General features: G+C 37.8%; 3 protein-coding genes and 2 long non-coding RNA genes across 12 annotated transcripts; 3 read left to right on the plus strand and 2 right to left on the minus strand.

Moving 5' to 3' along the window:
• Positions 1-9,515: 9,515 nt before the first annotated feature.
• SGK3 (serum/glucocorticoid regulated kinase family member 3) lies at positions 9,516-148,881 on the minus strand. 6 transcript variants are annotated; one of them, XM_078072324.1, is made up of 18 exons: positions 148,706-148,881; positions 104,167-104,331; positions 76,115-76,331; positions 69,997-70,080; positions 65,295-65,367; positions 57,752-57,827; positions 50,756-50,843; positions 45,856-45,905; positions 43,108-43,165; positions 36,281-36,364; positions 36,034-36,165; positions 32,259-32,371; positions 32,127-32,163; positions 31,454-31,540; positions 21,326-21,421; positions 19,174-19,329; positions 14,940-15,029; positions 9,516-11,189 (listed from the first exon to the last, which is right to left on the minus strand). In XM_078072324.1, exons 3-18 carry the CDS (start codon positions 76,190-76,192, stop codon positions 11,019-11,021), a joined length of 1,473 nt encoding a protein of 490 aa, XP_077928450.1. In that variant the 5' UTR covers positions 76,193-76,331; positions 104,167-104,331; positions 148,706-148,881; the 3' UTR covers positions 9,516-11,018. The 6 variants fall into 6 exon arrangements, with proteins under 6 accessions (XP_077928450.1, XP_077928452.1, XP_077928449.1 ...); XM_078072326.1 differs by lacking the exons at positions 104,167-104,331; positions 148,706-148,881 and adding exons at positions 12,312-12,364; positions 93,607-93,710; XM_078072323.1 differs by lacking the exon at positions 104,167-104,331.
• Positions 148,882-151,025: 2,144 nt separating this feature from the next.
• On the plus strand, positions 151,026-162,556 carry LOC118555386 (uncharacterized). Of its 2 annotated transcripts, none has more exons than XR_004926948.2 (3): positions 151,026-153,736; positions 159,941-160,158; positions 162,289-162,556. It is a non-coding gene; the product is annotated as an uncharacterized LOC118555386 (long non-coding RNA). The 2 variants fall into 2 exon arrangements; XR_013447859.1 differs by having other exon boundaries at positions 159,941-159,995.
• Positions 162,557-183,411: 20,855 nt separating this feature from the next.
• On the minus strand, positions 183,412-187,413 carry LOC118555384 (uncharacterized). Its single transcript, XR_004926946.2, has 2 exons — positions 187,202-187,413; positions 183,412-184,994 (listed from the first exon to the last, which is right to left on the minus strand). It is a non-coding gene; the product is annotated as an uncharacterized LOC118555384 (long non-coding RNA).
• A 254-nt stretch (positions 187,414-187,667) lies between these two features.
• On the plus strand, positions 187,668-218,400 carry VCPIP1 (valosin containing protein interacting protein 1). The gene is made up of 3 exons (XM_036123512.2): positions 187,668-190,652; positions 201,476-201,562; positions 213,090-218,400. Exons 1-3 carry the CDS (start codon positions 187,949-187,951, stop codon positions 213,953-213,955), a joined length of 3,657 nt encoding a protein of 1,218 aa, XP_035979405.1. The 5' UTR covers positions 187,668-187,948; the 3' UTR covers positions 213,956-218,400.
• A 12,238-nt stretch (positions 218,401-230,638) lies between these two features.
• MYBL1 (MYB proto-oncogene like 1) lies at positions 230,639-268,696 on the plus strand. Of its 2 annotated transcripts, XM_036123511.2 has the most exons (16): positions 230,639-231,062; positions 240,371-240,476; positions 240,816-240,887; positions 243,505-243,597; positions 244,999-245,219; positions 249,264-249,438; positions 251,626-251,697; positions 252,437-252,541; positions 255,716-255,949; positions 257,030-257,398; positions 259,529-259,671; positions 260,226-260,340; positions 263,794-263,910; positions 264,004-264,108; positions 264,550-264,732; positions 266,046-268,696. In XM_036123511.2, exons 1-16 carry the CDS (start codon positions 231,043-231,045, stop codon positions 266,172-266,174), a joined length of 2,259 nt encoding a protein of 752 aa, XP_035979404.2. In that variant the 5' UTR covers positions 230,639-231,042; the 3' UTR covers positions 266,175-268,696. The 2 variants fall into 2 exon arrangements, with proteins under 2 accessions (XP_035979404.2, XP_077928454.1); XM_078072328.1 differs by lacking the exon at positions 264,550-264,732.
• The last annotated feature ends 19,662 nt before the right edge of the window (positions 268,697-288,358 follow it).

Genomic DNA, 288,358 nt, shown 5'->3' on the forward strand with positions numbered 1-288,358 from the left:
AATATTGTGTTGCCTATACTGGGTCTTTTGTCTTTTCATATAAAGTTTAGTGTCAGTTTGTTGATACCCACTAAACAACTTGCTGAGATTTCAGTTGGAATCATGTTGAATCTATAGATCAGTTTGGGAAGAACTGACATTTTGACAAGATTGTCTTCCTATCCATGAACACAGAATATCTTTCCATTTATTTAGTTCTTTGATTTTTTTCGTCAGAGGTTTTTTTTTAAAAAGATTTTATTTATTTATTTGACCGAGAGAGACACAGCGAGAGAGGGAACACGAGCAGAGGGAGTGGGAGAGGGAGAAGCAGGCTTCCCGCTGAGCGGGGAGCCCGATGCGGGGCTTGATCCCAGGACCTTGGGATCATGACCTGAGCTGAAGGCAGACGCTTAATGACTGAGCCACCCAGGCACCCCTCATCAGAGTTTTGTAATTTTCCTCATATATATGTTGTACATATTTTATTAGATTTATACCTAAGTATTTAATTTGGGGAACATGCTCACGTAAATGTATTGTGTTTTTAATTTAAAATTTCATTTGTTTATTGCTGGTATATAAGAAAATGATTGACTTTTTTATATTAACCTCTTATCCTCCAACTTTGCTATAATCACTTATTAATTCCAGAACTTTTTTGTTGATTCCATTGGATTTTCTACATAGATGATTATGTCATCTGCAAACAACAACAGTTTTATTTTTTCCTCAATCTGTATTCCTTTTCTTTTCTTACTGCATTAGCTAGTACTTCCAGTACAATGTTGAAAGGAAGCCAGTGAGAGGGGACATTCTTGCCTTCTTCCTGGTCTTAGAGGGAAAGTTTATAGTTTCTCACCATTAAGTATGATGCCAACCATAGGTTTTTTGTAGATATTCTTTATCAAGTTGAGGAAGTTTCATTCTATCCCTAGTTTACTGAGTTTTTATCATGATTAAGAGTTGGATTTTGTCAAGTACTTTTTCTGCATCTATTGTTATGGTCATGTGATTTTTCTTCTTTAGCCTGTTGATGTGATGAGATACATTAATTGGTTTTCAAATGCTTAACCAAGCTTACATATGTAGAATAAATCCCACCTGGCCATGTTGTGTACCTTTTATACATTTTAAACTTTTTATACATTTTTGGACTCAATTTACAAGATTTTGTTGTAGACTTCTGCATCTATGTTCATGACAGATACTGGTCTGTAGTTTTCTTTCCTTGTAATGTCTTTGTCTGGTTTTGGTTAGCATAATCCTGACCTCATACAATGAGGTCATTAGTTAGGAAGTGTTCCCTCTGCTTCTACCTTCTGAAAGAAATGAGAGAGAACTGGTATCATTTCTTCCTTAAATGTTTGGTGGAATTCACCACTGAATCCATCTGGGCCTGATGCTGTCTCTTTTGGAAGCTTATTAATTACTGATTCAATTTCTTTAATAATTACAGGCCTATTCAAATTGTCTGTTGCTTTTTGTGTGAGTTTTGGCAGATTGTGTCTTTCAAGGAATTGGTCCATTTTATCCAGGTTACCACATTTGTGGCATAGTTGTTCATAGTATTCCTTTATTATCCTTTTAATGTCCATGGGATCTGTAGTGATGTCCTCTCTTTCATTTCTGATATTAGTGATTTGTGTTTTTTTTTTCTCTTTTTCTTAGTTAGCCCGGCTAGAGGCTTATCAACTTTAATGATCTTTTCACAGAATCAGCTTCTTGTTTCTTTGATTTTCTTTCTTTTTTTTTATTATTATGTTCAGTTAGGTACTGTATAGTATATCATTAGTTTTTTTAATTTTATTTTATTTTATTTATTTAACAGAAAGAGACACAGCGAGAGAGGGAACACAAGCAGGGGGAGTGGGAGAGGGAGAAGCAGGCTTCCCGCTGAGCAGGGAGTCCAATGCGGGGCTCAATCCCAGGACCCCGGGACCCGGACCCAAGCCGAAGGCAGACGCTTAACAACTGAGCCACCCAGGAGCCCCAGTACATCATTAGTTTTTGATGTAGTGTTCAATGATTCATTAGTTGCATATAACACCCAGTGCTCATCACAACACATGCCCTCCTCAATACCCATCACCCGGTACCCCATCCCCTCCCCCTCTCCCCTCTGAAACCTCAGTTTGTTTCCTGGAGTCCATAGTCTCTCATGGTTAGTCTCCCTCTCTGACTTTTCCCCCTTCAGTTTTCCCTCCCTTCCCTTATGGTTCTCTGTGCTATTCCTTATGTTCCATATATGAGTGAAACCATATGATAATTGTCTTTCTCTGCTTGACTTATTTGACTTAGCATAATCCCCTCCAGTTCCATCCATATCGACGCAAATAGTGGGTATTTGTGCTTTCTGATGGCTGAGTAATATTCCACTGTATATATGTACCACATCTTCTTTATCCATTCATCTGTTGAGGTGTATCTCTGCTCCTTCCACAGTTTGGCTACTGTGGTCATTGCTGCTATAAACATTGGGGTGCATGTGGTTTCGTTGGTTTTCTTTGTTGATTTCCTATTTTCAATTTCATTGATTTTTGCTATAATTTTTATTTCTTTTCTTCTGCTTACTTTGAATATAATTAGTGCTTATTTCCCTTGTTCCCTAAGGTAGAAACTTAGATTGTTGATTTTAGATCTTTCCTCTTTTCTAATATATGCATCCAGTGCTATAAATTTCCCTCTAAGCACTATTTTCATTATATTCCACACATTTTGAGAAATTGTTTTCATTTTCATTTAGTTCAAAATATTTTTTAGAAGATTTATTTCTTTGAGACAGAGAGGGAGAGCACAAGCTGGGGAGGGGCAGAGAGAGAGGGAGAGAAAGAATCTCAAGCAGACATCCCCACTGAGCGCAGAGCCTGATGCAGGGCTCAGTCTCACAACCCTGAGATTGTGACCTGACCCAAAACCATGAGTCGGATGGATGCTCAACCGACTGAGCCACTGAGGCACCCCTAGTTCAAAATATTTTAAAGTTTCTCTTGAGATTTCTTCTTTGATACATGTGTTATTTATAAGTGTGTTATTTAATCTTCATCTGTTTTGGATTTTCCAGTTATCTTTCTGTTATTAATTTTTAGTTTTAATTGTGGTTTTAGAGCAAACATTGTATGATTTCTATACTTTTAAATTTCACAAGGTGTGTTTTATGGCCTAGAATTTGTTCTATCTGGGTGAATGTTCCATGTGAGCTGGAGAGAATGTACTCTGCTGTTGTTGGATGAAATAGTCTATAGATGTCAATTATATCCAGTGGATTGATGGTGTCATTGAGTTCAACTATGTCCTCACTGATTTTCTGCCTGCTGGATCTGTCCATTTCTGAGAGAGGAGTGTTGAAGTCTCCAACTATGATAGTGGATTCATCTGTCTCTCCTTGCAGTTCTATCAGTTTTTGCCTAATGCAGCCAGACACTCTTTTGTTAGGCACATACACGTTGAGGCTTGTTATGTCTTTCTAGAGAATTGATTCCTTTATCATTATGTAATCCCTTTTTTTTATTCCTGATAATTTTCCTCACTTTGAAATCTGCTCTGTCTGAAGTTAATATAGCTACTCCTGCTTTCTTTTGATTAGTGTTAGCATGGTGTATTCTTCTTCATCCATTTACTTTCAATCTGTATGTATCTTTAAATTTAAAGTAAATTCCTCGTAGACAACACATAGTTGAATCTTGTTTTTTGATCTACTCTGACAATCTCTGTCTTTTAATTGGTACATTTAGACCATTTATGCTTAAAGTGATTATTGATATAGTTGAACTAATACCTACTATATTTGTTACTATTTTCTATTTGTTGCCTTTTTCTTGTCTTTATTTTTGTCTCCCATCCTTTTTCTGCCTTTTGTGATTTTAACTGATTCCATTTTTTTTTAGCATATCAGTTACACTTTCCCCCCACCTTTTTATAGTAACTGTCCTAGAGTTTGCAATACCCGTTTACAACTAATCCAAATCCACTTTCAAATAACATTATACTGCTTCACAGTACAGTGAAGTACCTCAGTGTGAGTACCTTATAATAATAAAATAATCTTAATTCTTCCCTCCTGTCTCTTGCATCATTGACATCATTTGTTTTACTTATATAAAAGCACAAATAAGCTTACCTATATGATATATACATATGCATACATTATCAAAGACATTGTTGCTGTTACTTTGAACAAATTGTTATCTGTTAGATCAATTAAGAAAAGTAAAAGTTTTATTTTACTTTCATTTACTCCTTTTTGATGCTCTTCCTTTCTTTATGTAGATCTGAGTTTCTGACCTATGATGTTTTCTTTTTCTCTAAAGAACTTCTTTCAACATTTCTTGCAAGGCAGGTCTATTGCAACACATTACCTCAATTTTTGTTTGTCTAAGAAAGTCCATTTCTCCTTTACTTTTTAAAATTTTTTTAGAGAGAGAGAGAGAGAGAGAGAGCGTGTGCATGTGCATGAGCACCTGCAGGGTAAGAAGCAGAGGGACAGGGAGAGGAACAAGCAGACCTCACAGGGCACAGAGCCCGATGTAGGGCTCGATCCCATGACTCCAAGATCATGACCTAAGCCAAAACCAAGAATCTGAAGCTCAGTTGACTGAGCCACCCAAATGTCCCTCTCAGCATTTTATTTATTTCACTCCACTCTTCTTGTTTGCATGATTTCTGAGGACTAGTTGGGTCTAATTCTTTTCTTTGTTCCTCTATAGGTAAGGTGATGTTTTTCCTCTGGCTTCTTTCAGGACTTTTTCATTATCTTTGATTTTCTGAAGTTTGAAAATGATATGCCTAGGTATAATTTTTTGGCATCTATCCTGCTTGGTGTTCCTGAGTTTCCTCCATCTGTGGTTTGGTGTCTGACATTAATTTAGGGAAAATTCTGTCATTATTACTTCAAATATTTCTTCTGTTTCTTTCTCTCTTCTTCTTCTGGTATTTCTATTACACGTGTATTACACCATTTGCAGTTGTCCCACTGTCCTTGGATATGGTTCTGTTTTCTTTAGTCTTTGTTCTCTTTGTTTTTCAGCTTTGGAGGTTTTCACTGAAATATCCTCAAACTCAGAGATTCTTTCCTCAGCCATGTCCAGTATACTAATAAGCCCATCAAAGGCATTCGTTTGTTGTTGTTGTTTACATCTCCAGCATTTCTTTCTGTTTCTTTCTTAGGATTTCTTTCTCTCTGCTTACAACATAGACCATCTGTTCTTGCTTTATCTATTAGGGACCTTAACATATATGTATATTTTTAGAGATTTTATTTGAGAGAGAGAGAGAGCATGAGCAGGGGGATGGGGGAGGGCAGAGGAAGAGGGAGAAGCAGACTTCCTGCTGAGCAGGGAGCCCAATGAGGGGCTTGATCCAGGACCCTGGTATCATGACCTGAGCTGAAGGCAGACACTTAACAACTGAGCCACCCAGGTGCCCCTAGGGACCTTGACATATTAATCATACTTGTTTTAAACTCCTGGTCTGGTAATTCCAACATCCCTGCATTCTGATGCTCTTTCTCTTCAAATTGTGTGGGCTTTTGTTTTTTGTTTTTGCCTTTTAGTGTGCCTTGTAGTTTTACTTGGTGGCCAGACATGATGTAGTGGGTAAAAGGAAGTGCTATAAATAGATCTTTAAAAATGTGGTGATATGGTATGGTGAGAGGGAAGTGTTCTATAATTCTATGATTAGGTCTTTATTTTAGTGATCCTATGCCTCTGGACAAACTTAGTGTGTTTCTTAGTTTTTTCTCTCCCATTAGGTGGGACAGGGTGGCTAGAGTGGACTGAAGTTGGGTATTTCCCTTCTCCCAGAGATAAAAACTGAGAGACTTGAACTGACTAGAGTTTGGTACTTTCCTTCCTGCATATTAGGCTCTGAGAAAACCCTGCAGGTCAGGTTCTGATTAATAGTTTCTCCTAAAGGCAGGAGAAGACCAGAATGTTAAGACCAGAATGCCCTAGCATATTTGAAACGTGTCCCTTTTCCTCTCCTTCTGCTGGAATCACAAGAGAGTTTTTCTCCAGTATTTGTGAGAAGCTCCTTGAGCTCTGGGAGGTCAATTTCACAAAATTGTGGGGATCCCTATGACTGCTCTCCCTGGACTTTTTCACTCTCAATTGTCTTCACTTAGCCTCTGGCAACTTGCTAATCTAGTTCCGTTTTCCAACTTGTGCATCGGCTCCCGCAGTTGTTGAGTCTCTGCTCTAGTAAGTTGCAACTTCTTATATTCACCTGCCTCTCCAGTGTTGGGGGTAGCAGTTTGCCCTGTATCCTCCCTTTTCTTCTGTATCCAAGAAGAGTAGTTGATGGTTCAGTCTGTTCAGCTTTTTACTTGGTAACTTCCAAGCTCCTTACAGGTGGAACTGGAAAAAAGGAAGTCCCTGTCATGCACTTACATGGCTCAGGTTGGGCTATTTTCACCTCTTCACCTTTAATTTTTCTTTGGCTCCAAATTCCTGGATTCTTTCATATGTAATGTGGTAAAATGTCTCAAATACTTTAAGATGCTAGTATTATGGGTTATCTAAATTTTATTTTTTGTTATATATAGCTGACTTTGTCTTTCAATATTTTTCACTGAGGTATAATTTATATAGAGCCAAATAAATGCCCAGCTCCTAAGTGTTAAAGTCATATGAATTCTGACAAATACAAAGCTTTTTTTTTTTTTTTTTAAAGATTTATTTATTGGGGGATAGGAGAGTGAGTGCACAAGTGGGTGGAGGGGCAGAGGGAGAGGGAGAGAATCTCAAGCAGACTCCCTGCTGAGTGTGGAGCCTGATGTGGGGCTTGATCCCACAATCCCGAGATCACAACCTTAGCCAAAATCAAGTCAGACACTTAGCCAACTGAGCCAGCCAGGCGCCCCCAAAGCTTTGCTTTTGATATCTATTTGAGGCATATAGCTAGGGTTATCTTTCTAAAGTAAATAAGTGTTAATGTTCAACATCAATCTATCATTAACAAAGTAGGCTATAATTTCTGTATTATTGAGGCATGAGAGAAAAATTCAGAACAGCAAGGCTGTATTAACTACTATCTGGAAAGAACTGAAAAAGTCCAACACACTGAGATAAATTAGACTATTTGGGTAAGTCTGTTTTATTGCACATAAGCCTTCCGGATTCTTACCTAATAAAACATAAAAACACTTAAATATTGATAACTCATTCTGGACTTTCCCACAGAAACTCAACTAAAATTGAAGTGTAAATCTCTGCTCCTTAATAACATGAAAACACTGAAAATATGTTAGAAGGAAGAGGATAAATCTATGAGATAATATTCCTGCAAAAGAGAATTTTCAGTAAAAACTTCCAAGTCACATTTGAACACAAGATTTGTAAAATCACCAAACACGTCTGGCTCTTCCAGTAAGAAGGGTTATATAGAATGATGTAATTTTTTTGTTTTATGCTGTTAAAGATATGGTGTTCATCATTTTCAGTACAACATGTAAAAATAATTTTTGTTTGTAGGATCCTTTGGCTACTTCACTGCTATAAATCACTCTGAATTTATACTTCTCTGTAGGCTTTTTTTTGTGTAATATTGCTTTAAATTATTCTCTACTATCTTGACTTTGGATAAATTATTGAAAAGTTACACTTTGAAATAGTTATGTTTCTTGCTGATTTATTTACCTCTGTAAAAATGGACATAACATAAGGGAATAGTAAAATAAGAACTATTTTTGCATAGGGGTCCTTTTAACTATTAAGGAATGTGTTTAAAGGATTACAAATGAGGGACGCCTGGGTGCGTATGTTGGTTAAGCGACTGCCTTCGGCTCAGGTCATGATCCCAGGGTCCTGGGATGGAGTCCCGCATCGGGCTCCTTGCTCAGCAGAGAGCCTGCTTCTCCCTCTCCCTCTGCCTGCCGCTCCCCCTGCTTGTGCTCTCTCTCTCTGTGTCAAATAAATAAATAAAATCTTTAAAAAAAAAAAAAAGGATTACAAATGAATGATTATGCAATATTGGTAAGACACCAAAAATGCTAAAGACGTAAAAAGTCCCAACTGGAATGCTTTCAGGGAAGTTAGAGAGCAATTACTCTTAATAGTAGGTGAGTAAAGAAGAACTAAAATGGCAGAGAGGAAACCCAGTATTCTTACAGCAGTGAATCCTTTTGGGCATCTGAACAAAGCCATGTAGCACTCCCTGCCCCAACTCGATTTCATTCATACACAAAACTTGGCATATTATTTCAAGGTACTCAAGATGCCTGACACTCATCTATGTACTTTTAGGATTTTATAATAAAAGAACAATCACCTTGGGATATGGAATAATCTGTAAAAATCAGTAAAAGTAAAAACCAACCTTAAAGGCAAGTGGCAGAAAATCCCTTTTAAAAGACTTAACTTCCAAACTACATATATGAGGAATTAAGTTATCAATTTCAACACAGTTTATTGAAAAAGTCATTCTAATATCACCACAAATTTTCCTGTTAATACTCACTCCCACTCTTCATACAGTAACATCTGTGTACAGTTTTTTTTTTTTTTAAAGATTTATTTATTTGAGAGAGCGAGAATGAGAGAGAGTACATTAGAGGGGGGAGGGTCAGAGGGAGAAGCAGGCTCCTCGCTGAGCAGGGAGCCCGATGTGGGACTTGATCCCGGGACTCCAGGATCACGACCTGAGCCGAAGGCAGTTGCTTAACCAACTGAGCCACCCAGGCGCCCCTGTGTAAAGTTTTTTAATATTATGCCTGTGGATAATTACTAGTTAAAGGTATGCTAAAAGACACTGGTAATGGTAAGTTTTTATAGTGATCAAATTTTACAGTAATAAATATTTGAAATATTTAAGCCACTTTTTAAATGTTCCATTGCTAAAATTATATCCAAACGGCATTTGTTGGCTCTGTAAATATCTTAAGTTCAAAAATTATTTTGGCATATAAAAATTTTGAACGGAGAACCTGCTTCCAGTCTCTATCTACATCATTCAGCACCTCCCCCCAGGTATGCCCAAAACTTGTCAATTTCAGTGTGTACTATGCTGTAACAATGGCTGGGAAGCTCTTCACCATATGCAATAAAATAAGAGGTATGGATAACATGAAGAATGTTAGGGATTCTTCACTCAGACCCTTGAATTTATTTTGGCAATAGCCATGAAATGGTTCAACTATTCAAAGGGCACACATTTTTTTCTAAAAGACAGCATGCTATGAGAGAAAAAATAAACTGGAAACTAGGAAGATGTTTATTCCCTGAATATTAAATATGTCAGCCTCTGATAATCTAGATAATCTAATTTTTATGTGTGTCCAAATATAGGTAAAGTTTTATTCTTTTATCCCTCACATATACAAATCATTTTTGTAATGACTTTTATAAACCATCACCAATTTAAAATAATGACAGGGATTAGATGCTTATTAATCTTTTTGCTAGTTTTATTATACTATAAGATTTGTATTTCTTGTGATCCAATAAACATCAGCATATTTAAATTTGTTCTTAAAAATATACAATATTGCACTTTAATTTTTGGCAGTTTAATTAAGGAGTGGCTGAGTAAAAAAAAAATCATACAAGAGACTACAGTTTTTATTTTGCTTTATAATAAGCAAAGAACTTTGTGTAAAAGCAGAACTTACAGTAGTGCCAAATAAACCAAATATTTACAGTGTTGCTATTAAAGTCTTACCTCTAAAGGAAGATTCAGTGTATTGGATGCAAACATTATTAATCTAACAAAAGCACATTTTGCTGAACATTTTTAAGCCAAAGGGTATTGGTGTGAAATGCTTTTGTGATTTCTTTCTCAAGAGAAAATACATGGAAAGAATGCTTGTTCCTGAAGCATATAAAGTTGGTCCCTAAACTTTCACGATGTTTCCTACATGACTTGAAAAATTTCTTCTCTAAGAAGCAGAATTCCAAGACAAGCATTCTTTTTTAGTTTTTCTGTATTCTCTTTTATAATGACAAGTACACAGTTTGTTTTTAGTATGATTTTAAGGTCAGTTTCCTGTGCTTTTTCTAAGACAAAAAAGATACTGACATTGCATCGGCCTGAATCATTTTTAACTTTTGTTACAATGTAGTGAAATACATATACTGACCAAGAATTTGCTATTCTATTTTTTATATTCCCAATTAGGTAAAAACTCTAGAAGGCTCAATATTTTTCACTTATTAACCAATTAGAAAGACAGTTTTGAACAGCTTTTTGCAAAAGCAAATACCAAGATTTAGGTCTACTTAACAACATAAAGACCAGAAAGAACATAAATAGAATGTATTTGTAATATAAATACATGACACAGAGACATTCATTTTTGGCACCACCTAAAAAAAAAAAATCCAGTAGTATTTTATTACCCTTCAGATCTTTGGGAATATTTTAAACTTTCTAACTATTAAGCCTTTACTTTTCTTCCAGAGAAATATAATTCACAAATTTGAATTGGTATTTCAAAAGCAATGGGTCTTCTTTTGTTATTTCTTAATTTGATCTGCAGAATGAACACTTATTCAAAGTGTTAACTCACAGCCCATGTGTTAACTATGTTTTCACATTTTAATCCTACCAAGAACTGATTATGTCAAAGAATGACTTATCATGGAAAGATGTGGTTTCTTCTTAAACAACCACATACCAATTGCATAGTTCTGATCTGAGAACAAAGGTCAAAGTAGAGAGTTATAAAGGCATTAATGTCATGTTAACCAAACTGAAATAGGCTGTTGAAAAATAGTCTGTCTTGGGTAGATGTTAGTGTAAACTCAGGGGGGAAAAACAGTCATTAGCAAAATGTTTTCTTTAAAAATAGGTTAATGCTGAGAATAGCTTTTAAAACTCTGTTTAAAAATAAGCTTAATAAACAATAGAAATTTTAATTCAAAACTTAGCTCTTTGAAATGCCCTATTTTCTTGCATACAGCAGAAAATACATTTTTCATAGTTTTTAACATTACATGTAAAAATGAGGCACTAGTTAAACATATTTGAATATATTCACACAAAGAGGAGTTTCAGTCTCATCTGTAGGCTTATGTTTGCTCAATGGTTTCTGGATGGCAAACTGTTCACAAAAATAAATCTTCTGAAGGAGGTGCGTAAGAGAACCCAACGAATGCATCATCTGCCTCCAGCACACTGGCGTTCACTATCGAATAGTCAGAAGACACACACACAGAGTACGGAACTGTTTCTTCCGTAAATGCTGCATCAAAGTTCCTGATATCATCTGGTCCTGCCTAAAACAGCAAAAGCATAGTATTATTCACCTTAGCTTGTTTTTCACTAATTTAGTCTTTTATTAAAACCACTTCATGAATTTATATATTTATTCCTGGCAAGTTTAGATGTCTTCCTTCTTCACCATTTCCTTGAAACCATTTCTGCTTTTCCTTTCCAGAGTTTACTATTTAGGTGAGGTTTTCTGTCCTTCTAGCAAAGTTGTTGTTGGAAGTGGGGGGAGACAAGGGTGGTAGGCTAGCATAACAGAGTCCTAACTTATGGTAACTTGAACCTCAGGCCCTGCAACTGACCCCTCTTTCTCTCTACCCAGCACCACCTCTAAGTTTAGAAAAGGAGTCCAGGTAGGTTTTCAGGATGGCACTTTTCACTTGAGCTCCTATCAAATGCTTGCCTATCTAGTTTCTATACTCTGGATAGGTGAAGCCTTTTGAGGAGAATAAAGGGGCGTTAAATAAAACTGTGCTACAGAGGTCATTAGGCATTTGGCTAGGACATCTTAGCTGTAGAGGCCTAAAGAAGCTGGGAACCCGGGAAGTAAAGCATGGCAGCTTCTTGATGGAAGCGGTTTTTCATCTTCCTTTACAAATCTGGTACAAACTACCGCACTCTCCCCTTCTGACGTATTTGCAGATAAAAACTGAGAGACAAATTCCAGTGACTCACTCTTAGAACTCATCCCTGAATCTCTAGGTTATCTCTGCTCTAAGCGGGAGGGAATCCTTAGCATGTCTAGGTCACCAAGTCTAACTGAGGTGAACAGACAAGGATCCAGGGCAGGGCAGGTACTCTAAGCCAAGGATACAGTTAGCCTGGTAGGTCTACAAACAGCAGAGCACAGACAAGGGAAACCCAGAGTGCTAGATCCCTCAATATGAGAAATTCCTCCAGAGAGGAAGAAGAATGCTACAAGTTGTATTTATGTGTATATATAAAATGTTGTCAAATTCTTACATGTAACCCCAGAAGGATGGGCTTTGGAATAAGACTAAGGTTTGAATTCTGGCTATGAAATTTGCTGGCTCTAATTTTTTTTTTTTTTTTTTTTACTAGCTCTAATTTTCTATATAAATTACCCTAACTCTGTTTCCACTCCTGTAAGTAAGAATACTACCACCTACCTGTTAAGGTTGTTGTGAGGATCTGATGTGTTAGTCCACAAAATTCCCAGAATCTGACAGGTAGAAGGTGTTCAGTAAATGATGGCAAATGTTCTTTTACTTGACTTTATAGATATTTTATGAATGCCCTTATGGCTCATGGCTAGTACTGACAGGGATAACACTGTATTGCTTATGGTAAGAGTGAGGGAAGGTTCTGTCTTCGAAGAGCCCGAGCTCAAATTCTAGTTCTTTAACTTGAAACTCTGGGCAAGTTATTTAACCTTTTCTGTGCCTAAGTTAACTCATCTGTAATATATGGAAAATAGTAGTACTATTTCATAGAATTGCTGTCAGAGTTAAATAAAAGGATGCAAGTACTGAGAACAGAGTGTGAGAACGTCTACATTAACATACTCTAACTTTCTGATCTTTATTAATCCGTTAAGTGGAAAATGGTAACCTATTAGAGTTTGTCAGTGAGTTTGAACATCTTTCCATATATTTAAAAGCCATCTGTATTTATTTTTCTGTAACTGCATATTTTGTGTCTTTTGTCCATGTTTTTACTGGTCATTGGTCTTTTTTCTCATTGACTTGTAAGAATGCTTTATGTGTTAAAGAAACCTTCCCCAGTTTGTTATTTGCAGTGTTGTTTTTTTTTTTTCTTTCTTACCATGTAGACATTTCTAAATTTAATGTGGCCAAATTTACCAATTTCTTCTGTGGCTTCTTGGTTGTGGATCTTGCTTTAAAAAATTTTATTAGTCAAAAAGAGTGGGGATCCAAATGGAGGTACTGACTCTGAAATCAACATTGTTTCCATTTCCAGTACTGCTTAGGAGTACCTAACTCTTTAATGTGCCTGATGACATATTTATTTGAGGATAACTAAACTCAGTAAGACTTTCAATGTAAAAATAAAAATAAAATAATTCTTAAAGGTCCTAGGTTCTTACTGCAATCTCTAGAAATTAGGGACAGAAACTGTCCTTAATGGAGTCACTTCTGGATAAGCTATATGAAATAAGGCAATCTACAAATATTGTTAATAGGTGTACAGTGTCACACTTATTAAATATTACTAGTCATAAGCTATGCACTGAAACAAACCTTTAAAATGAGTAGACTAAGTAATATTTTCCTGAAGCAATTTCCTTATTCTGCACTAATTTACTAAAAAAGTATGCCATGAATTTCACAACACCAAAACACTTTAAATAAAAGAAAAAAAAAAATTCACCTATGATCCCGCAACCCCAAATCAATCTTGGTTTATATTATACTCTCTCCTAGTCCTTACCTGTTATTTTTACTGCTATAATAACACATCACAAAAATTGCCATGTTTTTTTATTTGGTAGTATAAGGATTGTCGTGTTTTTATTTAACATTATAAGGATTTTCTAAGTGCCTGCTCATTTTTACATTTATTATTATTACCATTCACTTAACAAGAAAAAGCAATCGAGCATAAGAAAGCATAGATAGAATAGTGACTTTGAAATGAGGCACAGATTTGAATCCTTGCTCTGCTACTTTTTAATCCAGCTGTGTGGCATCTCTGACTTTCCATTCCTTCATTTATAAAACATGTATAATTAAAAGGACAGTAACGGTAGTAACTTGGTAGCATAAGGAATAAATTACATATTATAATGCATAAAAGTATATGCCTAAAGATATAGCCATCAATAGTTAGTAACATCATTATTGGCCTACTGATGATTATTAAAAATTTCCCTATTGTTCTGTATTTATTTCCCCAAATTTTCAACATCATTAACACTGTAAACAGATCTTTGATGAAGCTTTCCTCTTAAAAAAAAAAACCTTTAGGTAAAATGTTTCCATCAGTTGATTTAACAAGTCAAGCTAACATGAACATTTTATTTTCCAAAAAGGATTCAAGGATTCAAATCTGTGCCTCATTTCAAAATCACTATTCTATCTATGCTTTCTTATGCTCGATTGCCTTTTCTTGTTAAGTGAATGGTAATAATAATAAATGTAAAAATGAGCAGGCACTTAGAAAATCCTTATAACGTTAAATAAAAACATGACAATCCTTATACTATCAAATAAAAAAACATGGCAATTTTTGTGATGTGTTATTATAGCAGTAAAAATAACAGGTAAGGACTACGAGAGAGTATAATATAAATCAAGATTGATTTGGGGTTGCGGGATCATAGGTGAATTTTTTTTTTCTTTTATTTAAAGTGTTTTGGTGTTGTGAAACATTACCATTAATGTTTGCCTGTGCTTGGTTTTGTATCAATCTAGAAAAAAATGTGCATTAATGTTACTTAAAATGTTTGTTGATTTATAGGCATGAGACACCTCACTTAAATTTAATGTGCATCTTTTTTTAATCTAATGAGCTCATCCCTTTCTTATACATGTTCCAAAGGAACACTTCATAATTACTATGCTAAAAGATACTTTTACCAATGTAATATAACTATAATTTTACTGGTCATCTTGAAGTTATCAGTACACTAGACAACCCCAAGACATATTTTCATATATTGGTACTGATGATTCAGTTTCATTCACATTAGATTTTGAGATCTATTGCTAAAATTATGATGAGCTACAGTTCTACATTTCACTAGTTTAGAAAATAAGATTTGGATAGACACTTACCACATTAGGATTAAATGGTGGTGGAATCCTCTTTTGCACAAGATCAGTCCAGCTGAGTGACTCAAAAAAAGGATGATTCTGAATTTCAAGCTAGAATGTTAAAGAAATACATAATTTTTTTTACTAATGTTGAAAAATACAATTAAGTACTCACTGAATAATTATATGAAGCTGAACCATTACCACTTTGTCCCTCAATAATTCTTTCTAGGTACACGTTAATGGTATTCATGCGGCAAGATAGTGTAGTGGAGAGACTACCACCAGAGCAGACAGGACAGTTATTCAGAATGACCAACCGAAGTTATATCCTCTTCACAGTCATAGTTTCTTTGTAGGTAAAATGGAGTTAACATTTCTGTCCTAGACACTTCACATGCAATTTTAAGGACTAGTGAAAAATATGGAAATAAAAGAGACATGAAAAGAATAAGGCACAAGGTGCCTGGGTGGCGCTGTCAGTTAAGCGTCCAACTCCCGGTTTCGGCTCAGGCTGTGATCTCAGGGTCATGGAATCAAGCCCGGCATTGAGCTCTGCGCTCAGCACGGAGTCTGCTTAAGCCTCTCTCTCCCTCTCCCTGTGTCCCTCCCCTCTGTGCTCTCTCTCTCAAATAAATAAATAAATAAATCTTAAAAAAAAAAAAGAATAAGACACTACATAGGCACAAAGAATTGTAATTATTATCTGAATGGAAGAGGTAAAAAAGAAGTTAGGTAAGAGAGTTTTTTTACACACTGGGGCAGAGGTAAAATCAAACTGATAAGTTATTGTACCAAGAAAAAAAAATTCTATTCTGGGTTAGTATGATCAAAGGCTGGCAGAGTATCAATTCCAGTTATTTTCCCTGCAAGGTGACACAAGAGCGTATAAAGTAGGATCCAACCTAGTTTGGTGGGTCTAAAAAGACATTCTGGAGATGAAGTAATGTTTGATCAGAGGTCTGAAAGGTGAGTAAAAGTTAGTCATATAAAAAATGAGGGGGAGAACATTCCAGGCAAAATACGAAGGTCCTGAGGTGGCAAAGAGGTTAGTTGGATCAAGAAAATGAGTCAAATATTGTTGCAGTACGGGAAAGGATTGGGACTGTCACACAAGGGGAAGCCTGTGAGGCAAACAGGCCATATCATATTGGGTCTACATTAAGAATTTCGGATTTTATTCTAGGATTATGAGAAGTCATGAGGGAGTTTTAGAAATGTCACAAATATGGGGGATTTTTGGTTTGTTGTTTAAGACCACTTGGACTGTAATAGGGAAATGGACTGGAAAGCCACGAGCAAATGAAGGAAAAATAGCTATTGTTGTGGCCAAACACAAGCTCAAAATGGTAGGGGTGCCTGGCTGGCTCAGTTTGTGGAGCCGTGACTCTTGATCTCAGGCTTGTGTGTTTGGGCCCCACGCTGGATGGAGAGATTACCTAAAAATAAAATCTTTAAAAAAAAATAAGTTGAGAATGGCAGAAAAAGAGTAATCACAGTGGGAGTAGAAAAGCGTGTGGTTGTGGGAAAGATTTAGGAGGCAAATACAATAAGATCTGGCTGTCTATTGAATATGGAAGTAAGGAAGAACGAGAAGTCAAGAATGACTCAGATTTCTGACCTGAGGCACAAAAAAGGAAAATGGTAGGAGTTCAATTTTGAACATGCTATGTTTGAAGTTCTCTCCAGAAATCCGAAGGGTGGTGCTGAATAGGCAGATATCCCATTGTCCCGAGTTCAGAAGAGAGGTCTGGACTGGAGTTATAAACGTGAGATGAAGACATACAGAGAACCAAAGCCATTGGGCCAACTGAGACTGTCAAGGAAGAGAGCACAGAAGAAGGAAAACAGGGTTTAGGACAACCACAAGGAACCACAACACTTAACCAACAGGTTGAAGAAAGGAGCTTACACAGGACATTACAGAAGAGGGCCCAGAAATACAGAAAGGAAAGCATGAGATGACTGTGGGATCTTGCGGAAGCCTATGGAACAAGAGTGTTGGAAGTTTATTTTTTTAAAGATTTTATTTGTCAGAGAGAGAAAGAGAGAGTGTGAGGACAAGCAGGGGGAGCGGCAGGCAGAGGGAGAAAGAGACTCCCCACTGAGCAAGGAGCCCAATGTGGGACTCAATCCCAGGACCCCGGGGTAATGAACTGAGCCGAAGGCAGATGCTTAACTGACTGAGCCACCCAGGTGCCCCTGATTCAGCAATTCTAGTAGCTATTTTTGGTAAACTGAGAAATGAGAGGAAATTCAGAAAGAAAAAATGAGTACAGAAACTTTTAACAAGTTTGGCTGTGAAGGGAAAAAGTATTACCTGGCAGGACAGCATTGTTGAGGGGTTTTGGTTTAAGAAGCAACAGACTTGATAATGTTTAATTATTGATTGGAAGGACCACTAACAAAAGGAAGCAGTTTTCTGTGCAGAAAAAAAGCATGCACAGGGTTCCCCGTGAGAAGTCGGGATCCAGGGCAGAGGTGGAAACTGGCCTTTTCCACTACATTAGAAAGAGGGAAATGACAGCGAGCAGGTGCGTGTTAGGTCTGCAAATCTGACAGTGAGACTGAGGTTGTTCTGCTCTGCTGATTCTATTTTCCCTATAAAAGAGAAGGCAAGATCATCTGCTAAAAGTGAAGGAGAAGAAAAGGAGTCTGGAAATTTGGAGAACATCTGAAATGGTTAGTAGAGAGAGTAGGAGAAGCAGCTACAGAAACACAGGAGCAACACCAGGCAGTGGGGAAGCACAGAGATTAGTGACTGGGACTTCACAGTGCTTCCAATATGCCCGGTGCTGCAACCTTCTTCAGCACTATTCAGCAGCCCAGAAGATAACAACCAGGATTCAGCCACGGTTGGGATTTCTGCCACTGAAATGCATAAAAGGACCAAGGGGCAAGAAGGTGTGAAGTATTAACAAGACTAAATGAAACAAAGGAGTATGGAATAAATCCAAGCTAGATGGAAAACTGTTGAGAGAGCGACCTACTAAACTGGGGAGTGTGGGAGGGGAAAAGCAGTGCAGACAAGTTTGTCATTCAGGTTCGAGTTCATGACTGATAAACAGCCCCGAAGAATTTGTGAGAAATTTTTTTGTTTAAAGATTTTATATATTTATTTGAGAGAGAGTAAGAGAGAGCGCACAAGCAGGGGGATGGGCAGAGGTAGAGGGAGAAGTGACTTCCCGCTGAGAAGGGAGCCTGATGCGGGGCTCAATCCCAGGACCCCGGGATCATGACCTGAGCCGAAGGCAGATGGGTCATGATCCGACTGAGCCACGCAGACATCCTGAATTTGTGAGAGATTTAAGTGAATTTAAAAGTTCATGTTCCCCAGGGCGCCTGGGTGGCTCAGTCGTTAAGCGTCTGCCTTTGGCTCAGGTCATGATCCCAGCGTCCTGGGATAGAGCCCCGCATCGGGCTCCCTGCTCCACGGGAATCCTGCTTCTCCCTCTCCCACTCCCTCTGCTTGTGTTCCCTCTCTAGCTGTGTCTCTCTCTGTCAAATAAATAAAATAAAACCTTTAAAAAAAAGTAAAAGTTCATGTTCCCCAATAGTTCATGAATTTACTGACATGTGAACATAACACCAGTGGCTACACAAGCAATTTAGTTACCCTGATTTTTTTTTTTTTAAGGATTTTTTATTTTTAAGTAATTGCTACACCCATTGTGGGGCTCAAACCCACAACGCCGAGATCAAGAGTCACACACTCCATTTTTACTGAGCCAGCCAGGCACTCTTAATTACCCTGATTTTTTAAAAAACCAAACAAACCTGCAGATTCTATAATTACCTCAGGGAGGTGTCACCAAATTCTCAGAAGAAAAAAATTATTAAATGTTAGTTCAAGGCAAAAGGCATTACCTCATGCAGACAGGAGGCATTCAATAAATTCTTAAGTAAAATGATTTAAAAGTTTAGGTAACCAAAAAATGCATGCCACACATTTTTTAAAAAGAAGGGAGGAAAATTCTTATAAATGAAAATCAAATAAATAATAGGGTGTGAAAGCAGGATGTGAGGGGTGAGGAGGAGAGGCTGGAACTGTTACGAAGATCAAATGAAAAGCCGCCTGTGCAAGTGCTTCAAACCCTATAAACACTGGGGAGAACTGCTGGGACAAGCATGCTTCTTTTCCATGGTGCTTTTTAAGAGCTGTATTCGTCCCAGTAAATGCCACATAAAATAAGAATTTTTCTTTGAATCTTAAAATAAGCTTAAATAAAGCAGGTACTGGGAAGGATATACATACAAAGTCTTCTTTGGCACCAAGTCGATTTTGCCTGTCTTTTTCTAGGAGTTCTTCCAGAATGGACCAGGCTGTGAGGCTCACTCCTGGCCTCAAACTTAGGGGCTTGTGAAGAATATTGTCATACATTTCAGCAACATCTCGGCAATAAAAAGGAGGCTGGCGGGGGAAAAAAGGAAAATAGCGTTAATTAAGCTATGCCGAAATAGGGTTAAAAGAGTTGGATTTGGCCTTGCTCTACAGGGATCAGTCTGGGTCTGGACAGTTCTAGAAATGCACAGGCCTTGTGGGCATGTGTACATCTGCAGTGTGGTCTCCAATGTGAAGAGGGTTTAAAACCCAGCACCATGTAGAGCCCAATATGCATTCACTGAATGTTCAAGAATACACTGCAGACAGGTAATAAACCGTGTAAAAGCTGTCATAGTATCTGTTCTGGAGAAAACCGCCAACCTCATTAGAAGCATACGGAAAGAATTACTGCACACACAGATTCAACACAGATCAAATATTAAATAATTTTTTGAGACTTGGGAATAAGTGAATTAAAACAGAGATTTCCAGTAGAGATGGAGACTTTTGGTAATGACAGCATTACGGGTGCACTGTGCAGAATTACAATTCACAGCCTAAGCCCTGTACAGCTTCAACATGAGGATTAGCCAGTTTATTGTCGAGTTAATTTTTAAACTAAAAGTAATTTTTAAAGTTAAGGCAGTTATATAGCTTGTCACTTTCTTTTTTACAGGAAAGAAACATTTTTGCTTTTTAAAATCGAACTTTATTTTTAAAAAGTTAATATAAGTGTCATTAGTGAAATCTATGTTTCAAATGTTCCCTTTTGAATCAATTGCATTTTATATACAATAACAGTATTTTCCACTTTCAGGGTCCTCTAAAGAAATTTAAAGGATTCAGAAATATCAGGACAGCAAATACCCAGCGTTTAAAGAAAGTAAGTGTATATCAGGTATTCCAAGTCACTATAACGAGAACACTAAATCTTTTAGTAAGCAAGGGCAAAAAAGAGACAGTGTTGGTTGTCATAGGAATCTATCATTCAAAGTTAGCAACACAAGACAAATGCTCTAACATGCACCTCATGTGTTGGATTTCAATGAGAGCTCCCCAGTTTTCGGGGGGGGGAACCCCATACAAAACAAAAAGTGAATTAAAAAAAACAAGCCCCAGCTCAGGTCTCTGCTGATGGTAGTATTTAGCTTAGTGTGATCAGCAGCATGGGTGATGAGTGCACGGTCCCCAGCATGGGGCTGCTGGACACTCATGGGATCACAAAAAGACTTTAGAAACTACTCTAAATATCTCAAAAAGTATAAAGAAAAATTGGTCCTATAAGAATATGTAAACTAACCAAAGTGCCTAAATTGCTTGCTTTTGGTTGGAATGATATATATTTTTAAAGTTTATTTATTTTTTTAGTAATCTCTACACCCAACATGGGGCTCGAACTCAAGATCCCAAGATCAAGAGTCGCATGCCCCTCCAACTGATCCAGCCAGGCACTCCTGGTTGGAATATTAATTACTGTAGTAAAACAATTTTACACACGTTAATCAGAAGCACTGGTTGGCCTTATGTGTCTTCAATTAATAAAAACTGGGGTAAATGATTTCCTAGTGAACATCCCTTTTTTTCAATAAAATCTAGTAATGTTTTTGGTAAAGGGCATAGAGGGTTTCCTATCGGCAGAAAAAGTGAAGCACCAGTGTATTAATCCTATAAAAATAAAATACAAGGCAAAACCCAAAAGATATGATCTTCTAATTAATACAAAAATCTTTTTCTTTCCATCTTTTTGAAATTGGGCAGAATGATGACAAGTAAACTGTATGGAAGTGAATAATATTAATGTTATAGCTAGTGTCTATTTCTAAAAAATGCCAAGTTGGATGAGAATACTGATTAGTGTAAGTAGTGATTAGTAAGAGAAAAAAAATTACGTTAAAAGACCATTAACAAAGGAAAAGTTTTTCCTTTTGTGTATATCCCCAATGTGATTCTGGATTCATTTAACCAGGTTACGACTACTACTCAATCAGTGTTATCTAAGAGTCCTCGGGATTATTAAAAAAGACAGACAACTCAAAATAATGAAAATATATTGGAACAATAATGAGAGAGCAGAAATACATACCAATCCATACAGCATTTCATAGAGAACAGCACCAAGGCACCACCAATCTACAGTATTGTCATAGGGCTGTTTTCGGATTACTTCAGGAGCAAGGTACTATGGAAAACATTAAATATTAGATCAACTCAATAAACAATTCATGATAAAATTTAGGAATAATTAAGAAATTTAACAAATTTAAGATGTTAGTATGATGCTAAAAACATATTATCTAGATTTTTAATTGGTTGGGTATGCTCATCCTACACCAGGGGGGTTCTCAGGCAGTAGTATTCTTCAGAATCATGTGGCACATTTTTCAAAATACTCATATTCAAGCACTTCCCCCCACAAACTGTGATGCAATTAGGGCAAACAGAAGAGGACAACAAATCAGAAATCTGTAATACTATGTAAACTAGGTATTGGGCTGGGGGGGGCAGGGAGAGTCTTTCACAAGATTAATTTATTTTAGGAATTCCTCTGATCATTACTCATAATTGTTTCTCTTGAAGAAAGAATTTTTAATGTGGCAATTATAATCCAATTTTCCACCTTCATTTAAAGAAAAAAGAATGTGAATTGCATTGTTATTAGAGAATTATAATAGTAACTATTATTAATTACCATTGTAATTACTGTAATTACTATATAATTCTTTAACATATTATTTAGAAAAGTGTAAGTTTTTAGATGGCTATGCACATTTTATTTGTAAAACATTTAAACAATTTCACACATATAAAACGGTGAATTTGAATTCGAGATTGCAAAATATATATTTTCTCTTCCCATATGAAGTAAGGAAATAATTTCTTCTTAGGCTTTTTTTTTTTTTTAAATGTGATCCAAAAAAATGGCAAAATATATTAAAAGGGTTTAGTAATTTCTGATTACATTTAGATTTAGATGACCAAAAAAACTTGTGTTTCTTCTCTTAAAACTACAGGACTTAAAGATTTTGATAACTTGGGGTGCCTGGGTGGCTCAGATGGTTAAGCGTCTGCCTTTGGCTCAGGTCATGATCTCCAGGTCCTGGGATCGATACCCACATCGGGCTCCCTGCTCAGAAGGGAGTCTGCTTCTCCCTCTTCTTCTGCCTCACCCCACTGCTCCTGCTCGCTCTCTCTCGCTCTGTATCTGTCTCAAATGAATAAATAAAAAAAATTCTTAAAAAAAAAAGATTTTGATAATTATACAATCGATACACATTCAAGATAGTCCAAGATGGCGGAGGAGCAGGAGACCTTAGTTTCACCTGGCCCCAGGAATTCAGCTAGTAGCTATCAAATCATTCTGAACACCTGCAAACTCAACTGGAGATCTAAGAAAAGAATAGCCGCAACTCTACAAATAGAAAAGCGGCCACTTTCTGTAAGGGAGGAGGTACGGAGAAGTGAATCCGAGGGGATATATGGGAAGATAAACCGTGGGTGGAGGGAGCCTCCCTCGGCCAGCACTGGAAAGTAACAAACCAGTGAGCACAAAATCAGAACTTTTAGAAGTCTGCTCCGGAGAGGGATGTCCCTGCTTGAAAGGTGCTCAGGTGGTGAAATGGGGTGGAATCCTAGGTTGGAATGAGGATCCCAAGGGTCACAGGAAGACGGCGTGTGCCTTAGTGGGGCACAGCTCCCAGGCATTGGAATGGGGAAGCCAGCAGCAATCAGCGAGCCCAGGAATGGGCTCTCAGCTCAGGAGTGGGCTCTGAGCTCAGGGTTGCCATATACCGCAAACCCAGGCATGGTCCGGGGAGCCCAGCAAGTGGTAGAACCTCTGCGAGACCCCCTCTGCCTCCCCTCGGAGGAGTGGCATGAGTGCGTGACCCAGCAGTTTGCAGAATTTGGAGACTCGAAACCTAGTCACATGCTTGAGATAGAAACGCTCAGTCACAGGCCGGGTGAGCAAGGAGTGTGGCGGAAGACCAGGGAGACAGGAGTGACTGACTGCTTTTCCCTGAAGGTGCACTGAGGAGTGGGCCCCTAGCTTTCGGCTCCGGGTAGGGAGATTGTAGGGAGACTGGGAGGCCACCATTTTCATTCTCATCCTCTAAAGCAGCCTGGAAAGCCTTCAGGGAACAAAAGCCACTTGGAGCAATCTGAAGAAGATTACTTAGCCTAGGCCCCTGGCAAGGGCAGTGTAATTCTGCCCAGGCAAAGACACCTGAGAATCAGTGCAACAGGCTCCTCCCCCAGAAGCTCAGCAAGAACATTCAGCTAAGACCAAGTTTACTGATCACAGAACTGCAAAACTCCAGCGCTACAGGAAGAGTATACAGAATACATGTTTTTCCCCCCATGATTTTTTAGTCTTTCAATTTTAATTTTTTTCACTCCTTTTTCAACCAATTTCTTATTTTATCAACTTTTTAATTTTTTCCAAAGATTTTTATTTATTTATTTAACAGAGATAGAGCGCACAAGTAGGCAGAGCAGCAGGCAGAGGGAGAGGGAGAAGCAGGCTCCCCGCTGAGCAGGGAGCCCGATATGGGGATCGATCCCAAGACCCTGGGATCATGACCTGAGCTGAAGGCAGACGCTTAACTGACTGAGCCACCCAGGCACCCCATTTTATCAGCTTTTTAAAAAATCTTTTTTAATTTTCATTTTTACACTTACATTCTATCCTTTTTGTATTTAATTTTATTTGTGTGTGTGTGTGTGTGTGTGTGTGTGTGTGTATGTTTTTCTTTCTTTACAATTTTGGGATGCAGTTTCTTCTAACAAACAGACCAAAATACACACAGGATCCAGTGTATTTCTCTGTTCTGTTCACCTGGTTGATTATTTTCTCTCTTTTTTTAATTTTAATTTTTTTTTTGTTTTTGTTTCAGGTCTCTTCTGATTTAGTGTATATTTCTCTGGGGTCATTATTGCCATTTTAGTATTTTGTTCTCTTGTTCATCTATTCTTCTCTGGACAGAATGATAAGATGGAAAAACTCACCTCAACAAAGAGAACAAGAGGCAGTACTGACTGCCAGGGACCTAATCAGTATGGACATTAAGTAAGATATCAGAACTAGAATTCAGCATAATGATTATAAAGATACTGGGCTTGAAAAAAGCATAGAAGACACTAGAGAATCCCTTTCTGGAGAAATAAAAGAACTAAAATCTAATCAAGTCAAAATAAAAAAGGCTATTAATGAGATGCAATAAAAAATGGAGGCCCTAACAGGATAAATGAGGCAGAAGAGAGAATGAGTGATATAGAAAACAAAATTATGGAGAATAAAGATGCTGAGAAAAAGAGAGATAAACAACTACTGGATCACAAGGAGAGAATCTGAGAGATAAGTGATACCATAACGTGAAACAGTATTAGAATATTTGGGATCCCAGAAGAAAAAGAGAGGGAGGGGAGCAGAAGGTATACTGGAGCAAATTATAGTGGAGAACTTCCCTAACCTGGGGAAGGAAGCCGGCATTCAAGTCCAGAAGGCACAGACAAGTCTCCTCAAAATCAGTAAAAATAGGTGAACACCTCAACATATAACAGTGAAACTTGCAAATCTCAGAGACAAGGAGAAAATCCTGAGAGCAGCTCGGGACAAGAGCTCTGTAACCTACAAGGGTAGAAACATTAGAATGGCAGCAGACCTATCCACAGAGACCTAGCAGGCCAGAAAGAACTGGCATGATATATTCAGGGTACTAACCAAGAAAAATATGCAGCCAAGAATACTTTATCCAGCAAGGATGTCATTCAAAATAGAAGGAGAGATAGAGAGCTTCCAGGACAAACAGAAATAAAAGAATTTGTGATCACCAAACCAGCCCTACAAGAAATACTAGAAGGGATGCTCTAAGCGAAGAGAGAGCCCAAAAGTAACATAGACCAGAAAGGAACAGAGACAATATACAGAAACAGTGACTTTACAGGTAATACAATGGCACTAAATTCAAATCTTTCAACAGTTACTCTGTATGTAAATGGGCTAACTGCCCTAATCAAAAGATATAGGGTATCAGATTGGATAAAAAGCAAGACCCATTGATATTCTGTCTGCAAGAGACTCATTTTAGACCCAAAGACACTTCCAGATTGAAAGTGAGGGGCTGGAAAACCATTTAGTATGCTAATGGACATCAAAAGAAGCTAAGGTAACAATCCTTATATCAGACAAATTACATTTTAAACCAAACACTGTAATAAAAGATGAGGAACGATACAATATCATAATTAAAGGGTCTATCCAACAAGAAGATCAAACAATTGTAAATATTTATGCCCCTAACATGGGAGAAACCAATTATATAAACCAATTAATAACAAAATTAAAGAAACACATCGATAACAGTAGGGGACTTTAACACCACACTCACTGCAATGGACAGATCATCTAAACAAAAGATCAACAAGGAAACAAGGGCTCTGAATGACACACTGGACCAGATGGACTTTACAGATATATTCAGAGCATACCAACCTAAAGTAACAGAATACACATTCTTCTTGAGTGCACATGGAACATTCTCCAGAATAATCACATACTGGGTCGAAAATCAGGTCTCAACTGGTACCAAAAGACTGGGATCATTCCTTGCATATTTTCAGACCATAATGCTTTGAAACTGGAACTCAATCACAAGATGAAATTTGGAAAGAACTCAAATACTCAAATAAAGACCATCCTACTAAAGAATAAATGGGTCAACCAAGAAATTAAAGAAGAATTTAAAAAATTCATGGAAACAAATGAAAATGAAAACACAACTGTTCAAAATCTTCGGGATGCAGCAACGGCAGTCCTAAGAGGGAAGTATATGGCAATACAAGCCTTTCTCAAGAAACAAGAAAGGTCTCCAATACACAACCTAACCCTACACCTAAAGGAGCTGGAGAAAGAACAGCAATTAAAGCCTGAACCCAGCAGGAGAAGAAAATTAATAAAGATTAGAGCAGAAATCAATGAAATAGAAACCAAAAGAACAGTATAACAGATTAATATAACTATGAGCTGGTTCTCTGAAAGAATTAATAAGATTGATAAACCCCTGGCCAGACTTATCAAAAAGAAAAAAGAAAGGACCCAAATAAATAAAATCATGAATGAAAGGGGAGAGATCACAACCACCACCAAAGAAATACAAACAAGTATAAGAACATACTATGAGCAACTATATGCCAACAAATTAAGCAATCTGGAAGAAATGGATGAATTCCTAGAGATGTATAAGCTACCAAAACTGAACCAGGAAGAAATAGAAAACTTGAACAGACCCATAACCAGCAAGGAAACTGAAGAAGTAATCAAAAATCTCCCAACAAACAAGAGTCCAGGGCCAGATGGCTTCCCAGGGGAATTCTATCAAACATTCAAAGAAGAATTAATACCTATTCTTCTGAAACTGTTTCAAAAAATAGAAATGGAAGGAAAACTTCCAAACTCATTTTATGAGGCCACCATTACCTTGATCCCCAAATCAGACAAAGACCCCACCAAAAAGGAGAATTACAGACCAATATCCCTGATGAACATGGATGCAAAAATTCTCACCAAAAGCCTAGCCAATAGGATCCAACAGTACATTAAAAGGATTATTCACCACGACGAAGTGGGATTTATTCCTGGGCTGCAAGCATGGTTCAACCTCTGCAAATCAATGTGATACACTACACATTAATAAAAGAAAGGACAAGAACCATATGATCCTCTCAATAGATGCAGAAAAAACGTTTGACAAAAGTACAGCATCCTTTCTTGATTAAAACTCTTCACAGTGTAGGGATAGAGGGAACATACCTCAATATCATAAAAGCCATCTATGAAAAACCCACAGCGAATATCATTCTCAATGGGGAAAAACTGAGAGCTTTCCCACTAAGGTCAGGAACACGGCAGGGATGTCCACTATCACCACTGCTATTCAACAGAGTACTAGAAGTCCTAGCCACAGCAATCAGACAACAAAAAGAAATAAAAGGCATCTGAATCAGCAGAGAAGAAGTCAAACTCTCACTCTTTGCAGATGATATGATACTTTATGTGGCAAACCCAAAAGACGCCACCCCAAAACTGCTAGAACTCATACAGGAATTCAGTAAAGTGGCAGGATATAAAATCAATGCACAGAAATCAGTTGCTCGTCTATATACTAACAATGAAACAGAAGAAAGAGAAATTAAGGAGTCGATCCCATTTACAATTGCACTCAAAACCATAAAATACTTGGGAATAAACCTAACCAAAGAGGCAAAGGATCTGTACTCAGAAAACTACAGAATACTCATGAAAGAAATTGAGGAAGACACAAAGAAATGGACAAACCTTCCATGCTCATGGACTGGAAGAACAAATATTGTGAAAATGTCTATGCTACCTAGAGCAATCTACACATTTAATCCAATCCCTATCAAAATACCATCAACTTTTTTCAAAGAAATGGAACAAATAATCCTAAAATATGTATGGAACCAGAAAAGACCCCGAATAGCCAGAGGAATGTTGAAAAAGAAAAGCAAAGCTGGTGGCATCACAATTCAGGACTTCAAGCTCTATTACAAAGCTGTCATCATCAAGACAGTATGGTACTGGCACAGAAACAGACACATAGATCAATGGAACAGAATAGAGAGCCCAGAAATGGATCCTCAACTCTATGGTCAGCTAATCTTTGACAAAGCAGGAAAGGATGTCCAATGGAAAAAAGACAGTCTCTTCAACAAATGGTGTTGGGAAAATTGGACAGCCACATGCAGAAGAATGAAACTGGACCATTTCCTTACACCACACACAAAAATAGACTCAAAATGGATGAAAGACCTAAATGTGAGACAGGAATCCATCAAGATCCCAGAGGAGAACACAGGCAGCAACTTCTGTGACCTCGGCTGTAGCAACGTCTTGCTAGACACATCTCCACAGGCAAGGGAAACAAAAGTAAAAATGAACTTTTGGGACTTCATCAAGATAAAAAGCTTTTGCACAGCAAAGTAAATGGTCGACAAAACCAAAAGACAACCAACAGAATGGGAGAAGATATTTGCAAATGACATATCAGATAAAGGGCTAGTATCCAAAATCTATAAAGCACTTATCAAATTCAATGCCCAAAGAACAAATAATCCAATCAAGAAATGGGAAGAAGACATGAACAGACATTTCTCCAAAGAAGACATCCAAATGGCCAACAGACACATGAAAGAAATGTTCCACATCACTCAGCATTAGGGAAATCCAAATCAAAACCACAATGAGATACCACCTCACACCAGTCAGAATGGCTAAAATTAACCACTCAGGAAATGACAGATTTTGGTGAGGATGTGGAGAAAGGGGAACCCTCATACACTGCTGACGGGAACGTAAGGTGGTGCAGTCACTCCAGAAAACAGTATGGAGGTTCCTCAAAACGTTGAAAATAGAGCTACCCTACGACCCAGCAATTGCACTACTGGGTATTTACTCCAAAGATACAAAGGTAGTGATCCGAAGGGGCACCTGCACCCCAATGTTTATAGCAACACTGTCCACAATAGCCAAACTATGGAAAGAGCCCAGATGTCCATTGACAGATGAATGGATAAAGATGTGATGTATATATATTCAATGGAATACTACTCAGTCATCAAAAAAATGAAATCTTGCCATTTGCAACGATGTGGATAGAACTAGAGGGTATCATGGTAAGCGAAATAAGTCACTCAGAGAAAGACAGTTATCATATGATCTCACACATATGTGGAATTTAAGAAACAAAACAGAAGATCAGAGGGGAAGAGAGGAAAAAATAAAACAAGAAGAAATCAGAGAGGGAGATAAACCATAAGAGACTCTTAATCATAGGAAACAAACTGAGAGTTGCTGGAGGGAAGGGGGTGGGGGGATGGGGTAACCGGGTGATGAACATTATGGAGGGCACATGATGTAATGAGCACCGGGTATTATGTAAGACTGATGAATCACTGAACTCTACCTCTGAAATTAATAATACATTATAGGTTAGTTAATTGAATTTAAATAAGAAATAAAAATTTAAAAAAATTCAATTTAAAGGAGATATAATTTACATAAAAATGTATCCATATTCAAAAAACTCAATATACACTCACAAAAAAAATGCTTCTTCATACACAAACCAAACTAGAATGGTTACAAATATATCTAAGAGCTAGGGGTGGATTAGAAAAAGGAAGGAAAAAAAAAAACATTTCAAAGTATTTTTACTTTTAATTATTTTTAACTTTTCTGACATTGATTAAAAGTCTCATATGAGCCATTTTATCGCACATTTCATCATGATATTTGCAATTACTCTACAAAAAAGATGAAATACGGGGCGCCTGGGTGGCTCAGTCGTTAAGCATCTGCCTTCGCTCAGGTCATGATCCCAGGGTCCTGGGATTGAGCCCTGCATCAGGCTCCCTGCTCTGGGGGAAGCCTGCTTCTCCCTCTCCCACTCCCCGTGCTTGTGTTCCCTCTCTCTGTCTCTGTCTATGTCAAATAAATAAATAAAATCTTTAAAAAAAAAAAAGATGAGATACTACCTGGCTTCTAAGATCACTATAAATATATTAAAATTAGGATAGTTTAAAATAAACGAAATGTGTGTGTGTGTGTGTGTGTGTAGGGAGAATAACAAGGCTTTAACATAACTTGTAAAGATTATTATTATTGTCTCAAATGGAAGGTTACATTTTCTGCTAGCTAACATGAGTAGAGGATGAGATGTTCTGATTAATTCTGACTTGTGGTTTTCTTTTTCTTTTTTTTTTTTAAGATTTTATTTATTTATTTGACAGAGAGAGAGCGAGAGAGCACAAGCAGGGGGAATGGCAGGCAGAGGGAGAAGCAGACTCTCTGCTGAGCAGGGAGCCTGATGTGGGACTCGACCCCAGGACCCTGGGATCATGACCTGAGCTGAAGGCAGATGCTTAACCTACTGAGCCACCTAAGCGCCCTGACTTATGGTTTTCTTTCCTCCACATCCATTGCTTTCCTTTCTTCTGTTAAATAAATGGTTAATTGTATTATAAAATATTTTCATCACACATAAAAAGAGAAAACAGAAACCAATATAGCTGCCACTAATTATAGGCAATGTCAGTATTTTGCCATATTTGATTTAGCTTATTAAAAAAAAAGCTTTTTATTTAGATACTCACATACCATGCAATTTACTCATTCTAAAGTGTGTACTTCAAAGGCTATTAGTATATTTAGAGTGGTGTAAACATTACAATTTTAGTATATTCTTTGTTGTTGATTGGTGATTTTTGAAGGATCAGAAATCTAATCAAATGCTTTAAAAAGTCTAAGGTAAACTTTTAACATTAAAAACAAATAAGCATATGGTGGGATGGGGTAATTGGGTGAGGAACATTAAAGAGGGCACTTGGGCCGCCTGGGTGGCTCAGTTGGTTAACGGCTGCCTTCGGCTCAGGTCATGATCCCAGAGTCCTGGGATCGAGCCCTGCATCGGGCTCCCTGCTCAGTGGAGAACCTGCTTCTCCCTCTCCCTCTGTCTGCCAGTCTGCCTACTTGTGTTCTCTCTCTCTCTGTCAAATAAATAAATAAAATCTTTTAAAAATTAAAAAAAAAATAAAGAGGGTACTTGAGTAATGAGCATTGGGTGTTATACGCAACTGATGACTCACTAAATTCTACCCCTGAAACTAATAATACACTACATGTTAACTAACTTGAATCTAAATAAAATCTAAAAAAACAAAAATAAAAACAAATAAGCATAATTTATATCTTTTTTGGGTTATCTGTGGTAGCCTACAATCACAATTAAAAATACTATCAATAAACTTTAAATGTTCTGAAGGGATGATTATCAGATATATACTAGTGGCTAAAAGCTTTCTGAAATGAGTTTTATTCTACTTTTCTGATTTCGAATATTGTATTTGCACTTCGTGATTCATTTTTGCATTTTATTTTATTTTATTTTATTTTTAAAGATTTTATTTATTTATTTGCTAGAATGAGACAGTGAGAGAGAGAACACAAGCAGGGGGAGTGGGAGAGGGAGAAGCAGGCTTCCCGCAGAGCAGGGACCCCGATGTGGGGCTCGATCCCAGGACCCTGGGATCATGACCTGAGCCGAAGGCAGACGCTTAACGACTGAGCCACCCAGGCGCCCCCATTTTTGCATTTTACACATGATTATATAAACAACAAAAGAAACATATTTCTTACCTCTGGTGTCCCACAAAATGTTGTCGTCGTGTCAGATATAGCAATTCCTTCTTTACAAAGCCCAAAATCTGTTAAGACAACATGTCCCTGACAAACAGAGGGGCAGTAAGATAAAACAACGCATGGGCATAAGCTGACAATTTTTAAAACCATTTCACTTTGAAATAATTATAGACCCACAGGAAATTGCAAAAATAGTACACAGAGTTTTGTGTACCCCTCACCCAGCTTTTCCTAATGCTGATATCTTATATAACTGTAAGAAAATATCAAAATCAGGAATGGTAGAATACTGTTAACCAGACTGTCCATTTTATTGTTTTCACTATTTTTTTTCACACATATGCATTTGTGTGTGTGTATGTATGTGTGGTTCTATGCAATAGAGACGTGCAGATCTATGTAACTACTGCTACCATCAAGATAGAAAACTATCCACCACCCCAAAGAAACTAAGGAACTCACGCTACCCCTTTATTTTTGTACTCTCCTATGCCCACTGTCCCTGTCACCTTGCAACCACTCATCTGTTTTCCATCTCTACAGTTCTGTCATTTGGAGAAGTTACATAAATGGAATGATGCAGTGTGGAACCTTTGAGGCTGCCTTTTTTCCACCAAGCATAACAACAATTAAATTGAGAATTGGTTGATTTTTAAAAGATAATACTTACTACTGAATCCAAAAGAATATTTTCTGGTTTCAAGTCTCTATTAAATTAAAAGGAAAGAAAAGCAAAACTGAGTATTAACTGAAACAAAGTAATAAAAAAAGATGTTTTTACAAGAAATACATTAAAATGTACCTGTACACTATTTTGATGGAGTGCAAATAACCCAATGCACTGGCAATTTCAGCAGCATAAAACCTAGCTCTGTGTTCGGGAAAGGACCGTTCTCTCTGTAAGTGGAAAAACAGCTGTAAAATGGAAAAAGAAATGGGTATTAAGATCATTCACACAAAGTGAAACAAATATATTCTATAAATACAAAAACAGGATTTTTTTTACTCTGAACATGAGGTAAAAATGCACCAAAGCACAGAACTGTGACTCTCCTTTGTGTCCCCCACCTCGCAATCATTCTCTCTTTAACCACACATCTTTCTCTATCCTTGCTAACTTGAACTTGCTCATCTCTCATTTACTCCTCAATCCCTGGTGTGGCTGTGTCCTTACCCCTCTGGAAAAGATTATCAACCCAGACCGATGATCTGGATATTGCCATGGAGTCAGTAAGGTCTCTCACTAGCCCTTTGACTGTGGTTTCACTTGGGAAAAACAAAACAAAAAAACACCACTATTCAGAGATTGGAAACAAGTGGCTGGCAGACCAAATATAACCCACAGATAAAATGTGTTTGAGCCAAACACTGTTTTTAGAAAAAATCTAAATTAACTGGTAACATTTAAAAATGGAGAAATTTTTTGGTAAAAATTCAGGTTTGGTTTCTTCTGAGGAAAAAAAAAAAAAGGAAGCTCTGCAACATTAAGCCTAAATTCCAGTGTGGTAGCAAATGGCCAGGGCTGAGCAGCGGCTGGGCTCTCCAGTTCGTTTCCTATACTCCTGAAATCGTATTTTATTTCTTACTACCTGTCCTTTACTCATTAGGTTACCTGCCTGGGCGAAGTTTGCCCTAGGTCCTTACTCTAAGTTCCCGGGCTTCTAAAACAAAGATCTCGCCTTAGGGCTTCTCCTTCCCTGGAGAGTTCCGTATCGGCTCCTTTCCGGCCCCTTACACTGCAGGGATAGCGAGGTGTCTGTCCTCAGTTTCTCCACTGTTATTCTTTCTCCGGATACCCTGTCCAGGTAACCTAATCCATCCAGTGATTTTAACCACCTCTATGTCGATGTCTTTCATGTGGACATACCCCACCTACACCTCTGCTTGGAGCTTCTCCTGCAAAGACTTGCTGCCTACTGCTCTTTCTTGAATATTTCACAAGCCAACAAATTCAACTTGTCTAGAACAGAGCCACTTGTCTTCTTTTACAGATTTACTGCTACTACGGCTATATTCTATCCTTTAATGACATCACTTTCTACCCAGCCCTCTGAGCCATGGGACACAACAAGGTACAGTGAGAAGAGTCAGGTTTTAAAGCTGATCAGACTTGGATTCAAATCCTGATTCTTCTCTTTTTGTGTGCAATTCATTTAACTTCTCTGACTTACAAAAATTGTCCCCCAATTTTTCTTAACCTCTTCTGAAAGGTTATGGTGAAGATCAGTTATAATAGATCCTGACAGAGTAGGGACATGGAGGCTGGCCTGGGATTCATCTGGACTGCTCCTTTACCCTTAGCCTCTATATCTAACTATTGAATAAATTCTTCTGTTTTTATCTTTTAATCATTTCTGAATACTCCCTCCTGTTTAGCCCTACTATTGCCTTTATTAGCTTATACTACTGTAATATTCTATTTATTGATCTGATCACATCTATCCAATATAATATTAATGAAAACTACCCCAAATGAAAACGTGACCATTCATCAATGATAGCTAACACTGCTTACTAAATCAAAGGCACCATGCTGAGGACTTTATATGTTTGTATTATTTAATCTACCCAAGTAGTTTGAGGCAGAAAATGAATGAGGAAGCTGAGGTTCAGGAGGGCTTGTGTAAATGTCTAGTATCATATCAAATAAGTACACAGGTCAAGGTTAAAATGTTATATGAAAATCAGAGGGACTATGCAACTGATGAATTACTGAACTCTACATCTGCAACTAACAGTGTTCTATATGTTGCCTAACTGAATTTAAATTAACAAAAAAAAGAAAGTCAGGGGGACAGTACTAGTAAGAATAACAGGAAACCCATAATGAAATTATGCTGCTACCTCTCTCTATACTTTCTCATCTTTATTGCCCTTCTACTACTGCCCCGTTCAGCTCCTCCTCCACCAACCCCAACATTCTATTCCATTCTTTTTATTCCCCATTATCTTAGCCAAGTCTATCTTTTAGAATACAAGCCTACATGTTTCCACCTTTGCTACTCAGTTTATGAGAGATCACTGTATAAAAAGGGCTCAGAAGCAAGGTCCTAAAACAAGATGAAGAAACCACAGACAAAGCAGGAAGCTCGCAACAGGATCTCATCTGCAGTTAATGCCTTGCAGGACATTTCAAAGTCACAGATTGGTACTCGGGTCCAGGTTAAATCCAGGACCTGACACTTACTAGAAAACACGGTGACATTGAGAAAGTTACCTAACCTCTCTGAGCCTTAGAAGAGTATTTATCTCAAAGAGTTATAATGATTAATTGAAATAATGCAGGAAAAATAATTACACAGTGTCAGGCCCTCAATAAATTCTCATTATATGTTAGCACTCATGTACACACAAAATAAAATGACAACCTCAAATCTTCAGCCTTCAAAGTTTTGCCTCTACACTGAGGAGGCATATGGCATTTTTGTCATATAGATGTAGGGGGTTGTATGATGATTCTTTTAATGATCTTCCCCCAAATGATCTAGGTGTGTCCGACCATCTTTCAGGTTTGCAGAATAGACAGTATCTTCCTTTATTCTACAGTTAAGTATACTATATTAAGGTTGAAATAACTTTTCCTCTCTCTCTGATCTGGGACTAGGGGATGAAAGATCCCTTTGTAAAGACAGGACACAATCTATGAGAATAATTTTTAGAGACATTCACAGATCAGAGATCAAACAAATTAGAAAGGTGTGAGGATTGAGAACTGCCTAAATCCTGGAATCACACTGCCTGAGTTCAATTCCTGCCTCTAATACTTATTAACCACATGCCTTGAGCAAGTTACCTAGCTTCTCTGCGCCTCAGTTTCTTTATCTTATATAACACGACTGTTGTGAAAATAATACATATAAAGATCCAGAATGCTGGGCACATAAGTATACTTGATGCATGTTAGCTATTACTATAATTATTATCATGACAGTAGCATTTTCCAAAATGTATTTCACTATCCCTCTGATTAGAGTTTTGGGGAGTATTATTAACAGATTTGGTTCAAACAAAAAGGGACTGCATGCTAAGAAAATATTTTCAACGAAATCTTGGCTTTGGCAGAACTCAAAGTCTTTAACATGCTGAAACATACTGTGAATCACCAAGAAACATATTGTTAATTGCCAATGGGATGGAACATGAAACGTTTTCCAAACTGACTTCACCACAGAAACTCTTTATTAGAGGATCATCTCGTCTGATTATAGTTTGCATGTTTTAGAAAATGACAGGCTAGAGTAATCTTTATATGCAACTGTGGAGACAATAATTCTCTAAATACAAATCATGTTTTATTCTAACGTTTCAGTATATTATTCTTGCTATATTATCCGTGAAGTCTGTAGCTTCATACCAAGGTTCTTTTATGAATCTTCCCACCTACACACCATAAGCTGCTTAAGAGCTTTGTTTACAATTCTCTACATCTTGCTTTGTGCTTATTAGCCAGCATCTTGAATCTAATAGCTGTTAATGCTGGCCTATCCTTCCAAAAACTCTTAAGCAAAGAAAAACTGTGACTTTATTCTATTTTTTCTAAACATTATCAACATTAGAAAACTAATCATAAAACTCACCTCCCCTCCATTAACAAAATCCAGAACAAAATAAAGCTTTTCAGTTGTTTGGAAAGAATAATGTAATCCAACCAAAAATGGATGTTTCACATTTTTCAAAAGCACATTACGTTCAGCCATGATATGTTTTTGCTGTAAAAAAAAAAAAAAAAAAAAAAAGTAAAGGATCAACTTGCATTATATACCAGAAAACAATTCTGTTAATTGAGAAAGTGAATATAGGAGAAACAATGCTATTTTATTTTACCTCTTTTCTGTTGAGAACTATTTTTTTCTGTAACACTTTGACAGCATAAAATTTTCCATCCAGTTTCCGTTTTGCAAGAAGAACCTGTTGTAGTTACAGATTGTGCAATTAGAAATTTCAATATTTTGGTTTTTTTTAGAAATTTCAATATTTTGATAAAAATAATTCGCTTGTCAGTAAATTCATAAATTACGTACAAAAAGTCTAAAAGGGACCTAGATAATGTTTTAGTTTTGAAAACTGAAAAATACTGAATTTATTTTTATTCTACTTCTCCTTAGATATTTTAATAAAATAATAACAGAAAAGGAATGTTAATCACTCGAATAGCCAGGTACCATTTCTTTGTCACTTAATGTGCTGACGTTTGAGATTTTTACTAAATTTAAGTCCCAAAATCTATACTGCTTGAGATCCTCAAGTGTGTGCGGTGTGTTGAGTGCACGCACGCACACGCCAGCCCTGAGTCCTAAGGAGTGTCCTTAGAAAATACTGAGGCTATCAACTTCATGGATATTGATAAAAAAAGCAGAGAAGGAAATGGTTTCTATGTGATTGAAATGCATTTTTGTTTTAATATTTAGGTTTCTCTTAAGTTTTAGATTCAGAAGCATTCAGAGGAAGAAGGACCATGTAGAGCTGAGCTTCTACAATGGGCTAGGCTGTATGCACTTTCAAGGATCTGAAGAAATTTAGAGGCTCTTGCCCCAGAAAAAAAGCAGACATAGGGTTTTGCAAATAACTTTTTAAGGGATTCAAGAAGCCTGACAAGTTGTGTAACTATTAAATGATACATCCTAAAGCTTTCTGAGATGATCTGACACAGCAACTGGTAACACTGCTGGGCTTTATATTCTATTATAGGTGTTGTCTTCCTCGCTACAACTTAAAACCCCAGTCTAATCATGAGAAGAACATCAGACGAATTCTAATAGAGGGACATCTTACAATATACCCCATTAGTACTTCTCAAAACCATCAAGGTCCTCAAAAACAAGGAAAGTCTGAGAAGCTGTTAGAGCTAAGAGAAGCTTAAGGAGACATGGCAAGCAAATGTAATGTGGTATTGTGGATGATATCCTGGAACAAAAAAAGGACATCAGGTAAAAAGCAGGAAATCTGAATAAACAATGGACTTTGTATCAATGTTGGCTCATTAACTGGAACACATGTACCATGCTAATATATTAACAATAGGGACACTGTGTGTGGAGTGGAGGATGTTTGGGTATTCTCTGAACTTCCTGTATTTTCTCTTTACTCAATTTTTCTGTAAATCTAAGCTGTTCTAAAAAATAAAGCCTATTAATTAGAAGAAAAGTGTTTGTTTTTAATCAAGATGGAGTCAAAACATCTTCAGGGTAAAAATGTCCTGTGCTCAATCAACTGTTGGCATTTTCCCCATTTTCCATTCTTTTGTTTGCTACAATATTTGACTCTATACAACATCTTTTCTTCTTACATTTTTCCTTTTCTCAACACCTCCCACCTGCCTGACCTTTCCTGCTCTAGTTTGACTGGTTCATCTTCCAATACATTATGAGAAAATAATTCAAATGTGGCAATTAGGAGGTACCAATTTCCTTAAAGTAAGCATTTTTTCAATAGGTTGGTAGATTTGGAGAACAGGCAGATCGTTAAGAAACAAACAGGCAGGGGCGCGTGGGTGGCTCAGTTGTTAAGTGTCTGCCTTCGGCTCAGGTCATGATCCCAGGGTCCTGGGATCGAGCCCCGCATCAGGCTCCCCGCTCCGCGGGAGGCCTGCTTCTCCCTCTCCCACTCCCCCTGCTTGTGTTCCCTCTCTCACTGTGTCTCTGTCAAATAAATAAATAAAATCTTTAAAAAAAGAAACAAACAGGCAAAAGGAAAATGGAACTAAGACCCCTCAATGGAGAAGAGTTTAGAATAAATTTTAGATTGCCATTATTTATTTTAGTCTATCATATATTTTTTTCTATTTTTCAAACACACTGTAGATTTGCGTTTGTTTACTTTTCTTTTTGTGTATTCTGCTTTTGTTTTACTGTACTTTATTGGTTTCTAACCACTTTGCAAGATTTTAAATTTTTATTAAATGTAACATATATACAGAATAACTCACAAATCATTACAGCTCAGTAAATTACTACAAAATGAACACACATGTAACCACTGTCCAGGTCAAAAAATAAAACATTATCTTATAGTTGTGGGTTCATTTCCGGGTTTTCTATTCTATTTTTGCATTTATCCAAAGAATAAAAAAATACTAATTCGAAGGGATACACGTATCCTGTTTATATCAGCATTATCTACAATAGCCAAATTATGGAAAAAGACCAAATGTCCACTGATAGATGAATGGAAAAAGAAGATGTGGTATTTACAAATATAATGGAATATTACTCAGCCATAAAAAGAATGAAATCTTGCTGTTTGCAATGACATGTTGGAGTTAGTATTATACTAAGTGAAATAAGTCAGAGAAAGACAAAAACCATATGATTTCATTCATATGTGAATTTAAGGAACAAAACAAAAGATCACAGGGGAAAAAAAGAGACAGGCAAACCAAGGAACAGACTCTTAACTAAAGGGAACAAATTGATTGTTATCACAGGGGAGGTGGGTGAGGGGTTGGTGGGGGGGGGGATGGGTTAAATGGGTGATAGGGAGGGCACTTGTGATGAGCACCAGGTGTTGTATGTAAGTGTTGAATCACTAAGTTGTACACCTGAAACTGATATTACACTGGATGTTAACTGGAATTTAAATAAAAATTTTAAAAAGAAATTAAAAAAAAAATTATCAGTAGCCTGAAGCCTCCCTTCTCCCGTATTTCAGAAACTACTTATCCCTTGTCTTCCTCAATTATCTCAATTTGTAGTAACACAGGTTTTGTCTTTTTTTGAATTTTATATAAATTAGAATCATATAAAGTTGTCTCTGTCTGACTTCTTTCACTCTAAATAATGTAATATGCATTCATGTTGTGGCATGTAGCATACTTTTTATATTTTTATTATTGTGCAGAATAATGCATTACACAATTTAAAAAAATTTAATTCCAGTATAGTTAACATACAGTGTTATATTAGTTTCAGGTGTATGATACAGTAATTCAACAATTCTATACATTATTCAGTGTTCATTATGGTGAGTATACTTTTTTTTTAGTAAGTGCACTCTTAATCCCCTTCACCTACTTCACCCATCCCCCCCACCCACTTCCCCTCTGGTAACCATCAGTTTATTCTCTATAGTTAAGAGTGGGTTTCTTGGTTTGTCTTTTTTCCTTTCTTCATTTGTTTTGTTTCTTAAATTCACATATGAATGAAATCATATGGTATTTGTCTCTCTCTGACTGACCTATTTCACTTAGGATTATACTCTCTAGATTCACCCATTTTGTTGTAAATGGCAAGATTTCATTCTTTTTTATAGCTCAGTAATATTCCATCGTATATGTGTATCTATGGACACTTGGGTTGTTTCCATATCCTGGTTATTGTAAATAATGCTGTTATAAACATAGGGGTGCATATTATCTATTTGAATTGGTGTTTTCATATTCTTTGGGTAAATACCTAATAGAATTACTGGATCATACGGTAGTTCTGTTTTTAATTTTTTGAGGAACCTCCATACTGTTTTCCATAGTGGCTGACCAGTTTCCATTCCCACCAACAGTGCACAAGGGTTCCTCCTTCTCCATATCCCTACCAGCATCCTTACCAACACTTTTTGATTTTAGCCATTCTGATAGCTATAAGGTGATATCTCCCTGTGGTTTTGATTTGCATTTCCCTGATGATGAATGATGTTGAGCATCTTTTCATGTGTCTGTTGGCCATCTGTATGTCCTCTTTTATTATTATTATTATTATTATTATTATTATTATTATGTTCAATTAGCCAACATGTAGTACATCATTAGTTTTTGATGTTGTATGTCCTCTTTGGAGAAAAGTTTGTTCATGTCTTCTGCCCATTTTTTAACTGGATTACTTGGTTTTCTGGTGTTAAGTTGTATAAGTTCTTTATCTATTCTGGATAATAACCCTGTATCAACTATGCCATTTGCAAATATCTTCTCCCATTCAGTAGGCTGTCTCTGTTTTGTTGATTATTCCCTTTGCTGTGTGGAGACTTTTTATTTTGATGTAGTTTCAATAGTTTATTTTTGCTTTTGTTTCCCTTTCCTCAGGAGACATATCTAGAAAAATGTTGTTCCAGCTGATGTCAGAGAAATTACTGCCTGTGGGCTCTTCTAGGATTTTTATGGTTTCAAGTCTCACATTTAGGTCTTAATCTATTTTGAGTTTATTTTTGTGTATGGTGTAAGAACGTGGTCCAGTTTCATTCTTTTGCATGTAGCTGTCCAGTATTCCCAACACCATTTGTTGAAGAGACTTGGTCCCATTGCGTATTCTTGACTCCTTTGTTGAAGATTAATTGACCATACAATTGTGGGTTTATTTCTGGGCTCTCTATTCTGTTCCTTTGATTTATGTGTCTATTTTTGTGCCACTATCATCTTGACATCTGGATTGTGATACCTCCAGTTTTGTTTTTTCTTTTTTTTTTTTTTTAAGATTTTATTTATTTGACAGAGAGACACAGCGAGAGAGGGAACACAAGCAAGGGGGAGTGGGAGAGGGAGAAGCAGGCTTCCCGTGGAGCAGGGAGCCCGATGTGGGGCTCGATCCCAGAACCCTGGGATCATGACCTGAGCTGAAGGCAGACGCTTAACCGACTGAGCCACCCAGGCGCCCCTTGTTTTTCTTTTTCAAGATTGCTTTGGCTATTCAGAGTCTTTTGTGGTTCCATATAAATTTTAGTATTATTTGATTAGTTCTGTGAAAAACTGCATTACACAGTTTAATCCACTCTTTAATTGACAGACATTTAGATTGTTTATGAATAACAATGCCATGAATATTCTGGCATATGCCTTTCTTAGTGCATATGTGCATGCATTTCTGTTGGATATATAATTAGAAGTAGAATCAATGTATCATACAGATAATGGCATATATTTAGCTTCAATAATTAACACCAGTTTTCAACAGCATAAAAAATGAAATACACAGGAATAAGTCTAATTAAAGATGTGTAAAAACTCTCTATATAAAACACTATAAAACATTACTGAGAAAAGTTAAAGATGAACTAAATTAAGAAAGGGATATACCATGGTCGTGGATTGGAAGACTCAGTAATGTAAAATAACAATTTTTCCCAAATTGACCTACAGATTAAATGCAATCCCAATCAAAATCCAGCAGAACTTTGTGGAAATTGGCATGCTAATTCTAAAACTTAAAAAGATACGCAAAGGGCTAAGACTCTTGAAGAAGAACAAGGAGGGAGGACTTGTTTTGTTGGATATCACGCTACACAGTCTAATAGACTAATGGAACAATATATAATATCTTGAAACAGAAATATAAAACATAAAATCTAGAAGCAGATCCATGCATATATGGACACTGAATAAATGATGAAAATTACTCTGCAGATCAGTGGCGAAAGAACTGTCTTTTTAACAAATTGTGTGGGATCAGTTGGATATTCATAGGGGAAAAAATTAACTGTGACCCTACAACTTCATGCTATATCCAAGAACCAATTCCTGGCAGACTCTAGATCTAAACATGAAGTTTCCAAAAGACAATGCTTTTTATTTTTAATAACAGATTATCTCTAACATCCCAATACACTGTGAGCATTCTGAGTGCAGCATCCCTTTCTTTCTGTTGCTGTACTAGCACATGTAGTGGGTGGTCAATATATATGTGCTGAATTAACACACATGGATTTAATTGTATGGTTACAGTTTCTGGTATCCAGGGAACTCAGAAAACAAACTAGAGATACCCAAAGCTCAGAATGTAGCAAACTATAATTAAACACATGCATATTTATTTTCATTACAGATTGAAGTGTAATGCAAAAAAGCACTTAAATATATCTAATGATTCTGGTAACTCCCTCTATGATGCTTCTGGCCTTAAAGCAGATTCTCCTTCCTTGGTATGGCCACACTGTCAAGTTGTGTGATTCATCTGACACTCACTGTATGAGGAACAGCAGGGTTTTCAAACACCCCTTTCCTTCCTCAACTGTTATTTTCACAGTTGCTCATTTTTGTCTTTCCAGCTTCAGCTTAAAAAGTACCTCTTTAAAGAAGCCATCCTTGACCGACCCATCTGAGTAGGAATTTTCCCCCCACTTGCCTATTGTCCTCTATCACTTCACTCTATTCTGTATTTACATCACAGTCCCCATTACTGCTTTTCATTATTTATTGACTGCATTTTTTTTTTAAAGATTTTATTTATTTATTTTGACAGAAGGAGAGAGAGAGAGCGAGAGAGGGAACACAAGCAGGGGGAGTGGGAGAAGGAGAAGCAGGCTCTCTGCTAAGCAGGGAGCCCGATGCAGGGCTCGATCCCAGGACCCCGGGATCATGACCTGAGCCGAAGGCAGATGCTTAACGACTGAGCCACCTAGGCGCCCCATGACTGCATATTTTTAATTGGCTATTTCCCCTACTAGGTTGCAAGCATCACAAAGGTAGTAACTGTGTCAGTTTTGTTCAATACTCTCTAACTAACCAGAACCCAGTACACTGCTTGGACATGATAGGTGCTCAACAAATACTCCAACAAATGAATTTTATGTTAAAATTTGAGTAAATGCCTTAACTCCCTTAGTATTTTGAAGGTAGAGAAAGCATCGTAACTCCATATCCTGCATACCAACAAGTCCTGCAGCCTGGAATATATAAGGCATGCATTCCTTAAGTATTTATTTACTGAATGGCAAAATAAAAACACTCTTACCTTGCCAAAGCTGCCTTTTCCAATAACTTTCAGGAAATCAAAGTCTGTTGGTTTAGCACTGAAAAAATGAACAACGACAACAATTAGCCTCCTAGAAATTGGAAAGATGTTAACTTTTAAACATTTCTTAGCACCTCACTCGACTAAGAAAATGCTGGGCACAAAACATTTTAGCATGAAGACTCCAGCTTTCACAATGACAGTGTCTCATCTTGAATATAAAATAGGTAATGATGAATAGCAGTAAACATCTACTTGCTGATAAGACATTTTAAAATTTTATTTAAGCCTTGTTAAGTTCTGCTTAAGAGGGATTTCAGTAATAGTCTCTTTGGGAGAAAAGGACATATGTGTACCTGTATATTGTTTTGAAATCAATGTAGCTTCTATTTAAACCAATTTTATTAATCATAAACCTCACCAATGCTGTTAATGAGGGCACTGAACAACTATATAAATTAGTAATATATTCCAAGGACTACCTTATCCGGCAATTCTTCGGACATGTAATATAACTTATTGTACATTACAGATAAAAGACCTCTCTGCTTATTCTCATAGATGGTAATGCAGAAAACCCAGTAGAGAAACCAGAGGGAATACTAATTTTGTCCTTTTATTTCACCCTGCCGTGTGAAAACAACATTGACTGTAGATAGACAAAAGCACAGGGCAGCAGAAAGTGGAGCCTAAGCAGCCAGAAGAGCTTTTTCCTTCAACACAGTCTGAATCCTAAGTTGGACTAGGGAGAGGAGAATGACTCCATTTAGATTTCAAATTTCCTTTATTTTTTTTAAAGATTTTACTCATTTATTTGAGAGAGAGAGAGAGTGAGCATGAGCAGGAAGGAGAAGCAAAGAGAGGGAGAAGCAGACTCCCCACTGAGAAGGGAGCAGGACACAGGCCTCGATTCCAGTAGCCTGAGATCATGACCTGAGCCAAAGGCAGACATTTAACCTACTAGATTTTAAATTTCCTTTAATTCATTACTGAGATAAATGGTCAATTCAAACATGAGAGTAACACCAGGTCTAGGTTAAATAATAACAGGTAAAGATTAGGGAGATAAATACTTAACTAAGTTCAGGTGTTTTTCTTCTTCAAGAATCTGCTCTTTGGACTAGTTATTTTGTTCTTGAATGATATGCTGAGATACTGAAATAATTTTTTTAAACAAACGTAATAGCGAACAATCATGCAAATTCCTCAAACATAGTAAATAGGCTAACTCAGGCAATACCCAGGCCCCACTGTTAACTGGTGGTGATACATCCTAACTGAAAGCGAGCTTCTGTTTCTGTGCTGCCTGATCAACTCAGTGTTGACAACAGAAAAGCATGCTCAAAACCAAACCTCCCCTTCCAGCTACCACCCCATTTCTTTGCTTTCCTTTGTGGTAAAACTCCTCAAGTAAGAGATCTAAATTCTTTGTCTATTCCTGCTATCCTCTCCTCTAGTTCTCTCTTGAACTCTTTTCTATCGGGGTTTGTACCCACCACACCCCTGAAATGGCTCGCAAAGGTCACCAATGACTTATCAAATCCAGTGGTCAATTCTCAACACTTACCTGCTTTACCAGCAACATTAACAGAGTTAATTATTACCTCCTTGACACACTTTCTTCATCTGATTGTTGTGACATCACATTCCCAGTTTTTCTACCTTACTGCAATGCTGAAGGACCCAAACCTTGGGCCATTTCTTATCTATCTTTACTCACTAAGTGGACCAAAAGAGTGAGGGAAACATAACGTCCTGGGATAAAAGATAGAATGAATCCAATGAACCTGAAGAATCATTACAAGTAAGGACAGCAATACTATACTCTTTCTCCAAACCATGGCAGATATTACTGATTTGTCAGGGCACTCCTCCAACTGAGCCAAGAAGTGGCCTGGAATCCTTCGTATTCAGTGGTCTAGGCATTCACTTTTTTTTTTTTTATTATGTTATGTTAGTCACCATACATTACATCATTAGTTTTTGTTCCATGATTCATTGTTTGCATATAACACCCAGTGCTCCATTCAACACATGCCCTCTTTAATACCCATCACCAGGCTAACCCATCCACCCAACCCCCTCCCCTCTAGAACCCTCAGTTTGTTTCTCAGAGTCCATAGTCTCTCATGGTTTGTCTCCCCCTTCGATTTCCCCCCCTTCATTCACTTCTAATGAGCTGCTAGAGTTGACATTCAAGATGAACTCTATATATGCCATTCCTGCTGTTCCTCAATATGTTTTCCCTGTGCTCAAATATGGGACTACGGGAGGGAGGAACTGGTTAAAGCAAGTTTAATAGCCTTTAATATGCTAATGTCCATCATGACTCTTCTGGAACAAGCTGGCTGACAACTAGGGTTGCACCAAAAACACCGAGCACCAGTGAGAATATCCATTAGGCCTGCATGGACACTTTTGTCAGAATACCTCCCTGGACTTAAGATCTCCTGAGAAATAAAGTCTATTGGTTTTACACACACACACCCTAGAAAAATAACAACAGCAAAACAGCAGAACCCAACTATAATTTGTGGATTTAAGAACTCCTCAGAACTCTATTAAAGTAATGCAAAGCTAGGGCAGTAAAACAGGCAAGCATATGATAGTATTATATTCACTGTAACTATGGTTATTATATTTTATGGGGTTCTAGTTAAACTGGTCTAATTAAACTGGTATATATTTATACATTCACAAAAAAGGTCTTCCTAGAATTCAGTTAGAGGATGTTTGAAACAGACTTACTGAGGATTTCCAGATGGTCCCAGGTTGATGTTCTGTGAGGTAGAGTGTAGCTATTGGGATGGGGAAAAAAAGCGGTAACACTCTTATTGGAACTTCAGAGGTTATCAGTCAATGAATGTTTCTGAAATAAAATATACATAACTCTACCATAGATATTGCATGTATTGCCATGTTAAAGAAGCCTGAAGTCCTAATTCTTAATAAATGCAGTAACTTATTTGGAAACACACAATATAATCATTTTAACGATAAATTTCAAGAGCAGTTGTAAGGAGAAAAATAAGGCAGAAATAAAGCTCAAAGTTGTCAAATGAATGAAGTACACTGGGGAAAGCTCCTTGGACAAGGTGGGTGTAGAAACCCCAATTTATGAAGGATCATTTCTACATTTAAAAAGCTGGTTAAAATGGCTGTTTTTTCAAATTTTCAAGTAATTGCTTATTAATTTTATGATGTGGAAATAATAAGATGATGATGACGAAGACTGCTAATGCTGGAATGAATTATAGGAGACAGACTTATTTCCAAGTCAAATACATGTAGACAAGAGTGCTTTTCTTTCTAATTCCACCACTGTAGTCAAATAAAAATTTTAGATAGCCTTTTCTCTTTATAATAATATAAATTTGATCCCTAATATTAATTTAGAAGCAAATCTTTACTTACCTACTATGCCATAAAGCAATTTAAGAAAAGATTCTAGCTCACTAATAATTAGCTAGAAATTTAACCCCAAATCCCATCAGATTAATCTAGTGATCTTGTTAACGTGAGCATTTTTTATAAAGCTAACTGTAGTGAATCCTGCTTCACATTAAATTCCCTTTGAAATTCTTTATGCATAGAGAATTAAAACAGTTATAGAGACTCCAAATATGCATACTTTTACTATAGCCCTATATAATTATCCTTGATATAAGTTATAGATATAAGCTTTAAAAAATTTTTCTCTTTAAATTAATCAGTACTGAAAAATTTTACCTAAGCAATTTCTTATTAGAGACATATATCATATAGATTTCCACTTAAATTCATTTGAAACTTATAGACAATCTCCAGAATGCAAACTACTTTTAAAAATAAAGGGCAAAAGTTCCTAAGCATAATAATACATTTCTTATGAAATAACAATATTGGCACCAGCTTCTTATAAAATGAAATTTCCTATCAATATCTTTACATGAAAAATCTTCATGTAATACATTTTCACCCCCAGAAGACAGAAATACAGAGAACCATACAATCTAGCACAAGACAAAAAAAAAAATGTATAAAAAATCTGGTTCATGAAATAAGATTCATCCTGTTGTGCCATAATTTTAACATGGAAGAATCTTTTCTATTTATATATTATAGTGTTCCAGAGGATCTGATAACATAATACAAACTAAGTTACAATTCTGATACATTTATTTTTTTAATGAACGTGAAGAAAACTGATGGATCACTTTTTTAAAGATTTATTTATTTCAGAGACAGAGGGAGAAAGAGCTCACGGGTGAGCAGGGGGAGGGGCAGAGGGAGAGAATCTTCGAGCAGACTCCCCGCTGAGTGTGGAGCCCCATGCAGGGCAATCCCACAACCCAAGAGATCATGACCTGAGCCAAAACCAAGAGCCAGTCGCTCAACTGACTGAGCTACCCAGGCCCCCCAAAACTGGATCACTTTTCCATTTAATTAACTTTCCTTATATAGATGAGGGAAAAGGATTCAATAAGCATGGATTAAACAACAGGACAACCTGTGCCCTGAATCACACCACTATGTAGGAAGATTTCATTACATAGCAGTGGTTTTCCTAATAGAGCACATTCCTGAAATAATAATGGAAATTATTGGAAAATATAATCAGATAACTTTTTACTCTACCCACTATTTTTAAAGATTATACTAAACCAAAAGTGAGATATAATTTATTAACAGTGAACACTAATCAAAAGCGTAAGTTTCTTGACTTCTTTTGGCCTCTATTTTTTTCTCACTAAAAAGCCCTGAAAGATATTTTCTGGCTACTAATCTAGTTATCCACTTAGAAGTCCTTAATAAATAGCTACAGCAGGGTGCCTGGGTGGCTCAGTCAGTTAAGCATCCCACTCGTGATTTTGGCTCAGGTCATGATCTCATGGGTCTTGAAATCGAGCTGCTGGTTGGGCTCTGTACTCAGCAGGGAGTCTGCTTGAGATTCTCTCCCTTTTCTGAAGAGATTCTTTTTATCCATATTTTAAAACTGCAAGAGATCCTAGTCCAAGTTTCAGATTTTATGGATGAAAAAAGAGAAAGGAAATAAAATTCAGATCTGAGGCCAGAAGTGACAGAGAACAGGGACCAGAACTCGGGAAGGTTCTTTCTTCAAAACCAGCTGTCTCCTATAGCAAGGCAAGATATTTTTCAAATGACCTAAACCTATATATTCTCAACATGACTGCCAAGCAAAACATGGAAAAATCAGGGTTCCATACATTTTATTCTTTAAAATATTTTTTGATAGTTTCATCTTTTTCAATTAAAAATATATACTCATAATTGGAAAATATGGAAAGTATCAGGAAGAAAATGCTTTTAAAAAATCTATAACCTTATTAACAGATGATTTTGCAAATATTATAGCAATTTCATACAGTCTTTATGTAACTTTAAACTTTAAAAAACTGACTGGAATCACTGTGAGAATATGAATATAAAATTTTATACCCTGATCTCAGGTAACAGTATGTCAAAACTTAAAATATTATCTTAAATATTTTCAAAATGTACAATATATGGGGACAAACACTATTTGATTGATGAATATTTAAATTTATTCTAATTTTTCACAGAAACTGTACTAAAATGAATTTTTTTTTTTTTTAAGATTTTATTTATTTATTTGACAGAGAGAGACACAGCGAGAGAGGGAACACAAGCAGGGGGAGTGGGAGAGGGAGAAGCAGGCTTCCCGCGGAGCAGGGAGCCCGATGCGGGGCTCGATCCCAGGACCCTGGGATCATGACCCTGAGCCGAAGGCAGATGCTTAACGACTCAGCCACCCAGGCGCCCCGAATATCTTTTTTTCTGTGTAAAGAATTATTTCATTTGCATCAATTCCTAAATAATTAGAATATTTTCATGTTTGGTACACATTGCCAAATTGCTTTCCAAAAGAGTTGCAAAAAATTATAGCAATGCCAGGAAAGCCTGAGGGTGCCTACTGTGCTTTACCCTTATCAGTCCTGAAATATTTTATTTACTTTACATTTTTGTTAATTTGGCAGAGGAAAAAAATCTCTATTGTACAAATTTCACTTGCTACTGGCACTGAGGTTGAACATTCCCCCACATCTCTGTTTACAGTACTTCTTCATGCCCCTTTTCTCTTAATCTACTGGGGTCTTAAATATCCTTCTTTTCAAAAATCCATTTGTATGACATTTTTACATAAATATTTTTGCCTTATTTATTACAAATATGCCTTATTTATTACAAATGCTCTCCCAGTTTGTTTCTCTTTTGACAAGTTGCAAAGATATAAAGTTAAAATATCCTTTTATGTTGTCCTAGAATCAACCATGTCACAAATGGAAAAGATAAATCAGTTCTCTTAACTGAAAACCCTCTTGTGGCATCAGAAATGGAAAATTACTACTTTACAGTAGTCACAAAAAAGGAATATGTCTATTTTCCAAATGAAGATTTTAGCTGTGTGACAGTAATGTTCTGATTCATATTATCTTTTAAATCCAAAAACAGAACCATGACAAAATAAGACATTATAAAGACAAAAACACACCTGAACCCAATACCTGATTTTCATTCATATATTAAGCAAACATAGTTTTCATCATTTATTAATTATAAAGGTGTTACCATATTTATATACACTTTTTCATTATAATTTTAATTGCTAAATAATAATTCTCTGGGTTAAGTTTTATAATTTACCTTTCTCACATCACTTTCTAAAGTAAATGTTGAAAACATCTTTATAATAAGCCACGGCTTATCCTATTTATTTATTTGTTATCACAATTGATTAAAAAAATAAGAATATCCTATTCTTGATTTGGAAGACATACTGATTATGTGCATGTACCTACAGGAATAAAACTTAGTTCATGCCAACTGGCACATGTGTATGGTTGTTCTGCATATAAAAACTTGGCAATGTAGAAGAAGTATTCAATTAACATTTTGGTTGAAAGGCCTTTCCTACTGGTCAAAATTCAAAACAACAGTTTTAGTATGTTAATGATTATAAAGATATATAATGATAAAAATTTAAGAGGTAAAGTGAAGAGAGAATATAAAATTGTATATATTGTACAATTAAAATTAGGTAACTAAAAAATCCTTATATATTAAGAGAAGACTAGAAAGAAAACCACTAAAATATTAAAAATTACTGGTCTGGTTAGGGATAAGGAAGTAATACATCCAATTTTTTTTAAGATTTTATTTATTTATTTATTTGACAGAGAGAGAGAGTGAGCACAAGCAGGGGGAGTGGCAGGCAAAGGGATAGGGAGAAGTAGACTCCCTGCTGAGCAGGGAGCCCAACACAGGTCTCAATCCCAGGACCCTGGGATCATGACCTGAGCCAAAGGTAGACGCTTAACTGAGCCACCCAGGGGCCCCTAGTAGAAAGTTTCAAAACTTGCTACTAACTAAACTTTCTACTACTCTTCCTTACTAAATACTAGCATGTATTACTTTTTCATCATAAAAGTCCTCATTTTATAAATTTTTTAATAAGTAGTAACCAGTAAGAGGTGTACACATTTGTTTTTATGTATTCTAGAGAGTAGAAAATTTACAATGGATGAAATTACATCATTTTAAGTAAATGTTGCCGTAAAGTTGTCAGTAATTTCATCTTTGGGGAATGGTATTTTTTTCTGTTAAAAAATACAATCCCTCTTACTACCTTCTGAGTACTTCTTTCATCCTCATCTTCTGATGGATCTGACTGATGTTTTGGACTGTCCATTTGAAGGAATGCTCTGACATCTGGACTAAAAACAAAAATTAACTTTATTATGACTTTGAAAGCATTTCTATAGCTTTTCTCCCTTTTAAAATGAAAATAACCGTAGTAGCATTTACAGTATGAAAGCCAATACAATCCATCAATATTATAAAAGGAACAGGCTGATTAATTTTTTAAAAATAGGGAATCCAACAGACAAATGGTCAAAGATATAAACAAGGCAGTTCATAAAGAAAAAACCCAAATGGTAAGGAAGATGTCTAGCTTAATTCATAATCAAAGAAATAAAAATTAAAACACTAATGAAATACCACTTTCTGTCCATTAACTGGCAAAAACTAGAAAGATAGATAATATCAGAAGCTGGTAGGGATATAGGGAAAGAGACACCCTCCTGCATTGCTAGTAAGAATGTGAAATGAGGCAACTTTTCTGAAAAGGAATTTGGCAATACTTGGTGAAACTGTGTCTGCATTTTTCCTGGGCCCAGAAATTCCAGTTCTAGGAATAAACCACAAAAAATAAATCATGTGCAGGTTTAGTGAAAGACACGTGACTAGGATACTCATTGTAACTTTCTAGTAGTGAATCAGAAGCAAAATAGGCATCTACCACTAAATTAAAATTAGTAAGAAAGCTACGGTCACTGCCCACAGAGAATTCTACTCAAGAGTCAGAAACAAGGTAGTACAGTATCATTTTTGTATATATATTAAATATTCAGACATGAAGCAATACCCGATAAACGAATTCCAAAGACATAACAAATATATGAAAGTGGGTATCAACAGGAGGGATGAAGAGATGGGTATGAAGATCAAGCATGAAGAGAAAAAAATAAGACTAAAATACAAGAGGGGCCTTAATGCACTAATGCAGTGACAGGATTGCATTAATGACATCCCTGAGGGATAATTTAAACTCTGTATCTGAGGTACCTCCTCCTCAAATTGTCCTTAATGATTAAATAAAATATACATTCATTGTAGAAATTCAGAAAGATGAAAAATAATTTTTAAAAACAGTAGGGCTGGTGAGAATGTATAGAGCCACTGTGGAAAACAGTTTGGCAGTTCTTCAGAAAGTTAAACACAGAGTTTCCATATGACTAAGCAATTCCATTCCTAGGTATGTACCCAAGAAAAATAAAAACATATTCACACAAAAACTCACAAATGTTCATAGCAGCATTATTCACAATAGCCAAAAAGTAGAAACAACCCAAATGAATGGACAAACAAAATGTAACATATCCATACAAAGGAATATCATTCAGTCATAAAAAGGACTGAAGTACTGACACATTAATACTCCATGGATAAACCTCAAAAACATTAGGCTAAAAAAAAAAAAAAAAAAAGACAAAAAAGGTCATATATTATATGACTCCATTTATATGAAATGTCCAGAACAGGCAAACCCACAGTGACAGAAAAGCAGATCAGTGGTTGCCAAGGGTTGGGGGAAGGAGAAATTCAAAAGTACAGTTGACCCTTGAACAACATGGGGGTTAGGGACACCAATGCCCCACGCAGTTGAAAATCCATGTGTAACTGTTTGATTCCCCCAAAATTTAACTACTAACAGCCTGCTGTTGACCCGAAGCCTTACCAATAACATAAACGGTTGATTAACACTTACTTTGTTATATGTATTACATACTGTACTCTTACAATAATGTAACCTAAGAAAATATTAAGAAAATTGTAATGAAGAGAAAATACATTTACAGTACTGTCCTGTACTTATCAAAAAATAATCCATGCATAAGCGGACCCACACAGTTCAAACCCATGTTGTTCAAGGGTCAACTGTAGTCTCTTTGGAGTGATGTTGTTAGATTAGCCTTGAGGCAACAGAACTGGATAGCTGTGATGGTTGTACAGCAATGTGATATATTAAATACCACAAAACTGTATACTTTAAAAACAGCTAAAAGTGTAAATTATATTTATGTGAATTTTATCTCAACAAAATTTTTTTTTTAAAGGTGAGGGTGAGGATCTTCAATCTTACCACACAGAGGCAACTATTACTAATCTTGGTGGTATTTTATTTCAAATTTTTTTCCTGCACTGTTAAGACCACCCTGTATGTAAAATATTTTTATCTTACTGGTTATTTTTTACCTAAAAACTACATCATAAACATTTCCCCATGTTGTTAAAAACTCCTTGTAAATAGTCACTTTTGATAGATGTATGATGCTGTATAAGAATGCACTAAATGTTATTCAATGATTCTTTCGCTTTAAAATATTTAGATGGCCTCTAACTTTTTATTATACAACTTTCACTGCTACAAATAACGTTGCAATGATAATTTTTGTGCATAACATCAGAACTGCATTTAGGATTTTCAATACAGATTTTTAAAAATAAACTTATTTGGTCTGAATTATAAACCATTTTCAGGCTTTAAATACAGTTTGTTAAGCTGATTTCCAGAGAGGTTATGCTAATTTATTCTCTCCTAGCAGTATATGGACATCCTGAACCCTCTCTCCAGCTCTGATTAGCATTAAATATTAGTTTATATTACTATCTCTAATAATTTAAGTAAAAATAAGTAATTTAAAGAAAAGGCACTCCACTTTATTAGTAATTAGTGAAAGACAAATGCAACAGTAAGATACCACAACCCACTCACCAGAATGGCTCAAACTGAAGAGACTAACAATACTAAGTGTTGGTGAGGTGAGCAGTGTGATCTCAGACATGGACAGTGGAAGTATTACCTGGTACAATCACTCTGGAAAGCATTTTTAATATTATCCCTTAAGGTTAAATATATAATACCCTACAACCCAGAAGTTCTGTTCCAAATACATCAGAAATGTTTGCACATTGCAGGAAAAGATATGTTAATAGCAACATTATTTGTAACAAAATAAAAATAACTCAAATGTGTATCAGCAGTAAAATGGATAAACTGGAGTATATTCATACAATGGGATATTATACAGCAGTGGAAATCAACAAATTATAGCTATGTCCAACAATATAAATGACTCTCACATGGTTGAAAACAAGCCAGATAGAGAACATATTGTATGATTCCATGTATTATAAAGTACAACAATGGCACCTTAATCTATCCTGCTAAAAATCAGGAGAATCATTACCTTTGGGAAGGAGGGAAGGAACAGAGATTGAGAGGAGGCATGTGAGGGGTTTCAGGTGTGCTGGTAATGTTCTATTTCTTGGCTTGGGAGGTGGCAACTCAGATGTGTTCACTTTCTCATAGTTCACTAAGCGTATAATCATGAGTTGTGCTCCTTTCTGTATGTGTTATACTGCAATAAAGCTAAAATAAGGTATTTTTACTCCCATCTGCATTTCTTAAATAGATAAGGAAATATTCAGTTTCTCTGGTAATTAATAAGCCACTTGTATCTCCTCTTTTATAAATCACAAATGTGCTTTGTCCATTTCTTCTGGTGTCTTAAGTGTGTCCTATCTATACAAGCTCTTTCTATAGTAAGTATATTTTATCTATTGTCCTTTACTATGGGAAGCTTTTTCTACATTTTTGGTTTTTAATTTCACTTGTGATATCTGGGGTTCAAAAGTTTTTAAGTCAAATTTGTTACTGTTTTACTTTACAATACATCATGCACTGCCGATATGCTCAGAAAACCCTTTTTTTTAATCTAGAAATCAGAGAAATAAATATTAACCTCTTATTCCAGTTTTTAAATAATTCTAAAAATAAATTTTAGTAAAGTTGTTTTAAAAGAAGCAAGTAAAGGTAATTTTATTTTTTTAAGATTTTATTTTTAAGTAATCTCTACACCTAACATGGGGCTCAAACTCACAACCACAAGATCAAGAGTCACATGCTCCTCTGATTAAGCCAGCCAGGCACCCCATTAAGTAAAGGTATTTTTAAAGTGCATTTCCCTAACACAGGAGTAACAGGTATACAGTAGGTGTTCAAGATACACTTGATGATTGGCTTCTCTTCTTGCTCTCTTAAATCTGTACAATTTTATAGTTTGATGTATAAATTAAAAGTGTGAAAATTAACAAAGCTCTGTTAACACCAAGATGAGATCCAGAAAATACGAAATGTCATTTTTTATTAAAAAGAAAATGTCAGTGAAAAATTAAGTTTGAAAAAACTCTTGGCTATTTGTTTTTGGAATTCTATAAATGTCCTCTACCTTGAATGGAATGGTGGCAGTTATAGGGTGTATATGTACATAAAAATCCATTAGGTTGTATACTTAAGAATTGTGTATTTTATGGTATAATGTTAAAATGAAAATAATCAAATTGCTTTTAGTTGATTTTTAATACCAAATATAACATCTTTAAAATGTTATACTTCCAGATCCAGAATGAATATTTAGAATTTAATATATAGTGGTAGAGGTCCTGAGTAACACTTCAAAATGCCAGGAGAAATAATCACCAGCAACATTTGTTCTATATTTATTCCATGTGAGGCTCTGTCAAAGAAGACAAATTTGACCTCTTGGTTTAGGAACTATATTTCAAACAAGCCACTAATATGACAATCTGAGTAATCTCAAGGGCAGATAGCAAAAATTAATGGTTAGGGGGTGGATCTAAGCTGAATACCTAGAATTTGTCTTAGGAAAAAGGCATAATTTTTTTAAATTAACATATAATGTATTATTTGTTTCAGGGGTACAGGTCTGTGATTCATCAGTCTTATACAATTCACAGTGCTCACCATAGCACATACCCTCCCCTATGTCCATCACCCAGCCATCCCATCCTGCCCACCCCCCTCCACTCCAGCAACCCTCAGCTTGTTTCCTGAGATTAAGAGTCTCTTATGGTTTGTCTCCCTCTCTGGTTTCCTCTTGTTTCATTTTTCCCTCCCTTCCCCTATGATCCTCTGTCTTGTTTCTCAAATTCCTCATATCAGTGAGATCACATACTTCTCTTTCTCTGATGGACTTATTTCGCTTAGCATAATACCCTCTAGTTCCATCCCACTCATTGCAAATGGCAAGATTTCATTTTTGATGGCTGCATAATATTCCATTATATATATATATATATATATATATATATATATATATATATGCATACACACACACACCACATCTTCTTTATCCATTCATTTGTCAATGGACATCTTGGCTCTTTCCATAGTTTGGCTATTGTGGACATTGCTGCTATAAACATTGGGGTGCACGTGCCCCTTCGGATCCCTACATTTGTATCTTTGGGGTAAATACCCAGTAGTGCAATTGCTGGGTCATAGGGTAGCTATATTTTCAACTTTTTGAGGAACCTCCATATTGCTTTCCAGAGTGGCTGCATAATGTTTAAAAAATAATTATTCAGAGAGCCAAATCACAAAAGGTTCTTTGCTGAGGAAAAGACCGACATACAAACACCAAATTCAAGGATCCTCCCTGATTTTGTGTTTGTTCGTTACCTGCTGAAGGCCCAGAATGGAAAGGCACCTGCTCCTCAATGCACTGGCTAAGCCCAGAGCTACCAGAGGTGCTGCACTTCTTCCCGACCCTTGGCCTTGTGAGCAACAGGGAAAATCCAAAGCAATGGGCAGAAGACCTTGGTCAGAGGAGGTCCAGTTCTAGTATTTTACTGAGTTAGTAAGTTATATTAAGTTAAAAAAAAGGAGGTCAGAGGACTTGCTCAGAATGGTAGACACCCTCAGTAATTACACTGTGAAGAACTACACAAATGGTAGTCACCGGTTTTAGAACAACTGCTAAAAATACAGTCCTTCAGTGTTGTGATTCTGAAAAGACTATTAAGTGTGTCACGTTTGCATCACCATCCATAAGGCAACCTTCACGTCTACACAGCTATGGAAAACTCCCGAGATATTTTACTTTATCCTCTTTATTTCTTCTAAGAACATAATACTTTATGTAAATAAAACAAAGTAACATATATGTAAATTAAAATTCATAATAATTATAATGAATATCCATGAACTAATTACCAGACTCAAAAATGAAAACACATCTCAAACCATGGATCTACCTGTATTTCCGATAGGACCCACCCTTCTGGCTTATTAGCATGAGACACACACACGGCCGGGAAAGCACCTTCCTGTTAAGTGGCTGTCTGCAATGCTATGTGGAGAAGGCCTGGACTCCTTGTCTGGGTCGACAGAATACCGTTCACAGGTGGAACAAGGATGTTGGCGTGTGTACGTGACCCTTGCCAAGTCCTTCAGCCTCATCTCCTTTCTGAAAACCTACTCCGTAGTCTAGTCACCGTGAAATGTAAACACTTAAAGTGTCTTCAACATGTCAGGCTTTTTGTAGATTCTGTTACATGTACTGCCCCTTTTGCCTGGATGCTCTCCCTACCTTTTCTCGAACAACTGCACATCCTTTAAATCCCAGGAAGCCTTGCTTGCCCTCCTCCCAAGGAAAGCTGGCCACGTTTTTTTCCATTAGCTTCTAGCACCTCTATCATAAAACTTTCCTACCTTTAATTGCTTGTTTATATGTCTGTTTCTCCCACTAGACAGGGAGCCTGTGCCTCTGGAAGGCCCTCTTTACATTACCAATGCATAGAGCAGGTACTTAATAAGTGCTTTTAAAAAAATTTTATTTAAATTCCAGTGAGTTAACATATAGTGTAATATTAGTTTCAGCTGCACAATATAGTGATTTAACAAATGCTTTTTGAATATAATTAGAAAAACGTCTTAACTGTGTACTATGCAACGTTCTTTCAAGTTTAATCTAAAAAACTAATACAAGTACAAAAGGAAGAAAGAAAATAACTAGGGTCTTGAGTTGATGGAGGGAAAAGGAGATTAAGGATACCAGGGGAAAACTGCTTGAGGATTTTACAAACATATACAGCACAATATTCTGTAGAATGTATAAAATCTAGATCAGTAGCTTATTCAATATTCTTAGATTTGGTTTCAGCACCTCTTCAAAACACAATGAAAATTACTTACTGGTTGTAAAGTTCTGGATACCTAACTAAGTTCTGAATGAATTCATTCAGTCCTGCTCTTCTTTGTTTAATAAAATCTGTTAAGAGAGACAAACTATTAGGATTATTTATGTCAGACTATGTAATTATCATCAATATAGTTATATAAGAATGGACAACCAATTTGATCAATAAGCTATTTCTTTTTTTTTCTTAAAGATTTTATTTATTTATTTGACAGACAGAGAGAGACCACAAGCAGGGGGAGTGGCAGAGGGAGAGGGAGAAGCAGGCTCCCCGCTGAGCAGAGAGCCCGATGCAGTGTTCGATCCCAGGACCCCGGGATCATGACCTGAGCCGAAGGCAGACGCTTAACCGACTAAGCCACCCAGGCTCCACTCAATAAGCTATTTCTCAATTCATGTTTCTTGATATACAATAAGAAATACTTAGAAATATATATATATCTTTAAATCTATAAATACAATGATTATAAAATTAAAATCAAGCAGAAAACATATCTCCCAAAAGAAAACTCTCCAAAGAAATGCCCTTTTAGGTTCTAAATACACTCACCACAATTTGTCTGACTCCTCAAGTACTACCAGATAATGAATAAAAATTAACACTATGACACTGGTGATGGAAAATCATACTAATTTAAAAAAGTAACAAGAATTACTGGAAATCCTTGCAACTGGTTAATTATCACCAAAACTTGGCTGCTAAAAAACTCCCCCTGCTAAACATCCCTTGAAACACACAATGGAACAATTTTCTCAAGAACAACTGTCTAGCAGCTTCAAAGTGTTTTGACTTGATAATTAAGGATTATGCATCAGCAGGTTAGCAATAAAGGTAAAGCACAAAAGTTTCTTGGAATTAAAAAACTTTATTCAAGCATCTTATCTCTGCTACTTACTAGTTAACTGACCTTGAACCTTTCTAAGATTTAAATCCATACTTGTAAAATGAGGATAACTAACATTTATACCTCATAATGCTGTTATAGGATTAAGTGAGACAATGCATATAAATTTACAATAAAATGCCTGGTAGAGAGAAAGAGCACAATCTTTATTACTATTTTTGTTATTGTTGTTGTTATTTGTTGTTGTGGGATTACAAATCCATCACCCTAAACCTGAATTCTTTTTATTTATTTTTTAAAATTTTTTTATTGTTATGTTAATCACAATACATTACATCATTAGTTTTTGATGTAGTGTTCCATGATTCATTGTTTGTGCACAACACCCAGTGCTCCATGCATAACGTGCCCTCTTTAATACCCATCACCAGGCTAACCCATCCTCCCACCTCCCTCCCCTCTAGAACCCTCAGTTTGTTTTTCAGAGTCCATCGACAGATGAATGGATAAAGAAGATGTGGTATATATATACAATGGAATATTATGCAGCCATCAAAAGGAATGAGATCTTGCCATTTGCAACGACGTGGATGGAACTGGAGGGTGTTATGCTGAGCGAAATAAGTCAATCAGAGAAAGACATGTTTCATATGATCTCACTGATATGAGGAATTCTTAATCTCAGGAAACAAACTGAGGGTTGCTGGAGTGGTGGGGGGTGGGAGGGATGGGGTGGCTGGGTGATAGACATTGGGGAGGGTATGCGCTATGGTGAGCGCTGTGAACTGTGCAAGACTGTTGAATCACAGATCTGTACCTCTGAAACAAAGAATGCAATATATGTTAAGAAAAAAAAAAAAGAAGATAGCAGGAGGGGAAGAATGAAGGGGGGGAAATCGGAGGGGGAGACGAACCCGAATTCTTAAGAAATATACTCTAAAAATGGAAAAAAACAGGACATTTGAAAAAGTGTCTCACTGGCTGCATGTCTCAATAAAAATCTATAAACAATATTCAACTCAAGAATGAGTTTTGATTTAGTAAAATGGTTTCTACTCAATAAAGGTTTTAACGTACAATGTTTGTCACCAAAATTATGGGTGTTTCTAGTCACTCAGGTTTATTTCCATTTCTTAAATGTAAGGTATGGCTATAAAAGAACAAATATAAATTAGATCTGGTCTGTTAGATCCAGATGCACTTAGTACTTTTTTCCTGTTCAACTGTGAATTTCTTGAAGAAGTTCAGGAAGGTATCATATAGAACTCTTCCAAGGGCATTCTTCCTATTCACCACACAGTAAAGGAAAGGTGAGGTTTACAATAGAAACTACACTTGAAACAGTTATTTTTCAGGAACTGAACTTAGTAAGTAAACATAGGAGAGAAAACTAAAATGAATGACTACATTTGAGATATTTAGAGAAAAGCTAATATTATAGGGATGCAGCTCTAACGTGTTCTGTGGATACTTACTCTAAAGGTACATTTTACATTGGGAGATCAATTGTGAGATTAAGTTTCTTTCTTTAGTGAGCTACAGCCCATGCTGCGTAAGCGCTACTTCCATTTCATTGCTGACTCTGAACAGTTTTTGAAAGCCCTATGGAAAGCCCAACATAAGAACAGAAAGAAGTCAGTAATGAAAAAGAAGCCCTATAGTAGTCAAAGTTTAGAGGAAATTCCAAGCTTAATTTTTAGATCAACATTAAGCCGGCAAATATCTTTAAAAATTCCAGGTAAGAGGGGCGCCTGGGTGGCTCAGTTGTTAAGCGTCTGCCTTCTCCTCAGGTCATGATCCCAGCGTCCTGGGATTGAGCCCCACATAGGGCTCCCTGCTCTGTGGAGAGCCTGCTTTTCCCTCTCCCACTCCCCCTGCTTGGGTTCCCCCTCTTGCTGTCTCTCAATCTGTCAAATAAATAAAATCTTAAAAAAAAAAAAAATTCCAGGTAAGACTAAAATGTACAAGCCCATTATTGGTAAGTCCCAAGAATTTATATAAAGCTGACATACTATCTTTAAGAATTATAGTTAGAGATAAATATATATATAGGCTTGTGCATCATGGGTGGGGGAGAGGGAAAGAATCCCAAGCATGTTCCACGTTGTGTGGGGCTTGATCCCAGGACCTTGAGGATCATGACCTGAGCCGAAATCAAGAGTCGGACGCTTAACCAACTGAGCCACCCAGGAGCCCCTGGAGAGATATATTTTTAAAAATCTCTCCAATTGGGCGCCTGGGTGGCTCAGTTGTTAAGTGTCTGCCTTCGGCTCAGGTCATGATCCCAGGGTCCTGGGATCGAGCCCCGCATCAGGCTCCCTGCTTGGCAGGAAGCCTGCTTCTCCCTCTCCCACTCCCCCTGCTTGTGTTCCTGCTCTCGCTCTGTCAAATAAATAAATAAAATCTTAAAAAAAAAAAAACAACTCTCCAATTAAGAACTTATGTGAATTTATTTGTTGTAATTAAAAAGAAATTTCAATTAGAGACTGAAAAGAAATCAAAGCTTAGACAATAAAATGAAACCTTTAGTCTCCAGAGTGTGTATGAAAATGACCTATACAGATTTCTGTCATTTCACTGCTTCAAGAAAAATCAACCAAGAGGACACAATTTCCAATACTGTGGGACAGGGGAAAAAAAAAAATCACCAAACTCTGATGTAAGGAGACCTTGGGTTTTAATCCTAATACTGCTACTGGTGGCCAGAGTGCCTAATTATATTCATCATCAAAGGATATTTAGAGCCCCCAGGGACTACAGAGTTGTTGTTTTTTTTTAAGTCCTAATCCACACCTTTCTGGTTAGGAAACAAGGTTAAGATTTTTGTAATGTCCAAAACAAGTAATTTTAAATTTTAAAATAACATGTACATAAAAAGATTGTGAATTTTGTTTTTAAAGGTACCATGCATAACTCAGACAATAAAGTGAAAAGAGAAACAAACAAACCTGGATGAATGTAATTCTGCTATGTATTAGCTGTGTGGTGGCTGGTCTTTGCTAAGTCCCTATTTTCCTCATGCATGAAACAGAGGTAAAATAGCTACTTTATAGTTAGGAACTCAAATAACAGCACAATTATTACCATTACTACTCCTAGTATTATTATATTATTGTATTATTACAATAGATACTGTATTATTATATACTACTATTGCAACAGTAGCAGCATTTTTAACAACAGCCTACTACAGGGAAAGAACACTGGAATCAGAGTCTAAGATGTAACTGAGTCTCACTTGTGCCACCGCCTAGTCTTCTAACCACAGATTTCCCCCTTTAACCTGTCAACTAGGGGATAGAATTAAATGATCTGTAAGCTCTCTTTCTAGCTATAACATTTTGTGACTCAAAATAGAAGTCATCCAAAAGAGAAGAAAAAAGAGTAAGACTGGCTAACAAAATTAAGGTACCTAATTCACAATCCTCAACTATTTGAAAATTTAAGTTCTAAGAGAAGCGATTTTTAAAATCTTTAACCTAATATTAAGTAGACCTTCCAAAATAAGGGACTAGTTGAAAATAGCATGCATGCATTCATTTGTTCATTTGTTCACCAATCACCCTTTAGACACTTCGCCCTGTACAAGGCACTGGAAATACAAAAATGTTTACTTAAGACATGGTACCTGTCCTCAAGAAGCTCGAATTGTAGTGGAAGACAAATTTAAACAAATCACTACACTTGGGCACACCAAAGGAACTAACAGAGAATTCACAAGCTGCTATGAGAGCAGAGAAGAGGCTCCCCAGTCCTGCCCAGGGACTAGCACTTAAGAAAAATTTCCTGAGACATTGGTACCTACACCAAGTCTTACAAAGAACTAGATGGGTACAATGTCTAGGCTTCAGAAGAACTCAAAGACTAGAACAATAATGGGGAGTTGTCTTTTTATTTTGTACAAACCTATTTCTCTTCAATTAGTAAGGGTTAAAAGTGAGAAATAAAAGTGGTTTCTACATAAAAGCTGTTGAAGGATCATGCCTTTAAAAAATATTTTATCTTTAGCCCTTAACACAAGTGTAATGAAAGGTACTTAATTGATGTTAACTGATGTTTTTGTGACTGGATAAATAAAATACTGAGCAAACAGTTATATATTCTAACATTCATAGTCTCTAAATTTCGTACGTCCTGTCTCTTATTGGACTCACACTGATTTTGTTACTTTGTACACTTATTTTTCAATAGTTAAGATAAAATAAACTTGCTTTTTTTTAAACTTCAAAAAAACAGTAGTTTAAATACTGACCTCAGGATCCTATTGGCAAAAGGCTTGATATTAAACCATTTAGAATATAAAAAGTACAGCTATCTCTGTGCCCTCTACAGAAAGATCCTTAAATTCAAAATGGAATTTTAACTTTTTGAAAAGTATAGGCAGAAATAACCCTTAAAATCTACCTTCAGATACGTAAAACTTACCTTAGGTTGGCAACAACCAGAATCAAGAAGTGAGAACAAGAAAATGGAGACATGCTCCTAAACTACGACGTAAGAACTCAAGAGAGAGGTCTTTATCTCTTCGTCTTCTTCCCATGACGAAATGAAATGATTCTGCCATTAGGTTCAACTAAGGGCTCTCCAGAACTCCAGACTGAGCTCAAGTCTCTATTATCAGTAACACACAGTTCCCGATTCCTCTCAGATGTGTTTCTGCCACTTCACAGTAATTCATTCTCCTGTTCACCCGGGCCCGACACCTCACTTCTCTCTCATTCCCTTCTCTCTGTCTCCTTTACCTGAGCGATCACCAAGATTTCTTACAGATTTGTCCTTAAAAGAGTTCCTGCATATTGCTCCATTTGTAGCTCATTTCCACCGCAGTCCTCGTTCTGATTAGCTAATGTGAGGTCTATTGGAATATTCCCTTAGCCCGTGTTCTAGTCTCTGTCCTGTCTCTTCTGCGCCTGTGACTACCGTGTATCGCACACTGTCGGCTTCACATCGTGTTTCACGTTCACTTTACCCAAGTAACCCTAGGACCCATATGGTGCCCGGGATGACATTTGTCAGCCTGCGCTACGCAGACACACTTCACTGCTACACCAGCAAAGCAGCTCCATTTTTATCTGTTCTACGCATGACGTTTTCTGCGAAAGATTTCATTGGGAAAAAAGCATTCTGCAGCTAAAAACTGGCCTACAGAATCAATTCTGCAGAATGTCCAGCCTGGCTCTGTTGTGGCGACTCGGTCTTCTCTTGCCTCGCTCTTTTTCTTTATTTGCTTCTCTTTATTAATGAATTCATATATTCAAGTAATATTTATTGAAAACCCAAGATTTACCAGGCACTATAAATCAATAAAAAAGACAAGTACAACGTTCATAAAATCTACAGCCAGATGAGACAGACTGGCAATGATAATGAAGTGTGCTAAATTCTCTCAAGAGAAAAAAATTCTACACATAATAGGGGAAGTGAGAACTCTCTCCAACCCTGAGGTTCATAAAGTGTAAAAGAATGAAGAGCCTCCAGTTGAGAGGGCTATAGGGGATGATCCAGTAGCCTCAGGGAAAAGACTAAGTTTAATTAAAGCAAGAATATAAAAGAAATATGAAAAAGATGGAGGATAAAGAGGAATTTGTTAATCATGAACAGAATTTCATAGGGCACAGTGGAAAAAGGCTAATTTGCAGAGAAGATGTACAGTCAGGATACGTGATGTGAGAACTTATTTTTGAGTAGAGACCCAAAAAAGCAGACATGTAAGGAATCCTAGGTTTAATGGGTTACAAGGCTACAAGCAAATTAGTTACAGAGGTAAGAGAGATGATGAGGATGGATGGCACTCTAGCTCATCAGGGTTCAGCTGTGGCATAGATAGGTGGCTTTTCTCATCTGCATAAGGAGATTATGTGGTGGATAAGGAGACTTCTATCTCTCTGTATGTAGCCATTTGCGACCTAGACTGATATGGATTCAAGTGAAAAAAGCTCCAGGCTTAAGGCTTCAGACATATAGCTCGAGACTCCTGACAGCCTATGTGTCATAAGGCTCCCTAAGGGTGAACAATAGGACATTTTCTTAGTATCCCATTCAGAGGCTTGCTGGGTGCTGTGTATAGAGTATATATTTAATAAATATTCTGGATGTAACAAAGAATGTCCTTCATGGTTAGAAAAACACCCCCAATTATCCTTAATGACCGAAAATTTACCTGAAGCCAGACTGCTTGAATTTAACTTCCAAATCTGACACTTACTAGCTGTGAACCTGGGCAAATTAATTAACCTAAATGTGCCTCAGTTTCTTTATCTAAAAAACATTGATGATAATAAGAACACCTGCCTCAAAGGGTTTTTGTGAGGACTGAATGAATTAAAACAGGCAAAGTATTTAAAACAATGCCTGGGGGGTGCCTGGGTGGCTCAGTCAGTTAAGTGTGGCTCGGGTCATGACCTCAGGGTCCTGGGATGGAGCCCCCATCGCATGGGGCTCCCTGCTCAGCGGGGAGTCTGCTTCTCCCTCTCCCGCTACCCCTGCTTGTGCTCACTCTCTCTCTGTCAAACATATAGACAAAACAATGCCTGGTACACAGAAAGCCCCTTCCTGAGGCATTATGTTCAAAAAACATGAGATCGATTAGCTTCGTGAAGCCTTGTACTACTTACTGTACAGCACAATGAGTACATTAACTACTTCTTCAAACTTCAACTATCACTTACGGCTGGTCTATGAAGGTATTGCTTACCTGGATCAAAATTATCACCAAATATTCTCTTGGCAGGAATCTTCAGGGCCATAGCAGGAAATTGTTTCTTTAACTAGAATTTAAAAAAAAAAAAAAACATTATATGAACTTAATTCTCTAAGTCTTCTAGTTATACATGTACCAAAACAAATTATAATCTGATTTTCAAGAAAATACATCATAAGACATACTTTTAAGGACATCATGATCAAATATATACAATATTAAATTACACCAATAAGATAACGTTAGTTTGACTAATCATCCTATTTTGTCCCAATAGAACACTTAGTATCTTTGCGACCCTGGATAAGTTACTTAACATCTCTGTGCTTCAGTTTTCTTGTCTGTAAAATGGAGATGATTTTGGTACTTAGACAAGAATCTGGAGTAAAGATCTGAATACATGTTACTCACCATTTATTACCTCAAGAGAAGTTGTGATCTTTGCATTCTTTCTATATGAACAGACTGACAATTGTTTTGTAAGAAAGCTGGTGAATTTTGCTTTCAATACCCTCTGCTCTAGCCTACCCCTTATTAATATTTTAATACATTCGTTTATCAGATTTGCTTATTCCCAGACAAAGAACAACTTGGCCCTGAAGACATTAAATTTGGGGCAGTAAGGTCATAAAAATGGATTAATGCTTATTTTTATTATAAGCCTGATGTCAAAAAACCACACACACACATTAACTATATATCCAACTACCAAAATGTCAGGAAATACAAAGAATAGAAGAATGTATTAATCACTCTACACCACAAGTATGCAGTCAGCAAAATCCAGACTGAAAAATCTGTAGACAAATGACCCTGCTTTTTCAACAAAAAAATTATAACAGAAAGAAAAGAGAGGTGGAAGGGGAGACTTTGTGACATAAAGACACTTCATAGATTTATCAACCAGTCATATAAACACTAACTGAATACTAGATATTAAAATGTCATTGTTAATTATTTTCAGATGTGATACTAGTACTGTGTGTATGTGTGCACATGCATTTGTAAAGAACTTTTATCTTTTTAGAGATGTATACTAAAATATTTACAGATGAAATGGTATGAAGTCTAAAATCTGCTTCAAAATTACAGTGGGCTGGCTAGGGAGAGAGATGAAACGAGAATGGCCGTGTATCTGGACCTGAGGCAGCTGGTGGTACATTACATTGTTATCTGTGTTTGTACTATTCTCTCTACTTCTGTATGCGTGCAACAATTTCTACAATTAAAAAATTTTAAATGCAAACTACACTCATAAAAAATACATTTCTATGGACAAAATGTTTACAGATTGCTTATTTTCTTTTTGTTTTTTCTTGTACTCTAAAAGGAACACAGGGAAAGAGTTTGTGTTTTCAGTCTTAGGGAAATCCAGGCCAGGTTTAACCCCACTTCTGTGGTTTCAAAGAATACAACTGATGCGATTCCCCTGTTTTTTGTTTTGCACCTCACCGCAGGAGGTAGAATTAGGAGTTATAGAAAAAGAGGCAGACAGAGAAAATGGAGAAATAAGAAAAAGATGAAAAAAGGAAGAGAAACACAGGAAAAACGAGGGAGAAGGATAATAAAAACTCAACTATATATTACGGAAAACTTTCTGCAAAAAGCTTACAATGGGGTGTTTGTTGGAAAAAGAGAATGAAAGGGATCATGGGGGGGAGGGTACCCCCAAACCATTCTACTTCACCTTTATACTTAAAGACACTCAAATATTAACACCCTAACCTAATTAATCCTAGCTATTTATAGATTTAGTTATTTATTTGAGAGAGCATGCGCACAAGTGGGCAGGGCAGGGGGTAGAGGGATAGAGGGAGAGAGAGAAGCAGGCTCCCGCTGAGGCAGGGAGCCCGATGCGGGACTCGATCTCAGGACCCCGGGATCATGACCTGAGATGAAGGCAGACGCTTAACCAACTGAGCCATCCAGGCACCCCAGGCACCTCTAATCTCTAGCTATTTAAATCCTGAAACCATCGTGACATGAGGATGGTTCTTCACTCATGAAAGATCTCCACGCTGCTGAGCTTTTAGGTGACATCCCCTACATTCTTCCTTCTTATAAACAGTCCTACAGAAGGAAACACATTTAGAAGGTAAATCTGGCTAATATAATCTTTTAAGCAAAATACAGAAAGAAATCTCAGATTTTCAGTTATTAGTAGTTTACTGAAAAAAATTTCATCTTGTTTCTCAAAGAAGTTAATATAAACTATCGGTATATGCATATATGTGTTATAGTATCATCATGATAGCTACGGTCAAATCTGTACAATCCTCACAAAAATGCTAATCATTTATATAATGGTATCCAAGAATTTCAAATACAGCTGGCAATTTAACCCTCACCCAGCCTCCAATATAAACTATTTTTTTTCCAATATAAACTATTTTTTTTTTTAATCACTCAACATTATAGGGGCGCCTGGGTGGCTCAGTTGGTTAAGCATCCGACTCTTGATCTCAGCTCAGGTCTCAATCTCGGGGTCATGAGTTTGAGCCCTGCATTGTGCTCCACCCTGGATATGGAGTGTACTTAAAAATAAGTAAGTAAATAAACTAACTAAATAAAAATCATTCAACATTACAGAAGATATCCTCATGTACAAATTGTTTTTGGCTATTATTTTGTTTCAAAAATGTGACTTCACTTACAGTCAAAAAAAGACTGTCACAGTATCATTTGATTAAGCAACTAAATATATATATATTTAGTTTGGCTACATATGCATTAAAGAAAAATTAAAAAACAGAAGAAAACACAGTAAAAATACTACAGATCTCTGAGTAGCAACATAGGAGGGGTGATTTTTAAGTTTGAACACTTATTTTCCTCTACATTCCAGATTTTCTAGAATATATATTAATTTTACATAGGAAAAAATGCCATTTAAAAAGCTTTATTATTTTAAAAGTTCAATTTTAACTAGCAAAGCATTTGAATATTATTTGGAAGAAAAGCAGACACAGTGAAATGCTAAATAGAAATGAATCAGAAGGGGCTCCCGGGTGGCTCAGTCGGTTAAGCGTCTGCCTTTGGCTCAGGTCACGATCCCAGGGTCCTGGTATCAAGTCCCACGTCAGGCTCCCTGCTCGGCAGAGAGTCTACTTCTCCTGCCCCTTACCCGCTTGTGCTTGCTCTCTCCCCCCTCCCAAAATAAATAAAATCTTAAAAAAAAAATAAAGAAATGAATCAGAAGCCTTACTTTCATGACTTAACAAAACATGGAATATTGTACAACCAGACATTGGATTCATTCTGGCCCATTTAGAAAATAATTTATCTCTTAACTGAGATATGCTTAACTTCTTCCATATTTAAAGTATCTTACAAATGGTAAGCCACAGACTTCTGTATCTATTTAACCCTATTTTTAAAATCAAGAGACAGGTTAAGAAAATTGAAGAAAATTACCTTCTTAATATGAAACAATTTTTTCTGAAGGATGCCTGGTAATCTACCACTTATTAAACAATGACATCAGGAGATTCCTATTTATTCTTAGGGCAGAAAAAAATTTAAATTTGGGATTTGAAGCATAATTGCTTTTTTCCTTAACTGAAGCAAAGCTTGGAATCCAGAGCTGTCTTAATAATCTAAGGTCTATAATGACTAACACAGGTGGGGTTCTTTGGCCTCCTAGGTATGTATGACTAATATCCAACACAACAATGGACAATAATACACAAACACTGGTCTCTGCATAGATCTGGCCTGACATGTTACAATGACCATGGTGCTCTTGCTTCCTACTTTAGAGAGTAACTGGAATTGCAAACACTGGATTAAAAATAATATTTAATATCTGAATTCTGAATATATAAAAATGTATTTTACTAATTTAAACAATTAATGATCCCTTAGATATCACCCCCCACCGACCAGTAACTGTTAGAACTTACAAAAGTCCATATTCATTTTAGTTGTGTTGGCTACTTAAAATCTGGAACTGAAGACTTACCTCTAGCCAAAAATGAAACTATAGAAGGAAGGTAAGCTTATGACAAACTTTCAGACCTCAACCTAGTTGCTGGGCAATTTAACCAGAAATAACATGACGATTAACAACTATTAGAGAGGCAATAGAAAGAATTTATTTCTAATATTCTGACATTAAATGTATTTTAAGCTGCATATCTAGTTTTTATATCTTCAAGAGTTTACTTGGAAATTCTCAACAATCCTCTCTCCACCCTTTTTGGTAGGAATTCCAAAGTTAGGATGCTTCTGGAGAATCTCTTATGCTTTTCTGCTTGTCTATTTGAGTAGGAGTATTATTTAATCACTCAAAGAAATCTCTCTTGGGGTGCCTGGGTGGCTCAGTCGGTTAAGTTCCTGCTTCCAGCTCAGGTCATAGTCTCAGGGTTCTGGAATCAAGCCCCACATCAGGTTCCCTGCTCAGTGGGGAGTCTGCTGCTTCTCTCTGCCCCTCCCCCTGTTCTTGCATGATCTCTCTCTCTAATAAATAAATAAAATCTTTTTTAAAAAAAGAAATTTCTCTTATTTGCAAGTTTTCTCAGGTGTTTTATTCTATTTTAATTTTTTTTAAGTTTTATTTAAGTAGTCTCTATACTTAATATGGGGCTTGAACTCACAACCCTAAGATCAAGAGTTGCACACTCTTCCGATTGAGCCAGCCAGGCACCCTCAGGTGTTTTGTGTTAAATAAAAATCCTGCAGACTGACATTTACTTACAGTATTGTAAAGCTTATCAAACTCTGCATATCTCCTGAAGACAAACCACTCACTCCTGCCCATTGAGACCAGAACTTTATAAACCTGCAGAAATAAAAAAGAGCATAACAAAACTTGATTGCAAAAAAATTCATTAGCTATTTAATAGGTGAACAACCTGTTTTTATACTCAGGGAACTGATATTAGACATCCATGTTTATACGTGATTCTCTAAAATAAAGAAGTATACTGGTTAAAAGACTTTGTTTCTTGAAAGGAGATATTTTATTTATTTTTTAGGAGATATTTTATTTTTAAAATGTTATGAAATATTTGTATAATTTTCAAAGAGAATAACACAGTGAACACCTGTGAACTCATTCAGATGTTCTGAATTTTAACATCTTGCCATTCTTGTTTCAGACTTCTCTCCCCCCAAGATTACAACATTATAGATTCAATTGATGCCATTCTCCTCTCCTCTTCTCCAGCAATAACCATTACACTAAATTATAAAGTATTTTCAAAAGTGGTGCCTGGGGCACCTGGGTGGCTCAGTCAGTTAAGCGGCTGCCTTCAGCTCAGGTCATGGTCCCAGGGTCCTGGGATCGAGCCCCGCATCAGGCTCCCTGCTCGGCAGGAACCCTGCTTCTCCCTCTCCCACCCCCCTGCTTGTGTTCCCTCTCTTGCTGTGTCTCTCTCTGTCAGATAAATAAATAAAATATTTAAAAAAAAAAAAAAAAAAAACAAAAGTGGTGCCTGGCACATAGTAAAGACTCAGTTCTTAGTTCTTCTCCTTCCAGGTCATCTTGTACACAGTATTTTTCAAACTGGAATTTATCCTCAGACTTCCTACTGCCATCTTACATGTGTTTAATATTTTCATATATACATAACTTCATATAACCAGAGTCAACAACCCTATGAAGTAAGCAGAACAAATACAATAACCCCCTAGTATACACATGAGGAAATGATGGCCCAAAAAAGCTTAATAACTTGCCCAAATTCACAGACTTATTAGACTAAAATTTAAATCTTCGACCCTTCATGTACCAGAACCAGTATCAAATCATCAACAATTATAATACAGAATTAATTCTTGTAATTCATCCCATCCCATAGTTTCAGAATATAATTCAACATACTAATGTAGAGAGAATGGTTTGAGACCCCAAAGATCTGTCATTTCTTTTTTCTTTTTTTAAAGACTTATTTATTTATTTGAGAGAGAGAAAGAGAAGCATGAGGGGTGGGGAAGGGCAGAGGGAGATGGAGAGAGTCTTAAGCAGACTCCACACTGAGTGAGGGGCCCGACACAGGGCTCGATCCCAGAACCCTGAGTTCATGACCTGAGCCAAAACCAAGAGTTGGACACTTAACCAACTGCGCCACCCAGGCGCCCCATGTGTCATTTCTAAAGAGAAAAATAACAAGAATCCATGCATTTGAGGAAAAGCTCACTGATGTATGACTTGGGTTATGAATTATAGAGATAGGAATTACTTTGGGGTTTACAATACAGTTGTCCATTGTCTGTTAGACAACTCAGAGTAAACCAGGTTTATTTTAGAACATGGGTATACAAATATGTATAAACTATCCTTTCCCATAAAAGACTGAAAGCTATACTCACAAGTTCATAGTTAGATAATATGTGAGGAGAGTACCTCTCTGATACTCTATGTGATTAAAACATGAATTCTGTAGCACTTTGTAAGATATGGTCACGTTAATAAGCGCACAGTGAGAAGGGTCCCAGCATGCAAAGCCACGTTCCTCTGTGTGAGAGAGGATAAGGTCTCACCTGGAAGGTGAAACAAAGTCCTTGGTATCAATCACCTGAGTTAAGTGACGAATTACTTAGAGTGAGAGAAAAAGAGCACCCAGGCACCCTACATGAGCTGGGATGGTGGGTGGTAACATGGCTCTTCTGGTCTTAACTAAAAAGGCATCAAGTTGTCAAAGAGGAAGCTACTGGATGTAAGATACCAGATTTGTTTGTAACATGATACTGCTCACAAAGAGAGAATGTGAAGTAGAGGATAAAGAACCTGGTCAAGGGGCCAGCAAAGCTACACCGTTTCTAAGACTAGGTTACAGATTTAACTCATAGAGCATTCAAGATCAGATAGGACTAGAAGCAGGACTGCTACCATAGAATCAGAAACTTAGGTTTAGATGACTGCAAGCTACTTGAATTAGTTATGCTGGCTTCCTAGTGTGGTAAGGTGGCTTCCCATGGTTACCAAAGGACAGCCAAGACTAGAAGCCACAAATAGGTTCCAGGCTGAAGCACCTCTGCTTCAGATAAAGCCCCATGAAGTTACCAATCAGCAGTATGACTTATGAACAAGGGCCTATTTTTTTTTCAAGATTTTATTTTATTTATTTATGTGAAAGAGAGACAAAGCAGAGAAAGCCTGACTCAGGGCTCCATCCCAAGACCCCAGGATCGTGACCTGAGCCAAAGGCAGATGCTTAACTGACTGAGCCACCCAGGCACCCTGAACAAGGGCCTATTAAGTTCTAATAAAACACCAACAGGTAACCACAAACTCTTCAAATTTTAAAAAACACTTTCATTTGCAAAAGAAGCACAAGAATTCACAGAAAGCAGTACAATACTTATTACAATATAAAACTATTTGGTTTTTTTAAAAAAATATTTCCTTATTGCCTGTCTTGTCCCACCAGAATTTAAGATCCTTGAGAGCAAGGGCCGTATCATGCTTCCTACCTACCATATCCCCAGTGCCTAGAACAGCACCTAGCATGACACACAAACTCAATGACAATTTGTTGAATGGATAAATGAAAGTATAATTTAGACTTGGTTTAAGTTAAGACATCCTAGAAGGTAATGCATTTCTCTGTTAGAAGCTTCACAGTATGGAGCTATATAAAAGACATGAGAACTAGAGTATAAAAATATTACAGATAGCAAATAACACAATGTCTGTTTTTGTTCCCAAGTATGACACAGGCATCTGGGACCCACTGAGGCTCGACACAGAGTCTGTGTTGGGTGAGGTAGGGTCTATCTGTGTTGACTAGAACTGAGGTTCTTGAGGACTGCCCTGTAGTGGTCAGCAACTAACATGTGAACTTAGTACTACTTTTCATTCAACATCAATTCAACAAATATTTTCTAAATATCCATCTCTGTTCTGGGTACTGATAAAGCAACAGTGAGGGAAGTTCTTATTTCAAAGGATCTCGCATTCTAGTCTAGTCTAGTCATAAATAAGCACAAAATGTGTCAGGTAGTGATAACTGCTATTAAAAAATTAAATAGGGTAGAGGTACCTGGGTGGCTCAGTCAGGTAAGCGTCTGACTTTTGATCTCAGCTCAGGTCTTGATCTCAGGATTGTGAGTTCAAGCCCTGCACTGGACTGCATGCTGGGTGTGGAGCCTATATGAAGAAAAGGGGATGGTACGCCTGGGTGGCTCAGTTGGTTAAGCATCCGACTCTTGATTTCGGCTCAGGTCATGATCTCAGAGTTGTGAGATTGAGCCCCGTGCTGGGCTCTGCACTGGGTGTGGAGACTGCTTAAGATTCTCTCTCTCCCTCTTCCTCTGCCCCTTACAACACCCCCCCCCCCAAAAATTAAGCAGGACAGAGAATGAAAGGGGTAGGGTGGGGTGTGAAGGTGCTACTTTATATAGGGTGGTCAGAAAAAGCCTCTCTACAAGGGCAACATTTGATAATCTGAAGCAAGGAAATGAACAAAGTGATGTGGAGGAGGCCTCCGAGAATGCAGGGGACAGCTCTGGGAACAGGTGGGTCAGAGTGATGCTACAGGCTTCCCTGGACCTCTCACAGAAGGCATGAAAACACCTCTACCATGAAAAGTAAATGGACACTGAGATAACCCACTGCCTATATTTGCTATATATGAACTTCCATCAAACTTGGCAGGAGGTTATGCCCTTAAAGGAGAGAATGCTCAAGGATTAAAAAAAAAAAAAAAAATAGGAGAGGGAAGGAAAAAAAACTTTCACACACTCCACTATTTTACTGAGGTATACTGGCCTCTTATTTACCATCAAAGTGATGTTTCTAAGACTTGCTTATAAGATTGCGGAATAAATGAACAATGCTTAAGATACCGCTGTAACAGACACCAAGCAGAGGCAAATGGCCAGACACACACTGCAGCCTCTCCTCTGGGCTTTGGTACAGGGTATGGAGGCACGTTTATTAAGAAAGGGAGAACCGAGGAGAGGACAGAAGCTATTTCCAGTTCCTTGTCTGGGACTTTGGGAGAAAAGTGTCACTGGGGGCTCCAGCCCCACCTAGTTAAGAAAGGAGACTAGATCTCTCTCTGGCAAATAAATAAATAAAATCTTAAAAAACAACAACAAAAAAAACGCCTGGGTGGCTCAGTCAGTTAAGCATCTGCCTTCAGCTCAGGTCATGATCCCGGGGTCCTGGGATCGAGCCCCGCGTCAGGCTCCTTGCTCCCCAGGGAGCCTACTTCTCCCTCTGCCGCTCCCCCTGCTTGTTCTCTCTCTCTGACAAATAAATAAGTAAAATCTTAAAAAAGAAAAAAGAAAAAGAAAAGAGACTGGAGTGGTCAGACCAAAGGGTTTAGTTTAACTCCTCAGTTTTCCCATGTGACATGAACTCTGAGTTGAAAGTCATCTGTTATGGGATGCACCTGGCAGGAGCGAGGTGATCCCCAGGTCAGAGGCCGGGGTAGACCACTTGAATTAAGAACAGTGAAAGGAGTGGCAGAGCCTCAGTGGGGTCTACAGCCATCAAGAGCCAAGGGGAAGCTGAGTCAGCAGTAAGTCACCTACCACTCTGGCCAAGCCAACAAAGAACAGATCACAAATCAGTTGATTGACTGCAGATGCCAACAGTGGATGCCAACAAAATGTCCAGGGCTAGATCAGGTCAACCACAGCTGGCTGTTTGCCAGACCAGTCACTCACACCCAGAACAGCAAAGATCTAGAGGGCTGACAAGAATGCAAGAGCCCTCAGCAGGCTACCATGAGGTCAGCCACTGACTCAACAAATACCACAAAAGGGGACACCATAAACCATGATGTCAAGTTGGAGGAGCGTGTGTTCAAACAGGAGAAAGAGAGTAGAATAAAGACAGCCTGAGCATTTTTACTTAAAAGAACTGCTTAAATTTTAGCTGCAACTAAATGTTAAATAGAACAGAGTTAAATGAATTTCTTCATACTACTCAGCAGATGGTAGGTGCTTACAAGGAAGAGCAGATCAGTTATAGACTAGATAAATGATATTGTTTCAGGGGGAGGAAGGCAGGAGATCTCTGAATATACACACAAACAGGACTACTGGAACTAAATACAGTAGGTTTCATTACACTAATTAGAGAAATGGCTACTCTCACTGACAAAATGATTCAGCAAACATTCATTGTGCTTATTCTTTACAGTTCTATAGCAGATACTATGGTGATAAAAAATAATATTAGAAATGGACTTTGCCTTTCAGGTAGAAAAAGAGATAAAATACTGGATTAAACATTTCAAAAACTGAGGTAGAAAATGACTGTCATAAGAAAGATGCTGTGGAAATTGCAAGACAGGGGTTCTTAACATGGGATCCATGACTTCTGGAGTCCATTAAGCTCCCGACAACGCATGCAAAATTATGTGCATGTCTGTAGACCATTGTGTCTGCACATTTTCTGGTGAGAGGATCTATTGGAGTTTCACAAGCTTCTCCGAGGGGATAGGTAAACAGGCAAAAATCTGAAAAGGAAACTATATCCTGTTACAGTACAAAGGGAAGACTGTGGAGGATATATCATTTGAAGGGTAAGTAAGATCTGGATATGTGGAAACATGGGGAGGATGTTTCTAGGTTAAGGAAGAACAAAAGAAGAAATGGAAATATTCTCGGGGCACCTGGGTGGCTCAGTCATTAAGCGTCTGCCCTCGGCTCAGGTCATGATGCCAGGGTCCTGGGACTGAGCCCTGCATCGGGCTCCCTGCTCAGCAGGAAGCCTGCTTCTCCTTCTCCCACTGCTACTCCCCCTGCTCCCCTTCTCTCTCTGTCAAATAAATAAACTCTTAAAAAAAAAAAAAGAAAAAAATGGAAATATTCTCTATATTCATTTTTTCTCCATATGCTTTATATTACATACTTACAGTAAACCTCTTCTTTTTCTCTCTGTGTTCATCGGAGCTGGGAATGCTTACACTTGGGCAGCTTTCCTTGTAGTCCATGTTATAATCCCTTTGAGTTTATTGCCTCAAAAGGACACCAAAAAATGAGTCCGAAGAAATAGTCAGCAGAGGATAAACACAGTTAGCTAATCCAAAACATAAAACCTCTTGAGGTAACATTCATATTCCATCATGCAACCTTAATCAACAGGGGAAAAAAAAAAAAAAACATGGATTAGCAAAATCATTTAAAAATACAATGATTTGTCATTATTCACAGGACCAATTTCATGCTTATTCTGGTAGGAATTTACATTTGATCGTAAGTCACAGCCCAGGTTAGAGATACAGTTTCTCTTATGCCCCATCAATAGCTAAACCACAATCAAACATGGGCATCCCACCAGCCTTCCTTACCACTAAGACATTCTAGGAGCCACAGTTCAGGTGGACTGAGGGCAACTTGCACCTAAAACGGCTCTATTTTGTTAGATTTCAAGCAGGGTTTTTCAAAGTGTGCTTTCCATTTTATTTTTTTTAAGTGTATTTATTTAAGTAATCTCTACACCCAAGGTGGGGCTCGAACTCACGGTCCTGAGATTAAGAGTCAACATGCTCTTCCAACTGAGCCGGCCAGGCACCCCCAAAGTGTGTTTTTCAGGCTTCTTACATCAAGATGAGCAGGTGAAGCTTGCTTCAGATTAGGATCCTATATAGTAACTATTTACTCCTGTTTTACATGTGAGGCAACTGAGACATGGAGACATTAAATAAATTGCCCATCCAGGATGTGAACCCAGGCTGCGTGGCTCCAGTCTGGACTCTTAACCACTGTGCTGTGCTGCATTTTTACAACTGTGGATAATTCTTATGCACTGGGCCCCTGGTCAGAGATATTACAATCTTCATATAGAATAAATACAATTATGTTAGTATTATCATTCCACCCAAGGACAAAGGACTCGAGATGTCAAACTGATGTCACTTTTGCTACACGGCAGCCCATACTCTCCACTGATACCAAATAATACCCTTTAAATAGTTTGCCAGTTTCCCTGGTGACTGATTTTAAGAAGTCACTCTGACAGATCTGAAAATTGTAAATAAATTATATTGAAGTAATGATTTCGAAAATCTATCAATAGGCACTGAGTACGGTGAATTTTAACTGATTATAAGGGTGCTTCCTTTGAGATGATTCAAAACCCACTTTGCTGGATTTGATGCTGGAAATGCAGTTTAGAAGGATTTATATGTAGTTGAATTAGTTGTCAGAAAACATAGACGGGTCACCGGCCCCATCCTAAGCTCAGAGTGCCCCATTAAAGCAGCTCGATTCTTCAGCTCACCCATTAGACCAGGACAGCCACCTGATCAAACTCTTGCCCCACAGTTCCATCGCTCTATTGCCACAGAATCAGAGCAGGTGGACCCTTAGCTCTTCTAAGGCAGATTAACCTTGCCTAGGAGCCCCAGACCCACATCAGCCCATTCTCCAACTGTAGCAGAAGTGACAAGAGGGTGAAAGTTACAGTGCTACACTTTCCACACCTATCCCTTGAGAATGTGGGACCCAGAGGGTGGTGGGCCCTACTGGTACTGTATTATGTAGAGCTTGAATGTCTGTTTGTGCCTTACTGTGCACGGTCCACAGGAGCAGAACTGGAGAACATCATGTCTCAGGTCTTCCCTTTGGAAGGGACAATAAGGTTTGATATTAAGTGGCATCAGGAATAGATGAGGGGGGAAGAGCTGGGAAGTAGGATAAGTTGTTTCATACAAGGTACTCAGGGGACATGTATAGTGGGCAATAAGTATAGAGCCCAGCACTTAGGAGGATGCCAAGTCTCCTCACTACCTATTCCTATCACCCCCCATTGCACCCCAATGAGAGTTAGCTCCCACAAGAACCCAGGAAGAAGTTCAAAGCCAACTTTGGGAAAAGACTGCCTTTATACTGAAAAATCTGCAGAATCTCAGATATTTTTACCAGCCGGAGTCTGAGGAGCATATATGGGAGTACATTCAAAGGATATTAGGCCAAGGTGGACTAAATATGAGATTACTGTGATCCTATACATGGCCACAAGTGTATCCCAACAATCTTTCTCCAGACCTTCCCTGAGAAAGACCTGCAGCCATTCGAAAGGGTGACTGCTCAACTGGGTAAAGAGAAATGTACAGTCCTTCCAAGGGTTACTAGACACTACGTCTAAACTGACACTTATCCCCAAAGACCCAAAACATGGCCCACCAGTCAGAGCACCTATCTCATTCCAGAAAAGAAATGAGTGATGAAGTCAACCTGGTATCTCATGGTGGGTACCATGGGACCACAGGCCCATCCTTTGGTTATTTCCCTAGTCCTAAAATTTTTGTGAAAATGGATATACTTAGTAAGTGGCCAAGCCCCCACACTGGTTCCCTGTCCTATGGCCATATGGAAGAAAGGGCCATGAAGAAACGCTTGGAACTCTTCCCCTCTCCCCCTATGAAAGTAAACCAGAAGCTGTACCACATCCATGGGAGAAGCTCAGAAGTCAGTACTACTATCAAAAACACTGAAGGATACAGAGGAATTGATTCCTATTATATCTCCTTTTTTAACTTGCCTGTTTACTTGGACCAAAGCCAGAAAGATCTTGGAACATAACAATAGATGGTGAGGCCAATCATGTCTGTACTTCTAAATGTGATACTTCTTGCTGGAGAAAATGAGCATAACCTCTGATATCTGGTAGATAACTACTGACCTGGCAAATGCTTTCTTTTCTATCATCAGTAAGAACAATACAATGCAATTTCCCACCAAGTGCCAGAAATAGCAGTGCACCTTCAGTGTTTTACCTGAGGGCTATTTCTGCACTGCCATAATATAGTCTGGAAGGACTCGATTATCTCAATATCCCACAGATCACCACACTGGTCCATCACGTTGATGACATTATGTTAACTGGATCTGGTGAACAAGAAGTAGCAAGCACTCAGGAGGCCTCTGTAAGACACATGTACAAGCCAGAGGATAGAGGATAAAACCCACGGAAGTTCAGGGATCTACCACACTGATGGTTTCTATGGTTCCAGAGGTCTGAGGCAGGAACTCTCCCATCTAAAGTAAAATTGCTACTCTTGGCACTATGTCCACTAAGAAAGACGTAACACAACTGGTGAGCTTCATATTAGGATGTGCTGCTCTGACTTATATACTGGGTAACCTATGAGGCTGCCAGTTTTTACGGGGGCCTGATTCAAGAGAAGGTTCTTCAGCAATAAAAGCTGCCCTAACTCTTGGGGCTATGCCTTAGCACACCCCCCAGTACTACAAATGACATGGCAGACAGGGATGGGGGAAGGAGCCTCTGACAAGCATCAAGAATAAGAGTTATAGACTCCTTAGGGCACTGTCAGTAAGTTTTGTCCATTTGGTTCCTGGCTTGCTACTAAGCTCACGTAAAGATTATATACCTGCCCGTGGGAAACCAAGAGACTATATAATAAGAACAGCCCAGTCATGAACAATATTATCTGACCTACTGAATCATAAAACTGGACTGTACAAAAGCATTCCACTTGGTATGTTAAAAGCAAGACTGGGCCTGAGCAGGTCTGGAATGCACAAGGAAACCACAGGAATACCTGGTACTGGCAGCATCTTCCTCGTGAGCTCTCTCATCACACACTCGCGGGGAGCACCCTATGACCAGTCAGCAGAGGAGGGAAAAGACCTGCCCACTTATGAATGCACATGCATGGCATGCTAGCCCCAACCTTGAATAGGTTCAAGGATGGTCCTGAAAGAGTGGTGAAGGGAACTCTTCCCACTGGGCACAATTCTGAGCAGTATATGTGGTGTCAGGAGAAATGCATCCCCCAGGTATATATCTATGCTGACTTGTGGCCAATGGCTAATGGATGGCTCACTGGTAAAAGAGCTGGAAAGAACAAGATTCAAATTGTTTTTTAAAGGGGAGAGTAGGGGTGCCTAGGTGGCTCAGTCGTTAAGCATCTGCCTTCGGCTCAGGTCATGATCCCAGGGTCCTGGGATCGAGCCCCGCATCGGGCTCCCTGCTCTGCGGGGGGGCCTGCTTCTCCCTCTCCCTCTCCCCCTGCTTGTGTTCCCTCTCTCGCTGCTTGTGTTCCCTCCTTCGCTGCTTGTGTTCCCTCTCTCACTGTGTCTCTGTCAAATAAATAAATAAAGTCTTAAAGGGGAGAGTATATTCCCATATGTTGTTCTTTCATCTTTTAAATAAAAATTTTTAAAGGTTAAAAACGAGGAGAGGCTTGCAGATGTATGTGGATGAACTTTTCAACACAGCACAGAATGTAAAAAATATTTGTGTCCTACATAAAAGCTCACTGTAGAGAGGCTGTCAATAATCAGGTGGTCAACATGACCGGTCCTATGGATGTCAGTCAGCCTTTTTCCCAATCACCCATTGCTTGCTCAATGGACCCATGACAAAGTAGACAAAGCAGTATTTCTTTGTTCTAATACCTTTGACAATTTATGGGTTACTTGGAAGGAGCGGAAGTTGGATGTGAAAGTTAAGATTACCTTAACTGGTTAGACGACTGAGTAGCAGAAAGTTGTTGAAGTTATTTACCAAACTCAAATCTAAGACTTCTGGAAATTCATGAGCATCCTGAGAGAATCAATCTATTAGATCTCAAAGAGAAGCTGGACTTATTTTCCACTGTGACCAGGCCTGAACTTCATGGGATCAGAAATTCTGAAGAAATGCAGAAATATTTGAGAAAATGAGGGGCGCCTGGGTGGCTCAGTCGGTTAAGCGGCTGCCTTCGGCTCAGGTCATGATCCCAGGGTCCTGGGATCGAGCCCCGCATCGGGCTCCCTGCTCTGCGGGGTGCCTGCTTCTCCCTCTCCCTCTGCCTGCTTCTCTGCCTACTTGTGTTCTCTCTATCTCTCTGTCAAATAAATAAATAAAATCTTTAAAAAAAAAAAAAAAAAATATTTGAGAAAATGAAATCACTCTTTCGGAAGCAATTCACTCATTTTGGTGCTATGAATCATGGCTTACGCTTCCTTGCTTGCCTTTTTTTTTTAAGATTGTATTTATTCATTTGAGAGAGAGACAGAGACAGAGAGAACACAAGCAGAGGGAGAGGCAAAAGGTGAGGGAGAAGCAGACTCCCCACTGAGCTGGGAACGGGACATGGGGCTTGATCCCAGGACCCTGGAGATCACAACCTGAGCCGAAAGCAGACGCTCAACCATCTGAGCCACCCAGACCCCCTCTTTGTTTGCTTTTGATGCTTAAACATGGAAGGTTCCTGAATGATCAAGTATCTGTCCTATCAGTGTCACTCAGTTTCTGGAGTACTCATGTTCAATCTTTGGGCAATGTCTGTGTTTGCATGGCTCCCTGACAATACATTTCATTTTGTTGACATGGAGACCCATTATCAATAATATAAACCTAGTATCAGAACTGCAATAGTCCCTGACTCAATGCACCCTCAGTTCTCAAAAAGACTGAACTGGCTGAAGAGTGGTATTCTCCCTGATTTCATCAACAAGGACTGACTAACCCTAGGCTAAAAACTATGTTTTTATGATGAAATTTGGCTCAATTACCTTCTTGAGTCACTTTTAAATTATTCATAAAATTCATTGAGTAACTTTTGCCACTTGAATGCAAAAATAATAATCAAAAATTAAAGGCATATAGAAAGGCATATAGAAAAATATCCATCATCTTAGCACACAACAGACATGTACAGTCAATATTTTTTGCATGTTTCATTTTTTTCTGTATGTCTATAAACATATATGGGTGTGAGAATATGTCTGTATTACGAGTATATGTGTGCTTGTGTGTTAAAATGATGGAACATATTGTTTTACAAACTTGTACTTTAAACTTTATAATGTACCAGTAGTGATGATTATTATTACTGTGTGCCAGGCACGGGGCTGATATTTAATCTTCACAGTAACCCTAGAAGATACTATTGTCACTCTCCTTTAACATGTGAGCAGACACCGAATCGGGCTAGGTAACTGCCTGAAGTCACTGAAGCAAGTAGTTGGTGGAGTTAGAACTTGAACTGATGTCTCATTCCAGAACCTGTGATTTAACATGACACTCTACCCCTTTCCTTCTCAAGATAACCTCAGGTTTGGTGGATGAATGCTTTCACCAAGGAACAGTCCTGTTCAACTGAAAGCTAAGCCTATCCCCTAGCCATGTGTGGTTTATCACACCATCCACCCTAATAAGAGAGTGGTCCCTGTCCCAGTAAAGTGACTGATCTGGATTTCCAAGAGGAAACTTGGATGTCATTATACAGCGTGGGGAGGAAAATTATGTCTGAATTGAGGAGATTCAGTGGGGGCATGTCCAACAGTACTGGTCAATGGGAAACTGGCAACTCAATAAAGATGGGACTACTACAGACTTGGATCCTGTGGGAATGAAAGTTTGGGGTCCTCCACCAGTAAACAACTTTGACAAGCTAAGGTGCTGGAAAGGGGAGGGGAACATAAAATAGGTACTAGTGATCAACTTGAGGCAAAAGACTAGCTACAGATGCCAAGACTATAGCAGTTTTGTTTTATTTTAGTTCTCTTCTCTGTTGCCTTCTCTGAACACTGGCATTTGTTCTGGGTGGGAGTATGAACGCACCAAATACAGCGAGTGTCGGTGGCCGACTGTGTTTCCCCTGAGTTAGGAACCTAAGTGTTATGCCCAAAGTGTAAGAGGGAACGCTATGGGACAGGAAGGGGAGGACTCTGCTGGATATCCTCTATGTCTTTTCAGATCCATCTCCACCCTGCTCCACGCCCTGGGATGCTGACCTCTATAGCCTGTACCCTTTAGGCTCCCTTGCCCTCTAGCTGCTGGTTGATTTCATCCCTTTGGCATGATGTGGGGTGGGAAAAAGCAAATACAACATGTATTTGTCATCTTGCTCCCTCCTGAGCAGGCTGCAGTTTGGTAGCTACTGTGTTCCTCCCTCTAAGGCCAAAAACTCCTGAGAGATGATCTTCCGTCCTGTGACTACAACTCCAACGGGGACAATATGCTACAATTTTCCACCTCAGTCCTTGGACAAGATTAAATTATCTGAGTCCTAGTTTCCTAATCTGGAAAATGAGGCTAGCAACACCTACTTCATATGGTTGTTTAAGCATCTGAGATAAGTAAAAGACCTAGTTCTGTATAAGTAGTCAATAAATTGGATCTAATACATAGCAATTTGTTTCAAATTACTTTTTATTCCTTTGTTCAACAAATACTTATTAAGCATTCATTATGCATTAAGCAATAGAAAGACAAAGGAAGAGAAATAAGAAAAAAATCCTACCTGCAAAGAACTTATCTCATGGGTAAGAATGATAAGCAATATAAAAATTTCAATAGTTCACTAACTGATGTTACATGTATGCATGGTACACCACGAGGGCACAGAGATAAGCAATATAAAAATTTCAATAGTTCACTAAGTGTGATGTTACATGTGTGCATGGTACACCACGAGGGCACAGATGAAGACTGTCATATATTCTCAGCCTAACTAAAAATAAAGCCAGGCAAAAAATTAATAAATAAGTAAAAATAAAAATAAACCCAGGCAGATATGGGAGAAGTTTGAAAGAGATCACACTTGTCTGCTTCAATTTTCTCTGAAAAAAGGGTGCTAAAATCTTGTGTTGGAAATGAGGATGCTGCTTGGAGAAAAACGAGATTAAATCACTTGCCCCCTAATAATAATAATAATAATAATAATAATAATAATAATAAATTAAAGAAAGAAATCACTTGTCCAAGCTACTATCCAGTTAATGGGCTAGGATTTAAGTCCAAATTTGACCACCTCCAAAATCTATATGTACTTGTTTGCTATTCCACACTGTCTCACTTTAAATAAGATCATCCCTTCCTTCAAACTAAGTCAATCCAGTAACCTAACAATATTTAATATTTAGTGGCTAAGCTTATTATAAGCCAGACTGTGGCTCCTCGCTGAAGCCTTATTGACAGGTTTAACCAAGGAGAAACTGAAGCATAAGAGGAGAAGTAATCTGCTCCATGTGGTGGCATCAGGATTTGAACCCAGGTAGTCTGACTTCAGGACTTGTACCCGTCATACCACTGCCTCTATAACATATATACACTCTAAAGAGTCCTCTGGAAATCAATGAAGGCTCATAAATTTATTCTTTTTTTTAAAAAAAGATATTATTTATTTATTTAACAGAGAGACACAGCGAGAGAGGGAACACAAGCAGGGGGAGTGGGAGAGGGAGAAGCAGGCTTCCCGCAGAGCAGGGAGCCCAACCCGGGGCTCGATCCCAGAACCCTGAGATCATGACCTGAGCCAAAGGCAGACGCTTAACGACTGAGCCACCCAGGTGCCCCTCATAAATTTATTCTTAAGTAGTCAGGACTGAAACTACGAAAAAGCAACCCTGCTATTACTATAAATTTAATCTGTGTTTATTCTGTGAAACTGAAGCAATTAAAATTCTGCAAAATCATCTTATGGCCAGGCAGGGAAATAAAACAGAGAGAAGAGGACTGATATAAGAACCCCACAACTAAAAACAAATAGAAAAAAAGCTATGTTGTTCATGTGGGAATAAAACTTAGAATTTTGGGGGAGGTTCATAGGTAAGTTAGGCTTTTCAAAAGAAGAGTGGTGGGGCAGAGGGGGGGCACCTGGCTGGCTCGGTCGGTGGAGCATGCAACTCTTGATCTCGGGGTCTTGAGTTCGAGCCCCATGTTGGGTGTAGAGATTACCAAAAAAAAAAAAATCTTAAAAAAAAAAAAAAGAGGGGCGCCTGGGTGGCTCAGTCGTTAAGTGTCTGCCTTCGGCTCAGGTCATGATCCCAGGGTCCTGGGATCGAGCCCCGCATCGGGCTCCCTGCTCAGCGGGGAGTCTTCTTCTCCCTCTGCCACTCCCCCTGCTTGTGTTCCCTCTCTTGCTGTGTCTCTCTCTGTCAAATAAACAATAAATAAAATTTAAAAAGAAGAAGAAGAAGAATGGTAAAAGAATCTGCCTTCACTCTGTTGGCGAGTCACAATATAGTCTTGGAAACTGGTTTCCAGGGGCAGCTGGCTCACCTAGGGGTGGGTCTTGTAGCTCTAATGAGACTAAGTTCAGATACTAACCCAGAATAAAAGAACTAACCTTGATATTCATCCAGTGAATCAACTCAGACAAGTCCAAATTGACAAAAAGAAGTGGGTCAGATGAGAACAGAACTTTCAGGGACCAGCCAGACTTTAGGGGGAAAGTGGTTTGCAAAGGTAGACTAACAGCTAGTAAATATTGTATTTATATGTAGTGGTTCTCATCAGGGGAACAGTGGGCGATGTCTGGGGATTTTTTGGTTGTCACAACTTGAGGGGGTTGCTAAGTGGCTACATGTCAAGGATGATGCTAAACATCCTACAACGTACAGGACAGCCACTACAACAGAAAGTTATCTAGCCCAAGATGTCAATACTGTTGAGGTTAAGAAACTAATATTTACTGAGTACTAATGCTAGGCACTATCTGAAGCGTGCCTTACATCTAACACATCACTTGTTCCTCATAGAGACTCATCAAGTATCTTTATCTGCATTTTGCAGATGAACAAACCTAGGCTACAAGGTCCACATTCTCACACAGCTTTGGGTGGTAGCACCGTATGGTGATCACAGCTCTGACCTGTGAGCCTGGTGTGCACACACTGTCTCTGAATTCCTTATAGTACTACTGCATGCATCCCCTTCTTCTGAATCACCTTTGGAGATACAGGTTGAAGAGGGGAGAACACCAAGCATCCATTAGCTATCAGGTTATAGAAAAAAGGCCATGCACAGGAAAAGCAGCTTTCTGATTCTGCCACCAGGAGGGGTCAGGTTTGTGTAGCACTGTACGAGGAGTGGCCCAGCGTCATAAAACATCTTATGTCAACATCTAACCAAGAGTGTGGTACAGGATAGGCCCCGAGTACTGGCCCCATCACAAGGACAATCAAGGGCTAAATTATGAAATAAGAAGGGCACACGAAAGGATGCTACCATGGGGGGGGGGGGGGCGGAGTTTTAAAAAAATCATTAACAGATTTTTTTTTTTTTTATTTCGGGGCTGTAAAAAGTAGGAAATATGGATGAAATACCATGACAGAAAACTGTCCAAATTCATGTTATGTTAAAATTTTGTTGACAAATACTGCTTAAAATAGATAGGCACTGATTAAGGCCTTTTTAAAATTAAGGTTTTTATTTCAATTCCAGTATAGCTAACATCAGTTAAGGCTTTTTTAAAAGAATTTTTTTCCTTCATCATTGTGCCCATGTTTTTGTCCATTACATGCACTTACTGTCCTGGATCTTGTCCATCTTTGTTTCAGACAGCCAAAAAATGTTTTATAAGAAAACCCAAAGATTCTCCAGCTTTTTACCTCTAAAATTTAAGCAGAGAAGTTCTTAACTTCATTTCTTTCACACATCATGGATGCTGTTTGGTACTGACTAGTGGACCTTACCCAAAATTACAAGACAGATACATTCGTAAGTATCGTATCCACTCTCAACTAATATGGCAAAGAGGGGTTCAGTGATTTGCAAGTGATTATACCAAGGCATAAGGGAAATTAAGAACAATCCTGTTCCAGAAGGCAAGAAGCAGACCTGGAAGAGCTACAAATTTTCTTCAGTAGGGGGGCAGGGGGGCAGGGGTGTTGGTGCTGGATGTTTGGAAACAAAGGTCCTAAAGGAGGGAACTGACAAAGGAAGAGACAAAATAAAATCCCTGTACAGACCTGGGGTATGGCATAGGAACTGGTTTGGAAAATGGGGACTGACCCAGAGAATATGAAAAGGAATGGGCATGGGGAAGGGGGCAGGAATTATTCCTGAGAACAGGCCAAGAGAGTTGGGTTTCATTTTAAACTACATTAAAAGCACCTTAGGAAATTCTTCAAACTAACTAGTTACTTTACTGAAAGCCTACTGTAATAGTATATAATCTGTATCTGTTTATTTCCACGTTTCAGAATACTAGCTCCAAACACATCCGATAGAAACAAAGCACATCTTTGTCACGTCTGTAAATTAAATTCACTGCACAACAGATTAAAAATCTAACAGGATCTGAAAATGGAAGATACATAGTAACCTCCCTACACATATCGCAGGATGAATCAGTTACAACTTTTCCTGTTTTCCTTCCTTACTAATATATCCTTCCTCTAATTCCCACCCCACCCCCCTGTTTGATTTTTCCCTCATTCTGTAATCACAAAGCAGTCCTAGTTTTTCCAAGGTTTATCGCATCTCTTATTTGAGGTACCTTTTATTTATCCTGATTCTTGATAAAGAAAAGTGGTATTAAGAATTAGAAATAAAATATGTGTAGGGCGCCTGGGTGGCTCAGTCATTAAGCATCTGCCTTTGGCTCAGGTCACGATCCCAGGGTCCTGGGATGGAGCCCGCATCAGGCTCCCTGCTCCGCAGGAAGCCTGCTTCTCCCTCTCCCACTCACCCTGCTTGTGTTCCCTCTCTCACTGTGTCTCTCTCTGTCAAATAAATAAATAAAATCCTAAAAAAAAAAAAGAAACCACTTTCTAAAAAAAATAAATAAAATATGTGTAAGATATTCAATGTTGGGACACAATATAGAATGGTCTGCACCCAACAATCTGACAGCAGTATCCAAAAACCTTGATAAAAGTTACATGAGTCTGCTGGTTCTCTGAAACTGGCTCCATTTAATATAGATATTTAAGGAAAGGACTGAGTGAGGAGAGAGAAGTAATAACAGACAATCCTCTGTTTTCCAATACTAGACTCAAAGCTGCCAGGATAAGGAAGAAGATCCTAAACTGAGTCCAACTGGTAACATGTCCCTCCACTGGTTCCAGAACCAACAGGGTAGGGATGTTCAGTGCAGCTGCAATGCTCTGCTCTATCCTTCTCAGCCTCCTAAGGTCTCTGTCTTGGGTTCCCCAGAACCAGAACACCTGCCCTCTTCCTGGCTTCCCAAGCTTTTCCACTGGAAGGCACACTCCCAGCGTATGTTCCAGGAAGATGGGAACACAGAACACTTTCAAGGATCATTCCTGGAGGACTGTGATCACTGGCAGAGTGATGGGTTGATGGATGATTATATGAGGCATGAGAAAAATGAACATGGAATTTCACACAGAATTAGCAGTGGTAGAATACTGCAGGTCCTATGAAGCCTTGCTCTGGCTCTCTGGCTGGGAAGACTGGGAGAAGTGAGGAGGAACCAAAAACAAAAGCAACTGCCAAAGAACCCCCACAAAGAACAATCACCATCACATTTCACAGTCTCTTTAGAGAACCTTCCACTCTAACCCCCCGCAATCCATTATTCCTGCAGTAACCAGGCTCATTTTCTTCATCACTATAAATCTGATAATTTCACCCCATTGCTTAAACTCTTTCCATTGCTTCCCACTGCCCTTAGAATAAAATCCAAACCCTGAATTATTGCTAATAGCCTACAAGCACCCACATGCCCTAACCTTTTCCAATCTCTCCAGCTGCATCCCACCAGTGACTCCCACCACCCTAATCACTAGACTCCTGTGGGAACAGCCCCGTTCCTACTTCTCACACACACTGAGCACTCTCCCATCTCATCTCTTATACCTGTGTCCCCTCTGCCTAGCATGCTCTCCCATCAGCTCTTCACACTGAGGCCCTGTGCAAGCCTTTGGGACCACCTAACTACAGTGCTCCTTCCCCACAGTAATCTGTCGTCATCCTGGTTTTTTTCCATTTTAGCATTTATAATCATCTAAGATTACATCTTGTATATTGAAAACCTCCCTGACTAGAGTGTAGAAATTGTGACTTACGTACTGCCATGTACCTAGGGTACACATTTCATTTATTCTTTCAACAAACAGGTAGAGAGAGGCACGTAAAAATTGCCATTTGCCAAAGTGTGCGAGATTTTCGAAGTAACCAAGGGCTCATCATTCCTTAATGTCTCCTGAATCATCAATTTCTCCCTTTACTAGATTAATTCCATTATTAAACATACTAGTATGCTACAGTCCTCTAACAAAATCTTGAAAAATATAGATTTATTTAACAGATACTTGCAGTGTTTATCATGTGCTAGAAATGTGTAATTAGTCTGCACCCCATCCTTATTATTTGCATGAATGATCCTATCTGATATGTACCCTTAACTAAGGCTTTTGAAAACAAGGAGAACTCAGGGTAAACAAAGATGCTTATACAGTGTGATAAAGGAAACTGTACTCCAAAGCAAATATTTGCTTTCAAGATTCTTTTTCTGACAGTAAAACTTTACTGGTTAGCACATAAGAAGAAATTTAAATTGTGGTATGATTTAAATATGTAATTGGTAGTAAGTTTTCTCCTTATAGCTAATATAAGGTAAGGACTTAAAGGTAATATACTACAATTTAAAAAATAGATGTTTAAAAATTTAAATTTTAATTTAAAAAATTTTAAAAATAAATTGTAGTATATTAGCTTTAAGTCCTGACCTTATAATAGCTACTTATTAGTAAAAATAATCTGATTTTTACCTTAAAGTTTTAACATTTAAAAAATTAGGACTTTTATATTTATTTTCCTTACCAACTCTTTCCTACCAATAGAAACTGCAGCTTCATCCTAGGAATGGTAAAATAAATATAGTTGACACCTCTAAGTACTCAAAATCAACAAAGACAGTAAGTTAGGCTAATGCATGTCCTAGAATGGGAAAACCCCAGTCGAGGTTTGGGAGGCAACAGGAGAGAAAATTAAATTTCAGAAATGTCTATAGATGTTCTAGAGACAAATTTTAATTTATCAGAAAAAGTCACATGCAAAATAAAAGCATTCATTCAACTGGAGTATGTGCAAGGATACGTTGGTAATGAAATGAAACAAAATATATTAAACCAGATGCTGATATCAACATTAAAGCCGGAAGCTTCTCACAATAGATAAATTCAAGTATCTTCTATCTCTTTTCTCTGAAGAACTAAGAGCTTCTGGCATATATCTTCTCCATACATACAGGAAAATAAGAAAGAAGTATGAACATTTTATTAGTTTAAAAATAAAGGAAAGAAGGTAAACTACATTCTGCAGACCAGAAAGAGGAAGAGAAAGTTCAGTCTTACCCAGTTCAGAAAACAAAGCAGTGACAGTATTATTTGTGCGTAGAGATGCAAAAACAAAATAAAGCTAGGAATAATTCCCCACAAGAAAAACCAAAGCTGCAGATGTTACTCCATGAAGTCTGTCTTGCCCTAATGGTTTCCTGAGTGAGTCTGTGTAACTTTTTAAACTTCTGCGTGTCCATTTATGTGGGTGTTGGGTATGCTGCTCTCCCTACACCTCTTCCCTTCTATGAATCCAGATCTCAGTATCTTCATTTGGATCTTTTTATGTAGTACTAAATTTCCCCCTGCCTTCTTCCTTAATTGTCCATATTGTAGAAATGATTGTTGAAGCTCAATATCTAATGATTTAAAGACCTATAAAAAAGAACCTTAAGTTCACTTTTACTTAAAAACAAAGAAGTGGATGTCTTATATTTCCTTAAAAAAGTAACTGGAATTTTTATGTGCGTGATTCTTGCCCTCCAGGAGCTAATATGTAGCAAAAAGAAAAGATAAATGCCCAAAGAATTACAATTCAAAATAGACTGTGATAAATTCTCTAAGAAAAGTATGAAAAGTTTCTAGAATTCTGAGGAAGAAAAAACAAAACAAAACACTTCCAACTGAACATCTAAGTATTTGGGGTGGTGAGGGAGGATCTGAAGGCTGAGCACTCAAAACAGAGAGGGCAGCAAAAGTCCTCAGTACAGAGAATAGCCATTCGTTCAATTTGTCTGAATTCCTGCCCACTTACAGGAAAACATTCACTCCACTCGATAAAAACAGAAAGAGAAACTGTCAAGAAGCAACACTCACCTTTGGCTTTTACATGGCATTATGATTAAAGCCTTATTTTATTTTCATAGTCACAAGCATAAATTGGAAATCACTTTTCTTACATAGAGGAGACAGAGGCTGGAAAAGTGCATTTGAAATCACATAGAGAACTCTGAATGCCAGGCTTCTCACTCTGGATTTCATTCTGCAGATGAGGGTGTAAAGGCATTCGAAAAGGGAACTTGAAAGGTTGTAGGTATAGAGAATGGAATAAAATGGAGGAGGGCTTAAAGAAACGAGTTTGGCAACAATAAGAATGGCAGGTTTGCAAAAAATTGACTAGAGAAATAAGTAATAGTGATTTGCTATTGCATGTGGAGTGCAAGGTGGAAGGAGGCATTAATACTGCCTCAAGGTTTTATTCCTGGGTAACCAGAATAAATAACTAGAAAAGGGGCGAAGGGGGAGCAGGGCAAAATGACAGTGAATTGGTTTAAGTAATTACTAGCCCTAACTGGAAATGTCTGCATCAGATGCACAAATCTGACACCTGGTGCCAGGCAGTTTCCAGGCACTCAGGATACAGCAGTGAACACAACTGGCAAGCACCACAGCCCTCATGGAACTTACCCTCTAATGGCAGACAAGAGATAATGAACAAGTAAATAAAGAGATAAATACATATTATAGGAAGAGTGGGGTTGTATGGAATTTTAATTAGGGTCTGACTGAGATAGTGACATCTAAACAAATACCTAGAGGTGAGGGAGTGAACCACGCAAGGAGCCAGGAAAGAGTCAGCAACTAACACACCAATATTTTCAAATAGTCTCACTCCGTGATGCTTTTGAAGTTAGCAGCAATTGCAGTGTATCTCTTTGGTGACCCAGTCCTATTTCCTTGGGCTAGTATTCAGTGTTCCACTTACTGACTCTATCCTAGCAGATCAAAAAAACTTCACCAATAACACAGTGATAACAAACTGCCTAGTAGGTCAATTTGTTTACACTGGCTGTTTATATTTCCTACATGGGAGAAAAGGACTACATTTTAAAACAACAAAACCAAAGTACTGTTGGAACATGTTTGTAAAAAGCTTAAGAGACAATCATCTTGTTCTCAAAGCAATCATTGATGTAGCAACTTTTAAGACTTGTGATTTAAATCAAAGGTGCTGAAGAATGATTATGAATCATGCAATTAAGCTACCAAGGAGGATGCTGCAGAGAGAAAAATCATTCACAGCACCATAAAACTGTCAAAAATAAAAACAGTACAATTATCAAAATCAGAAGTAACATCATTCTTTGATTTTATAATTCGTTGTTCAGCAGAGCTGAATTCTACCCTAAACTATGCATTTTATTGGTTCTGGATCCTGGGGCCTCATCCTTATCTGTAAAGGGCAGCTGTTGTGATTTTTCAGATTCCTTTAATTCTGAGATTCTATGTGGCTAGTTATGATTCCTATGTTTAGTTTATTTATTTGGGTACTCTGGTTTACGTCCTTTTGCAATAATAGTACAAATAAGCACCCATCTCAAGTAACACAACTTGTAAGTTCTGTATAAAAGTGATAATGACCTTCTTTTAAACAAACATACCGGAGCTTGGTGTTAAAAATGAGGATACCCTCTCTGAAAGTGCTGCCTTTTTCATCCGTCTTTTAGATCAGCCTTTAAGACTCTGAGGCTTCTGTATCATTTGAGAGTGGATTAGATTTGAAACCAGGTGGATGATCACATCTCTAGTAGGTGAGAAAAGTAATGAGACCTTATCTGGTGGGATTCAGTCTGTGAAATTCCAAAGGAATCCCCAAGCATTTCTAGCTACAACTCTGCGGAAAGGTTTTCCGGTGTTGACAGCTTTGAAGATTAATGCCCATCTAAATGCATAATACCCAACGTTATTGTGGACTATGCGCCAGACGGAATTAAGTACTAACTGATTTAATCCTCATAACAATCCTATAAAGATGGAACTAACATTATCCTCATTTTACATATGCAGAAACAAAGTCATAGAGAAATTAAGCAAATTGCCCAAGTTTTCACAATTAACAAGTAGATTCAAACTCAAGCACTCTAGCTTCAAAGCCTGAGCTTAACCTCCACAATACACTGCCTATGTAAATCCTGGTGTCCCTGTTTAAATAACAGTCCCATTACCAATCGCACTCTTCTTGCAAACTGAATAACACGAAGTCAAAATAAAGCTGCACTGCAAGTTCATTATCGAGTTTCTCCTCCAGTCCTGAACCACAAACTAGAAATGTATTTTAAAGAACATAAAATCTCACTACCTGAGGTCTCTCGAGATTTAGGGAGGTGTGTGGAGCAACGCAAACGTTTTCTGTCTCGGCGGTAATGCCGCGAACAAGTGCTGCAAAACTACAGCCGGACCCCGTGTCTCCCTGCCTCTAGGGGTTCACGCCAGGGGGCCGCCCAGCCGCACCACGCGCTCCTACTACGCACGGAAGTGGCCCAGGGGCCGGTCCTACCAAACCACACCTGGCTCGAACGCGCCCGCGGGGGTTCCTTCACCTGGCTCTCGCGGCGCCCAGACCCCTCCCCGTACTTACCTTCGGGGACCCTCGCCCGACGCATAGCGAGCGGGAAACGCCGCCACAGCTGCGCCACACTCTACGGGCCTCCGCGCCGCGCCTCCTACCCCCAGCGGGGCCCACCACCCTCCCCGCCTTGGCCCGACCTCCTGATTCCGCCCCTCGCAGCAGGCCCCGCCCACACCAATCAAGGGAACCCTCTAGGCCACTAGCTCCGCCCAAGGCTAGGGGCGGGGCTTATGCTCACTCAGCTCTGCCCCTCGCTCGCTAGAAGACGGTGGACCAGCGTGAAGGTGCCGGCTGGATGCCGCCGGGAGGCCCTAAATAAATAAAGCGGGGAGGGCGTGGGGGTGCGTGAGCCCGAGGGAGGAGGTGCGGGACACAGGCAGAGGGGACGGGGAAAGGGAGACAGACAGCCATGTGGCAAAATGAGGAAAGAGGCTTGGGGGAGGGGAAAGAGAAGGCGCTCTCCCCAGGTTCCAGCCGAGGTGTAACACTGGGTGAGACCTCTTAAAGCAGCTTAGTTCACTTATTCAGCGCATTAGCTAATCTCATTCTCCTCGGGCAGGGTAGGACTCACGAATTCAGGGTTCCATGCATGAGAAGTCATAGGAGCTAGGATTTAGAGGGGCAAAGAAAGGAAGCAAATCCTTTATTGATCTCCACCACACATCCTCGTTTTTCATTTTAAAAATTCTGGAAAGGAGTCTCAGTAGGAATCACTTCAGACTTACTCATTCCTTCTCCCCTCAAACAGCTCAGGCACTTTTCAAGAGAGCAGACTCATTTCACCCAGGCCGAGTTTGGCATTAATGCCCACCGTGTACTACAAGGTTTGCGACTACATGTATGGATAAAGGAAAAAATCAGACCACTCAGAAGGAATTATTTTAACTATTAATTTATTTGATTTTTGAAGGTGAAAAACTATTTGAGGAATCAAGTCAAACACTAATTGAATTGTGGTGGGGAAAACACAAGGCTCACTTTGCTAACAAGCAGCATTTGCTGGAAGAATTTCAGAAAACAGTGCCAAGAGGCCAGCCTAGCTGTGTGGCCCTAAGGGAAGTCACAATATCTGAAGCCCCAGATCTGCTTATCTGTAAAATGAAGAGATTAGGCCAGGTGACCTCATGACCTCTAAATGCCCTTCCAAACATAATTTCATCCTGCTAGGCTCAACAATTAAGGGCAAAGGACCATAGGGAAAGTGCTGTCCAGTCAGGAGCCACACAGAGAAATTGGGAATTTTTAGAAAATGCTTCAGGGATCTCTGGCATCACATCATTCAAGTTCTCCTTTCTGACTTTTCTATTTGCTATAATGACAACTCTTGTCCTAGCTAAAAACCTCGGACTCTTCCCTCTCAGTCCTCACATTTGGTCACCAGGTCCTTGGCTTTTTCCATTACAGAGTCTCTTCAATGAACTTTGTCATTTGCACTGCCATCTCTGTATAAAGTACAAAATCAAAGAACTCAGGTTCTTAGATCTGACCCTCACCTATTTTTTCCACCTAATCTCCAACTACTGTGACAGACTGTTTCTCACTGTACAGTAGCTACAACATACAGCTGACATTCCTGCCACTGAACATTTATATCCACTGCTTCCCAGCTCAGAATACTTCTTAGTCCTAGCTACCTGTTCAGATTATGATAGCTCAGCTCAGGGATCTTGCTATCCAATAAAATACTATAACACTTAGGATCTGTACCACTCAATGTGGCAACTTAGCAGGCCTACCTCATTTTGTTTTTTTCTGTTATTTATATTTATCTCCAAAACTAAACTGTAAGCTCCTTACTGGATAACCCTAGGCCCCAGCCAGTTAAGAAAGAAAAAGCTATTTTCAGTATCTCAAAAAGCCTAAAAGAAATTATATATTCATCTACAATTAGGCTGTTCAAATTACCTAGAACAGCAAGATTTTTTTTTAAATTAAAAAAATTTATATTTTTATTTTTTAAGTAATCTCTATACCCAACATGGGGCTCGGACTCACAACCCCAAGATCAAGAGTCACATGCTCCACTGACTGAGCTAGCCAGCCAGGAGCCCCAGGATTCTCTGTTTTTATCTGAAATTATATGACACTGAAATAACACCAATAACTTCATGTTAACCAAAGCTCTGATGGGCAGCTAGATGTGACTGATTTTTAGAAAGGGAAAACAGGAGTGCCTGGCTGGCTCCATCAGTAGAGCATGTGACTCCTGATCTTGGTTGGGGTCTTGAGTTCAAAAGTTCAAGTCCTACGTTGGATATAGAGATTATGTTAAAAAAAAAAAGAAGAAGAAGAAGAAAAGAAAAGGGAAAATAAATTACTATTAAATAAGACTTTTTTAAAAAAAGATTTTATTTATTTATTTGACACAGAGAGAGAGAGGAATCACAAGCAGTCAGAGTGGCAGGGAGTAGCAGAGGGAGAAGCAGGCTCCCCGCTGAGCAAGGAGCCCAATGCGGGACTCAATCCCAGGACCCTGGGATCATGACCCAAGCCTAAGGCAGATGCTGAACGACTGAGCCACCCAGGTGCCCCTAAATAAGACTGTTTTGAAGACTAAATCTATGAGATTCACAGAGGTACATAAAAATAAAAATAGCCAGCCCGTTCTTTTGTCACCCCATTGCCAAAACAAGTGACATACCCATAGTAAGTGCTTAAGAATATATTCATTAGTCTATGATTATTTTCAGCTTTCCTTAAGCCCTCTCTGTCCTTTGCTTTAATTAAAATACTGGTCTTTTCTTTTCATGTAAATAAGATTGTAAGAGTTTCCCTTCAATTTCAAATAAATTTTTAAGAATAAGATAAACAAGAATCACACAGCACTTCTCAGAGTGGGACTAGAAAGGTTTTTAGTGTCCAAGAAATAAAGCCTCAAATCACGGTAAACTGCCTATGTCAAGGGGCCCTACATACTACTAACATCTTTAGAGAGTAAATTTTCCTTAATTGCAACCTTACCCAGATGACAAAAGTAGAAGCAGAACCAAGTTTGCAGAATGACTACCAAGTAAGAGTGAAAACTGATTTGCAATCTATCAATGGCCCCTTGTGTTTTGAAAATGTCACTGGCATATTTAAAGGAGGCCCCAGAGCTCTGAAGTCTGGCCCAGACAATCTATAAATCACTACTCACAGCAAACCTTTATAATATTCTGGATGTTTAAAAAGCATTAATAGGCAGATTAAACAACAGTCACACTTCATTTTACAGACTGGTTGTACCAGAGGCTACTGGTTATAGACTCTTGGAATGTTTCTCTTCCTCTTCTAAAAATGTGAAGTAACTATTAAGATTAGAGCCTTGGGGGAACTTCTCAATCTGGCCAAGATGTAGTAACAAGGACCATATTTACTCTCCCACCTGAACCAACAACAACCAAAAGAAGCCAGACAAAAAATATAAAACAACAGTTTTCAAGATGGATATCACGCAGTGAAGGAGACTGATGCCTCAGAGATGGGAAATGTACAAGATTGGCCCTAGCTTATCACCTTCAGAGAACTTACAGGCCATGGCAGGAAAAGAGGGAACTACAAGAGCTGTGAGACCAGGGAGAACAAGATAGCTAGCGTTCACAACTCAGATATGGAGACAAGATAACAACACAGAGAATCCCAGAGATCTGCAGAGGGTCTTCCTTGGGAATTCAGTAGTGCTGATCAGTGTATGCCTGTACTCAGGGTCATGGAAAGAACAAACCACCTCAAAGCATTAGAAGGAAAAGTACTGGGCACTCACAGAGGGCCAGGAACAGTCGCTATTCACACCAGGCCAACTAGAAATGTCCCAGTTCAACGAGATAGAGTACTTAGAAGGGTCTTGCCCTAGTATTGGAGAGTAATTAGCCCTAGACTAAATGCTGCTTGAGTGCCGCCCAAAAATAAAAAGCAAGATCCAAAAGGATCAAACTATTTTAAAGTTATTTAACTGCATCTCAAATTAAAATTCAGGCATGTTTATAAAAATACAAAAATATTCAGCACCCAACAAGCTAAAATTCACATCTGCCATTCAATCAGATATTCCAAGGCATGCAAATAAAAATACGACCCATAATGAGGAGAAAAATCAATCACTGAAACTAACAACTGTATAGATGTTAGAATTAGCAGACAAGAACATTAAAACAGTTATTATAATGGACATATATTCAAAAAATTAAGTAGAGACAAGGAAGGTATAAAAAATTTCTAAATCCAATTTAGAGATGAAAACAACCATCTCTAAGGTGAAAAATACACTGGATGGGATTAATGGAAGAATAGACATTGCAGAAGAAAGGATTAGTGAACTTGAAGACACACAATATAAAATTTCCAAGATGAATTGTAGAGAGAAAAAGGAATTAAAAAAGGAATCAATAAGCTATGGGAGGAGCGCCTGGGTTGCTCAGTCATTAAGCATCTGCCTTCAGCTCAGGTCATGATCCAGGGGTCCTGGGATCGAGTCCTGCATTGGGCTCCCTGCTCAGCTGGGAGCCTGATTCTCCCTCTTCTACTCCCCCTGCTTGTGTTCCCTCTCGTGTCTCTCTCTGTCAAATAAATAAATAAAATCTTTAAAAAAAAATAATAAGCTATGGGAAACCTTTAAGCAGCCTCACATACTTGTAGTTGAAGTCCAAGAAGGAAAGGATAAAGGTAGGCTGGGGAAAGATCAAAATAGACATTTGAAGAAATATGACTGAAATTTCAAAATTTGATGAAAATTATAAACCCACAGATCTCACAAGCTTGATGAACACAAACACCAGAAACACAAAGAAAACTACAACAAGATATTTCATAATACAATTACTAAAAACCAGGGGTGCCTGGGTGGCTCAGTCGTTAAGCATCTGCCTTCAGCTCAGGTCATGATCCCAGGGTCCTGGGATCGGGCCCCGCATCGGGCTCCCTGCTCCATGTGAAGCCTGCTTTTCCCTCTCCCACTCCCCCTGCTTGTGTTCCCTTTCTCGCTGTGTCTCTCTCTGTCAAATAAATAAATAAAATATTTAAAAATAAAAAAATAAAAAAAATAAACCAGTGATAAAGCAAAAATCTTAATGGCAGCCAGGGGAAAAAAAGACATGCTATATATGGAGAAACAAGAGTAAAGATGACAGATTTCTTGTCAGAAACAGTGCAAGAAAAAGACATTGGAGCAACATCTTTGAAGTACTGAACAAAAAAGCTGTAAACCTAGAATTCTATACTCAGCAAAAAATATCTTTCAAAACTCAAGACAATATAAAGATTTTTTTCAGATGCACAGAAACTGAAAGACCATAACAAGAAGACTTGCACTACAAGAAATGTTAAAGGGGGTCCATCAGACAGACAGAAAATGACTCCAGATTTCTGGAAATATACACTAGGAATGAAGAACAGTGGAAATAGTAACAAGAGATGTGTTGGGTTTTTTACAATTTGTATCTTTTAAAAGATAAAACTGTTTAAAACAACAATAGTAATCATTTATTGTGGGTTTTATAGCCTATATGTAAGTAAAATGTATGACAACAATAGCATAAAGGTTGGGAGGAGAGACATGGAAGTATATTATGAAAGGTATATTGTATAATTAAGTGTAAGCATCCTATAAGTGACATCGCATAATTCATTTGAAGATAGACTATAATAAAGTAGTATACTCAAACCCCAAAATAAGGTAGAAAAAGAGGAAAGAGGACACAAAGAACAGATAAGACAAATAGAAAACAAGTAACAAGAGGACAGACTTAAACTTAACTCATATCAATAATAACATTAAAGACAATGGTCAAAACACCACAATTAAAATTTGTCTTACTGGATAAATAAAACAAGACCCAACTATACTTCACCTACAAAAAACTATACTTCAAATATGAAGACACAAATAGGTTAAAAGTAAAAGGATGGAAAAAGCTATACCATGCTAACACTAGTCAAAAGAAAGCTGGAGCAGCTATAATAATACCACATAAAGTAGATTTCAGAGCAAATAATATTACCAGGGAAAGAGAAGGTCATTTCATAGTTATGAAGAGGCCAATTCATCTTGAGGACATAAAAGTCCTAAACATTTATGGGGGCGCCTGGGTGGCTCAGTTGGTTAAGCATCTGCCTTCAGCTCAGGTCATGATCCCAGAGTCTTGGGATCCAGCCCCGCATGGAGCTCCCTGCTCAGCAGGGAGCCTGCTTATCCCTTTCCGCTGCCTATCCCCCTGCTTGTGCTCTCTCTCTCTCTAGCAAATGAATAAATAAAATCTTTAAAAAAAAAAGTACTAATCATTTATGTATCTAATAACAGAGCTTCAAAATAAATGAGAAAAAACTGAAACAACTTGAAGGAAAAATAGGCATATGTTATTTTTAGAGGTTTTAAAAACACTCTCATAATAATAGCACAAGTAGAAACAAGATCAGCAAGGATATTGTCTTAATCATTTTGGGTCACTATAACAAAATCCCACAGACTGTGTAGCTTATAAACAACTGAAATTTAATTTTCATGGGTTCTGGAGACTGAAAATTGGAGATCAGGGAGCCAGCATGGTTGAGTGAGGGCCCTCTTCCTGGTCTATGGCCAGTATCTTTTCTCTGTGTCCTCACCTGATAGAAGGGAATAAGAAGTTCTGTGGGTTCTCTTTTGTAAGAGTACTAATCTTATTTATAAGGGCTCCACCTTCCTGACCTAATGACCTCCTAAATGCCCCACCTACTAATACCATCACCTTTGGAGGTGAAGATTTCCATGTATGAATTTGAGGGTAGACACAAACATTCAGACCATAGCAGATATAACAGACCCAAACAATACTATTAACCATCTTAACCTAACTGACATTTATAGATCACTACAAGACACAAGAATATAATTCTTTTTCAAGTACACACAAGATATTTACCAAGATAGACCATATATTGGGGCACAAAACAAGTTTTAATAAACTTATAAGAATTTAAGGCATACAAAGTATGTTCTCTAACTACAGTGAAATTAAGTTAGAAATCAATAACAGAAAAACATCTGGAAAATCCCCAAATATGTGAAATCAATATACAATTCTAAGTAACCCATGGGTCAAAGAAGAAATCAAAAGGAAAACTAGGAAATATTTTGCACTGAATGAAAATTAAAATACAACATATCAAAATTTGTGGATGGCAATAAAGCAGTCCTTAGGAGGTAATACCCATAATAAAAAAAGAAAGTTCTCAAATCAGTGACCTCAGTTTCTACCTTACTAAACAAAGGGAGCAAATTAAACCAAAGTATTATGCATAGAAAGAACGTAATAAAGATCTGAGCACAAGCAATGAAAGAGAAAAAAGAAAAATCAATGAGACCAAAAGTTAATTAAAAAAAAAAAAAATCAGTCAAATTGCTAAACCAGACTAATCAGCACACACACAAAAAGACTGAGAGGGACACCTGAGTGGCTCAGTCAGTTAAGCCTCCAACTCTTGATTTCTGCTCAGGTCATGATCTCAGGGTCCTGGGATTGAGGCCTGCTTCAGGCTCCGTGCTCAGCATAGAGTTTGCTTGTCCCTCTCCCTCTGCTCTTCCCCCATTCAGGCTCTCTCTCTATCAAATAAATAAATAAATAAAAATTAAAAAAAAAAATAAAAGGGGAGCGCCTGGGTTAAGGCAGTCAGTTAAGCATCTGCTTTTGGCTCAGGTCATGATTACGGAGTTCTGGGATCGAGTCCCAGGAGTCAGGCTCTCTGCTCAGTGGGGAGCCTGCTTCTCCCTCTCCCTCTGCCCCTTCCCCCCGCTCATGCTCACTCTCTCTCAAATAAATAAATAAAATCTTTTAAAAAATGTGGGCGGCATGCCTGGGTGGCTCAGTCGGTTAAACGTCCAACTCTTGATCACAGGGTTGTGAGTTCAAGCCCTGCATTGGGCTCTACACTGGGTGTGGAGCCTACTTGAAAATAAATACATAAATAGCTGTTCTTCATCGAGGCCTTTCCTATATAAAATAGGCCTTCCTCTGTTATCTCTGTAATAGTAGCTTATTCATTTTCTTCATAGCACTGTGATCACAATTTGCTCTTTATTTCACTGTTTACTGTTCCCCTATTCCTGCCCCATTAGAGTTCAAGGTCCATGAAAGCAAAATAACATATCCATCTTGTTTACCATAACTTTTGCAGGGCCTGGGGCATTTAACAATGGGGTGCAAATTATTAAATGAATGGACCAATTTCTTCAGTCCCTTCAAGTCTGCCTCCACAGCCTGTCTGGCATTTGTCCCTTTACTTCACTCTGACAATATAAGTCTGAGCCTTCCTGTTGTGCTAACTTTTTTAGTGGTCTCCCAGATTCCTTCCTTTTCCTATCCATATTGTAGAATGTTGTCTAAGACAATTCCATTCTAGTCACATCATTTTCTCTGTTCAAATCCTGTAATAATTTTAATGCAATCTTTATCAAAATTCTAACAGCCTTGTTTTGCAGAAATGACCCTCAAATTCATATAGAATTGCAAAGGGCCTTATATAACCAAAACAATATTGAAAAAGAACAAGGTCTCATACTTTCTGATTTCAAAACTTACCACAAAGTTATAGTAATGAAAATAATATAATACTAGCACAAGGACAGGCCTATAAACCACTGGGATAGAATTGAGTCCATAAATAAGCCCATATATCTATGGTCAACTAATTTGCAACAAGGGTGCTAAGATCATTCAACGGGGAAAGGATAGTCTCTTCAAATAGTGGTTGGCCAATTGCGTATCCACATACAAAAAAATGAAGTTGGATTCCTACCTCACACTCTATATAAAAACTAACTCAAGATTGATTAATGACTTAAATATGAGTTAAAACTATAAAAATCTTATATGAAAACATAGATATGAATATTCATGACCTTGGATTTGATAATGGATTCTTAGATATGACACTAAAAGTATGAGCAACAACAACAAAATAGATAAATTGCACTTCATAAAAAATTAAAAACCTTTGTGAAAAATCAAAATTAAAAAATTAAAAAACTTTGTGAGTCAAAGATTATCATCAAGAAAGTAAAAAGACAACATACGGAGTGGGAGAAAATATTTGCAAATCATATATTTGAAAAGAGTCTAGCATCGAGAATATATAAAAAACTTGTACAACTCAACAACAAAAAGATAAACAACACAATTAAAAAGTGGGCAAAGGGCCTGAATAAACATTTCTCCAAAGAAGATATATAAACAGCCAACAAGCATATGAAAAGATGTTCAACATCATTAGTCATCAGGAAAATGCAAATCAAAACCACAAAGAGATACCAGGTCACACACACTAGCATGGTAATAATAAAAAATAAATTATAAAATAATAAAAAAAAGAGTGGAAACCAAGTGGTGGTGAGGATGTGGAGAAACTGGAGCCCTTGTATTTGTTGGTAGGAATATAAAATGGTGCAGCTACTGTGGAAAACAGTTTGTCAGTTCCTCAGAAATCTAAACATAGAATTACCATATGACCCAGCAATTCCACACCTATTTACCCCAAACAACCGAATACATGTGCCCAAATAAATATTTACATGTACATGTTAATAGCTGCACTATTTACAATAGCTGAAAGATGGAAACAACCAAATGTCTATCAAGGGATGAATGGATAAACAAATTGTGTTATATATATTCAACAGAATAGTATTCAGCCATAAAAAGTAATGAAGTACTGATATATGTTACAATATGGATGAACCTCAAAAACATGCTAAGTGAAAGAAGTCAGACACAAGAGGGCACATCCCAAATAAATCCACTACTTGGAATAAGTGGATCCACAGAAACACTAAGCAGATTGGTAGTTGCTGGGGCGGGGGGGGGGGAGGGGGGGGCGGAAATGGGAATGGGAAATTACTGCTTAATGGACATGGGGTTTAACTTGGGGTAAAGAAAATGTTTGAAACTAGATAGAAGTAGTGGTTACACAACATTGTAAATATACTAAATGTCACTGAATCGTTCATTTTAAAATGGTTAATTTTATGTTATGTGAATGCCATCTTAATTTTGTAGAAAACACCTTAACAATATCCCACTGATGACTAAATAAAATCTTATCAGCCTAGCCTCCTAGAGCCTTCATATCTGACCATCACATAATCCTACTTCCCCTTCATGCCTCCCATTCTCCAAGCAAAACAAGCCCTTTCCTCTACATGCAACACAGAATCTCATTTCTCTACAGACATAGTCCTGCTCTTCTTTCGTGGCATTATTCAAATACAAGCTCCTTTAAGAGTTTTTTCTCAATCTTTTAGTGGGGCATATTCTCTTTCCTGTAAGCTTCTACGAGCATTTTATCTGCACTTGTTGCTTTCTACCTCAGAGTTGTTTGTTTGTCCTCTATTAGTCAATAATTGTTGGCAAGATGCATATGTGATTCATCCTATTATTCCCAGTGTCCTTAGGATATTCTTACATGGATCAGCCACATAATATTGAAAGAAACAGATTAATAAAAAATAAATCTCTGCATATGAATCCTCTTGGCTTCCATTATAAAATTGGAGATGTGTTCTTCTGAGAATGTATTTGACTCTAGCATGTCTAAAACCTTTGAAAATCACATAAATAGGGGCACCTGGGTGGCTCAGTTGGTTAAGCATCTGCCTTCGGCTCAGGGCATGATCCCAGGGTCCTGGGATAGAGCCTGGCATCGGGCTCCGTGTTCCACGAGGAGCCTGCTTCTCCCTCTGCCTGCAGCTTTCCCTGCTTGTGCTCTCTCTCTCTGTGAAATGAATAAAATCTTAAAAAAAAAAAAGAAAAGAAAATCACATAAATAGGTAATATTACAGTTTCCTGATAAAATAGTTATAGACATATTTCTGAACACTAATAGGAAATAACTAGAACTATTTGTATCCCTCACAATAATTGCTAATGTTCTTTTTTTTTTAAGATTTATTTATTTATTTGAGGGGGGAGAGGAGTAGGGGAAGAGGTAGAGAAGGTCTTAAGCAGACTCTGTGTGGAGCTCAGAGCCAGATGCAGGGCTCGATCTCACCACCCTGAGATCATGACCTAAGCTAAAACCAAGAGTCAGATGCTTAACTGACTGTGCCGCCCAGGCACCCTATAATTGCTAATGTTCTTAATAGTATGAGTCAAAATAATAATAGCTAACAGTCATATAGCACTTTTACATATATTGATCCTCACAATAAGCTTATGAGCTATGCACAGCTATCATCCCCATTCTACAGGTGAAGAAACACCTACAAAGCCAAATCAATTGGCTTAATGTCACTTGCTATTAACTGGCAGAGTTGGGATTGGAATCTAGCTACTTTGGTTCCAGAGTACATACTCTCAACCACTATGCTACATCAGCTCTCTATAATGACAACTTAACCATGTATAATAAAATGATTTTGAAAAGTCAATGAGTTTCTAAGAAACTCATTGCTAATATTCTAGAGCAGATTAATGTGAAACTTCCACTGTTTTCTCAGACTTTATGCCTGGAATTCTGAGATGGCTAATAACTTTTATGAATAAACTTGATTCTTTTGTACTGAAGAAAGTATATTGACTAAGAAACAAAGCTGAAGCAGGAACACAACATAACGCACTATAAAGATATAATGACAAATGAATTATAATAAAGGAACACGATAAAAGTTTAAGTACACCAACGGGGATTGTACATTTACTGAAATATAAAGGTGCCTGAAAATTTCATAAAGAAAGACTGATTAAGTATAAATTTCTGATAAAAACAATATTTTAAATATTATTTTCTGTATCTCAAATTCCAAATAATTCTTATATATAACAGTGCTTATATATCTTCTGTTAAATCAATGTTGGTTTATATAAATATTAATGTTACAGTGAAGGGGACCTAACTCTATAAAAGAATTAGTGACCTATGATATAATTACGCTGAAGCCCTCTATAGCAGTGGGCCAGAGAAAATAAAATTGATAAACAATAATTAGAGGTTATTCATCTTAGAGAGGAAATAAAATCTTTGAATTTGACATCCAATTGAATTCTTTTCTCAACCCTCAAAAGTCAGATCTTTTCTATTAATCTTGTATGCAGAAAATCATCTATTAATGATGTGCTGAGTAATTTTGACACTGGAATTTGGAATAAGCCTTTGGGTTTAAGTTTGTCTCAAATGATTTATATGATCTGGTCAGTAATTTTTAATCCATGATTAATTACACATATTTCTTTTAAAAGACTAATTCAGATTCCATTAATGGAGATGGAGATTACAAGAACTTTTTTTATGCATTCTTTTGTATGCTAAGGGGGAAAATTATTTTCCACCATATTTTCATGATTCAAAAGACTATGTCATAAATAGGTGATTTGTTTTTTTCCAGTTTGGGTCCCAGAGCTTAGCACTAATAGCTTCATTCATATGAACTTACTTTCTAAGATTTTTTAAAATTAGTTTCAAAGGTAGGATTCAGTGTTTCATCAGTTGCATATAACACCCAGTGCTCATTACATCAAGCGCCCTCATTAACTCCCATCACCCAATTACCCCATCCCCCCACCCACCTCTCCTCCATCAACCCTCAGTTTGTTTCCTAGAGTTCGAAGTCTCTTATGGTTTGCCTCTCTCTCAATTTTCATCTTATTTTATTTTTCCTTCTCTTCTCCTATGTTCATTTGTTTTGTTTCTTAAATTACACATGAGTGAAATCATATGATATTTGTATTTCTCTGACTGAATTATTTCACTTAGCATAATACCCTCTGGTTCTACCCACATCGTTGCCAATGGCAAGATTTCATTATTTTTGATGGCTGAGTAATATTGTGTGTGTGTGTGTGTGTGTATACACCCCACATCTTCTTTATGCATTCATCTGTTAATGCACATCTGGGCTCTTTCCATATTTTGGTTATTGTGGACACCGCTGGTATAAACATCGGGGTGCAGGTGCCCCTTCAAATCACTATGTTTGTATCTTTTGGGTAAATACTGGTAGTGCAATTGCTGGGTCACAGGGTAGCTCTATTTTTAACTTTTTGAGGAACCTCCATACTGTTTTCCAGAGAGGCTATACCAGTTTTCATTTCTACCAACAGCAAAAGAGCACATTTTAAATGAAGTAAAATGAGCACCATCAGCACCTAGATAGTGGTCTCCAGATATTTTCTGCTAAAATGAACCAGGGCTTCTTGTAGGATTGGATGATTGCAGATATGGGGCAGAAAATATACAAAATGAAATGTCTTAACTTCCTTACTTTCTGGTATGATATAAATGAATACCAGAGTCATGTCAAAGACCTTAGGACCAACGCAGTTAACCAAAGATGGAAAAATCAAGCATAAAAAAGAATAATGACTATGGTGAACTGAAACACAATGAATGCTAAATACAGAAGTTTACAAAGACACTAAAAAATACAAAACAGGGGCACCTGGGTGGCTCAGTTGGTTAAGCAGCCAACTCTTGGTTTAAGCTCAGGTCATGTTCTCAGGGTCCTGGGATTGAGCCCTGTATCAGTCTCCATGAACAGTGGGGAGTCTGCTTTAGGATTCTCTCTCCCTCTCCTTCTGCCCCTCCCCCCACTTGTGCACTCTCTGCCTCTCGAATAAATACACAAATCGTTAAAAAAATACAAAACAAACCTCATGGATTATCTATGAGTGATACTAAGGAACTAAATCTTTTTTTTTTAACTGGTAAATGGTAAGAATCAAGCCTTTATACTGCCTTTCCAATACAAATTATATCCAAGGTAACCAAATAGTCGATGAGGGGATGTTGCTTTTTATAGAAGAATGAATAAAGAAGAAATGTGACCATTTTGCAACCTCTAAGGAATTAATGCATCTAGGCAATGACCATCAAAGACTGCTCACCTTAAAAAAGGATAGCCAAACAGACATTTTGTCTCCTGAAAGAAAAAACACACTACCACTTATGAAGTGTTCTTGCCAAAAAATGTGAACCCAAATCTCATCAAGTTTATAGTTCTAACTTCCAATGTATAGGAAAAACAGAGGTCAGAGATACATGATAAATAACATTTCAGGAATTCAATCAGCAAAATTTAGTGGTAAATTCTATAGGACAAATGACCTTGTTTCTTCATTACGTAAGTTGTAAGGGAAAAAAGAAAGGCAAGAAACACTTAGATTAAAAGACTTAAAAGATACATCAACTACCAATTGTAATATATGGATATTATTTGGATCTTGATTGGAATAAACTGAAAAAAATATGAGGCAATTGGGGAAATTTAAATATGATGACTGGATATCTAATGACATTAAGAAATCACTGTGGTTTTTTAAAGACATGATATTACTGTTACGTTTCTGAAAAGAGTCTATATTTTAGAGGTAATACTGAAATATTTAAGGGGGTGCTTGTGTGGTTCAGTCAGCTGAGCGTCTGACTCTTGGTTTCAGCTCAGGTCATGATCTCAGGGTCCTGGGATGGAGTGTGGTGTTGGGCTCTGCTCTTAGTGCGGAGTCTGCTTGAGATTCTCTCTCTCCCTCTCCCTCTGCCCCTACCCCTGCTCGCACTCTCTCTCTCAAAATAATAAATAAACAAAATCTTTAAAAAATATACTGAAAGATGAAATGACCTGATGTCTCAGATTTGCCTCAAAATTGTGGAGACAGGGGAAGAGGGTGTGATTAGCTGAATAATATTTAACTGTAAGTAGGTAATTGTTGAAAGTTGGCAACATGTTTATGAAGGCTAATTATACTATTCAGACTATTTTTGTAGATGTCTGAAATTTTCTATAATAAAAAGGTATGTTTCCTTAAAATAGTGTTTCCTTCAGAGGACTGGTGAGGTGGGAGAGTGTTGTTTTTCATTATAAGCCTTCCTGTACTATTTGTTTTTATTTTTAGGTACATGCATATATTTCATTTCTAAGGAAACAGTCCTATTAACAAGAAATACACGTATGTTAAAAAAATTAATCAGTCTATGGTGATTTAGTTCTAAAATGTACATCAGCAGTTTTCAATCTTCATGTCCATGGAGCCCTGGAAGGCCCTATGACCCTTTAAGGGGATCTGTGAGGTCAGACTATTTTCATAACAACACTAAGATGTTATTTGCCTTTTTTATTGATTCGCACTGCTGGTGCAAAAGTAATAATACCTAGAACTGCTGGTGCCCTGGCATGAAACAAGGCAGGCTCATGGCTATCTTACTCATTGTTTTCTTTACCATTACTCACTTGCAGTTTAAAAAGAGGAAAAAGCCAAGTTCACTTAAGGATATCCTTGAAAAAGCAGTATAAATTTTATTAAATCTTGACCTTTGAGTCCATTAGTTTTTAATATACTGTGTGACAAAATGGTTAGTATGCATAAAGCACTTCTGCTCTATTACCAAAGTCTAATGAGTGTCTGGAGGGAAAGTCCTTCCTTGTGTGATTGTTTGAGTTAAAAGCTGAACTAACTGCTTTATACAGAACACCATTTTTACTGAAAAGGATGACTGACAAATGACAATATTTGCCAAACTTGGGTATTTGGCAGACATTTTCTTGAAAACGAACAAAGTAAGCCTGTCACACTGAGGAAAACAACTCAGTGTATTTGTTGGCAATGATAAAACTCAACCTTTAAAGTGAAATTAAGAGTTTTGGAAAATTTGTTTCTTCCGCCCATGAGCTCGCCTGCTTCCTTCCACTGAAAGATTTTTCTGATGCACTCAGGGATATTAATAAATGTGATTTTTAAAAATATTATTAAATGAAATGAGTCAACATTTGGAAAATCTGCATGAATTAGTGAACCAGTATTTTCCAAAAGACTAATGTATGAAGTTACAAAACCATGCATGCACCCAAGGTCCCTTCAAAACGTAAGCTGACCATAGTGGGTTGAATGGTGGCTCCCCAAATGGATCACAAGATAAGATCACTTATATATTTTCCAGGTGAGCCTTAAATCCAATGACAAGTGTCCTTACAAGAGACAGAAGAGAAGACACAGAGACACATGGAGGAGAAGGCCACATAAGGCAGACAACCACCAGAAGCTACAGGAGGTAAGGAACAAATGTCCCCTAGAGTCTTTAGAGAGAATGTGGCCTTGCTGACTCCGTGATTTCAGACTTCTAGACTCCAGAACTGTGAGAGAATAAATTTTTGTTGTTTTAAGTCACATAGCTTGTGTTTAAAAAACAGCCACTTGCCAAGTCTTGGTATAGTATCAAAGAAGAATTTTCACAGTTTTCTGGAAATGCTATTAAAATATCCCTGCTTTTTCCCACTACATATCTTTGTGAGGCCTGGGTTGGTTTTTTTTTTGCATACTTCAATCAAAACAACATATTGTAACTGTTTGAATGCAGCAGGTATAAGGATCCAGTTGTCTCTTAGTAAGCCAGATATAATTAAAGAGATTTGAAATATGTAAAACAGTGTTAATCTCACTAATTATTTTTTTAGTTTTGGGAAACACTTATCATAAAAATGTTTTATGTTAATATGTAATAGCTAAATATTTTAAACTTAAATATTTTTAAAAATTTCTCAGTTTTAACTTCTTATATAGTAAATATTGATAATCCACATAAATACAAACTCTTTGGGGTCCTCAATAATTTTTAAGAGTGTAAGGGGTTCTAGACCAAAAAGTGTGCGAACCACTAGCACACACAATTAGTAAAAAAGGACAGACGAGTAGGGGCCTGAGCAATCAAAGGTATCATGTACATAAGATTTCAGTTATTTTTAACTATGCATTGGATTTTCAGGGGTAGGAAGGCAGAGACAGACCCTCCCAGGCAAAAGAACCCCATGAACATGTAATACTCTTTAGAAGCAGGTCTACACATGATAATTTCAGAAGACTGGACCATTAATAAATACATAAACAGGGGCTCCTGGCTGGCTCAGTCAGTTAAACGTCCCACTCTTGATTTCAGCTCACGTCATGATCTCAGGGTTGTGAGACTGAGCCCTGAGTCAGACTCCATGCGAAGTATGGAGCATGCTTAAGATTCTCTCTCTCCTTCTCCTTCTCCTTCTCCTTCTGACCCTCCCCCACCTGCTCGTGTGCATGTGTACTCTCACTCTCTCTCTCAAAAAAAAAAAAAGACCGTTAAAAATAAATAAATAAATGTATACATAAGCGATTTTACATATCCAGATTATTATCTTTTAAAAGACTAGATATATGACTCAATTTCAGGAATCTTTGTTAGTTTTTGGTAACCCGTAACTTGAAAAGATTTTTGGTTTTGTAAATGTGGGTAACATACCATTCTTCTTATTCTCTTATTCCTCCAAATAGATGGAAAGAGTCCCTTTAAATAGCAAACTAGCCAACTACAACCTTCCTCTCAGTCTGTAGAGTCATTCTACCTGGAACACTCTTACCTCTACTTTTTGCTTGATGTATCAGTCAACTAGGGTTGCCATACCAAAGTGACACAGATTGGATAGCTTAAACAACAGAAATTCATTTTCTCGTAATTCTAGAAGCTAGAAGTCCAAGATCAAGGTGTCTATAGAGTTGGTTTCTTCTCACTGCTTGTAGATGGCCATCTTTTCCCTCTGTCTTCACTCGGTCCCCCTCTGTATACACAGTCTGTCCTCATTTCTTCTCACAAGGACACTAGTCATGTCAGGTAGGGCCCACCCTAATGATCTTATTCAACCTTAATTAACTCTTTAAAGACTCTATCTTCAAATACAGTCACATTCTGAGGTATTGGGGGTCAGGATTTCAACATATGAATTTGAAGGGAGACACAATTCAGTCCATAAGACTTAGCTAACTACTACTTGCCTTTTGGGGATCAGCCTGAGTAGTACGTCCTTAGGGCCGTACTACTAGGTTAGGGCCCTTGTTACACTCGCATAGTATCCAATACTTATCCTATATACCATTTATCATGCAAATGTAATTAAACACTTGGGGTGATTGTTTTATGACTGTCTCTCCTTAAGCACCATGAGAGCAGAGACTGCCTGTCACATTCACCACTGGGTTGGCAGGGTGTAGGATAACACCTGACATACTAGGGTGACTTGATGAGTGAGGGAATGCTGTGTGGTGTCACAACATTAGAGAATTTCTTTTTTTAAGTTAAATTCAATTAGCCGACATATGTACATCATTAGTTTCAGATGTAGTGTTCAATAATTTATCAGTTGCGTATAACACCCAGTGCTCATCACATCACATGCCCTCCTTAATACCCATCACCCAGTTACCCCATCCGCCCACCTACCTCCCCTTCCGCAACCCTCAGCTTGTTTCTCAGAGTCAAGAGTCTCTCATGGTTTGTCTCCCTCTCTGATTTCTTCCCATTCAGTTTTTCCTCCATTCCCCTATGATCCTCTGCACTGTTTCTTATATTCCACATATGAATGAAACCATATGATAATTGTCTTTCTCACATTAGAGTTTTGATGAAAACATCAGGTCTATGAGACTGCCTGGAATCATTCAGAGTACTGAGGCAGCCGCCATCCGCAAGAGATGTACCAGCAAATTAGTGTCTTAGTGGTGGTAAAGTCTCACTGGCTTTTAATCCCACTGGGGCAATAGGTTAAGGGGGTAGAGATTTAAGTCTAGTCCTGGCTCAATCATTAACTAGTAACATAAAAATGGGGCAATGTTCCTTAACTTTACATTATCTCTCCTCATCTGTAAACGCAGAAATTATCAAAGTCAAAGCTGGTCACAATTTAAACAGAAACCCCCTGATCTGTGAATATCCAAAATATACAGTCCAACTCTTTCCTTTGCTATTGGGACCCTGGTCTGCCTTTGCTGGGAGGGTCAACCACCTTTCACAACCAATTCTGCTAAAGCTCTGGGATTCCCATCTCCGGGTTTCTGAAGACTTCTCTCCCACCACAACAGCACATTGCTAATCAAACAAATCTTCAGTCACTACCACTTCCCAAAAAACTCAGGACTCAGAGGGCAACCAGAGTTCAGGGGTTCATAAGGGCATTTAAAATCTAAGGCCAGTATTTAAAATCTTGCAACCTGGTTAGGAATTAAGAAGTGTCATCTGTGACTTTTAGGGGGATGTGCATTTGAATTCAGAAAACCAAAATACAAACAAATGGCTAGAATATTTCTGGGGTACGGAGAGGGTAGGATCATATTTGTTTATTTTAAAGCTGGGAAAGTATGTAATGTGGGGGAAAGAAAAGTGTCAGCAATTTACAGTGTCTTTAGTTGTTCTTTCCTACACATTGCCTGACCTATATATCTTGACTACACATGTGACTTTGAACAAGATTCTACCTTGGTTACTGTCCCCTCACCTGGGGATAAAAATACCACAAGAGATAAGTGTGAGTGTCAGGTGAAATCACATGTAGAAATGCATTCAATGCAGAGATAAAGAGTGAAGGGTTCCACAGGACCTACAGAGTCCTGGCTTCTGCCTCTTAGGAACTGCATAACTTTGGGCCAGTGTTAACTTCTTTGTGCCTCGGTTTCCTCATCTGTAAAATGGAGATGATAGTATCTATCTCTTGTGGTTGTTATGATAATTAAATGTGATAATGTTCATAAGATACCTAGGTATCTAATACCTAAGTATTAGCTATTTCTTCTAGCGCTTTGTAATTCTTAGGAGTTTTTCCACCCAATATCACCACATTTGACTATCTCAGAAACTTGTGATTTCTCCACTCTCCTTAAACTCCCCACATCTTCTTCTTTCTCTTCCTCAGCAGTACCCGAGTTTCACTGAAGACATAGAGATCACCAGACTTTATCTCCCTTAACATCCCCCACATGCCCAAACCCTGGGTATAAGAACCTGGGCTCCTTTCCCTTTTAGTGACTTCCCCTTCTCTTTCAGGAAAAGATGACTTGTGTTTCTCTAAAAACTAAACGCTGCACACGTTCTCTGCCTGAAATGTTCTGTCCCCGTTTTTTTTGTTGCGGTAACTCCTACTCTTTCTCTGGATTCATTTTCTTTCTGACCACCTTCTGCAAACTGGGGAGTATTCCCTTTTGTGTTTGCACAGCCCCTTAAATTGATATCCTAAATTATCATATTATATAATAATTCTCTCTTTGCACATCTACTTTTTACAACCTCAGAACCTAGCACTGAACCCGGCATGTAGAATAACCAAATGAAAGTCCTGAGTCCAAGGAAACCCTGCAGTACTGGGTAGTTGGTCACTCTATTACAAACTCATGTATGGAATGAACAGAGTACACACTTGCTGTCTTCTCTTCTCTACTCTTCACTCTTCAACACAATGTCATCAGCTTCCACCCCTCACCTCCCCAAACTGCTTTGTCACATAGCACAGTGCTCTCCTCGTGGCCAAATCTATGGGACACTTTATAGTCCCTCTTAGATTGACCTTTCAATAAATGATATTTAGTAACCAAAGATTATTCCTGTGGTGTACCTGCTTTTTCTTTTAATGAAGCAAGCCAGTATTAAAATATCCACATTTACTAAGTTCATGAGTATCTGTGGATTCAAGGTACCATCCCATGTGTTGTTTACAGAGTTCTAAATGTCATGCCATCCTTATGACTTCATTAAAATAATCACAAGATGTGATCAATGACTACTATGTTTTCTGAATAAGAAGTTTCCAGAAGTCATGACTCATGGAATTAAAAAAATATTTGAAGCAACAAGAAAAGTAGTTCTCCTTTTTCATGAAACCCAAACAAGAAAACAGAATGGTATTCTGTTAGGAAGAATCATAATGAGTAACTTTTCTTTTTCTTTAAAGCTTGGAAAGTAGATGTATTAAAAATTACCTATAAAAATGAGTAAGCAATTACTTAAATTTATTGTACATTTATCTTAAATCAAAGAACAGATTTTTAAAAATATCTAAATAGTGGAGGCTTTCTCTTCCCTTTTCTTAAGACTAACTATGAACCAATCCTTATAAAGCAAATTGCCCAGAAAATGTCTAATCACATATCCCTCTCTGTCACTGAACTCTAAGCTCTTTGAGTGCTAGATTGGATCTAGTTTCTTATTGCATCTCCAGCACTTAGACAAATAGGTGCCTGGCCCAGGGAGGGGCAAAAATAAATATCTTAAGTACAGAGGAAGGGAGGAAATCTTAAAAGTGAGCAAATTTTAGATAGTTGTAAAACAAGGGTTTTTCAGAAGAGAGGGCATTATATCAGCAATGCACATAACTTCCAGATATATACCAAGGAAAACATTGGCAATAAACACTAGTTATAAAGTTGACAATTACCACAGCCATTATTGACTCATCTTATCGTGAAGTTGTAGAAATTCAATATTACAATGAAAAATTAAGTCAGCATCTTATAGTCCATCTTACTTCCAGATGCTAGAAGATGCACTGATTAAAGCAGGCTGAATGAATATAAAATTCCTTTTTTGTCCAAAAATCAAGAAATCTGAAGGCAATTTTTCCACTGCCCATATTCAGAGATTCACACACACAAAACTATTTCCAGGCAGCAGTGGCTTATATTTAATTATTCAATTGGCACGTACCAGGACAGTCATCCTGGTTCATACATACTTAATAAAAGTTAGCCGTTATTATTATTAGGATTATATTCTGATTCCTGAAATTAACTATATCTTTATCTCATATCTATATCCCTATATCCACGTACAAACGTATCTAAGTAATCTAGAATTCCTCATTTCCTGACTTTCTGAATAAATCAACTATCTTTAAATACTTTGAACTATTTTTCCTAGAAAAATTGTTAAAGTTGATACCAAATTATCAAAGCACTGATTTGCAATAAATTCTCTCAATCTCAAATCCTCCTTAAATTCAAAGAAAAGCAAATTGAATTTGCATGAAATTCAGAAATTAAGCAATTTGTTTAGCGATTCCATTTTTGTTCATATGCAACAAGGGACATGTATAAGAAATAAATGTTCATACTAGCCAAAAAACTAGCAATGACCCAAATGTCCGTCAAGAGAAGAATAGGTAACTAAACTGTGGGATAGTCATACAATAGAATGTTAACAGAAATGAAAATGAATGAACCACAACTGTACACATCAACATGGATAAATGTCATCAACACTACCAGTAAAAGTATCAAGAGAAATTATTCCATTTATATAAGTTTCAAAAGCAAAGAATTCAGCAAGGTACGTTTAGAGATAAATACAAATGTTGAAAAAAATCATTTTACAGTAAGTCAAGAGAATCATAAATACAAAGTTTTGCCATAGTTAATTGGTGGGTGGAGGGAGGTGCACTGAATTGGGGAAGGGTACATGGGGATTCTAATGTATTATTAGTATTCTATTTCTGAAACTGAGTGGTAGCTACATGGGTGTTTGTTGTAGTGTTATTCTTTATATTTTGCACATCTGCTGCGAATATTCTCTTATATGTATTTAATAATATGTTTAAAAAAGAGTGAATAGCTTACAAAAAATATTTTAAGCAATTCAAATCTAGGTCCACTATATCCCTGGAATGTTAAACCTTCTACTTTTTAAATAAAAAAGTGTAAGTGGAGATTTTTAGTTTAATAAAAATATATCTGTAAAGCTACATAATATTCACCTTCAAAATTAGAATTTAGTCTTCCAAATGCAAGAAACAGCCCATTAATAAAATGATAATTTTTCTATCAGATGAATCAAATCAAATTTTGCCCATTTTGTTAGATGTTGACCAAAGATAGTTAACTTCAGAAACTGTATTACAGAATAATTTTCTGAATAATACAAAATGGATCCATCCCTTACTCTAAATTTTCTTTACCATTCTCTCACATAAGCATTCATACAGCTAGACTATCTAGTTAGAGTTTCACTGGAAATAATTTAATAGCAAAATTAGAAATCCCTAATGGCCAATTCTGACATCATGGGTTTCAAATTGATGAGTCCACCATCTTTGTAAAGGTAACCCAGACAAATTGATGACAGTAGCACGTAGGCAATTTTCATAATTAAAATTGATGAGCCTGCTCCTTCTACTTGTCAGAGTAGAGAGTTTATTGATCTCGAAATCAGAAGTGTTAGAGGGAAATGCGAGTCAGGGCAGAGTTGAACTGGTAGCGCTAGTCAGGTCCAGGAGGACCATGATACTGGTGATACAAGGAACAGCCTGGACAAAACATGTCCCACAGGCAGGATGAGCCCAGCATATTTACAGTACATTAACATAAAAAGGAAGAATCTATCAAGGCTTGACATATTCATAAATTCCCCTAGTTAATACCCAAGGCCTGAGTAGCTTGACAAAGAAGTTATTTCAAAAATTTGGAGTTCCCTCCAGCAACGCACTGTTTTCATAGGTTGCTAATTCAGCACAGACAGGATTAACTCTTTAGAAAGCGCTGAGCATAAATAGATACTACTTTAGTGGCAGTATTTTTTTGAATTTACTGAAACTATCTCCAAATTAAAACTTCTAAGAATTAGAAGAAAGGATCTGAATTATATAACCTCTTACTGGTAGTTTTGATTCAGCAGAACATCCTCAGTAAGTGGGAGGAAAGGAGGAGGAAAAGGCACTGGGCTAGAAGCCTTCCATATCTCAACAGAAGGAACTAACTATGAATGGAGCCAAGCCCCGTGCTGAGGACTTCACATGCATTCTCTCATGTAATCCCCATAAGGACACCTTCTTTTTTTTTATTTTTTTTTTTAAGATTTTATTTATTTATTTGAGAGAGAGAGAGAGAGCGCATGAGCAGGGGTAGGGGCAGAGGGAGAAGCAGGTTCTCCGCTGAGCAGGAAGCCCAACTCAGGGCTCGATCCCAGGACCCTGGGATCGAGACCTGAGCAGACACTTAGCCGACTGAGCCACCCAGGTGCCCCCGCAAAGACATCTTCTTAACTCTATTCTACAGAAGCGGAAAAGGAAACTTTAAGTAACTTGCTCAGCAGTGCTGGAATTCAAACGAAGTCCTGTCCAACACTAATACTTGCATTCTATCTGCCAGGTTACGCTGTAAAGCACATTGTATTAATTTTTGATAAAGACTTAGCAAATCAAACAGATTAAAAAAACTAAATTGCCAAGTGGCTAAAAGTTTAAAAGATAAGAGGATTTTAGCTTTATACTAAAATGGCACACATGTTGAAGAATTTTAAAATAATGTGTAACACCATTCTTTCACAATATGGCACCATATCAGTCTCCTCCAGCTCTCTTACTCCTCTAGACCTGGACTTTCTAAAACAGGCAGTCTGTACTCTTTACTCAAAAAACTATATGGCTATTTAAACTACTTCAAGATAGTCTTTTCTTTATAAGCAATTGCCCCGTAAGAAATTTTACTGAACTTACGGGGATGGAAAAACCATGGTCAGATGCTCAAAAAGAAAAAGAACATTAAAATGAGTTAGGGGGTGCCTGGGTGGCTCAGATGGTTAAGCGTCTGCCTTCAGCTCGGGTCACGATCCCAGGGTCCTGGGATGGAGTCCCGCATCGGGCTCCCTGCTCAGCGGGGAGCCTGCTTCTCCCTCTGCCTCTCTCTCTCTCTGTCTCTTATGAATAGATAAAATCTTTTTTAAAAAAATGAGGTTAGGATATAAAACAGTCTATTTTAAAAGTAAACTTCACACCTCAATATCATGAGAACTAACAACTTTCACAAAGCCACATTCAGCATGCTTCATATTATGAATCGTCTTCTAATGTCATACTCTGGATATTGGAATTGGCCATGAGAAGACAATAAACACTGGCCTGCGAAAATCTAAAGTTAAAAGGGATATATGTTAAGAAAACAAAAAAGAAGAAGATAGCAGGAGGGAAAGAATGAAGGGGGGGAAATTGGAGGGGGAGATGAACCATGAGAGACGATGGACTCTGAAAAACAAACTGAGGGTTCTAGAGGGGAGGGTGGTGGGAGGATGGGTTAGCCTGGTGATGGGTATTAAAGAGGGCACATTCTGCATGGAGCACTGGGTGTTATGCACAAACAATGAATCATGGAACACTACATCAAAAACTAATGATGTAATGCATGGTGATTAACATAACAATAAAAATTTTTTTAAAAAGGGAGAACCTCTGTTTTTTTGAAATGAGAAACCACGAAAGGTAATTTAAAATTTAGACAGCATTCTTTCTATGCTCTCTGGAAAACAGCATGCCACTTAATACTTACACAAGGATTTCATCTACATAAATACATTAGCATTAATTAGGTCTCAACATAACTGTGTAGGAAAAATATTAGCATATTCCCTCTATTTTTAATGACATATATGAAGAAACTTGTGAATTAAAAAGCTCAGGAAAGGATTTCTCATTTTAAAATGTTGGTATAAATGTGTTTCACCCCTTTCTCTCAGGAGTCACCTCAAACAATAGGAAAAACACAAAAGACAACAAACTCCATACTATATGAAGACAGCCGATGGAGGAATGGAAAATGGGCAGAATGGTAGAAGGTGAAACTTGAGGGTCTGCAGAGGGGACACCAGGCAGGACGGAGCTGACCTAACCTGCAGATTCCATAAAAAGGCTCAGGATTTGGTGCAACAGGAAAGAGATGAGAGGCTTCTTGTCTGAAAAAATGGAATGGTCCTTGAGAAAGCAGCTGCTGCTGATGAAATCTGTGATGGTCCCCATCAAAAAAGCTGGCTCATCTTTAACAAGTTCCACTCAGATACATAGAACTTTTATTTTGTTTTCAATGAATTTTTAATGTTTTACTCTTAAATGATCATCAGGGACTTAAGAAGAACTTCTAATATAAAGGACCAAAGTAAAAAAGAAAAAAAAAAAACATGAAACAAACTAAAACAAATAGAAACAAGAAACAGAATACTAGGAATAGACAAAAGTTTTTTAACCTACACACAAAAGAAATACCTTCATAGAGATAAAAGATATATGCATGGAACAAGAACAAGATTTTTTTCAATAAAATAATTTTTAAAATGCACAATTGATAATAAGAAAGAGCTCTTGGAAAGTAACAATGATGCTAAAACAAAACTTTCAATAAAAAGGTTGGAAGATGAAGTTGAGGGACCCTTGTAGTGAGTAGAACAAAAATTAGCAAGAGATGGACAATAGGAAAAACAGGTAAGAAAATTAGAGGACCAATCCAAAAAATCAAACACAGAACTAATCCAAGATCTCCAAAGAGAAAACAGTGAGGATGAAATTATCAAAGAATTCCTCCAAAACATGAACAACAAATTCTACATTGAGAATGTTCACTGAGTACCTAGTACAATGGCTGAAGAGAGGACCTCACAAGGCAGATCACTGTAATATTTTAGAATAAAAAATGTAAAAAGAAGATCTTTTTTTTTTTTTTTAAGATTTTATTTATTTATTTGAGAGAGAGAGAATGAGAGACAGAGAGCACGAGAGGGAAGAGGGCAGAGGGAGAAGCAGACCCCCTGCTGAGCAGGGAGCCCGATGTGGGACTCGATCCCGGGACTCCAGGATCATGACCCGAGCCGAAGGCAGTTGCTTAACCAACTGAGCCACCCAGGCGCCCGTAAAAAGAAGATCTTAAGAGTTTTAGAGAGGAATAAAGAGGTCGCATACAAAAGTTTAGGGATAAGAATGGCATGACTTCTTAACTGCAACAGTGGAATCTAGAAGACAATAGAGAAATGCTTTTAAAAGTCTGAGGGAAAACAGTTTTCAACCAGAGTTCTATAGGCAGCCAATTTATCACTCAAATGTGAAGGTACAATAGCTCACTAAGCTATCGGACTATGTGCTCTACCAAAATAACAGAATCAGCCACCAAAGAAGCAGCAAGGGATCCAGTCCAGGTAAGAGGCAAAGGGAATTCACAGAATGACCATCCAGCAGCAACCCAGACTGGAACTGGAGAACAGAGGAATCCTGAAGGAAGTTTTCCAGAGGGGAAGAGGGAACTGGGAGATTCCAATCTGCTTGACTGAACTGTAAGGGCAATTTTATGGAAAGGCTGTTAAAGGATTTAGGAAGAATTAGAGACAAGCTCAAAGAAAATCAACACTTAAAATGAACAAAACACCCTAGATACCATATGAATTGGAGAGGGTGCAATATTTAGAGCCCAATTGATAAGTCCTTGTCTGAAAGTAACATATATTCTAATTGGGGAGCTAATCCATAGATATAATGTGAACCACTGTTTTTCAATTTTTTTTTTACCAAGAACTACATAATAAATATTTCTTTTTTAAAGATTTATTGTATTGCGGCGCCTGGGTGGCTCAGTCGTTAAGTGTCTGCCTTCGGCTCAGGTCATGATCCTCAGGTCAGGATCCAGCCCCGCAAGCCTGCTTCTCCCTCTCCCACTCCCCCTGCTTGTGTTCCCTCTCTCGCTGTGTCTCTCTCTGTCAAATAAATAATAAAAATCTTTTAAAAAAAAATAAAGATTTATTGTATTTATTTATTTTAGAGAGAGAGTTTGAGAGAGAGAGAGCAGGGGAAAAGGCAAAGGCAGAGGATCTCAAGCTGACTCGGCACTAAGTGCAGAGCCCAGTGCAGGGCTGGATCTTAAGACCCTCGAGATCAGGATGTGAGGGCGATCTGGCTGCGACATCTGTCACCCCATTGATCGCCAGGGTTGATTCGGCTGATCTGGCTGGCTAGGCGGGTGTCCCCTTCCTCCCTCACCGCTCCATGTGCGTCCCTCCCGAAGCTGCGCGCTCGGTCGAAGAGGACGACCTTCCCCGATAGAGGAGGACCGTTCTTCGGTCAAGGGTATACGAGTAGCTGCGCTCCCCTGCTAGAACCTCCAAACAAGCTCTCAAGACCCTCGAGATCAGGACCCGAGCTGAAATCAAGAATTGGACGCTTAACCATCTGAGCCACCCAGGTGCCCCAAGAAATATTTCTTACATGATGAGCCAGCACACGTGCGTGCACACACACACACCTGCAACAAAAGTACCATAGAACAATAGCACAGGTATCCCCTGCTTTTTTTTTGAAAGTTTGTATTACACCACGTTGCTTTTATGACAAACCTACTTCAGTACCTGTTTTTGCTAACTGAAAGAAATCTGAAGAGGATTTCCGCTTTTACTAAAAAGGTGAAACGCGAAAATGGCATTCAGCATTTGTTTTGCAGTGAGCGTTTATAGAGAAAGTGTACACCCCAAGCAGCCAGAGCGGCACTACCAAGTTCCTTGCCCAGAACTACGCCCAGCATCTCAGCATCAAGCCGCACCAGCTTTGAACTGTGTCTGTGAGCATCTCTGCTTCATCTACAATTTATTCTGGGCATCCTTTAGCAAGATGTGTCCTAAGGTATCAGAAAAGCCTAAGAGGTTATTTTTTTTTTGGATCTGGGAACATTCAAAATTGTTTCCATATTAATTAATGGTAATTGCTTCTTTGCTTTACACCATTTTGGCTTACAAAAGGTTTCACAGGAACACTCCACTTTTGGGTAGTGGGGGAGACCTATACTTTTGATACACAACATATTTTGATATTTTCTATTCTGGTCTATTTTATTCCAGGTTTTTATAATTTTTTAATTTTTATTTTCTTAAGATTTATTTATTTGACAGAGAGAGAGACAGCGAGAGAGGGAACACAAGCAGGAGGAGTGGGAGAGGGAGAAGCAGGCTTCCCACTGAGCAGAGAGCCTGATGCGGGGCTCAATCCCAGGACCCTGGGATCATGACCTGAGCCGAAGGCAGCCACTTAACCGACTGAGCCACCCAGGAATCCTGGTTTTTATAATTTAAAAAAAATTTTTTTTAGAGAAAGAGAGAGCATGTGCACATGCGGGGCGGGGGAGAGGGAGAGAGAGAATTCTAAGCAGGCTCTGCTCTCAGCGCTGGCCTGACACAGGACTCAATTTCACGACACTGAGATCATGACCCAGAGATCATGACCTGAGCAGAAATCAAGAGTTGGACGCTTATCTGACTGAGACACCCAGGCATCCCATTATTCTAGGTTTTTAAATGCTGATCACATTCCACTAAATTGACTTCACAAGTCACTAATGGGTTGCAGCCCACATTAAAAAAAAAAACACTACAAAAGATTATGGTATGTTTTATTGAAAAGAAAAAAGAAAACACTTCTGGAGAATTGGAGGCGGTAAGAAGGAAAGCAAAAAAAAATCAGAGACTTGATAGAAAAAGAAATTTGAACTGAGTTTTCAAGAAAGGATCATAATCTGACAGGCAGTGAAAGGGAAGGCAGCTATTCCAAGTGAAGAGAAGGTAAGTAAAGGCTCAAACGCAGGAAAACACAGGATGTGCTAAAGGTATGGCAGGACAAAGGGTAAGCCTGGATGAAAGAGACAAGTAGAAAAGAGAGAGAGAGAGAGGTGGGTTGAAGACTAACCATGAAAGCCTTGACAACTCTGCTGAGGAGTTTATCTAATGCAATTCTGATAGCAACGGAGATCCAAGGAGTAGATCCAAGGAAATGCTCAAAGGGGGATGGGGGTGTTAGCAAACTATAGTGATACCTATACCATTTCAGTGTGACTTATTAATTTTGTATGCATACATTACATAAATTAAAAGCAACATAATATGTGAATAGAAGCTGAGCAGTGAAACAACAGAAGCTTATTTTATTCATTCTGATTTTTTTCTTCTTAAAACTTCCATGAAAGAAAAGAATGAATTTATTTGAATAATTTAGACCCTGAGGAAAAGAGGAAGTAAGTCTCTCATAGGACAAAGAGATATCCTTTCTTCTCTTTCATGATCTACTACAGTAATACAGAGGGCTCCTTGTACCTGAGATCTAGCTTTAGGAAACTTCTCTCATCTTCTTGAGCATACCGGCCTCTCTTCCCACTAAACTTCTGTACTTGCGTTCCTTCAGCCTGTAATGCACAGCCCATTGACTGACACCAGGCTAGATGTCACTGAGCCTAAGAAGCCTTCTCTGATCCCATACCTGGGTTAGATGCTCCTGCTGTGAACTTGGGCTCCAGGAGCACTTCCCCTGTCCTAGAACTTTTGCCCTGAAATATAATTATTTGCCTTCACAATTAGACTGAAATCTCCATGAGGGCAGAGGTTATGTTGAGTTTGATTATCACCAAAGCCCCATCCACTGTTCCAGTGCCTAGCCCATAGTGAGCACTCAATAAATATTTAATGAACACAAAGTTTTTGTTTAGTGTACCAACATATAATTTTAAAGTCTCTACCCTGATGCTAAAGCCTAGATTTGAAAAGCCAAAATCTGTTTCAAGTAAAGACCACCAATCCCTATTTCCTGCCTATTAAGTAAGTGGATCTAACTGTACAGAATGATTCTGTAGAATCTGCCCAAAATTAGGTTGAATAGGTAAGACAAGGTGAGGAGTTTGGATTTGAACTAATAAAGAGCTATTGTAGGTTAAGAAAGATAGGCATGCAATTAAAAGAGGGCTTTAAGAAGATTAGTCTCTTCTGGTATGCAAGATAGAATGGGGGAATTTTTTCCTCCATTTTTTTAGCCTGTTTTTTAAAGTATGAGCAGATGGCCAGACTAACATGAGCAATTAACCACAAAGGCCCAGTCTGTATAGATTGAGTTTAGTATTCATCAACTCAACAAACATTTTTTGAGGTTCTACTATGTTCTATTAGCTGTACTATGTTAAATCAAATAACTTCATATACTATACCTGACCTTTAATGAATGGGTACAAATTGTTGAGAGCTGAGCCACATTAATATCAGCATTCTGGTGTAGTAAGGGGAGCTTATGGTGCTTAAGTATAATTGGACAAGTGTCTACATAAAATGACCGAACTGAATGTTTTCATAGAACCAAGTCACCTTACATATTCTTTTCTTACATTTTTAGTACTCCTGTATTGGTAAATAATTTTAATAACTACTGTGACTTCCACCTCTGGAAAAAAGCACTCTGTTAAAGGTATCCCGGGGAGCTCAAGACTTCCTGATGGGCTACAAGAGATAATTCCAATACAACAGTGTGTTAGGAAAGAAGTATCCAGAGGTTATAGTGGAGAGGTACAGAGGAGAGGAAAGTGGTTCTGTTTTGGGGGACAGTATAGCGAGGAAAATGAAAGTTAGGGAAGATGTCCTAAAGAAGGTGGCTCTTAAGCTGAGAACTGATAATTGGACAAGTTAGTGAAGAGCAGAGGATCAGTATTCCAAGCACACATAGTATGTGTGGAAGTAATTACTATTGGAGCTGAGAGCATGAGCCTGGAAGAGCTAGTAAATAAGTAGAGATCAGAAGATCACAGTGAGCCTGATAAGCCATGCTAAGAACCTTGGACTTGATAATATAGGAAATGAAGAAGGTGTTTGTATGTAGTAACGACAGTGGTCATATCTTCACTTTAAATCACTTTGAAAGCAATACGAATGAATGAAGATGGGGCAAGATCAAGATGGGGTTAGAAGGGGAGGGGGGTGGGGGGATGGGTTAGCCTGGTGATGAGTATTAAAGAGGGCATGTATTGAATGGAGCACTGGGTGTTATACGCAAACCATGAATCATGGAACACTACATCAAAAAAATAAATTAATTAAAAAAAAAAGATGGGGTTAGAGAAATCTAGAGAAAGAGGCAAGAAATGATGAAACCCTCAAGAAGGTATAGTTGACATAGAACTGACGAGACAAACTTGAGAAATATGTAGGAGGTAAAATCAGGAGGACTTTGTAAATGACAGGATGTAGGCAATAAGGGAGACAAGTCTAGAATGCCTCTCAGGTTGATGGGGATATCATAAGTTGAATAGGGATAATAAAAGGAAGACAAAATTAGTGGAAAGTGGGGATGGGACATCAGGAGGAGGGTAGAGAAGACATCTTTTGTTTTATACATGTTGTTTGAACTACCTGTAGGGTAGCACTATGTGAAGCTAGTTATCTGGTAGTAGGCAATTGGACATATCAGTTTTGAATAGCAAAGGATAAAGGTCAGTGTAGGAGCCATGATTTGGGAGTCATACACAAAAGATGCATGTAAACCAGAGGAGTAGCTCTAATCACTCATAGGGAGCTTGTGTAGTCCAAAAAGGGCAACGGGCTGGAAGTCAGGCTCTTGGGGACACAACAGGGGGAATAGGCTTATCATCTTTAAGCTTAGGTCAGGAATAATCTCTGAAGAATCATTTCTTTGCCATTCTCCAGATCTCTCTCTTTCCTAAAGCTTCTTAGGACTTATGAAGGAAAAGTTGTGGTATATGTCTTCCTTTGAAGTAATTAACAAAAGAGAAACAAAATTAAAGCCATAAAATTTTATCCATTAAGAATATAGTAGTCCTGGGCGCCTGGGTGGCTCAGTCGGTTAAGCGTCTGCCTTTGGCTCAGGTTATGATCCCAGAGTCCTGGGTTTGAGTCCCGCAGCAGGCTCCCTGCTCAGCTGGGAGCCTGCTTCTCCCTCTCTCTCTCTGCCGCTCTGCCTGCTTGTGCGCTCACTCTCTCTGTCAAATAAATAAATAAAATCTTTAAAAAAAAAAAGAATACAGTAGTCCCCCCTTACCACATGGTTTTGCTTGCCCATGTGTTTAGTTACCCATTGTCAATTGCAGTCTGGAAGCAGATGACCCTTAAATGTATCTCAGATCAATAGTAGCCTAATGCTACATCACGGTGCCTACGTCATTCACCTCACTTCATCTCATCACATAGGCATTTGATCATCTCACATCATTACAAGAAGAATGTCAAATATAGTACAATAAGACATTTTCAGAGAGAGAGAGCCCACATTCATGTAACTTTTATTATGGTATATTGTTGTAATTGTTCTATTTTATTATTAATTATTGTTAATCTCTTACTGTCCCTGATTTATAAATTAAGCTTCATCATATCTATGTATGCATAGGAAAAAAATAATATATATAGGGTTTGGTACTATCCTTGGTTTCAGGGATCCATTGAAGGTCTTAGAACGTATGACCTACAGATACAGGAAGACTAGTATATTATTAATTACTGACATTTATTGAGCACCTACTATATCACAAGCATTATGTTAAGTGCTTTGCAAGTATTATTATTTTTTCTTTTTTAATTTAATTTTATTATGTTATGTTAGTCACCATACATTACATCATTAGTTTTTGATGTAGTGTTCCATGATTCACTGTTTGCATATAACACCCACTGCCCCATGCAATATGTGCCCTCCTTAATATCCATCATTGGGTTAACCCACGCCCCCACCCCTCTCCCCTCTAAAACGCTCAGTTTTTTTTTTTTTCTTTCTTAACATATATTGCATTATTTGTTTCAGAGGTACAGATCTGAGATTCAACAGTCTTGCACAATTCACAGCGCTTACCAGAACACATACCCTCCCCAGTGTCCATCACCCAGTCACCCCATCCCTCCCACCCCACCCCCCACTCCAGCAACCCTCAGTTTGTTTCCTGAGATTAAGAATTCCTCATATCAGTGAGGTCATATGATACATGTCTTTCTCTGATTGACTTATTTCGCTGAAAAACAAACTGAGGGTTCTAGAGGGGAGGGGGGTGGGAGGATGGGTTAGCCTGGTGATGGGTATTGAGGAGGGCACGTTCTGCATGGAGCACTGGGTGTTATGCACAAACAATGAATCATGGAACACTATATCTAAAACTAATGATGTAATGTATGGGGATTAACATAACAATAAAAAATTTAAAATAAATAAATAAATAAATAAAACCCTCAGTTTGTTTCTCAGAGTCCATAGTCTCCCATAGTTCGTCTCTCCCTCCGATTCCCTCCCTTCATTTTTCCCTTCCTGCTATCTTCTTCTTCTTCTTTTTTTTTAACATATAATGTATCATTTGTTTCAGAGGTACAGGTCTGTGATTCATCAGTCTTACACAATTCATAGTGCTCACCATAGCACATACCCTCCCCAATGCCCATCACCCAGCCACCCCATCCCTCCCACCCCCTTCCACTCCAACAACCCTCAGTTTGTTTCCTGAGATTAGCAGTCTCTTATGGTTTGTCTCCCTCTCTGGTTTCATCTTGTTTTTCCCTCCCTTCCCCTATGGCTTAGTCGGTTAAGCGTCTGCCTCCCTTCCCCTATGATCCTCTGTCTTGTTTCTCAAATTCCTCATATCAGTGAGATTATATGATACTTGTCTTTGTTTGATTGACTTATTTCGCTTAGCATAATACCCTCTAGTTCCATCCACGTCGTTGCAAATGGCAAGATTTTGTTTTTTTGATGGCTGCATAATATTCCACTGTATATATGTACACCATGTCTTCTTTATCCATTCATCTGTTGATGGACATCTTGGCTCTTTCCATAAGTATTATTTATTTTAAACTTAATAACAACCCTATGAGATATGTCCTATTACTGTGCCTATTCTACAGGTGAAAACCTTGTAGGTGGTGGCTGAGCCACTATTTGAACTATGGTCTGGGTTAAGTCCAGAAAGCCCATTCTTTTTTTTATTTTTTAAAGATTTTATTTATTTATTTTGATATATATAGAGAGAGAGCGAGAGAGGGAACACAAGCCGGGGGTGGGGTGGGTGGGAAAGGGAGAAGCAGGCTTCCCGCGGAGCAGGGAGCCCAATGTGGGACTCGATCCCAGGACCCTGGGATCATGACCTGAGCTGAAGGCAGACGCTTAATGACTGAGCCACCCAGGTGCCCCCCCTTTTTTTTAAGATTTATTTATTTACTTATTTGAGAGGGTGGGTGGGTGGGGGAGAGAATCTCAAGCAGACTCTGTGCTGAGCATGGAGCCCAATGCAGGGCTCGATTTTATGACCCTGAGATCATGATCTGAGCCAAAACTAAGAATCGGATGCTTAACTAACTGAGCCAGGTGCCTCCAAAAGGCCCATTCTTAACCACATTTAAGTATAATTCTCAAAGGAGCTGAAAAAAATGAGTCACCCAAGGCAAACTGCTACTTCTATGCATAACATGCCTGTCATTGACATTCATTCCATTTGTGACCATCTTATATACATTTTAAAGAAGTATTCTGTTTTTACATATGACTATGTAAAAGTTTGAATAAAGGTTCTATTAAATGCCACAGTCCAAAGATTCATTCTGCTTTAATTATGAAAGAGAAACATTAAAATTGAAGCCTGAGTGGTAAACTTCAACAAGACATTAAAATAAAGGAAAATAGCTTTTTAAGCACAAGATGTTAAGTCTATGGCTAACTACCTCAGATGAAAGAGAAAGTACTCTTTGCTTTCTACCTGTATAAAGTCTGAAAGTCAATACTGTCCTCCAGGATAGGGCTAGATCTTGTGGGTCCTAGAAAGGCTTAAGAACAAATGCTGACCAACAAATTAATATAGTCTTCAACACAGTCACTTATCCAGAACCTTCTCCAAGTGACCCAAATTTTATATTTTAATGATTAGAAAGTCCATGAGAAGAGAATTCCATTAACTATATACAGGAGCCTTTTCACGGAGGAGTTGATGAATCTGTCATTTTAAGAGAGCTGTGCCTGATGGATCCTTCTACTACTGTACATACTTGCACAATAAACCATAATGACTCATAACCACCATCAATTACCTTAGTGTTTTGTAACTTGTTTTCCACTTTTCCCTCCTTTTAAAACTGAACTTAAGGCAATGTACACAGAATTATAATAAATGAACTTCAATAGGAAGAGTTCAAGATTTAAAAAAAGAAAAAACCCACAGTCCATTTGAATGGCTTGCCTCCTGGTTTTTCCACTAAAGATTACATAGGTATTTAAAGTGTACTGTATTCTCTTAATGGAAGTGGAAAAAATTGTTTTGGTTCTCATGATGTTAACAATTCTTAAACAAGGATGTTGTATATTGGTTTGATAGGATTTCAGATCTACTTGTTTATGACTGTTCTTAACTGTTGTTGAATGAAACTGTTCTTAAGAGTAAAGCTGTTTTGATGTAAGAGTGAAGTAAGTTATGTCAGGATTTCATCATCTCATCCATTATTGTTGATAAGCACTCCGTAGCACAGCTGCCGAGGGCCTTGCTTGGGGCTTATCAATAAAACATACGAAGCAGCAACTATGGCAAGGGGACATTTAGATTATAAACACGGAGAGTCTGTGAGGACTATCTGTGAGTATTCAGCCTGGCAAGGCTATTTGCTGATCTAAATAGATCTCCCAAGACCTGGTGAGCTGGTGGGTCCTGGTGCAGGAAAGGCCGCTCTTACCGACAGTGGTGAAACTTGCAGCGGCCCCAGGAAGAACATCTTTCCCACCAACATCAGCGCCGTTGTTCCTTACCAACATGCTCCGGCAACAAAGGACTTTTACTTTTGCTCTGGCTGCTTAATGTCAGCTCTCGGTTGGCTGAGCTCTCTCTCTGAGTACCAACTATATAAAGGTATACCTCAACTAAATTTGGACTTTATTTCTTTCATCTCCCCTTGCCTGGAACAATAATGTAATTTCTGATCTATCATTGTTTTGGAGTTTGTTATTTCTTTATTGACTTAGTAAGAGACATTATCCTGTATGCTATTGGCTTATGAAATGCCTACAGCGAACCTGCAAGAAATAAATGGCTGGTGTTGACCTTAAAAATAAAACGTCCAGTTATTTTACCAGCAAAAGATGGGTTTATTCGGGAATAAAAAAGAATTGCAATCCCGGACAAGCAAGCTGCAGCAAAACCATAGGCAAGTCCAGAGAACAAAGGAGTAGTAGGTTCTTTTATAGAGAAAGGGGGGTAAGTTGGGAAGGCAGTTATAAACAAAAAATCCATCGGAGTAAACCGGGAGCTGGAAGTATAGTGGATTTTCACTGGCTGGGCTGTTGGGTGAGCGTGAGATAGGGTAAGTCTTTCTTCCTTCTGCTGAGATAGTAAAGTAGTGTCCACCTGCAAGGTGCATCTCTTTCTGCTGGGTCTGCAGTTGCCTACGAGTAGTAAGGTGTGAGAGCTCTGCCTGCCGAACCTCCTGACCCATTTTAGTGAGGTTTCCCATTATTAATTTTCACACTGGTAAAGACAAACTCAGTCTCAGAGCATAATTTGCCTCCGAAAACCAAACAGTATACTACAGTGATACTGTGGTTTATATTAAGAAATACATATATCTGGTCTTCCTCAGTTTCTGGCAGAGCTCCTAAAATCCTCCTAAGTGTTAAAAACAATAAAGATGAAACAGGTGTCTTTCGTCATTCATATAATAAGCCTGTTTCAATCACACCTGAGTTTATGTTAATGAGGTGAATTTTCTTTTTTTTTTTTTTTTTTTAAAGATTGATTTATTTATTTATTTGAGAGAGAATGAGAGACAGAGAGCATGAGAGGGAGGAGGGTCAGAGGGAGAAGCAGACTCCCTGCTGAGCAGGGAGCCCGATGCGGGACTCGATCCCGGGACTCCAGGATCATGACCTGAGCCGAAGGCAGTCGCTTAACCAACTGAGCCACCCAGGCGCCCCAATGAGGTGAATTTTCGAAAACCCCAAGGTAATATAAGGATAGGGACTGGTTGCCAGGGGAACCAATCTGATTAGATCAGAGGGTTGGAACTTTCAGTCCCACCTACACACCCACCCCCCACCTCTGGGGAAGGGAACGGGGCTGGAGTTCAAATAAATTCTATACAGATTTAATAGAACCACCAATGGCCAATGACTTCATCAACCATACCTACATAATGAAGCCTCCATAGAAAACCAAAAGGACAGGATTCAGAGAGTTTCCAAATTGGTGCACAAGGAGGTGTGGGGAGAGTGGTGCAGCCCTGACTGAGGGCACCCCTCATCCCTTCCCACGTACCATGTTCTACGCATCTCTTCCAACTGGTTGTTCCTGAGTTAAATGCCTTTATAATAAACTGGCAATCTAGTAAGTAAACTTTTTTTCTGAATTCTGTGAGCCACCCCAGCAAATTAATCAAACATGAGGAGGGAGTCATGGGAAATTAAGTTATAGCCTGTTGGTCCAAAGAACAGGTAACAACCTGGCCTTGCAATTGTTGGCTAAAGGGGGTGGGGACAACAGTTCTATAGAACTGAGCTCTGAATCGGTGGGATCTCCAAATAGGCAGTGTCAGGATTGAGTTAAATTGTAAGACACCCAGCTGGTGTCTCAGAATTGCTTGGTGTGCTGAAAAACTACCACACATTTATGACCAGAGTACAGAATTGTTCAGAGAATTGCATGTAAAGGAAAGCAAGAGTTTTTTCCTTCACAACTACATGAATATGATTCCACAGGTACTGGCTTCCTTTTAAAATAAAAACAACCGACCATACCAATTCATTATCTAACAGCCACACCATACATCAATATTTCAAAATGGTAAAAATGCTCCTAAAATTTACATTATCACTAATTTTTTGCTAGAAATCACGCAGATCAGAAAATATAACAAAAAGCAGCAATCATTTCTCCAACAGTTTTGCATGATCTGAGCCACACTTCCAATCTACTTTTCACTTCTCACTTTCCTACAGTGCATTCCACCCGTACATTTTAGAACTTTTGCAAATTAAGTTAGAAGTACTTGTTCACCTCAATTCATCTCTCGTGAATGGCTGTGTGGAACTCTAAATTTAAGTACAACTGAATTACTGTTCTCTGATTAGTGTAGAATAATTCTTGGATTCATGGCAAAGCCAGGCTAAATGACACTGTAAAGAAACCCTTTGTTTTCAAATAAATCAGTGGTTGGCTTTAGATAATGCTATAAAGAATCTTATTCATGTAGTGTACCCTAGTTAAAATTGTAGAAGTTGAGAACAACAACAAAACTTCCATCTCTATTAAAATAATAATCTTTATTTAAAGCTGTTTTTTTCTATATGGATTTAATAGAATCATAGAATTTTAAAGGTAGAAGGAAATTTGAGTAATTTATAATCCAAGAAAATCAAGTGGCTTGCTAAGGATCCCTTAATAAGTTAGTGGCAGATCTAACACTATAACTTGGGCTTTCTAAATTCCCTAGACAAGGCTATTAAGTATTATAGAATATTATCGATAGGTTATTATCAGCCAACATTTATCACATTCCTACTTTGTGCCCTTTACTATGCCAAGCATTTTTACACCCATCATCACTTTTCTAAGTTAGCTCATAAGATTTTTAAAACACTTAACAAAACTCTTACATTCACTACTTTAGACGTTTAGTGTTGCCAACAGAGAATATTGCCACATGATCTAAATGGAAAGAGGAAATTCAATTACTGCAATAACTACACTACTTAAGAGGATGTGCTCCAACGACACACTTCACTCTCAGAAATTTCCCTCTCGGAGGTAGATAAAGATTTAGAAAACTTACGAACTCATTTCTGTGTACTGGCTTCTTTGCCATGGACCTATAAAGACTTCTGTAGCTACCTACCCTCCTCCTTCACCCACTTCTATACTGTTTCCGTATCACCTTCTTTTTCATTCTTTTGTAGCTACTCTTTGGTTGTTCTCCAATCTATGCTTTCTCCTAAACTGCTGTTGCCTCTGATAATCCCAAAATCTGGATAATCTAGAAACGATGTAGAATTTTTCCTCTACATTCTGGCCCACACCCATTTTTTTCTTAAAGATTTTATTTATTTATTTGAGAGAGACACAGAGTGGGAACAAACAGGAAGGGGAAGAGGAAGAGGGAGAAGCAGGATCCCTGCTGAGCAAGGAGCCCGATGTGGGACTCGATCTCAGGACCCTGAGATCATGACCTGAGCCCAAGGCAACCACTTAACCAACTCAGCTACCCAGGCACCCCTGGCCCACACCCTGTATTTACCTAGGCCAAATGGCCTTCCAAAATGGTCACTGTAAGATGACAGGATTCATTAAATCAGAGATCATTCTAACTACAGTTTAAAAAAAAAAACCACACTAAAATGTGGGTATTTGCTTTTGTATAATCTCAAAACAACAGTCTATTTTTAAAGTGCATTATAATTATAATTTCTATATATGCTACAAAGCAAAGTAAAATTATATTGTCTTCACAAACACATGGTACTAAAATGTCCAAGTATTTTTAGCTGAGGAAAAGAATTTACTGGTATTCATATATTGATATATTTTAAATTGCCTCTATTAACTGAATTTCACATGGCCTTTCTACCACTGCAAATTTTGAAACATGGATTTTATAGAATTTGTGTAGGTCTAGATCAAATAATGGTACCATTGAAAATGAAAAATAAGGGGTGCCTGGGTGGCTCAGTTAAGTGGCTGCCTTTGGCTTGGGTCCTGAGATCAAGCCCCAAGTCCTGAGATCTACTACTCCCTCTGTCCCACCCCCTGCTTGTGCTCTCTCTCTCAAATAAAATAAAATCTTTTAAAAAAAGAGAGAAAATGAAAAATAAAATTCAACTACTCACCAATTCTGGTTAGTGTAAAGATGTGGTGCTATTTGTTACATTTTTTAGAGCTGTCACCTCCACCACATGTTAGCAAGTAAACTCATACTTCCTAACAGGTAGTTGATCAAATAAGAGTGTTGATTCAGGGGCGCCTGGGTGGCTCAGTCATTAAGCGTCTGCCTTTGGCTCAGGTCATGATCCCAGGGTCCTGGGACCAAGCCCTGCATCGAGCCCCGCAACAGGCTCCCTGAGCCGGGGGAAGCCTGCTTCTCCCTCTCCCACTCTCCCTACTTGTGTTCCCTCTCTGGTTGTGTCTCTCTGTCAAATAAAAAAATAAAATCTTTAAAAAAAAACAAGAGTGTTGATTCATTTGAGATGACATGGGTGTCAATACTGTTTGAAAAAACTATTTTAGTGCACTTTATTAACAAATCCTATCACATAGACACAAAAGAATCATGGACCTGAGAAAATATCACTGAACTTAAGTTACATTTAAATTTTAATATTAAAAAGTAATGAAAGTAAATAATTTTTAATTTTAATTTTGTTTAAATAGCCCACTAAACATTATAAGTTCACATTTGTGTCTTTTATCTTGATAGTAAGTTTTTATATTTATACTAAAATGAAACGTTAAAATAATGCCTTAAAAGTATTATTAAGAGGAGTATCTAAGGGGCGCCTGGGTGGCTCAGCCATTAAGTGTCTGCCTTCGGCTTGGGTCATGATCCCGGGGTCCTGGGATCGAGCCCCGCATCGGGCTCCCTGCTCCGCAGGGAGCCTGCTTCTCCCTCTCCCACTCTCCCTGCTTATGCTCCCTCTCTTGCTGTGTCTGTCTCTGTCAAATAAATAAATAAAATCTTTAAAAAAAAAAAAGAGGAGTATCTAAGCAGAAGATCAATAAGGAAGGAGAAGACATGAACAACACTATAAACCAATAAGACCTAATAGATATTTATAGAACAGTCCTACCAACAGGAGCAAAATACACAATCTTCTCATGTACACATGAAACATTCTCTAGGAAAGCCCACATATTAGGCCATAAGAAGGCCTCACTACATTTAAAGAGACAGAAATCATACAAAATATGTTCTCAGACAACAATAGATTGAAATTAGAAAGAGAGGAAATTCAGCAAATTCACAAATATGTGGAAATTAAACAACACATTCTTACATAACCAAGGGGTCAAAGAAGAAATCACAAGGGAAAAAAAAAAAGAAATCACAAGGGAAATTAGGAAATACTTTCAGATAAATGAAAATGAAAACACAACAAACCAAGCCTTCTAGAATTCAGCTAATATAGTGTTTGGAGGGAATTGTGTAACTGTGAATGTTAAAAGAGGAAGATCTAAAAATCAACAGCTTAACCTCCCACCTTAAGAGACTAGAAAAAGAAGAGCAAGGTAAACCCAAAGCAAGCAAAAGGAAGGAAGTCATAATGATTAGAGTAGAAATCAATGAAATAGTGAATTGCAAAACAATAGAGAAAACCAAAAGTTGGTTCTTTGAAAACTAATTAACAAGGTTGGCAAGCCTTTAGCCATACTGATGAAGAAGAAAGAAGATTCATCACTAAAATAAGGAATGAATGGGAACATCACTATCAATCTCACAGAAGTAAAAAGGATTTTAAGGGAATGCTATGAACAGTTGTACATCAACAAATTAGATGACCTAGATGAAATGGACAAATTTGTAGAAGGAAAAAACTACCAAACTAAAGAAATAGAAACTATCTAAATAGATATGTAACAAGAAATTGAATTAGTAATCAAAATTTCCCACAAATAAAAGCCAAGGTCCAGCTAAAGAAAAATTAATATTAATCTTTCATAAAATCTCACCCCCCTCAAGAAAAAGAAGAGGAAGGAATTCATTCAGGGAGGCCAGTATTACCCTGACACCAAAACCAAATAAAGATATCACAAGAAAATTATAGATCAATATAGGTGCAAAAATCCTCAACAAAATACCAGCAAACCAAATCCAGCAACATATAAAAATGATTATATACCATGACCAAATGTGATTTATTCCAGGAATGTAAAGTTGGATTAACATCTGAATACCAATCAAATGTAATATACTGTATTAACAAAATAAAGGACAGAAACTACACAATCATCTCAATAGAGACAGAAAAGGCACTTAAAAAATCTAACACTCTAATAATAAAATCATAGCAAATTAAGAAGAAAATTTCCTCAAGCTAATAAAGGGCATCTACAAAAAACCCACAGCTAACATCACATATAATGATGAAAGACTAAATGCTCTTCCCCTGTTATCAGGAAGAAGACAAGGATATCGGCTCTCTTCACCTCCGTTCAACATTGTAGTGAGGTTGTAGCCAGAGCAATTAGGAAAGAAAAAATTATAAAAGGCATTTGGATTGATAAGGAAGAAGTAAAACTATCTCTATGTGCAGATAATATGATCTTGTATATAGAAAATCCTAATGAATCCACCAAAAAACTACTCAAACTAATATGTAAATTCAGCAAGATTAAAAATACAAGGTCAGGGACGCCTGGGTGGCTCAGTCGGTTAAGCGACTGCCTTCGGCTCAGGTCATGATCTCGGGGTCCTGGGATCAAGTCCCACATCTGGCTCCTTGCTCAGCAGGGAGCCTGCTTCTCCCTCTGCCTGCAGTTCCCCCTGCTCGTACTCTCGCTCACTCTCTCTCACCCATGCTCTCTCTCTCTCTAGCAAATAAATAAAATCTTTAAAAAAAAAAATACAAGGTCAATATTTAAAAATCATGGGGCACCTTGGTGGCTCAGTTGGTTAAACAGTTGCCTTCAGCTCAGGTCATGATCCCAGGGTCCTGGGACTGAGCCCAGAGTTGGGCTCCCTGCTCAGCGGGAAGCCTGCTTCTCCCTCTCCCACTCCCCCTGCTTGTGTTCCCTCTCTCGCTGTGTCTCTCTCTGTCAAATAAATAAAATCTTTAAAAAAATAAAAATCAATTGTACTGGGTGCCTTGGTGGCTCAGTCAGTTAAGCGTCTGCCTTCAGCCCAAGGCATGATCCCAGGGTCCTGGGATCAAGTCCCGTGTCAGGCTCCTTGCTCAGCAGGGAGTCTGCTTGTCTCTCTCCCTCTGCCTCTCCCCCTGCTTGTGCTCTCTCTCACTCTCTCTTTCTCTGTCAAATAAATAAATAAAATCTTTAAGATTTTATATATAGAGAGAGAGAACACAAGCAGGGGGAGCAGCAGAGGGAGAGGGAGAAGCAGGCTGCCCACTGAGCAGGGAGTCCGATGCAGGCTAGATTCCAGAACCCTGGGGTCATGACCTGAGCCAAAGGCAGACGCTTAACTGACTGAGCCACCCAAGCACCCCATAAATAAAATCTTTAAAAAAAAAAACAAAACCAATTGTACTAATAAAACATTATGTCAATTATACCTCAATAAAAAAAATCACTTGTATTTCTATATAGTAGCAATGAGCAAACATAAAATGAATTAAGAAAACAATTCCATTTACAACAGTATCAAAAAGAATAAAATATTTAGGAATAAATTTTGACAAAAGAAGCACAAGACTTATACTGAGAACTATAAAACATTGTTGAAAAACTAGAAAAGATCTTAGTAAATAGAAAAACAACTCATGTTCATGGATCTGAACACAAAATATCATTAAGATGGCAATATTCTCCAAATCGATCTACAGATTCAATGCAATCCCTATCAAAATCCCAGTTGCCATTTTTTCATAAATTGACAAGCAGATTCTAAGATTCGTATGGAAATGCAATAGCCCCAAAATAGTCAGTGCAATCTTGAAAAACAACAAAGTTGGAGGACTCACACTTCCTGATTTTAGAACTTACTACAAAGCCATGCTAAGCTAATTAAGACAGTGTAGCACTGGTATTAGAATAAAAATGAGACGGCACCTGGGTGGCTCAGTCATTAAGCATCTGCCTTCAGCTCAGGTCATGGTCCCAGGGTCCTGGGATCGAGTCCCGTATCAGGCTCCCTGCTCCGCGGGAAGCCTGCTTCTCCCTCTCCCACTCCCCCTGCTTGTGTTCCTTCTCTCGCTGTGTCTCTCTCTGTCAAATAAATAAAATCTTAAAAAAAAAAAAAAAGAATAAAAATGAGAGTACAGAAATATACCTTTACATTTGTGGTCAGTTGATTTTTTACATGGATGCCAAGATAATTCAATGGGGAAAGTATATAAAGATTTAAAAAATTTTTTAAAGTATTAAGTGTAACAGATTCCAGAGTATGTTGAGGATGGGTTTATTCTGTCTTCTTCATTCACTATCTGTGACCTTTTATTTCCTTTTAAACTTTTCTAATCACTTGAATTTCCTCAATATCTTTCTTACCATCTTTGCCCAGAACATAAATACGTTAGATAATGGAATAATATGAATTGAGACATAAAATGTTCTTTCATTCTTACTTGGTTAAACAGGAGCTCATCCCAGTAACTGCCAAGACACGATATACCTACATTAGCTAACATCCATCAAAGATCATCATAATGATAGACTGTACCTGCTGATGGCTTTATCTCCAGATTTATATAAGTGGTGCTAAGTATCATCTTCAAGTAATTTTAGCAAGAGCATGACAACAGCATTTGTTAGAGTTGGCAAAGTTCACTGGGCATTGGTTGCTAATAGTACAAGTTTAATACCTCTGCAGATACTAACATAAGACATTCAAACCCTATATATTCAGAATTTAACCCATTCAGTAATTAAATTTAGAATTTTAAGCCCTTTTCTATTAAGCAAGAAATATATGATATTTAAAACATTTTCAGTCAGCTTTCTTCTTGAAGTCTGGCACCAGTTACTAAATTAAAACAATGTAATCTCAGAATAATACGGTAAAACTGAAAAGCCAGTCCTCAAACTCATTTAACCACTACCTCAACAGCAGATGGTAATCTGAGTTATCTGTAAATCAATTCTGCCAGTTCTTTCAGATGAGGGGTTTAAGCCGAGTCAGCCTCTACCCGCTCCTCAAAGGCATAGGAGACCTCCTAATAAATCCAGGTAGAAGTGTTCAGATCAGCTCTGCCCTGGGTTGCCTGCATACAGCTCCCTTCAAAACCTCACTGAGCCCCAATTTGCTCATCTGTAAAATAAAACTACTCACCTACTCCCCAGAGTTATTCTTAACATTTAGTAAAATAATGTCTTGGGTGCCTGGATGGCTCAATTGGTTAAGCTTCAGACTCTTGATTTCAGCTCAGGTCATGATCTCAGGGTCCGGGGATAGGGCCATGTGCTGTCCAGCTCTGCTCAGCACGGAGTCTGCTTGTCTCCCTCTCCCTTTGCCCCTCCCTCTGCTTGCACGCAATCACTCTCTCTCTCAAATAAATAAATAAATCTTTACAAAATAATAATGTCTTAAAGTACCTAGTATGTGGTAGATACTCAATAAATATTAGTTCTTTTTTTTTTTAAGATTTTATTTATTTATTTGACAGAGGGAGGGGAGAGCATAAGCAGGGGGAGGGGCAGAGGCAGAGGGAGAAGCAGACTCCCTGTGGAGCAGGGAACCCGACACGGGACTCGATCCCAGGATCCTGGGATCATGACCTGAGCCGAAGGCAGATGCTTAACCCACTGAGCCACCCAGGCGCCCCTCAACAAATATTAGTTCCTTTCTCTTTGCTCTCCACAAAGTAAAATACAGGTCACAAATGACAAAAACTACAAAAGTCCAGGTGAAAGAAACTATTTGGCTTAGTGTGTATTAAAAAGGGCAGTATTATTTAATATTAAAGGAAACCAACCTTTATTTTCTACAAGTTTCAAAGTAATATACTCTGAAGTAGGTAAATTATAACCATGATGATAAGATACAAGATACCATGGGGGGGAAAAATCAACTAACTTTGCATTAATTATGTTGTTACTCTCTGGCAGTTTTATTAGGAAACAACTGAGTATCCAGTTGGCAGAATATTGCAGACAATTTCAGTTAAATGATTCATCAAATAAGCCAACAAGAACTTAAGGCTTGGCTGTATTTGCAGTATTAGAATTTCTTAAGAGAAGGCTTCATACTGAATCTTAAGACACCGCACTTGAGAAAACAGAAGGGAACAGGTCAAGATTCCCACAAAATACTGCTAGTCCTTTGAGACTAGACTACACAAGGATTCTTTTAAAAAGATTTAAAACAACAACTTTTGAGAGAGAGAGAGACAAATCAAAAAACAGACTCTTAACTACAGAGGTGGTTACCAGAAGGAAGGTGGGTGGAGGGTGGGTTAAATAGGTGATAGGAACTAAAGAGTACACGTGTCATGATGAGCAGTGAGTAATGTATAAAATTGCTGAATCACTATATTGTACACCTGAAACGAATATAACACTGTATGCTAACTGGAATTAAAATAAAACTTTAAAAAAATAAATAAAATATACAAAATCATGTTATTCGAAAAAATAAAACAACTTTCTTAAAGACGTATGGAAAAGGGAAAACAGAAAAGGATAGATTTATTTTCTTTAAGTCAGGAAACCAATAGACTGACTTTTAAAATGATTTTTACAATGGGTTACATATTGATATGGTTCAAACCAAGAAAATATAAAAAAGACATAGTGAAAAGTCTGCTTCCCACCCGTGTCCCTACCCACCCAGCTCTCGCCACCCAATCCCAAATAGATAAACACTGTTAATTTCTTAGTAGTCTTGGGGTGCCTGGGTGGCTCAGTTGTTAGGCGTCTGCCTTCGGCTCAGGTCATGATCCTAGGGTCCTGGGATTGAGCCCATCATCGGGCTCCCTGCTCAGCGGGAAGTCTGCTTCTCCCTCTTCCACTCCCCCTGCTTGTGTTCCTGTTCTCACTATCTCTCTCTGTCAAATAAATAAAATCTTAAAAAAAAAAAAATTCTTAGTAGCCTTCCAGAGTCTCTCTATGCGTAGACAAGCAAAGCAAAAATATATCCTTTTTCTTTCCTTATTTTTCTACACAAAAGTAGCAATTTATCAATACCATTCTGCATCCCAAAGGCAAATTTTTTAAAAATATTTTATTTATTTGTCAGCGAGAGAGAGAGACAGCGAGCACAAGCAGGGGGAGCGGCAGGCAGAAGGAGAAGCAGGGAGCCCGATGTGGAACTGGATCCCAGGACCCTGGGATCATGACCTGAGCTGAAGGCAGACACCTAACCGACTGAGCCATCCAGGCATCCCCCCAAAGGCAAATTTTTAATCCTAAATATCCAATGAAAGCAACAAATACATTCAACAGGACAGGGACTTTTGTTCATACATGAGTGGACCTTTAAAAGGCGAAACATAAATGATGTTAATGTCAGTGGGAAGCAGAAATCAAGGAAATCCAAAGGAGGAAACAAAACTCAAGGAGAAAAGGTAGCTTAGTCTTATAAATCTCTTTAAAAATGTTCTCTGCTAAGACATTTGAGTGTCTTATCTTTCATTAATTAAAAAGAAATCACTCCCTTACAGACAAAAAAACTTTAACCAAATATTCATGAGAAGAGAGAGTAGGGGTAACAGGAGATCAATCAGAAAAGAGAGCTATTTATGTCAGAATGGATTAAATACCAACTATGTACACAAAGAACTACAAAAATAAGAACAATTTTTTTAATTATGGCAGTCTTAATTTCTAAATGTTTACTAATCCTGTTCAAATAAGTGCATGATATAGAACTTTCATGCTTAAACCAGCATCAGTTTTAGCATCATGTTGTTTGAAAGCTGAATAAAAATGTTTTTCAAAACCTTTTTCATTAATATTTATGAAAAAAATAGGCCTTTACTGTCAGTGTAGCTTAAGCAGTATTGTCTTGGTGTGAAGCTCCTCAAACCGTCTGGCCAAAGCACCTTTACAGGTGAGCTGATGTTGATATGAAGCCAGCTACCTGGGCCTGACTTGAGAGAGTCTCCAGGGGCAACCTAACATTCTTGCAACCAGTATTGCTTCTTCTCTGACTCCTAAGGATGAAAGGCTGATCTATGCTTCTCACTAATGTCTATCTCTGCTGATGAAAATCTGAAAGGAAAGGGTTTGGAATCTTGACATACCACTTCTCAAAGATTACTAACCTTTAATCTAAAATAGGCTTCTTAGTCTTCAACTTACTTAAAACCAAAGAGATTGCTTTAAACCAGATATCTAGAACTAGATGTATTTTCTGAAGGGAAGAGTCAGCTTATCTAAAACAGTCTATTCAATCCATAACATAGCTAACATCTTCAATGGGGAAAAAGTAGCACAAAACAATGCTATTGCAATAACATGAACTCTCCCCCCCATTATAAAGTTTTAAATTGTATTATACATGCCAATGCTTAAGGAAAACCAGCTTATTTACAGAAGAGGAGGTGGGTGGAGACTTCTGTGGAAATTTTGAAAGGAATTACTGGGTATTCTCAAGGGCTTTGAAGGTTGAAACCACTATTCTTTATAATGTCTACCTTCCCTCCCAAACTAAAAGCTTTCCTTTCCCTTATTAAAGGCTTGTTCTTAACTGTATCACCATGATTAGTATCTTTTTGCTCAAGACCAAAATGAAGAGAGTGGGATGGAGAAAGAACAGAAATTTCCTTAAAGCAAAAGCTGTAAGAAAAGGAAAAAAGAAAAAGGTCAAAAGGCTACTAAACTTTCAGAAAGGGGGAAAGGCAGCAAGGGGACATAGGAGGAACGTGTGGGAGATAGCTCTGGACATGCTCGGTGGGTGGAGAGATGCTCGCCTGGACAGGTGCCGTCTGGAAAGACTGGTGGAGTTAGTATGCAACTAGGGAGTTGTATGCATGAAATTATACTAAGCCACTAACTCTGAGACAGGCTATAATAGAATAGGATCACAAGGAACTTCAAGGTCATCTACTCCTACCATTGGTGGGAGCTTTGTTAAACCAAGGACTCCAAACCATGTGCTTATCATTAGGAGACTGTTTCAAAACATCTAAAGTTCAGCTCTTCTCATTTTTAACTGAATTTAACACTTTTCCTTGGTTCAAATCCATTACTTCTGCTTCTCCTGCAGTGATCACAATCACATGTGGGTATTCCATCGTCTCTCTTCTTAAACATCTTGTATTTTGGATGTGCTTAAAATACAAGTATTGACTGACCTTCATTAGAAGGATTTATGCTGATCTGGATGGATTTATCAGTCCACCCACGTACCCTCACCTCATCCCCTTGATGAGCAGTAGTATAAATTTCCATGAGTGTTATCCAGGTTTAGGGTATGGCTGGTGGCCAGGAAACTGTAAAATAACTGGTTCAAACATGCATAGAATCCATGACGTTGGTTGGCTACATAAACATGATTCTCTAGCCAACAGAGCAAGCCTGTATAAGAGAAATTTTTTAAATGGCATTGAAAATATGGATACACACAGAAGTTTAGAAAGATGTACTCTAAAATACTAATAGCGATTATTAATGGATGGTAGATTTGTTGGCGATTCTTAGTTTCTCTTTCTCTTTAAATTTTTCTTGAAAAAAATGTATTACTTTGGTGATTTAAATATATTTTAAAAGACACAAAAGAGAACACAGAAGTAATGGAGCTAGAAAATGGATAAGTTATTAGCTATGAAGTGGAACACTATGTAGCTGTCAAAATTTATGTAGATCTACAGATGTACACAATAAAGTGTTAAACAAGAAACAAAAGAACAAATTGGGTAGAATGATTCCCATTTAAAAAAAACTCAATGTACACAGGATGCCTGGGTGGCTCATTTGGTTAAGCATCTGCATCCAGCTCAGGTCATGATCCCAGGACTCTGGGATCGAGTCCCACATCTGGCTCCTTGCTCAGCAGGGAGCCTGCTTCTCCCTCTGCCTGCTGCTCCCCGCTGCTTGTGCTCATACACACTCTCTCTCTGACAAATAAACAAAATCTTTAAAAACAATACAAAACCTCAACATACATTTATAGATATACAAATTTATATAAACATGAGGAAAAGTCTATAAGGATATAAAAATTGAGAGTGGTTATCTTTGTGGGTAAGATTAGAGTGGAGAGGACTCATTTTTTTACTTAACATATTTCTCAGTTGCTTGAATTTAAGGGCATGCATACCTTTGTAATTAAAAATAACATTTAGAAAATATGAGACAATAATAAAATTAAAATGGGGGAAAGAGATGATGTATAGTGTTTTCTTGGGAAACTAAGGATATGATTCTTATATTCCTTCTTGGCTAGTCATATATATAACATGCATGTGTATTAGATTATATAGGCTATACACTTGGTCCTATATGTATGTTTGTCTGCATATATGCACACTGAGTTGGAAACCAGATCATTTTAAGTTAACTTTAATCTATTTTTATTTTAAAAACAGTGAGGTAAATAATTAGAGTAATAAAGGTCCTTCTCATTTTTTAACTCAAGCAATTAGTCAAGTCCTAGTGAAGCCTCACTGTACCTGAGGACATTTCATCCAGCTGTCTGTGGAATGTCTAGTCCATCAACGAGTCCAATTTTGTGTATGAATGAATATATTACATATGAAGTCTATTTTACCTATAGGAAAAAAAAAAGTTTGGTATTGACTGGCATAGCAAATATATCAGGAACCTGAATGGAAGCACTTAACCTGAATCATATTCATTACTATATGCAATGTAAATACAAATGTCATTTATTTAAAATCACAAAACAGTAAAAGGAGTAACATTATCTCAACACTATAGACATTCTCCAAAAAATGTATGCCTTTAAAAAAGTAAAAATCCAGGCCTTTATTCAACCAAAAGCCTGTCAAATCATTCCTATTCTCAAGTTAAAAGCCACAAAACCGGCCCTCTACATTTTAATTATCTGCAAACTCATATGGTGGCCTGAAGCAACAGCTAACTAGAATGATCCCTCCACACTTGGTGCTACAAAGGAGCTCTGCCTGCCAATATCACACACCAGTAGATGTTTTTAATCCTTGCCAGACATTCTTTGATCCCATGTAGGTCTTCCCTGTATTTATGGCCCCACTGGGGGAGGCCAGTACTCTGCACAAATCCACCATGAGAACTCACTAAATATCTCTTACTTCACCCACACATCTCCTGTCTTCCCTCTTACATAGTATCAATCTCTTACCTTACAACAATTCCCTTCACCCTCCTTTCACTCACCCCCACCCCCACCCTAGGAAAACAGATTTTGGTTTTGAATAATAGAAGAAATAGTGGCTACAAGGAGATGGACCAAGACAGGTATTCGGGACCTGTGGGAAAGAGGAGAGGCCCTGGGAAACTAGACAAGGGCAAGGATATTGTACACTGCCCCAATTCCCTTTGAAAATCCCCTGGCTCAGCTTCAGAGAGGTAATAAAATTTTACTTATCGATGCTCTGACTCAGCCCTCAACATTTGATTTCCACGTCGTCTTCCTCAGCAATGACAATTAACTCAAAGTTAGTACTGAGTTAAAATTACTTTGACTTGAACTTCAAGATGTGGAATCAGCACCTCTTAGATTTACTTTTCTCCATGAAATAGAAAGAAAAAAAAAAAGTGAAACGAGAACAAAGATGCCACCATAAGGAATGGAATAGGTAAAGGAAAACAGAAGCCTTGAATCCCTTAAAATAACATGGGAGCTGTTTCTGTCAGGAATAACATGTTACATAATTTGAGTTTCATGAATCAGCAGTTTAGTCAGTAATTTACATGAATTAAAAAGAGAGAGAGAAAATATGAGGATCGGAAAAGGTAAAGTGGTTTCTGACACAAGACAGTTTTCAAAAGTATTTTATTCCACCCCCACACAGAAGAATGTTGACAGGCAGATGACTCAGTCTGGCTTCATTAAGAGCTTCTTACCACCTAATATCCCTCATGGGAAAGGCCACCCCATCTCTCCTTTTTCCATGATACCCTTCTCAATTCCTCCCTGCAGGTAATGGTCATAGTTTCCCCCCTAATTGTAGGTTAACTCTCTGCAGGTCACATACTTTAGGAAACAGAGATTATACTAGAAGGATATAAATAGTTGAGGGGTTTTTTTGTTTTTTTTTTAAAGACCCTTTAGGGGTGCCTGGGTGGCTCAGTTGTTAAGCGTCTGCATTCAGCTCAGGTCATGATCCCAGGGTCCTGGGATCGAGCCCCGCATCGGGCTCCCTGCTCCATGGGAAGCCTGCTTCTCCCTCTCCCACTCCCCCTGCTTGTGTTCCCTCTCTCGCTGTGTCTCTCTGTCAAATAAATAAATAAAATCTTTTTAAAAATAAATAAATAAATAAAAATAAAAGACCCTTTAGGGGCACCTGGCTGGCTCGGTCAGAAAGCGTGTGACTCTTGATCTTGGGGTTGTGAGTTCCAGCCCCCTGCTGGGTGTAGAGATTGCTTAAATAAATAAAACTTTTTAAAAAGAGACCCTTTATACTAACGTACTTAAAACATTTCAAAGAACACAGTAGTAGTAGTGTCAGATGCTTAAAAAAAAACTTGACAATACCTATGACCATTGTGTTTGAACCTGATCATAAATCTAAGTAGCTTAATTGAGTTCACTGACACTGAAAACCTACAGTGATTTATAGTCCTTAAAAATGAACTTCAATGAGCGGGGAAAGATAAGGAGGCCGTCGACACAAACAATGAAACCATATGTCTAATCTAAACTATCTTCAAATCAGAGGAAAAAAGAAAGATGTTTGAGAAGAGAACAAAATAACCAGCCTACTGCTCTTTTCAAAAACCAGAGTTGACAAATCCTAAGAAATGAGTCCAAAGGGCATTGTCATCTCTTTTGTCGAAAAGATGTTTATTGTATCAGATACCGTTTGAAATAACTGAGAGACATTGCTATAGGCCCAGAAATCTCTTAGGCATAAATCAATTGCAGTATTTGAGAAGCATAATGTTTGGAAAGAGCAAGAAATCTGAAGTCATTCATTCCACAATGTTTATTACTGGCTGGCACATGCCAGCCACTGTCCACACACCTGCTCTCTATTCAAGCCCTCTCTCCACCAGCTGTACAATCCTGGCTAAAACATTTTACATTTCTATGCCTCAGTTTCCTCATCTGTAAAAACAGGAATAAAAAATGGCTGCCAACTTCACAAATATATCTGGAAGCACTCTGTAAACCATGAAAGCGTTAGTCGTCATTTCGCTTAACTGAATTCATGAATGCCACTGTTTGTTGTACCGTAAGTTATATCAGAGGAAAAGCGAGCCTTCCTGCTTCCAGGAGACACCTCATAATACTATTAAATAAGGCTCAGAGTCTCACTTAATCATCTCTCTGGAAACTTAAATGGGAGATAGAGAAAGCTAGAAAGAGAAAGCTCGTATGACATGCAGATTTTGACATCAAATTGATAATCACCGTGATGACAAGAACCATGATTCACCATTTTGGGTCTCTTCCAATCTGACCATCAGGCCAAGGACTCATTTGAAGAGGGTACTTTATTTTGGAAAAATATTCTCTCTATATGTCTGCAAATCACAAAATGGACACCTACCAGGTTGATCTATCAACTCAACGTTACTAACAGCAAATGGCAGTAAAATTACAAAGCATTATTTGTTATGTTGACGTGTACAAGCAAAAACAGTCTATTTTATAGTACATTTCACTAAACTATGGTTTCATCAACTGTCAAACAGATTAGGAACAAAGCTCCTTTTAAAAACAAAATTAGGCTCCATGTAGTGGCAGTTGAAAAAGGGGGAAGTTCTGGTCTCTCCAGAGTTAGCTAATGATGGGCACTATGGTGGATAAGAAAGACTGTCTTACAGATGATGCTAGGGATCAGGCGGAGATCTGCAAGGAAGAGGTCTCATTCCCATAGCTCCAGACTCCCTTCCCCCAGGGAGTGAAGGGGTGGCGGCTTGTCTTATAGGAGTGGTAGCCAAGAGCGCCAGAAGGCACACCCAGTCCTAAAATATGCCTGAAACTTCCTCTAATGTTTCTAGCTCTTGCAATGACATTTGGGGAACTGAAGTGTACACAGCCTCTTCACTGCTGGAACCGCTATAATTTAATATTTTGCGCTAACAATTTGAATTAATATTTATAAAACACTAAGAAGGAGCCCAAGCACGTGGTAAGAACCATTTGAGTGTTTATTAAATAAATAAGTTACTTCCCAGATTGCTTGGGTAAATCCTCAACCTAGAGACAAAGTAGAGAATCAAAACACACAATAGTCTAATAGTTTTAAATAAAGATTTGGGAACTATAGTGCTCTATATCTATTTCTGCAGCTCAAGTGTACCTGCAGCTCAAGCATATAGTCTCTTGCAGAGGACCAAAATTCTACTCACGTTCAGAAATCACTGTGCAAAATTAAATGAGGAAAGAGTTTAAGTCTCAAGAGATAAATTCTTTCTCTTTTCTATCTTCCCAACTAACCACCACTAAAAATGACAAATCTAAAAATCTCAAAGCATTCTAGATGGTACATATCAACACTAAAGCTGTGGGAATCAATAGAGCCAAATTCACTTTAAAAGAGACGGAAAGGGTTTAATCACAGAGAACCTAAGGTTAGTAACCCATTAGCCTCAGATTTCAGTCCGCTGGCAACAGGTTAATGATTCCCGTGTCTTCCACTCCCGGGGCCTCCTCCATCCCCAATCCTCGCAGGTGACCCGCGCCCTCTTTCGACCTCAGGTGGGGGTCTCCCACCCCCCCAGTTCCCGGCTCCTCTAAGCTGGGAAGCTGCGCACTGGGTTAACAATGTCCGTCCACCGACACGGCTCGAGCGTTTAGGAATCAAAAAGCAGAATCCGAATTCACCTCAAGGAAACACAGACCACAAACTCTTAGAGTCGGGGGCGGGGCGGGGGTATTGCTTCTCCCCTTCCACCAACTCGGAGGTTTTCGGGCTGAGGGGTCATGGGAGCTGCCAAAAGACCCAGGAAAGTCACGTTTGCTCCGAGAAGAGGCAGCAGTCGAGGCCCGGGCACCGCTCGCCCCGCCCCGTCTCACCCACCCGGGGCCTCCGACTGCGGCCCGGACGCGCACGGACCCTGCGGCCGGCCCACCCGCCTCGGGTCCCTGCCAACCCCGCACCTACCCCGCTCCACGGTGCTGCCTCCTGGCGCAGCGGGCGCGGAGCTGAGCGCACTCGCGTTTCCTCCTTCCCCGCAGGGCCGCCAGGCGCCGCCGCTTCCTCCTTGACGCGTCACGGCGGCCGGCGGCTCCTCCCGCAGTGTGCCGGGCGGTCCGGGAGAGCGGGGCGGCCGGCAGCGCGGCGGGAGGGCGCCCGCGCCGAAGCTGGGGCTGCCGGCGCCGGGCTGGAGCCGCGGGCTGGGCGGCCCCTGCTCAGGCCCGCCACCGCCCCGCCGCGGAAATCTCTTCCCCGTGGACCCCGGCGAAAGCCCGGCCACAGCGCGCGGTCTGCCTCCAGCTTCGCCGCGTGCGCAAAGTTCAGGGGACACCGGTGGATCCTGTCTAGAGGCTCGGGCTCCTCGGTGTTTCTCGGCTGCTCAGCTGGCAGTGACTGCTGCCCTGGGGCCCAAGAGCCGCGTGGGCCAACGCGCCCGGCCGCCCGGCGAAGACGACCCTGACGTGCGCAGCGAGCAGGACCGCTGGACAGCCAGGGGAGTAAGAGTCACCCCAGGAATGGCCTGGTGGGCCTGTGGCTGGGTGTAAATTGGAAACTCAGGGAAGTGAAATAAGTATCCTAATAATTTCGGGGAACAACTATGCTTCATTTAGTGTTATTTGAAGTTTTCTACTTTTTTTCCATCAGCAACGTTTTGGCTTTTGTGTTTATAGATAGAGAGTTCAGAAATTGGCAGATCCTGGGTACAGAGAAATTTCCTTTCCACACATTTTCCAAGTCCACTTTATTTATTTATTTATTTATTTATTTATTATTTATTTGCATTCCCATTAATCTCCAAGTCAGCTGAGGTCACACTTTACAGTTTCTTATCACTCTTTCTTATTCTTTAAATATAGAAGTTGCATTTTATTTGTCTCTTTTTTTTCCAGTTAAAGAGAGGTAAAGAAGATGAATGGAAAACTAAAAATGACATGATTCAGTGCTCGTGGTATAAAGTGGTTAGCATTTGGAAGCAGAGCAGGGTTGCGTTTGCCCCACAACACTACTGTAGTTTAAGTTTTATCAGATATCACTTGAAGATAGACTCAAACAACTATATAAAGATTACCATATCTATATCATGTTTTTGATTTTGAGGCAATGATCTATACTTCAGATCATATGATTCCAGAGACTATGCCATAAATCTATGAACAAATAAACTTTCAAAGGTAATTAGAGGAGCCAGCATTTATGTGTGGCTTCCCTAAATTCAGGGTACATTTTCTTATGTTTTAAAATAATATTCAAAAATTTAACCCACAGGTAAAGGTGAGAATATTCATTTGTAATGTCAGTTAACACAGTATGGCCTCCTTCTTAAAGAAAATGAATTGTGAATCCAATATTTTTATACTTCAAAACAATAATCCTGCAGAACTTTCTAAACAATGATTTTCAGTGGCATTCGGAAATAGATGTAAAATACAGTAGATACAAATCAACACACTGCCATGGGCCTTTGTCTGTTTCCATTGTGATCCACACAATGAGGCACAGAGAAGCTACAGAATTTCCTCCCTTGTACCAAAATCAACAAATGATCAATGTATCTCTTAATTAAAACCATATTCACCATGCTGAAAAATTTCTCAGACAAAAGGAAATTTTGTGTCAATAAACTCCAAATATAATGACATCATTCTCGCTTTAGAGATACATACCTGGCTATGACATTTCAACTTTTCCTTCCCTCTCTCCTTCCCTCCCTCACTTCCTTCCTTCTTTCCTTTCTTCCCTCCCTCCCTCCCTCACTCTCTCCTTCCTTCCTTCTTTCCTTCCTTTTTTTCTCCTTAAAAAACAAACATCTGAGAGTCATTACATTTCCAGAATGTCTTCCTGCTGTGAAGCGCGCGCGCGCGCGCGCACACACACACACGCATACACACCACCTCCCACAAAATTTTAAGACAAGAAGGTGGGTGAGCCACATTCAACTGATAAGAAGTTGTGTATTTTGCATTTATAATCTGAGAGCTGCAATTTCCTAGCTTAATTTCTCAGAATACTAGAGGTTGTAAATATATTCACAAGCTTAATATTAAAGGGCTTTTTCACTTAAAATTAATTTAATTTTATTTTTTTAAGATTTTATTTCTTTATTTGACAGAGAGAGAGACAGCGAGAGAGGGAACATAAGCAGGGGGAGTGGGAGAGGGAGAAGCAGGCTTCCCGCTGAGCAGGGAGCCTGATGCGGGGCTCGATGCCAGGACCCCGGGATCATGACCTGAGCCAAAGGCAGATGCTTAACGACTGAGCCACCCAGGCGCCCCAACTTAAAATTAATTTTAAAGGCACACTTTAAGGCTGATTACTTTGATTAATCATATTCGTCTATAGAAATAGATCATATCTCCATGTTCCATTATGTTTCCAATTTCTTTGAGTTTATACTGTAAAAGAAAAGTTGTTGAATGTTCAGCTAAATGTCTAGCTGATATTTATGCTTTTATAAAAGGTTTCATATAAATAAAATTTTAAAACGAAAAAAGTTTTTTATTTAGCCCATGGGTTCCAAAATTTTGTTTGGAAATATGACTCTATTCATGCACATAGGGCAAATATTTTGTTCATCTATTTTATTTATAATGTATAGATTATGAGCATAAGCTTTGGAATTGGACAGACTCAGGTTTAAGTTCTGGCTCTGCCACTTCTACTTTGGGCAAATTATTTTACGTCTCTGAGCATTGGTTTCATCAGTAACATAGGATAATAGTACTTTTCTCTCCTCAGTGAAACAGAGATAATAATAGTGCTTATCTTATGAAATTGCTAGGAGGATCAAATGAACTTAGTAGAATGCCTGGAACATAATATCAATTGATTGCTATTGTCATCATTATGATTAGCTCTAACACAGATATAAAAACACCAATATTTTATATTCCTTTTGTACTAGTATGAAGAATGGTCAAATTTGAGAGTTTGGGGAGAGTTTTTGGAGAAGTCCTAAATGTAACAGGAAAAAAATCATAAAAGAAATTCTAAGATACAGTTATGTTCAGAACTTTAGAAAATTGGACTGGTGATACTGTAAACTATTGACCCAAATATTAAAAATAAAAACAAACAACTACCTAACAAGAGAATACAGTATTTTTTTAGGTAATATATTCCAATGAGATGAGTGCTTGGTTTTCACCTACTCTTCAAAATGGAAAACCTTTTCCCTAAACTGGTGCCTGATAAGGAACCATCATGACTTTTTATATCCTAATAAAGTCCTCTATTATTTGTAGTTCTTTCATTGTAACTTTGGAAGAGTTGAGGAGCATAATATAAGAAATATCACTTCCCGATAATATAAGAAATATCACTTCCCATAGGGAGGAAATTTGATAAAATGACAGCTATGGGACATGAATGGCTTCTATTCATAAGTCAGCTGGTAACAGAAGTGAGAGCCAGCATTCATTAGAATATTTGTCTTATAGCAGATAAATCAGCAAGACTAGACAATAGTGCTACCAACCACATGATTACAAAAGCACAGATGTTTTTGATTCATATTATTTGTATTGCTTTCATAGCACCTTTTCCTTCATTCTACTACAAACTCATCTCCTTAAGTGGGTCAGATATCATAAGTTGTTGCTATAGTTTCCGGCTATGTTTATCCTTCAGTATACCAATCGTAGCATCCCACAACTTCAAAAAAAGAAAACCATTTTTCTTGGGAGGGTAGTTTAAGGATAGTCCAAGCCATGAATTGGCTCAGGAAATAGTTAACCCGAAAAGCCTGCAGTAAAATAGGTAAGAAGATGAGAATTAAAGTGATTAATTTATTGAATTTTCTGAGCAAAACAATTTAGTATAACACAAAGCCACCCAAGGGATAGTTAGAAAAACTCAGACACTCATGGGAATTGATGAGTATTGACACTGGTTTAAACCACCTTGGCACAGAGCCAAAATAACTTGTTTCCTTCATTTAGAAAATGGTTGAGAGTATACTCATTTTGTGTGTTGGGGATGGGAATGACCCAATGCTCAACATCTTTGTTGGGCCAAATTAGCCAAGTTCAGACTCAAAACTGAAGTGCCTGAAGTTCAAGTGTGTTTTGTAACAAAGTGAAAACCATTTTAAAGCAAGACTACATTAGGGTCAAATATAAGGTCCTTTAGATCACAGGACTTTTTCACTTTCTATATGAGACTCCTGAGAAAAACCAAGGGGAAGTGTTCAGAGATCAGAACCCTTACATTGCTGGCACAACTTTTGATAAAAAGTTGCTAGAAATTACTTTAAATCTTGCTAAGACCATTAATTATCTGAAGTAAAACTATTATCCTTCCCTAATTAGGAAATTAAGGAAACCTCATTGACTTCCAATCTAGTTATTATGAGTATCAAGAACAAAATACAAATCGCTCTTTTTTCTTTCTCACTTTTTTTTCCTGTCTCTTGTTTGGATAGTCTGTTACATACATAAATTACATCTGTTAATAGTTGATAATAACTTACTTACATAAGTTGGGTCAGCAGTTACTGTGTTCCTCAGAGAACCTTATTAGGCCTTTGAGCTCAAACCTACTAGGTGGACTTTGAAGATAACAATTATTTTAGTTGCTTATCAGTAGGAAATAATAGCTTTTCTTAAACACTATTCATTTGGTGACTCAGTTACTTACTGTTAATTATGTACAATGAATGATTGAACCCATTTCAAATGCAAAGTCTTAATAGCCTCTGGCTTAAAAACGTGTGTTGCTGTTATTTCTGCTACTGATTCTCTAAGGCATCTGTGTCTGCCTCAACCAGAGTGTCAAAGACTTAAATAGACTTTAAGGGATTGTAACTTTTCATATAGCGGAAGACCTTAAATTCTCTAGGTTTTTTAGAATAAACAACCCCAGTTCTTTTAACTTTTTCTCACACCTCTTTTTTTTTTTTTTTAATGTTTTATGACTCTCATATGAATTCTTTCCAAATTCTCCACATTCTTCTTTAGATGAGATGCCCAGTATGAGACATGGAACTCTAGAAAGGATCAGGTAAGTCCTTAGTACAGTGAGAGCATTCTCTTACAGCTCTTCAATTCACACTCCTATATAGCTACTTAGAATCACTCTCACATTTAAAATTACATTTCATCATTATCAGATTTTAAAATCTGAACTCGAAATGCTTGTTTAGCCTACTTATGTTTTCTTGCATTATATTTAAGAGGTTGTTTTGATTATCCCTATACCTATTTTATCAAAACTGTACTTTTCCTGAGTGATTTTAAATTTCATCATATTTGTTAAGTCAAAAAAATCCAAGGTGGAGGGTGTACATCCTAAGGGTACTCAAGACAATCTAATACAGCTCACAAAGAAAATACTCCAATGTCTATTTGTTTTATTCAAAAAGAAAAAAGTTAGGGGTGCATTGGGCTCCCTGTTCAGCTCCCTGCTTCCCCTCTCTTCCCCACTCATGCTCTCTGTTGCTTTCTCTGTCTCTCTCTCTCAAATAAATAAATAAAATCTTTTAAAAAATAAATAGAAAAAAGTTAAATTATCTTATTTAACATACATATTGACACTGGGCTTGCTTAAACAGTCCTTTGTCAGGCAGTCATTCATGTGCTCTGTGAGGTTCCCTGAGAAGGATGGGCTTCCCCCTTGCAGGGAAGCTCTCCTTTATCCAACGTCAGTGTACTGCAGGTTTGTGTAGCATAGGAGGTCATTGATGTGGTTAATTCTGTACAAACAAATCCTTTCAATAGAATCTATATAATACTTTGTACTGAGATGGAGAGTCATCATGGAAACTCTTTATCTTCTACTGAAGGATTCAAGATACTCTGTTAAAATCATTGCTCCTGCATACACACTACCTGGTCTGACCATAGTTCAGCCACGCCAGCCATGTAGTCCTGGGCAAATTATTAACATCTCTGAGGTTTTGTTTCCTCATCTGTAAATTGGAGAGCATAGTTGTATCTACTGCATCAGGTTGTTCTGAGGATGAGGTAGGCTAATATATAAAAATCTACCACCAAAATAAGCACTACATAAGCACTGGTCATTATTATTACTTAAGAGAATAAATATCAGAATGAAGATGTATTTTCCTCTGACAAAAATACCAGGGATCCAGATTTCCTTACCTTTTCTGTGAGTAGCATTTTCCTTTTAAGCTAAAGTTTTAACGTGAGAGAGTAACTCCATCTGCCCTCTCCTTTAAGAGTATATGTGTTTTGAAAGAAACATGTTGGAGAAAATATTTGAAAATTATGTTTAGAAATATTTCTATCAGTGTGTATTTTTTTTTAAAGATTTTATTTATTTATTTATTTATTTGAGAGAGAGAGAATGAGAGAGAGCAAGCAAATGAGAGGGGGGAGGGTCAGAGGGAGAAGCAGACTCCCTGCCGAGCAGGGAGCCCGATGTGGGACTCGATCCAGGGACTCCAGGATCATGACCTGAGCCGAAGGCAGTCACTTAACCAACTGAGCCACCCAGGCGCCCCTATCATTGTGTATTTTTGTTGCAAAAAATCCCAGTGTGTATGTGTGTGTGTGTGTCCTTTTAAAACTCTCATATATGCATACTTAAACATTTTGGAAATACAATTTTTGATTTCTTGAAATATTTTCCAAATAATTTGAGTGGGCCTTAAACTAATTAAAATGCAATGCTTTTAAATTAGTTTGCAAGAATTGCTGATTGATAGTAGAGAAAATGGGAATTTACTAGTAAGACTTCAACAAAAACCTTTGCAGAACTGGTTGATGAGACTGAAGAAGAAAATGAATACTTTAATAGGTATAGCCAAAAACAATGTATTTCTTCAATTTAAACCTAAATATCTTTTTGAAGTATCTTTTTCAGCTATGACAGCTATTAAAATGTAATATCAGAATAAACTAAACTTAGAACTACGTCTTCAAATCACTATATCACAATGTGTTAAACCAAGATTTAAAAAAAGTAATAAAGTACCAAGTAATAAAGCATCAAATGAAAGCAGAAATGCTTTTATACTATTAATAAAATGCCATTAAATTATTCAAAGTATATTGATTATTTCATGTTTTTAAATTTGGAGTTTCTGTTTTACAATGGGTACAATATATTAGTATAGGAGGTCACAGATACATAATTTATACATGTGTGCATTCTGGTTTAGTGTCGTCTAAGAATTTAATGCCTTTTGTCCTCTTTCTTCTTCATTCAGTAACTAGTTGTTGAGTGCCCAGTGTATCCCAGGTACTGTGCTAGGCTCAGAGAGATAGAAATTAAAAACATTATCCCCACCCACAAAGAGTAGTTTAAATCATTTATGAAGCATACAATAAAGAACTGTTCCCACAACTTATCTTCACAGAATCACCTGTTTCTCAGCTCCTTCCCCTATCTCCACTCCCAGCCCTTGGCATAGATAACCATTTGCTGTAGACTGGGATTTGAACTTGAAACTGGTCATTTGAACACCCACTTAGTTTTTTATGTAGTTTAAATATACCATTTATGACTTATTTTCTCTTCTTGATATCTGCAAGGTGCTTTTTATGCAATCATATGTAAATATAAATATCACTGATTCAACAAACATTTCCTCTCCAAAGCACTGTGTTAAGACAGAGGGAAGGCTCAAGGTACAAACATGCATTGTGCTTTCAAGGGGATTTTATATCCTTGACAGAAAATGAGAAAAACACCCTAAGTTTTTCCTTACATGATGTGGAGTGCATTCACTGTTGAATGTATTCCTCAGTACATTGCCTTTTTAACTATCTCACCACTTTTGCCTGGTGTCTTTCTTCAAGCCTGGTACCATACTGTTTGAAAGTTTTACAAGCATGCTATTTGGCTTCAACCACCTCTTTAAAATTTTATCTCATTACTTATAATTTCAACTCATGACTGGGATAAATTACTTTTAATTGCTAGTTATTTGCATTAAAGAACAATCATGAAAGACAGGTAGAAGAAAAAGCTGTTAAGATCATAGAAATTAAACACCTACAATGGAATCCATTTCCCTAAAAAAAAAAAAAAGTGGTGATGTGAGATATTCAAGGCAAGAAACTGAATCATATAACTACCTGGGGTCTCATTTACTTTTAAACTCTGCAAATAAGCAAAATCAAAGTTCATAGCCTTTGGAAGCAACTGTATCTGTTTGACTTTTATTTTATTTTATTTTATTTATTTATTTGACAGAGATAGACACAGTGAGAGAGGGAACACAAGCAGGGGGAAGGGGAGGGGGAGAAGCAGGCTTCCCACAGAGCAGGGAGCCCGATGCGGGGCTCGATGCGGGGCTTGATCCCAGGACCCTGGGATCATGACCTGAGCCGAAGGCAGACGCTTAACGACTGAGCACCCAGGAGCCCCTCTGTTTGACTTTTTAAAAGCAAGTGGTATTAACAATTTGGGGCATGGTGTGAAAAGTCAGACTTAGTTGCAAAAGTCTGTGATAATATAAAATTCAATTTAGAAAAATATAAGCAGCATATTAAGGCAATAAAGAGACAATATCTTTATTTGAATTTTAACTGATACATATATACTCCTTGGGCTAACCCACTGCCCCCCAAATCCAATTTTCACTATAATAATCATTTTCAAAGAAAATAGAGAGGCACCTGGGTGGTTCAGTCAGTTAAATGTCTGACTCTTGATTTTGGTTCAGGTCATGATCTTGGGGTCGTGGCATGGAGCCCCACGTTGGGCTCCATGCACAGTGTGGAGTCTGCTTGAGATTCTCTCCCTCTGCCCCCCCTTCCCCTCAAATAAATAAATAAATAAAATCTTTTAAAAAATTTTTAATTAAAAAAAAGAAAATAGAAAATACCATTTGAACAAATTTCAGTATAGTATAGGGATTAAGCACATGGCTTTAGAGGAGAACAGCTCTGGGTTTGAATCTCACTGCTGCTTACCAGCTCTGGACCCAAGCACATTTCCTAACTCCTCAGCCTCAGTTTTCTTATTCGTAAAAGTATTTCCTACTTCATAAGGTTGTTGTGAAGATTAAGTGAGATAAATTCATAGTAATGTACCTACTTACTATGGTAGGCAGAATGATGGCCTCTGAAAGATATCCACATCCTAGTCCCTGGAACCTGTAAATATGTTATATTACATGGCAAAGAATTAAGTTTGCGTGAACAACATGGATGGACCTAGAGGCCATTATGCTAAGTGAATTAAGTCAGACAAGAAATGACAAATACTATATGATCTTACTTATATATGGAATCTAAAACTAAACAAAAATTAACTCAGATAAAAGAGAACAGATTGCTGTGGCTGCCAGAAGCAGGGGTTGGGTGGGGGCGGGGGGGTAGGTGAAATGAGTGAAGGTGGTCAAAAGGCACAAGCTTCCAGTTATAAAATAAATAAGTCATGGGATGTAATGTACAGTATGGTGACTTTAGTTAGTAATGCTGTATTGTATATCTGAAAGTTGCTAAGAGAGGAGATCTTCAAATTTCTATAACAAGAAAAACATTGTAACTATGTGTGGTGATGGATGTTAACTAGACTTGTGGTGATCATTTAGCAGTATATACAGATATTGAATCATTATGCTGTACACCTGAAACTAATATAATGTCATATGTTAATTGTACCTCAATTTTTAAAAATTAATTTAAAAAAAGAATTAAGGTTGCAGATAGAATTAAGGTTGCCAGTCAGCTGGCCTTAAGATAGGAAGAGTATCCTGGATTTTCTGAGTGGGTCCAAGGTGATCACAGGGGTCCTTAAAAGTGAAGAGGAAGAAGGCAAAAGAAGAGTTAGAGAAAAAGATGTCACTATGGAAGGATGGTTGGAGAGATACAACATTGCTGGCTTTGAAGGTGGAGAAAGGTGCCTCAAGCCACGGAATGTGGGTGTCTGCTGGAATCAATACAATTAATTAGTTTCAATTAGTTTCAAAGTATCAATACAAATTAATTAGTTGGAAAAGGCAAGAAAATGGATTCACTCCTAGAACCTCCAAAAAACAGTACAGCCCTGCTGACACACTAATTTTAGGTCAGTGACACCAATGTCAGACTTCAAACCTAGAGAGCTATAAGATAATACATTTGTGTTGTTTTAAGTCTCTAAGTATGTGGAAATTTGTTACAGCAGCATATAAAAAGCAAGCTAGATATATAGATACATCAGGAACTCTACAGGTTACAGTGTGAGAGCAAGTGTGGCATATAGAGAATTATCTTTTTTTCCCCCAGTTTTGGAAAACATGCCAACTCACAAACTTTTTCATTTTTGTTTTCTTTATATAACTAATTGCAAGAGTTCGATTTACCATGCCATAGGATTATTCTCCAAGCAATAGAAGTGCTGTTGGTTAACAGCTTAACCCATTATGGTTCCTTGATGATGGCAGATGACAATTATAAAATATAAATTTTACTTAAGTACTATCTGGCTTCTTATATTTTACTTATTTATTATTTTTTTAAATTTTAAAATTTTAAAAGATTTTATTTATTTATTTGACAGAGAGAGAGACAGTGAGAGAGGGAACACAAGCAGGGGGATGGGAGAGGGAGAAGCAGGCCTCCCGCCAAGCAGGGAGCCCGATGCGGGGCTCGATCCCAGGACCCCGGGATCATGACCTGAGCCAAAGGCAGACGCTTAACAACTGAGCCACCCAGGTGCCCCTAAAATTTAATTTAGTTTAATTTTTTTCACTAAATTCTATCCCCAACATGGGGCTCAAACTCACGACCCCAAGATCAAGAGTCACATGCTCTGCCAACTGAGCCAGCCAGGTACTCCTAGTTTCTATTATTTGTATCTAGACACCTGAGAGTATCATACAAATTAGGTATGAATTGACCATGCTGGAGACTTACAGGAGTAGCCCTGCAGTCTCCTGAGAGGTGAGCTCCGAGATTGTCAAAGGAGGCAGGCCATACTCACTGAGTCCTCCCTGCCTCTTCTTGGCTCTATCAGAAGCACATTATGTACATTATTGCCTTTATTTATTTTTTTAAAGATTTATTTATTTATAGAGAGAGAGAGTGCTTGCGCACAGACACAGGGGGAGAAGGGGCAGATGGAGAGGAAGAGAGTGAATCTTAAGCGGATTCCCTGCTGAGTGCGGAGCCCAACATAGGGCTCAATTTCACAACTCTGTGATCATGACTTGAGCCAAAATCAAGATTGACCAACTGAGCCACCCAGATGCTCCCATTATTGCCTTTAATCCACATAACCATGCCATCATTATCCCCCTTTTTTTTACAGATAAAGGAACAGAAATTCAAAGAAGTGAAATAACCCTACCCAGGTCACACAGCAGGTAAGTGGCAGAGCTGAGTCCATTTGATTTGAAGCCCATGGTCTTTCTAGAGCACCACAGAGCCTTCAATGTCAACGGGTGGTGCTGGATGAAAGGCAGCAAGGACCAGGTGTAGGAGAGTTTACAAACCAAATGCCTAAAGCATGGGGAGGCCCCTGCGATGGTAAGTGTCAGAAGAGGTGAAAGTGAGATGATAAATGGTAACTGACCATCAGTCTTCATGAGTGGCAAGAGGTGCATGCCCTCTCTAAAGGGACAGCTGATGGCTGCTACCAGCTGATTGTTGCTAGGGGGGCACAGAGGCCCGATGTTGCCAGATCTGTTAATTTTTCAGTAAAAGCTAGCAATATACATTTTAATGTGAAGTGGCATTATTTCAAAATGCTAGGAACAAATTCAGATTTTCTTAAAACACTGTGCAGGCCAAATGAGCCACATCTATCAAGCCAATTTGCCCCATGGGGTACCAATTTGAGACCATTAGTATTGATCCCTAGGATCCAGGGAGTGGTCTGTAGTCTTGCTAAAAGAGATGTGGAAAGGATTGAATTAGCTTTTGATTGAGCTCATTGAGTGAAGAAATACCTTAATCTAAGAACAAGGGAGGCTTATTCCAGGGAATTGAGGCACATGGGAGAAGGGAATATGACTCAACTTTTCCACAGAATCTTTTTCAATACACCAATAATTAAAGCAACTCTAAACACATCAACCCCCCCCCCCCGAGTTTGCTAATGCATAAGCATTTTTGGGTGAATCATCATTGATAGATATGCATGCTCTTTAGAAGCCAGATTATTTTAATTGTTTTAATAAAAACAGCTTAATTAATAACATGAATCCAATTTTATATATATGCAAAAAAGCTGACACATAATATCTGTACAGTAGGAAGAAATGGCCTAAGACTTTGAAAATACTTATTCAAAATAGTACAATATCAGAAAAGCAAACTACACTTAAAACTTACTGATACATATTTTAAGCAGAAAGCTCCGGTTTGAGAAACACAGAAATAGTTGCAGGAAACACTGAGGGATGAGCTGACGGAGGAGAATGCAAGTTGTACAATACATTTCATCTTCACCATTGTGGTTTTTCTGACCCTGAGCTCTGCAGCCGTGGTAAAGCCATGGAGGAGACAGACAGCCGGCTTGAACCTGGGTTGGGAAGGTTCAAGAGAAGGACAATGGAGCAGAGGAAGAGAGGCCAAGTGGGGGCCAAGCCACTTATACTTGCTCAGGAAAGGAGGAGATGACAGGCAGGAAGATGAGGCCAAGGGCATGGGGGACGTGGACAGGTAGAGAAAGAGGTTAACAAAAACTTACTACACGTGCTTATACTATTCATAATATTTTACATTTTAAAGTACACTGTCAAAGCATTTTTTAAAATAGACTTTATTTTTTAGAGCAGTTTTAGGATCACAGCAACATTGAGCAGAAAGTAGAGAGTTCTCAGATAACCCCTGCCCCCACACATGCATAACCTCCCCCACCAGAGTGGTATTTCCCTTGTAATGGATGAACCTACATTGACATATCATTGTCATTCAAAATCTGTAATTTACATTAGGGTTCACTCTTGTTGTTACATATTCTATGGGCTTGGACAAATGTCTAATAACATGTTTTCACCATTATAGTATCATGCAGAATAGTTTCACTGCCCTGACATCCTCTAAGCTCCACCTACTCATCCCTTCCTTCCTCCCAACCCCTGGCAACCATTGATCTTTTTACTGTCTCCATAGATTTGCCTTTTGCAGACTGTCATATAGTTGGAATCAAACAGTATATAACCTTTTCAGATTGGCTTCTTTTAATTAGTGATATACATTAAAGCCCCCCCCCCCATCTTGTCATGGCTTAATAGCTTATCTCTTCTTAGTTAGCATTAAACAATTTTCTACTGTATGGATGTACCACAGTTTATCCATTCACCTACTGAAGGACATCTTGGTTGCTTCCAAGTTTTGGCACTTATGAATAAAGCTGTTATAAACTCCATGTTCAGATTTTTGTGTGGAGAGTTCATTTTAACCTTCATAGTCTGAATCTAGAACAAGTGTTCTAAATCAAATCCTAAGAAGTCAAATATAGCACACAAAATCAAAGCATTTAGCAATATGACTGGTAGAGTTTATCCTTTGAAAATCCCGTTGAAACAAGACAATATGTTAGTATGTTCGGAATAGAAAACTCTTAATTTGATGATTTCAACAAAGGTTTTGAGGAATTAACTCTCTATTTTGTCATTTCCCCCATCTTCTCTCTGCTCCACCTCTTCTCAGCTCTGAACACAGCGTGATACACTGGATCAATGGAGGCTGTAGCCAGGTTGTTTGTGTTGTTTCTGTTTGAATAACGAGGCTCTGACACTTATGAACAGTATGATTTGGAGCAAGTTACTCAACATCTTTGGGCCTCTACTTCCTCATCTGTAAAGCAGAGATTTTCAACAGTGTCTACCTCATGGATTAAATGAGTTTATATCCATAAACTCTTAGAATAATTACCTGGCACATAAGTGTTTGTCAAATAAAATGAATATGACATGGATCTCTTGTATGAATGCTGGTCTCCCAGGCCTGTATACAATTCTGAATTGTGCTGTTGAGTCAAACTGTCAGGTCTGCAATTTGATTTTATCCCACTTACAAGCCAATAAGTTAGTCTTTACTGTTTCACAGATGCTGAAAGAAGACATGAGACATATGAGTCAGAGAAAAAAAAAAAACTGTTTTACCCACAGCACAGCATAAAAAGCATGAATTGTTCGTATCAATTCCTCTTGCCCCCAAGTTCCATATGCGTGATACCAAGGGGCCCAGACAGATGCTACACATGCAGTGGGTTTGTGTTCAGTGGGGGAACAGTGAACTTGGGGAACCCATTGCTTTTCTAGCAAGCAACAAGCTAAGTCAGCTTCTTTGTCCCAGAGGGAGATGTTACTTTATCTCTCAAGATTGCTTGCTGTAGGGGCACTTGGCTGGCTCAGTTAGTAGGGCATGCTATTCTTGATGTCAGGGTTGTGAGTTTGAGTCCCGTGTTGGCCGTAAAGATTACTTAAAAAAAAAAAAAAAAGATTGCTTCCTGCAAACACAACCATGAGAGATGGCTTGGGTAAAGAGTGATGTGGTAGAAGACCTCTAAAATGGCCCATAATTGTTCTTGCCTCCTGGTATTCACTCCTTTGTGTAATCACCTCCACTTTACTGTGGGCTCGATTTATTGACTCATTTCTAACTAATTTAATATAGCACAAGTGACAGGATGTTGCTTCTGAGATGAGGTTATAAAAAGACTGTGGCTTCTATCTTGAGCACCCTCTCATGTTCTCTCTCACTCACTCTGAGGGCAGACAGTTATCATGTTGTAAGCTGCCCTAAGAGAGACATGCACAGCAAGAAGAGGATGTCTTTGACCAACAGTGAGTAAGAACCTGAGGCCTGCCAACAGCTATGTTGAGTGACCTTGAAAGGAGAATCTCCCTTATTCAAGACTGGGGATGACTGCACCCTGGCCAACACCTTGACTGTAGCCTTATCAGAGACCCTGAGGCCAAGGGCACCCAGCTAAGCTATGCCCAGATTCCTAGTCAATAGAAACTATCAAAAAAAAAAAAAAAGTGTTTGTTATTTGAAGCCTTTATGTTTTGGAGTAATCTGTTATGTAGTTATAGATATGTAATATAAGCTGTCAGGGCCCTGCACTCTTGGCATATTGACCAAGACATGAAGGGGTATGAGAGACCCATAGATAACCATTTCCAAACAACAGAATGAAGCTACAAACCAGGGGTAGACAATGCCATCTTCCCAGAAGAGGGCTGACATGCTTGGTGTCTAGTATGTAGGGAGAGGCAGATACTGAAACTGGAAACTAGCATTTGGAAGGAAGCCCTTAGCTGGAACTAGCCTTACCAATCTCAGAGCCAGTTTTTGAAGAATTTTGCTTGTTTGAGGACATAGTGAAGGATAGAAAAAAAAGGCTTCTGCTCTGTGCATGCAGTGGGAAGCTAGGTAGGGTGTGTCAAATACTGAAATTCCTACTCTGCATTCAGTGAATCAAATTATCTGGTTGTATATTACTTTCTGTACTCATTTGCCTTCTGTTCATCTGAGCCCTTTGTAAACTTTGTTTAAACATTTTCCCTGGTCTTGCTTGTACCCAAGAGAATTAGGAGTCAAATGCTTGATTAAAGGGGAAACAGTGCCCCCTGGAGACCAGAGTGGCAACACCCAGAGACCACAAGAGGTACTAAGCAAGGCAAATGGCAAGGTTCTTTGTAAATGTCAAGAACAGGGATTCCTGGGTGGCTCAGTAGGTTAAGTGTCTGTCTTTGGTTCAGGTCATGGTCCTAGGATCCTGGGATCTGGTCCCACATTGGGCTCCATGTTCAGTGGGGAGCCTGATTCTCCTTCTGCCTGCCATTCCCCCTGCTTGTATTCTCTTACTCTGTCTCTCCCTGATAAATAAATAAATCTTTAAAAAAAATAAATGTCAAGAACATATTTAATTAAATTAAAAATCTCTGATTTAAAGCTTGTAAGAAATTGGTATGAAACATTTGTAACTAGGTGTTGATGGATGTTAACTAGATTTATTGTGATCATTTCACAATAATATTAAATTATGTTGTAAACATGAAACTAACATAATGTTATATGTCAATTATATCTCAATTAAAAAACACATTCATTCAAAATTTTAAAAAGAAATAAATTGGTATGGAAGATTTTTTAACATGATAAAGAGGTTTTTTTTTTCAAAGAGAGTCAGTTTTATTCCCTACATAATGGAGGGCCAGTAGTACTGTTGTTAGGAACATGGGCTTTGTAATAGACAGGACTTCCTTTATTAACTGTGTGCCCTTGGCCAAGTTGATAAATCTGAGCCTATTTCTTCATCTGTAAAACAAAGATATTATCTCATTGGATTATAGAACTGATTAAATGAGATTATGTATATAGTGTCCTTAGCACTAGGTAAGTATTCAGTTTTTGAAAGCTGTTATTATTATTAACTACTACTACTACTGTATGAATGAGATAAGTGTGTTCCATCTACTTAATATTCTCCATGCTGGTAATGGAATTTTCAGATAAGAAGAATTTACAGAAGATATAAATTAGAATAGAGGAAGGAAGGATCAATGGGCAATAAAACCCAAGAATATTTGTAAAGGTGTGGGGAAAAAATGTAATCTTTTAAAAACTTTCTATCCAATTTATAGAGAGAGTTGTTACAAATATATAATTAACATCACCAGTCTATTGGATAAGGGGTCAAAGGAGATGAAAAAGAGGTTTAACAAGTGTGTTACCTAACAACCTACTTATTGGTTAAGAAATGCAAAGTAAAACAACTTTCAGGTCTTATATACCTTTTAAAGTCTCAAATGTAAATGAAAAGTAAAAAGAATGGGTGTTGGAGAAGACATAGGAAGAAGGCCTTGATCATGGAACAATGACTTTGCCTCCTACCAGCTATGCGTGCAGATGTTACCCTTTGTCTCTGTGCCTGTTTCCTTATCTGTCTATATGATACAGCAATAGCATATTATAGATTCATTGTGAGTACTCAATGAGAAAAGACATGGAAAGCCCAGAGCATAACACTGGCTCTCACCGACTAGTCTCATCATCCTCGTCATTATCTTCATCGTTGTTACTTAATTTGCTGATGTTATTACAGGCAGAATTGGAAAGGGGGCTAGCCCTTCAGGAGCAATATGTAATAAGAGCCATAAAGTTCCATATATCCTTTAAATCTGTTTTTCCCATGTGTGGGAAGAAATTTATTTATTTATTTATTAAAATATTTTATTTATGAGAGACAGAGAGAGAGAGAGGCAGAGGGAGAAGCAGGCTCCCCAAGAAGCAGGGAGCCCGATGCGGGACTCAATCCCAGGACCCCAGGATCATGACCTGAGCCGAAAGCAGACACTTAACCATCTGAGCCACCCGGGCGCCCCTCTTTTTTTCTTTTTTTTAAAAGAAATTTAAAGGGAAAAGATTACCTAATTAGAGATGTTTATAGCAATGCTAATTATGACCATCAGAACTTGGGAACAACCTAATGATCAGAAATGGGGGAGGGTTAAGTAAACAAAATATAGTAATACAAGATTCTAAGTATAAAAGGAATATACAAGAATCATAGTTTTACTATGTATCAGGAAGAACCAGTTCAAAAATAAAATGCAAAAATGACACATTCATAATAATCACAACTATAAAATACCTAGAAATAAAATTAATAAAAAATGTTCAAAACCCATTAAAAATTATGTTTTACCAAAGGACGTATAAAGTCTTTGTAAATGGAGAGTCAAATATGGATAAGAAGCCTCAATATTTTTTAAAGCCAATTCTCCCCATATTGATTGATAAATTAAATGTAATTTTTATCAAAATCCCAATGGAATTTTTTATATTTAAAAGTTGATTTTCTAGTTTATCTGGAAGAGTAAATATTTCAAAATAGGCAAGAAGGTTTTGAAAAACAACTCTAACAAAATAAGACTTGGCTTACAAGACACTGAAAGAACTGTAAAACTGTATAGTAAATAGGGTAGTATGGTACTGATCAGAAAAAGACAACTAGATCAATGGAATGGAACACAGTTCAGGAAATAACCCAGGTTCATATTTACAGGATTTTACACATGCTCAAGGTGGCATTTCATTTTTAAAAAATATTTAATTTTTAAATATTTATTTGAGAGTGTATGTGTGTGCGTGTGTGCATGAGCCGGAGGAGGAGCAGAGGGAGAGAGAGAATCTCAAGCAGACTCCCGGCTGAACTTGGACCCCTGAGACAGGGCTCCATCTCAAGACCCTGAGATCATGACCTGAGCCAAAATCAAAAGTCAGACGCTTAACTGACTGAGCCACCCAGCTGCCCCTTCAATATTTTATTTTATTTATTTATTTTTTAAAAGATTTTATTTATTTATTTGACAGAGAGAGACACAGCGAGAGAGGGAACACAAGCAGGGGGAGTGGGAGAGGGAGAAGCAGGCTTCCCGCTGAGCAGGGAGCCCCATGTGGGACTCGATCCCAGGACCCCGGGATCATGACCTGAGCCGAAGGCAGACGCTTAATGACTGAGCCACCCAGTTGAGAGAGACAGAGAGAGAGCATGGGGGGGGGGGAAGGGCAGAGGAGAAGCAGACTCCCTGCTGAGCAGGGAGCTCGATGTGGGGGCCTAATCCCAGGACCTGAGTTGAAGTCAGGCGCTTAACTGACTGAGCCACCCAAGAGCCCCCAAATTTTATTTTTAAGTAATCTCTACACCCAATATGGGGCTTGAACTCACAACCCCGAGATCAAGAGTTGTATGCTCTGCTCACTGAGCCAGCCAGGCGCCCCTCAAGGTAGCATTTCAAATCAGTGGGGGAAGACTAGATAATTCAGTATAAACAGCATAAGGACAATTGGCTTAATTACCCATAAATCATGGGTGATTTAAAAATCTAAATGTAAAAAAAGAGAACAATAAAACTATTTGTAAAAAAAAAATTTAGAAAAATATCTTTGCAAACTTTGGGTAGGAAAGAACTTCCTTAGCCTGACACAAAACCTGGAAGCCACGATGGATTGATCAGATTACGTGAAGATTAAACACTTTTGTAAAGAGCTGTGCTTCTCCTTGGAATCCCCAGAAGAGCCATAGCATGGGGTGAGAGATGGGAGCTGGGAGGCAAGTAGAGGGAGTCTAGGAAGGGCACCCAAGAGTCTTTTGCTATGCTTTGCTTTGATCCTGAGCATTGCTCCCTGCTCAGAAAAGCACAGTGGATTTCTTACTTGGAATTTGATAGCTTTTTGAAATGTATTCCTAGTTCCTAGTATTTCTAATTTTAAATGAATTTAAATGAAATAAAAACTCACTTGGGGCACCTGGGTGGCTCAGTCAGTTAAGTGGCCAGACTCCTGATTTCAGCTCCGGTCACCATCTCAGGGTCCTGAGATGGAGCCCCATGTCAGGCTCCACACTCAGCAGGGAGTCGGCTTGAGGATTCTCTCTCTCTCTCTCTCTCTGCCCCTCCCCCTACTCTCTCTCTCTCTCGAAAATAAATAAATAAATCTTAAAAAAAAAACACCTCACTTGTATCTTCCCCCAAACACCATCATAACTCTCATATAGCAAAAGAGACTAAAGTTAAAAGATGAGTGACACACAGAAAATAAATTTGCAAACTGGGTAATAAAGGGTTGCTATTTATTATATAGAAAACGTTCTTTTAAAATCAGAAAAGGAAAATAAAAAATAAAACAGACCAGGATGCCTGGGTGGCTCAGTAAGTTAAGTGTCTGCCTTCGGCTCAGGTCATGATCCCAGGGTCCTGGGATCGAGCCCCACATCAGGCTCCTTGCTCAGCAGGGAGCCTGCTTCTCCCCCTGCCTGCCGCTCCCCGTGTTTGTGCTCTCCCTCTCTCTCTCTGACAAATAAATAAAATCTTTAATAAGTAAATAAATAAACGGATCAATGACATGAATACGCAATTCAGTGAGAAGGCATACAAGTTGCCTATTAATAAATAAGCATGTGTTCAACCTCACTACTAATCAGAGAAATGGAAATTAAAGCAAGAAGGCTTTTTTACCTATCAGCAGCAGTATACCAAGTGGGGATGGGTGGTGTGAGCAGTCAGCAGGAAGAAGGGCAAGCAATCAGGAGAATTTTCAAAATAATAATAAAACATATCATCATGCTAATTCTAAAATATGTCATTGGTACAATATTCTTTCCTACAGGGGCAGGCTGCTCCCACTGCCCCAAACTCACCAGGCCCCTATTAGAATAGCAAAAATGTAAAAGATTGCTAGCAACCTATGTCAGTATATGCCCACACACTGTTGGTAGAAGCATACAGCTTTTTTGGATGGCAAATCGGAAGGACTTAATCAATATTTTAAAAGGGTGTTTCCTTTGACCCAGTAATTCCACTTTTTGAAATCTAGAATACTGAAATATCCCTAATGTGTCTAAAGATATGTGTACAAAAAAAGATATATGTCCAATAAACTTTGTAAAGGGGACAATTTGGGACACAACCTAAATATTAACCACTAGGGGAATGGTAAATAATGTATGGTACATAGCAGAATTCTCTGGAATGGTTGAGAGTTTGGACTAGATAACTCCTCAGATCTTTTACAGTCTTCCAGTTTTACGACCTTTGATTTTAGGTTTTTGAGGACAGTACCAAAAAAGGGGCTTCAAAGATAATTAAAGCAATGACATCATTAATGGAATAACCATGCACTTCTTTAAGATAATCATTTAGAAGAGGAAATTAATATTTTAAAACATCTTGGGGCACCTGGGTGGCTCAACTGTCCAACTCTTGATTTCTCCTCAAGTCATGATTTTGGGGTCGTGGGATCGAGCCCCACGTCGGGCTCCACACTGGGCATGGAGTCTGCTTAGGGTTCTCTCTCTGCCCCTCCCCACCCCTCTCTCCCGCTCTAAAAAAAAAAAAAAAAAAAAAAAAAAAGTCTTACTTTGAGATAATTTTGTATTTAGAGGAGTTGTAAAGATAGTACAGAGTTCCCATATACCACTTATCCAGTTTTCCCTATGCCAACATTTTATATAACCATGGTATTGTCAATAATATTCATGCCCTATAACCTGTTGAAACAACAAAGCCAAAAGAACTAGTGATCTAACTCTATTTACTGCAGGTAATAAGACTGCTCCATTGGCAACAGGGGCTAAATATAGCGAAGAAACCAAAGTCATCCTTCTCGGAGAGACCAACATTGAGGTGAAGGAAACATGCATTGTTTGGCCACTGCTTTTTCTGTGCATCCTTGAAGTGGAACCAAACTTGGCCTTTTATTGATGCCAGTTCAACTAATTTTAATTTTCTAATTTCTGAAGTGAAAAGGGCTGAGGTTAGCAAGCTGAAGCATTATCTTAATTGCTTTTGAAAACATTTGAGAAACTGCTATTTTCAGACTCTGTTAATTTAATAACAGTAGACAAATCACAGTGAGTAAGCAGGTCAAGAACCTGAGAAGACTGAATGATAAAATTAAAACATTAAGCACAAGTACTCTTATTTAACAGCTTGCATATGTGTGCCAAGTGTGGTGAGTGTTTATGGTTCACCAACTGTGTTGTATGCCAGACATTTCAAAGAACATTCCAGAGAGATGGTCTGACTTACTGGAAGTTTAAAGGCTCAAACCCCATATTTTATCCTGTTTTTTTAAAAACAGTTTTTATTATAAAATATTTAGACATTTTACAGGATTAATCCAGTTCCTACAAGTCAATAACATAAATTTTAAAAAGGAAAAAAAAAGAAAAAAGGAGAAAAAAAAAGAAAAAGCAGTGCTGTGGATTAAGAGACTTAAAAGATCTAACAACCAAATGCATTGTGCGGATCTTACTTAGGTTCTGATTTGAACAAACCAACTATAAAAAAAGACATTTTTGAGGCATAAAGAAATTTAGTTATGGAACTGGCATTAGATGTTAGCAATAAATTGTTAATTTTGTGAATATGGCTTTGTGGTATGTAAGAAAATGTTCATATTTTGGAGGTGGATCCTTAATATGAAGGGACAAAATTATATATTTGGGATTTATTTTTAAATAATTCAGCAAAGGAAGAAAAAAAGTGACAGATGAAGTAAATGTCAGCAAACTTGACAATCATTGAGTAAGTAATTCCCAAGGTAATGGGAATTAATTGTACTTTTTAAATGAAAGTTAGATTTTTCCAAAATAAAAAGTTCTCACAAAATACCCACAAAATTTAAATTGGGGGTGGAGTTGTGGTTATAACTCTATACCTTCCAGACCTATAACGAGTCTATGATGGTCATCACAAACTGTACAAACGATCCTTTACAGATGAAGGAAGTCTGTTTCATTTGCTGTTGTGGTTTTAGTAAACTCTGACAAGAGGGAGACATACTCTGAGCTCACCAAAAACCCCCATCTGCCAAAGTTGCTATGAATGGTATCCCTGCTTCCACTCTTGATCTTCTGCAGTCATTCTCCATCTTCTAGCTAGAGTTATATTTAAAACCATAAATCTGGGACGCCTGGGTGGCTCAGTCGTTAAGCATCTGCCTTTAGCTCAGGTCATGATCCAAGTGTCCTGGGATGGAGACCCATGTCCAGCTCCCTGCTCAGCGGGGAGTCTGCTTCTCCTGCCTCTGCCCCTCTCCCTCCCCCCCCCCGCCCCCTCCCGCTCATGCTCTCTCTCAAATAAATAAAATCTTTAAAAAACAACAAACAAACAAAAACCGCCATAAATCTGGTCACCTCCTTCTGTGCTTAACACCCTTCAGTGGATTCCAGTTCCCGGGATAAAATCAAAAACTTTAACACGGCTCATACAGCCCACGCGAGCGAGCCCGCGTCTTTCCGGCCACCGCTCCGCTTCTCACTGTGATCCCGCCCTGCTGGCTTCTTTCAGCCCTTCATCCGCCAAGTTCTGTTCTGGCCACAACCTTCTGAGAGCTGGTCACTCCTCTTCGAACGTCCTTCCGCAAAACATCTTCACGGGACACGCCCCCACCCACTATTTTCTTCCTTACAGAAACAGTTCTTTACTCTTTTAGCAATTTTCCCAATTTATTTGGTTTTATTTATTTCATGTCTGTTTTCCCACTCTTCATGTGTATTCTGTTTATCATGATATAGCCAACAATATCCGATTTTTAATGAATCAGTTAAGAAACATTTCTTCCCCAGCTTCCAGTCCCATAAATATCATTGAAATATTGAAATTTAGTTTTGAAATATTGGAGAGGGCATTTGGTGAATATTATCCCCCAAATTGGCTTAAGCTTCAGAAGAATTACGGTTGAGGGGTGGGGGGCAGGGAGTGGGGTAGGATGGTGCAACGCGTGGGGCGGGGGGCGTTGGAGAGGAGAAATATCAGGGTGTAGCAAATGATGATTTGGCTGCTGAGCAAAAACTTACAAAAGGGAGATGTTAAGGCCACTGGGATTCTCGGCGTGTTTGGATTCATAAACTTCCATTTCCCTGTGATGGCTTTTCCGTTCAGTCAGCACCCTGACTTCCATCCTAGCTCTCTGCTGTGCAATGAAACACTAACAGGAGGGGTTAGGGGTGAGATGCAGACAACTGACCAGAATCTCTCACTCCTAGGCCAGGGAGCAAAAGTTGGCAGAATACATGCACAAATGTACAGATCCACGATCACAGGGAGATCTTAGCAAACTTCTTTAAAAGTTGAGAGCTCAAGTATACAAAATTTGAGCAAGACAGTTAACAAATTTGAGCCAGTGGATTTATATATAACTGTACACTGTCTTAAAAATTTAACACTGCATAGTGCTTATGATGTGCCAGGCACTGTTGCAAGTGGTTTATAGCTATTGGCTCATTTATTTATTTTTTAAACATTTTATTTATTTATTAGAGAGAGTGAGTGAGAGAGAGAGCACAAGGAGAGGCAGAGGGAGAAGCAGACTCCCCGCTAAGCAGGGAGCCTGATGCGGGGCTTGATCCCAGAACCCTGAGATCCTGATCTGAGCCGCAGGCAGACGCTTAACTGACTGAGCCACCCAGGTGCCCTGCTATTGGCTCATTTAATGAGTACATATTCTTTCTCAGGTTATATGGAATAGTCGTAAAAGTGATCATGTACTGGGTCACAAAGCAAGTCTCAACGAATAATGAAAATTCAGTATCTGTAGATCCAATCATACGTAGTAAAAGGACAAAAACATGTAACCCAGCGGGTTCCCTAACAAAGGCAAGGAGAAGCGGGGAGGGAGAGTAGAGGGTGGGTGAAGCAGGAAGTATTAGCTCTACCTCATATGTTTTATTTGAGATGAAGGAAGGAAGGAAAGAAGGAGGGAGGGAAGGAATGAATGAATGAAAGAAGAAAGGAATGAAGGAGGAGGAAGGGAAACTTCTCTTAAATGGTCCAAAAAAATAAACTGCGTATGTAATATAGAGAGCTAAGGATGAGCAAGTGTATAAAATACTGACATTTGGGAAATCTGAAAGGTGTGTGGGAATTCTGTAATTTTTTTTTCAATTTTTCTATAAGTCTGAAATGATGTTACAGTTTCAAAGAAGTTATAGTAATTATGCAGTCTCAGTGTATGGGTAAATAAATACCGCAGTATCTTTCTTACCTTTTCAGTATTTAATGAGAAAAAAGGAAAACAATTTAAATCAAGCATAGCAAGTTGTCTGTAAGAGGAACCCCAGGTGTCGGAAGAGGCGAGGCTGTGGTTCACCCACAGAAGACTGCCTTTGAGTCAACTGAAACAAGAAGCTCTCAGGGGGCTCTGCAAGCAGAGGGGGCCGAGGGCTTGGTCCCCGCTCTCCCCTGAAGCCGCTGCCCAATTCTTCAGCCCTGACTGCACATCTTATTTATCTACATTTGGCAGTTGTTCTCTATGACAGGATAAATGGATTAATCAACATTAGGACACACCTAGAGTTGTTTACCCATTATCTACTTCTGTGCATGTATGCAATGTTGTTAAGTCACTATAGGATGCTCACTGTAAACAAAGCACTGCATGGGATATAGTAGAAAAGTATAAAAATAAATACACGATGTGGCGAAATGCTCACTCCAAACCCATAACCTGACAGAGAAAGGAAAGGCGTGAGTGCCTGTGTGTGCCAGAGGTTATACTTTCATTTTTGCTGCCTCATTTCATTTCCATACCAATTCTGTGAAATAGATTTTCATTATTCCTATTTTATCCATGAGGAAGCCCAGAGAAGTTTTTTTAAAGATTTTATTTATTTATTTATTTATTTGAGAGCAAGAGAGAGCCAGCACAAGCAGGGGGAGGGGCAGGGGGAGAGAGAGAAGCAGGCTCCCCATGGAGCAGGGAGCCCAATGTGGGGCTGGATCCAAGGACCCCAGGATCATGACTTGAGTCAAAGGCGAATGCTTAACCAACTGAGCCACCCAGGTGCCCCAAGCCCAGAGGAGTTATTAACTAGCTCAAAATAACACAAGTACCAAGTGACAAAGCTTAGGCCTGTTCAATTCCGAAGTCCATGCTCTTTCCACATCACCATGTTTATAAAAGTCACAGAAGCATAAATACTGTAAAATTTCACTTACTCAACACTCTTAGGGATGAGTCATGCTGGATAGATGACTAAGTAAAAGGCCATTCTCTAGGCAACATTATTCAAAACCTTCTAAGGTTAGAGCAGAGAACACTCCAGAAGCCTCTGGGGAAGAGGATTTTCTTTTCTAAGATTTTAGTTATTTACTTGAGAGAGAGATAGAAACAGCGACAGAGATAGCGAGAAAGAACACAAGCAGGGAGGAGAGGGAGAAGCAGGCTCCATGCTGAGCAGGGAGCCCAGCTTGGGGCTCGATCCCAGGACCCTGAGATCATGACCTGAGCTGCAGGCAGACGCTTAACCGACTGAGCCACCCAGGTACCCCGAGGATTTTCTTCCCTGCATTTCTTTTCCCTCTTCGGCTTCTGGTATTTGAAGCTAGGTCACCTGGTACCTGACATGTTCTCCCTGAAAGCTCCAGAAGATGCCCAAAGATTCCTTTTTCCTTTTTGTTCCGTCCAAATACAAATTGAGACAGACTGGTACTTCAGAAATAATTTTAGTACATACAAAGGGAGAAGAAAACAAGAAATATTTACGGAAAATACAGCCAGTGTAAAAACAGTTGGATTTCTAAAGTAGTTTTCTGATCCCAGATAGGGTTAAGCACCTACTCAGTCCTGAACGTTAGTCCTGAATGTTAGAACACTGCCCAAGGGTGGTATGGCTTTGCAGGCCTGTTTCTCATCTCATTCCTCAGCATTTCGCTATCTCCTGGTCAGGCAGCTTTCGGTATTTATCTTGTCCTTAGTCCTAGAAATGGGTCTAATAATTTATTCTATTCTGTCCATATATAACCACCCTGAATTTCAGGGAATAAAAATATCTAATTCAGAGGGATCAAATGGAGAGATCATGCAGGCATATGGTACATAGTGAGCATTCATATTTTTCTTGTCTTCCTCATCTCTGCACATGGGCATCATCATCATCATCATACCGACAATAATTGTAGCCAATAGTTGAGCATTTACTATGTCTCAGGCACTGTTCTAAGCACTTTACATGCATCAATTAGTTTAATCCTCACCACAATCTTATGAGATAGGTACAATGACAACCTTCGTTTAATGAAGACACTGATGCTCCAAGAAGACAAGCTGCTCAAATTCAGAAGCTGGGACTCAGTCTAACCAGCTGAGCTCCAGAAACAGCACTTCTAACCACCACGCTACACACGTAAGGGACTCTCCTGGGTCGAAGTTAGCCATCTAGACCTTCACAGATCCTTCCCCTCATTTTGCCTAAAGCTGATACCACAGCAAGAAGAGAGAGAATTGAGGGAACATAAAAAAGAGCCTACAAGTGCATCCAATCATATATATCATTTATGCTTAAAATTGCAGCTACTTTATAATCTTCAGTACTGTTTGAATTCTTAAAGCAGGCATTTAAAACTTCCAAAATCAACTTTAAAAACATGTGTCAAGGTAGATTTGTTTTGGGCGAAAAAATGACCAAGCATAACTAACTTTGGAAAGGAAGGGATTTCACATGGGAGGAAGTTTTTTGCTTGTTGTTTATTTTATTGTCAGTTAAACTACATTAAAACAATAGCTTATCATGAGGGGGGCACCTGCCTGGCTCAGTCGGTAGAGTGGGAGGCTCTTGATCTCGGGGTTGTAGCCCCATGTCGTGTAGAGATTACTTAAAAAATGGGGCTAGTCTTATTTGGGGTGCCTGGCTAGCTCAGTTGGTAGAGCATGCGACTCTTGATCTCAGGTTCATGAGTTCAAGCCCTACATTAGATGTCGAGCCTACTTAAAAAAAAAAAAATTGGGTTATAAAACAATAGCTTGCCAGTAAATAGTGAATATTTCTCCGTATCATTAGGACAGTGATTAAGAACAAGGGTAAAGAGCAGATGTGGGTTGAATTCCAGCAACACTACTTCACTAGCTGTTTGAAGTTCTGTGTTTTCTTTTCTATGCATGGGAATAATGATACCTATCATCTAGGGATATTGTTAGGCTTAAGACAATACAATTAAGGTGACTGTACAGTGCCAGAGTCATCACAAGCACTCAATAAGGTATTTTTCTTTTTTATAACATCACTGTAACAGCTAGAGTATCCCATCTCATGGCTGTGCCAGGATCCATTTAACCAGTCCTGCATTGTTAAAATTTGGAACATTTTTTTTTTTAAGATTTTTATTTATTTATTTGACAGAGAGAGACACAGCAAGAGAGGGAACACAAGCAGGGGGAGTGGGAGAGGGAGAAGCAGGCTTCCTGCTGAGCAGGGAGCCCGATGCGGGGCTGGAGCCCCAGGACCCCGGGACCATGACCTGAGCCGAAGGCAGACGCTTAACGATTGAGCCACCCAGGCGCCTGGAACATTTTCAATACTATCAATAATATAAACAATAGCAAAATTTTCCCATACATTTCTGGTTATTTCTTTAGGGTTAAGTCTTACAAGTGATTTGGTAAATCAAAAAATATCAACATTGTAAACTTGTGACACACATTGTCAAATTATCATTATCACCCAGTATATAGTTTTACCAAGTTAATCTTCTATATATTGAAGGGATTTGGTCAACTCTTGCCAACAGTAGACATTTTAAAGAAATATGCTAATTTTATGGATCCCCCAAATCTCATTTTATCAGATGTTTCAATTTCTTCTTTTGTTGCATTAGAAAGGTCTGAGGCTCCATAAATTAAAGTATGAGGCTGGCAGAAAAATAGAAAAATAATTGGGATAAGTAAACATTTTAATGTAGCATGTTACAGATGGGGCACTTCAAGCCGTTTATGAGGGGCTGAGTTTTTCCAGTGGTTTTCAAAGGGGCGGAGGTGGGAATGGGGGTAAGCGTGGCTGGCAAGTTGCAGGAACTCTTGTTCATTGCCATTTCAGCCATATTGGTCTGTTTTACGTATTGAACTTATTGGTAAGTTGATCTGAAGGGTTCTGGGCCGGAAAACAAAACCAAAAACATATTTATTTATTTATTTATTATTTATTTATTTATTTAATTTATTTTTTAAAGATTTTATTTATTTTTTGACAGAGAGACAGCGAGAGAGGGAACACAAGCAGGGGGAGTGGGAGAGGGAGAAGCCGACTTCCTGCGGGGCAGGGAGCCTGATGCGGGGCTCGATCCCAGGACCCTGGGATCATGACCTGAGCCGAAGGCAGACGCTTAACGACTGAGCCACCCAGGCACCCCAAAACCAAAAACATATTTAATGTAAGGTTTTGGGGCAACTGGTATTTTGCAATATAAAATAAATAAATAAGTTGAATCTCTCCCTCACATCCTGTGCAAAAATACATGTCAGCTAGATGAAAACATTAAATGGAAAAAAACCTCCATGAACTACCAGAAAATATGGACAAGCATTAAGCCCTTTTAAAGCACACTGATAAAAGCAGAGACTATGACGAGAGGCACTATTTCTGTGTTGGTTTTTCCTAAAATATATGCCTCTGACACAGACTCAAAATGATTTTGTGGCTAAGGGGGTGTGGAAATGCTACACATCAATAATAATGCCAAGGGTGGCTTAGGGTATTAATATCCCCGTTATCTCTGTCAGCACCCCCAGATCACCTGGTAATATACACGGTAAATATACACAGTAAATAAACGAATGTGCAAAATGAAAGATGTAATACATCCTAGTATGTTATGCTGCAAGCCGACTCTTGCCACTAAGCCCTTCTCTCCCCAGACATTCTGGAAGCATCACTGCTTGTCCTCTGGAGTCAGAGTGTCATCAGCATAGAAAGGCTCTGAGAAGTACTTCGTGGAAAAAGAAGAAAACTAACTTCATTTACTTATTGTTTCATCAAACTTACTTGACTATAGAACCCTCCCTTCAACATGATACCTATTAATATCCTAGAATTTGTGGAGCACACTTAGCAATGTCAGGCTAAAAATTAATATTTGAAGGAGAAAATGCTTGGCAAGAGGTGTTATTGTGAAAGACATACGTCCATTTATTGCTATTTTTTTTAAAAGATTATTTATCTTTTTATTTGAGAGAAAGAGTGAGCGAGAGAGACAGTACAGGAACAGGGGCAGAGGGAGAGGGAGAAGCAGGCTTCCCGCTGAGCAGGGGGCCTGACACGGGGCTTGATCCCAGGACCCGGGGATCAGGGCCTGAGCCGAAGGCAGATGCTTAACTGACTGAGCCACCCAGGCGCCCCCATTTATTGCTATTTGACCAATGCCCAAATTGAGGTGCTCTCCAGTGTTGTGATCTGCTGACACCTAGTGCTGATGCTTTAATTTAGTGTACACACACACACATAATTTCCAATACTTTCCTGCCCACCGAAATAAAAACCTTGCAGACGGCATTTATATTCTTGTACATAATTATAATGCATTATTATCTTGGAATATTATGAAAGGATTTATGTAAATGATCCAAAGGGCTAAGAAAGTATGCTGCCTTATACTTTTGCTCTTCTCTCACCTATTAAAATGTCTTATGAGACTATACGTATTAAAAAAATGTGTCAAGTAATGCTTTTTCTGACTCTTTATGTCATACCCATGAAGGGAATTGAATTAGACTGTGTTTAGGGGACAGAGCTAGAAGGTTCAGATAGAGACATCAGGCCATTCTACAAAAACTCGAGATTGTAACTGGAATGAAGATGAAGTGTTTCTTTCAGTAAACTTTTTTTTTTTTTAAGATTTTATTTATTTATTTGACACAGAGAGAGACAGCGAGAGAGGGAACACAAGTAGGGGGAGTGGGAGAGGGAGAAGCAGGCTTCCCGCCGAGCAGGGAGCCCGATGCGGGGCTCAATCCCAGGACCCTGGGATCATGATCTGAGCCGAAGGCAGTCGCTTAACCAACTGAGCCACCCAGGCGCCCCTCTTTCAGTAAACTCTTGAACCTATTTTCTTTTACCCCAAAAGCACCCTTTGGGTTTTAAATAAAGGGAAAGAAAAAGATGAAAGAAGGAAAATTAATATAACTGCAGTGATAAGCATTCTCCTGCTCCAAGGACAGTGGTTATTTGGTCCAGCCATTTGAATTAATGTTAATTTGAATTGTGAACTGTTGGGCTTATGAGCATGAACATGCAACTTCTTTTTTTTTTTTCCTTTTTTTTATTATTACGTTATGTTAATCACCATATATTACATCATTAGTTTTTGATGTAGTGTTCCATGATTCATTGTTTGCGTATAACACCCAGTGCTCCATGCAGAACGTGCCCTCTTTAATACCCATCACCAGGCTAACCCATCCTCCCACCACCCTCCCCTCTAGAACCCTGTTTGTTTTTCAGTGTCCATCATCTCTCATGGTTCATCCCCCCCTCTGATTTTCCCCCTTCATTCTTCCCCTCCTGCTTTTTTTTTTTTTTAACATATAATGTATTATTTGTTTCAGAGGTACAGATCTGTGATTCAACAGTCTTGCACAATTCACAGCGCTCACCATAGCACATACACTCCCCAATGTCTATCACCCAGCCACCCCATCCCTCCCACCGCCCCCCCACCACTCCAGCAACCCTCGGTTTGTTTCCTGAGGTTAAGAATTCCTCATATCAGTGAGGTCATATGATACATGTCTTTCTCTGATTGACTTATTTCGCTCAGCATAACACCCTCCAGTTCCATCCATGTCATTGCAAATGGCAAGATTTCATTCCTTTTGATGGCTGCATAATATTCCATTGTATATATATACATCTTCTTTATCCATTCGTCTGTCGATGGACATCTTGGCTCTTTCCACAGTTTGGCTATTGTGGACATTGCTGCTATAAACATCAGGGTGCACATACCCCTTTGGGTCCGTACATTTGTATCTTTGGGGTAAATACCCAGTAGTGCAATTGCTGGGTTGTACGGTAGCTCTATTTTCAACTTTTTGAGGAACCTCCATACTGTTTTCCAGAGTGGCTGCACCAGCTTGCACTCCCACCAACAGTGTAGGAGGGTTCCCCTTTCTCCGCATCCCTGCCAACATCTGTCGTTTCCTGACTTGTTAATTTTAGCCATTCTGACTGGTGTGAGGTGATATCTCATTGAGGTTTTGATTTGGATTTCCCTGATGCCAAGTGATGTTGAGTACTTTTTCATGCGTCTGTTGGCCATTTGGATGAAAAATGTCTCTTCATGTCTTCTGCCCATTTCCTGATTGGATCATTTGTTCTTTGGGTGTTGAGTTTGATAAGTTCTTTATAGATTTTGGATACTAGCCCTTTATCTGATATGTCATTTGCAAATATCTTCTCCCATTCCGTCGGTTGACTTTTGGTTTTGTTGACTGTTTCTTTTGCTGTGCAAAAGCTTTTTATCTTGATGAGGTCCCAATAGTTCATTTTTGCCCTTGCTTCCCTTGCCTTTGGCGATGTTTCTAGGAAGAAGTTGCTGCGGCTGAGGTCGAAGAGGTTGCTGCCTGTGTTATCCTTTAGGATTTTGATGGACTCCTGTCTCACATTTAGGTCCTTCAACCATTTTGAGGAAGATGCAACTTCTGATCTATATTAAACGTGTCTCTGTATGTTTAATAATGTCAATGCAATGATACCTGTTTGCACAAATACACTGTATTAATAACTTCCAGGTTTTCTGCTACTAGTTGGAGATCAGATCACATATTTCAATAGAAATTCTAGTGCTACAAAATCCTGGAATGCCAATTTTAATTATCATCTGGTAACTATAAAGTAGTCACTTATTATAAGATAGGTTTAGTATTTTTGAGTATCTGACATCTTTTTTTAAAAGTAACTTCTATGCCCAACATGGGGCTTGAACTCAGTACCCTAAGATCAAGAGTTGCATGCTCTACCGACAGAGCCAGCCAGGCGCCTCACCCCTTTTTAAGTATGACATCTTAATTTAATAGTATCTAATCTGATTATTGCTGGAAACCACAAAACAATTCCTGTGTATTTACTAGTTCACTTATAGTTACTAAGTTGTTCCGAATGAGTGTATATGTGTGTTTGTGTGTGCACATGTGCGTGCTTTGTGCAATTTCTGTTTCTAACTGGAACATGGCACTGGCAGTTAAAGTGTTGGCTCTTTTGAGTTTGGCATGTCTAGGCTACTGTGTGACATGTGATGATCCAACTCTATCAAAATAACTGTGAAATCTTTATACATTTTGTCATGATGTCCTTTGGTTTTCACCTGACACAAAATCCTAAACACTACATGAACTCAGGCATTCAGAATTTCATGTTTTAAGGTGCTCATTTGAGAAATCATAAAGATTGTTTTAGATTAGTACCAAAATGCCAACACAGGATTTTAAAACATTTTTTAGAGAAGTTGTGGATTTTCTATGAAAGTGTATGCTTGGATCTCAGGCTGAGAAACACCGCCATGGATGATACCCATTCATTCATTCAGCAATATTTGCTGAGGCTACATGTGCCTGGCACAGGGACTCGAACAATCAACAAACTGCCTGCCCTTATGAACAGCCTTACAGTCTAATGGGGAAGGAGGACAATAGACAAGTAATTATATAATTTCAGATAGTGATTAGTGCTATAAAGAAAGTGAGCAGAAGGACATGGAGGGTGAGAAGGACAGAGGTGCTATTTTAGAGAGGTTGGCAGGAGTGGTGGAGCTGATATTTGAGCAGACACCTAAGTGATTACCTGAAAAAAGTTTTCCAATCAGAAGAAGGGCAAGTGCAAAGGCCTTGAGACAGGAATGTACTCGGAGTGTCTTGAGGATCAACAAGGAGTTCAGTGTGGCAGAAGCATGAGCTAAGGAAATAATGTCTGAAGTAGCCAGAGGCCAGATCACACAGGATCCTGTAATGTCGTCTAGACTTTGCTGGTTCTTAGGAAAAAAAATGGGATTGCAGAAGGCATGCTTTAGGTAGACTAGAGGTGAAACTCCTGTCTCTGGAACTCAACTTTTTCTTTTTCTTTTTTTTTTTTTGTAAGATTTATTTATTTATTTGAGAGAGAGACAGAGAGAACACAAGCAGGAGGGGCAGAGCGAGAGGGAGAGAGAATCTCAAGCAGACTCTGCACTGAGCACAGAGCCCGACATGGGGCTCGATCCCAGGACCCTGAGATCATAACCTAAGCCAAAACCAAGAGTTGGATGCTTAACTGACTGTGCCATCCAGGTGCCCCTTTTTTCTTTTCCTTTTTAAAATCAACTTTATTGGGGCGCCTGGGTGGCTCAGTTGGTTAAGCGACTGCCTTCGGCTCAGGTCATGATCCCAGAGTCCTGGGATTGAGTCCCACATCAGGTTCCTGGCTCAGGGGGAGCCTGCTTCTCCCTCCGACCCTCTCCCCTCTCATGCTGTTTCTCGCTCTCTCAAATAAATAAATAAAATCTTTAAAAGAAAATCAACTTTATTGAGGTATAATTTACACACCCTTTTTAAAGTTCAGTTGGATGAGTTTTGGCAAATGTATATATCCATGTCATCACCATAATCAAGATGAAGAATATTTCTATCATCCTAAAAAGTTCCTTTGTTCCCTTTTACAGTCAGTCCCCATCCCTTGACCCCCACCAGAGCTAGGACCTCACTGGAATTTGGGGAATCATTATTTTTAATGTAGACTTAATAGCTGTAAGGACTTAGATTTGTGCTGTCAACAGAGAGCCATAGCCACACGTGGCTACTTAAATTTAATTAAAATTAAATAAAGTTAACAAATCAGTTCCTGTGTTGCACTAGCCACATTAAGTACCTAATAGCCACATGTAGCTAGTGGTTGCCATATTGGGCAGGACAGGCATAGGACTTTTCCATCACTGCAGATAGTTCTATTGGGCAATGCAGAGATGTTACCTAGGTGGAATTCGACCTTCGCCACATGAACGTAGGCTCAGCAGCCTACCTTGACTGACTGAGCCACCCAGCCACCCCTCTCTCTGCAACTCACAAAGTCCTTCCGCCCTTCGAAATACCTTCTTCATGAGCCTTTTGAGAATTACTCCTCTCTGTCCCCAGTTGCTGTCTGATACAGAAAACGCAAATGCTTTCTGCAGCCAGGAAGGTAGTATGTCTCAAGGGGACCTGGTATATGATGTTAGAGTAAAGTGCTGGCCACTGTGCAAAGATGTTCACATTCAAAAAAAAAGTTAAACTGCTGCTGGCCAAACAAAAACACATGTAAGCCAAGTTTGGCCACTGGCCACCAGGCTGCACTCACTTCTTGGCTAATTCTCTCTCAAATCACTAAGCAACTGTGATATAGTGGAAAGAGTGAGTGAACATGGAAGAAAACCTTGATTCGAAGCCCAGCTCTGCTACTTGCTAGCTGGGTGGTAATAATGATGATAATAATGTTAACCTTCCAGAGTTAAATCTTCTCATCTGCATAATAAAAACAATACTACCTATGTCACAGGATTTGTTTTTCTTAAAGATGTTATTTATCCATTTGACAGAGAGAGAGAGACACACAGAGAGAGAGAGAGCACAAGCAGGGGGAGTGGCAGAGGGAGAGGGAGAAGCAAGCTTCCCACTGAGCAGGGAGCCCCATGTGGGGCTCGATCGATGTGGGGCTCGATCCCAGGACCCTGGCATCATGACCTGAGCCCAAGGCAGATGCTTAACCGACTGATGCTTAACAGGTGCCCCTCACAGGATTGTTTTAAAGATTAAGATAATATTCTTAAAAACACCCACCCTACAATAAGCCCTCAATAAATTTTTCATAGCATCTGTGATATTTATTTTCTTGTATTGTTTTGATCGATTATATGCTTTATTCTACCTGTATTTATGAACAATTTGGTTGAGCCTATTTCTTCTGTTAGACTCTGAGTTCCTTTGGGTCAGGGATTTCCTTCTGTGTCCCTTTAATTACCTACAGTACCTATTCAAGTAATTAAGTCCCTTGTACGTCCACCGTGAGATTCAACAAAAGCTTATGACTCAAAGTCTGATTGGGGGAGGAATCTGGAAGAACACAGTCAACTCTTAGTACAGATGTATATTTCATATAAGAAAGCATGTGGCTGGGGCGCCTGGGTGGTTCAGTTGGTAAGCGTCTGTGTTTGGCTCAGGTCATAATCCAGGGGTCCTGGGATTGAGCCCAGCCTCAGGGCTCCCTGCTCAGTGGGGACACTGCTTCTTCCTCTTTCTCTGCCCCTCCCTCCACTTGTGCTCTCTCTCTCTCAAATAAATACAATAATCTTTTAAAAAAAAAAGTATGTGGCTGACTTATAACGATTCCCAAAGTTATGATTCCCTTCCTTTTCCAACATAAAAGAGAAAAAACAATGATAGTTGTTCTCTTAAGTGGATGCCTCTTGCTTTTGCATTTACTAGGTTTGCTAACAGCAATACAGGAATTTTAGAAGTGTCATACTAGAAATTTATGGGGGGAAAAAGAGTTTCAGTTTTAACTGAATTTAACTGAACTAAATTACATTTTGGCAATTTAGATAGAAGTGATGCTGGGATAAAGGTGGTAGAAGAGGTATGTATCAGAACAGCTAACACTAGGGGCTCAGCTCATTTTCCCATCCGGAATACTGAGACAAGAACAACAACTATTAGGAATCTCAAAAAGTTCTTGTGAAAGTTATTAGACAATTAAGGTCATGGAATTTGGGGAGAAGAGGAAGGAAGCATGTGTATCTCACATAAACAGGTTAGAAGCTTTCTGTACTCCTATGGCTTTATAAGAAACAGCATGTCATATTTTGTCCTAACAAAATTCTCTTACTTTACAGGTACCCATGCCTTCCAAATGCCTGTAAAAGACTAATTCACATATTGAACTTGGTATGGTTAATATCATTGCCCCTTGGGATGCCTAGGTGGCTCGGTTGGTTAAGTGTCTGCCTTCAGCTTGGGTCATGATCCCAGCCGGGGTCCTGGGATCCGAGTCCCACGTCGGGGTCCTTGCTTGGCAGGGAGCCTGCTTCTTCCTCTGCCTGCCGCTCCCCCTGCTTGTGCTTGCTCACTCTCTGACAAATAAATAAATAAAATATTAAAAAAATATTATTGCCCCTTTATTTGTGAGCTTTCTTCTTTCTGAACTTTGCATCTACAGATTCATTAAATAAGTGATTTGTAGGTTAAATGACCTAATTTAACTCCAGAATTGATTGAAAACTTAACTCCTCTCCTTCCCCCTTATTAACTATGCTTTATACCAGGGTATTTTATTTTTTCCTCTCAAAAGTATCATTCTTAAAACTAGGAGAACTATAGTAACAAATGGGTTTAAATGTCAGATTTAGTTTGGGAAAAAAGTTTCTAACTAATCAAGGTTCCAAATGGGGAAAATGGATCAGTCGAATGGACCGTGCTTGACAAGCCAGAGAGAGGCCACCCATTTCTTCAGTAGGGTTTTGTCAAGTATGATTTTGTCAAGTATGATTCAGAACGACACATTCAGATGCAACTTAAAAAATCTATTTCACTGTTCACATGTATTATCAGTAAGGAAAATCTGCCTTGGTGATGTCAAGACATAAAAGTGCATGCCAGTGTGCACACTGCTGTTATCTTTCATGTGCTCTGAAGCTTTCATAATTCAATTCTTTGGATTCTGTATGAGGAAAATAAAATTTCACTGCAGGTGTAACTTCTCAGTAACAGAAGACAATGATTTCTACTTAATGGGCATATTCAATTTCTCAACTTATAAACACTCAATAAAAAATCAGTTCCAAGATCACATATGTAGTACCACCAAACTATTGTCAAAATAGAAATAAACAACTTTTCCTGCATGAATTAAGAAAAACTTTATTGAAAAAATTATCCCCTTTAAGTAACATTACCTATCTTATATGAAGGTAACATCATTTTTTGCATGGACCTGGAAGAACTGGGTGAGAAAATAACATTTGAAGACTTTCTCTTTCAAACATATTTCTTTTGAAGAAAACTGTAGACAATAATTAGGGTGAAAGTCAGTACTAATACCCTTCAGGAGTGTCTTACAGATGGTTCATTTCAAAGCATCAAATTCTATTTACTCAAAAAACCTAATAAAGTAAACAATTCCCTTGGCAGCTGCAGAAGACTCAAATGACCTCATGGATTGCACTGATGTATCTACTTTGTGCCAAATGTTTCAGAAATTTTGAGACAGTTCACTTATCTAAGGTTCAGAAAGCAAGAATTTCCAGAATAAGTGAAAGGGGCTGACTGTACAATAATAATTAAAACAATACTAGCTTTCAATTAACATATCAATGTGTTTTGCATGAAGAGGCAGTTTCCAAGCACACAATAAAGCTGTGCTGCCCTCTTAAGGGTAAACATCTTTACCACTCACTCCTTGAGTCACTAACAGACCCAGAGGCTTAACAAAAGGTCTGAGCTTAACTGCTCTTTTCTTTCGTAGAAAATAGTGTAAAAAGCATTCTTTGGGTCAGAAATACACTGGTGATTTGACCTTGGACAGGTCACTTAATTCCTAGTCTGTATCCATAACTGTAAATGGAGTCAACAATACCTGGTAACGTATTAATGGACTGGTGAGAAAATGAGATGATATATATGAACATATTATGTAAACTATAAAGCAACAGTAATGAGAAGTTAGTTATTATTTTATATAAAACTGGTCTAACCTTTCCTGCCTATATCCCTGTCTGTAAAATGGGTACAGATCTAGATCTGAATGCCTAACCGTCACTTACTGGCTGTGTGAACCTGCGGAAGTCATTTCCTTTCTGGACGTGTTTTCTAACAAGGTTATCATGAAGATCAAATGATACCGTGTTTGTAAAGGCTGCAACAGGAATATATTAAGAACTTAATAAACAGCTGTTACAACTCTCTGAGGAGAGGGCCGTAAGGAGCAAACTATATCTAGTTAAAAGGCTTTGTATGTATATACGACTCTATACGCATCCAAGGTATTGTTATTTGTACTGTAAACTGCAAAGATATACAGGGAACTAGGAAACAAATTGTGCCCCAGTTACCCTCAGTAGAGAGGGGGAAAAAAGGCAGAAAAGGGGACTTAGGCACTCATTGGCTTGGAATACAGGTAGGAATGAGAACAGAGAAGTGTGGCAGAAAAAAAGACCTTAAGAAATACTCCGAGAATCAATTCATTGTTTTCCCCCTTTTTCTTTTACGACCTCCAGTCTAGATTAGATCATTTCATTCAACTTCCCAGCCCGCCATATCGCTGGACAGTTATTTACTGTACCTTCTTCACTGAGAGCCTTTCATTCCCCTCCCCTTCTAGGAGTCGTGAACTTCAGACCCTCCGCTTCCGACACCCATTCCCTTTCTGTTTTTACCAGGCTTCCCTGTATCCTTCTGTCCGCCTAAGGGGGAAGTGAAGCTGAACGCACCGCAGGGCATCCTAGGAAATGTGGTCTCTCATTCTCTTTTGCTTGCGCTCTAGAAGTGGGAAGACGACAAAGGTGATCCAGTTAAAACTACAACTCCCAGCAAGCAACATGAGTGACTAGCTTCCTTTCTGCCCCCCTTCCTATTGCCTTCCTCTTCCTCCTCTCCGCGGGAGCTGAACCGCTTGGCCTCACGGTATTTGTAGTTCTTTCTGGATCCAAGATCCTAGGACTCAACGTCCGGAAGAGAGGCTGCAAGACTCTAATTCCCAGAGGGCAAAGCGGTGGCTGCGCCTGCGCACTCTCAGTGAGGGCGTGTATGTCTGTGTGTCTGAGGGAGAGAGAGAGCGAGAGTGAGTGAGTGTGAGTGCTGGGTAGGGTGGTGGCCGTTACGTTCGGGGCAACGGCTACGGCAGTGGAGAAGTAAGAAGAGAAACAACGTCCGGCGCTTCCGCCTTCGCTTAGGAGGAGGAGGAGCTGGTAGGGAAAGGAAAGTGATTCGCCCTGGGCCTGGACTAGACAGAGTCGGGCTGGTGGGGGTCTGGGCTATGAGCCTTTGAGGGTCGCTTGGGACGCGGAGCGAGACACGAGAGCCGAGAGGTATGTCTCAGCCGCCGCCGCCGCCTCCGCTGCCTCCGCCACCTCCTCCCCCCGAGGCTCCGCAGACTCCGCCGTCCCTGGCGGCGGCGGCTCCTCCGGGGGGGCTCTCGAAACGGAGAGACCGGAGAATCCTCTCCGGGAGCTGCCCGGATCCGAAGTGCCAGGCGCGTCTGTTCTTCCCGGCCTCCGGTTCTGTCAGCATCGAGTGTACCGAGTGCGGACAGCGGCACGAGCAGCAACAGCTGCTGGGGGTGGAGGAGGTGACCGACCCGGACGTAGTGCTACACAACCTGCTGCGGAACGCGCTGCTCGGGGTGACAGGGGCACCCAAAAAGAACACGGAACTGGTAAAGGTGATGGGCCTTTCTAACTACCACTGCAAATTGTTGTCGCCCATATTAGCTCGCTATGGAATGGATAAACAGACAGGCAGGGCTAAGCTTCTCCGGGACATGAACCAGGGTGAACTGTTCGATTGCGCTTTATTAGGTGACCGCGCCTTCCTCATCGAACCAGAGCATGTTAACACCGTGGGCTATGGCAAGGACCGCTCCGGAAGCCTCCTGTATTTGCATGACACTCTTGAGGACATCAAGCGGGCCAATAAAAGCCAGGAATGCCTCATTCCAGTTCATGTGGACGGGGACGGACACTGTTTGGTGCATGCTGTGTCCCGGGCTCTAGTAGGCCGGGAGCTCTTCTGGCATGCCTTGAGAGAGAATCTTAAACAACACTTTCAGCAGCACCTGGCCCAGTATCAAGCCCTGTTCCATGACTTCATTGATGCCGCTGAATGGGAGGACATTATCAATGAGTGTGACCCTCTGTTTGTACCACCTGAGGGTGTTCCCTTGGGCTTGAGGAACATCCACATATTTGGCCTTGCCAATGTATTACATCGCCCTATTATTCTGCTAGATTCTCTCAGTGGCATGAGAAGCTCTGGTGATTATTCAGCCACCTTTCTGCCTGGGCTCATCCCTGCAGAGAAGTGCACAGGGAGAGATGGTCATTTGAACAAACCAATCTGTATTGCATGGAGTAGCTCTGGTAGAAACCATTATATCCCCTTGGTAGGCATAAAAGGGGCTGCTTTGCCCAAACTGCCTATGAATTTGCTGCCTAAAGCATGGGGTGTGCCTCAGGACCTTATTAAAAAGTACATTAAACTTGAGGAGGATGGTGGTTGTGTTATTGGAGGAGACAGAAGTTTGCAGGATAAATACTTACTTAGGCTTGTTGCTGCTATGGAAGAAGTCTTTATGGACAAACATGGTATCCATCCTAGTTTGGTTGCTGATGTCCATCAGTATTTCTACAGGAGGACTGGGGTGATAGGAGTTCAGCCTGAAGAAGTCACAGCAGCTGCTAAAAAAGCAGTAATGGATAATCGCCTTCACAAATGTTTGCTCTGTGGTGCCCTTTCTGAACTTCATGTTCCTCCAGAGTGGTTGGCTCCAGGAGGGAAACTGTATAACCTGGCAAAAAGTACTCATGGACAGCTGAGGCCTGACAAAAATTATAGCTTTCCCTTGAACAATTTAGTTTGCTCATATGATTCAGTGAAAGATGTTCTGGTACCAGACTATGGATTGAGTAACCTGACAGCTTGTAATTGGTGCCATGGCACATCTGTGCGAAGGGTCAGAGGAGACGGGTCTATTGTGTATTTGGATGGGGACAGAACTAATTCTAGGTCCACTGGTGGCAAATGTGGTTGTGGATTCAAACATTTTTGGGATGGTAAAGAGTATGACAATCTACCAGAAGCTTTTCCTATTACTTTGGAATGGGGTGGAAGAGTGGTCAGAGAAACAGTATATTGGTTCCAGTATGAAAGTGATTCATCTTTGAATAGTAATGTTTATGATGTTGCAATGAAACTTGTTACCAAGCACTTTCCAGGTGAATTTGGGAGTGAAATCCTAGTTCAGAAAGTTGTCCACACTATATTGCATCAGACTGCCAAAAAGAATCCTGATGATTATACTCCTGTAAATATAGATGGTGCTCATGCCCAAAGAGTCGGAGATGTACAAGGACAAGAGTCGGAATCTCAGCTCCCAACTAAAATTATTCTTACTGGACAGAAAACAAAAACTTTGCACAAGGAGGAGTTAAACATGAGTAAAACTGAAAGAACTATTCAACAGAATATTACGGAACAGGCTGCTGTAATGCAGAAACGGAAAACAGAGAAGTTAAAACAAGAACAAAAAGGGCAGCCCAGGACTGTTTCTCCTAGTACCATTCGTGATGGTGCATCCTCTGCACCTGCTACCCCTACCAAGGCTCCCTATTCACCAACAACTTCTAAGGAGAAAAAGATTCGAATAACAACTAATGATGGACGGCAGTCCATGGTTACACTTAAGTCTTCAACAACCTTTTTTGAACTTCAGGAAAGCATAGCCAGAGAATTTAACATTCCTCCATATTTACAGTGTATTCGATATGGCTTTCCTCCTAAAGAGTTAATGCCACCCCAGGCAGGAATGGAAAAGGAGCCAGTTCCTTTACAGCATGGTGACAGAATTACAATAGAGATTCTAAAAAGTAAAGCAGAAGGTAGTCAGTCTGCTGCAGCACACTCGGCCCACACTGTGAAACAAGAAGAGATTGCTGTTACTGGTAAACTATCTAAGGAACTTCAGGAGCAAGCTGACAAAGAAATGTACTCCTTGTGTCTTTTAGCAACATTAATGGGTAAGATCATTTTAACCTAGATGGTTCTTTCTTAATTGTGAATATAATGCATTGAGTTTTTCTGTTGTCTTCGTGAAAAAAAATCTGTGGTCATCGTAAAAACTCTTCAATTATATATATAGTTTAGGAGGAGATTATTTTCTTTAGGTTTTTTTTTTTTTTTTACAGTTAATGGATATATGTTAGCATGATTCTCTACTAAAGTCAGTATTTAGGACAACATAACTAAGAAAGTGAAAGTAGTCCCTTAACTGTCACCAGATTATTTAAATATAATTTATTGTTGTAAATTTTTTTTAATAGCCTTATAGTGTATCTATTTAAAACCTTTTAAAATATTTTACCTCCTGGGCTCTATTGAGCCTGCTCACTTTGTCCCTTTTCATTTATTTTTAAATTTTCTTTTCCTGCATGTCATGTGATTTCAGGACTTCCTGTTTGATGAATTGCAGTTTCTGGTGTTTATATTCTCACTGCTCTCCCACCTAATAGTCTCTGTCCTCCATTTCCTGTTCTTCCTTTCCCAGTTCATCACATTTTTATTTGTACATTAGGATTTGTGCTTAAGTTATTTCCTTGCTTACTGACTCTGTGCCATCAATTGTAATAAACTATTATAACTCATGAGAAATACAAGAAACAGGTAGATAGATGTTAATGGGGTTGCTTAAGAAGCATTTCTTTTTAATAATTCAGCATAAATTAAAAATATCAACTAAATATGTAATCTAAAGCTTTAGATGATTTGGGATATGATCCAATGGTGCACTTTTAACATTATTTTTATTTGCTTAATCTTTGTTTTCAAAATCACTCTTAATATGCTTTACTAAGGCTTAAAGTAGAATTAAAATTTATGTTACATATTAGAAGAGCCTTATTTTTGCTGAGATTAGAGCTTTTAACTGGAAAAGTGATCTGGGTTTTGATTCTTTTTTCTAAGAGTAGTAAATATCAGTGAATTGGGCCTTGACCTACCAAAATGAAGATTATTTATTCCTGGCTTGTTAAATTTGGGGGCCTAGAAGTTAATAGGAGATTTAAAAGCTCTGTACACATTTATAACTTGATATTGCTGATTTTATTTTGGCAGACATAGCCATCGAATTGGGGGATATGTCAAGAAATGTACTAGGCACACTGTATTTCTGTCTCTTAGGGTTTCTGGTTTCTTAGAGACTACATGAAAGATTGTGTGATCTTTGGAGTCAGAAAGACCTAGAATTTGAATCTTGGCTCCACTGCTTATTAACTTAGTGATTCAGGCAAGCTGCTTAACTCCCCAATACTTTCAGTTGCCTCTTCTCTACAAAATACCCTTTGTAGTTGGGACACAGGGCAACAATAAAATACTCCTAGAACTCTCAAAATTAAATAACATTGGCAGAGAATGGATAAAATTAGGTATATGCAGAAGGTACTTTAAAAACTAGCAGTCTCCCGGGTAAAAAACAGGAAAGAGAAGGTCTTCCTCAATAGAAGATGAACTCTTGAGGCTGTGGCTCATCTCTTATCTAAACTTGGATGCTCAGTACCTAGTATAGTGCCCAGCAGGTTGCAGGCACTTTGAAATGTTTTTGATTGCATTAAATAGATGACATTAACATGTCTAAAGAAAGGCTGTGTCAGCAGAAATGGAATGGATGGTCAGCATTGAACGTTGAAAAAGAGTTGAAAAGCAGAATTTGGCACTGTTTAGACACTGCTGTACAAAGGGAAAAGATACATCATCTAGGGTTCATGAAAATTCTGGTAACTAGAAAGGTAATCTCTAGGGTGGGAATATTTTATCAGTCCTCACCACGGCCTGGCTGAAAGAACTGTATCCCTTTAGAGATTCTGTATTCATCAAGTATCTGTTCTGAACACTCATTTAACTTCCTGATATAAGTATTGATGTACAGGTGAGAGTGCAGATGAGGATTACGTTCACTTAGAAGGCTGTGTTCTCCATTGTAAATAAATAAATGGCAAGAGTGAGATTATGATCCATACTTTAAGTCTGGTCAGCATAATAATATATTTTATAATGAAAATCAGTAAAATATAGTTCTGGTTTATAATTAGTCACTTTTTGAGTTTAGTTTGAGGTTTCTGGACCTGAATATCTGAGTATTAGACTGTGGACTGCAATGAGTTCAACAACATAATGTCTTGTTGTGATCCCTTCCCTCTTTACCTCCAACATTTATGTTGCTGTCCTTATAAACCCATACATCTCTTTAAATCTGTTCCCAACACAAATTTGAGCATAAAAAGAGTGTTTTGTTATTTTTTAAAAATTTTTTACTGTAGCGCTTGAGAGATTTTCTGCTGTAAAACAGTACTAAGAGAGTGCCTGGCCTGTATTAGTCCCTCTATAAATATTCGTTTTTTACCTCTCTGATTTTCTTATAACTGTATTTGAATTATGTAGAAGATAATCTTTTTGTTTGTTTTGTTTTGTTTTTATTTAGAGAGAGAAAGCATGAGTGGGGGTGGAGGGGCAGAGGGAGAGGGAGAAAGAATCCGAAGCAGGCTCCATGCCCAGGACAGAACCTGATGCAGGCTCGATCCCATGACCCTGAGACTGTGACCTGAATCTAAATAAAGAGTGGGACACCCAACTGCCTGAGCCACCCAGGCACCTCTAGAAAATATTCTTTTTATTATTATTATTAAAGATTTCATTTATTTATTTGACAGAGAGAGGGAAAGCACAAGTAGGCAGAGTGGCAGGCAGAGGGAGAAGCATGCTCCTCGCTGAGCAGAGGAGCCCAATGTGGGGCTTGATCTCAGGACCCTGGGATCATGATCTGAGCCGAAGGCAAATGCTTAACCCACTGAGCCACTCAGGTGCCCCGCCCTAGAAGATATTCTTTTTTTTTTTTTTTTTTTTAAAGATTTTATTCATTTATTTGACAGAGAGAGAGACAGCAAGAGAGGGAACACAAGCAGGGGGAGAGGCAGAAGCAGGCTTCTCCCCGAGCAGGGAGCCCGATGCGGGGCTCGATCCCAGGACCCTGGGATCATGACCTGAGCCGAAGGCAGACGCTTAACGACTGAGCCACCCAGGCGCCCCCTAAAAGATATTCTTAATAAAAAGTGATGTGTTGGTAAAAATGTCAATTTGGGAATAAATATATACGCACACACACATATACAACCTTATGTAAAGAGTGCTGGAGAAATATTGATGTTTAGTTTGGAGAGGGCTGGAAAACGACAGAGCTTATTTAGAAAATTGCAAATTTCAAAATGCAGAAATTACTTTGTGAATTACCAGATATGAGCTAAGCTGCTGATATGTTAGTTTAGAAAAAGAGTGCATCAAACCTTATGCTGTTCGAATAACTGGCTTCTTCTCATTTAGGTTTAGGCTTACATACCACCTTCTTAGAGAGGCTTTTTCTGACCATTATCTAAGGGTTTGAGAGACCTTTGCTAACCACTCTAAGTAGGTCCCCTCTATCATTGTATCGTGTTCATTTCTCTCATACCCTATTACAAGTTTTCATTATCTTCTTTGTTGGTTTACTTATTTATTTGCTTACCCCACTGTATTGTAAACTCCACAAAGGCAGAGACGGTAGCCTGTTTTATTCACTGATGAATACTTTATCACTTAGTACAGGGCCTGGCACTTATTAGGTGCCAAATAAATGCTTGCTGAATGAATGAATGCAATTTTTTCAGCAAAATGAATGTTTTGCTATGAGCTAGAGATTGTGCTGGAGATACAAAGATGAATGAGACGTAGTCCTTGACCTCCATAAACTTAGCTGCAGGATCTCAACTGAGGGCATTATAATTATTATTTATTTGTATCAACAAATGCATCAGTCTTTTGCTTAGTATGAACCATTCATGGAACTAGTCACTTTGAATATGAGAGTTTAAAATGAAATAATGTTCTACCTGTAATATTTCACATTTAAATCTGCTTTATCCAGACTAGGTGGAGGTTATTGAACAATTTTTGCAGATTGTCATCTTCATTATTTATATGTGAGTGACTTTGGCATTACAAAATATGTTATTCAGTTTTCTTGTAGACCATTTTTTGGTGGATTTTCTTTGTGGTAAGCATGACAGATGGCCTAACAGCCATCATAAATACTAGGCTAATTTCTTTTTTCTTAGTAGTGTATTCCACTAAGTTTCTAGTTAATTTTCTTTTTCAAGAGATAAAGACAGATTTGTGAAAAACAGAATCTGTCAGTTTGGAGTTGCTTTAACAGAATTGAGCTACTTGTGATATTTACCCCACTTCACTATAAAGGTTAGCAGCCTTTCAGGAGTTGAGAAACTTGTTTGATTTTTATATATCTTTTATCTTCCTGAAAGATGCATTTAGATATATCTTAAGATAAATGTATGTTATACATGAATTTATACTATCATACTTTGAAGATTAAGTTAAACATTGATTCTATTCCTTTCTGTACTCAACTACTTTGACACCTTTTATTTTCCTTCATATTTTTTCAATTACAAGATTATATTATTTTTAAATATTCAAAGAATTCAGGTGTATGTAAAGTAAAATATGATAGTTGTTTTTAACATTTTTACTTCTCAGAGAAAATCAGACTGTGTGTGTCTGTAAACATTTACACACAGGTTTGTGTGCATGTATATGTATGATAAATACATCTTTTAATGCTAATGATGACGCTAAAAGTTGTATGGGCTGGATATACTTCAGGGACTCGGTATAAGGAGAGAAACAGGCATGCCTTTCTTAGAAATGGTTTTGACTATTGGTAAGGTAGATACATTTTTAGATGGGAGGATCTGCAGGAAGGGTAGAGAGATGGCAACAATTCTTTCAGCTAACGAATAGCTTTAGGATTATTTCTAGTAGAAATAGTCCCATGTTCCTAGTTTAAATTTACATTTTGGCCAGTTTATTTTATGGTGATAGATACTTGAGTTCAGAGTTAATTTTAGGTATCTTGGGGGGGGGTCTTTAAAAATACATATTTTTTTCTTTTTTAAGTTTATTTATTTAGTAATCTACAACCAATGATGGGTTCAAACTCAGGATCCCAAGCTCAAGAGTCATGGGACTTCCGACTGAGCCAGCCAGATGACCTTACAAAGATATTTCATTTTATTACTCAGCCATAGAAAAAGAATGAGATCTCGCCATTTGTGACAACATGGATGGACCTAGAGGGTATTATGCTAAGTAAAATAAGTCAGACAGAGAAAGACAAATACCATATGATTTTATTTACATGTGGAATCTAAAAAACAAAACAAAAAAGCAGAAACAGGCCCATAAATTCAGAAAACAAACTGATGGTGGGGGGTGGAGGGGAGTGGGCAAAATGGGTGAAGAGGAGTGGGAAGTACAGGCTTCTAGTTATGGAATGAATAAGTCATGGGAATGAAAGGTACAGCGTAAGGAATATAGTCAATGGTATTGTAATAGTGTTGTATGGTGACAGGTGGTAGCTACACTTGTAGTGAGCATAGCATAACGTATAGAGTTGTCAAATCACTGTGTTGTACACCTGAAACTAATGTAACGTGTGTCAATTATACTTCACTAAAAACATATATATATATATTTCATATAGATGTTAGATTTTAAAATTTGCTCACTTCATAAATTGCAAAGTAGAAACTTCAAAGTGCCTTTTTAAAAAGCCAGTTAAAAATTGGAATGATGAGCTTTTAAGCCCACTTTTAAACCCGTGATTTTATTATTAGTAGTAAAAGTTAGAAAAATGTGATATTTTAAAAAAATGTTCACTTTAATATACTTTTTAAAAATTAAAAGTTCTTAAAGAGGAAAAAAGATAAACCAAAAGAAAAACCATCCATAATACCACTGCCATATATAACTACTGTTTCGGTAGGAGAACTGAAGACTTTTAGGAGGAAGGATTTGAGGAAGACAAAATGTGAACAGAGGTTATTGATGATAGTGGTATAGGCTTTTTTTCTACATTTATATGTACACACAATGTGCTGAATATAAATATTTTATTGTTTACTATGAAGAAACAGATAAATTATAAAGTAAAATTAATTGGGGGCTAACAAAAATATGAGTTAATATAATATTTGCCAAATGCTTTACCAAGCTATTCCTGTTCTCTAAGAGTTTGCTTTCTAATGGAATGGTAGAAAAATAAATCTTTCCCTTTTTTGGTAAGATCTACTCTCTTAGTAACTTTCAAATATACAATACAGTATTATTAACTGTAGTTACCATGCTGTACATTACATCCCCATGGCTTATTTATTTGATAACTGGAAGTTTGTAACTAAAAGTCTTTCCCTTCGTTTTTGCTGTGATTTTTTTTTTTTTATTAGATTCATGAAGAGGTACAGATGGTTCCATTAGTTATATTTTATCCATATTAACACTGAAGAACAGTTGTCATTGTGCTGCTTCATTTAAGTTTTTCTGAACTTCTTTCAGGCATTGTTAAAAGGAAAAGCCTCATTTATACTGTTCATTCATATACATTCATTCAGTGAATGTTAAGAGTGGTACTGTCTCCTCAGCACTGTGTCAGGCCCTGGGAATAGAAAGTCAGATAGACCTCTGACCTTTTCCTGACTTTGAGAAGCTAGTCTAGAAGGGGAAGCAGAAAAGTACACTAAATTAACCTGCAGTGTGATGAGAACTGTGGTGCTCATCTGCATAAAAGTAGCAAGGAAGGTACCTACCTACCTGCCACTCTGAAGAATCTAAGAGGAAGTGACACCTAAATTGAGTTTTAAAGAATAGGTAGTAATTATTGACCTTTGGGAACCAGACCAGTTTGGTGGTGTTGCTTTGTAAAAGTCAAGTTAGGGTGCAGTGAGAGATGTGAGATAGGAGAGAATGCAAGGATGACTCTTCGAGTGCCTTTATCTGCCATGAAAAAGGAGCATGGGCTTTATGGTATGGTTTTGGGGAACCATTAAAGGTGTAACTCGGAAGAAGGAGGGATTTGAGGAGAACAAGATTGGAGGGAAAACCAGTGAGGACGTGGTGGCAGTATTACAGGCAGGAGACAGGCCCGAACCAGGGCAGTTGTAGGATTGATGGGGGCAAATGCAGTGGAGAGCAGTATGATGCTGATGGGGCACTTGTACAGAGTGTCACAATTCCTGCTTCCTGATCTCTAATCTCTCTTCTTGGTTCTGTTACCAACAAACATGACTTAGTGGAAGTATTTGTATACCAAAGGAAATAATTTGCCTATTTTTTCCTCCCAACCAGTTGTTGATGCCAGGGATTTCTACAAGAAAAGACTGGATAGTTCTGTCATATTTGTTGTAACACAATTTGACCTCTGGTAAAGGTTTAATATCAGTGGAAAGGGAGGGCTTAAACTTTGGATTCAAATCCTGCCTCAGCCACTTACAAGCTGTTTGATCTTAGGAGAATTGCTTAAACTCTCTAAGTTTGTTTCCTTTTCTGTAAAATAGGGCGTAGTTGTGATGAGAAAACAAAACTGTGTAAAGTGCCTGCTCAAAGCTGGGTAGATAATAGAGGTTTCGATTTATTTATCCTTCCCTTAAAGGAACAGAGCATGCATACTTAATGAAGCCACATACTGCTCTGAAGGGTGGTGAAGTTTGGTTCTTGGGAGAGGGAGAGGGTAAACAAAATCTTTATTTAATGAATAAAACTCTGATATACTGCAGTACATAAACAGATAAGCAGTATATCTGTATTTCTGTAGTATTCAAATGCCACAGAGGAGGCAGCTAAGCAAAATGTTTTAAAGGGATCCTTAGGAATAATTTTAAAAAAAGATCCTTAGAGGGACAGAATGAAAACAAGGTTGATAAACACTTCAATAGAGTTCTTACTTAGAGTTCTGCCTGCTTAAATAAGGAAGAGTAAGGTATGTAAAATACTAGGAAATGTCATTTTTAAAATTAGTATTTAATGGTGGACAGTTCTGGAGAATTCACTATTTTAAGACCTATTCAGACTTCTACCAAAAAAACTTAAGTGCTACCATATAATTTTTAGTTATTTATTTGAGAGAGAGTGCACAAGCAAGGGGAGCAGAAGGCAAAGGGAGGGGGAGAAGCAGGGTCCCCACTGGGCAGGGAGCCCGATGTGGCACTCCATCCTAGGACCCCAGGATCATGACCTGAGCTGAAGGCATAGGCTTAACTGACAGCCACTGGGGCGCCCCACTACTATATAATTTTTATATGTTTTTCAAATAAATTATATTCTGAGTATTTTATAAAATACTTAGTACATTTAAGGTAACATTGATAATAACTAAATGAAAGGTTATTGCCATAGGAATAATTTTTTTTTTTTTTTAAAGATTTTATTTATTCATTTGAGACACAGAGATACAGAGAGAGAGAGCATGAGCAGGGAGAGAGGCAGAGGGAGAAGGAGAAGCAGGCTCCCTGCTGAGCCAGGAGCCCGATGTGGGGCTCGATCCCAGGACCCTGGAATCATGACCTGAGCCGAAGGCAGATGCTTAACCATCTGAGCCACCCAGGCGCCCAGAAATAATTTTTTTTTAAGATTTTATTAATTTATTTGAGAGAGGGAATGAGAGAGAGAAAGCGTGAGAAGGGGGAGGGTCAGAGGGACAAGCAGACTCCCTGCCGAGCAGGAGCCCGATGTGGGACTCGATCCTGGGACTCCAGGATCATGACCTGAGCTGAAGGCAGTCACTTAACCAACTGAGCCACCCAGGCACCCTGCCATAGAAATAATTTATCCAAATGAAGTTTAATGATAAGTTCAGCAATCGGAACTTCTACTGTAAGTTGTTAACATTCTGTATTTGGAGGCTTTTATTAATATTCAAAATTTAAAATTAAATTCGTGTGCCCACCCTTAAATTTAGCCATATTCTGGTAATACTGTATCATTAGTGAATGAAGTGTTTGTGTGTAAGTAAATGTTCTAGTAAACTGAAACTTTAAGCGCCAAGGCTTTTAAAATTTGCATACTTTAATCTGATGTACTGAGTACTCTAAACTTTAACCAACTGCCATGCAAATTCATATTCCTGTTTATAAATGTGGGAAGGGGTTAGAGCTCTGAGAGATTGCATGTACATAATGATTAAGCCACGTCATTAGTAACCTCCATTCAAAAATAAAAATTTAACCTTTCTTTGTTAAGATTAACTGAAAAAAAATCCTGATTTTAAATGTAGCATATATACAGTATCAGATTAGAAAATAGTGAAAGTATAAAGAAACAAAAACAATCATTCCACAAACCAAAAGTAACTAATTTTTTAAAAAAGATTTATTTATTGGGGCATCTGGGTGGCTCAGTCCATTAAGTGTCTGCCTTTGGCTCAGGTCATGATCCTGGGGTCCTGGGATCGAGCCCCGCATCGGGCTCCCTGCTCTGTGGGGAGCCTGCTTCTCCCTCTCCCTCTGCCTGGCGTTCCCCCTGCTTGTGTTCACTCTCTCTCTCTCTCTTAAAAAAACAAATCTTAAAAAAAAAAAAAAAAAAAGATTTATTTATTTATTTTAGAGGGTGGGGAGGGAAAGCGAGAATCCCAAGCAGGTTTTGCGTTGAGTGTGGAACCTGACGCCGGGCTTGACCCCACAATGCTGAGATCACGACCTGAGCTGAAACCAAGAGTCAGACACTTAACTGACTGTGCCACCCAGGCACCCTCAAAAGTAACTAATTTTTATGTTCCTTCTATTCTTCATTAACTTTTGAACAGTGATTATCTGTCTTTTTATTTGAAACTTCTTATTGAAATAGTCACTGTCAAGGATGTTCTTAAAAAAATGTTGGGTGGCTCAGATGGTTAGGCGTCTGCCTTCGGCTCAGGTCGTGATCTCAGGGTCCTGGGATCGAGTCCCACATCGGGCTCCCTGCTCCTTGGGAGCCTGCTTCTCCCTCTGCCTCTCTCTCTCTCTCTCTCTGTCTCTCATGAGTAAATAAATAAAATATTAAAAAAAAAAATGTTTTTGTGAATGGTCATTTGCTTGTGGGCATTTTGTAGATTTCTAAAAGGTTATTCGGAATCTCTTCAACAAGGTATTTCTCCCCTAAATTTCTATTTAAGAAAGTCAACTTTGGAACAACACAATACATTAATTACTTACCTTCAGTCTACCTATTTACTTTTCTCCCTAGACCCTTCCATCTATTTTTATTTGATTTTAACATAATACAGAATACACAGGGGCACTTGGGTGGCTCAGTCTTTAAGCGTCTGCCTTCGGCTCAGGTCATGATCTCGGTGTCCTGGGATCGAGTTCCGCATCGGGCTCCCTGCTCAGTAGGAAGCCTGCTTCTCCCTCTCCCTCTCCCACTCCCCCTGCTTGTGTTCCCTCTCTTGCTGTCTCTGTCTGTTAAATAAATAAAACTTAAAAATATATATATATATAAAATACACAATTCTGTATTTTACTTGTTAAAAATAAGTATCTTTCCATAACCTTCTCTGTTGCTCTAGTTCAAGGTTGTGAACTACTTTCCTTTGAGTTGGATTGAGTCTTCAGGTATATTTTGTTTAATATGCCCAGTATTGACTCATGCAGTTTTAAAGACATTTTTGAATTAGTTTCTACATTTAAAAATTGGGAGAATTCACATGAAAAACCTAGGTTTCTGGCTTCTGAAAAGCCATATGGTCTTAAAACATTGGGCCTACACTCTTCTATGACAGCACGTGGCAGTGGCTGCCACCTTTAGATGGGCCATGGATTTTCTAGTTTACCACAGTCCCATCACTCCATATCATCTCTTTATGTATACCGAGCTGTGTTACTCATTTGGGAGATCTGCCTTGCAATCTCTGTTCAAGGTTAATCATTAAGCAACCTTGGGTTGAACTCTTTTGTTTGTTGCCAATACTATATCTGTTTTTATTTTACAGGAGAAGATGTATGGTCTTATGCAAAGGGACTTCCTCACATGTTCCAGCAGGGTGGAGTATTCTACAATATTATGAAGAAAACCATGGGTATAGTTAATATCTGATTTTATTCTTAGATAATATATCTCCACTTAGGCTATTGTAAGATTAAGAAAGGGCAGATATTCTAAAGCTACTTCCATCATTAATTTTTGGTATATGTTCTTCTTTAGCAGTTTGCCTAGTTAAAATGGATTATTATCCTGGTATGATCAGCTATGTTTTCTGCTATAATATTACTAAAAAGTCTCCTATTACTTTCTTGCTCCTATTTTCTCATTAAATTGTGTATATGTTTCTTAGTAACTAAAGACAAATTGTGAAATTAGAAGCAAAAAAAAAGAAAGAAATTAGAAGCAAATTTGGTTATAATGCTAGTGAATGTACCAGAACCAGATAATACAGTATTTTTGTTGTTGTTGTGTTTTGGCTGTTATTATTATGTACCTCAGTGTTTTCTGAATTTTAAGAAATTACTCATTTTACATTTAACTTCACATTGTGTATGCATTGTTTGTAAAGATATGTGAAAGTATACAACTGTATCTTCAGGTTTTAAGGTCTTAAGAGAATGATTAGCAGTGTGTGTTTGGACTTCACATGTTTTTTCAGAGATTTGATGTGAATGATTTTGGCTTTTCTCATTTTTTTCATTTTTTCACCTACCTGACCTCCATAGACCTTAACTGCATAATCATTATTTATGGTTTTTATCTCTTACACACTTTTTTTTCCCCTTCTTTAAAAAAACCAACCCAACTTGGCTATTGTAGAAATGTTCAAACATACATAAAAGTAGCAAGAATAATACAATGAACCCCTCTTTACCCACTACTCAGCTTCAACAATTATCAGTACATTTCTATTCCCCTCAACTGGACTATTTTAAAATAAATCCCAGACATAATATAATTTCATCTGTAAGAACTTCAGAATGTATCTCTAAAAGTAAGAACTCTTTCTTTTTAAAAAAACTACAATATGATTATCACCTATTAAAAATATGAAAAATAATTTTTAAAACATCACAAAATATTCAGTGAGTTTTTACAATTCCGTGATTTTTTTATTGTCTCAAAAAAAATTTTTTTTTTCTTTTGGTTTATTTGAATCAGGGACCAAAGAATGGCTGACTGGCTGGTTTCCTTCCTTTCTTCCTTGGTCCTACTTTCCTTCCTTTCCTCCTTCCTTCCTTCCTAAGACAGGATTCTTGAAGCATAATTTGCATACAGTACAATTCACCCTTTGTATGTATATGAATTTTGACAAACATATGCAGCCATGTAGCCACCACCACAATCAAGATACAGAATATTGCCGTCATTCCAAAAAGTTGCCTTGTGCTCCTTTCTAGGTAATCCCTTAACTCCTACCCCCAGACCTTGACATCCACTGATTTTGTTTGTCTCTTTATGTTTGCCTTTTTCGTATCACCATATAAATGGATTAATATAACCTTTTGTATCTAGTTTCTTTGATTTAGCACAGGGGTTGGCAAACTACTGCCCAGCAGCCATATCAGGCCTGCTGCCTGTGTATATAAAGTTTTCTCAGAACACAGCAAAACAAACAAACAAAAACCCACAGCCACACTCATGTTTACCTCTTGTCTATGGCTGCTTTCACACTACAGTGGCAGAATTGAATAGTTGTGGCAGAGACTATACGGTCTGAAAACCTAAAGTATTTACTGTGTTGCTCCATTACAGAAAAAATTTGCCAATTTCCATTTTACTGTTTTAATGCTTTTGAGATTCGTCTATCTGGTTGCGTGTATTAGTTTATTCTCTCATATAGCTGAGTAGTATTCCATTGTATGGATGTATCACATTTTTGAAAATCTATAACTGATTGAAGGACATTTGGGTGATTTTCAGTTTTGGGCTCCTATAGATAAGGCCACTATAAACATTTGTGTATAGGTCTTTGTGTGTGGACATATGTTTCACTTCCCTTTTGTAAATACTTAGGAGTGGGATTGCTGAGTCATATGGTAGGTATATGCTTATCTTTATAAGAAACTCCCAAACCATTTTCCAAAGTAGCTGGACCATTTTGTATTCCTTAGCACTGTATTGGAGTTCCAGTTGCTCTGTTCCTTACCAGTACTTGGTAGTATCAGTTTTTGTTTTTAAAACTATTTTAATAGGTTTATAGTATTACCTCATAGTGGCTTTAATTTGCATTTCCCTAATAACTAATGGTGTTGAGCATCTTCTCATGTGCTTATTTTCTTCCTTCTTTTGCTCATTTTTAAATTGGTTTGAATCTTCTTTTTAGTTGAGTTGTGAGAGTTCTTTATATATTCTGGGCACACATCATTTATCAGGTAAGTATTTTGCAAATATTTTCTCCCAGTTTGTAATTTGTCTTTTCATTCTCTTAACAGTATCTTGTGAAGATCAGAGATTTCTAATTTTGATAACCAGTTTAACAGTTTTTTCTTTTGTACTTTTTGTGCCCTATCCAAAAACATCCTTGCCTAATCAAAGGTGACAAAAATTTTTTTCTATGTTTTCTTCTGGCAGTTTTATAGCTTTAGATTTTATATTTAGGTTTATGATCTATTTCAAGTTGATTTTTTATATGTTGCAAGGTATGAGTTGAGGTTCATTTTTTAATGTATGGATATCCAATTGTTCCAGCACTGTTTATTGAAAGAAGTATACCTTAGCCATTGAATTACTTTAGTACCTTCGTCAAAAATCAATTGACCATGGATCATACACTTGAAAAGGGTGAATTATATGCAAAATAAAGCATCAGTAAAATTATTTTAAAAAATCAATTGACTATATATGTGTGGGTCTATTTTTAGAAACTGTTTTCTGATTTGTTGATCTATGTCTCTCCTTTCGCCAATATCTAGCCTTGATTAAAGTATCATTATAGTAATTCTTTTTTTTTTTTTTTAAGATTTTATTTATTTGCGAGAGAGAGAATGAGAGACAGAGAGCATGAGAGGGAGGAGGGTCAGAGGGAGAAGCAGACTCCCTGCTGAGCAGGGAGCCCGATATGGGACTCGATCCCGGGACTCCAGGATCATGACCTGAGCCGAAGGCAGTCGCTTAACCAACTGAGCCACCCAGGCACCCTCATTATAGTAATTCTTGAAATCAGTTAGTATGAGTCTTCCATCTTTATTCTTTTTTTTCTATTTTTTTTAAGTTTTTATTTAAATTCCAGTTAGTTAACATACAGTGTAATATTAGTTTCAGGTGTACAATATAGTGATTCAGCACTTTCATGCAACACTTGGTGCTCATCACAAGTGCATTCCTTAATCCCCATCACCTATTTGACCCAGTCCCCCACCTACCTCCTCTCTGGTAACCTTCAGTTTACTCTCTACAGTTAAGGGTCTGTTTCTTGGTTTGTCTCTCTCTCTCCGCCCCTCCGCTTCCCCCGTCCATTTGTTTTGTTTCTTAAATTCCACATGAATAAAATCAAATGGTATTCATTGTTCTCTACCTTATTTCGCTTAGCATAATACTATCTGGCTCCATCCATGTTGTTGCAAACATCTTTATTCTTCTCCAAAAAAAAATTTGGGGTATTCTAGGTGCTTTGCTTATCCATATAAATTTTAGAATCAGCTTGTTAGTTTCTACAAAAAAGTCTGCTGGGATTTTTATTGTGATTTGTTTACTCTGTAGATCAAATTGAGGATAAATGATATTTTTACAACATCGAATCTTCTGATTCATGAAAACATTGTATTTCTCCATTTATTTAAGTGTTCTTTAATTTCCCTCATCAAAATTTTGTAATTTTCAGTATATAATTCTTACATATCCTTTGTTAGATTTATACCTAAATATTTCATGTTTTGGGAATGCTGTTGTAAAAGATGCTTTTTTAAAAATTGCAATTTCCTGGGGCACCTGGATGGTGCAATCAGTTAAGCATTGGAGTCTTAGCTTTGGCTCAGGTCATGATCTCAGCTCAGGATAGTGAGATTGAGCCCCATGTCACCTCTGCACTCAGTGCCAAGTCTGCTTAGGACTCTGTCTCTCTGCCCCTCCCCACCCCTGCTGTCTCTCTTGCTCTTTCTCTCAAATAAGTAAATGTTTTTTTAAAAATTCCAACTCCTTTTGTTCTTTGCTAGTGTATAGAAAATAAGATTGGTTTTTAAACTTTTTAAAAAGATTTTATTTATTCATTTGAGAGAGAACGAGAACGAGAGAGATCACAGAGGGAGAGGGAGCGGGAGAAGCAAACTCGCCACCGAGTGGAGAGCCTGCGTGGGGTTCGATCCCAGGACTCTGAGACCATGACCCGAGCCGAACGCAGATGCTCAATCGACTGAGCCACGCAGATGCCCCAAGATTGGTTTTTATACATTGACCTTGTATCCTGTGACCTTGCTTAATGCACATATTCTAGTAGCTTTTTAGCAGATTCTGTGGGATTGTTTGTGTAGGTCATCATGTCTTTTGCAAATAAAAGACAGTTTTATTTCTTCCTTTTCAGTCAGTATGCCTTGTATTTCTCTTGCCTTATTGCAGTGGCTATAAGTTCATTGCTGAATAGGTATGGTGAGAACAGACATCCTTGCCTTGTTCCTGAAAGCAATTCAGCCTGTAGGTTTTTCAGAAATGCTCTTTATCAGATTGAGGACATTCCCTTCTATTGATGGTTTACTGAGAGTTTATATTTTGAATGGATGTTGAATTTTATCAGGTGCTCTCTTCCTGCATCTACTGAAATGATCTTACAGCTTTTCTATTTAGTTTATTGGTAGGGTGAATTACGTTGATTGATTTTTGGATGTTGAACCAACTTTGCATGCTGGATTCAGATTGCTAATATTTTGTTGAGTGTTTTGCAACTGTATTCATGGGGCATAATGGTATGTAGTTTTCTTAAAATGACTACTTAATCAGGGTAATGTTGGCTTTATAAAATATAGTTGGGAAGTGTTTGCTCCTCTTCTGTTTTCTGGTAGATTTTGTAATACTTTGATATGGTTATTTCTTTCTTAACTGGTAGAATCCACCAGTGAAGCCATCTGTGCTTGGAGTTATCTTTGCTGGACAGTTTTTAGCTATGAATTTAATTTCTTTAATAGAATCCTCTTAAGTTTATGTGTTTTTTCTCGAGTAAGCTTTGTTTTGTCTTTCAAGAAATCTGTCCATTTCATCCAAGTTAACAATTTTATTGGCATAAAATTGTTCATAATAGTCCCTTACTGTCCATTTAGTATCTGTAAGGTCTGTAGCTCCTTCAGTTCTGATGTGGGCAATTTGTGCCTCTCTTGTTTTGCTGACCAGTCCAGCTAATGGTCTATCAGTTTTATTGATCTTTTCAAAGAAACAGGATTTGGTTTCACAGGTTTTCTCTGTTGTTTTTCTGATTTTAGTTTCATTGATTGCTGCTTTTACATTTTTTTTTCCTTCTTTTTGCTTGCTTTGGGTTTAATTTGCCCTTTTCTTTCTAGTTTCTTTATGTAGAAGCTTAAATTATTGTTTATAAATTTTTGTTTTCTAATAAAAGCATTTAAAGCTATAAATTTCTCTCTGAGCATCCTGCCCCTTATTTTTGCATCCCTTTCTTTTTACTTTCCATTTTCACATTATTCTACATCCTGAATTATATTGATACCAGTTAGTGGTTTTTTAAAAGTTAGTATTTAATTAGGATCGATTAATGGCATTCTCAGTAATTAGGGTAAATATGCACTTTCATGCAACTGAATGAACTTCCCTCATTTGTTTTTGTGTGGGAGCGGTAGGTGGTGGGTGGTTGTGGGGATGACTTTTGATTATTTACTAAATAGTTTTATGTTTCTGGTTTGAAATTATTTTTAAAATGTTAGCTGTAATGCTAAGACAGTTTAATGGAGAAAGAATTGTTTTTTCAACAAATGGTGCTGGGACAACTGGATATTTACATACAAAAAAATAAAGTTTTGACTTCTGCCTCACAGCAAATAAAAAATTAGCTCAAAATGTATCCACCATCTAGATATAGGAGTTAATACTAGAAAACTTTTAGAAAAAGACATAGGCCTAAAATTCTTGACTTTGGATTTGGCAAAGCCTTCTTAGATATGACACCAAAAGTACAAGCAACAAAAGAAAAAAATAGATAAATAAAAAGCAAACTTTTATGCTGTAAAGGACACCATCAAGAAAGTGAAAAGATGGGCACCTGGGTGGCTCACTCGGTTAAGCGTCTGACTCTTGATTTCGGCTCGGGTCATGATCTCAGGGTTGTGAGGTGGAGCCCCACGTCAGGTTCTGCGCTGGGCGAGGAGCCTGCTTAAAATTCTCTGTCTCTCCCCTGCTCTCTCTCTTAAAAAAAAAAAAAAAAAAGTGAAAAGATAGCCCACAGAATGAGAGAAAATATTTGCAAATTATGTATCTGATAATAGACTTGTATCTAAAATATAAAGAACTTGGGGGCACCTGGGTGTCTCAGTTAGTTAAGCATCTGCCTTCGACTTAGGTCATGATCCTGGGGCGTGATTCCAGGGTCCTGGGATTGAGCCCGGCATCAGCTCCCTGCTCAGTGAGGAGTTTGCTTCTCCTTCTCCCTCTGCTCCTCTCCCCTGCTGTGTACTCTCTCTCTCTCTCAAATAAATAAATAAATAAATAAAATGTAAAAAAAAAAAGAACTCATCAGTAAACAGGCAAATAACACGATTAAAAAATGGGCAAAAGATGTGAATAGACATTTCTCCAAAGAAAGTATACAAATAACTGTTAAGTACATAAACTGATGTTTAGATGCTCAGCATCATTAACCATCAGAGAAATGCAAATCAAAACCACAATGACATTGTACTTCACACTCACTAGAATAGCTATAATCAAAAAGGCAGATAATAAGAACTGTTGGCAAGGAGATACAGAGAAATTGGAACCCTCATACTGGTGGTAGGAATGTGAAATGGTGCAGCCACTTGGGAAGACAGTCTGGCAGTTCCTCAAAAGATTTAACATGGTTACAACCCAGCAGTTCTACTCTTAGGTGTATACCCAAGAGAAATGAAACCTGTCCACGCAAAACTTGTACACAAATGGGTCGTAATAGCATTTTTCATAATAGTCAAAAGTGGAAAAAACCCAAAATTTCCATCAACTGGTGATTGGATAAGTAAGATTTAGTGTATCGATACAATGAAGTATTATTTGGCAATAAAAAGGAATGAAGTATTGGTACATGCTAGATCATGCATGAACCTTGAAAAATTATGCTGCATGAGACAAACCAGTCACAATAGATCATATATTAGTCCATTTATATGAAATGTCACAGAATAGGCATACCTAGAGAGAGACAGAGAGTAAATCAGTATTGCCTAGGGCTGGGAGTTAGAGTAGGCGGAGGAAATGAGAGTGACTGCTAATGAGTGGGTTTGGGTTTCTTTTTGGGGTGATGAAAATGTTCTAAAAGTGATTGTGGTAATGGTTGCACAATGCTGTGAATATACTGAAAACCATTCAGTTGTACACTTAAAATGAATTTTATGTGAATTATCTCTCAATAGCCATTATAGTTTTTTAAATGTTACCTGTGTTATTTATCCTTATTAGGAAGTAGTTCAAAACTCTGAAGTAAGAACATCTGAGATCAAATTTTGGTTCTACCACTTACTCCCTGTGTGACTTCTAAGTCTTAATTTCTTCATTTGTAAAGTGGGTGTTATAATCTCAGGGTTGTTAGGATCAAATGAGATCATGCACATAAAGCAGTTAGCAAAGGGCCTGGTACCTAATAAATAATTAGCTAATGTTTGTTGTTATTATTAGAATTTTAGCTGTTACTTGCAGAATAATTAAAATTCTTCTGACTATAACAACCATTTGAAATGGGTCATTGTTAGAAAATTTTACTTTTCAAAATACAGTTTCTTCTAATATTTGTGGCAGAGTTTTATCTTTTTTAAAATTTCATTTATTCAAGTAATCTCTACACCCGACGTGGGGCTCGAACTCTTGATCCTGAGATCAAGAATCCCATGTTCCTCTGACTTAGCCAGCCAGGTGCCCCTCACCTCTTTTGTTGAGGACAGATTTGTATGGCAAATCATTATTATTATCCTGTGGTCAAAGAATCAAAGTATATCACCCCAGAACACATATACCCATATCCTCCAAAGATTGGAACATACTTCTCTTTTTTCATATCCGCCCTAACAAACAGATGGTTATATCTACATCGGAACAGAAATATTTCCCAATATAACTAGACTATTAATATTCCTATTCTTTATATTTGGAAAGATATTTTAAAGTTCTTTTGCTTAAAATGTAAGTTTCCTTGCAGGTCTTTATACAGAGATAAATGCAGACATGAATGTCAAATTTAGTTTTAAAACTTGTATAGCTATCTTTAATTTATAATGTTGAGTTTTACTTGTGTTTGAACTTTATGAAAATGGAAATTGAAAATTATGCTATATGCGTTCTCTGTGATTTGCTTCTTTTATGCAACACTTTTTCAGATTCATTCACGTTGATGGGTTCAACTACCATTTTCACTACAGCATAGTATTCTGTTTTATCATTTTAATATTATTCATCCATTGTTCTGATGCATTTCTAGTTGTTTTGATGTAAGGAAGAATGTAGCCCTAAATATTAGTATACATATTTTTTGGTGTGTATGTGTGATGGAACTGTTGATATGTGATAAAGGAATTTTAATAACACCTTGATTCTTAAAATTCAAAAGGCTATATAAGGGGCGCCTGGGTGGCTCAGTTAGTTAAGCGACTGCCTTCGGCTCAGGTCATGATCCTGGAATCCCGGGATCGAGTCCCGCATCGGGCTCCCTGCTCGGCAGGGAGTCTGCTTCTCCCTCTGACCCTCCTCCCTCTCATGCTCTCTGTCTCTCATTCTCTCTCTCTCAAATAAATAAATAAAATCTTTAAAAAAAAAAAAGGCTATATAAGTTATATAAAACCTAAATGATTTAAAGGGAGCACAACCCATAAAGTATTTACATTGGTTTTTTAAAACATATTTAATATATGTGCTGCCGAAGCGAGCACTTTTAAAACATATTTAAAATAATGTAAAAGGTCTAGAAACTATAGAAATGGGAAACATCACCTATAATTTTTAAATATTTGTCTTATACATACATGTTTTGGCCTGATTGTAATTATAGTACTTAGATTTGTTTCCTTCTATTCATGCACATTTTACTGTATATATATGAAGCATCATAGGTTTCTTATTTATATCAATTCTTGATAGCTGCTGCATATTACTTCCATCAGGTAGATAGACTGTAATTTTCTTAGCCATTGTCTTCTTGTTGAAAGCTTACATAGATTGTTTCCAGTGTTTCATTGTGAATAATACTGTGATATGTGGGACTATGATTCTTTCCAGGGATGACCAAGGGAAAGCATCACAATAGCAGTCTGGAAACAGTTACAAAACTTTTTGATCTAATAGAGGAACTGAAACTATTGACTGCCTGATTTACATTAGGCACTCTGTGGTATGCTTTGCGTGTTTTCTCATTTAATCCTCAAATAATCAGTGAAGTCAGTAGTATACCCATCATTATACTTACTTGATTGTATTATAATGATCTGTTTGTACCTATCTCCTAAGAATTACATTTTATTTGAATCTTCAGGGTCTACTTTAGTTCCTGGCCCATAGTGAGACTCAACAGGTGTTATCTATTGAAATGAATGTTTGAAAGTTGCTTAGGGTCATCCCTGGACTTAATCATTCAAAATTCTCTTCTTTGCTACCTTTGTTTCTTGAGCCAGGTTTTACTTTTCCACATCTGCCTGGCAAAACCTTTGTCTATAATGCTTCTGAAGATAGACTGGAATTGTGTGTGGATGCTGCAGGACATTTCCCCATCGGTCCTGATGTTGACGATTTAGTTAAAGAGGCTGTAAGTCAGGTTCGAACAGAGGCTACTACAAGAAGTAGAGAACCAAGTCCCTCACATGGGCTATTTACAGATCTCTGGTAGGGGATTGGTAATAAGCCGATTCTAAGGGTTGTGGCCTGAAAGGTACTATTGAGACCACATCTCTGATTTTAAATTTTGTCTGTCTCTTTTTTTCAGTTACCTATGCCAAAAATGTTCTGCTAAGAGGAAATTCTAGTTGGATTTGTATTAATGGATACTTACAGCTGAAATGAATGTTTATTTAAAATTACTGTATGTTATTTATTCATTTGCAGTTTAGTTCTTTTCTGTGGTTATTTGGAATAGTCACAGTGAGATACATTAGAACCATTCTAGCTTTTTTCAGAGGAGGGAGGAAAAACTATTCTTAATAACCTACAAAACTGGAGACTACCTAAATGCCCACTAAGCATTCTATAGTTCAGTCATCCTCCACCTCTGTATTTGTATAGCACTAACAATTTCATTCATTTTTAACTAGTTTGCTTTTGCCTTTATATTTTGCCATAAACATACCCATTTGCACCATATGTTATTAAGAGTTCTCTGCTTCATGGGTTCTATGCTGGACATGGAGTCTACTTACAAAAAATAAAAATAAGAGTTCTCTACTTCATCTTTCTTTTGTTGCTGACATAGAAAATCTTTGGTTTTATAAAATTTGAAAACCCCTATTTTTGCATACTTGGAGTATACTTTGAGAAACAAATTTAAAATGTAAGGATATTGGATAGTTTAAAACACACAATTTTCTTATATCCAAGCTGGGAAAAAGTATAAAATTTTGGAATACCAGATAGTGACAATAAGCTCCTCAACTAGAAAATAGAAGCCTGCTTTCAAGTTCTTCTATTGCTACATTAGTTGACTATGAGAAGTAGATTAAATTGCAGGGGCCATTTGAGGAGCATCTGTAAGTCAGGCTTATTTTGGTGGTTGTGACTTAACCCGAGAGGAATAAGAGGAGTAACATGAAATATAACTTTTTCAAAGGAATTGAATTAAACAAGATCTTTTTCATTTATTGTGACCAAGTGTCATTTCTTAACAGTTATACCAAAGACACAGTACATTAATCTTAGCTTTCCTAAATATGCCCTCATAATTACTTCTTTAACTATAGGATATCTCATTTTGAAAGTTCATTATCTTTTATATTTGTAAAAGATATATACCTAAGGTACACTGAGAAAACCACTTTTGTGCTGGTATTCTGTAATTTAGCAGAATTACTAATAATTTTTAATTTTAATTCACACTGTGCAGCATATTTTGTGCAACACTTTGCCCTTATAGGTATTTTTGCAAAGTTTTAAATTTGAATTCGTAAATGAAAGTATGTTTTCTTATTGCTTTACTGCAAGCAGTTGTTTTACTAACACTGTTGTTAGTGTTTTCTCATGGCTTAGCTGTTTCAAGCCCTTTTCCTAACTTTGTAACAGGTTAATGATATTTGTAAAAAAAAAAAAAAAAAATTCTCCTGGGGAACTACAGTAAGGTCTGTCGTGATATTTTTTTAATAGTATTAAATTCTATTAATAAATATAATAAATTATTTTTTAATTTGTTTTCAAAACTGTGATCTCGATATTGTTGAAAATTCACTATTTCAACTGCAATTGTCTTTACTACACTTTTAAAGTAAGATTTTAATATATTAAATACGTTTTTTCTCCTTCTTTAGGTATGGCTGATGGCAAGCATTGTACTTTTCCACATCTGCCTGGCAAAACCTTTGTCTATAATGCTTCTGAAGATAGACTGGAATTGTGTGTGGATGCTGCAGGACATTTCCCCATCGGTCCTGATGTTGAAGATTTAGTTAAAGAGGCTGTAAGTCAGGTTCGAGCAGAGGCTACTACAAGAAGTAGAGAATCAAGTCCCTCACATGGGCTGTTAAAACTAGGTAGTGGTGGAGTAGTGAAAAAGAAATCTGAGCAGCTTCATAATGTAACTGCCTTTCAGGGAAAAGGGCATTCTCTAGGAACTGCATCTAGTAACCCACACGTTGATTCAAGAGCTAGGGAAGCCCCAGTTGTAAGGAAGCATAACACAGGGACAGACTTTAGTAATAGCTCCATTAAAATAGAGCCTTCTGTATTCACAGCTGCTCCTAGTAATAGTGAGCTTATTCGAATAGCTCCTGGAGTAGTTACAATGAGAGACAGCAGGCAGCTTGATCCTGATTTGGTTGAGGCCCAGCGAAAAAAATTGCAGGAAATGGTTTCTTCTATCCAGGCTTCGATGGACAAGCATTTGCGGGATCAAAGTACAGAGCAGTCACCATCTGATCTTCCTCAAAGGAAAGTAGAAGTGAGTTCTGTGAAGTCTGGGAATCTTCAGACTGGCTTACCTGAATCTTTTTCTTTAACTGGTGGCACTGAAAATTTGAATACAGAAACAACTGATAGCTGTGTGGCAGAGGCCCTGGGAGCAGCATTTGCCACAAGGTCAAAAGCACAAAAGGGAAATTCAGTGGAGGAGCCTGAAGAGATGGATAGTCAAGATGCTGAGATGACAAACACAACTGAGCCAATGGATCACTCATGATTTAATTAGAGGCTAATAAAGGCAGAATGTTTATTGTGAATATGTAACATTTGTTGGCTGGGCCACATAACTTGATTAGTCATAAAAAATCTTGTACGTATATAATTCAAAGATTATATCTTGTTATTCAGTGCATGACAGCAAGTGTGTGATTGGCAATAGCTTTTAATATACTGCTGCCCAGGCTGGCTCTGAATTCCTATAAATTAGTTATTAGATCTGCTGAGATGAGTTTCTTCCATATATGTGGTTCATTGGAAGTTTTTTGTAATTCTAATTCCATGAAAGTCTTAATGTTTCAAACATGAAAATTCTCTTGCTAATGTTTGATTTTCTGAAAAGGCTAGAACTGAGTGGGGAATGAGATTTTGCTAACATTGATGTCATCCAGGTAACCATTCCACATATTTATTAGAGTGTCAAAAGATTTATGTAAATTTGAAGGTTATCGGAACTAAATTGTATCTTAAAATTCATAGAAGGATTTATTAGATACTGGGATCCTGACATTTCCGTGAACGTAAACACATTCATAGAGATATGTATTCTTGATGAAAATATCTTGAGAATGGAGTGTAATGATATAACATTTTGCTGATTGAGCAAGGCTAGGGGGACAATATCTATCTAGAATGATAAAGTCAATGTGATTCAGTAATGTTGCTGTCTGAGCCAACACAGCCAACTGTGTGCTCTATTGTTGATAATATGTTACCATTATTTTTTTAATCCTGGCCTGGTCAAGTACCACTGAATTCTTTTTTCTTTAATCTTGCAGAAAAGTTGATTGCAAAGTGTGGTAGAAAATATAAAAATAATGGTAGCAGTAGTTAATCTCTAATTTTCAGAGTCTGTCAGATTCACAGAGAATTTATATATAAGAATTTATCTTTACGAATGAGTTACATTGTTCTACAATTTTGATCAATGGTATTTAAGCTTGTATATGCTAAGTGTCTCTGAACCCCTTTGAACCAAAAATGTTTCCTTTTTTCCTTAGCATCCATAACATTTTCTTTATCTGTTGGCTTCACTTGGATTTGGATGCAAATTTTACTGCATCAGACCCTGATCAACTGGGCATTTGCTTAAATAGTGTATTCATCAAATCTTTAGTGCCAGTTTCCTCAAAAAGCAGCCTTTCATGCTTATTATCTTAAAGACAAAGAATGTTTATCCTGAGATTGGTATTGCACTATTTTATCCTGTTCTGCAAGTCTGTATTCTGAAATGTACATTTCAATCCATCTTTTTCCTTTGTTCACTGAAATTAAGTTGAATTTGAATGGATGAAAGACAAAATGTATATTAATACAATCTCTTATCTAGAGCATTCAAAGCCTGGCTGTCTCTGTTTGCACATGTAACAGATGCAGAACTGTGTTTGCAGTCTAAGAAAATGTACATCAGAAAGTATATTATCAGGTGTTTCAAAATTTCAGTCTATTGATTCATAACGAATATAGACAGTACTTTGACTTGTGTTTCCAAAGGACGGAGGTTTTGGATTTCTTTCTATGAAAGTATCTCTGACTTAATCCACTTACTAAATGAACTACTCCATTTGAATAAGGAAAGAATGGAGAATCTAGACATTTTGCAGGTGATACCTGAGCAAGATATATATTTGGGTTAATTTTATCACATTATCACATTTTAAACCATATTTTATCTCGATTCTTCTAAATTTACTTTCAATTATCTTAATATCCAAAGAGCAGGAAAATTTAGGACTTTTATATTGTGCATTAGTTTTGCATAAAGAACTACAGCTACCAAATAATATTTCCCATTTAGTTAGTATAGGTGGCTTCTGTGTATTAAACTAAAAATTGCCGATACCACTGACCACTATAATTATTTCTGGCTTTTTCAGCCACTGAAACTGGCTTTTTCTTATTAATTTAAATACAGGAAAATGTTTAACAAGCAAATGCACTGCTTCCAGGTAAATGATATAATCACATTTTCTTTAACAAATATTTTCTTCACCTGTGGCTTGGCATGTTTCGTTAATAACTGACAAATATACTCTTATAGCATATAGTAAAAAATCAGAAATTTTATCTTCCTATTAAACACTTGCATTCAGTCAAATTAGAGTGCACCTGTGAACATTAGGAGAAGGGCTTTAATCTCTGATAACACTGTTAATTTCTCTTGCCACAGCAATGCTATTTAGAAGCTGGTTAGGTATGAATATTATAATAGCTTGGGTTCTCCCTTGATAAAGAATAAAAGGCTTGATTTTGAGAATGGTCAGATTTCTTGAAATTATTTTAAATCTGCTGAAATTTGGTTGGGGTAATTAGTTTTTCAGAAGTGGGCCAGGTATCATCTTCACAAAGAAGTTTTAGAAACAGTTTAAGTTCTTAATTTTCATCCTTTGTCGTTCCATATGGTTATCATAATCAAATACATGACTATAGAATTCTTATTTTTTAGTACTGCCATTTGTGATCACCACAACTTTGAGTTCAAGCTAGAGGTCATAAATCAGTTAAAATATTTTTTTAGCCCAGATGTAACGTAACTATAGCTCAATCTTATAATTCTACTTGTGATGTTTCACTGAAACTTGAAGTAAAATTGTAAAATTTTTTCTTCAGTAATCCATTTTATAGGTAATCATACCAAGTTTGAATTGATGACCCAAAGTCCAGGTAGAGTTGAAGGTGGTGTAGAATATTGGTAATGAGAAACTGGTTGAAGTTGAAGAACACATGACACTGCCAAATATTACGAGCTAGAATATAATGAACTCCAAGGGAATGGCTACTCAGGAACTAGTTAAAGAGCAAGCCCAAGGCCTATTTTTTCCCCTTTCCTATGTTTCAAGTATTTTATTGGAAAATGTTAGGATAAAGACCTGAGAAATTTAGCAAATGCTATTGACTGTGAAATTTGCTTTATATCTTCTGATGATTTTTAGTTTGATTTTTACAATCAAGCCTACTGCTTGCAATTGAGATACCAATCTGAAATGCATCTGTGAATCCCAGCCATAGGTCCTTATTGCCATTATTTTTAAGTATCTAACTTGATTTGAAGTGAGCAGACTTTTGCATATGGTCTCTTACCTCAGGGAAGATCACTTGCTAGCAACTCATATATTACTAATGACAGGTTTTTGAGAATTGTACTGACATCACATGTTAGCTACTAAATGCAAAATGTATAACAGTATTATTTTATGTAGATGCCTACTAATACTGGTCGCTAGTGAACGTTTCTTTAAAAATTTAGAACTCCCTAATAACTAATCTTTAGGTATGAAGTAAACTCATAACTTCTGTCATTAATTATGCTTTGGTCAATATAGTGACAGTATCATACTATGTTTATTTTAGAATATCAATACAGTTTTGTCTTTATTTTTCAATAGGAATTTCAATTGGCCCACACTTAAAAACACTGCAGAGTAGATTTTGAGAGTTTCATGGTTCCTGAAACAAGGTTTCCATATTAAGATTTTCATAAAAGCCTTTGCAAAATTGAATTAAACTCCACTTAATATGAACTTTAAATGACCTTTTATCACAGTAGTGAGATACATACTCTATGTAAGTTGGGTAGAAATATCCTACAGTTCAAGGTTATCATATAATTTAACAAAATTGTACATCCTCAAAGCTCTTCATAATATAAGAAATTAATTTTCAAACCAGAACTATTCACTTGAAAACATACCATAGTAGAATGTTTACTTAAATAACAAAGAGGAGCTACTGTAAGATTTATAGTTAACTGTAAGTTCTGCCATTCTTAATAACTCTTCGAGATGCTAAGTGTTTCAGTTCATATTTAATGATAATTAAATCGTGGGAATTTTAACGTTTGTTCCAAAATAGCAGAAATTGTAAAAATTGTGAATTATTGGAGAAAATGCCATTACTTGTATATCTGACATTTAATTTTTTAAATTATGGAGTCTACATGCTTTTGTAGTATAATATTAATACAATGATTATTCTCTTGTAAAAGAAAAGGAAAACTAGTAAAAAAAAGTTTTAGTTGATGTTATCTGCTTGTGAGTATCAATTACTTAGTATTAAAATTTGAAGGTATTGCATACTTTTCTTTAGAATGCACAAGTCCCTTCCTGAGCCTTTATGCCTGTGGTGGGGCAATAAAGGACTGAAAAGGTTATCAATATTTTCAGGTTTATTGGACTTTAAGAATTAGTGCCAAGAGCTGGAGAGTCTACTTTTTTGGAGGGAAATATTCTTTAGAAAATGTAAAAATAAGTGGTAATGTAAATATTTAGAAAAATTACATAGCAAGTGCTTTAACTGCTCAATTAAATAGTATAAATGTTCTATCATCCCTAAGGCACTGGCTGTTACCCATTATTTTCTGATTTTGTTGTTGCTGTATATATTACATTTGAGTAATAAATAATTGGTAATAGTGTATTATAACTATATAGTGTTCTACACACCTCACTGTACAGTATTTGAAGTTTTCTTTTATATTAATAAAACTATAAGTTAATACATACTGATTTTCCCCTCGACTTCTCCACATTAACTTTTTAAAATAATTTTTATTCTTGAGTTTCCTGGAATTATACTTTAATAATATAATGCATGAAAATATAGTTTAGTTTTATAAAGGAATTCTTAATGTAATAAAGGTCTTTTTTAAACCTCCTTTAGTGGGACATCATATAGGAACAGGAATTTCTCCCCTTTACTGTGATCTCAATGTAAATGAAATGGACTCAGTTAAAAAAGAATAAGCAAAATTCCTTTAGACATTTTACATAATTGGGTTATGCTTACTGAATATTTAAGACAAAACAGACATGTTCTAATAAAGAGAGAACTTAGTTTTGTGCTGATTTTTCAAAAATACTGGTTAGAGATAAAGAGGGAATGAAGGGAAATACAGAAAATAGTAGTAACATTTCTATGGCTTAGCAATCAACATGACTTATATTTACTTTTAAGTTTTAATATGTATGCTTAATATCCATTCTGTTAGAATAGACTTGTTTAACTTAGAGCAGAGCCTCAGACACTAGGCTCCTAGAACTGAGTCTTGGCACACTGTTTACTGTGTGATCTGTCTGTGCTTCAGTTTTTTCTCTAGTAGGATGATGAGGACATCTACTCCTGGGGTTGTTGTGAGGATTAAATGAGTTAACATGTATTCGACGATTAGAACAGTGCCTGACATACAGTAAACACTTAAATGTTTACTATTACTGTTGTTTACGTATCAAAATAATTCAGTAGAGTTCAGTTGACATTAAAACTGATAAATCTTCACATATAGGGCACACATTATTTAAATAATTTGTTTTATTAGGTTAAAACCTGCTTTATTTGTGATACATAGTTAATGAGCTAAAAACAATGGTTTCTATGTTCAAATATTTATGCAAGAGCTTTATGACCACATGCAATACTGAAAATCTGGAGAACTGACAGTCTGTGCTTTGTGACTAACTTGTTCTGTGACTTAAGGCAAATCATGGAGCCTTTCAAGCCCTCAGTTTCTACTATAACTTTTTGGTTCTTTAGTTGCTACCCCCTTGTTCTGCTGATATGTCATCATGGGCTCATTTGCTGTTGGCATAGTGCTGATGGGACAAGTGACATTGGTGTGGGCTCCAAGTAAACTAAACATAATTAGCTTTGCTTTATGCTTTGGCTGGCTACACTTGTCCCAAGCTTGGACTTGAGGTCTTGTACATGCGTCCCACTGGTCACATACCATATAGTTTGGAGCTCTCAAAAACTTCAGTGAATAAGATAAACATCCTACTTATGACAGTTCAGTATGGATTTTATTTTTCTTGACTGGCTTTTTCAGACCCCAGTAACTGCAATTATGACTGCATAGCTCATTGTTTCTAATCATTAAAAATGTATACAGAAAAATTGAAGTCTTTAATTGATTTTCTAAACGAAGTCTTTAATTGATTTTCTAAACTATATATGGTATCCTGAGGTGAAAAACTAACAGGCTCTTTAAACTTGCACTCTTTCCTCGTTGGAACTAAACCTGTCCTTGGTCCATTTGTCATACCACAGAACAGAAGCTTGGCTTTTGATCAGTGCGTAACAAACAAATTGAATGATTCAAGTATAATCTTGATTCAGTCACATCCTAGGATTCACAGATTTTCACTTGTAACCCCAATCCCTCTCCTGAAAAAAAAAAACAAAACAAAACCCAAAATTCAACATGTCCCCTGTTCTAGGAACTGGGTAACAATTCTAAATAAGACAAATTCCGTGTAGCTTTTAGAGCTACATCCCAATGATGGAGACAAGCAATAAACACATTCCGTATTAACTATCATTTAGTGACCATTTCCCTATATCTAGACAATAGGCCAAACACAGCATGCAATAATTAGTTCAACCCTCAAAACAACTCTTTGTGGTTGGGTAACATCGTTTTCATCTTTCAGGAAATAGGCTCAGGTAGATTGGTAATTTACCCAAATTCTGGACTTACAGGTGGTAGAGCTGAATTTAAACCTAGATGTTTATGACTCCGTAGCCTAAGTTCTTAACCAACTGAGCCACCCAGGTGCCCTCCATAGCCTAAGTTCTTAACCTGAGTACTATATTTGTAATTTAGCAAAGGAGTAAAATTTGGTAGTCACGTAAATCTTTATAAACATCTATTGTTAAATCTAGCTTGTTTTCAGGTACACTAATCTGGTTTGAAATGATTTCAATGTGTACTACCTGGCTTTAATTTCACTTCCTAGAAGTTCCCTACCTGAACCCCAGTCCTCTACCCCAAGTTCTTCCCTCCTTGGGTTTGTTTTCTCCCCCCAAATTTGGAGATAATTTAAAGAAGGATTTCAGAATTTCTTAGATGATTGATCTGGGTAAATTCGAGAATCATTGGTTAAATAAAAGTCCAACTCCCTCATTTCAAGAGCCTGGAATGATTGTCATTTACTAAGCAGGTCTGTTGCTTTAGTAGGAAGGCTCCCCAAAGGTGATATTTCTCAAAGGACAGTTCATGGGCTACTTGTATCTCATCAAAACATTTCTATGAAATCTTTTCGTATGCCAGGTACTTTGCTACAAATAAGGAATAATAAAATGGCAAGAAAGACATACTTCCTGCCATTATATTTTTAGTGAATGAGAGAGTCGCTTAAACAAGCAAGTGCAAATATAGGGGGACTACTGGGTGGTGGGAATCACACTACAGGAGGAACTAACCTGACTTGCTAGTGGCTTAGAGAAGGCTTCCCAAGAGGGGATGTTACAAGCCAAGACCCAAAGAATTAATATGATGTTTAAAAATCAAATTGGCAAGATTACGTACTACCAAAAATATTTATTAGGGCAGTCCGTCAAGCAAAATTAAGTGTGATGCTTATGTCTGCCACAATTTAGACCCCCAAATCCTTCCTGTAAGAGGGTAGCGATCCAGTTGAATGGATAGGGATGACAAAGTTTGAGAAAGCTTGTGCAAATAGGGTTGCTAAGGAAAGGTAAACAGTGTAAAAGAATGAGATTCTAGGGGCACCTGGGTGGCTCAGATGGTTAGGCGTCTGCCTTCAGCTCGGGTCGTGGTCCCGGGGTCCTGGGATCGAGCCCCGCATCGGGCTCCCTGCTCAGTGGGGAGCCTGCTTCTCCCTCTGCCTCTGCCTCTCTCTCTCGCTCTCTGATTCTCATGAATAAATAAATAAAACATTAAAAAAAAAAAAAGAATGAGATTCTAAATTCAGTACCTAAAACCATCTTCAGAATATGAGCTTATCCTTTGAAACTAAAAGGTATCTCTGCTACTGAATATGACCAGTATAAATTAGATGCACAGATACATAACAAAAATTTTAGCAAAATAGTAAAGTGAGAAATTAGGAGCTAGAAACCCTCAATTATTTGCTTTCTTTCACCGTTACCAGGATTATAGGAAGATTAGTTCCATTTCTATCTCTAGCTTCTCATGGCTCTATCCTGGTATTTGTCATCTCCTCTGTTTCCATTTAGCAGTAGTACTACCTAAGTGACTAGTAACCAGCGTACAAAGTTGTGCTTAAAATATTGCTTCTCACATTAAGATTACTTCTTTTTGTGATCTTTCTTATGGCAAGTGATTTGGCTTTCTCTTTACTATAATAAGCTTTATAATGTCATTAAATTTATTTTTGGTACAGTGAAGTGATTAGAAAAAATTAAATCAATAGCTGAAAAAGAAGTAATCTATAAAAGTTTTCATTGAAATGGGCCTTAATTCTTTTTCTTTTTAAAAAGTTATTCTCAAAGCAATGAATGTACTTGGTTAAAAAATTTTTTTCAAAACTATATAGAAAGACACCCAGTTCCTCCATCTCAATTCCTAAATCAACTATTTCTATTTTGGTGGTTACCTCCCTACCAGGTCTAATCCCTTATCAACTTTAGACAGTATTTGATTTCTCCATTATGAAAGATGAGTGCCATTGCTCTCTTTAGATCATCCTTCTAACTTTATATAATATTCTTAAGTCTGTTTATTGAGCCATCAATTTTTTAGACATTATCTCAACTCTTCAGTATGTAAAATAAATTATCATTTCTACACTTTCTAATATCCCTTATCCTTCCGTTCTGCTTAACTTTTATTAGCTATACTATTACTGTTATGTTGTTAAGGTTTATGGCATTCAAAATATGTTCTGTAGCCATAATTGCTTTAAAAGTAATCTATAGTTTGAAAACAGGTGAGGTGATCCCAAATGTCAAAATGAGAAGGGTTTTCTGAGACTCCAATTAGGATTGGAACTTTCCCAAGGCAGATATTATAATTTAAACAGACTTGTGTTTTAAAAGATCCTTCAGGTGGCCAAGTGGAGGATACAGTGGATTGGATAAGACTAGAGGATGAGAGATCAGTTAAAAGACTTGCTGTAATTGATGAGAGATGAGAGCCTGAACTGACCCACTGGCAGTGGGGATGTCAAGGAGAAGATGTTGGAGAGACAGTAAAAAGGCCAATCCAGACTCTCAGGTTATGAGTTGAGAGGCTGGATGGTGGTGCTACTAATTTGGAATAGGATACAGGAGTAATTACAGATGGGTAGAAAGGGAAGGAATTCCATTTGGGAATTCACATGTTGAATTTTGGGAGAGAGATGGAGTTCAGGAGAGGGTTTGGGATTGCAAGTTGAAGATCTGTGAATCCTAGGATGTGACTGAAATCATGGAAGTGGCTGAGATGGCCTAGGAAGAGAGTGTACGATGAGAGGACAGCTACATGCAATTTGGGAGAATGCCGACATTTAAGGAGCTGGCGGAAGAACAGAGACTTCCAAAATACTTTGAGGTATGGAAATTATGGAGGTGAGGTCACAGAAAACGAAGGATGAAAGTTTCAAATAAAAGGAAGTAATAAAGTCAAATGCTGTAGAAAGTTCAGGTAAAATGAATTTCTTTTTTGAAGTGTCCATTGGATTTAACAGCCACAATTTTGCAGCCACAATTTCAATGGACAGTGATAGTAAAGGTTAGATTATGAGAGGACTGAAGACCAATGGGGTAGTGAAGTCAAGACACCTTTGAAGTTTAGCTGAAAGGGAAGAAGGGAAGATAGCAGATACAGGATTATGGGAGGGAGGGATGGATGGATGAATATATTTAGATCAATATTTTCAAACCGACTGGAGCCAGTGTCCTCTTTTTATAACAATATATTCTACTCCCTGTACCCTACTAAAGTGATATTCATAGATAACTTACAAATTTTTAAAAAATCAATTTAATGCTCTCCCTACAATATGGAGGAGAAACAGAAGGGATTTATAATAAAGCCCATCAGGCACAACTAATCCAGCTAAAATATATGTAGAATCACTATGAACTCCATAGCTAGAAACACAGATACCAGTGGGCTATATTTCTGTCTTAAAATCTTGAGCTGGGTTATCCTCAGTGATGTGATTTTCTAAAATGGGGAAACAACTCTTGGTTAAGTCTGAACAAAATAAAATGCAATTGTCCCCTGGTTTACGTACTAGTTGTATTTCTGGAGATAGTGTATATTTTTAAAAGATTTTATTATTTATTTGATAGAGGGAGAGAGAGAGAAAGAAAGAGATCACAAGCATGGGGGAAGGGTAGAGGGAGAAGAAGATTCCCCACTGAGCAGAAAGCCCATGCAGCGCTCAATCCTGGGACCCCGGGACTCTGGGATCATGCCCTGAGCCCAAGGCAGATGCTTAACTGACTGAGCTACCCAGGCGCCCTGGAAATAGTGTATTTTAAAACAGCAAAAAAAACCCAACACCGTGTACTTGTGTTTATAAGTTAAAAAAAAGTTGATTCTAGGCTGAAATAATTTCAGTTTTTTCACTTATATTACTGTCCGGTTGAAAGTTGAGTGGAACTCAAGATAGTTCTTCCTTGTGCAGGACTGTTTCAAACATTACAAGAGTCTTCTGTTCCTAGAACTGGCACTCTAAATGCCAGTAACGACTTTCAATAATCACAAATTCCCCTAAGATCTTGCAAATTCATTGTTCCCTTTGGGAGTGCCTGGATGTACTAGGCCAGGAGAGAAGGGGAGGCTGAAAACAAAAACAAAAACAAAAATAAGATATTATCCCTAATAATGTGGAAGGTGACAAAATTGAAACTAGAGGTAGAAAGCTTAGAATTAAAAAGAAGCACATACCTTCATATCTTCATACGTGTCATGTTTCCCACAGATGAGCAAGTCTTGCTTTAAGGATTTTGTGATCTTCTAGTAAATAATTTCTCTTGTTTAATGCCCTCAGTACCCTCTCTCTTAATCCGGAGTTCATATCCTTCATTTTGAACCCTCAGTTAGTAGGCTCATTTGTTGTAAATGAGTGCTAAAATTTGAACACTATGTGAAAGATGACCTTTTGAAGAGAAAGCACTACTTTTATCATCACAGGCCAAAAATGTTGCAAATTTCAGAGAAGGTGTAGTTTCCTATGTTGCTGTAACAAATTACCACAAACTCTGGATTAGAACAATACAAACTTAATATCCTAAACTTCTGGAAGTCAGAAGTTCAAAGAGAGGGGCGCCTGGGTGGCTCAGTCGGTTAAGTGGCTGCCTTCGGCCCAGGTCACAATCCCAGAGTCCTGGGATCGAGTCCCACATCGGGCTCCTTGCTCGGCAGGGAACCTGCTTCTCCCTCTCTCTCCCTCTGCTTGTGCTCTCTCTGTCAAATAAATAAAATCTTTAAAAAAAAAAAAAAAAAAGAGAAGAATTTCCCTGAGATAAAATCTGAGAGGAGAATCCATTTTCTTGATTTATTTAATAGCTTCTACAGGCTGCCTGCATTCCTTGGTTCATGACCTCTTTCTCCATTTTCAAAGCTAACAGTATAGCATCTCCAAATCTGTCGGGCTCTCCTGCTCCCCTCTTCCACTCTTAAGGACTTCTATGATTACATTGGGTCCTCCTGGATAATCCAACCTAATATCCCCATGTCAAGATCCTTAATTTAATCACAACTGCAAAGTCCCTTTTGCCATTAAGGTATTATATTCATAGGTTCTGGGAACTAGAACATGGATATCTTTGGATGGGCCATTATTCTATCTACTACAAAAGAGTAGAGCAAAGAATATTGGTTTGAAATAGGGACACTTAATTTTTTTTTAAGTTTTTATTTAAATTCCAGTTAGTTAACATACAGTGTAATATTAGTTTCAGGTATACAATACAGTCATTCAACACTTCCATATGACACCTGGTGCTCATCACAAGTGCCCTCCTTGGGGCTCCTGGGTGGCTCAGTTGTTAAGCGTCTGCCTTCGGCTCAGGTCATGATCCCAGGGTCCTGGGATCAAGCCCCACATCGGGCTCCCTCCCTGCTTGGTGGGAAGCCTGCTTCTCCCTTTCCCACTCCCCTTGCTTGTGTTCCTTCTCTCGCTGTGTCTCTCTCTGTCACATAAATAAATAAAATCTTTAAAAAACAAACAAAAAAACAAGTGCCCTCCTTAATCCCCATCACCTATTTAACCCATCCCCCCACCCACCTCCTGAATAGGGACAATTTAAAATATTTTTTTCTCTTACAGTTTTTTTTCTTGCAGATCAACCACTCATTTTTACCTTTAAAAGCCAAACTAAGAATTCTATAGCTGCTTATGACAGTATGATTTCTATTTATAATTTCCATCAAACTTAAAATAGTATCCTAAATGTAGAGATTACCAAAATACATTGGTGGTGGGGAGAGGTTGAAACAGATATTTATGTATCCAAGATATAATCCTAAACCTGATTTTTGTTCTCAGATTGAGCACATAATATATGGTTTCATCATTTCTGCCAAAGCATATTTATTTAGCATTATCAATACTGGGGCAAGTTTTATATAACATGCTATTTCTTTTTATTTTCAGCTCATTTTTAAATTTTTATTTCATTTTTAATTATTTTAAAGATTTTATTTATTTATTTGACAGAGAGACAGAAAGAGAGAGCATGAGCACAGGCGGGGAGGGAGGGGCAGAGAAAGAGGGAGAAGCAGGGAGCCCAACACGGGACTCGATCCCAGGAGCCTGAGATCATGACCTGAGCCCAAGGCAGACACTTAACCGACTGAGCCACCCAGGTGCCCCTCCAGTTCATTTTTTTAAATTAAAAAAATAAAATAAACAAGAATTTATGCTTTAAAAAAGTCAAATAATACAAAAATACATAGAGTAAAAAGTTAAAGCCTGCCCTGCCCCCATCTCATCCCTCCCTCCAAAGTAAAACACTGCTAAACAGTTTGGTATGCAGTCCATAGACCATTTTCTATAATGTCAGACACTTACCCACATACACATACACCCTGAGACCTTACGTACATAGATAACATATTAATCATACAATTCTGCTACCAGCTCTTTCCTCTACACCATCCTATAGTACATCTATACTATACTGGTAGTTGAATGCTCATGGATATTAGGGTAGTAAAGTGATTGGGAACTTGGTTTCTAATTCAAATCTTGGTTCTGCCTCTATAGGCCCTTGAACAAATTAACCTTTTGGTGCCTTATTTTTCTCATTTATAAAGTGGATGATGGGGCTCAGTCGTTGAGCATCTGCCTTCGGCTCAGGTCGTGATCCCAGGGTCCTGGGATCGAGCCCCGCATTGGGCTCCCTGCTCAGCGGGAAGCCTGCTTCTCCCTCTCCCACTCCCCCTGCTTGTGTTCCCTCTCTCACTGTGTCTCTCTGTCAAATAAATAAATAAAATCTTTTCTAAAAAAATAAAGTGGATGAAAATAATAGTACCTACCTCATAGGATTGTTACAATTATACAAATTGTGCATATTATCTAAGATGAATGCATGTGAAACACCTAAAAGGGCCCAGTGGTGTAACAGCTGTTTAATGGCATTGTCTTAATATTACACTATTTTTACTGGCTGTAATTGTTCCTGATGAGAACCAATTGGGGTTTTAATGAAATATAACACTATAAGCATTGAAGTACATCTTTTTTGCTTGCATTGAATTACAGTATTTTTTAAGAAGATTTTATTTATTTTAGAGAGAGAGAGAGACGGCACAAGCGGGAGAGACAGAGGGAAAGATAATCTCAAGCAGACTCCCCCCCTGGGTGTGGAGTCCGACGAGGGTCTTGATCCCAGAACCCCGAGATCATGACCCAAGCCGAAACCAAGAGTTGGACACTCAAACAACTGCACCACCCAGGCACCCCAAATTACAGTATATTAAGATAAAATGTCTGTCATAGGCTATGCACATCTTTATGGCTTTTGCTTAGTATTGCTTTCCAAAAGGATTATACCAGTTTCAGTACTAACATCAAGGAATTATTCAAAGGTTGTTGACAGAATTTAGAAATATTTTGCTACCTTAGTAGTCATAAAATGGTATTTCAAATTTATACTTTTTAAAAAGACTATTTATTTATTTGACAGAGAGAGACAGAGAGAGAGAGAGAGATGAGCCAAGCAGGGGGAATTGCAGGCAGAGGGAGAGGGGCGAAGCAGGCTCCCTGCAGAGCAGGGAAACCCAACGTGGAGCTCAATCCCAGGACCCTGGGATCATGACCGGAGCAGAAGGCAGATGCCCAACAGATTGAGCCACCTAGGCACCCCTAATTTATATTTTTATGAACACATTTATTCATGAGCTTATTATTTGCCTTTGTTTATTCATTGTATACTGATGTATTGCTATTCTAGGGACTGGGATTCTACAATAAATAGACAAAAATCTATTTATGGCAATGATACATATGGCTCTATTAAAAGTATAGTCTCTCAGGTACTATATTAAGCCAGCAAAAGCTTTTCAAACAACATAAGCAAACCTTGGGAGTATTTGGCCTTTGTGGAGAATAAGTTGGTATAGTCATGGGAAGGATGAGCATGGTGCACTTTACTGCTCATTTATTTAATAATAATGAAGCAATTTATTTAAAGATTTGGAGTAAGAAAGTAAATTAGTATATACTTTTAAAATAATTTTTCTAGGGTTACTTGGCTGGCTCAGTTGGAAGAGCATGCGACTCTTGACCTCAGAGTTGTGAGTTTGAGCCCCATGTTGGGTTCGTAGAGATTACTTAAAAAAAATAAATTAAAAAAATATTTTAAAAATCATTTTTATAATTAAAAATAGGAATATATTTGTCATGGAGTAGAAAGAAAACTTTATATGAGTTTTTAAGATAAAACAGTTTTTAAAGAAATTTCTAACACTTGTCCTCCATCATTTTCCCCTTGGTTTTCAATCCCCTATACCTCAGTGGAAAAACCTGAGAAACTTTAACAGACTATTCAAAACAACTCTCGGGGATTGAGAAGTGTGATAATGAGAAGAACATCCCTTTGAGTGTTTTCAGTTTTGGGTGATTACAAATAAAACCACTATAAACATTTGTTTTCCAAAGTGTCTGTTCCATTTGCATTTCTACCAGCAATGCATGAAAGTTATATTTGCTCAGCATCTTCTCCTTTACCGACACTTGTATAGTCAGTCTTCCCCCCCTCCTAATAGCTGTGTGATAGTATCTCACTGTGGTTTTGATTTGCATTTCTCTAATGATCAATGATGTGGAGCGTCTTTTCATGTGGCTTATTTGCCATTTGTCTATCTTTTTTTGTGAAATGTCTGCTCTAATCTTTTGCTCATTTTTTCATTGCTTCCCCCCCACCTTATAGCTGTTTTGAGAGCTCTTTATAATACTCGGAATAAAAACTCTTTTAAAAATGTATATTTTGCTTAAAAAAAAAAAAAGCCCAGCTCTCAATTACATTCAAGTGTGTATTCAAATGACTGTGAACCCCTTTCAAAATCTAAAATACCTGCCTTCGAGCTCTAAAAAAGTACTCTGTGTAAAAAGCCTAATATATAGGAGAAACTCTGCTTCCTGTTAGAATATAAATAAGTTGAGTAATGTATGACTCAGGAGTAAATCAGAAATCAGTTTTCAAATGACATTACTTTCTCAATTAGGTTAAAAATAAAGTGAACGAGCAACACAATAAGGAATGATATAAGAGGTGTTTTACCTTCCCAGAACGCTTATCTTGAGAAAAAGGAACTATAAAAAGGCGTTTTAAGTTTTCAAAGTAGTGCATGCAAGCTCCTCTTCAATTCACATTTGCACCTGCATCTCTGATTTGCAAAAATTGATGCGTAAAATTTCAAAATAGCAAAATGTAAGTTTGTTATAATATTAACATGTGGTTTAGTGCTCTATGCAGTAGAGCATGTTACCTTGCAAATTTGGATCCTTTACCATGTCTAATTGTTACTGTAATCTACTTTAATGTTACTTGATTCCAGCAGTTCGTAGTTTTACACTTGAAACTTCTAAAGTAGTTAGAACTGCTGGAAACTCCTTCCATGCAATTCTCCCCTCCTCCCGTCTCTCCTGCGAGGGAAGGTCACCTACTATAGTTGACTACCATACTGATTTATCTGGGCAAAATTTCCAGTTCGCTCCTGTCTTCCTGCATTGTTCTTCTGGATCCGGGTTCAATTATTTCCCGTACAGGAGCTAAGGGATTAAGCTCTGCGATGACTGGACGCAGACTTGGCTTATTTCCTTTTTCTGTGCCAAGCACGACTCCAGCTAAAAACTTTTTTCACCTGTCACTCCCGCTCATTCTCGATATTCGGTTTCCTACCACAGTCTTCGCTAGTCCAATAGCTCTGATGTCTGGGCAAAAAATAGCTCACATTTTTGCTTAAACAATAACGGCCGCGCAAATTTTATGGTTAGATTTGTCTCAAATCGGAAGACCGCGCCTCCTAACAAGGCGGGATACACACGAGGAGTTAGGAATGGAGGAGCTGTGGCTGAAAGGAGGGTGCGGGGACTTGCCTTGGCGACGCCGCCCAACCCCCAAGGACCGTGTCCGCGAACCCCGGGGAGTTTGGACTCGCGCCGCAGCTTCCGGACCCGCCTCTAAGCGAGCACCGGAACTCGCTTTCCCAGCAGGCCCCGCGCAGTGCGGTGCTCGGCGCGCTCCGGGTCCTGTCAAGGCAAGACCCGCGAGCCCGCCCTACGGCCCCACCCCCTGACTCCCAGCTCCTTCCACGACTCCCGCGAGTTCCAGTCCCGACTTCCAGCTCCCCAGCCCCGCCCTCAGTCGCGCGCGCTCTCCCCGCCCCGCCCCCGTCCCCCCGCGTGCGGCCGCTACAGCCAATGAGGTTCGGGGCCGCGTGCGCAGATTCAAACGGCGGCTCTTGAGGGAGGCTGGGCGCGAGATTCGGCGGTGCGGACAAAACCCTGCAGGAGGCTGCGAGCCCTGCAGAGCTGCTCGCTGCGGGGTGAGGGCGGGGGTCGGCGCCCGCCGCAGAGCTGAGCTGGGACCACTGAGTAGAGGCTGAGAGGCGGCGGGAGGGGCCGGCCGAGGGCGGGAGCGCGCCTGCTGACATGTTGGGGGCATCCCTGACCGGGCCGGACCGGGGCTAGGAGCGGTGCTGCGGGCCGGGGGCGGGTCGCGGTCCGCCCCTCCGTCCTGCCCTGCCGGGGACGTGCGTTCCACTCTCGGTCGCCTCGGAGAGGGAGCGAGGGAAGCGGCTGGAGGGTCGGGAACAAGGAGCATTCGCTTGAGGCTGGAGGAGGCTTAACTGCGTCCCCGCCCAGCCCGCGCCTATGCGGTACTTGAAGGATGGCGAAGAGGTCGCGCAGGTGGGTGACATCCCTTTCACTCAGGCCTGTTGGCACTGTCCCGGCTCAGATTCTTTTCCCTGTCCCAATGCTTCCCCATCAGGCCCTCCCCAGCTGGGGCAGAGGTTTTCCTTCCCGCAGCCCCACAGCCTCTTCGGCCCGGCTGGCCCGATCGCAGCCGTGACGTGTGGAGAGTTGGGGACCACTGTGTTTAAGGCGCAGAAAGTGAGTAACAAATGCCCAGATTGCTCTAAGGAGTTGATTCTCCCAACAGCGCACGTCCAGACTTCAGTCTCTCACAGCCTCTTCTTGGAGTTTCTTGCCAGGTAAGTGCGCTTTCAGGGAGTACCCTACGCACATAAAAGTGCTCATGTGCAGCCCGGACGGCTTGAAAATGGTGTCCGGAGAGATTCTTTTCTTCTGAATTACTGTATCAGTTAAACTCTGATAAACCTGCGCAGGGACCCCTCTGCCATCTTTGCTACCTTGACAGGTAGGGAAAATCCTCTGAGGAATAGCTGAGGAGAGAGGACCTTTTTGATGGTTTCGGTAATTACCATTCCCATGTTCTCAGCTTTATGTATATATTTTTAGTATCTTCTGCTGGGAAGTTGTTACACTGTTACTACCCGTAGCTTGATCTTAAAACAATGTTTGATTCACTGAATATTTTTAGTTCCCGTGTTTGGCTCTGTCTGTAACTAAGTGTTGCCCAGAGAGGTAGGGCATAATTTTTGTTGGAAAACTTGCTAGGAGGAATTTACTCATCTAATTTTTATTTATACGTTACTATAGTAGCTACACCTAAGTTGTGTGTAGTAACCACTTAGATGACAAAAAACGAGGTTGTCTTTTGTCAGTAGTATTAAATAAACCTGAAAAGATGTTTGGCAGGATTTCCAAGTGGTTATGTTTATCTAGGTTCACAGCCTTAAAGTCATAACTAGAGATGTATTTCTTAAGTTGAAATTTAGTACTAGGATTCATTCATTGCAGATTCAGATGGAACAAATATACACTCACATAAACCCACCTCTCTACAACAGGGTTTTCAACCTTGTCACTACTGATATATGGATTAGATAATTCTCAGTAGCGGGGGGCTGCCCTATGCTTTGTAGTATGTTTAATAGCATCCCTGGCCTCTGTCCAGTAGATGCCAGTAACACCATTTCTCTGAGTTGTGACAATCAAATGTTTCCAGACATTACCAAATGTGTGTTGAGGGGGGTAGAATCACCCAGGTGCGAATCTCTGCTCTAATTAACTTCCTAATCTTCAGAAAAGATAGATATTAAAGCTCCTGTAATTATAATTACTGAGGTACTGGCTTAGGCCTTGTGGATTTTTAAATATACAAAACTTTTAAAATAAAATAATTTCATTAAGCAAAGTGACAAGTGACTCTGTCAACTCAAAAACAGAAGTTTGTTTATATTCATTGTGTGGCATTATCTACCTATCAGTATTGATGTTAATCTTATTTGAAAGAGTGTCTTAGCTAATGCTACCATCATCATTTAGATATGGTTAGACGTGGATACTTGAATGTTAGAACCCTGTCCTCCAGTTGATTTTGTCTGTTCATTTCATAGCTTTTGTATGCTTCATAATAGTAGACTAAGAAAGGAGAAGTGATTTAATGACTAATTTGCCTGTGTACGTTATTTTCTTTTATTCACAATACTGTGAGCATTGAGATCTGAACATTGATGTACTGTTCACTTTTGTTCCTTGTCAGCTGTACGAATTAAAATGTATTATAGAATGATTTAAAAAATCATAAGGCTGGAGTAATTAAATGCGGTGGGGTGAAGCTATGCTCCCTATGGGAGTATAGAGGTAGAGGATGTGGTGAGAAATTATCACATCTAAATGGTGTATTTCTTGGGGTCTTCATACTTAAATGTGTTTCATGCTCTAAATTATATTTCTTGTATATGAAAATATGTCTTATTTATCTTAGAAGATAATAGAATGTGAAATGTTTTGAAGGTGAAATTATTGGGCAAAGTCTGGTTTCATGCCTTTTGGCTAAATGTCTTAATAAATATGAACCTAATTTATAGTTGAGAAAGGAAATAATTTGGTCAATTTAAGATCTCTACTATACGACTAAGTATTTGAGTGAAAACTATAGTTTGCTATATAAAAGTTTTGCATAAGACTATGGGCATAAATCCTGTAATATACTTTTTTCTGTATGATATGAAAAAAAAGTAAAAAAAAACTTTTACCTTAGGTCGAAACAACTGGAGGATGTTGGCTCTTTTGATTTTTGTTTAAGATAGCTGTAGTATCTCTGATCTAGATTTACATAAAGGAAAAGGCTCATTTAGTGTTGTGACTTTAAATAGTTTTAGATCTCACTGGGGGTTTTAATGATATAATTTATAGGCAATACCAGAATTGGTATATGTTATTAACATGTATTTGATTTTTAAGCATATTTATGTATTGAGTAATTAATTTTAGTTTTTAAAAGCTAGATCTACCCTTAAAAATAAACTTTAAAAAATGTCATTTAGAAGCTAGAAGACATATTTAAGTAGTAACAGATTCAGGTATTTACACTTGGTGAACTGCACTAAACTGGAAAGGTAAAAGCCAGCTTTTGCATTGGAAAATGTTTTTTAGTGGGTTATGTGTGTGTATGGGAAGCAATTTTACTATGTTATTTCCAGCAAAATGAGTGTTATGGGTGAAAGAATACTGAAAATGAACTGATTTTTTAAGCAGCTGTGTCATTAATTAGCAATATTGTTTTAGAAAAGCAAGTAAACTCTATATCCCAGTTTTTAAGTCTGTTAATCTAGGGGTTTGGATTTTAGGGTCTGTAAAGTAACTTCCAGATTTAATGTATATCCTGTTTTGAATCCTTTTGTAATCATCTTTGCTCATTTAAAAATATACACACTAATGGAATAAAATAGAAAAGTTCAGTCATCATTTTTGTTTATGAGTAGGTAGGTAGAATTCCCTTCAGTACTTATTTCAGTATTACTATTAATACTGGTCAAATGAAGTCAAATTTGTCTTACTATAATGATGCTAGTTTGCAGTCCAGGTTTGGAAATAAAATATTCATGTATGCAGTACATAATATTAACCACCGGGTGGCCTGATTTCACTTTTTTAAATCAACCTGGTAAATTTTCATACCTTGAATTTGATTGGATTTAAGAAAATGTAGAATTACCCTGTCAAGACAGTTTATTTTTTTTTTAAGATTTTATTTATTTATTTGACAGAGAGAGACACAGCGAGAGAAGGAACACAAGCAGAGGGAGTGGGAGAGGGAGAAACAGGCTTCCCACCAAGCAGGGAGGGAGCCCGATGTGGGGCTTGATCCCAGGACCCTGGGACCATGACCTGAGCCGCAGGCAGACGCTTAATGACTGAGCCACCCAGGCACCCCAAGCCAGTTTAAAATAAAGATGTAATTTTGGATTTTGATAAAAATTTCAGATTTGATGATTTATGATTCAAAATACGATCAAGTTGAAGTAATTTTATTAGAGCAAATTTGATAGAACTATTGATATTTCTTTAATTTTGAACCAGTGATTCTTTTCAAATAAAAGTAAATTTTTAAAAATTCTCAAATTCTTCCTTTGAATACCTCATTTTACTCTAAAAATTAGTATCCTTTAAAAATTGAACTTCTCCCTAAATGTTTTATCTTAATATAATCAAGTATGAATAGTTTGTGTATTATTTCACAGGGTAAGTTATGACCGTAACATCCTATTAGCTTACACCCATTGTAAAGTTTCTCTTAACCATTTTCCTGGCCTAATGAGTCATAGTATTTGTGTGTGTGTGTGTGTGTGTGTGTGTGTGTGTGTGTGTGTGTGTGTGTACATGCTTCATTTTGCTGTTTCATAATCACCCTAAACACTTTGTTCATTCATAATCTAAAAAAAAAACCTTTTCATTTGAATGTAGTGCTAGTTTACATATCAGACAGTTATAGAATAAATATTTTCTTTGACTTAAAAAAATAGAACTGGCAGAGTAATTCTGGTAACCAAGTCCTGGATGAAGATTCAGAAACCAAATTCCTTTTCTATTTTTGCTTTGTCTCTGGAGAAATAATTTTACCTATTTTTGTTGTCTTCTAGATCAGTCATCCTAGGCTAAAAATGACTGACTTCTGTAGTAAGGAGTTGATTTTATTTAGTTATTATATATTATCATCACTGATTGCTACAATATAAAAATGCTAAACGATGATATTAAAAAGCAGATAAATAGAACAGATTTGTTTTGATGGTGTCTAACCATTATTAAGCAGTGGTGAAAGTAAAATATTGGTGAGGTTACGTGTGGGGTTTTATCCCTTCTCTTTTTTATTGGCAAATTGTACACATTCTCAGGCATCTTTCTATTGTAGCTAATGATATTGATAATTTTCTAGGATCTTATTCTGTCACACTTATTTAAAAGTTGTATCATTCTTTCAACAGTTACTTAACCAATATAGAAATAACTTACGCTAAAACTAAGAAGTGGCTAGGTGGATAGACTCCAGGAAAGTCCCAGTGGTAGAGAGATGATTCTAAGAATTCTACTTTAATCCTCCCTCACATTCACCCACTCAAAAAACCCAGCTTCCTGAACATTGACTGGGCTGTATAACTCTGAAACTGATGACCATGCTGATGCAAAACAGAGAATGAAACCTCATGTAGAAATAGAAATTTCTCACAAACTAAGTATGTGGTTAAAAACTAAGGCCAAATTTTAAAGTTGAACAAGTTTTCAGGAAAATTACTCCTTGGAAACTGGTCTTTTGACCAAAGTAACATCTTTGGACTCCTACTCTTAAGTTAAAATAATTTGATAACCTACAGTGAATTTTGTACAGATTGGACTTGATGTAGATATTTTTTTTGAACACTCAAGATTTATATAGGCAAGTCTCCGAATTAAACATTTTTTGATCTAGAAATAACCTAATTTTTAAAAGCAGTCTCAAATATGCTGTTGTGAAAGCTGTTGGGATCTGAGGGGTGGGAGAAAGGGGGGAACCTGTGAAAAGCACAACTGAGGGCTGTTTGGGATGGCAGGAAGTGGTAATGTTGCTGGGGACAGTTCCAGGAAAGGTTAGGCAATGTTAGTAGACACCCGAAAGAACCCCTTCTGTACTGAATATTTTGTTTGTTTGTTTCAGCAGGTTATGCTTCTTAAAATTCTACCGTTTGGAGGTGCATTTGGATTTTGAAAGTCCTTTTTAATAAATGAGAATGCCTTTCCCCTTCTCCTAGAGGTATTTTCATTTGTTAAAAAAAAAGTTTTCTCTCTCATATCCACTTGAGATCAGCTGTATTGAGGGAGGTGGAAGTTTTCATTGGGTTGGAAGGGAATGAGGTAGTTTTGGAATACAGAGTACTTGGAGGAGGTAAAAGAGTAAGGAAGATCATTCACTGATCATTAATTTTACAAATATTACAGGTACTGTGCTTGGTGCTGAGAGGTATCAGATATGGTCTTTGCATTCCTGAACTTACTATTTGGTTGGAAAGGTTGGCATGTGTGATGAGCATTAAAAAAGAAGGGTAGATGCCATGAGTACATACAAATTGGACAGAAAGCCTCAATATGGTGTTTTTTCTGATTTGGTAGCCTTCTTAGAAATTCATTAAGTCACTGGATCCTGAACCATCTCCATTTTAACTATTGAATCTTGGCTAATCAGGTGGATATTTCTGATAGCTGAAGATGGCAGCAAATAACAGGTATTTCTTTAAACTTGTGTCTTTATTTTCAGATTAATTCAACAAAACAAGCATAGAACTGGCAGATTATTGTTACAAATAGACACTGGCTTTAGGGAGAGAGCATTGGAATGTTGAAATGCATTGAACTGAAGCAGATAGATAATTATATAGGTAGGGGAGTTGGCGATCTTGGTGTCTTGCTTGGTCAGATATGAAGAACTTTGGTCTGGGGCCGGGGGCGGGGGTGTGGGGGGGCTCACACCAGGCTGGCTCAGTTGGTAGAACATGTGATTCTTGATCTCTGGGTCATGAGTTCAACCTTCACACTGGACATGAAGCCTTCTTAAAAAAAAAAAGAATTTTGGTCCTATAGAATTGACAAATCAAGGGAAATCAGAAGTTCCTGCAAAGGATCTATAGACAGTATATATTAAATATAGGCCTTCATTTTTCAGTTTTGTAAGAATTAAACTGTATGTAGATATTGGGAACTACCCACATGTTCTTAAATATATTACATTAAAGTTAAATCATCAAACTTCAGCTATTTGAAATCAGAGTGAATTTTTGGAAAAGAGTTGAATCTAGTAAAGCAGAAATAATCTTGAATATTGTTGGGCAGTCAGCCTATGCACATAATACTAATATTGAGCTACCTCTCTGTGCCATGAGGTGTTTTATATGTTTTTTCATTTAATTTTATCCTTGAAGCACTATAAGGTAGGTGGTATTATCCTTATTTCACAAACAGGTAAACTAAAGCCCTAAGTAAGAGGTTAATATATCCACGATGCAAAATAAGTAGTTCAGTTATAACTAGAACCTTGTTCGGATTTCAAAACATACTTCAGATTTGTCTTTGGTATCTTCCAGCTTCTTAGTATCCTCTTCCCTATTTTTCTAGTATGTGGTAGTATACTGGTTAAATAGTGAATTTTGGAGTTCAGTCATGCTACATTTGGTGTAACTGTAGGCAAGAAGTTAACTTTTCTAAGTCAAAGTCTCCCTTTTCTGTAAAGTGGGAATAGTAATATTTCCCTCTTGGGGTTGTTGTGGGGTTTTAAGACAGAAATTTCAGAGACTACCTAATGTCTGGTACTTAGAAAGTTTAAATAAATATTTGCTCTTATTATTTTCAGATGCTCATGACTGTATTCAGTCCTCTAGCTACTCAAAATCCTCTAATTCAGTTTATCATAAAGACCCGCCCTCTTTTCTGAGGCTTCATGTTCTCATGGCTTTAACTGTTTTCTCTATGCTGGTGATTGCCAAAACTGTGTGTCTACCCTAGGCCTCTTAACCTGAGCAGAAGATCCATGTACCCTGGTGCCTTCCTAGATCTGCTCTGCCCAATAGAATAGCCATTCCCCACATGTTGCTATTGAGCTCTTAAAATATGGTTAGTCTGAATTGCAATGCACTCTAACTATAAAATACACACTAGATTTTGAAGACTTTAGTAAGTAAAAAAGGAATGTAAACTAGTTCATGATTATGTTGAGTATGTGTTGAAGTAGTAATTTTTTAATATATTGGGTTAAATAATTAACATTATTTTGACCTGTTTCTATTTTTAAAATGTGGCTACTAGGAAATTACATATGTGGCTGTGTTATATTTCTATTGACAGTGCTGTTCAAGATATATTCACTTGTATATTTCTCAAGTGCCTTTAAATCAGCTAGTCCAAAACTGCCTACTCTCCCCATTCTCTTCTCCCTCTCAAAGTTCTGTTTTTCCTTCTATTCTTTATCTCAGTGGATAGCTCTGTTTATGCTCCTAAAGTCAGAAGTTTTGGAGGCATCCTTGATTGCTTGCAAAATCCTTTTGTTTGTACCTTTTTAATATCTCTGTTTCACATGCTTCTTTCCATTGCCACTATTACTACCTTAGTTTATTCTTTTATGGTTTCTTGATTTTTGTTACATTTAGATCTCTTCTACTCAAGGGTATAAAAAGATGGACTTCTATCCTATTTTTTTAATAGTACTATTACAGTTTCAGTTTTTAAAATGTAAGATAGTTGCTTCATCTGACGTTTTTTATTTTAAAGTAAGACTCAAGCTTTATATATAATAGCCACCCTTTGTCTTACCATTTTTTGAAAAGTCCATCTTTACCCCACTGATTTGATATGTTACTGTTACAATTTACCAAATTCCCATTTGGGTGTGGTTTTTTTTCTGAATGTTCTGTTCTCTTCCATTGACCTGTGTATCTGTTCATATGCCAGTACTGTTCTGTTTTATTTATTGTTTCTCTACAGTATGTTTTCATACTGGGTAGTACTAATTGTTTGTTTTTCCATATGAACTATAGAATCAGCATGTCTAAGTCCCTCTGAAATCTTTTTTATTTTTTTTAAAGATTTTATTTATTTATTTGAGAGAGAGAATGAGAGAGAGAGAGAGAGAGAGAGCACATGAGAGGGGGGAGGGTCAGAGGGAGAAGCAAATTCCCTGCTGAGCAGGGAGCCCGATGTGGGACTCGATCCTGGGACTCCAGGATCATGACCTGAGCTGAAGGCAGTCGCTCAACCAACTGAGCCACCCAGGCGCCCAATCTTTTGTATTTTTAAAGATTTTATTTATTTATTAGAGAGAGAGGGAGGGAGAGTGAGCGCACAAGCAGGGGGAATGGCAGGCAGAAGGAGAGGGAGCCCAATGTGGGACTCTATCCCAGGACCCTGGGATCATGACCTGAGCTGAAGGCAGATGCTTAACTGACTGAGCCACCCAGGCACCCCTCCCTCTGAAAATCATTATTCATTAAATTTATGAATTAGGGGTGCCTGGGTGGCTCAGTCGGTTAAGTGTCCCACTCTTGATCTCAGCTCAGGTCTTGATCCCATGGTCATGAGTTCGAGTTCTGCATTGGACTCCACATTGGGTGTGGAGCCTACTTTAAAAAAAAATAAAAAATTTATGAATTAATTTAGGGAGAATGGACATCTGTAATATTGTTTTCCTATCCAGGAATGGGGTCTGAGTGTTTTTCCATTTATTCAAGTCTAATGTGTCTTATAATAGTGTTTCATTGCTTACTATGCCTTGATCTTATATATTCAAATTATTTTCACATATTTTAATTTTGTTGTTGGTAATGCTGATGAATCATTTCTTCCATTGTTTCTTTTAACTAGATGTGACTGTGTTTTGTATTTCACCCTTAACATTGTCAGGCTTTAATAATTTCTTACTTGGGTTATTGTAAAAGATTAGTAATTGGTCTTCCTTCCTCCATTTCTCCACATTCCTGCCAGTGATTTTTCCAAAACACGAGGTGTCTTTCCCTTACTTAAAGCCCTTTAACTCTTTAGGATAAAGGTCAAATAAAGAATAAAAGTCAAACTCTTTAGCATGACATAGAGGTTATCACTTGACCCCTGGTGGCGTATCATTTCTCTGGTGTCAGTAAGAACTATAGCTATTCTCAATTGTATGACTCTTAATTTTTTATATTTTGAAAAATCTAATTTGATGTATGTTAGTCTGAGTGGCTTCTTCAGTCATACCTGTATACAAAGTTTCAAAGATTGAATTCACAAATTTACATAAAATTCTTGATTTCACAATTGTGGGTTTTTATTTTTTTATTTTTTTTTAGTGAGGATGAGGATGATGACCTTCAGTATGCTGATCATGATTATGAAGTACCACAACAGAAAGGATTGAAGAAACTCTGGAACAGAGTAAAATGGACAAGAGATGAGGTAATTATGTGATCAGGTTTATTAATTTCATACTTGTATTTACTTGTTAATAATAATATTTAATAAAGATATTAAAAGATATTGAAAAGCAAAGCCTGAGAAAAGTTATTCATCAACTAATGTGCACATATTTTTCTTCCACCAGAGGTGTGAACAGTGGTTTGATGTTGAGACTGAGAGAAACAGTAGAGTAAATGGGAGAGCTTGTATTATAGTGGCTTGTCCTTCTATCGATGGCTGTCAGATATGACAGGAAAGAATGGGAGAGTTATCTATATTTAGGGATAGAGGAATAGGTGGAGGAGGAAAGCTTTCTAATTTTCATTCCTGTTTTAATAGGATGATAAGTTAAAGAAGTTGGTTGAACAACACGGAACTGATGATTGGACTCTAATTGCTAGTCATCTTCAAGTGAGTAAACTATTATCTTCTATTTCTAACGTGGATGATATAGGTCATTGGATTAAATTTGCTGTTTTTCAGAAATGTGTCTTCATTATTTTAGACTTAGGTTTCCTTTCTAAAAACATTTCTGTTGTTCTGATCTTCCTATAGTGGTCAAAGGTCAGAAAGTCTGATTTTCTAATAATTAATTTATACAGGGGCCTAAAAAGATTACTAATCTAAAATGAAAATGATGCTAAGTTTGGTTAGGGCTTTATAAATATTTGTTGATAAACATTAAAACATTTGAAAGAAGTTAAATACATTGAAATCTTTTGGCAGCTGATCAATAAAATCAGAAAAAGATCTGTTGAAAAGTTTGTCATTTAATGTTTGCATTTTAAGGTGTTACTGATTTTTAAAAGAATTATACTTAATTGTTCATCATACTATTCACATACTATTCATTAGTATGTAATTTTGTAATTTACAAAGTGTTTTCACATACATTCCTTTTGTTCCTTACTACATTAAAGGTGGTGAGGCAAAATATTCATTTTTGAGTTTCTGTTTTGACTACCATGGGTTTCAGAAACCAGGTTACCTATGTTCTTTCTAAATTGTTATGATGCTTTTCAACATAACCTGAAAATTGAGACCAGATAATGGAAAGAGCATAAGTTTTGGAGTCAGTCTACACTATATTCAGGTGTCAGCTCTATTAGCTGTTTGGTCTTAGAAAAATTACTTAACTTTTTTGATTTTCAGCTTCCTTATCTACAATATGTAAATAATAGTACTGTTTTTGTAGTATTTGTTGTGAGAATTAGAAATAACATATATAGGATTTTGGCACATTTCCTGACATTTAGCAGGTGTTCAATAAATGGAAACTAAATTAGAAAAGTTATTTATATTAGCTTTATCAGTTTAACTTCAATGAAATAGCAAATGAAGGGAACAGAGAAATGTTACAGTGACATGCAGGAACTGCCTGATTATTTTGAAGAAAATGATAGCCTTAAAATGGATCAGCATTGATGGTTAGAAGCCATAAATGAAAATCAGCTTAAACATAATTTGAAATCCACCAGGCACAGAGACAGCCACTGGTAAACAACATTATCCATAATCCTGTATATGAACTAGTATTTTTGTAAACTCTGAATCAGTCGTGAAGTTAAGTGTTTTGTTGTTATTATTATGTATTATTATTATATGTAAGAGTTACTAGGTCATGAATTGACTAAGGCTTCATTTGTTAATGATTTTTGGAATTTGAGATGTTTCTACATAAGGCTTTCTTATCCTGGTAAATTCATTTTCCATTTAAGCTTCAACACTTAAATAATTTAACTGATATGTCATGCACATCTTTCATATAGATATATTTAGTTTTTTTCTTGATAACTTGGAGTTCATCATTTATAAAAATCCTTTAAATACCATGCAGTGGTCTAGTAATGCCTTTAGGGGTTTTTAAGTATTGCTGTACTATATGAATTCAGATCGCTATGCTATTTGGGTTCATATGTCTGCTTTGTATAGTTTTCTGTCTACTCCCTTTTATTCCTCAATCTTAGATACATTTCTTTATGGCAGTATCTGTGTTAAATAGCTTTGCATTTTGCTACGTTACAAGGTGCACTGCAGAGATACATACCTATAAATTAAAATAATATAGATAGTCTAAGCTCTGCCAAAGCCTTTAATTTAAGAATGAATCGAGACATAGGCATGTAAGATAAATATTACAGTTTAAGGCCTTTCTTTCTTTTTGTTTCTTTTTCTTTTTTTTTTTTTAATTTGAGAGTGAGGGCATGCATGAGTTTCGGGGAGGGTCAGAGGGAGAGGGAGAAGCAGACTCCTTGCTGAGCAGCGAGCCCTAGAACAGGGGCGGATCCCAGAACTCTGAGATCACGACCTGAGCTGAAGGCAGACACTTAACTGACTGGGCCACCCAGGTGCCCCAATAAATACTACAGTTTAAAGAAATTTTTTTTTAAAGATTTTATTTATTTATTTGAGAGAGAGCACAGAGGGAGTGTGCACGCAGGTAATGACACTCAGCCCAAATGTACCATGGGGACGTGAGGAGCTGGGAGAGGTCTGTAGGGAGTGAGTCCAGGATAAGAGCCCAGCAGAGGGATGAAGGGAGAAGGAGCTCCAGAGGGACTCCAAAAGCCACTTCTGACATGTTTGCCCATGATCAGCCTGCTTGAGTCCACCTTCCCACCTAACCCCACATTTCTATTTTTTTAAAAGATTTTATTTATTTGAGAGAGAGAATGAAGGAGAGAATAAGCAGGGGGAGGGGCCGAGGGAGAGGGAAAAGCAGAAGCAGACTCCCCGCTGAGCAGGAAGCCCGATGATTCGGGATTACATCCCAGGACCCTGGGATCATGACCTGAACTGAAGGCAGATGCTTAACCGACTGAGTCACCCAGACACCCCCAGTTTAAAGAATGATATTGAATACATTATTCTTGAAGACTTTCTTCTTGAGTTTAGGCTGACTTGCTTTCTGGAAGACAAAATATCAAAAATTATTCAATAACAAAATCATCAATTCTTTCAGAATCGTTCAGATTTTCAATACAGTGTTACATGAATTATTCAATAACAAAATCATCAATTCTTTCAGAATCGTTCGGATTTTCAGTGCCAGCATCGATGGCAGAAAGTCTTAAATCCAGAATTGATAAAGGGTCCTTGGACTAAAGAAGAAGATCAGAGGGTAACATGTTCATATTCTTTATTCCGACTGTGTAGGTAGACTGGCTTTTTTTCTTCCTAATATATTGTTTTGTCACAAAGAATATGTTTAAATCACATGATTTTGTTCTTTGGGTGCTGCTTGTAGAAGAATTGAAAGGTGAGTGTCTGGAAATATAGTTTTTCTGAATTGAGTCAAACCAAGTATAATATACATAGTTTTTTCTTTCTGAGAGTTTGGTTTACAGGAGGAAAAATGCCGTCAGCTAAGTCATCTTATTTAGAGCTTAAGTTAGCAACATTTAGGGTATAGCTTCTTGTTGAAAATTGAGTTAACATTTTAAAAACAATTTAAATTTTTATTTTATCTGATAACATGATATGTAAGAAAGTCATTCTTAACTATCCCTCTTGACCTGTAATGAGCCCCCAAATAAGGTAGATACCAGAGCATCGTGTTTCTAAAGGGTTGGATGATTTAAAAACTAAGGTAATTCTTTGTGTTATAAAAGTCTGAGAATAGGAATATTGCTGCCCTCCACTAGGAATTGCCCTTTAGTTCATGTTCTTTATGGCAGAAACGTTAATGTAGGTGGGGAATTAGAGCATGTTTCTTCCCACTCAAAAAAAAAAAAAAAAAAAAATGTTCACCAGGCTCAGAACTGATCTGCTTTACTTGATAGTCAGTGATAGGTTTTACAATGTGTGATCTGTATCCTTTTAGTGTGAGAAAGGAAGAAATGAAGACAGTAAATTTGTAGATCCTTCCTGCTTCCAAACTGATTTATTTGGCTTTCAGCTGAAGCTTTTTTTTAAAAAAAGATACGGGAGTAGAAAATCTCTAAGTCTCAACATCTTTACTGTTGTTTTAAGTTAATTTTCAATGAAAACAATTTAACTTACAATTCACTTTAATTAGCACCTTGTATTTTGATTAAGTTTGTACTTTTGTACTTGGCAAATGATGAATATGAGAAAAATTGTTGTGGTTTGGATTTAATGCATTAAAAAATAGTATTCTTGAGTTATGTTTCAAAATTCTGTCAAGGTAATTTGTAAGGTAATTAAAAGGTAATTAAAGGTAATTAAAAAGGTAAATAAATAAAGGTAATTAAAACCTTCTTTTAATTGAGGAATAACTGACATGTAACACTGTATTAGTTTCAGGTGTACCACATAATGATTTGCTGTTTGTATATATTGCTAAATGATCACAACAATGAGTCTAGTTAACATCTGTCACCATATATAGCTGCAAAAATTTTTTTCTTGTGATGAGAATTTTTAAGATCTCTCTAAGCAGCTTTCAGATGTGCATTACAGTATTGTTAACTATAGTCACCATGCTGTACATTACATCCCCATGAATTATTTATTTTTAAAAAGATAGTGCTTTTTTAAACTTTGTTTTTCTGTTTCTTAGGTTATTGAATTAGTTCAGAAATATGGGCCAAAAAGATGGTCTTTAATTGCAAAACATTTGAAAGGAAGAATAGGCAAGCAGTGTAGAGAAAGATGGCATAATCATCTGAATCCTGAGGTAAAGAAATCTTCCTGGACAGAAGAAGAGGACAGGATCATCTATGAAGCACATAAGCGGTTGGGAAATCGTTGGGCAGAAATTGCCAAACTACTTCCTGGAAGGTGCTTATATAAATGTATATACATTTTCCTGTACTTAAACTTGATCTTTATTAAGTTACTTTTAAATATGTTTGCAAGTATCCCAATGACTTTTATTTATAATTGAAATTTAGACAGGCATTCCTTTGGGCCTATTTATAATAAATTCTGTGTAAAGGATAGAATTACTTTTTTAATGAAATATTTTATAGCAGTAATTTGTGCAGTAAAATGCTAAGTCTTTAGATTATGTGAACAGTTAATATAGTCCACAGATTGTTCACATATCAATGCCAGTCAGACAGACCTTCTTTGTACAAACCTGGTTGGAATGGAATCTAAATTGAAGAGATTTCTTTCATATTGGATTCTATGTATAAGACCAGAGAATAGCAAATATATGGGCTGAAATAAACTATGGAAGTTCATGAGAGAAGATGCAATTCTTAATTATGGTATTATTCAAATCATGGAAGTAGTGTGTATATATCCATGTGGCTAAAATCCAGACTTTCCCTCAGGGAAAGCGATGCGCCCCTGTGTACTATAGGTATACTGTAAGTATACTATAAGTATATATTGCACTGGTTCAAATGTTTCCTGATTGTCTGTAGTACAGTAGACCAGCAACCTTGGGAAAATCCATACCTCACTCAGAGGTCTGCATGTTTTTTTATTGCTGTAGTCTCTCTATGGTACTTCATAGTTTATAAAATGCTTTTACCTATATACTTAATTTTCATATACTAATGAAATATTAAAAGCAAATAATGCTGTCTTTTTTTATAGGTAAGGAAATTAAAGCATCATGTTTTTTACTGAATCAGGTTTAGGAACTTCTGATGTTTTCAGTCTTTTATATATCTTTTTACTGTCCATTTAAGCTAGCCTTAATATAAAGTGCCTTAACGCTTTATGTATGTAGTCGATTCTCAGTAAATGCTTGTATATTTTATGAAGGGTGGAATTTATACTACAAGTAATTGTGGGTTGAAGGTTCCCATTTTTATAAAAGGAACTTTAGGTAAAAAGGGAGCCAGTGAACTCTTTCCAACATAGGTATTCTAATTAGTGAAAAAATACTGGGATTCTCTAATTTTTGGTTTGTTTTTCTTGACCATGTTTGTTCCTGGCTTTTAGCCTTTGCCTTCTCTATGCCTTTATCTGGAATACTCTTTTTTTCTTTTCTTGTATGGCAGGTTCATTCTTGTCATTCATTCTTAGCTTCACTGTCACCTCACAGAGGCCTTCCTGGACCACCTATCAAATTACCCTAGTTACTCACTTTTCTTATCCTACTTTAATGATCTACATTGCACTGATGTTTTTCTTTGCTTTTTTCCAACTGAAGTGTTTTTGACATGTAATATTATATTGTTTTCAGGTATACAACATGGTGATTTAACATTTATATACATTTTTAAGTGCTCACCAAGCTAAACCTAGCTACCATCTGTCACCATACAAAATTGTTACATATTATTAACTATATTCCCTATGCTGTACATTTTATCCCCATGTCTTATTTATTTTATAGCTGGAAGTTTGTACTTTTAATCTCCTTCCCCTATTTTGCCCAGCCCTCAACCTCCCTCCCCTTTGGCAACCACAAAATTGTTCTTAGTATCCATGAGTCTATTTCTGTTCTGTTTGTTTTGTTTTTTAGATTCCACAGATAAGTGAAATTCTATGGTATATATCTTTATCTGACTTTTTTCACTTAGCAAAATACCATCTAGGTCCATCCATGTTGTTGTAAATAAAAAGATTTCATTCTTTTTTATGGCTGAGTAATATTCCATGGCATGCATATACCACATCTTATTTTTCTATTCATCTATCAGTGGCCACTTGGGTTGGTTCCATATTTTGGCTGTAAATAATGCTGCAATGAACATGGGTGTGCATATATCTTTGTATTAGTGTTTTTGTTTTTTTCAGATAAATTTCCAGAAATGGAATTACTGGATCATATGGTAGTTTTACTTTTAATTTTTTGAGGAACCTTCATACTGTTTTCTGTGGTGGCTGTACCTTTTTGCATTCCCACCAAGAGTTCATGAGGGTTCTTTTTTCTCCACATCCTTGCCAACACTTTTTTTTGGTCTTTTTTGATAGTAGCCATTCTGACCTGCATGGGGTGATAGGTCATTGTGGTTTTGATTTGCCTTTCCCTGATGATTAGTGATGATTAGTGAGCATCTTTTTAAGTGTATAAGCCATTTATGTGCCTTCTTTGGAGAAATGTCTGTTCATGTTCTCTCCCCATTTTTTGATTTTTTTTTTATATTAAGTTGTATGAGTTCTTTATATATTTTGGATGTTAACCCCTATTGTTTATATCGTTTGCAAATATCTCTTCCTATTCAGTAGGTTTTGTTTTGTGGATGGTTTTCTTCACTGTGTAAAAGCTTTTTAGTTTGATGTAGTGCTTTTTGTTTTTGTTGCCCTTGTCTGACAGGTTCAAGAAAGTACTACTTAGACCAATGTCCAAGAGCTAACTGCCTGTTTTCTTTGAGTAGTTTTGTGGTCTCTGGTCTTATATTTAAGTCTTTAATCTATCTGGAGTTTATTTTCGTATATTGTATAAGAAAGTGGTCCAGTTTTATCCTTTCATGTAGTTGTCCTGTTTTCCCAGCACCATTTATTGATAAGACTGTCTTCTCCCCATTGTATGTTCTTACCTCATTTGTTAAAGATTAACTGACTGTATAAGCATGGGTTTATTTCTGGACTCTATTCTCTTCCTTTGACCTATGTTTCTTTTGTATCATTACCATACTGTTTTGATTACTATCACTTTGTAGTATAGTTTGAAATCTGAGAGTGTGATACTTCAGCTTTGTTCTTCTCTCTCAAGATTGCTTTGGTTATTCGGGGCCTTTTGTGGTTCTGTACAAATTTTAGGATTATTTGTTCTAGCTCTATGAAAAATGCCATTGGTATTTTGGTAGGGATTGCACTGAATCTGTAGATCGCTTTTTGTAGTATGTACATTTTAATAATTCTTCCAGTCTATAAGCATAGTATGTATTTCCATTTATTTGTGCTGTCTTAAGTTTCTTTCATCAGTGTCTTACAGTTTTCAGAATACAGGTCTTTCACCTCCGTGATAAATTTATTCCTAGGTATTATATTCTATTTGATGCGATTGTGAATGGTATTGTTTTCTTAATTTCTTTTTGATAGCTTGTTATTAGTGTATTAGAAACACAACAGATTTCTGTATACTGATTTTATATCCTGCAACTTTACTGAATTCACTTATTAGTTCTAATGGTTTTTTGGTGGATTCTTTAGGTTTTTTTTATATATAGTCATGTCATCAGCAAATAGTGACAGTTTTACTTCTTTTCAAATTTGGATGCCTTTTCTTTCTTTTTCTTGTCTGATTGCTGTGGCTAGGACTTCCCAAACTATGTTGAATGAAAGTTGCAAGAATGGGCATCCTTGTCTTGTTAATGATCTTAGAGGAAGAGCTTTCAGCTTTTCACCATTGAGTATGATGTTAGCTGTGGGTTTGTCCTGTATGTTCTTTATTATGTTGAGATATGTTTCCTCTGTACCCACTTTGTTGAGAGTTTTTATCATAAATGGATGTTGAATTTTATCAAATACTTTTTCTCCATCTATTGAGATGATATGATTTTTATCCTTTATTTTGTTAATATGGTGTTGATTTATTTTGCAGATATTGAACCATCTTTGTATCCTTAAAATAAATCCCAATTGATCATGGTATATGATTTTTTATGTACTATTGAATTTAGCTTGAAGAAAAACTGATGTTTTTCTTCTTCTTTTTTTGTTTTTCTATTCTTCACTCCTTCCATGCTTCCACACTTTCAATGAGAATGTAAGCCTCATGAGAGAGGGACTTTCTCATCACTGCTCTATCTCCACTGTTTAGAACTATGCCTGACTGACAGTTTATCTTTGAATTGAGAAAGTATCTAGTTTCATTATTTGTGAAAATTTGTTTTAAGCACTTTGTACACTTTATACAGTGTTAAAATTTGTGGAATCCTTTTTTTTCTTTTTAAATTATACACTTTCATTTCTTAGGACTGATAATTCTATCAAAAATCACTGGAATTCTACCATGCGAAGAAAAGTGGAACAGGAGGGCTACTTACAAGATGGAATAAAATCAGAACGATCTTCATCTAAACTTCAACACAAACCTTGTGCGACTATGGACCATTTGCAAACCCAGAATCAGTTTTACATACCTGTTCAGGCACATATTTTTAATACCTTTATTATTTAAAAGATTTGTTTAGTTGTTATATGGGAGAATGATTGATTTCTTAATATGACAGATATAACATATATTAAGGGGAATAGACATTTAAATTTCCAAACTGAAAAAAAATTGCTATAACAAGCTGTTAGACCATTACTGGAGGTTTATCTCTACTTATTTTGATTGATAAATATTTTGGAAACAAACTCATTAAAATGTTTCCTTTTATATGTAATTTTTATATTATCTAGTTAAGAAACAGTATGTACATTTCCTAATACTACCATTCTTTGAAACTTCATTTATGATTCAAAGCTTATCGTCATCTGTGCTTTATCATCCATTGTAGTTTCCTTTTAAGAAATATTTTGTGTAACTGTAGTATTGCTTATCTCTAAGAGGTAAGTGTGTATAAAATGGTTTTAAGGAAAAAATAGTCAAAATCCATTCATCATTTTGGGAGGTGTGGTAGATAATTAATTGGTTCTTTGATGGCACTCAACTTTGCTTTTCTCCCTACTAACCAGTCAACTAAGTGATGTCAGTCTTTGTTTAATCAGGTTCATTAGAGATTCCCCAAGCTCATGATAGGGCAAGCTCTATTTTCCTTACAGTGCATTTTCTTCTCTGCAAGAAATTAGTTTAGGAGTTTTCATAAGGTTTGTTTTATATTTTTCTGTCTGCCTGTCTGTCATACCATTTTTCATGTTGAGCAATTCTTGGTTCTTATCACATAAAATGTAAAGATTAAGTCAGGACTTAAAAATAGTGTCTACCAAAAGATAAAATTTGTCTGGGTGTTAAAAATCTGTGGTTAGTATGCACAGATTCGATTTGAATTTACCTCATTAAATGGACATTATTTTTTGGACATAATTTTAAAAGAACCGTTTTAAAAAATAATGACATCTTAATTTACAAATAGGAAAACATGTGAAGACGGTATAGTTATCTGCTGATACTCAATACCTTAAGGTTTTTATTGTCTGTTTCTTTACATTTTTCTTTAGAGTCCTAGATTTCAGCACCATAAACTGAAACATTCTGCTTCTGTCTTAGAAAGGTTATCATTTAAATTTATTTTTTTAACTCATAGAAACATAGTTTTAAACATTATTTGGGGTCAAGGGAGTATTTAACAGTTTCAATCAAAATATATTGGAAAATAAGGGTATTTCTTGTACTTTAAGAATTATTTATTATACTTTTAATAATTCTTAAAAGATTTATGCATTCATAATTCAACTCATTTGAACTACTAAAAAAATCATTCTAATTTTGACTTGAAAGAAAAAATGGATTGGTTTGAAAAAGTGTCACAGATTTAAATGAAAAGTTTGAGAAAGAAATTTCTAATTCATTGAAAGTTTAGTGATAACATACAAATCAAGTATTGTGAAAGTTAAGTTCTATGTTAGTAGTTATGTATGGTGATTCTGCATCAGATAGTGATTTAGGTAGGCCATTATGGAAGATAAACAATTTCTTATTTATATTTATTAGGTTTTTAGGTTTTTAAAAAATACCTTTTCATGTTTCTTTCCACCATTGCACACTAAATTTGCATGCAACTTCAAAATTCTTACTACAGATGCTTTAGAAAAGAAAGAAAATAATTCTTAGTCTGTTGTCAGAGTATTAAAAAGCACATGAGTGATTCTGATTGTTTTTCTAAGGCAATAGAATAATAGAAGAAGCCTCTGTTTTCATATCTTTTTACAAAGAGCTTGGCATGGGGTGGTGGTAGGAGTAGGAGGAATGAATATTGAAAAACTTGCTTTAATCTCTGTCTTTGTGAGTGCTTCATATGGACCAAGCCCTTCCTCTGAAAGATAAGAACACAATTACTTTGTCTTCTTCCAGAGATAGAGCAATCCTTCTAATAGCAGATTAAAAAAATAATTTGGTGGATATTGTAGATAATAGACTGGCTGATAAATATATGCCAAATAATTCTCGTATTTCATCCAGGAGAAGATTGGTCTTTCCTATGAGTTACTTTTCATTAGTAGATTCTAAGAACAAAGATGTAGTTATTAGAAACTACTATATAGATGAATTTTCAAAGTTAAAGAGATACTTTATGAGTTTTTAATGCTGATATTTTGTCAACAGTTTTTATGCTTTGCCTCAGATATAGTGCTATATATGTATGATACTAATATTTTAACTACTTTTTAGATCCCAGGCTATCAGTATGTGTCACCTGAAGGCAATTGTGTAGAACATGTTCAGACTTCTGCGTTTATTCAGGTAACTTTTATTTATAGCAAAAAAAGGAAACACTTTCAAACATATATTTGAAAGTCTAATAGTCCTATTTCCTCATTCATAAAACTAGGGCAAAAACAATACTATCTGTTCTATTTACTTTGAGTATTAAAACACTAAAGGAGAAAGTTTATAAATGGGTTTGAGAAATATAAACTGTACAAATGTAAGGTGGTTGACAACACCAGTAGAGTGGTCCTTTCATTTTTCCAACTTAAAGCATTTGGGTTTTAAATGGACATATTTTTCTTAAATTGGATAGAATGTGCATACATATGATTTAATAAAACAGACTCCAGACATAAATTTCTAAATTAATATAGATGATACAATATAAGTTTTTTAATGCATTTGTTTATTTATTTTTTTAGTTTTTTAATGCATTTGAATTTCCTAATTCTAGGGCTGTCTGGCTGGCTCTGTCAGTAGAGCCTGTGGCTCGATCTTGGGGTCATGAGTTTGAGCCCCACATTGGGGGTAGAGATTACTTAAAAAAATAAAATAATAAATTTCCCAAATCTTTTCTGTTAAATTGAAAATATTTAGATACCAGAGAGATTGTGATATTGAGCATTTGGGATTTAGTTGTATTAAGCTTTATTGGAGAAAATAGATGTTATGTTGCATAGAAGATAAAAATTAGAACACTAATAATATAATAATAATAATAAAAACAGTTGTTTAAGTAGCATGTCTTTCTCTTTTATTTAACTTATTTTAGCCACCCTTCATTGATGAAGATCCTGATAAGGAAAAAAAAATAAAGGAACTTGAGTTGCTTCTTATGTCAGCTGAGAATGAAGTTAGAAGAAAGCGAGTTTCATCGGTAAGAAATAAGCTTAAGTGTTTAGATTTTGTTAGAATCCTTATGTGCTTTTATTGTTTTCATTAGCATTGACTTTCATATACTAATGCATGGAAAGCATATTCAGTATGACTTCAGATTTTAATGTGGACTAAAAATAGTTTTTCTATTTTGCATTGTTGAGGTTGCCTGATTTTGATATACAACTCTTTGAACATATTTTACAATGTTCTGTGTTAAGATGCTTCTTGAGTTGTAAATGTCAAGCAGACTTAAGGTATGATCTTCAATATATATATATATTTGTGAAAATGATGTGTGGTTTAGATTAGGCTTTGCTTTTATGATTTTTGGCTCTGCTTTTATTTTAGACATTCCTTGTAATGATGGCTTTAATAGAAAAAAAGTGTGAAAAATAAAGAATTTAATAGATGTGTAGAGATTTATGTGCTTCAAAATTGCCTTTATTCTGTCCTTGAGCATTTTTTCCTATTTATTATGAATACAAATTTGGTAAATTAGAAAAAAATAATAAAAAATATACGGAAAGGGAACATTTAAGTTTTATGTTCTTAAAAATTTTTTATGTGAATATTGATTACCACATGTGAAAACTATTGTCTGGGATTTGGTTGATGGGAACAATTAGGAGTATTAAATTAGGATAAATGGTATTCATTCTAGCTAAGTTAGACAGGCTATGTTAGATGGATTAAAGGAAAAAAAGTTTATACTTAAATGACAATTTTAAGTTTAATATCCTGAGATTTTTTTTGCATTTAGGAAAGGGTTATTCTTGGTTTGCAGCTTAATAAGGGGACTGTCCATTCAGGGTGACTGAGAACTAATACAAAATTACTAAATAGAATAACCTGAGTTCTTGAAATAGTGTTACAAGGCAACTGGTGATCTCTTTAAACCATTTAAAACAGTGTTAATAAAAACAACATTTGTTAACCTTAACAGACAAGATGCATGCCATAGGAGGCATAGTTTTTGTTTTGAAATTGCAAAAACCATGGGCAAATAGGAAGACCTGAAGTGTACTTATTTTAAAATTAATTTTGGTTTTATTGAGAAATAAATAGTTATGGTTAGAGAGTCCACATTTCTAGATAATTATATCATGTTCAAACCATTTTTTATTTTTTTGATAGTTTCTGTCATTTTTAATTTAACAGAAAGATATAACTAAAAGAAATGGCATTTTGCATTAAAATGAAGGAAGCTATTAATTTTTTTAGAACTTATTTATCTAAAATCCATTCTCGTAAAGATCTGGTTGGAGATTCTGGATTCTAGAGGGAAGTTGCTGCACCCAGTGGAGTAGAGTGCATACACATATAAAGTATTTAGTCTTAAAAATTATTTGATAATAAATATTGTCATTTTACTGAGTATCTATTATGTTCGACCATTATAGGTGTGTTTTATGTATTCTTAGTAATCCTTATGTTAACTCTGTGAAGTAGGTGGTTTGTTGTTAAAAATTAAATTCAGGTGAGTCTGAATGCAACCCTGTGGTTTTTCCACTGGGCCTAATCACCTTTTTGAATCTTTTTCCCACCTCCAAATTTAATTGAAATGCATATGGCTTGGAACCTATCTCTAGAAAGTGATTGTAAACTCGGAAGTTGGCTATGCTAATAAACTAAGAGTGCCTTAATTTCTTTTATTTTGGAGGAAATTTAAAACAGGTGGAACTTATTTTATAACAATGTTGGAAATTTTTTTCCACCTTACTTGAAACTTAACATTTTGCTATTGTTGTCTAGCAAACATTTTGCTATTGTTTTCTAGTTATTGACTATCTAGCACATTCTAGATATTTTATTTTTAAAAATAATAGGTGCCATTTATTGAGTACTTCCTGTGGACGGGACAGTGTGCTTTCTAAAATATGGTAGCTACTAGCCCCATTTAATTTTAAATGAAATTTAAAAATTCAGTTCCTCAGTTGTACTAGTCACATTTTGGTTGCTCATATGGCTAGTGGCTCTCATAGTGAGCAGTTTCAGATGTAAGAACATTTTTATCACCTCCGAGAGTTCTGGACAGAGATATGCTTTACATATTTTTTTCCCAAGTTTTATTGAGATAGGACATACAGCACTGTATGTTTAAGGTGTACAGCATAATGAATTGACTTACATATATTGTGAAATGATAACCGCAATAAGTTTAGTTAACATCTGTCATCTAATATAGGTACAAAACAGAAAAAGAAAAGAAAAAGGGAAAAACTACTTTTTTCATATAATGAGAACTCTTAGGATCCACTCTTAACAACTTTCAAATTACATATTGTTTCTTAACCATGACTCTTCAAAGTCTCCTTTCTTGTTTTTTTATTATGAGATACTAGGAAGCTAAGCTCAAAAGATAAGTAAATTGCCCACTGTACCTCTTCAGAGAGATAAAAATGACACAGTTCCTGATTTCAAAGGATTTACTCTGCAATGAGGACACAGACAAGAAATAGGAAGTAGTGTGATAAAATAAGTCACAAAGATTTATAGGGCACATAAGAGAGGTGTCTAAAGTTTAGGTAGTCAGAGAAGTGTTCCTAGAAGAAATCCTATTTGAGCTCAATCTTGAAAGGCAATGATTATATTCCAGCAAAGTAGATGAACCAGGACATTATTGTAAGTGAAACAGGTAAAAGTGGATGATCAGATGGAGTACTTTCCAATATTTGAAGTGTATCTTAAATGAAGAATAAAAGTTTTCCCTGGTCTGTGTTGGAGAGCATTCTAGATAACGGGAGCAGTAGTATGTGCAAAGGCATTCTAGGGTCAAAGACTAACTCGTGTGGGAATTGCAACGACTATAGTTGGGTATTCGGTATTCCCTGGAAGGAGGATGAGTGAAAGTGTTGCGAGATGAAGGGTAAAAGGTAGAGAGAGACCACATTCTGGGAGCTTGAACTTTATGTTGTATACATGTGCTAGTTTTATCTCACCATGACTTTATAAATTAAAAAAAAAAAATTTTAGTTAGAAAAAAGAAATAGAGACAAGAGGTTTAATGAAAAAAATGTTTACATCCATTTTGAGGAAAGACAGTATATTTGCTACTATATTTTTTAGCTGAAATGTTGTGAAGTGTGTTATCCTAGAAAAAAACTCTTACTTAAAATCCAAATTTATGCCTAGGTTGAGAATGACAAATAATACATTTCTTTTGTACTTTTAGCAACCTGGAAGCTTTTCTAACTGGTCTGGTAGTTTCCTCATGGATGATAGCATGTCTAATACTCTAAATAGCCTCGAGGAGCACACTAGTGAGTTTTACAGTATGGATGAAAATCAAACTCTGTCTGCTCAGCAGAATTCACCCACAAAGTTCCTGGCCGTAGAGGCAAATGCTGTGCTGTCCTCTCTACAGACCATCCCAGAATTTGCAGAGACTCTAGAACTTATTGAATCTGTAAGTTTGAAATTGTGAGATTATCAAAAGCTCAATTTTAGTTACATGGTTTCATGTTCGGAAACTTAGTTTAAGGGACACTGACCAGTTTTATTTTGAACATTCCTTTGTATGTCATGCTTAATTTTATTCTGATTTTTTGCAGTGGCTTTTGGGAAAAACAAAAAACTTAAATCTATATCTATCTCTGTATGTACTTTGTCTAAAATTTTTAAAAAATAAAATTTAACTTTTTTATTATACAAGTTGTACAAGTATATTAGAGAGAGTTGGAAACTAGATGAAACTGTAAAAAAGAAAAATCCTCCAGAAGCCCAGAGTTAATAATCTGAAGTATTTTCTTTCAGGCTGTGTTCTATACATATAAGACATATATGCATGCATATATTTTTAAACCAAAAGATACTCTTATGTATTTTGTTTGTGGATTTTTTTTCTACATTATATCATGAGCATGTCTTTGTTTTCTTAACTATTTTTTAAACTTCAACTTTAATGACTCATACTATTCTATCATATGAATGTAACAAAATTTATTTACTCAGTGTACTATTATTGAACATTTAGGTGGTATCCAGTTTTTCAGTATTACAAATTACAGAATATAAACCTTTGTGTAAAATCATGATTATTTCCTTAGGTTAGACTGAATTTCTGGATCAAAGTGTATGACCATTTTGAAGATGTTCCATACACATTACCAAATTATATTGAATTTGATAGTATTTTTCTGATGTGGAATAGAGTGTGAAGTTTTATGAAGAATTGTATTCTTTGATAATAACTTAAAATAATTTATTCTTTTTACTTAAATTACTTTGACAGTAAGCTTCAGCTACTGAATTAGATGAAATATTATTTCAGAATGTTCCAAATTGGAGTTGTAGTCAAACCATAATCTCTTCCTCTCAAATGGCCTTTCTTTAAAAAAAAAAAAACAAAAAAACAAGAAAAGCCTATTTCTCCTAATAAAAATGAGTAGTTAACTTTGTGAAAGTCATCTTTCTATGTTTGGTATCACATTTAACTAGTTTAAAGCATTAGCTTTAGTTAATTAGTTAAGGATTTGTTTTATTGCAGGATCCTGTAGCATGGAGTGATGTTACCAGTTTCGATCTTTCTGATGCTGCTGCTTCTCCTGTCAAGTCCACCCCAGTCAAACTAATGAGAATTCAACACAATGAAGGAGCCATGGAATGTCAATTTAATGTCAGTCTTGTACTTGAAGGGAAAAAAACCAGTTGTAATGGTGCAGACAGTGAGGCTGTTCCTGTAACATCCCCAAATGTGGCCAAGTTTAGCACTCCACCAACCATCCTCAGAAAGAAGAGAAGAATGCGAGTGGGTCAGTCCCCCAGCAGCGAACATAGCGATGGCTCTTTCAATGATGGTGGTAATACAGCACTAAAACACACACCGGTGAAAACACTACCATTTTCTCCTTCACAGGTAGAGGGTTGTTTTTGGTTGTTTCCAAACGTTGGTGAGCTCGATTAATATCCTTAATATCCTTACTAGCAGTTTGTTGCTTTGATAACACATAAAAATGGATAAGGTATTTAAACGTGTACATGAGAGTGCTAAGCTCTGGTAGATCAGAAGCTATCTCATAAAGTATAGTAGTTGCGTTATGGTATCTTAACATTTTTAGAGCCAAAAAGGATGTTTTAGATAAGTAGTTCTACATCTTTATAGAACTCATCAGGAAATAGGCCCAGAAAGGTAAAATGGTTTGCCCACAGTTATCTAATGGCAGAGTTGAGACTGAGATCCAGTTTCCTGATTAACTGTTCAACAGATATCGGGTATACATCCATAGACAACTGCTCACTGTAAGAATTTCATGTGTCTGAAGGTTTTCTAAGGTTGTCAGGAACAGATACTCACTTTCTCTTGGAGTTATGTTCCTGGGCAGCAGATATTTACAAGAGATACAGGGCAAACTGTATCTCTTATTTTATAATACTATCTTTCTTAATGAATACTGCATTCCAGGCTATATGCTAAACACTTTTCTTATAGCATCTCAGTTAATCCTCTTCCAAAAGACCTTAGGAGCTAGGTGGAACAAATGCAGAAGTTAAGCAATTTGTCCACGGTCAGTTAGTAAGAGAATGGAGCTGATGTTTACTGAAAGTGTCTTGGTAGAGGTTAAAAAGTTTTATGGAAAAAGAAGGAAATTTAATGGTCAAATAAACTTGGAAGATGCTGGGATATTATTGAAGATGTACTTTGATGCTGGGAAGTTAGGAGAATCTGACTGTACATAAGCACTCTGTTGTCTGAAAATCATTCCCCCTGTGCCTCAGGGGATGCCATTTACACAGAATACAGTTTGAATAGTTGTGTTTTCCAATAGCACCCCAGCTCTCAGAGTTACAAAGCATCCTGAGGAAGGTGAAACTGGGTTGGGCACACTAGCAATTTTCTATTTTTGGAGTTTTGAACACTAGCAATTTTTGTTGAAATATAAATCCTAAGGTGGAAAGTGGCTGAAAAGGTTGAGGCATGGTAATAAAGACCTTGTATCCCATAGTAAAGAGCTTGAATTTTATCCTGTAATTGATGGGCACCACTGCAGGGTTTTGAGAGGGTTTGACTACTAATCTTAGGGTTAACTGTATTGCAGATATTAGGAGTTGGAAATGATAAAGCTAGAATTCATTCCAGTTATAAGTAGCCTTAAAGTAATTTCCACTTCTTCCTACCACTGCTTCTATTCTGTTGGCTACAAAAATCAATCAGTATTTCATGATTATATGTAAGTTAAGACTCAATGAGTAAATTGTGTCATTTTCTTGATACCAGTTCTGGCTGCTCCAAGGTCTGAGCTGTATTCTAGGTAGGCAGATTTTTTAGACAGCTGTATTATCAGCAAAGAATTATTATTATTTTCAGAATTCAAAGAAATCTCATAGAAAAGGGTACCTAAGATTGCGTATTCATAAAATAATAATACTTTTTTCCAGTTACCCTGTTGCATGAAACTGTTAAACTTAACATAGCAGCTATTTATGGTTTCTATAGATTTCTATTTGATAATACACTGTTATAAAATTGTTTTACTGTGTTTTGTAACTTTCGAATATTTGTTAAACAACTATTTCTTGAATGCCTATTATATGCTAAACACTTAAAAGAGCTGGGGAGGCAGTGATGAACAACATTAACATTCCTGCCCTCATGGAGCTTAATTTTCATGGAGTGGAATGTAAATGAAATATTATTGCTAATTCTTTTCTAAAAAGAATGGAGAGATATCTTATACTTGAAAATATCTTTGGGGTGCGTGGGTGGCTCAGTCGTTAAGCGTCTGCCTTCGGCTCAGGTCATGGTCCCAGGGTCCTGGGATCGAGCCCCGCATCGGGCTCCCTGCTCCGCTGGAAGCCTGCTTCTCCCTCTCCCACTCCCCCTGCTTGTGTTCCCTCTCTCGCTGTGTCTCTCTCTCTGTCAAATAAATAAAATCTTTTAATATATATATATATATATATATATATATATATATATATATCTCTTTGAAAATCCTATCAGTTTAATATTTTAATGTTCTAGAAATTGTCTTTAAATGCTCTTTTTTAGTTTTTCAACACATGCCCTGGAAATGAACAAATTAATATAGAAAATCCTTCATTTACATCAACCCCTATTTGTGGGCAGAAAGTTCTCATTACAACTCCTCTTCACAAGGAAACAACCCCCAAAGATCAAAAGGAAAATGTAGGGTAAGTAGATATTAAATAATTGTGTTAGAGAAAACGGGAAGCACAATTTTAAGAATAGATTAATAGGGTGCCTGGCTGGCTCAGTCAGTGGAGCATGAGACTCATGATCTCGCAGTCATCACTAGAAGCCCCACGCTGGGCATAGAGCTTACTTAAAAAAATAATAATAAAAATGACCTTGTTTTAAAAAAAAATAGCTTTTCATCCATTTATTCTAATCCCTATTTATATAGGACTTAGAATTGAAAAAAACAGATCATAACCTCATGTTTCATTCCTACTGACTGAAAACAACTAAAAATAATGGAAAACTTTGATATGAAGCAAAATAACATTTTTAGTACTTCTTTCTGCATTTGTCTTTTTCTATTTTAAGATGATTGATTGGAGTAAGAATTAGTTTAGGCAGGCATACTTTAAAATAGTCCTGGAATGTTTAAATAAAACGTGTATGCAAGAAAAATTTAGTGTATGCTTTTATCATGGGTTTGCCTTCCTTAACTCTTATAGAATCAAATTTTGACTATAATACAAATATCTAAATGATTGGCTAGGTTTAGAACACCTACTATTAGAAGATCTATATTGGGTACCACACCAAGAACTCCTACGCCTTTTAAGAATGCGCTTGCTGCTCAGGAGAAAAAATATGGACCTCTTAAAATTGTGGTATGTATACACTTTTTATTTTTAAGAAATATCCTAATTTTAATAAAAAAGTTTTTTGATTTTTATCTTTGATTTTTTACATTTTAAAAAGATGTTCACTGAAATTGATAAAATTTTATTTCTTGATTTATAAATTTGAATTTGTTGTGTGAATCCTTTTACTCGACTTGTAAATAAACCTTTGCTTGGCTTGTTCTGAATTCATACTTCTTTTATATCATGTCATGTAGAGAAAGCAAATCAAGTGTTAGTTGAATCCTTCTCTTAATATTAAAACCCACCTTTTAGTAGTTTCTGTGGTGGATACCTGCAATAGAATAAAGTAATTTTCATATTTTGATATACATAAGCACTTTCCTTATAATACTTACGACTGATTGATCAGGATACCTCTTTAAGGTTCAGTTTACTCTTCTATTCAATGGAGATCATAAAACACATCCCAGAGGGTTATTTCTGGAGATAAAAAAGATAGTAGAAATAAAGGGGTTGGTGCTCAGTTTCAAGTAGTATGTACTTAGTTGCTGCTATGATTAATCGTTGTAGCAATAGTACATAAATGGAGGTGGGAAGTGTTACCTGTGCTTTCATATATATAGTCAACTTTGAAATATGTTAGATGAACTATGGGTATTCTAATTGTAGGCAGATACAGATCTCTGCCAAGTTAGGTTCATTAGAAATAAAATATTTTTAAAATATGGTCACTTCTAGGGGAGTTTAGTTATGTTCTTCTATTTTTAGTCATATTTTGACTAGATTCATTAATTCTAGTTTACTTGATGTAATCAGTTTCCTACTAAAAGGAATGTCACACCCTCAAATCTTCTGCTCTTTTCCGAGGGTATATAGTAGGATTGATGAAATTTTTTTGTCCCCTAGCTCCTTAGACTGCTGTGAACAATTATATTCTTTTTAGCTGTCTGGACTTTTATTTGTGCATATACACATAACAAAAGTGAGATCACACTTTATGTACTATCTTATAACCTTTTTAAAAAAATTTAAGTTAATGTGTATATATCTATCCCATAATTTTTAATAGTTGTGTAATATTCCATTGTATGGAATTACCTAATTGATTAGACTAATCTGTTTCAGTGTTTTGCTATTCATTTTAAAATGCATCATTAATTTGACAAGTTTTGATTGAGTGCCTAATAGGTACCAGGCACTGGGCTAGGCTTTGGGGATGTAATGTTGAACCTGTCAGGTATGTTGTCCGCCTTCGTAGGAGTGTGTAGCCTAATTGGGAGTTAGACAAATAAACAATGATTTGAAGGCATTTAAGAATTCTGCAGTGCCTCAGGGTCATTTGTTCAGCATATAAATTGAATAAAAATTGTTACTTTAATAATAGTGCATGAGAAATTAGCTTTTAAGTGACCTAAAGTCCCTGTCAGTATGTTCTCATTTGGGAAGAATTTATCCATTGCCAAAACAGATCATTTTCATCAGCAATTTAAGATAAAAAGAAAATAATGATTTAGTAATTACAGTTTCTAAAATATCTATATACTCATACATTTGTTTCCAGCAAGCTGACTTTTCATTCCTCCTGTTCCTTCTCTAGTTATTATTTACTGAGTACCTACAATATTCTAACCATTTAGGTTTCTAATGTATTTTACTATGAGTCACATGCACTTCTTAGAGATGGTTCCAGAATTTTAATCTGGTATACCTTAAGTATCTGTTGCTTTCTTAATAAACATTGATTCTTCTAATGTTTGCTGAAAATCACTCAAAAGACTAAAAACTCTGGAAGTCCTTTAAATATAAATCTAAATTTTGGTAGTATCAAACTGAGAAGGATTAAATACAGTAGTTCTTTTCTTTGTCACATTAGGACAATTAAGAGAGTAATTCTTGGTAGTGAATGAATTCATCTATGTCTTAGGCACTTCCCTAGGACAATTGTATTCTTATGAGGGAAAAACAAATCATAGGTTTTTTTTTTTAGTGTATGTGCTGCCGAAGCGAACACCATAGGTTTTTTTTTTAAAGAGTACCTAATCAATGTTCTTTGTGAAATATAATCCTTAAAACAAAAGCTCTTGGAGCATTACACAGAAATACTGACATAATTCCTGCATGTCTCAGGCTGTAGATGCGAGCACTTTAAAAATGCTATTTCCATTCTTAAAGTTTTTGTAAGTGCTGTGAAATCTCATTTATATATGAATGTTTTTCTCCCTAGCTTTGTTGACTGGGAATATAAGCTGCTGGTCATTCTGTGCTGTCAGTTTGTTCTTTATATGGTGGCACTTTGATTACTTTTTTTTTCTTAAAACAGATCTTGGTTATGGTAGGTGTTGTTTGATATAATTAAAAACATTTTTCCCAGGGGCGCCTGGGTGGCTCAGTTGGTTGGGCGTCCAACTCTTGATTTTGGCTCAGGTTATGATATCAGGATCACGAGATTGAACTCCAAGTGGGACTCTGCACTGCGCATGGAGCCTACGTATGGTTCTCTCTCCCTCTCCTTATGCTCCCAGTCCCCCATGTGTGCTCTCTCTTTCTTTCTAAAACAAACCAACCATTTTTTCTGACTTACATGGTAGGCTTAGCTATTTGATAGGAAGCTAGGTAAATAATATTTTGAGACTATTTCACTATTCAGCCCACACTCAAGTTTCTTTCCAGTACACACATAGCCACGCACACGCACACAAACACACACACACATATCACTTCTTGAACACTGTCTCAGCTCTAAGCTTGAGGCTAGGTGTACAGAAATATACACAAAGATGAAAAAGATGTGCTCACTGCTCTTAAGTAGCTCACACATTTAGTGGTAAGAGAAACGTGTAAATTAGTAATTACATACTATATAATAAGTACAATAAAAGTAGATTAAGGAGAACTAGTGTAGTCCCAATTTGTTCTGTATTTCTTATTTTTCCTATTTTTATATAAAAATATTTGGGAGGGGCGCCTGGGTGGCTCAGTCGTTAAGTGTCTGCCTTCGGCTCAGGTCATGATCGCAGGGTCCTGGGATCGAGCCCCACATCGGGCTCCCTGCTTGGCGGGAAGCCTGCTTCTCCCTCTCCCACTCCCCACTGCTTGTGTTCCCTCTCTCACTGTGTCTCTCTCTGTCAAATTAATAAAATCTTTTAAAATATATATATATATATTTGGGAAATAATCTCTTACCTGTTTAATTCTGAGGCTCCTGATTGAAGTGGGAGCTACAGTAGGTTCCCCAGAAGGAGGAAGGCTAGAGTGAAGCCTAGAGTGAACAAAGTGCCACACTTCATTCAGTGCTTGCAATGTGCAGTATTATTTTTGCCATAAAAGTATTAGTTAATTCATTCAACTTAGGTATCTACAGGGACTGGGAGAAAATTATGCCAATAATGAAAAAGTGTAAAAGATGGGTTTCTGTATATGGGGAAAAAGGAAATTACTATAAAAGACTCTTTAATAACCCTTTTAAAAACAATTTAGTCACAGCCACTTGCCTTCTTGGAAGAAGATATTCGGGAAGTTTTAAAAGAAGAAACTGGAACAGATATATTCCTCAAAGAGGAAGATGAACCTGCTTACAAAAGCTGCAAACAGGAGGTAATCTTTTAGTATTATTTTTAATAAAAGTCTTTATTTTAAAAATAAAAGTGACTTTACCGTAATGTTTCTATTGTAAATTATTCATTCTAGCATACAGCTTCCGTAAAGAAAGTCAGAAAATCACTAGTCTTAGATAATTGGGAAAAAGAAGAACCAGGTACTCAACTATTGACTGAAGACATTTCAGACATGCAGGTTGGTAAAGAATTTTTTTGTTGTTGTTAAGATGGTTGCTTTAAGTCCTGCTGGTTCTTGTTTCTTACTCATTGTGTGGTTAGTTCATTAGAGATTCATAGAGAGTTTCCTTTAGTATTTATTTTGCTTACTTCAGAAAGAAACTATTAACTGTAGAGAATATTTACTTCCTTGCTTTTTATATTTGTTTTGTTTTGAGAGGAGTTCGCTCTCTTATGTATGATGTCAAAAAATGGTAGTTCTCAAAACTTTAAATTTCAATATTTATCTTTGGTTAATTTCTGAAATATTTAATTTTACTACATTACTAGAAATTTCCTTGGAGCCAAAAGCTTTCTTGGAGGGAAATGAACAGGGCTTCCACCACCACTTACTCAGTAGTCCCTCTATTTGTCTCCATTTTTGAATTAGTTATTTTCCTCTTTCTTTTTTCTCTCTTAGTCAGAAAATATATTTACAACATCTTTATTAATGATACCATTATTGGAAATACATGACAATAGGTGCAACTTGACTCCTGAAAAACAAGATATTATAAATTCAACCAACAAAACATATACACTTAATAAAAAGAAACCAAACCCTAACACTTCTAAAGTTGTCACATTGGAAAAGAACCTTCAGGTATGAATTTATAAGTTTCTTTTAGTGATTTTTGTTGTTGTTTATTCAGTTATCACTTTGGACTTACTAATCACAAATTATACCTTTTCTTTTTAGATTCAAAACTGACTATAACAGTAACTAAACATTCATCATTATTTTGTCACTCAAACTAGATTTGGGTTTTTGAGAGACTCATTCATCAGGGCACATATAAATTAAACAATTAAAGTTGTAGCCAGAGTCTCTTCTGGTGATTTCTTAAGCACAATTTCATTTTTAAACTAAAGATATCTAAGTCTCCTTCTGGCATCTCTTCTGTAACAAATATGTGTAGCCCTAATTGCTATCTTGAAAGGGTAAGTGGTTGGAAGCAGTTTCAGCTTGATTTTGTTGGTATGATTGTTTCCAGTGAACTTTTTGGCTCAGAAGTTGTAAAACAAAATTCTTTTTTCTGTTGCTGTGCAGCCATTATGTCGCAGTAAATGAAGGCTGGAAAATTTTTTACTCCATTATCTTAAGAATTCAACCCAGCTAGTTTGAGAGTTCATTGAGGAAGAAGTTCTCTTCTTTATACCACAGTGACTGCAGCACTAGCATTCCTGACATTTAAGCAGTCCTTGAAAACATCTTTAGCAATCAGATGTGGCCACCTCATCTCTGTCTTTAGCTGCTGCCCTTCAAAGAGCCATGTAGCACATTCTCTTAGTCCATTTTAAATGGTTTGATTTCCCAGTGTTCAACACAGAACTTTTCAGGAAAATATATTACATAGCAGGTCATACCTGTAATGTAGTAATCTTTATAATAAAGGAAGAAAACCAATGAAGCAAACACAAACTTGACCTTGTATTATGGATATATTTCCTAATTTGCAAAACATAAAGCATTCTCGGCTCATTTTTTGACATTACATCCTCTCTTTAAATCTTTTGCAAAATTTTGAAGCAATAAAGACTGACATTTCTTTCTGTGTTAAGACTGATTTGAATTGGGGGGGTTGTGGGTAGAAAACTTTTCAACTGCCTCCACAGGTCTATGAACAATGTAGATAGTTAAAAAAGATGGACTTTTTAAAAATAAAAATTATTTAATTAAAATAAGAAATAAAGAAAAAGATGGACTTAAAAAAATTGACCATAAATATTTCGGTATGTATTTTTAAAACATTGTTTAATAAAAAGAATCACAGTGCCATTATCAAAACATGTTTACAGTGATTATCATTAAATATCCAATCGGTTGAAATAATTGACTTTTAAAAGCGTAATCAGTTGTAAAGTGGAGTGGATAGTTATTTTAGTAATCTTCACATCACAATGTTTCCTTCATAGTCAAATTGTGAATGGGAAACAGTGGTTTATGGGAAGACGGAAGACCAACTTATCATGACTGAACAAGCAAGAAGATATTTGAGCACTTACACAGCTACCAGCAGCACTTCAAGAGCTCTCATACTGTAATTGTTATTAAAATGGATGAAATGCCCCACTCTTACTGTATTCTATACTAAATTAGGTTGCAATGAAATTTTTGTCAATTAATTGTTTTTAAAGTTTTAATACAGCCCTAAAACGGTTTGCATCTTTTTTCATATTGGACGGGCAGGAAGCCCAGTCACTTAAGTAAAGGGTTGGTAATTTCATAGTTAATTTTTTTAAGAGATGAGATTTTAAAAAATTGTTTTTAAAAGAACAAGATGGGAAAACCATATTAGAATGTTATGGATATCCTAAAAGTAAGTTTTCACGTATTTTCTCCAGAAGATGTATGTTGCTACTCTCTTGATGCTGCAGTTTTGTTACAGATAGGTTTAGGAGTATGTATGGTTTCTGTAATTAGTCTATGTATGGGAAGCACACATGGTTTTATGAAGTACTTTGGCCTACTTAGGCTACCATTTACAAAGAAATACAGTGGGAAGAAATTGAAAAGAAGGAGAGAAAGTTGCACTACTAATTTTTGGTATTTTTCAAAAACAATAAAATTAACTACAGTGTTAAATGTATTTATTTGAGCATAGTACTAAAAACAAGAAGCATTGAAAAAGGTTTTTTTCCTTATTAGTAAAGAGTCAGTATTTTCTTCATAAATCTCAGAAGAGCTGAGAGTTTTGTTGAATGTATTGTACAGTATGTAGGAGCAAGAAGACTTTGTAAATTGGAAAGAAGTCTTTTTATAATTTATTTTCATTTTTAAAGCTTAAATGTAGATATTTATACCTATACAGGGTGTCTAGAAGCCAGTGTTGTTTCCTGTTATTTACAGCTAACATAAAGAACAATTTTGATGTTTAAGTATGAAATATGAAACAGTAGTAAGTTATGGCTGCAAAGAATACAGTAGCTATACTGTATGTCACATCTACCTAAATATTGCACTATGCCCTTTAAATCATGTTGGTTATAAAGTAGTTCTAAAAATGTACTAAATAATAATTTAATATTTTCTTTTTAAATTATATGGGGGGGTCATATAAATTAATCTGGTGATTTGTATATGTGTTTGAAATTTTTGCATTTTGTTTAAACAAATAATATGGTACTTTGGTCCCTAAAAACAGTCTGCACTTAGAAGTTTATTATATTTACTCAGTGTTTCAGAAGTAGAGAACATTATCTTTTATTTATAAAAATATTTTGTCCTTTTATAAATGTTTTGTGTTTCTCTACAGGTTACAACAGTTGCTTCAGTTGCCTGTTTTAGGTGTTTGCACTTATTTTATTTCTTTTTGAAAGAATGTCTTTATTTGCTTTTGTGTAGAGATTTTATGTACTTTCTTTTGAGACATATAATGGTGTGCTGTCAACTTAAACACTGACAGGCAAATAGAATTGTACACTGTAGTTGTAATTATTTATAATTGACACACTCTCTCCCTCTCCACTCCTGAAGTATGCTGCTATAGAAAATAGCAGAATCGGCTTGCTGCTATGAGAGACGGAAAGAGCCACCACCACTTGCACTGTGTGAAAAGGTAAAAAGCAAATGATGGCAAGTTCTCAAGTTAACTTAATGGAATCAACCATTACCAGGCAAATTCTTGCAAATGCCAAAATACTATGCCTTAAAACAAAGACAGCTTAAGATTTTCTGATGTTTTTATGTTAGTAGAAATGGTCATACTAAGTATTTTAACGCCTAGCTCTTGAACAGTAGACCTAAAAGGGTTTTAAGCTATTTAAATCCACTTGCTCATTTTTGCATATTATATGTAGTGAGAAGTGAAGAAAATGTATGGTACCAAGATTATGCCTCGTTGATAACAAATAGATGAACCAATTTGAATCATCTTAGCGTGTTTGTTAAGTCTGTTGATTGCTTCCTAATTAGTGAACTTCTCACAGAAATATCACTTTATAAAACCAATGATTGTAGCAAAATCATACTGGATCATTTCAATTTCAGTTACTTTGAACTAATAGCACATAATGGTTTTTGTTTGTTTGTTTGTTTGTTTTAATGTAGCCCATAGCCCTTAGCTGGTTTGGATGTACATAGTTTCCAGTCACCAAAGTATATCTTGGAAGAGCTATATTTTTTTAAAGCATAATTTTTCTTGAGCATTAAATTATCCCAAGTGTAATATATTGCAGATAAGCCTGGGCTTATTGGACATAGTACATATTTGGGTTGGTATTGGTTGAATCCTTTAGTTAACTGCTTTGTTGCTTTTTGCAAGAAGATTTTTAATTTTAAACATGTCAGGCATCTTAAGTCACCTTTATACTGTTGTGTTCATTTGAATTTCTTTCAGTATGTTATAAAAATGCCAGACATACATGTAGCAGCCATACTTGCATGGAAACTGACTACACATATATAATACTGCATTTTGTTGTAAGGTTTTCACATTAATACAGCAATTACCCTGACAAATAAATTGAGTCTTTTGATGTATGGAAAGACTTTCCATTGTTAAGAGAATCTTGCATACAATGTTGACTATTAACATCCATAATAAAGCATCTGTGTACAAGCTGAACTGGCATTCCTCATTTCATTTTGGTTTTGTGTTTTATGGTATTGATTGAACCCTTAAGGACTTAACCCAACATTCTGTTTTAGACTTCTTTTTCTCCTTTAGTACTACCTATACAGGTGATTTTATCTGTTTACAAAACTTGACCTCATTATCAAGAAGTGGAAATACTTACACAGTCTCTTTCAGAGCCATATTTTCAACTGCTTTTAGATATTTCCATATGACTTTTCTGCTAACACCTTAAATGCAACATGTTCTCTTTTTCCCAACTTGGACCTCCCCTTCCTTTTTTTCTCTCTCTTAGTGGTGTTGCCTTCCCTTTTATCACCCATTGAGAAACCTCCTGCCTCCCTCACGTCTCCACATTGAAATCCGTTGTAAATTCTCTGCCTAGGGGTGCCTGGGTGGCTCAGTAGTTTCATCGTCCTGTTCTTGATCTCGGCTCAGGTCATGATCTCAGGGTCATGAGATTGAGCCCCATGTTGGGCTCCACGCTCAGCACAGAGTCTGCTCGAGATTCTCGCTCTGCCCCTCCCTGCTCTCTCTCTAAAAGTAAATAAATAAAATCTTTAAAAAAAATTCTCAGCCTGCCTAAGGCCATTGCTCTAATTCTATTCCTTCATCTCTTACATGGATTGTTGCACTGATTACTCTGATTTCCATTCTATAGAAATATGAAGAAATTGTGCCAGTGACATCAGGGTGTCACCTGCAAGGCCAAATGGTCACCCAGTCAGGTCTGTGCAGTATTATATTGCCTCTGAATTCGTCACCATCTGGATTTTACCTTTCTAGGCTTAGAAATCTGATGGATTAACCCACCAAAAATGAGTTTACCCTTCAGTAGAATGCTTATCTCAAATGTGCAAGACTGACACATGACACTAAAATGCCAATCTATTAATTTACAGTGTAAAATACAACTGCTAAGAGGATAAACATAGGGGCGCCTGGGTGGCTCAGTCGTTAAGCGTCTGCCTTTGGCTCAGGTCATGATCCCAGGGTCCTGGGATTGAGCCCCGCATCAGGCTCCCTGCTCCGCGGGAAGCCTGCTTCTCCCTTTCCCACTCCCCCTGCTTGTGTTCCCTCTCTCACTGTGTCTCTCTCTGTCAAATAAATAAAATCTTTAAAAAAAAAAAAAAAAAAGGATAAGTATAAAATAATGTGAAAGCATAAAATAATAAAAATAAAAATAAAAAATAATTCTCCTTCACTTCCTAATGTAGACCTGGTGACTTGGATCTTCCAAGAACATGTATGTGCATGCTTCTATCTCCATGCCTGTATTTGTAAATGTTTTCTCTGCATGATTGTTTTGCTTTATCTCCTTAGCCTATTAAAATTTTACTCATCCTTGATGGCACAGATCTGTGAATCATTTCCTGATTATCCTAGTGCTTCCATAAAACTTTCCCACTAGACTGTTTTGAAGAGTGGGGATTGCTATTTATAGCTCCTTGTCTAGCATGGTGCTTAGCAAATCTCAGTAAGTGTTCAAAGAATTTTTAAAAATTAGTCATGACTATCAGGGAATAATAGCCATACTTTACACAACAGATTGATTAAAAATAGCTTTGGCTTCTTAGTTATCTATATGAAACTAGTTTTACTTTATAGTCAATAAACTATTATTTTGTTAAAATCTTTCAGCTCATTTATATAACCATGTAATTTCTTGCTTGGTTTATGTACCTATAGAGTGGTAGACTTGCCAGCCAATCAGACCTTTAATTATAATGTAAAACAGTTGGTAGTTTTTGAAGAAATACATCCCACTCTGAGAAGTGAAAATTTATTTTTAATTAAGTAGTGGAGGGTAAAAAAGTGAAATTCCATCAGAACATTAGACTTTCCCCTTCCCTGTTTTTTTTTTTTAATAAATGGATATGGTCAAGAATATGTGAAATATTATCAGTAGAAAACCAAGATAAAGTGTACCAGGAAAAAAATTACTCATGGCGGACAAATGTGTGTCAAGAGAATGTTTCTGAAAACTTTTTAGTGTGTTGGCATTAGTATGTTAAGAGCTGTTGCATTTGAGCAAACTCAGTATTAAAAGCAGTGTACTACACTGCCCTTATTTCTGAAGGTCTCGGATCTGATGTGCTTATTCAAGTTCCAAGTACAGAATGTGCTAGCTTTGAGTGGATTTTCCTGGCCAGCACAGGGAAAGAGGGAGGGAGATTGACTTTGCTGTGATTTTACTACTGTAATTTTACTAACCATACCTCAAAAGATTGGATCAAATTCTGACACAATTTCCTAAGCCCTAATACAGTTAGCACTTATTTATTCATTCAACTAGCAACTAATACTTAACCAAGTGCTTACAGTACCTGGTGCTAGGTACTGGGGATACTTGTGGTAAACAGGACATGACCCTTCCCTTAAGGAAGCTGATATTCTAGAAGGGGTATGAATAAGTATGTGACAGAAATGGCATCTATTTTCCTTAGGCCGAAAAATGAGATGGATCAAGTAAGCAGGTTTCCTCGTATTTGTAGATGCTCATTTGAGAATTTGGTCACTGCCTAGAGAGTGCGGATTTCTTTTCCGCATATACTATGGAGAACTGTTTGGGCTAGCACCACCCAGGGATCTTGCACCACCCAGAAGTTCACAGCCTGCAAGTCTGAGCACAGTGTAACAGCTGGAGCCATGTGCCAGTCACAAGCATGTTATTTAATCCTCCTGACAACTCTCTCAGGTAAACATTGGTATAATCCACTTTTGTGGATGTGGAAACAGACTTAGGTTAAGAGACTTGTCAAAACACACAGTACAATGCTGAGCTGGGATTCATTTAATCATCTGAGATTTGGATTGATTTTTTAAATTTTATTTTATTATGTTATGTTAGTCACCATACTGGATTGATTCTTTAAAATTATGCGTAAGGCACCGAAGAGTACAGAGTGTACGATTTCATTTCTATAAAAGTACAAAAACAGGCACAAATAGTGTATGCTGTTAGAAGGTAGTGGTTACCCTGGGTGGAAGGGTTGTTGAAAGGAACCCTGAGGAAGGGGGCTTCTGGGTGCTACCATGCTCCATTTCTTGCCGTGGGTGCTAATTTTATGGATGTGTTTAAGTTCGTATAAATCCAAGCTCTACTATTAAGTGCACTCTTCTGTATGTATGTACATTATGCTTCAATAACAAATTTTTTAAATTAAGCTTAGGTTGGATAGTAGAGGGAAATAAAAGTGCTCTGCCACAGCAAAATGTAACAAATGTACCTTGCAGGGTTCAATTCATATGCTTACAAGAGTCTACAGGAATTATGCACTCAGTTATGAGCTTCTCACTATTCTTCTCTAGCATATGTTGAACCCATTTCTTCTGGTAAAGTAAATTTATACAAGATTTCTATGTGAAGTAAGTGAATTATTTCCTTGGGTGGTATATGCCAAACATACCAAGTTTTATTTGTAAGAGCTTACTCCACTCCATTGCACGAACTCTTTACTCAAGCCAAACTAAACAGTCACAGTTCCCCATAAATACTCCACAATTACATTTCTCAACCTCTGCTCAGCCTCTTGCTTTCACTCCCACCCCACTGGAACATCCACATTCATCAAGTAACCAAATATTCGTCTATCTTATGTGGTCCACTAGGTACTTTGCACCTTATCAACTGCATTTCTTTGTAGCATAATGTGTTACTGTCTTTTCAGTGTTGGTGTTCTCTTGACCAACATTCACTTAATTCACTCAGCTGATTAACCCACATTCCTCATTCCCAAGTTCCCAAGTTCCCTGTCACCCAGGGCTAGTAGGCTGGTAGACCTTCTTTAGTTAACTGAACACTTTTTGCTCAACAATGAATGCAAATAATGATAGATGAGAGAGCTTCTACATTTTTTTAAGTTTAATATATTTTACCCAGTATGTCCAAAAATATTATTTTAATATTTAATATACATTATTATTAAGGTATTTTATATTCTTTCCACCCCTCCCCCCCACCACATTCTCAGTCTTTGAAATCCAAAGTGCATTTTACACTTGCAGCACATCTCAATTCAGACCAGCCACATTTGAAGGGCTCAGTAGCCACATGTGGCAAGTGGCTAGCGTACTGGGCAACGCAGTTTTAAATCACTAGGAATTCACAGAGAAAATGTTCTGTAATGAGAAGAAACACTACCTATTTCAGGCCACAGACCAACTTAGTAAATTACAGTCGCTGGAATCCTTCTCCACCTCCCTTTTTCCCTGGGTGTTTTGGAGTTCATTAATTTAATCCCAATTCCTCTCCTTGCTGACCTTGGGACCCTGCCTGTCACAAGCTTCAGTTTCTTCATTAGTAAGATGGAGGTCTGCTGCCTTCTTAACCTCCATATTACTGTCTCATTTTAAAAAAAAAAAGATTTTATTTATTTATTTAATAGAGAGAGGGAGAGAGCACAAGCGGGGGGAGTGGCAGAGGGAGAAGGAGAAGCAGGCTCCCTGCTGAGCAAGGAGCCCAACGCGGGACTCAATCCCAGGACTCTGGGATCATGATCTGAGCTGAAGGTAGACACTTAACCAACTGAGCCACCCAGGTGCCCCTATATTACTGTCTCCTTAAGTGGATTGTAAGTTCCCTAAGGGAATGTGTCCAGCGTTTAGCACACCACCTGGAACTATGCAAAACACAAAGGATATAATAGCAAAACCAAGCAGCCCTGCTAGTGTGCTTAAATTCTGAGAGGGCAGGTGGAACTCCAAATGCTATGAAGGAGAGAAATATGGTCCCATGAGAGGTTATGACAAAGGAAACTGATCTGTTTTCCTCAGGAGGAAGTTATGTGTGAAAGGAGACATGGCAGACGGAGCGGCAATGAGGTAGCTAGGTGAGGAGAGTAAGGCCCTGTGGAGGCAACAGGCATTCCAAATTCAAAGACCCCGAAGCCAGAGTGAAGTGGTGAGACTGGTGGAGGAGGACAGTGCAAACAAGGCTCCTGAAGAGGCAGGCAAGCCCTAGTAGGCCATGTCTCCCCTGGGAAACAGTCTGATGGAGATGAGCATGCAGGATGTGGGCTAGGGAGTGCTCTTGTAGTCAACACCTGAGGAAGGGAAGGGAGCAGGACTGGGGAGAGGGAGAAGTTGACTACAGTGCCGTCTCGATGAAGACCTTGGCCAACTCCTTGGGGAGCTCTGAGTTTCAGGTGGCCCTTCAAGATGTCCCAAGTCAGGTGAGGAGACCACACCAGGACGTAGGCCGCACCAGGAGAGAGGCCTGCCCTTGGGTGAGTACTCTCCTCAGAGAGGAATTCATGGACTTCAGTTTCTTTTGTGGAGTGAGAGGCAAGGTCATCTGCTGAGGAAGACAGGAGGAACTGATGGTGTGGGAGGCACTGTCAGAGATCTGAGGAGAGTAAAGAATTTTTAAGTGATTGTTGAGGAAAACAGGGAAGGAATTTGATCAGGGAAACACAGTAGAACTGCCAAGCAGCCTTGAGGACTCATTTTGGCAAGCATGAGTTCAGTCCCTCTGCTAGGTCCATCATGATGCTTTGGTGTTAATTAAGCCCCACTTGTCCCCTCAGCTGGGGAGCGTGACCACAGGCAGAGGCCCTGCACCGATCCTTAGTGATACCCATCTGCCTCACCCTTGGTATCCACTGCTGGGCTGGTTGACCCAGGGCCTCAGCAGAAGAAGCAGACACCTTTTCCATTTGCCAAACGGACACAGCGAAAGGACTGAGGAGCAAGGGAGTGTGGAATGTTATCAAGAGAGGAGGTTCATGGAATAAGGCAGGATACCCTCAACTGGAGGCCACTTTGCCTCTTCTGAATTTCCATTGCACTTTATCTGTCTCCCATTTGTAGCTGTCATTACTTCTGTCCTTCGTTAGAGCTTTTTGTGTATGCCTTGGCTCCTCTTTGAGATTTGTGGCTCTCTGAAGAGCTCCAGCTCCCAGTGGGCTCTCAACAAATATATTCTAAATGTTCCGGAAAGTCGTCTTCTGGTTTTTGGCTCACCTACATTGACTTGATTTATAGCTTAGCCAAGAGTTTGTTAGTGGTGGAGGAAGGAAGCCTGGATCCATGCCTTAGGTTCCTCATTCATTCATTCACTCAGCCAGTATTGATCATGGCCTACCATAAACTAGTAAGGATAAACCAGATCTGGTTCTAATCATGGGATTTAATGTTTAGTGGTATAGGGAAGGAAAAATTCTTCCTCTACCTTTCAAGGTCTTCCAGCTGGACTAAGAATTAAATTTGCATGAGAAGGATTAACAGAAAAAAACCCAAAGTTTTATTATGTGTGCAGAGAGGCCCGATAATGAAATCTGACACCTAAAGAAATTATCAAGGCAGGCAGTTTTTATACATTTTAGACAAAGAGACAATAAATCTGTGAGGAAATGACAGGATAAAGAAAACAGGCATTTGGGAGCTTTAATTAGTAGGGAATTTTTTTTTTTTTAATTTGTATAGACATTTAATTATTTTTTTAAATTTTATTTTATCATGTTAGTCACCATACATTAGTTTTTGATGTGGTGTTCCATGATTCATTGTTTGCGTATAACACCCAGTGCTCCATGCAACATGTGTCCTCCTTAATACCCATCACTGGAATTGGTAGGGAATTCTAAGCAGAATTAAAGCTGAGGTAGTTGATTAGAAAAAAATAACAAGATTTGTTTCCATAGTTTCCTCGGCTTTTAAAGTCCCTATCTCTGATGATAAAGATGTATTTTTGCTTTTTAGTACAGGGAGGGTATTTTTTCATATGAAAGATTTGTTTCCTGCTTTTAGGGGGACAGAGGAGGGGCTGAGTGTCCTTGCATCAGCTTTTTCTTATGTAACTTTTATTTAAAATAATCAAGATGTCAAAGGGGCACATTTTGTGGTGTCCTGCCCCTGGCCCCTGCAGTGGGGAAAGAGACACACTAAACAAATAACCACCCTAATGAATATATAACTACAAACCATGATAGGCATTCTGAAGGAAAGGAATACAGTGTTTTATGGAGGTCTATAACAAAGGGCTCCAGCTAGTTGGGTGTTTGGGCAGGGAAGGTTTTCCTCAGGAAATGATGCTTGAGTAGAATCCTCAGCTGCAGAAGGGGTCAAGAGGAAGAGAGAGAAAATAAAAGAATACAAACAGAACGAGGCTAAAATTATTTATTGGTTGGCATTGGCTATCCAGGCTCTCACAACCTTTCATCAGGGCAGGCTTTCTCGGCTTCTACTGCATCTGCTGAAACAATGCATTCCAAGATCAGAGGCCACAGCTGCAGGGGGTGAGGATGCATGTCTGGACTTGCTCTGTGTCTTTCAAGGTTTCAAGAGGACACAAAAACTATGGCACCTCTTTGGGGCGTGTTGGAAGGAATGCCAACTCTTAGGACAAACCCTTTGATCTCCTGGTTCTCAATTACCAACTGTAGCTACTTCTGGCAGAATCTTCCTTTACAAATGTGTATAATCTGTTAATATAACTGTGTTGACTCTAGAAAAATCAAACCCAACATATACGATTAGGGCCTTATCAGTTATTGTAATTAGCAGATATTGTGCTTAATATGAAGTCCTACAGGACTCTGGAGTTTATTGAAATAGTATTTTTTTTAAAAAAACTTGAAATGACTTAAAGGTGTATCAAGGAAGTTACTGGGAAAATTCTTTAAAAACAATGCAATAATAAATAAAGAATCTACTGGATTTTTGTTAGGTAGTCTTTTAACTTTGAGGTTGGTTGATTGGTTTCTTATCATCCAGTTAGCTCTTGCCCATGATTTTGTCATTTCTGCTCAAGGACTATCAACTCATCCTATTCAAGTCACTGTGCTCAATTATTTTGGATCATAGAAGTTTGAAAGAGAAAGATCTTAGATATCTCTATGAAAAATGAAATTACTATACTACACTCTGCTCTATTAGTTTCCTATTGCTGCTCTAACAAATTACCACCATTTAGTGGCTTAAAACAACACATCTTTATTATCTTAAGTCTGGAAGTCAGAAATTTGACGTCAGTTTCATTAGACTAAAATCAAGATGTGAGAAGGCCTTCATTCCTTCTGGAGGCTTTGGGGGAGAATCCATTTCCTTGCATGATCCCGCTCCTAGAGGCTGCCTATGTTCCATGTCTCATGGCCTCTTCCTCCACCTTGAAAGCCAGGAACAGTTGGTGGTGTCTTCCGCATGACACATCCCTCTGACATTCTTCTTTCTAGTCAAATCTCCCTCTGTCTCCTTTGTGATTACACTCGGCCCACGTGGAAAATCCACGCTAATCTCCCCATGGCAAGATCCTTAATTTAATCACACCTGCCAACTCCTTTTTAGCATGTTAGGTAACATGCTTAGGAGTTTTGGGAATTCACACATTGATATTTTTGGAGGTCATTTTTCAGCCTCCCATATTAGGCTATCATTGCAGTGTTTGGCAGAGGTTTGTCCATGGGCAAATTTTGATTAATGGGCTCAACATAATATGCTCAGAAATTGTAGTCAATGAAAAGAAGCTGTCCAGAAAGCCCCTTATAAGGTGGACTTTATCTTAAATACTCCTTTTATCCGCCCTATTACATTATTTTAGTTTCGTTCTCATTTTTCACAAACTTTTTTTTAAGCATGGAAGAGGGTTTCTCTACCATTCATTCATTTATCCAATAAATAGACATCCATGTATGTGTATGTGGGAAGCATTCTCCCCAGGCATGGGGTCGGGCACACTCTTATTAGGAATCATCATCCATCAAACTACACTGATGTTAACAGAAAAAAAAGCCAAAACAGCTCAGCCTAATGTTTGAAGAATATAGGAGCCAAAATTCAAGATATAGAGAAGAAACCTGTGTTGAAGCTTTGGGAAGAGCAGTAGTAGGAATTAGTACAAATTTCTCATGCCTTTGGGCTAGAGTGTAAATAGGTGGGCCAAGTATCTTGAGAGCAGTGGAAGCATGAAGTTTACCATAGAATCACAAGTTGATAAAGCAGATATACTTTTCCCCATTTTTATAAATTTAAAGTTTGAGGTCAATTCTAGCTCTTAAAGAATGCACAATTACTAGACATTTACTTTCAGTATTTAAGGAAATTTCCTTATAAGTATTCAATTGTCTTCAAGCGTGTATATATATATATATGTATATATTAAGTAGGCTTCACACTCAGCATGGAGCCTAATGTGAGGCTTGAACTCACCACCCCAGGATTAAGACCTAAACTGAGATCAAGAGTCAGATGCTTAACTGACTGAGCCATCGGGCACCCTCTCCAAGTATATTTTAAGCATATACTCTTTTTTAAATATGAAAGAGAATTTTAGTAAAAGAAATCTTGTGAAGTAACAGCTAGACCTCACGACCTGCCCTTTAGAATTCGTTAACTGCAGGCACTTGCATGGCTCAATCGGTTAAGCGGTTAAGCGTCTGCCTTTGGCTCAGGTCATGATCCCAGAATCCCTGAGTCCTGAAATCAAGTCCTGTTTCCCCATCCCCCACTTACCCCCCCACCTCAGGGCTCCCTGCTCAGTGGGGAGTCTGCTTCTCTGTCCCTCCCCTGGCTCGTGTTCTCTCTCTCTCAAATCAATAAATAAAATCTTCAGAAAAAAATAAAATTAGTTAACTGGTAACTTGTTTCCTCTCTCTGGTACTCAGAGGTGGTATGCAGCCCATTTTCCTGCTCCTTTGTCCCAGATCTGCTTGTGAGGTGGTAACAAGCCTCCTTTTTAGGTTTGTTTCTCGGGCCCACCTCGCAGTTCTTCCTGCTCATCCCTTCTTCCATTATTGTGTGAGAGAAGGTAGCTGAACTGGGGTTGGAGTAGCTGTAATTGTAGAAGCATTCCTTTCACAAAGGTGGGACTACAACCCAAGGTTAGTTTTTTTTTTTTTTAAGATTTTATTTATTTATCTGACAGAGAGAATGAGAGAGAGAGCATGGGAGAGGGGAGGGTCAGAGGGAGAAGGAGACCCTCCGGCTGAGCAGGGAGCCCAATGCGGGACTCCATTCTGGGACTCCAGGATCATGACCTGAGCTGAAGGCAGTCGCTTAACCAACAGAGCCACCCAGGCGCCCCCCAAGGTTAGTTGTTTAAAATGGAATGAGACACTTGGCATCTCTTGCCTCTTGGGGTATTAGCACCTTTCCCCAGGTTGTGTATTATTTCACAGGTACCTAATTAGTCCCTGTTTGCCAAAGCCTGTAGGATTATCGGGTAAAAAGCAGCCATATGAAAATGGTCCTTAGAGGGATCTATGTTGTAAACTGTGGAATAAATGACTTAGGGACAACTTTCAGAGTTTTTGGAGCATTTTGGGAAGTTGCCCCAGCCAAGGGGACCTTTCCTGGTGAGGAAGCAATAACAGGAAATAGTTAATTGAAACCTTTATGGGTTACTTACAAGATAAAAAGAATTGTGGCAGAGTCCCTGTGGTTTGAAGGAAAGCGCGTTTGTGTTGTCTACACTGGATTTCTCTGTAGTGATTTGTAAAAGCCAGATCGCGGAGGGCGGTGAGTCCCTCGGATGAATACAGGCCACCAGAGAGGCCAGCCCTGAGCAGTGTGCACCGCCAATGGGGCGTGAAACAGACACATCTCCAGGCTTTTGTTCCATAAGTAGACCAGCTTGGGCAGGAAATTCATCTGAGGCTGCTCCAAATTGGAAATTACAAAATTATGAATGGCCCGTCTGCTCACAGGCCAGAGCCGTTGAATCTTTTGAGTCCTCTTTTTGTAATTGCTTCAGTACATCCAAAAACAACAAAAAACAAACAAACAAAACAAACAAAAAACAAATGACACAAACCCCAAAAAGCAAAACCCCAAATCAGATTTTATTAGGCATTGTTTTCAGAAGAAATAATTAAGGAGAAGGCCTGGAAAAAGAGTTGCTTTACTTAATTCCTATTTTGAGCTATAAATTGCTAGAGAAGGGTTTGTAAAGAACTAACAAAATCTGTAAGTCTAAAAATCCATTAAAACTGACACAAGAAAGGGAGAGATTGTTGAAAAATGACAAAAATCTAACTGGAAGGGAAGTAGTCTCTCTAAGGAGGGGGAGCAGTGTTTGGTGTCCCATAAGCAGCCTCCACCTCCGGATCATTGGCATTAGGGGGGTGATAACCAGCCTGTGTGGTGCGGCTGGGGTTCCAGCACTGATTTCTGCATTATTTCATTTAGTTCTCATAGCAACCTCTGCAGGTAGCTGTTACCCATTTTATAGATGAGCAAACTGAGGACCAGAGACGTTATACAATCTGCCCAAGATCTTAATGGCAGATGTGGATTTACTGTAAAGCAAATGAAGCTTAAGCTTTAGGGCCCCCACTTGCAGGCCCCCTGTGAGTTCAGGAGTCACATAGTGTGCAGGGGAGGAGGGGAAACCAGATTATAATCAGAGAGCATTTCTGTATAAGCATTTCTGGTAAATTGCCTGCAGAGAGCTCAGAAGAAAAGATCGAAATCTCCACGTCTCCAGAAATGTGTTGTGATTTCCTTTTCCATTCCAAAAGAATATTTAATCCTACTCTGAATTTTGTATTCTTTAAGAGCCGCCCCCCCAACTGTAAAAGCTTTGAGCCCTGTAAGGTCTACAACTGCCCTTGTAGATAAATGGTAAGTGTAGAGCTACATTTTGAATTTGGGGCTTCTGATTCCAAGACCTGTTCTCTTTTTAGACTATGTAGAAACACAGAAAAGGATGAATAGAATATCAGGTGAAAAAAATCAAAGCAGAGTATGAGAACTATAATTATAATAATATAAAATGTTTGTGTCTGGTAAAAAACTGAAAGGAAACGTTTTCAAGCTAGCAGTGTTATGTCAGAATTTGTGGATTATGAGAGGGTTTTTTTTCTCCCAATTCTCTGAAATGCTAAGTTACTTTAATAGTATGAGACAAGACTGGAACTACAGAAGAATTACTTGCATTTGAATTTTTTACTGGCTTAGTGAATTACAGGGTTACTTGTTCAAATTTTAAGTGTTAATAAAGCAAGGCCAATTTACCAACAGTTGAACATATGAATTCAAATAAATTGCAGCAAGTGGTTTATTTTTTCTCAAGGCCCTGGTATATGATTTACGTTATCTTGGTGGAAGAAGTAATATTGAATTTGATTTCCAAATACCACTAGGTTGCATTTCTTTTTGCAGCATATCCTGACATCCACTATGCTTAAATGAGTTTTCTCATTTACGATGTAGGGCTAATATTGCTTATCCCTCCTCCACATCTGGTTTCTGGAGGTGGTGAAACTGGACAGGGGGTTGGAAGGCCAGGATTCTCATCTATATCTGACACCAGCCTTGGTCAGTTAACTTAACCTTTCTGAATTTCTGTGTCCTCTTTCATAAAAGGGGAACCTCTGAGGTAGCATAAAATGAGATAATGAATGGGTATATGCCTATCCGCCATCAAACTGCCTACAAAGACAAGGCATTCTTGTTGGCCAAATGATGAACTGTTGTATTATCACATCAGGAAAACAAAGTCATTCTAAACAGAAATCCTGCTCAAATTCTCAGAATATATTGCCCAACTAGCAGAGGCAAGGATGATGAGGAGGGCAGGAAACACTGTCTCGTTCACTGCTGTAGTTTGAGCATGTAGTGTGTACCTGGCATAGAGTAAGTGCTCAATAAATTATTGTGGAATAAATGTGCTGTGCGTTTATGGACGAACAATTCAATTTTGCTCTATTCCAGTGTTGGGCTCAATGCTAGAGGGTAATTTTGATCAATGATGATGAGGAATTGCATTTTAGGCAGGATAATAAGAATGAGTAAAGGGTGGAGAATGGAAAATTAAGGACATTCATAGGGAATGACAAGTGGCCCACTTTGGTTCAAGTGTGGAGCGCAGAGTAAGTAATAATACAATGAAAATGCACATTAGGTTCAGATCCTGAAGGGTGTTTAAAATCCTGGAAAGAGGTTGAACTTTATCCTGAAGGAATTTGGGAGCTTATCCATCTCTGAGCATGATCAAAGAAGTTTTTTGTTTTTGGTTTTTTTTAATTATTTATTTATTTATTTATTTATTTATTTATTTATTTATTTATTTATCAGAGAGAGAGCATGCACAAGCAGGGAGAGTGGCAGGCAGAGGGAGAAACAGACTCCCTGCTGAGCTTAACCTGACTGAGCCACCCAGGCGTCCCACCAAAGAATTGTTTTTATAAACTAGAGCCTCTGTGTGAATAAGATATGGTATGTATTATTCCCATGGAACAATGGGAAAATTTGTTCTGGCAACAGAATGAGAGAGGCCACTGAGGTGTGGTTCATTTAATGACCATTGGCTCTAAGCCATAATGCAGCTAGTAATTAAAACTTATTCCCATTCAATTAACTGACAAATATTCATGAGTACCTCCTGTGTGCAGGACCCTGTGGAGGCTGTGCGTGGCAGTCACAGATGTGTGAGACAAAAGCAAAGATTCACATTGCTTAAAGCTTCCCCAGGGAGATGAACACATACATGTGAAAAGTTTAGCAAAAACTAATGGCAGTGGCTTCCTGTGTAAAGGAAGGGGTAGAGATAAAGGGCTTTAAGAGTTCTGGGAAGACTGGGTGCTGGGCAAGAAAAAAACATTGTTACAAAGGTCATTGGAACCATTAGCGTATTAGTCTGCTTAAGCTGCTATAACAAACTACCATACAGTGGGAGGCTTGAACAACAGAAGTTTATTTTCTCATAGTTTTGGAGGCTGCAAAATCCAAGATTAAGGTACCTGCAAATTCATTTCCTGGCTTGTAGAGCACCACTTTCTCTTGTATCCTCACATGACCTTTCCTCTGTGCTTGTGCTCAGATAAAGAAAGGGAGAGAGGTCTCTGGTGTCTGTTCTAATAAGGATTAGGGCCCCATCCTAATGATCTAATTTAATCTTAATCGCGTCCTAGGAGAGCCCATCTCCAATAGAGTCATAATGGGAGTTTAGGATCGCAACATATGAATTTTGGGGAGATACATTCAGTCTATAACAATTAGCAACACTTGAATAAAATTCATAGATTAGATAACAGTATTGTACCAGTGTTAAATTTCATAATTTTGACTATTGTACTATGTTGTATACATGAATATTTTTGCTCTAGCAAATAGTCACTCAAGTATTTAGGAATAAAGAAGTATAATATCTGCAACTCTCTTAGATAATTTAAGGAAAAAGTGTGTGTGTGTGTGTGTGTGTGTGTGTGTGTGTGTGTGTGTATACACATACAGAGAGGGGGGGAGGAGATAGAATGATAAAGCAAATGTGGCTAAAATGTCAGCAGTTGGTGAACCCAGCTGCTTGGTTTGAAGGGCTTTATGAAAGTCTATTTTTGTTACTTTTCTTTCAGTGTGAAATCATTTCAAAAGGAAAAGTTAAACAGAAAATGTCTGGGGCAAGCAAAAGAAGGCTTGGATTGTGGAAGAGATAGGAACAAATACTTTCCTCCTTGTTGTTCCCAAACACTGTCCCCTTAGCCTTTGGTGTTGAGGGCCTGTGCTTTGTGTCCATGTCTTATCTCCCTCCTTAAGGACCGCATCGGGATTTGTCTTTGCCCCTCACAGGACCAAGGGAGGGCAGGCAGTTGATTGTAGGTGGTTGATAAACCTCACTTAACTGACTTGAGGTAGTAAATTTAATTTATACTTTTATATGGTTTACTGTTCACCTTCTGAAGGACAAAGTGTATGATGTCACTGGGGAGTCATAAATGAATTTGGGGACTAGGTATGATGATAACATCTAAATTTACTGTAATTACTGAGCACTTTAGATCTAGTGGTAGCTTATTTGTGTGGTGTGAGCCCTTTAATTGGTTTCTTTCACTGAAATTTGTACAATGTGGTTATAAAGATGAATGTTTTCTCAGGTTTGCTGATGGAGAAAGAGTGGCATAGGAATAGTTTCCCTAGGCCATAATACAAATTAAAGGGTAGCAGGAACAGGATAAGAACATAGATTCTTTGGAATTCATTAGACCATTGCAGCACCATATTATATTGCCTGAATTCTAGCATTCAGTTTGGGATTGCTTTGATTAATTTTTTGATCTGAGTAAAGAATTATAAAATGTCTTTCTAATTCCATTGTCTATATGAAAGATGATTCTATCTTGGATGAGGATATGCTCTTATTTGAGAAAAATAGGTGGGCATAATACATTTTTAAGTAAAACAAAATTTAATTTATAGAATAATCATTCTGTGAACACGTTCTTTTTATTTAGGGGTATTCAAATAATAATCCTTCTTTTTAAAACAATGAAGGAGGGCACCTGGGTGGCTCAGGTGGTTAAGCGTCTGCCTTCACCTTGGGTCATGGTCCCAGGGTCCTGGGATTGAGTCCCGCATCGGGCTCCCTGCTCCTTGAGAGGCTGCTTCTCCTGCTGCCTCTCTCTATCTCTCTCTGTCTCTCATGCCTAAATAAATAAAATCTTTAACAACAACAACAACAACAAAAAACAATGAAGGAATCTTTATTTGGCAAAATATACCAGATTCCAAATGTATCTCTTCTCCAAACCCCCAATATTTTTGAAATCTTACATCTAAGTGTTTGGGAACCACTCCTGGGGCTCTTGGATCAAAAACTCCATCTCCAGAGCTTTTTGCTGCAGGGTTCTAGAAAGATCTCTGACTTTTACTCTCTTCCAGACACTTGCTTCTATTGTCAATGTTCTTGGATGGCTTGATAAGAAGTTAGGATTTAGCCCTTGTTGCTATTTTCTTGGCACACTGATATCAGAAACTGCACTCATATTAGTTGGCAGGGTAGTTGATTCTACAATATTGAATGTGAAAGAACATGGTAGTGATAAGTTTCAGTGCACCATGCTGGCGTCTTTCTAGGGTCTGTGATAAAGGAGAAGTTGGTCAGCAATTTCTAACCCCAAATCCTCACATAGAATATGAGCTGTGGGAAAGAACAAAGGGTCCGTGGGAAACAAGGCCCATTGCACTCTCAGCTGCCACATGGATTTTCTTCTTTGATAATCCAGAGAATATGGCAAGTCAGGATATCTATTTAGTAACAACCACAAGTGCGAGTAGCTGGCTGAGACGATGGAATGGTTGGGTGAGCCGGAGCAGAGGAACCCAGAGGCAGAACGTTTCTGGGCCATGTAATTAATCATCAGTTGTCAGCTACTGTCTTTCCCCTGCAGAGTGAGGAGAGAGAGATGTTCTCATTTGTGATACTTCCCCCCTCCTTTTTGTGAAAACATAAGATGGATTGTGTCCTGGGAAAAGAATACCAAAGTTTTATCATGCTCAAGAATATGATTGTTGTTACAATTCCCATTTATTATCTTAAGAGTTGAGATGAAGTCATTTCCTGAGAGATATAAATTATTACAAAATTGAACCAATGAGAGAGAGAGAGAGTTACAGAGTGTATATTTGGGGATGGAGTTGTGTACATTAAATAATTCATGTTAATAGAAAGCTTAAGATATACATGATTTCCTACCTATAAATAAAATTAGTCCAATTATTATTGTTTGGTTTCACAGCTGTGAATTTACCAAAAATTATTGAATTGGACAAGTAAAATGAGCAAAGTTCGTGGTATATCAGTTACACCTCAAAAAGGCTGTAAAAATGAATTCAGTTTTCTTTGGTATGTGTAATCAAGAAAATATTAACAAAATTAAAAAATAGCAAAATATTTTTAAACAGATATAGCTCAGTTCACACCCACATGTAATACACTGGGGTTGTGGAGGGATGGTCAAAAGTGAGAATCTGATACTGATCCATATGAAAACCATGAAAAAGTTTTGAATTTTCAGTTTGCAGATTGTTCTGAAAGCTTTCACTCAAGTAACCAGCCCCAGTCTGAACTCAGTGTCCACTGATGACTCCATTAATAATTATACCAGGACAATTAGCATAAGCATATCGTGCGCCGGGTCCCTCTAGCTCAAATCATGTATTTGATAATATGACCAATATTAATATGTAACTCTTGGTGTTTTATAAGCAGGGTTTGAAATCAGAGTTTTGATTTCCTCAATTCTAAAACGGGGAAAACTTTTTCCTCCTTGCCTTCCTCTCTCCCTCCCTCCCTCCTCCTTTCTTCCTTTCCTTCCTTCAACACCTATTTATTGAGCGCCTACTTTTTAAGTTCTGTACCAAGAATTCAGGAAATAAAGTAAAGATAACCCACTCCTAGCCTTCAAGGAACTCCTACTTTAATTTTAGAACAGATACCTAATTACAATTCATGTGCTTAGTGACAGCCCCTCTCTCAGCTCTTTGAAGCAGGCAGACCCCTAAATGAAGTCTTAGAGTCGGTAAATAGGCTTTGGGCAGGCCTGGGAGAAGCCTTTGCCAGCAGCGGGCTGAAGTGCACCGGTAAGGGATGCTTGGAGGTGAGAGACTCCCTGCAGGGCAGCATTCACCCACGCCCTGGCCAACTCCTCCCTCCCCCTGGAGAGCCCCCTTGCTCACAGAGCACCGAAGCGGGGGCTGGAGGCAAACGCACAAGGGTGCCAACCGACCTTCTGTGAAAAGTGCATGGATGCCACAAGCCTCAAGCAGTCCCTCCCTCAGGGTTGCTGCACAATCCTACCCCCTGCACCCCTGGACAGGTGACTCTCCCCCGTCCGAGGAGGTCATGCTCATCTCTCTCCTCAGACTTCCCTTCACGCACAGCTTGCTGCTTTTTATTTGTTTATTTAAAAAAAAGTCTAGAACGGCGTGGAAACACCTCATCTTTGCCCGGCCACGCCTCCCAAGCTGCCTGCATCGGGCCCACCTGTCGCAGTGCTTTTTCCTCCCGGAGGAGGGCGAGCTGGGGGCCCCTCGCCACGGGCTGGACCCTGCGCCTCTGGCTCAGCCAAGCTTGGAGCACTCGCAACCCTCCCTTCTCTCCCCAGAATCCCTCCCTACTTGACCCTTCTTGTCATCCTTACCCCAGTGTGGAAATATCTCCCACCTTTAAAAAAACCAACCCTCCCTCAGCGGACAACACTCTCCATTTCCCGTGTTTCTGCCTTTCCTTCACAGCAAAACTCCACTTCCTCAACTTCCCTCTTGTCCTGATAAAATTCCATCTTGCCAACCATTGCCCAATTTGCTGTCCTAATCTTACTATCTGACCTCTGAGGGACATGTGACAGTGCCTGAGCCTGAGCCACTTCGTTCACGTGGCCTCTGGGATCCTTCTGGTTTTTCTCCTTTCGTATACTGGCTACCCCTTCCTGGTTTCCTTTCCTGTGTCCATCTCCTCCTATGCCCAACTTCCAAATATTGATGTCGCAGGGCCTCTGCCCTGGAGCCCCTTCTCTATATTTCCTTCAGATGACTTCATCGAGTCCATGGTTTTAGATAATACTCATAAGTAAATAAGAGAGCTGACTCCAGCATTCATTTTTAAACCTCTTTATTATACAATTCTGGAAAATGTGTAAAAGTCAGAAAATACAGATAATCAAAAATAGGAAGAAAAAATCAGCCATAAACTCAATATCCAGAAATAATCAGTTAACAGCCTGGTACATATATTTTTTTCTACATACAGAGATACACACAGTCGTGCATGTACATATGAATTTACATAAAAATATTTTATAAGGAAAGAGGATGATATTATGTATATTATTTTGTAACTGGCTTTTTAAATCTAAGAATGTTTTTCTGGCTATCCTTTGATGCCAACACATACAGGCCTCCAGCATCACCTTTCATCACTACCCAGTATTTTACAGTGTGTGCCTTCCAGTTTCTGCAACCCAACCCATTCTTAATTGTTAGAGTTGCTCCCAAGCTTTTGCTATTTTGCAAAAAGGCGGTGCTGGGAACCTTTGGCAGCTTTGTCTTTGGGCCCTTCTGAATTGCAGTCTGGGATGTTCCTAGGAGCTGGGAATTGCTGAGTCAGAGGCAAGCGCATTTTAATGCACACTGCCAACGCTCCATGGGGTCCCGGGGCTGGTCCGTCCGCTTTCTCTGGCTCAGAGCCAGTCCCCCCGCCTGTCAGGCTTTGGCTGACAAAACGTGCACAGTGCTCGCCTCGAAGCGCAGGCCCTCCGCACCAGGCGCGGCCTTTGTCCTCCTCGCCCGAGCTGTGCGCCAGCTCCGAGTGCCTGGGAGGCCCCGGGCCTGGCGCCCGCTAGCCGTGCGCCCCGTCGGGCCTGGCGGGGTGCGGCCCAGCGCAGGCTGCAGGAACGCACCAAACGGCCGGGAGAAAGGCTGGGGGCGGAGCTGGGCCGGTGGCCTTTGTGTGTGCCAGACACCAGATGGGACGCAATTAGGGACCTGCCGAGCAGGTCAGGTGGCAGGCTCTCCACGGACCTGCTACTGCTGCTGGTACAGACATTTTGGCGGGAAGAGAAAATTCTTTTAAAAACACACGCACACAGAGAAAACTTCTCTGTGACAGGCCTTTTGGACAAATGTCTTTTTGACTTTGTGTGTGCTTAGGGGCGTGGTGGCTGCTCAGAACTGGGCTCTTTCCTTCTGAGATAAAAGCCCTTTGCTCTGTCAGATGTGGGCCAACAAATGAGGGGGAGTTTCCATATGGCCTTTCAGGGAGCAGAGAGCAGAGCGATGTTTGCACTCCGGTGAGCGCGGGGCTGGCCATTGTTCAGAGAACTGTTTGAAGGCGAAGGTCGTCAGTGAGGGATGAGTTTGAGCTGGGTCCAGGCTGTGTGCACGTGCAGAGACAGAGGGTGATGGGGAGGAGGGAGGGACACTGGGACCTCCCAGAGAGAA

Source organism: Halichoerus grypus, chromosome 5, assembly GCF_964656455.1.
Source record: "Halichoerus grypus chromosome 5, mHalGry1.hap1.1, whole genome shotgun sequence".
Classification (NCBI taxonomy): Eukaryota; Metazoa; Chordata; class Mammalia; order Carnivora; family Phocidae; genus Halichoerus; species Halichoerus grypus.

What these genes read in the sequence shown, in the direction of transcription:
- SGK3 (XM_078072323.1), bottom strand. Translation starts at nt 76,192, where the DNA reads ATGGACTACAAGGAAAGCTGCCCAAGTGTAAGCATTCCCAGCTCCGAT. An exon ending in CATTTTGTGGGACACCAGAG is followed by an intron (nt 21,422 to 31,453) that starts GTAAGAAATATG and finishes TGTTTTCCATAG; the next exon opens with TACCTTGCTCCTGAAGTAAT. An exon ending in ATGAAATGCTGTATGGATTG is followed by an intron (nt 19,330 to 21,325) that starts GTATGTATTTCT and finishes TTCCCCCGCCAG; the next exon opens with CCTCCTTTTTATTGCCGAGA.
- VCPIP1 (XM_036123512.2), top strand. Translation starts at nt 187,949, where the DNA reads ATGTCTCAGCCGCCGCCGCCGCCTCCGCTGCCTCCGCCACCTCCTCCC. An exon ending in TCTTTTAGCAACATTAATGG is followed by an intron (nt 190,653 to 201,475) that starts GTAAGATCATTT and finishes TTTATTTTACAG; the next exon opens with GAGAAGATGTATGGTCTTAT. An exon ending in TATTATGAAGAAAACCATGG is followed by an intron (nt 201,563 to 213,089) that starts GTATAGTTAATA and finishes CTCCTTCTTTAG; the next exon opens with GTATGGCTGATGGCAAGCAT.
- MYBL1 (XM_036123511.2), top strand. Translation starts at nt 231,043, where the DNA reads ATGGCGAAGAGGTCGCGCAG. An exon ending in GAAGAAAGCGAGTTTCATCG is followed by an intron (nt 252,542 to 255,715) that starts GTAAGAAATAAG and finishes TTGTACTTTTAG; the next exon opens with CAACCTGGAAGCTTTTCTAA. An exon ending in AAGACATTTCAGACATGCAG is followed by an intron (nt 264,109 to 264,549) that starts GTTGGTAAAGAA and finishes TTTCTCTCTTAG; the next exon opens with TCAGAAAATATATTTACAAC.